The 259843-nt window shown below is 44.1% G+C and overlaps 5 protein-coding genes and 2 long non-coding RNA genes across 8 annotated transcripts; 3 read left to right on the top strand and 4 right to left on the bottom strand.

The window, feature by feature from the left end:
* Positions 1-29687: 29687 nt before the first annotated feature.
* On the bottom strand, positions 29688-38785 carry ZP3 (zona pellucida glycoprotein 3). The gene is made up of 8 exons (XM_074190418.1): positions 38402-38785; positions 34985-35097; positions 31822-31925; positions 31448-31625; positions 31246-31363; positions 31070-31161; positions 30416-30555; positions 29688-29916 (listed from the first exon to the last, which is right to left on the bottom strand). The coding sequence occupies exons 1-8, from the start codon at positions 38702-38704 to the stop codon at positions 29717-29719; spliced, it is 1248 nt and encodes a 415-aa protein (XP_074046519.1). The 5' UTR covers positions 38705-38785; the 3' UTR covers positions 29688-29716.
* Positions 38786-54825: 16040 nt separating this feature from the next.
* SSC4D (scavenger receptor cysteine rich family member with 4 domains) lies at positions 54826-78222 on the top strand. Its single transcript, XM_074190417.1, has 11 exons — positions 54826-54971; positions 57473-57660; positions 64721-64756; positions 65467-65772; positions 67128-67202; positions 68015-68329; positions 70877-70957; positions 73719-73784; positions 73944-74255; positions 75782-75871; positions 77336-78222. The coding sequence occupies exons 2-11, from the start codon at positions 57549-57551 to the stop codon at positions 77650-77652; spliced, it is 1710 nt and encodes a 569-aa protein (XP_074046518.1). The 5' UTR covers positions 54826-54971; positions 57473-57548; the 3' UTR covers positions 77653-78222.
* Positions 78223-94681: 16459 nt separating this feature from the next.
* LOC141488955 (uncharacterized) lies at positions 94682-115841 on the bottom strand. Its single transcript, XR_012468869.1, has 3 exons — positions 111932-115841; positions 99225-99413; positions 94682-98516 (listed from the first exon to the last, which is right to left on the bottom strand). It is a non-coding gene; the product is annotated as an uncharacterized LOC141488955 (long non-coding RNA).
* On the top strand, positions 108874-110296 carry LOC141488956 (uncharacterized). Its single transcript, XR_012468870.1, has 2 exons — positions 108874-109060; positions 110148-110296. It is a non-coding gene; the product is annotated as an uncharacterized LOC141488956 (long non-coding RNA).
* A 1076-nt stretch (positions 115842-116917) lies between the features above and the next one.
* YWHAG (tyrosine 3-monooxygenase/tryptophan 5-monooxygenase activation protein gamma) lies at positions 116918-138587 on the top strand. 2 transcript variants are annotated; one of them, XM_074189455.1, is made up of 2 exons: positions 116918-117058; positions 135078-138587. In XM_074189455.1, the coding sequence occupies exons 1-2, from the start codon at positions 116972-116974 to the stop codon at positions 135732-135734; spliced, it is 744 nt and encodes a 247-aa protein (XP_074045556.1). In that variant the 5' UTR covers positions 116918-116971; the 3' UTR covers positions 135735-138587. The 2 variants fall into 2 exon arrangements, with proteins under 2 accessions (XP_074045556.1, XP_074045557.1); XM_074189456.1 differs by lacking the exon at positions 116918-117058 and adding an exon at positions 117580-118177.
* A 46753-nt stretch (positions 138588-185340) lies between these two features.
* HSPB1 (heat shock protein family B (small) member 1) lies at positions 185341-188169 on the bottom strand. Its single transcript, XM_074189454.1, has 3 exons — positions 187652-188169; positions 186487-186550; positions 185341-185695 (listed from the first exon to the last, which is right to left on the bottom strand). Exons 1-3 carry the CDS (start codon positions 188052-188054, stop codon positions 185506-185508), a joined length of 657 nt encoding a protein of 218 aa, XP_074045555.1. The 5' UTR covers positions 188055-188169; the 3' UTR covers positions 185341-185505.
* A 9758-nt stretch (positions 188170-197927) lies between these two features.
* Positions 197928-259542, bottom strand: SRRM3 (serine/arginine repetitive matrix 3). Its single transcript, XM_074190415.1, has 13 exons — positions 259292-259542; positions 241600-241701; positions 226224-226358; positions 225925-226005; positions 225113-225142; positions 223041-223103; positions 222810-222845; positions 220337-220387; positions 219321-219425; positions 218511-218682; positions 203439-203818; positions 201853-201990; positions 197928-198969 (listed from the first exon to the last, which is right to left on the bottom strand). Exons 1-13 carry the CDS (start codon positions 259516-259518, stop codon positions 198735-198737), a joined length of 1755 nt encoding a protein of 584 aa, XP_074046516.1. The 5' UTR covers positions 259519-259542; the 3' UTR covers positions 197928-198734.
* Positions 259543-259843: the final 301 nt, after the last annotated feature.

Below are 259843 nucleotides of genomic sequence, written 5' to 3'. Positions count from 1 at the left end.
CTTCCCATAATTCCTCATATTCATAGGTTCTTTCCCATAGCAAAATAATAGTCCAATTCAATTCAAATGCCCCAACATTTTTGACTATTTTCCAATCCATAGATAACTTCTTGCCTCACCCCAGTTTCATTTTTTTTTTTTGCACTTTTCTTGCCAAAATGAGAAGTGCTATTATAAAGACACGGAAGCCCAGTACATGGCACCTTTTTTTTTGTGTCTGAGGTTACCTTTATCCTAGGAGCTAGGTGATACAGTGGGCTTTGGGCCTGGCCTCAATGACCTTAAATTCCCTTGAAGATGAGATACAAGATGACACACACAAATGTATACAAAGTACAAAATGGAGAGAGAGAGAGGGGAAGAGGAAGAAGGGGGAGGAGAAGGAGGAGGAGAAGAAGGGTAGCTAGGTGGCATAGTGGATAAAGCACCGGCCCTGGAATCAGGAGTACCTGGGTTCAAATCTGGTCTCAGACACTTAATAATTACCTAGCTGTGTGACCTTGGGCAAGCCACTTAACCCCATTTACCTTACAAAAACCTAAAAAAAAAAGAAGAGTTTAGATAGAAGGGAGAGGAGAGGAGAGAAAAAAGAGAAAAAAAAGGAGATGGGAGAGAAAAAAATAGAAAAAAAAGATAAAAGGGCAGGGGGGGAGAGAAAGGAGAGGAGAGAGAAAAAAGATAGAAAAGAGAGAAGAAGGGGGGGAGAGAGAGAGAGAGAGAGAGAGAGTCAGTCAGTCATTATCCTCCAGGAGTTTCTAATCCAATGGAGGAAAAGCAAACATAACCTACACAGGGACAAGGCAGAAAAGTTGGGAGGGTCAGAAGAGGAGCCAGGAGAAAAGTGAGTATAAATAGCATGTATACTTCCTTAAATGAGAGTTCTAAACAAGAGGTCACATAGGAGGAGGGAGCCGAAAGGCAGAGGCATCTCAGGATAAGTAGCCTGCTGGGGCTGAGATAGAAACTTCCAGAGAGTCAGGAGTGGGCTAATACAAAAGTACAAGAAAGGAGAATAGAGCCTAGGTAGATTTATGAGGAGGAATCTCCTGTGGAGGAAGAACAGAGCTCCAGGCCTTGGCTTTTCTCCCTGTCTCTGCACCTGCCCCTACTGTACAAGAGAAGAACCTAGTGAATTTTGGAGATCTTCCCAGAACTTCCCAACTTTCCATAGATCCTAGCAGCATCCTTGGACCAGGCAGTAGGCAAATCTGCATCAGGAACCAAAGATAGATTGGATGCCAATTCAAGGTATTACCAAGAGCCCTGGGGGACCATCTAGGGGACCCAATGAAAGGACTCCCAGGAGACTTGAGTTACCCCTTTGTCATATGTGTTCTTTAAACTTGAACCCTGGATCTTGTGGATCCTTATAAGAGAGTGTGCTGCCAACTTTTTGAAGGAGATGGGAAGAGATTTGTATCAATTGTCCTTAAGATGATGTGATCATGAGATGATGCCATCATATTTGGCCACTGATTTACCTATGTTCTGGAAAGTTCCTTTGTACCCAGTAAGCCAGAAGTATCCAACTCATCCACTCTGGAGTAGAGGAACTAAATTAAAATATAATTGGGAAATGTTTTAAGAAAATAAAAATACAGTATAACATAGATGCTATTAGCTCTGGTTTTCCTCGGGCAAAATGGAAATCAATCCATTTCTATTTGAGTTTGTTGCCTCTAGTTTAAGCCAGCTTCATTTAGACTCTCTAAATCATAATCAGTTTAGCAAACTTCATCTAATCCTTTTATTCAGGGTTACAAATTTGCTTAATCCCAATTCCTCAATAGTTGCTAAGAGGCATTTGTAGTCCTAGCCACTCACTGATTAACTGTACCTAACACACCTCCCTCCTTTGGTCCCTGTGAATCTGTTCCATAAGGGCAATGAGATGTAAGGAAAGAGACTCAGAGTTGTGGACTCCAGACCTGGGTATGAGGCCCAACTTTTCCTATGTGACTAAAGGGCCAGGAACCCAAATGCTTGCAGGCCTATAAATAATAACTGCATGACTTGTGATCTTTGGGCCCTTCTGATTTTTCTTGAGATCTCTCAAGATTTCCTCACAAATAACACCTCCATCCTGGAAGTATAGCTGACTAATTGATGTCAGTTGAAAATCATATTGAGAAATCCACCAGAATTGAGGTTTAAGAAGATATCTTATTAGGCCCAACTTCTTACTAGACTCTGAACTTTATAGGAAGGCAGATTTTTGTCTTATCTAACTTTCACACCCTTCCTAGATGCAGCATGTTGCTTTACATGCACTAGGTGATTAAGAAATGTTTGCTGAATGAATGTATCCACATACAAATTTGGAAAGCAGGCCCTTGGATGGTTTTAGTGTCCTAGAGGTCAAAAAGAAGGACCCCTCAAGTCAAGAAAGCTTTGATGAAGAAGATGGGAGTTGAGCTTGGTTTTGAAGAAATGTACAGAATTAAAGAGGCCCAGAGGAAGCCAGAGGTCATTCTAGGCTAGATTAGAAGTTAATTCAAGATGAAAGACAGAAGGGACAAGAGAGCAGATTCTCAGATTCCAAAGGGGATAAGTCACTTGCTTTCATAAGGGGCTTCTCTCACAGACAGTTTTTCTTTAAAACTAGCCTTATGCTGCACAGCATGGAGCCCATCTGTGCATCAGTTTGGGCTTAGAGCTATCTGAAGGAAGGTGGAGAGTCTGGGAGATAGTGGGAGGAACTCCACCTCCTCACCCCCCCCACTAGTACTTATTTTCACAGACTGTTGTCGGAAGCACCACATAGGCGTGTGGTAGAGACTGGGGAGTGGGCGATGGGGTTTCCCACGGTGAGATGAAATTTTTCTGTGGTTTCTTTCAGCAAACTGTCTGACCACTGCAGTCTAATACTGGATGGGAGGAATAGGCTATTGTACAGAGGCACAGCTAATAGGGAGTTTTCAAAGACCAAGGCAACATAGATAATTGTGCCTTAGTGGAAAAAACACTAGTGGCAGAGCACAAAGGATCAGGGTTCAAGTTCCAGTTCTGACTATGGGCAAATCGCTGGACCTCAATTTCCCCATCTGTGAAAATGTGAAGGTTGGACTCTATGGCCTCTGAGACTCCAACTCAAAGCCCCTTCCCCATGGTTCACTCAATAGCCAGTCACTTACAAACAGGGCTGAGTTTCCTGCCATGGAGCATCCAGTCTCATGGAGACTGGGGCTTACAAAAACCAGTTTACACCTCTTCCTCTTTTGACACCCCCACCATTGTGGCTTATGGATTGGAATCAGCTCAAGAGAAGTCAGACCTCTAATTATGGAAATTTAGTATTCACATTCTTTATTTTCATCAGTTTGATAACTCCCCAACCCCCTACTTCCCCAGGAAACATTACTTTTTATCGTTAAGGTCACAGCCAAGGAATTCTTCAAAGGGTAGATAAGAGAAATATTCAGTATACACTATTAATTATCAGTCGGATAGCATTTGACTACCCAGAAAGAAAAGCTAAATATAGAATAAAAGAGGATATTACTTAACTATTTAACCAGGACTTAGTAGTTTAATTGGTAGCTACAGTTACAATCTTCTAGGGGATTTGGATGTAACCCTCATCAGGCTAGAAAAGTTTTTCTCTCCTTCCCTCCCCCACTCTACGTTAGCAGTAATCTGATATAGGTTATACATGTTTAATCTTGTTACATATATTTCCATATTAGTCACCCTGTGAAAGAAGAATCAGAACAACAACAACAAAAAAAAAAACCACAAAAAGGAAAAAGCAAAAAAAAATGGTTTTTTAAGGTGAAAACAGTATGCTTTGATCTGCATTCAGACTCTATAGTTCTTTCTCTGGATATGGACAGTATTTTCCATTGCAGATCTTTTAGAATTATCTTTGGTTTCTATATTATTGAGAAGAGTTAAATCTATCTTAGTTAATCATTGTACAATGCTGCTGAGATATATAGTGTTCTGGTTCTGCTCACTTCACTCAGCATTGGTTCATGCTAGTCTTTTCAGATTTTTCTGTAATCTGCCTACTCATAATTTCTTATAGAGCAATAGTAACATTCCATTATATTCATATAACACAACTTGTTCAGCCATTCCCCAATTGATGGTTATTCCCTCAATTTCCAATTCTTTGCCACCACAAAAAGCACTACTATGAATATTCTTGTATATGTGAGTCTTTTTTGTGATCTCTTTGGGAGTTAGACCTAGCAGTGATATTACTGGATCAAAAGATATGTAGTTTTATTGTCCTTAAAACTTTACAAAAATGAATGTTGAAAATTATCTTTATAATTGGAAAAATAAAAAATGAAAAAGGATAGGAATGTTTTGAAAGGCTGCTAAAGTAGCCAATCTAATATTCTTTTAAATATATATTTTTAATTATTTCATTAAATATTTCTCAATTATATTTTTTTTTAGGTTTTTGCAAGGAGAATGGGGTTAAGTAGCTTGCCCAAGGCCACACAGCTAGGTAATTATTAAATGTCTGAGACCAGATTTGAACCCAGGTACTCCTGATTCCAGGGCTGGTGCTTTATCTACTTTGCCACCTAGCTGCCCCACTCTTTCCCATTCTTAAAGAAGGCAAAAAATTTGATATTATACATGTGATGTCACATATTTCTATATTAGCCATACTGCAAATGAAAACACATATAAACACTCACAAACATACACATACACACACACACACACACACACACACACACACACACACACGAAAAAGAAAGAAAGAGAAAAAATTTATCTCATTCTGTACTCAGAGTTTATCAGTTTTTCCTCTGGAGATAGGATAACATTTTCAATCCTGAATCCATTGGAATTGTTTTGAATCCTTGTCTTTCATGGTGGATTTTCAGTACAATGTTCCTATTACTGTATATAATGTTTTCCTGGTTCTGCTTTCTTCACTTTGCATCATGTAAGTTTTTCCAGGTTTTTCTGAAAACATCCTGCCCTTTGATTATTTTTTTTAGCATCATAGTATTCCATCATAATTATATGCCACAACTTCTTTCCCAATTGATGGGCATCCCCTTAATTTCCAATTTTTGCCACCATGAAAAGAAGCTCAAGAGTCTTGAGGGTGGTCTCTGGCTCTCTCCAGCAATGTGTTGAGTAAGGCTTACCATTAGTTTTCCAAGAAAGAAAATAACCAAACACATATACAGGACAATGTTTACCTTAAATCTGTAATATTAAGATTTTCTCCATCACTTTCTTAAATCTAGAATATCAACAAAATAATAAATCAAGCCCTAATTTCAGAAGTGTAAATGCTTACATTGAAAATTTAACAATGGATCTCAAGGGCTAATTGGAGTAAGCTTCAGATCACCCTACCTCTATCTTCAGGGAATAGAATTCTTCTGCTACTCTGGCAGATACTGCCACCATCAGCCAGTCAAGTTGTATTTATTAAGCATATAATATGTGTTAGACATTATGCCTCCACACCTTCCAAGGTCACCTGCTCAAAGGAAATAGACACAAAAGAGAGAGGGGCTGTCAGTTCAGAGACTCAGGTAAAATATAGTAGGGATAGCCAGCACTCGCTGAGAAAACATCTTGCCACCTGGAGACCCATAGCAAAGAGCCAGTCAGAATCTGACTTGTCTTTTAATAGATACTGCCCCTGTCTCCTACTGTAGTCAGGGGACAGAGAGGTGACTGAGGAATCACTTTGGATCTGTCAAGGCTTACTAAAATTCCAATTCCTTTCAGTAGTGAGTCACTACATAGCTGAAAATAGCCCCAGAGCTCCTGTTAACTCAGTTGCCCAGTTAACCCATCTATTCATGCTCCAATGAGTGGGGGTTCATACAATAGATTCCTTTAGCCTTGCTACAAACACAGTATTCTTTTATACTCTGAGACAGAGATAAAGTTTGTGGTCCACTAGGAAGATAAAACACAAATGGGACTAGGAATAACTGCTTTAGTGACATAACTGATGGAGAAACTTGTTTGGGAATGCAGAAGAAAAGAAGGAGCACCTTTAGACAAGATGGTGCCATGGAAAGACCACTGAATTTAGAATTTAGAAGAGCTGAGTTCAAATCCCTGGAAGAAGGGGCGGCTAGGTGGCATAGTGGATTAAGCACCGGCCCTGGAATCAGGAGTACCTGGGTTCAAATGTGGTCTCAGACACTTAATAATTACCTAGCTGTGTGACCTTGGGCAAGCCACTTAACCCCATTTGCCTTGCAAAAACCTAAAAAAAAAATCCCTGGAAGATCTGACTGTAGGCAAGTCACTCACATCTCTGGCTTATGTTATCAATGTATAAAGTGTGGAGTGGGACTCTAGCAGTAATCTCCAAAATGGGAGTCCCAGCCCCCAGAGGAGCCATACTAAGGAGTGTGTGAGTAACCAATGAGAGGATGGGAAGATGAATGACATCCTATGCTTCATGTCATAGCTAATTGTAGGACTGGTTTTCAACACAGACACACACACCCCAAACCACCCAACTTTGTCCTCTCATACTGTTGTGCAAACCCTTAACCTCCTTTCTTCCAAGTTGAAACCTCAAGATTTCTATTTAATCTTTTTTTTAATTTTAGGAACTATTTTATTTTATTTTATTTTTTATTAAAGTTATTATTTGAGTTTTACGATTTTCTCCCAATCTTGCTTCCCTCCCCCCACCCCCACCCCACAGATAGCACTCCATCAGTCTTTACTTTGTTTCCATGTTGTACCTTCATCCAAATTGGGTGTGATGAGAGAGAAATCATATCCTTAAAGAGAACAGAATTCTCAGAGGTAACCAGATCAGACAATAAGATATCTGGTTTTTTTTCCAAATTAAAGGGAATAGTCCTTGTACTTTGTTCAAACTTCACAGCTCCTTATCTGGATACAGATGGCACTCTCCTTTGCAGACAGCTCAAAATTGTTCCCAATTGTTGCACTGATGGAATGAGCAAGTCCTTCAAGGTTGAACATCACTCCCATGTTGCTGTTAGGGTGTATGGTGTTTTTCTGGTTCTGCTCATCTCACTTAGCATCAGTTCATGCAAATCCCTCCAGGTTTCCCTGAAATCCCATCCCTCCTGGTTTCTAATAGAACAATAGTATTCCATGACATACATATACCACAGTTTGCTAAGCCATTCCCCAATTGAAGGACATTTACTTGATTTCCAATTCTTTGCCACCACAAACAGGGCTGCTATAAATATTTTTGTACAAGTAATGTTTTTACCCTTTTTCCTCATCTCTTCAGGGTATAGACCCAGTAGTGGTATTGCTGGGTCAAAGGGTATGCACATTTTTGTTGCCCTTTGGGCATAGGTCCAAATAGCTCTCCAGAAGGGTTGGATGAGTTCACAGCTCCACCAACAGTGTAATAGTGTCCCAGGTTTCCCACAACCCTTCCAACAATGATCATTATCCTTCCTGGTCATACTGGCCAATCTGAGAGGTGTGAGGTGGTACCTCAGCAAAGCTTTAATTTGCATGTCTGTAATAATTAATGATTTAGAGCATTTTTTCATATGGCTATGGATTGCTTTGATCTCCTCATCTGTAAATTGCCTTTGGATATCCTTTGACCATTTGTCAATTGGGGAATGGCTTTTTGTTTTAAAAATATGACTCAGTTCTCTGTATATTTTAGAAATGAGTCCTTTGTCAAAATCATTAGTTGTAAAGATTGTTTCCCAATTTACTATTTTTCTTTTGATCTTGATTACATTGGTTTTATCTGTGCAAAAGCTTTTTAATTTAATGTAATCGAAATTATCTAATTGGTTTTTGGTGATGTTCTCCAACTCTTCCTTAGTCATAAACTGTTCCCCTTTCCATAGATCTGACAGGGAGACTAGTCCTTGATCTTCTAATTTGCTTATAGTATTGTTTTTTATGTCTATGTCCTGTAACCATTTGGATCTTATCTTGGTAAAGGGTGTGAGGTGTTGGTCTAATCTAAGTTTCTTCCATACTAACTTCCAATTATCCCAGCAGTTTTTATCAAAGAGGGAGTTTTTATCTCAGTGGCCAGACTCTTTGGGTTTATCAAACAGCAGCTTACTATAATCCTCTCCTGCTTTTACACCTAGTCTATTCCACTGGTCCAGCACTCTATTTCTTAGCCAATACCAAACAGTTTTGATGACTGATGCTTTATAATATAATTTTAGATCGGGTAGTGCTAAGCCACCTTCGTTTGCATTTTTTTTTTCATTAAGCTCCTGGCAATTTTTGACTTTTTATTTCTCCATATGAATTTACTTACAATTTTTTCTAACTCATTAAAAGTAATTTTTTGGAATTTTGATTGGTGAGCACTAAACAGATAGTTTAGTTTTGGTAGAATTGTCATTTTTATTATATTAGCTCTACCTATCCATGAGCAGTTGATATTTGCCCAGTTATTTAAATCTGATTTAATTTGTGTGAGTAGTGTTTTATAATTGTTTTCAAAAAGATTCCGAGTCTGTCTTGGCAAATAGACTCCCAAATATTTTACACTGTCTGAGGTTACTTTGAATGGGATTTCTCTTTCTAGCTCTTCCTGCTGTTTCTTGCTAGACATATATAGAAAAGTTGAGGATTTATGGGGGTTTATTTTATAACCTGCAACTTTGCTAGAATTGTTAATTGTTTCCAGTAGTTTTTTTTAGATGATTTCTTGGGATTCTCTAGGTAGACCATCATGTCATCTGTGAAGAGTGAGAGTTTTGTCTGTTTCTTCCCAATTCTAATTCCTTTAATTTCTTTTTCTTCTCTAATTGCTGATGCTAACATTTCTAATACAATATTGAATAGTAGTGGTGATAATGGGCACCCTTGTTTAACCCCTGATCTTATTGGGAATGCCTCTAGCCTCTCCTCATTGAGTATAATGTTTGTTGATGGTTTCAGATGGATACTGCTCATTATTTTAAGGAACAGTCCATTTATTCCTACACTCTCTAGTGTTTTTAATGGGAATGGATGCTGGATTTTGTCAAAAGCTTTTTCAGCATCTATTGATATGATCATATGATTCCTGATAGGTTTGTTGTTGACATAATTGAGTGTATTAACAGTTTTCCTAATATTGAACCAACCCTGCATTCCTGGAATAAATCCTACTTGATCATAATGTACTATCCTAGTGATGACATGTTGTAGTCATTTTGCTAAGATTTTATTTAGGATTTTTGCATCTATATTCATCAGGGAAATAGGTCTATAATTTTCTTTCTCTGTTTTAACTCTTCTTGGTTTAGGTAACAGCACCATATTGGTTTCATAGAAAGAGTTAGGCAGAGTTCCATCTTTCCCTATTTTCCCAAAGAGTTTATATAAGATTGGAACCAATTGTTCCTTAAATGTTTGGTAGAATTCACTTGTGAATCCATCAGGCCCTGGAGATTTTTTTTTTAGGGAGTTCAATAATGGCTTGTTGAATTTCTTTTTCTGAGATAGGGTTGTTTAGGTATTTAATCTCTTCTTCATTTAACCTGGGCAACTTATATTTTTGTAAATATTCATCCATTTCACTTAGATTATCAAATTTATTGGCATAGAGTTGGGCAAAATAATTTTGAATTATTACTTTAATTTCCTCCTCATTGGTGGTGAGTTCACCTTTTTCATTTATAATACTAGCAATTTGGTTTTCTTCTTTCTTTTTTTTAAATCAAATTGACCAGAGGTTTATCAATTTTATTGGTTTTTTCATAATACCAACTTTTAGTTTTATTTATTAATTCAATAGTTTTTTTGCTTTGGATTTTATTAATTTCCCCTTTAATTTTTAAAATTTCTAATTTGGTATTTGATTGGGGATTTTTGATTTGTTCTTTCTCTATTTTTTTTAGTTGCATGTTTAGTTAATTGATTTCCTCCTTCTCCAATTTATTCATATAAGCATTTAGAGCTATAATATATCCCCTGAGAGTTTCTTTGAATGAATCCCATAGGTTTTGGTATGTTGTTTCATTATCATCATTATCTACTATTTAATCTTGATCTAGGCTGGGCAGTTGCCATTGGGAAAATTCTCATCCCATTTCCTAGCATACACCTCTTATCTGTGGCACCGGAGGCTTCTCCTTGGAGAGTAGGTTCTGTGTCCTGGAGCAATGACTGTGACAATGAGCTCTATAAACCCAACTCTTCTGCCCCCTTTCCCCAAACCTTTTTCCTTTAACATGAGGACAAAACGAGTGGCATAGGAAGAGGGGAATGGATGGGCTATGATGCATTGTCTATATACTGAAGATATGATTACATGCTCTGAACTTCATTTCTGTGGAGGGCTCTGCCTTCCTCCTGGTCATCCAGCTTTGCAATCTTGGAATCTTCCTAGATCCTCATCCTTTGTGACCCCACATTTCCAATGAGAAAACACATGTAAAATGCTTCACAAATCTGAAAACATGATTTAAAATGTTTGCTACTATGACCATCTAAGGAGTTTTAAAATCTGGCCACTGCCATCTTTTGCATCTGATCTATTTGTTCTACTCTAACCCCTTCTCTTTAGTCAAAGAGCCACCCTCAATCCAGTTCAGGACCTCAACACTCTCTGATATATAGCCTGCCTCAGGAATCTCTGTCCTTTAGACCATCTACCTCATAGCTGCCAAACGGATCTCCTAAACCTTCAGTCTGACCTTGTTACTCCATTAATTCCTTTAGAAGAAAAAAATATAAATTTGTACCATCCTCTACATTTTAGATGAGAATCTGTCAGAAACTATTTCATTTAACATCAATGGCCAAAAGTTTTTTATTTAGGGAGTGCTATCCAATTTGCCATAGTTCTTCCATGATCTCTGATACAACATTACAACACAACACAAAACTATAGTTTCATGTAATATTTCTAGGAATTTTGAACTAAGAAAATAGCAATATGTAAAATACAATTCTCAGGTTAACTTTCAAAAACAGTTTAAAGTATCATCCCTTTCCCTCTCTTCCTTTGAATCAACATTTTAATCTTTTCTCAAGGGATGTCTTTTTTTAAAAGGAAAAAAATAACAGGAAATCCAAGAAACATTTTTTAAGTCTTATCTGCATCATTAACATTTTGCCTATCACTTTCTAAAGACTGGATTATCAACAAAACAATCAACCAAGCATTTTTAACATTTGCTGATTTCTGAGGTGTAAATACTCAGGGAAAATTTAACCATCTGCTCTCCAGCAGACCCCTATATAATTTATAATTCTTAATCTCCCTAAGAAAGGCTTAGTCTTTGTTCTATTCAGTTTCCTAAAGGTAAAAGATAGGAAGAAATACTAAGAAAGACAAAATTTAATTTCTTCATATTCTTAAAAAAACTAAAAAGGGAGTTTTTAATATACTTCCACACTCTCCATTGACTCAAGGATCAGAGATAAGCTATTCTGTTTGACATTTAAAGGTTAGCCCCAAAGAAAGGATATGAGAAGATACCTCCCTCCTCTCCTTACCAGAGGAGGATTTACAGTTGGGAAACTTTGCATCTAGTGTCAGAAGATTTTTGAAAGCATTGGTTTCAAACTCAAATAGAAACTGGGGCACACGAAAGCTAACCTAAGGATTCCTTTAGGCCACAAGATCACTACAGAAAGCCACAAATTAACATTATCTCTGCTGTTTTATTGTATTTTTATTTATTTGTGATTTTTTTTTTTTTTTTTTTTTTTTTTTTAGTTTTTGCAAGGCAATGAGGTTAAGTGGCGTGCCTAAGGCCACACAGCTAGGCAATTATTAAGTTTCTGAGGTGGGATTTGAACTGAGGGACTCCTGACTCCTGGGTTGGTGCTCTATCCACTGTATCACCTAGCCGCCCCCTTGAATTATTTTCCAACTGCACCTTAATCTGGTAGGTTGCTTCTTGCAACCCACAGGCATGTTTATAGAATACCAGTGAAAGTTTATTGACAGAGTAAAAGCTATAGACTTTCTAGCACTCTGTTTCCTTTTTCACTACTTAACTTACTTTCACTGCAGACTCAAAGGTTATATCTGAAAAGATTGAGAACCATTTAAAATATTTTTATTTCATAGGTTGCCTCTTTGCAGTTAGCTAGGTTGCTCCTGAGAAGGCAGATTGGGTCTGTTACTTGAGCCATACTATTTCTAGAATAGCACAATAGAACCTGACAAGAGATTACATTCTCCTAGCAGAGTCTTTGAGAAGCTAAAAATAAATCAATCAGAAAATATTTTTTTTATTAAAGGAGCAGCTATGAGATAACATGACAAGACAAAATAGTCTGTCCTTAGGAGTTTACGGTCTCTTATAGTACTAAGTCAATGATCTTAAGATCACACTAAGAGGTAGGATTTGAAACCAGGACTTTTCATTAGGCCTCTGTCTTATTGTTGTGACTGGTCTATCTTTATTTTCAGTTGCATGTCCTCTGATGACAGCCTTTTTGTACCTCTCCGTAAGACCACAGATATCAAATACATTTATGAAGCTTTAAAAAAGTTTTAGTTTCAATTCTCGGACAAAAAAGCATTTCCTTAACACAGTGCAATAAAAAGGCGATTGGGCATGAAACTGCAAATCCATCATGTACAACTTGCTATTCCCTCTAAATAAACAGCAAAGTTATCCTGTACATTTCTTTTTTTCCTCTTCCCCCCCCACCCTAGAGATGGCTATCATTAGATACAAATAGGTATATAATGATAAAATTATACTATATATGAATTGAATTCCTAGCAGGGTGGTGCAGCGAAGCCTTGGAGACAGGAGGACCTGAGTTCAAATCCAGCCTTAGACATTTAACACATACTAGCTGTGTGATCTTGGGCAAGTCACTTAACTCTCATCCAGGGCCATCTCCAGTCCTCCAGATTCATATCTGGTCACTGAATCCAGAGGAGAAAGTGAGGCTGGTTGACTCAGCACAGCCTCCCCTCACTCAGATCCAATTCACCTGTTTGTCATGACCTCACCTCCCTAATGTCATGGTTTCTTCAAGAACAAAGGACAAGCATCATCACCATCAACAACATCATCATCATCATTCCATACATGCTTCTATTTATCAGTTCTTTCTCTTGGTGTAGATAGTCTTTCCTCACAAATTTATTTTAAAGTGTGTAGTAACGTTTTTCCCTTCCCTTCCCTTTCCCTTTTTCTGAACTTATCAAACCCCAAATAAAACAGTCATTTCTATATGTATAGTAAAACATAAAAGAAAAAAAAACCCCTTTCTCATGGGCTTCCTTTTCAGAGAGGAAGTCATTTCAGCTGCAGAAATGTGGAAGACACAGCTTCCTGACAGGGTGGATGGTCTATGCAAAGACGGGGTGAAAGACTACTAATGGAGATCAGGGACTGCTTATTTATTTAGGGACAACTGGGGGGAACGGTGGATAGGATTCTGGCCCAGGGTCAGGAAGGCCTGGGTTCAAATTATCATCTGTATGACCTTGGGCAATCACTTTGTTCAGTTTCCTCATCTGTAAATGTAACATGATAAAGCAACCAGCTCTCTGGTTATTGCAAAAATCACATGAGATAATATCTACAGAGCACTTAGGTCAGGTAGTCATTGTTATTATTATCATTATTATTATTTCACTTTAGAGAGTCCACATTTTGTCCCACAGGCCCAAGGGAGTTTTTAGGTTTGTTTGGGGTTTTTTTGCAAGGCAGTGGGGTTAAGTGGCTTGTCCAAGGCCACACAGCTAGGTCATTATGAAGTGTCTGAGGCCGAATTTGAACTCAGGGCCTCCTGACTCCAGGGCTGGGGCTCTATCCACTGCCCCACCTAGCTGCCCCCAAGGGAGTTTTTGAAGGTGTTTGAGCCTGAAAGTGATGACTTTGACAGTTGTATAAAAGATGGATGAGAGAGAGGACAGGATGGCTAGGTGGTGGAGTGGATAAAGCACCAGCCTTGGAGTCAGGAGTACCTGGGTTCAAATCCAACCTCAGACACTTCATAATGACCTAGCTGTGTGACCTTAGGCAAGCCACTTAGCCCCATTGCCTTGAAAATTCTAAAAAAAGAGAGGACAAAATAGAGTCCAGGAGAGACCAGCTGGGAGAATAAACAATAGTCAAGGTGAGAAGTCCTAAGGTGATGATAGTAGAAGGGAAAAGGATGAGGAATAGGTGCCAGTAATTGCCAGATTACAAAAAAATACTTGGCCATTAATGGGATGTAGGCGGAGGGTGGAGTAAAGGCTAGGCATGACTCAAAGACTCAAAGAGCACTCCGTCAGAATCCTGAGAGCTCTGGCATTAAAAGAGGGATTAGCCAGGGAGAGCAGAATTAGGAGGAATGCACACAAATTGCTGGAAGGCAGACTTCCTTTCACTTCCTAACAATTAGCACCATTCTAAAGGGCCTCCAAGGAACGAGTTCCCTTTCTTGGGAGATCTCCAAGCACAATTGCCAGTGGTCCCTAGGCTGCTACCAAGTCCACTGGCCTTTTCTCAGTCTTTATTTTCCTTGATTTGGGTCATCGGGGAGCCACTGGTGACTTCGGAGGCTTCTTCCAGTTGAGGAGGGCCAGGATATGGGAAGAGAGTGGGTGGGAAGGAAGTAGACACAGCCAGAGTAAACTGTCTTTGTAATCTTTTGGCAGTGAAATGGGGGAGAGAAACAGGATAATAGCTTGGGGTGGGGTGGGGGGGATGGAGGGAAAAGAGATCTGAGGACTGAATGGTCCTGGGTGCTCATGTGCAGAGGGGAGCAAGGAGGAGCATGGAGGAGAGGAAATAATATGACATTTTGAGTCTGGCAACCGCTGTGACAGAGTCAGTGGCAGAGTCAGTGGGGTCCAGAGGAGAGCCAGGCTTGACATCAGGAAGACCTGGGTTCAGATTTTGCCTCTGGCACACTCACTGTGTGACCCTGAGCAAATCACTTAATTTCTCATTTCTGCCAGATAAATAATTCCTCATTCTTGATTGGAAAGAGGACATGCATGGTTCTAGGCTTTGTTTGGGGGAGAAATCTGAAGGGGAGAGTAGAGAGAGAAATGGGGGGGGGAGACAGAGAGAGAGAGGGAGAGACTGAGAGAAGCCAGTATCCCATGTTACCAGTTCCCAGCTTGCCCTCCTTTGAGGAGATCTGGGTCTCTTCTTCAGTCCCTGTGTCTGTCTGTCTGTCTGTCAGTTCTGTCTCTCAGCTGAGCTGGTATATCTATCTCACAGCAAAATAGCTTTATTCCCTCTTATTTATTCCTGGCATATTCTAATCTGAATCATTTCTTGAATTTTTGTTATCTGTTTACATAAATGAGCTCAATCTTTAGTCTCTAGTGGCAAAGGCTTTTGGTTTGTTTTTGTTATTAGCTCTAGGCAGGAAAGGATAAAACCTTGAGATAAGCCTGGGATGCTCCTCCCCCTCTAAGGGACAGTGACCTGGAAAGCAGCTTGAGCCTGGGAGTGAATTCATTTCCTCCAGACTAACACTCTCTGATGGGGGCTGGGGTGAGATAGAACCTCTGTCTTCGGAGAGCTTCTGCTGCCCCCCCCCCCAAGAAATCAAAATCAAAACCATCCTTGGAGAGAGGAAGATGAGCTTCCCAATCTATCTTTTTCACTCCTCCTTGTAGGCCACATTTAGAAAAGTCCATGTGAACATACATGGCCAGGGAGGCTAGGTGGTGCAGTGGATAAAGCACCAGCCTTGGAGTCAGGAGGACCTGAATTCAAATACAGTCTCAGACATTTAATAATGACCTAGCCATGTGACCTTGGGCAAGCCACTTAACCCCATTGCCTTGCCAAAAAAAAAAAAAGGAACCTACATGGCCAAAATGCTCATAGTATACCCTTTCCATGGGTAGTCAGCCTGGAAAAACAGGCTAGAACCAAACTCTAGTCTTTGAATATCAACTACTCATTTTCATTTTATGCTAGAGGCAAAAAGGAGTCTCTGAGACTTCATGGAAAAGAATAATGTGGTCACACCTCTCCTGGAGGAAGATCACTTTGACAGTCACGTAGATGATTCAGAGAAGGGAGACTTTGGAGAGGCCAGATTGGAAACTATTTACTGTAGATGAGAGATGGAGTGGATCTGGCCTATGGAGAGAAGGCCTGAAGGCAGACTTAGCAACCAATTGGTGTCAGAGGGAAGAGGAGGGAATAAAAGTGAAGAATTGAGGAAAACTTACAAACTCAGTTAACTAGAGAAATGATTAGGCTCCTAATTTAAAAAAAATAGAGAAGTTAGGAGAAGGGATGGGTTTAGGGGGAATGAGAATGGGTTCCATCTTGGATATTTTGAGTTTGAAATGTGCATGGGATATTTAGTTTCAAAGCATAATAACAACGATAAGAATGATTTTTTTTTTACAACTATATTCCTGGGTAAAAAGCTTATTTCTTTAGAATAGTATTTAGCCTTCACTTTATAGTCAGTAAGAAGTCATTGACTATCTCCCCTTATATTAATTACAAATTCAGGAAGACAATTGTTATAAATGGCTGGAGAATACTTAGTCCAGAGTGATTAAAATGGTTTTTATTAAAAAAATCTTAACAAAATGGCACACCTCTCTCATGGTGGGACTGAGGGGTGGGGCAACCCTAAAATATAAGCCCTTCTATGAACTTTGAAAGACTTTGTCCCTGCCCTCCTCATGCCAACCAAAAGCTGGGGTCACAAATCTAATAGATACATCAGTTCCTATATGTTTCCCCACCCTGCTCCGTGTACTAATGAGCAAGATCTCTCTGAGCATGTGCAAAGGAGAAGGCCAAGACTAGGTTACTTTTGACCATTTAAGGACTAGTTTCTTCTAATCTAGTTTGTCATTTTTGGAAGGGGATTAGAAGAACTCTCCCAGTTTTGTGATCCACTGGGGCCATTCCCCCCTTTGTAATGGATTTTTTTTTTTTTTTTTTTTTTAGATTTTTGCAAGGCAATGGGGTTAAGTGGCTTGCCCAGGGCCACACAGCTAGGTCATTATTAAGTGTCTGAGGTCAGATTTGAACCCAGGTACTCCTGACTCCAGGGCCTGTGCTCCATCCACTGTACCACCGAGCCGCCCCTGTAATGGATTTCAAAGGGGCCCCCCCCTCTACACCCTGTGAAGACCAACACCGCCCTTCATTCCTCACACAATGATGAGGATATTGGAAGTGTTATTCTGCCTTCCTGATGCTTAAAGTTCAGGAAGAAATAACTATTAATCAGATAGTACAATATAAGGATGATAGTCTCTGAAGAGCAATTGGAGAACTTAAGATTGTACAGTCTTTATTCTCTGGTCGCCCCTATCCTGTGTTTTTGGATATATATATGCCTGTCTTCCTGGGTTCTGGGTAATCATCTTGGACAGATGTTCTCCACCTATAGGTTAATGATAAATCCCAGAGAATAAATCTTCCTGTCGAAGCTATATTTTCTCTCATTTTATTTTATCCCTATATTTTAAGGTTTACAGTTTTTTAGAGTTCACCCCAGGCAGAAATATCCAACAGATGCTGGATTTGCAGGATGCTACCATAGGAGAGACAGAAGGGCTGGGTGTGTAGATTTAAAGAGTTATCTGTTCAGCAATATAGTGAATAAAGCACAACCTAAGTTTCTGTCCTTTGAAGGGGTTGAACATGGGCTCCAACCTTCCTTTTGACTCTAGAGCTATTATTCTAGAAATTTCTAGAAAGTTTCCTCATCTGTAAAATAAGGGGGTTATATGAATAACTTTTAAGGTCCCTTTGAGCTCTAAATCTCTGATCCTATGCAGGGAGACAAAAGAAGAGAGTCCTATCCAGTACATCCACACAAATGATGATTGATGAGCCTCCAGGAGAGAATGAGAAGCCTCAGGAAGACACATTTTCTTGGTCCTGCCTTTGATGTCTCCTTCTGAGGTCTGGACGCCATTTAGACTGAGCTTTGGGCTAAGGCAGCTCCTGGATGACACAGTCTGGCAGTCCTCATTCCAAAGTCAGGTTCTGCTCCCCTAAAAGGCAGAGACCCCAGCTCTGTTGGCCTGTTTAGTGTCTCAACTTCCCTGTAGGGTAAACCCAAGGTCCAAATACCAAGGGCTCAGTATATATAAAATAACTTCCTGCTATCCCTAATCCCTTGCACAGAAACTAGGAGATCTCAAGGACAAGTAAAGGACAAGGGAACCCAGCTCTCTTAACCCACACACAAATCTAGTAACATCTTGTACTGTCTTGGTCCCAGTGAGAATCAGAGCAGTTTTAGTTCCTGTTCTCTTGTTTCACAATTCTTTTTCTGCCTTTGGAAACTTCTGGGTGCCCAGAAATGGGATGGAAAAAAATTTTTAACCCTTGTTTTTTATACTGGCTCCCTTGGGCAGTTGGGATGATGAACCAAAGGACTCCTTCTTAGAAGTATGTCTATAAATGCATCAGATTACAAAAGAACCTAGTCATACTAAATATGGTGGTCTAAATATATATTTAATTCATGGACTTCAGGTTTGGCCTGAGGATTATACCTGAATTAGAAGACTAAGGACCCAGGACCAAAGCAACAATCTTAACAATGGCAAAGAAAAAGTGATGGTCATCTCCTGAGAAATGAAAAGTAGAAAGAGATGTGGCCATCTCCTGTGATAGTGTATTTGGGAACCAATAAGAGTTAGAGACTGGTAATTTTAGGACAGGAGAGTTAGAGTTCACCTCAGAACCAGGAAACCCTGAAATCAAGTCCCAGTCAGATTACATGCAGGCCCCCCATAGCCTTGCAAAATAAAAAACAAAACAAAACCAAAAAACCCAGATGCATGCAGACAATGAGACTCTGGGGAAATGACTTAACTTCTCAGAGTTCCCAGGCAACTCTTTAAGATGATTTGTATACAAAGTTGGGAATGTGTCTCTTCAGTCACAAAGAGCTGAATTTTTGATGGTGCTTTAATCAATCTTGGATATAAGTTTCTGAGAATACCTTTAAAAAGACACCAAGTTAGGGGCTCCACCCTTTTCCCACCTATCAGAATTTATGCCCCCCAGCCCACTGGCCACCTGCTATTTAGAAGAGATAGAAGCTACTTAGAGAGCTGGCAATCACCCTAAAAGTTGTCACACCCATCTAGAAATGCATCATCAACTGCTTTGTTTGAATTTATTTTCTTTTTTGCTTAAAAAAAAATTCTTCAGAATGGGAGAGAATTTGATTTTCCTAATTCTTGTCTATGGGATTTCCAAATCTCTTTTCATTTGAGTTACTTTTTGGAAATTTCTTTTCATGTCTCAGTTGTAGTTTCTGCTTGTCTTCAGCAGTATTAATTTTGCCTTGATTTTTTTTTTGATATTTTTCAGATTTCTTATCCTCTTTTCCACATTCAAATTTGTTTTGATTTGGTTTTGGTCTTTTAGTTATTTCTTCCTGATTTTACATTTTTGTTTTTTTGCACTAGGCAGTTCCGGCTTCATTTCCTCCTAGAATTTTTTAAACTTCTCCAAATTCTTCTTCCATTTCCCCTTGTGATTTAAGAACAAGAGTGCAGTATGGATTGTTAAAATTCTTGTAAAATGTTCTTTATGTGTTTGGGGGGGCCTGTCTTGGGCTATCTTACAATTTTTTTTTTTTGGTTTTGTTTTGTTTTTAGATTTTTTGCAAGGCAAATGAGGTTAAGTGGCTTGCCCAAGGCCACACAGCTAGGTAATTATTAAGTGTCTGAGATCATATTTGAATCCAGGTCCTCCTGACTCCAAGGCCAGTGCTTTATCCACTACGCCACCTAGCCGCCCCTTACAATTTTTTTATATGTGTCCCGAAGATCTCCCACATTTATTTTGAATGTGTTTGGATTATTTTGCTTCATCAATTTCCTTTATCTTTTCTATTTTTCTTCAGAAATCTATTTTCCCATGGGAATAGCTTGCTGTTTTTTCTTCCTTTTGTATATTTCCATTATGATTTTGGAGGGTGATGTCAGGAGCTTGACTAACCCCTTACAGTATTTTATTATTTCTTAGCTCAATTGTTTTTTAGGTTAAGGCTCTAGGGCAAAGTTCTCAAAGAGACACACTTTGCTAACCTAAGGGAACTCAAAGTCTGCCTGAAAGGCAGGAATGGCTTAGGCAGGAGGGGAAAAACTCCTTTGCCTCCAGGGCTTATTTTGTGTCTAGGACCTTCTTCTACCCCAGGCTGCACATAAACATATTGGAAGAGTTTTAGAATTGAGAAAACGGGTTACCCAAAAACTCAGAGCCCTTCACCATTTGTTTTGTGAGAGTAAGCTCCTAAATGGATAATGGCTACATCAAGTCTGGCCAACAGATTGGCTGTGCCTAGATATGTTACTATTTCAGGGTCCTCTGGTATTCTTGAGAGTTGATGTTTTTTGGCCTTTGAAGAAGACCAGGACATCAAAGAGGTGGTGCCATAACAAGTGGATTGGTTTTGACTGAGGGGGTGCTATGCTAAGTCACCAGCTTTACTTTCTCCCCTGGAGTCAGCTGGGTCTCGTAGCCAAATATGAACCAGGACAACTGAAGATAGCCCTGGGTGGGAGACAATCAGGGTTAAGTGACTTGCCCAAGGTCACACATCTAGTAATGTCAAATGTCTGAGGTCAGATTTGAACTCAGTTTCCTCCTGACTCCAGGGCCAGTGCTCTATCCACTGTGCCACCTAGCTGCTCCTGTTGAATTAGTTTTCGTGAAAACATATTTCCTTCAAAAGTTTAATCATAAATATGCCAATGTACCCCACAACATTTGAGAGACATAAATCCCCCTATACCACTTCAGTTTCTGGAGAGGCTGGTAGTGGAGACAGTTGTTAGAAATCAAGAAGACAAGTTTGAATCCCACTTCAGGTACTTACTTTAGGTACTAACTATAAAACCCTGGGTAAGCACCTTAATTTTTCTTTGCCTCTTTTTTTTTAAACTATAAATTAAGGGGATTGGGCTGAAATGTCTCTTCCAGTCCTAATCTATGATCCTATATACATAAATTCAAAATATATATGGCACTTGTGTTGCCATGGAGACACAATCCCAAAGTTCATCCATTGGAGTTGAATTTTAAACTTAGATTTATGGGAATATATTTTATTTAGGACTTGGGGCTATGGGTGGGGAGAGAAGCCGGAAACTGTGATGAATAGTTATTCTTGTGGTTACCCACCACATGATGAGGAAGGCAAAGCAGGTCGAGCATGGGGCAAACCAATCTAGGGCTGCTGGCTCCCTAGCCCCTTCCATCACCTTTGATATGTGCTCAGCAGACATTGGACCAAGGAGAATAAAGATTGATTTTCCCATTTGAATGGATGAATGACATCAGTGGGACTGTAGCACAACTGGAGGAGTTGTATTCCCTTTCACCTGCCTAGTAGAGAGAAATTGGTTCAATGTTCATATCTTTATTAAGATTTCCTGTCTCTTTGGGAGAAAATAGATAAAGAAGAGAATTTAATTCTGTCTCTATAGTCAACAGCATAAGCCCTCGGCTGCTTCCTATCCAAACAAACCATTCTCCTATCAATGCTCATATAAAAAGTCTGAGAGACATAGTTTCTGGGTAATTAATCATTTTTATTAATTGTTTTGGTGGGTAATTAATGAAAGGGATCAATGGTACGCTTGCCCAGGGACTTGACTCTTGGTGCTTAAATGTACCTGGAAGAGTGAGTGTTCCTGATGAGTGGTAATAAATTCTGATTGTTTAACATTTAATGAGAAGAAGATTGAACATTATATTGAGGGGTAGACCTATTCTAATGATGGGCTAAGGGACCTGACTCTGATTCTGTCATTTATGGGTAAAGAGAGAATTACTCAAGCCAGATCCGTCCCAGCCCTAGCACAAAATAGCTAATCCCTTTGAGGGATCCTCATTTTGTGGAACACAATGGACCCGATTTACCTTAGATTAAATTCTTTCTAAGGTGGTCTAACTGGGTGGGGATTTAGGTAATCTCGGGCATCAAAATTTGAACAATCTATTGAACAACCTGGGAAAACAAGGGAAAACAAAGGAAAACCTCAATCCTTATTTAATAATTGAGTATTTATATAAGAGAATCATTTCTGTCATCAATCTCTGCTGTTGTTCCATTTCTAGCTAGACAAATAAAGATGATAGAGATGAGGGGAGAAATTGACCCTTTAGCTCAACTTTCTATCTTTCCAGGTTCCTTCATAGTGCTCTGCAGGCAAACAATATTTAATTAATAAATATGTAATAATAATAATAATAATAATAATTAATAATAATATGTTTGGTTGGGGTACCTATAGCCCTGGAAGCAAATCCAACTCAATGTCTTTTATGCTGTACTGATTTCCATGTTTATTCTAGGCATTGGGTTCATAAAATAAAACTTTTCAAGTTTTTAGTGGCAATGCCCCAGATGGTCCAAGATGTGGTTTAGTACCAAAATATCTATGTGAGTGTTTCTCTGTGTGTGTATAAGTCTTTACTTCTCCCTATCTGTTTTAATCATCCCCTCTTTCCTTTAAATGACAACCACATGCTATTGTTCTTGCCTCTCTAGTTCCTCATTGTGAGTTCCTTTATATCTTGGCTTTAGCATTAGGGAGAACCTCAAACTTCCTTATTTCTATGGGGGACATCACCATTCTCCCAGTCACACAAGCTCTTAACCTTGGAGTCATCCTTGACTCTTCCCCTCCCCTCACACACCATTTCCAATCAGCCATCCAGGATTAGAGAGCCCCTGTCCACAGAACCTTGTAAGTCCATCACTTTTTTCTCTATACATCACCTTAGTTCAAACTTGGTTTGCAGCAATTCATCCTTCAACCAGATGCCAAAGTAGCCTCCCAAAGGCACAGACCTCCTCCTCCTCCTCCTGTTTTCCTTAAGAAACCACCTGTGAATTTCCCTCATTCTCTCTTGGATTAAATACAAATTCCTCCTTCTAGAGTTTAAGGAACTTTACAATCTTTACTATCCTACCATTTGGTTCCTGTTCCCCAATAGCCTTTATTAATGCATTTTTTTTTAGGTTTTTGCAAGGCAATGGGGTTAAGTGACTTGCCCAAGGCCACACAGCTAGGTAATTACTAAGTGACTGAGGACAAATTTGAACTCAGGTCCTCCTGACTCCAGGGCTGGTGCTCTATCCACTGCGCCACCTAGCCGCCCCTATTAACGCATTTTTATCCAAGATCCAAGACATTTCCCATCACCCCCTCCTGACTGAACAAAGAAACAATTAAGCCACATCATTTGACAATGATGCAGTTGTCTATCCCAATAGTCTTCTACCTCCCTTGAATGAGGAGGAAAGGATCTTTCATGAGCAGTTCTCCAGGACTGGATTTATAGGTTTTTCTGGTACTTCCCTCTAATGACCTATTGGTTTACATTATCGTTATCTTATGCTTCCTGTTTCTCAAATTCTTTATACTCATTAAAGCCTGTATTATAATAATAATACATTTTATACAATAGTTTCTTTTTTTTTTTTCCAGGCAATTCTCAATTGAGAAGCATCCTTTTTTTTTTTTTTTTTTTTTTTTTTTTTTTAGTTCTTTGCAACCACAGAACCGTACTATAAATATTTTGGTATATATGAGAATTCCTTGTCTGATTTTGGTCTTCTAGTGGCAATGCTCAGTAATGGAATTGCAGGGTCAAAGAGCATAGACAGATAAGTTTTGGGGGTTTTGAGGCAATTGGGGTTAAGTGACTTAACCCAGGTCATACAGTCTTATATAAGAGAGGTCACCTTTGAACTCAGGTCCTCCTGACTCCAGGGCCAGTACTCTTATTCACTGTATCGCCACCTATCTGCATCTCAGGTACTACCTCTTGTAAAATTTCTACTTGCTCCACTAGTAATGTTAATGGTACCTCCACAACCAGTGTGTAGTAGAGTGTTGTGTACCCACAGTTTCTCTAACATGGAGTCTTCTCACTTTGATATCACCTTACCATTTTGTATGGATATGGTGAACCCTTGTTTTAATTTGCAATTCTCTTATTTGGAACATGTTTTGATGCTTTAGATTAACTCATATTATGGGTCAACATGTTTTAATAATATTTACATTTCTTTGGAAAATTTTGTTCATATCCTTTGACCACTTATCTATTGGAGAATGGCTCTTGGAGGGCCATAAATCTGTCAATTAGCTTCATTTTTTGCATGTCAGACTGTATGTGTCTGTGCATGGATACATGCATGGTGTGTGTAGATGTGTGTTTGCCTCTAGTGAAGAGAGTAATAGCCACTAGCTAAATAGTTAGCAACTATTGGGACTAAACATGTAGCTACCAGGGTCCCCCTCACACTGGAGTCCTCGAGAGTTCCTGCAAGTTTGAGGCACATTATGGGTCACCATCAGCTCAAAGTCTTAGCTCACAAGCCCCCATACTGTTATGCTGTTTTACAATTCTTCAGCGACAACAACAAAGTATCATGAACCTCCTTCTGATTCTTTGTTGTCATGTTTCAGTTCTGTGATTTGACCAGTTTGTGATTATTTTAAAATTTGCCTTTTAAACTCATGTAATGATGCTGCTTTTGGCTTTTCTCTTTGAATTTTCACAAAGAATGCTTTGTTACAGGGTACTGCAATTAATCCATTTTGTAAAAAAAAAATGTGCCAACAGCTTGATGATGGCATTTTTGAAACTTAGAGCAAACACACTTGTGTAAAAAAGTAAAATTGAATTTAAAAAAAAATCTCTCGTATTTTTGCTTAGCTGTCTTTCCCCGATACTCTGGCAGGGAGCCTTCCTTCAAAATTTCAGGGTGTTCTGTTCAAGGCCTCTATCTGTCCTCATGTTGCTGTTCTGAGAGCTGGGGATAGTTTCCTGCTTGTGGTTCCCTTCACTTTTCTACAAGAACACTCCACTTCCTGTCCCAAACTCAAAAGTCAGAGATAAAAGGGGAAAAAAAAACCCCAAGGAAGGTGGGGTTTGAGTTTCCAAATGCAGGGATTTGCCAAGCAGATGTAATGTAAAGCATTTTGATCATTCTGAAGAGAGGGATGCTTAGGATTTCGGATTGTTAGAATTGAGGGTTTGGGGTAGATCCTAACCTTAATAGACTCCTTGGGCAGGCTGTGGAGCCTTCCTCAGAAGGTTTTTAAATTCCCTGCTTATAGCATATATATTAGATTGCTTTGTGTCAGGGGGAGGGAGAAAAATATAAAACTCAAAACCTTGCAAAAAAAGTGTTTGATAAAAACTACCATTGTATGTAGCTGAAAAAACTGAAATATTTAAAATTTACTACACAAGACATTGGATTACAAAGGAAACCAAATATAACTAAAAATGGTATAGTATCTTTCCTGACTTTGTAGAGCTCTGATCTGGAGTGAATGGCAGAAGTGAAACTAGAACCTAAATCTTCTGATAAAACCCAATGATTATTTTAACCCACATTATGCCAGATCCTGAGACTGCCCTAGCACAGACTTGCTCTCATAGCCTGTATGTAGCTAAAGGTTTTTCCAGTACAAGAAGGATAGTCTTTAAGGGGAAAACCCCCATTTCCCTTTTGGGTTTTTTTTTTTGTTGACTGGTAATAGGAAAACATGTGACAAGAAAATAGTTGAAGAAAATTGATTGAGTGAATGCAAAAACTAGGGCCTCACCCTTATGCTACCTTCAATGCTAGCTAAGTAAGCCTGCAGAGGTCACTGAAGAGAGAATGGGGAAGGAAGGAAAGAAATGGAAGGGAGAAGAGAAAGATGTCAGACATCTATCTGACAGACAGGGGAAAAAAGAGAGAAGAGGAAAGGGGACAGATGGACAGAGAACATGTTTCACTCTGAATCTATAGTCTCTAAGAGATGGATAACATATTTCATCCTGAGTCCTTTGCAAGCATGGTTGGTCATTGTGTTGATCAGTTATGGTCTTTCAAAGATGATTATTTTTGCCATATTACTTTTGTATAAATCATTTTGGCTCTGTTCATTTTACTTTATATTAGTTCTCACAAGCTTCCAGGTTTTTTTTTTAAATCTCTTATCATTTTTTAAGAAATATTTTATTTATTTTGAGTTTTACAATTTTCCCCCTAATCTTGCTTCCCTCCCCCATCCCCCACAGAAGGCAGTCTGTTAGTCTTTACATTGTTTCCATGGTATACATCCATCTTAAGTTGAATGTGATGAGAGAGAAATCTTATCCTTAAGAAAAATGAAGCATAAGAGAAAGCAAAATTATAGAATAAGATAACAGGTTTTTTCCTTTATCATTTTTTACAGCCCAAGAATATTCCCACATATTCACACAATATAATTTGTCCATCTTTGACTCAATTAACGGGCATCCCCTTCATTTCTAATTCTTTACCACCTACATTCCCCCCCCCCAAAAAAGCACAATTATAAATGTTTGTCCATGGGTTCTTTTCTTCTTCCTTAGATCTCTTTAGGCTTAAGCCTCTGAGGTTTAGCTTTCCTAAAACCACATAGCTAATAATTTCATTCAGAACTAAAAATCAATTCTCTTCCATCTTTCCTTTTTGAAGTTTTTCCTTCTCTTACCAGTACTAGAAGAAAGAGTTTAATCTCGTTGATCAGCTTGGAAGCTTTGACTTTCTTGGTTTCTGATCTGGGCTGGTTCATTCCTCATTAGGGAGCTGGAGCCTTCAGTTCTGCAGGGATCATTATATTGATGATGCCCTTCTCTGCTACAGCTCAGAACTCTAGACCTCAAGTGACAATCAGCCTCAGTTTCTCCAGTAGCGGGGATTATAGGTCTATACCACCCCTGTCCCCCAACTTTCAGTCCCTTCCTACTACAGCTTTAAGTAGGAACTGTCTCTACAACTAGACTATAAGTTGTTAAAGGCCATAGACTGATACTGCTTTTTTTTTTAGTAATTTCTACGACATACGGGACAGTAAATATCTATGTCTCATCTTCTCACTGTTTTCTACTACTAAAGAGAACCACTTGGAAGAAAAGTAACTGGGTTTGGTCACATGTTCAAAAATATTTATATCAGCTCTTTTCATAGTGGTAGAGAATTGGAAATTGAGAGGGTGCCTCTCAATTGGGGAATGACTGAACAAATTGTGTTATACAAATGTGATGGAACACTTGTTCTATAGGAAATTCTGAGGGACAGGCTTTCAGAATAGCTTGGAGACTGGCATGAACTGATGCAGAGGGAAGTGAGCAGAACCGGGAGAATGTTGTACACATTAACAGCAACATGGGGTGATGTCACCCACGATGACCTTGTTCATTTCAGCAGTACAATAGTCAGAGACAATTCTAAGAGATTTGTGATGAAAAATACCATCCATATCCAGAGGAGGACTAGGGAGTTTCAATGTAGACCAAAGCTTATTGTCTTCAATTTTTAAAACTTGTTTTTTTTTCTTCTAGTTCTTTCTCTAATTCCACCCTCCATTTTGATTTGATTCTTTTATCACAACATGATTAATATGTGTATATATATATATATACACACACACATATATATCCTATATTAGATTGCTGTCAAGGGAAAGGAAAGAGAAAAAAAATGTAAAACTTAGAACTTTGAAAAATGCCTTTTGATAGTTCTTTGCATGTAGTTGGAAGAATAAAACATTTAAAAAATAAAGAAGTGACAAATAAACCTGGTTCTCTGAGAGAGAAAAGAATAACTAGTTTGGGCTTCAGTGGTGCTATTCACCACCTTAGGTCATTTAACTTCCATATTCCTCAGATTCACCAAAATGAGGAGTTTAGATTCTTACATGTCCTTTGAAGTTACCTTCTGGCTATAAATCTATGATTCTCTGATCTTAAGTTATGAGTTGATAATTAGCATCAGAATACATATCTGCATGCCAACTTGATGCTTCCTAGCCCCGTATCCCAGACTAAATGGTTTCTCTCTTTGGGCCAAATTTCATTTCATTCCTTTGTAGAAGAGGATATGGTGCTGAGAAGAATTGATGAGGAGAGTTTCCTAAGTAAACTGACAAATTTGTAAAATGAGAACCTTATACTTAAGACTTTGCATCTTCCTCTGGAGGGTATGGACATATTCCTTGATGCCCCATGGAAAGATGGATCTCAGGGCCTGAGGATAAACCAATGGGCAGAACCACAGTGAGGAGCCACCCCTTTATGCTAGCCAATATAAAGGAAGGTTCTAAAGACTCTGTACCCAGGCAAACTCAATGTTCTAATGTTGGAACACTGAAGTGCTGCTACCATATCTTGGGCAGGATCACCCCTATCACAAGACCAGAGATTCTTCTCAGGGTCTTCACCTGTATTCCAAAAAGGTGAGATGAGTCTGCTATGAAATTGCCTTTTATAGGCCAAAAGGTAAGGAAGACCTGTCCCAGAAAAGCTATTTGTCCCTTGTTATTATAGGTTCTATACCTTAAGATTACCAAGGGTCATGGTCACATCCTGTGCAATAAGGTACAAGATCTCCAAGGTTCATCAAACTCCCAGCTCAAGTCTCTGTATACCTGCTATACTCATAAACCTTAGGATCAGTTTTAGAGCTGGAAGGGAATGGCCCTTCAAGGATATTTGTTCCAACACTCATTTTTACAGATGAAGAACTGAGGTCAGTACAATCGAGTGACCTCCCAAGTCCTTTGACAGGAAGTAACAACAGCTGAATGCAACCCTTCTGATTACAAATCCAGTACATTTTCCCCCCTTATCCTCTATGGTCTTAGATCAGAGTGATGTCTAACTTCTGTTTTACAGTGGGAGAAATCAGAGGCTCAGACCTAGAAGGAACTTTGCCTAATCTCTCAGAGGAAGAAAGGGAAAGGGAAACCCAATTAGCAGCCCATCCAGTGTCTTAACCCCATTTCTTCAGTCATCACTTGTTTTAGTAGAAATTGAACACTTAGCTCTCTAGATGGCAAAACAGGTATATTTGGATATGAGAAAACTCCTAGGCCCCCAAGAAGAGAATCTTGTCTTAGTGGCTCAGTTTAGTCTCTGTCTCTCACCTAAGTTTGATCCCTTAGAATGCTACTTTTATCACAACTTCAGTCTGAGCACATTTAAGCAAAGCCCCATTTCTTTTGATGCCCATCCTGGTGGCAGCTAGGCTGAAGCTATTGACAAATATATAGACCTTCAGGTTAAATAATAGTCCCTACAGCTGATACAGGTCTGCAAGATTAAGCCAGTGCTTGGGCAAATAGCTGGCTGCTTGTTGGGTATGATTTGAGAAAGAACAAGATATTCTCTTTAAAGAAGGATCCCAGGTGTTCTCAAAAGGCCTATTTAAAAAGCAATGTCTATGAGGCATCAAGGCAAGGACAGGTCAAGAAGACTTGTGTTCAAATCCTGCCTTAGATGCTTATCACTAGATAACCCTAGGTAGGTTCCACAGTAAAATCAAGCAGTTTGAACTCCCAGGAAAGGGACTTAAGGTCTTCTTCTACTTTTGTATCTGTAATCTCTGAAATGAATCTTCAAAGGGCAGGAATAAAGCATCTTTCCCATGACTATTACAGTGATAGAGTAGTGAGCTCCCTTTACCTAGAGGCATTTAAACAGGTTAGATGACTTCTTTGAGCATTATAAAGGATATTCATGGTTCAGGCAGATATGAAAATATATTATTGATGTTTGCTTATATGGGGATTAGCAACTAAGAACCCCGTTCTTGAAACTAGGACGCAAATTAAATGTTTTCTACCCTGTCTCTCTCTACCACCACCCAAATTGATGATTTTATTTAAAATCGTGATGGGGGGAGTTGTTCCCCCTACTCTCCCCAGGATCAGCCCAGGGCAATTTGAAATAACCAACCTAGAGAACAAGACCTGTAATCTCTAGGCTGATCCATTAATACTAATTTACTACACCAGTCAAACATTAGGAGTCTTTCTTCTTTTTTTTATTGGCTAACAGACAAATCAAGAGGCACTGTTGTGCTTCCTGAAGAGGAGTGCCAAGGCCATGATGACTAAGGTAAAAACCAGGACAGCAATCAGAGACAGGCCCAGGCTAAGGGCTGCATACTTTTCCACAAAATCTGGGTTGGGCTCCTGTGGGGTGTGGTGACTGATATTCATTGCCAAGAACACAGGCCCAACAGTGATGTCGGCTTCTCCTACTGGGGGTGGAGAAAAAGAACATAAAATCTTACAGTTGGGCTTAGAGTAGATTTAATACCTATGACTTGGCGCCCCACTAGACTTTACTATTTTTAGTCTGAATAGTCTTAGGAATAGTCTTAGGAATCCCAGTTCCAGAGCTGGAGGGGGCCCTGGGATTCATTTGGCTAGTCATTTCATTTTTACCTATGAGTAAAGAAGGCCTGGGCAGTAGAAATTAAATCAATCTGTCCAGGTAGGAAGTAGCAGAATCAGAATTTGAACTCAAATCATTCTAACTTTTATTACCAATGTCCTCAGTAGGTATAGAGGTCCTCTCACAAGAGTTGGAGTCCTTAGAGTTCTGGCTCCAAGCTTGAAGAGCTATGCTTCTAGATTGATCCTTGCACAAACTAAGGATGAATGATCTGGGGGTCCCGAGCTATCTTCATATATTATATATATATTATATATATATATATATATATATATATATATTTATAGATTTATATATCTTACTTTGCTGCTGTTGGAAGGGAGCTGCTCTCCTCCAAGGATTTGCAGAAATAGGAAATAGCCCCCTGGACTGATTTGGGCTTCCACAGTCTTTGGTGTTGCAGCATCTGCATATGTCAGGTGGTCCTTCTACTGGAAACCAACTGGGGAAAGAGATAGGGTAGAGGAAGGAAAGAAATGAGGGAAGAAGAAGAAGAAAGGTTGTTTTTACATAAAATATTTATTGGATATTTTCTAAGTGCTAGGCTAACAGAAACTTTAAATAGTCTGTCCCCAACAAGTTTCTGGATGGGGAGATGTCAGAGATCATTGTCCTATGCATATAAGGTAGTGGGAGGTAAGGAAGGGAAGACTCATGAAGAGGTGTCTAAGATGGCACATCACATGGAAAGAACAATAAGGTCAGAGTGTCTGTAGGAAAGGGCAGGAATTTATAGGGAGGAAACTTAGGTTGGAGCCAGGCGGTGAAGGACTTTAAATGGCAAGCAGAGGAATATAGATTTGTTCCCAAGTAACAGGGAGCCATTGGAAGTCTGAGGGAGTGAGATGATCCTGGGCTTTAGGAATATCTTGTGGCAGCTGTACAGAAGATGGATGATGGATCTAGTCAACTCTGCCCACTCCTTCCTCCTCCTCCTCCCCCCAAGATCCACTGACCTATTGGTGGACTTGTTGAAGGAACAAGCCTTGTTTATATGGTTTGGAGCTTGGTCAGCTGCTGTGACCCCCAGATGGCATGTGATATAGACCTAGGAGAGAAGAAATCAGGTATTGGAGAGGGGCAGGAAGATATGGTGACCTCATTTACTCCCCATATAGGCAAGTGCATTTACCAGTTTCCGAGAATCATTGACAAAGTGGAACACATCCACTGTGAACTGGAGAGTGTCTGGCTTAGGCCTGGGGGCTCTGAAGGTAGAAGAGGAATCAGAAAGGCTATCAACCAGGCACCTAGAAGGAAGGACAGAAGAGGATGATGGGGGATATACTCTTCAAGAGGCAAGTGTGAGTCCAAAGGAATGGTAATTAACTTACCCATGGAAATCTACTATATCATAACGGGGCTCAGAATTCTTATCTGGGCTCAGAGTGGCCACACAACTGTCAACAAAGAGCCTCAGGGCCACATGGCTGCCTGTGTGGACTTCAGCCTGAAGGTGGGCTGTGTCACCCAGCTGGAACCCTGTTGAAGTACTCTCAGATGTCCAATCATCTGGAAGGCAAGATGACCATGAGTATTATATGTATGTGCTGAGAAAGTAAAGGCAAAGTTTTTTTAATTAATTTTTAAAAAATTCTGAACTTAGTTACAATAAACATTTTCATATATAAATAAAAATAGAATGAGAATTTTAAATGTATGGGGTGGGCAGGTCTCCTTTCCTCTCCCCTCATCCCATCCAGCTTACCATTCATCAGGCGGAGAGAAAAGTCCAGTTTCTTTTCAGAAGCTATGGTGAACTTAAAGGGTACCCAAGTAGGCTGGATAGCTCTACTACTTACATTGCCCCACCTGAAAGGAGAGACATAGCCTATCTCACTAGAAAGGCCTACATGATAGATCCTACCTGAAGTATTGTTGAACATGTTCATCTCTCTCCATCTTCATGGACATGAGTGTCCAGCCTTTTAGTTCATCTGGATTGCAATACCCAACAAAAACTTGCCAAGAGCCATATATATTTATTTCTGACTACAAAGTAACCCATCATCTGCAATAGATGCCTCCATTTCCTTTCTTCCTATTTTTTTCGAATTATAAAGATTTTATTTATTTTGAATTTTACAATTTTTCTCCCAATCTTACTTCTCTTCCCCCCACCCTGCACGGAAGGCAATTAGCCAGTCTTTACATTGTTTCCATGGTATACATTGATTCAAATTGAATGTGATGAGAGAGAAGTGATATCCTTAAGGAAGAAACAAAGTATAAGAGATAGCAAGATCAGACAATAAGATAAAGTTTTTTTTCCCCTAAATTAAAGGGAATAATCCTTGGTCTTTGTTCAACCTCCACAGTTCTTTCTTCCTACTCTTAACTATTTAGAAACTGACTTCTGAGCTCATCATTCAACTCACATCTATTCTCTCCAAAATTACTATCAGCTAGATGTTTCTGGGCCTGGAGTCAGAAGACCCAAGTTCAAATCCAACCTCACTAACTGTAGGATGCTGGGCAAATCACTTGACCTTTTTTCCTCAACTGCAAAATTGGGATAATAACAGCACTGAACACCGAGAGTTTTTGCCAGACTCAAATAAGATTTATAAAGCACAGTTGGGCTCAAAGCAGACAATATCAAAAACCTTGCCTTTCCTGCCCACTTAATTGTTCTGTGACCTTCTCAGTTATCATCCTTCTCATCTCTTAAGTTTTGTGATCTCTCTTCCCAGCTTCAAATCTGGCTTCAGACACTTAGCTATAACCCTGAGCAAGTCACTTCACCAGCTGTCTCAGTTTCTTCATCTGTCAAATGAGCTGGACAAGGAAGCAGTAAACTACTATGGTATTTTGCCAAGAAAACCTCCAAAAGGCACCACAAAGTTTATAAGATATCCTGCAACAACTCTATTCATCAGATTATTCACCATTTTATAAATGGGGAAATTCAAGTTCAGAGAAAGTGACACCTTTGGTCACACAGAATTAGAGTTAGGACTCATTTGATTCTAAATCAGTAAATTTTTCATCTACTCTCCCAGTCTTCCTTGGTACAGGTAGGTGGCCCTCTGGTTATTCCCATTTCTCAGATGAAGAATCCTAATAAGGGATGTAAGTTTTAAAATAAAAAGGTATGAACACATTTTGAAGGCCACAATTCCATGAGAATGTTTCCTTCCAATTCTAAATCCTATCAATAAAAAACACTCCCCAACAATCCTTCAGAAAAACAAAAGAGTACAAGGTGAGTGAAGCGCCGGTTTGGGGGCCATGTCTGCAATCCGCAGGGCATCGGCCCCATCGGCCCCTCAGTCTAGCCGACCCGAAGGTCTCGGGGTAATCATTTAAAATGGTGAGGTATTCTCTTGATCCAGAGAACCCTACAAAATCATGCAAGTCAAGGGGTTCAAACCTCTGGGTCCACTTCAAAAACACCCGTGAAACAGCTCAAGCCATCAAGGGCATGCATATCTGAAAAGCTACTAAGTATTTGAAAGATGTCACATTGAAGAAACAATGTGTTCCATTCCGTCAATATAATGGTGGTGTTGGCAGGTGTGCCCAGGCTAAGCAGTGGGGTTGGACACAGCTGTTGGCCAAAAAAGAGTGCCGAGTTCTTGCTGCATATGCTTAAAAATGCAGAGAGCAACGCTGAATTAAAGGGTTTGGATGTGGATTCTTTTGTCATTGAGCATATTCAGGTTAACAAGGCTCCCAAAATGAGACAGCGTACTTAACAGGGCTCATGGTTGAATCAACCCATACATGAGTTCTCCTTGCCATATTGAGATGATACTTACTGAAAAGAAACAAATTGTTCCTAAACCAGAAGAGAAGTTGCTCAAAAGAAAAAGATATCCCAGAAGAAACTGAAGAAACAAAAGCTTATGGCACGAGAGTAAATATGATATTAGAGTGCAAATAAAAGTGAAATCAAAAAATTTGTTACCGTTTAAAAAAAAAGTACTGATTGATATGCTTACCTCTTTCCATAATTACCGTTAAGGATCATGATAAAGATGGTATCTGAGTTTATCAGTGCTTGCTTGTCCTTCGGCCTTGGCTAGGAACAAGGCAACACCCCCCTCCTCCCCACCTCTACTCAAGGGTTGGGTTGTCTTAAAAGTGTTTTTCAACTTATTAAAAGAGGTCTGAGAACTAGTCTAGGCTCATCTGGAACCTTCACTTCCCTTCATCTTCCCAGAGGCTAGGGAGAGTCTCAGTGGATGACTCTGCCCTCAGCAGGGCCTCCAGGAACTCTCCCCAGCTGATAGCAGGGCTGACATTGGACACGTAGCTTCAGGTACCATGTCACATCTGCTTGGTGTGAATCTCATTTTACAAACTCAAAATGGAGGTGGCAAGGTAGACTTGGTGACAAGTCAGATAGATCTATGATGAAAGCCTACCTTTGAGACTTTGAACAAGTTTTCACCTCTCTGGGCCTCAGTTTCCTTGGTTGTAAAAGAAGGGGTTTGGACTAGGCAGACCCAAGGTCTCCTGATTCTACAAAAGTTATGGATTATTTCTTGGAAGAATGATAAGCCAAGTCCTGGTCCTATCATCTAGTGGTAGAACTTTGGACAACACTTCTGTCTTTTAACAGGGGGAATCCTAGTTAAAGTGTGATGTTACCCAAAGACTATTAAGTGAGGGTGGTAAAAAGAAATTGGCAGCAAGATCTTAAGAGCTAAGAGAGGTGATAAATAGCCATGGGGGGGAAAAAAGAAATTATAGGAAGGAAGACAAAGACTTGGGACAAGGTTTTTGTTCTTTGCTTTACTCCATTTTGCTAAGAAGTTTCATACTTTGAGTAGCTGAGATTTCTAGAGAGAGAATAAATAATTAGGCTGCCTATTAAGTTCCCTATCTTTTGGAAGGGAAAAAGCAAGCTGCCATCTGATACAGACCTAGGGTAGTGGCATTCAATGGGAACTTCTGCTTGATTAGTCCTTAAGATGCTTCCAATTGGGTGGGGGCGGTAGAACAAGCTTGTGTGGTATATCAGCTCGTCTGGAGTTACCTGGAAGAAGGAATAAGAGTCTTAAGTAACTCTTAGCATGACTAGTTCCATCATAGAAAGTTAGATTTTTTAAAATTTTAAGATTTGAGTACCTATCATGTATGAGATCCCATAGAATACCCCTCCCTCCAAAAGACAAGCTCTAACTCATACCAGTGGGCTATACTGCCCTCTATATAACCCAATGGCCCTTGGTTGCTATAAGGCAACAGTCAAGTGAGCTAAGGAGTGAAGATTTGGTATCCTTCTCTCCAAGAAGGCTTAAGAAATATTGCTCCCACTTTGTGGGATGACTGGTTCTTGTCCATCAAAGAAGGTCAAATTGCTATCACTTGGTGGGATACCCCCTCCCAGAATTGCCACTTGTGCAAACAGCCTAACCAAAAGTTCTACTGAATATTGTTATTCATCCCTGTTCCATAGAAACCGAGTTTTGACAATGCTGTAAGACTTACAAGACTCATCTCTTCACATCCAACCTGTGAGACACTTCATTTTACAAATAAGAAAACAGGATCTCACTCTCCTATAATTATATCAACATTTATTAAGCTCTCACCATGCCTTAGGCTGCAAATAAACAATTTTTTTAAAAAGTCCCTGCCCTCAAGGAACTTACAATCTAATAGGGGAGTACAACATAAAACTAAAGAGAGGTGGGCACCATAGAAAAATCAGACATTCTCAAGTAGTACAATAAAGGGGGGGGAAAGAAATCACATTTCCAGGGGTCAGATGAAGTCAGAAAAGCTCCAGAGTAGTGCAACCAGGTGAGAAATGTGGCTAATGCATGTCTACAGTATGAGAGAAGCAGTGGGAAAGGTCAAAGTTCCATCCTGGCTTGGAAGTCAGGAAGGAAAAGGATGCAGATCCTTTTAGCTTTGAAATAATGGGGGGCTGCTAGGTGGCGCAGTGGATAAAGCACCAGCCTGGAAGTCAGGAGTACCTGGGTTCAAATCCAGTCTCAGACACTTAATAATGACCTAGCTGTGTGGCCTTGGGCAAGCCACTTAACCCCATTTTCCTTGCAAAAACCCAAAAAAAAAGAAAAAAAGGAAATAATGGTCAGATTGGAAAAATGTCAGTTTCTTTAACTGAAGTCCTTTCTCACCTTCCTCCCAAACAGGTAGTGATAGAGGCAGCTAGTTACCAGGTAACAGATAAGGCTGAGCTTGAAGCCTAGTATATTGGAGTTCAAATCCTGCACCAGGTACTTGCTACTTGTATGACCCTGGACAAGTCGCTCAACTTTTCTCAGCCTCAGTTTCCTCATCTGTAAAATTGATGATAATAAATACTAACATCTTCACAGGGTTTTTATGAAGATACAGGGACTTAGAAGTGCTTTGTTGTTGTTCAGGTGTGTCTGATTCTTTGTGACCCCATTTGGGACTTTCTTGGCAAAGATACTAGAATGATTTGTCATTTCCTTCTCTAATTCATCTTATAGATGAGGAAACTACGGCAAATGGCAAAATGACTTGTCCAAGATCACACAGAGGCAGATTTGGATTCTATCTTCCTGACTCCAGGGCCCAAGCTCTATTCTCTGAATCTCTTGAGCTGTAAAGCTCCTGTAAAGCTCCTGTAAAGAAAAGCTAATATACTAAGTAAATCCCTGGAGTGGGGGAGCTTCCAGGATGCCTACACTTTAGAAACAGAATGAGTCAGTTTCCTTTCTGATCAGCAGCGGGTTTGGGCCAGTTGAACAACCCACCTTGGTATGTCCCCTTAAAAAAAAAGTCTTCAAAAACCCAACAAAATGCTTGGAATTGCATGCTGCTGTGACCAAATTTGGTTCCAGAGCAGAGTTGAGAAAACACATCTCCAGACCTTCTTTGCAGAGGTGGGTCACCTCTCTAACAGATGGGGGATGCCATCTATGTGATATCACTGGGTGGGCTGTTTTTCCTTCTCAACTTTCTTTGCCTTTTGTATTAAAATAGATGACATTCTGAATAGAAGGCTATTTCCAGAAATAATATATTATAATATATAAAATGTTAAAGATTACCAAGAAGACATTAGTGACCAAACTGGGGACCCAGAGAAAAGTAGAATTCCTGCCTTCTACATGTTTGCACTCTTCTGAGGAAGAAGGGAACCTGTACAGGTGACTGAGAGCAAAGTCATCACAGAAGACATTTCTTGAATTCAGCCTTGGAGAAAACCTGATTTCTGTGGAGGCAACCTGGAGGCAGAAGTTCTATCTGGACTAGAGGATGAGGAACCTCTGAAGCAGGAGGAGCCTAATCTAAACAATTTAATAGTTATTTGGTTTAAAAAGTAGGAGTCAGATTGTGGAGGGTCTTAGCAGGTTAAGGAGTTTGTGTTTTATTAGAGGCAATGGGGAGCCTTAGAAAGTTGGAGATAATGACCTAGCTGTGTGGCCTTGGGCAAGCCACTTAACCCCATTGCCTTGCAAAAAACCCCCAAAAACCTAAAAAAAAAAAAAAGAAAGTTGGAGAAAGGGAGAAGAAGGTCAGAGCCTAGAAAGGGATATTAAAGAAGAAGAGGATGGAAGCAAGGAGAATTAAAAGATGCTATTGGAAAAGTCACAGTGAGATCTGAAAGGGAACAATGAACAAAAGGCACTGTACCCTCACCCTCTGCCTTATTTTTTCTTTTACATTTTTTAAAGTCATTGAAGCTTAAGTGACTTGCCCAGGGTCACACAGCTGACTGAGGTCCAATTTGAGCTCCAGACTGAGAATTACTATCTCCCCTCCCCAAAACAAAAAAAAAAGTAAGCCTGCCATTTGTAACCTTTCTTCCAAGTCTTGACCAACATTAGTCTCCCCCAATGGGAGACCTTCCTTCCCCTGCCCAAATTCTTCTCATCTTTCCAGCTCGGGCTCCAGGCCTAAGAAGCTGAGCTCATTAAGGATAATCAACATAGTTTAGTAATACATCCAATTTCTTTCTTGTCTCTTCAACTAGAGCCTGGTGCTCAACCCACTGCACCACCTTATCTCCTTGAATAAATCTTAGCTATTATGGTTGCTGCTATTCCCTTTCCCATACTCACTTTCTAACTGAGCAACTCTGGATAAATCACTTTATTGCCCTGCAATATCTATAAAATGAAGGGGACTGGGTGAACACTGAGGTTCTTTCTCAGAACTCTGAACTTTTTGCCTAAGTTCTGGACCTCAGTTTCCTTATCTATGAAGTAGGGGTATTTGACTAGATGATCTCCAAACCTATGATCCCATGACCACTCCAGAAAGTGGGAGTCTGGAGGAAGTCTTTCCCCAGATCTGGGGCTGGCCCCAGGCTAGCTCTGATTTTGCTAGAAGCTTACCTGCACCACACTGCCACACTCATGGAGGCCAACCTCAAAAATGACTAGAGGGACATCTTCGGGCAAAGCTGAAGGTTTACAATCCTTGGGGCCCAAGCTGAGGTCCTCCGTTTTGGCCAGCTTTCCAGTACCAAATAGATCTTTTTGAACACTGACCACCAAATGGGACTCCAGACATTGTACCTGCACAGACAAGGGGTTATGGGGAGCCTGCCAAGAATCTCCAGCAAGCATTAGGAACAGAAGTGGGAAAAGGAGAAGGCTGGAGGACCCAAGGGTCATAAATCTGCTGAGAGGAGCCATATCACAAAGCAGGAGCCAAACCCACTAGCCACCACCTGGACCTATTCAGCTTCCAAATTCTCATTTTGGGAAAGGGCCTGTTTATACCCACAGACTGCTCACACCTGAAGGAGCTCAGAGCCCAGCCTTCCCACTTTCACCTGCCTCCCTTAATCAAGTTAACAACCAACCTCATTAACTAATCTTCTCTGAACAATGAACCTGTTTGGCCAGGCTATGCTGTTGGGGAGACAGGATCCTTCAGGGGCTTCAGTAGCCTGGTTGCTGATGGTAAGACTCACACCTATGGAACAGTGGACACAGGAAATGCCCAAATAAGTGGTCTTCTCTGAGATGTTCTACCCCATCAACTCCCAGGCAAAAAGATTCCCCATTTTCTCAGTTCCTCCTTATTTCTAACTCTGCCAAGCCATGAAAACCGAAACCCTGTATTCCAATACTTTTCATTCCCACAAAGGTTCAGAATTTCACTGGACACAAGAGTTAGAATGAAGATTAGTTTTAAAAAAGTCCATACGTCTTATCATCTATCAGGGTACAAAATCTGAACAATTAGCAAATCCAATTAGAGATTTAATATATATAATATGTATATACATATATTTTATTTCATTAACTATTTCCCAATTACATTTTTAAAAAGTTTTTATAATCTTTTTTTACATTTTGAATTCTGAATCCTTTCCCTTGCTCCTGCCTCTTCACAATTAGATGAGAAGATAAATTATATCAATTATACATATGGGGGCAGTGTAGTGGATAAAGAACCAGCCTTAGAGTCAGGAGTACCTGGGTTCAAATTACCTAGCTGTGTGGCCTTGGGCAAGCCACTTAACCCCATTTGCCTTGCAAAAACCTAAAAAAAAAAACAAAAAACAAAACCAAAAAAAAATTATACATATGAAGTCTTGCAGAACATATTTCCATGTTAGCTATGTTGCAAAAGAAAACACACACAAACACACACACCCCTCAAGAAAATTTGAGAAAGTTAAAAAAAACTGTTTCAATCTGCACAGTTGATCATCATTACAGTATTGCAGTAATAATGTATAGCATTTTCCTGCTTCTATTTACGTCTATCTACATTAATTCATATAAGTTTTTTCTGAAATCATCTTATCATTTCTTTTTTCCCCTAGCTGATATTTCCTTTTTTCTTTTTCTTTCTTTCTTTCTTTCTTTCTTTCTTTCTTTCTTTCTTTCTTTCTTTCTTTCTTTAGATTTTTACAAGGCAAATGGGGTTAAGTGACTTGTCCAAGGCCACACAACTAGGTAATTATTAAATGTCTGAGGTCAATTTGGATTTGAACTCAGGTACTCCTGACTCCAGGGCCGGTGTTCTATCTACTGTACCACCTAGCCGCCCCTTCATCATTTCTTACAATAAAATAATATATCATCACAACCATATGTCACATCCCTTTAATTTCCAATTTCTTCGTCATCACAAAAAAGGCTGCTATATTTTTATACAAATAAGTCATTTCCCCTTTTTTATGATCTCTTTGGGATATAGGTATAATAGTGATATTGCTGGTCACAGTTTTATTGCCCTTTGGGCATAGTTTCAAATTGCTCTCAGAATGGTTTAACCAATTTACAACTGTACCCCCGCCCCCATACTCTCCAGCATTTCTCATTTTCCTTTTCTGTCATGTTAATCAATCTGAAAGATATAAGGTAGTATCTCAGACTTATTTTAATTTGCATTCCTCTAATCAATAGTGATTTAGAGCATTTTTATGTAGCTGATAGTTTTGATTTCTTCTTCTGAAAACTGCCTGTTTTTGCAACATGGGGGTAATGATCAACCTTGATGGACTTGCTCATTCCATCAGTGCAACAAACCAGGGACAATTTTGGGCTGTCTGCAACGGAGAATACCATCTGTATCCAGAGGAAGAATTATGGACTTTGAACAAAGAACAAAGACTATTACCTTCAAATTAGGGGGAAAAAACCCATTATCTTATTATGTAATTTTACAATCTCATACTTTATTTTTCTTCCTTAAGGATATGATTTCTCTCTCATCACATTCAACTGAGATCAATGTAGAGCATGGAAACAATGTAAAGACTAACAGACTGCCTTCTGTGGGGGTGGGGTGGGGGGAGGGAAGCTAGAATGGGGGGAAAATTGCAAAACTCAAAATAAATAAAATCTTTCTAAAAAAACTGCCATTTATCAATTGGGGAGTGACTCTTATTTTAAAATTTTCGATCAGATCTCTCTATATTAGAGAAATTAGGCCTTTATCAGAGAAATCTGCTGTAAAATTTTTTCTTCCATTGTGAGAAATGTAGGGTGTTGGTCTTCACAGGGTGTGGAGGGGAGCCTTAGGGAATCCATTACAAAGGGGGAATGGCCCAGCCAATCACAAGACTGGAAGAGTCTTCCTAATCCCATTCCAGGGGATACCAAACCCCAAGGGTCAAGAGTGACCTAGAGATCTTGACCTAATGCTACTGAGTTTGTGCAATTAGGTAATTGAATGCTTTGGATGATGTGGGGGTGGCATATCCTGGAATAGGAGGACCTTTAAGACTGTAACTCAAACTCTGAGAGCCTATGAACATCCAAGAGGGAGGGGAAAGAGTTTCTGAGGACAATAAATTACCTGACTCCTGAGACTAAGGTGTGCCTCACACCTAGGAGTGAGGTACCCCTATCTTGTAAGGTGTATATTGCAAGGTTTGTGAATAAAATGTACAATTTTCTTTCACTCTAGGTTTTTCTTTTCATTCATTTATAACATCCAGTTTCATATTATCCTTCTCATTGTGACTACCTTAGTTTTTCTGTGGGCAAACACTTATTAATTTGATCAAAATTATCCATTTTACCTACCACAATCCTTTTTTTTCTCTTGTTTTGTCATAAATCTTTCCCTTATCCATAAATCTTACAGGTACATTTTCCCATGCTTTTCTAATATACTTATGATATCACTATGTCTAAATAATTTTATCCATTTAAAAAAATTCTCTATTTAAGGCAATGGGGTCAAATGACTTGCCCAAGGTCACACAGCTAGGTAATGATTAAGTGTCAGAGGTCACATTTGAACTCGGTCTTCCTGACTCCCAAGGCCAGTGCTCTATCCAGTGAGGCCACCTAGCTGCCCAGTTTTATCCATTTTGATCTTATTTTGGTATGCAATGTGAGATGTTGACTTGAGCCTATAGTTTCCAGTTTTCCCTGCAATTTTTGTCCAATGTGGAGTTTTTGCCTCAAGAGCTTGGATCTTTGGATTTATCAGACATTAGATTACTATGGTCTTTTACTACTGTGGACTGTGTGCCTAATCTATTCCACTGATTCACCACTCTATTTCTTAGCCAGTACCAGATTGTTTTGATGATTAATGCTTTGTAACAGTTTGAATCTTGGTACTGCTAAAACCTTCCTATTCCTTTGAAATCCTTGACCTTTTGTTCTTCCAGATGAATTTTATTATTTTTTCTAACTCTCTAAAATAATTCTTTGGTAGCTCAATTAGCATGACACTCACTAAGTAAATTAACTTAGGTAGAATGATTATTTTTATTATTTATTGCATTATTATGTCAGCTCATCTAACCCGGGCATAAGCAATTAATATTTCTCCAGTTGTTTCGATTTGACTTTATTTGTGTGAAAGGTGCTTGGGAATTGTGTTCATAATAGCCCCTGGGTTTGCCTTGGCAGGTCGACTCCCCAGCATTTTATATCATCTAAACTTATTTTAAATGGAATTACTCTTTTTTTTATCTCTTCTTGCTGGATTTTGTTAGTAATACATTGAAATGTTGATGATTTATGTGGGTTTATTTTATATCTCACGACTTTGCTAAAGTCATTATTTGTTTCAATTAGTTTTTCAGCTGATTCTCTAAGTATACCATTTTATCTTGTGCAAAGAGTGATAATTCACTTTCCTCGTTGCCTATTTTTTAATTTCTTCGATTTCTTGTTCTTGTCTCATTGCCAGCATTTCTAATACACTATTGAATAATAGTGGTGATAATAGATATTCTTACTTCACCCTGGTCTTATTGGGAAGACTCCAAGTTCATTCTTGTTACAGATAATGCTTGCTCTTGGTTTTGGATAGTTACTACTTATCATTTTAAGAAAGGCTTTATTTACTCCTATACTTTCTAGTTGTTGGGGGGTTTTTTGGGTATTGTATTTTGTGAAAAGTTTGTTCAATTTCTTTCTATTTAAGTATTCTATTTCCTATACTGTTACACTGGGCAATCTATTGTTTTGTAACCATTCATTTCACTTAGATTGGCAACTTTATTGGCATAAAATTGGGCAGAATAATTCCAATAATTGTTTTAATTCATCTTCATTGGTGGTACATTCACTCTTTATAATTTTTTAATCAAATTAGCCAGTTCCTAATTTTATTTATTAGTTCCATGTTTGTTTTTAATTTCCACTTTATTAATCTCTCTTTTGATTTTCACTTTGGGGTTTAATTGGAGATTTTTAATTCATTCTTTTTCTGTTTTCTTTAGTTGCATGCTCATTTCATTGATCTGTTTTTTCTCTTTCATTGATTTATGCTTTCAGAGATATATAAATTCTCCCCAAGGTATTGCTTTACTTGCATCCCACAAATTTTGGTATGTTGTCTCACTATTGTCATTCTCTTTAAATTGTTTCTGTAACTTGTTCTTTGACTCATTCATTCTTTAGGATTAGATCATTTACTTTCCAATTAATTTTTTTAGAATTTTGCAAGGCAAATGGGGTTAAGTGGCTTGCCCAAGGCCACACAGCTAGGTAATTATTATTAAGTGTCTGAGGCCGGATTTGAACTCAGGTACTCCTGACTCCAGAGCCCGTGCTCTATCCACTGCGCCACTTAGCCACCCCAATTAATTTTTAATCTATGCTTCTATGACCCACCTAGAAATCTTAATAGAAGAGACTAATTATACTCTTACAAGTAGGATAGAGACTTGACAGAATAGAACCCTTGTCTAGGTTATAGCAATGGAAGACATTAGATTTTTTTTTAAAGGATGGTGGAATAGATAATTAATCAATTGTCAATCTACATGAAAATCTCTAATTGTGGATAGAATATGGAGGTCTCCAATTGTGGGCTTGGAATCAGAAAGATTCTTCTTCCTGAGTTCAAATCCGGCCTCAGATATTTACCAAGCTCAGGCACTACTACCCTGGGCAAGTCGACAAATCTTGTTTGCCTTAGTTTCCTCCTCTGTAAAATAAGCTAGAGAAGGAAATGACAATCCACTCTAGTATTTTTGCCAAGAAAACTCCAAAATGGGGTCATGAACAGTCAGGCATATCTGAAAGAACCAAACAACAAAGGGGAAATGAATATTGGGAAATGGAGAAGATGAAAAAGCACAGTCACAAAAATATTTATAGCAGCTCTTTTTGTAGTGGCAGGAATTGGAAATTGAGGGGAAGTCCATCAATTGGGGAATGGCTAAACAAATCATGGTATGTGAATGTTATGGAGTGTGGGATTGTTCTAAAGGAAATCATGAGTGGCTGGACTTTAGAAAAGCATGCAAACACTTGCATGAACTGATGCTGAGTGAAGTGAGCAGAACCAGAAAAACATTGTACACATTAACAGCATTGTGAGATGATCAACTACAGTGGATGAAGTTCCTCTTAGTAGTTCAGAGATCAAGGACAACCCTGAGAGACCTGTTATGTATGGATAATGCCATCCATATCCAGGGGAAAAACTATGGGGTCTCCATGCAGAACAAAGCATACTAGGTTCATTTTTTTAACTTCCTTTTATGTTTTGTCTTTCTTTTTCATGTTTTCTCCCCTATTAGTTCTAATTCCTCTTTCACAATTTGACTAATCTGGAAATATGTTAAACACAATTATACATGTACAACTTTTACTAGCCTGTTCATTGCCATGGGGAGAGGAGAGGGAAGGGAGGATGATAGAAAAATGTGAAACTCATAAAATTGCAAATGGATGAATGCTGAAAACTATCTTTGCTTGTAATTGGAAAAAGAAAAGAAATAGATCCTAGGGAAGGATGGAAAAAATGTTGTAGATAGATATTTTAAAAGTCTATATTTTTAGGAGTCACTAGATGGCATAGTGGATAGAGAACCTACCCTGTTATCAGGAGGACCTGAACTCAAATTCAGATTGATTAACTGAGCAAGTTACTTCACCCTGATGGCTTCCCACAAAACAGTCTATTTTTTTTTTAACTCAGGTACTCCTGACACCAGGACCAGTGCTCTAATCACTGTACCACCTAACTGCCCCTTAAAAATGTCTATACTTTTTTATTAGGTTTTTGCAAGGCAAATGGGGTTAAGTGGCTTGCCCAAGGCCACAAAGCTAGGTAATTATTAAGTGTCTGAGGTCAGATTTGAACTCAGGTCCTTCTGACTCCAGGACCAGTGCTCTATCCATTGCGCCACCTAACCACCCCTGTCTATACTTTTTAAAAAAGATCTGAAGGTCCTAGTGGTCAAGGTTAATTTGAGTCCAGTATGTGACAGAGAAGCCAAATACTAATGTGACTCTTTCTCCTTGCCACTCTGCTGGATCCTGCTCATCTGTATGAGTTAGAATGACCTTTTGGTCAAAATATTTATTTCTCACATTATTCCCATTTATATGATTTTTTCTCTGATAAAGACACTGAGGAGCTAATAGGAATAAGCTGTCACTGAAGCATTTCTCACACTCAATGCATTGTGGGTTTTTCACCAGAGTGGATTCCATAACAGGCATGAAATTTCAAATTCATATTCAAGTATTTGCCAGGCTCCTTATATGTATCTGGTTGCTTCCCTGAGGCTATTTTGTGAACAGACTGATATTTTAAGGAAGCCGGGTTCTCATTCTTCTCATTTATGGGTATTTTGTCCCCATGCAAATTGGATTCATTAAAATCTTGAAGTCTAATTTAATTCAGAGCCAAACAACATTTCCCCCTTCTTTCTTTTTTCCTTTTTTTTTAGTTTTTGCAAGGTAATAGGGTTATGTGACTTGCCCAAGGTCACACAATTACAAGGTGATTATTAAGTGTCTGAATCAGCATTTGAACTCAGGTCCTCCTGACTCCAGGGCTGGTACTCTATTCACCTCCCGCCTTGAATTATTTCTTGTATGTGTATGAATAGTGAAACTCTTACAAAGAGACTTTATTTTAATAAAATTTATGAGTTTTACAGCTATGGTGGTCCTCAATTCAATTTGGGAGTTGGTATTTTCCTTTAAACAAAGTAACAATTGAAGGTGGACAGAGCTCTGGTCCTGGAGTCAGGAGGACCTGAGTTCAAATCCAGACTTAGAACTTAATAATTGCCTAGCTGTGTGACCTTGGGCAAGTTATGTAACTCCATTGCCTTGCAAAAAACCAAACAAAAACCAAAAAGTAACAATTGTGTAGTATATGGAACATTAGCTTTTGTATCCCCAAACAAACAGATACCTGGGTTCTATCTCTGTCATTGAGTAAGGATGGACAGAACCCTGGGAAGTGACCTGCTTGATCCTGTTCAGTAGAAGCTCAACAAACTTAGAGAAATGTGAATAAATGTGTGTGTTATCCTAATTCTGTTTTGTTCTCTCTTAAGGCCAAATTCTGAAAGAAAACATTTGTCCCTTATTAGCACAAACTCTGAAGTTTAATTGACGTATTTTAATGTCAAACTCATGAAGGTCCTCAAAAACCCAAGGTTTATTTCTTTTTTGATACAAATGCTGGCTGTATGGGAGAAACTCAATACAGAGGCAGCAGGTCTGGCCAGCAAGGATATCTTAAAAAACCATTGAGTCAAGGAAATATAATATTGGGAAAACAATCAAAGAATGGGGAAGGGCAAATTCAGTTACAGGAAACACTGTACAGAGAAGGCAAAGAAGCCATAGATTAAAGAATTAGACCTTATTAGTGAATTAATGGACAAGTTCATAGAAAAGGAGATTTCTCAGGTCTACCAGGCTCTGTAGTAGCCTCCAGTCTACTCAGAGAGAGCCAAAGAAGAGGCTGAGATAAACCTATAATCCAAGTCCAATCTCTCCAAGTCTGAGAATTGCTCATCCCATGTGCATCATTGTCTTTTATTTTTAGGCATAAAGAAAGTCTCAATGGGGAGTGAATCATTTATTTAGCCATTTATCCTTTAGATACTTATTGCCTGTTCTACCCCTGGTCCTGCTGGAGGCCCTGTGGGGAGGTACAAAGGATGGCAGGCCCCAGCTTGCCCTCAACTAGCTTATAGTCTAATGTAGCAAGAACAAACCACAAACCTCCATCATATAAGGTACAATGTGATCAGTATATTAAGAGTCAAGTCAAGTGCCATAGGAACCCAGGGAAGGGTAGGGGGATCAGCTGGAGATGGAGAGCTCAAAACAGGTTTCTAGGAAGAGGAGAACTTGAGTTGGATTAGGTACTGTCAGTTCCCCAAGTCTTAACCCCTCCTCCCCCCAGTCTTCCCCATTTTCCAGCAAGTTCTTCTCTGTTCTTTTTGACTTCCTCATCTTCCTAGAAGAAAAACAGAGTTAGCCTGGACTGGGAAAACCACAGACTACTGATTATGGGAAAGACTTGTAAGGAGATTCAGAGAATCACCTGGTTCCATACCTCCTCTAAGAGTGACAGATGTCAGCTCTAGACTTGAATGCAATCTCTTCAGTATTTATAGATTACCAGAGCTGAACCCAGGTCAGTAGCTTCCAACCCTGCCTTAGCCCTGGATTAATGGCAAAGAAGGTCTGTGAATACAACCATCAATCCATATGTGTTCTGTTAGCTACACAAATAATATTTTAGAGAGAGAGAGCAGAGACTTCATTATTAGCTAGATAATATCTTAAAATATATATATTTATTAAATGAAATTCCTAAGATAATAAGGCATCTAACTGGCTCAATGGATAGAGCACTAGACTTGGGATTCAGGGATTCCCCAGTTCTAATCAAATACTTGTGTATCTTAACCTCTGTTTCATCATTTGGACCCTTGTACCTGGACTATTGCAATAGTTTTCTTTCTTTCTTTTTTTGTTTTGGCAAGGCAATGGACTTGCCCAAGGCCACACAGCTAGGTAAGTATTATGTGTCTAAGACTGGATTTGAACCCAGATCCTCCTGACTTCAGGACTAGTGCTCTATCCACTGGGCCACCTAGCTTCCCCATTGCAATACTTTCCTGAAGAGTCTCCCTGTCTCTGACCTCTTTCCAGGTGGCTTCCAAAGTGATCTTCCTAAAGCTGGGATCTGCCCATGTTACCCCATCTCAATAAACTAGTGGCTCCCTATTACCTCCAGGATCCAGAATAAAATCCTGTTTGACTTTTAGATCCCTTTACTTGGCCTCTTTCTATCTTTCCATTCTTTTTTTTTTTTGTTTTGTTTTGTTTTGTTTTTGCAAGGCAATGGGGCTAAGTGGCTTGCCCAAGGCCACACAGCTGGGTAATTATTAAATATCTGAGGTCATATTTGAACTCAGGTACTCCTGACCCCAGGGCCGGTGCTCTATCCACTGCGCCACCTAGCTGCCCCTTTCCATTCTTATGTATATGAAGTATACTTCAGTCCCATATACATCCAATGACAACACGTTGCATTTCCCAGCTCTGCCTTTTCTCATGATTGGCCACCATGTTTAGGAAACTTTTCCTTACACCTCTCTGCCTCCTGGCTTCTCTGGTTTCCTTCAAGTTTCACCTCAAATCCCCATCTCTTCCCCCAGCTCTCCCCTCCTACCCCGCAGCAACTAGTACCTGGGAGATTTGGCCTTTCCTGAGGCTGCAGCCTAAAAGAGCCAGGTTGATGTTTCCCTATTCAGTAGAATTGTATAGCAGCTACAGCTTTAAAGACCGGCAGATGGCAGCAGAGGATTGGCAAAGAGTAGCTCAATGGCACCATCAACAGTCCTGTAGAGTCAAGCCAGTGTGCATGTATTAAGCACCTACTGTGTGCTAGGCCCTGTTCTAAACATTGACTATTACAAAATAGGCATAAAGAATCCCTGTACTCAATGACACACTAGTCTAATGGGGGAGACTATATGCAAGCAAGCTATAGACAGGATCAATTGGAGATAATCAAGAGGGAAGTTAGCAAAATTAAGAGGGATAAAGAAAGTGAAGTTTTATCTGGGATTTGAAGAGAATCCAGAAGCAGAGATGAGAGAAACTTTTCCAGGTATGGAGGATAGCAAGTGAAAATGTCTGGAGGCAGGGGATGGATCTCTGAAGTCACTGAATCTCAAAGTGTTCTGGGAGGATATAAAGTGTAAGGAGACTGAAAAGACAGGGGAAGGCAGCATGTGAAGGGTTTTGAATGCCCAAAGAAGGGTTTTCTATTTGATTTGAGTACTGAAGTTCATCTTGTATGACTAGATAATGATGATATTACCCATTAATGAACCATGATCTTTAATCTTTTCATTGATATTTTATTTTATTTTTCCAATCATGTTATGAAAATTTTTCAACATTTATCCTCTTGCATATTTAGAAGTTACACATGTTTCTACCATCCTCCTTTCCCTCCCCCTCCACTCAGTGACAAATAGTCTGTAAAAGTTGTACATGTATATTTGTGTTTAACATGTTTATATATTAGTATTTTTGTGTATGAGGAATTAGGACTATGGAAAAAGAAAAAAGGATAGGAAGGAAAGACATAAGAGAAGTGTTTAAAAAGTGACTATAGTATCCATTCAGATTCCATGGGTTTTTTGTGTATGTTTCTTTGTGTTTTCCTCTGAATGTGGTTGGCATTGTCTTAACAGGTCTCCTAGGTTGTCCTTGATCTCTGAACTGCTGAGAGGAGCTGCAGTCATCATAGTTGATCAATGTACAATGTTTTTGTTAATGTGTACAATGTTTTCTTGTGACGCATAATCTTTAAAAAGATCTTTTGGTAGGTGAGTGTAGGATGAACTGGAGTGGGGAAAAACTTATGGCCAGACCAACCAGTAGGTTAATGCAAGAATCTGGGTGTGAGGTGACATGATTCTCCACTGTGATGATGGCAGTATCATAGGAGAGAAGAGGGCAGATGCCAGAGATGTTACAAAGATAATATAGACAGATCCTAGCCGCAGATTGGATATGAGGGTGAGAGAGAATGGTTCATGGAGTATGGAACCCAGTGCCATAAGGCTGGTGAATGGGAGAATGGGAGTACCTTTAATAGAAAAGGAGAGGATTTAGGGGAAAAGATTGTAAATTCAGATTTAGATGTGAGTTGAAGATGTCCTCTGTAGGATTCAAAAGTTGGAGGTATAAGACTGGAAGTCAGAATCATCTGCATAAAAGTGATCACTGAATCCATGGGAGCTGAAGAGATATGGGGGACAGTCAGTGGAAATGCCCAGGGTCAGGAAATGGAGTGTGTGAGGAATAGTAAGGCCTTCAGAGAGTAGAAAGGAAGGAAGTAAAGGCACTAATTGCAAACAACCTTCACAAGGCCATGAAAGGGAGGCAGAGAGGATGATAGCTAGAGAATTTGGAAGATGGGGGGGATACAGACATTTTTTATAGGCATCAGGGAAATGGTCATTAAACAAGGAAGGATTCAAAATTAGAATAGAGATGATGAAGGGGATGATCTTTTTTTTTTAAAACCATTATTTATTTGTTTTTAAGCATTCCTTTTTTATTTTTTGCTGATCTTTATTCTTATTTTTTCTTTTAAGTAGTATTTTATTTTCCCAATTACATGTAAAGACAATTTTTAACATTCATTTTTAAAATAAAATTTTGAGTTCCAAATTTTCTCTCTCCTCCCCTTCCTTCCCTCCTTCCTAAGACATAAACAATTTGATATTTGCACAATCATGCTAAACATATTTCCATATTAGTCATCCTGTGAAAGAAGAAACTGAACAAAAGAGAAAAAATTTCAAAAAAATTAAGCAAGTGAAAATACTATGCTTCAGTCTGCATTTAGAATCTCTGGGTGTGGATAGCATTTTCCAACATGAATCTTTTGGCATTATCTTGGATCATTGTATCACTGCAAAGAGCTATAGTTTTTTTGTTTGTTTGTTTGTTTTAGATTTTTGCAAGGCAATGGGGTTAAGTGGCTTGCCCAAGGCCACACAGCTAGGTAATTATCAAGTGTCTGAGGCTGGATTTGAACTCAGGTACTCCTGACTCCAAGGCTGGTGCTCTATCCACTGCATCACCTAGCCCCCCCTCAAAGAGCTATAGTTGATCACAGCACAATATTGCTTTTACTGTGTACACTGTTCTGGTTCTGCCCATTTCACTTTGCATCAGTTCACAAGCATTCCTTTAAAAATTTATTTTAAATTTTAAATTCTCTTCCTCCCTCCTGCCCCTCTGTTACCCATTGAGAATGCAAGAAATACATCAATTACACATATGAAGTCATGTAAAACTTATTTCCATATTAGCCATGTTAAGATAAAGAAAAATAAAGGGAAAAAAGTATGTTTTAATCTGCACCCAGAGATCAACAGCTCTCTCTCTGGAGGTGAATAGCATTTTTTCATCATGAGGCTTTTGGAATTGTCTTAGTATTGATTAGAACATATATAGATAAGATTTCAGAGTTGGCCATTATTACAATATTCTGCACAATATTCTCTTGGTTCTGCTCGTTTTACTTTGTATCACTTTATATAAGTTTTTTCAAGTTTTTCTAAAGTCATCTGAGGGACCTGATCTTCTGGAGAAGACAGGATAGAATGGGTTCATTTGTGCATTTACAGGAAGTTATATGTGCTAGAGATGAACAAAATGACTGAAGCCCTCTGAGTGAGGTAAGATGAGGAACAGGAGAGAAGAGGGATCTCTTGGCGAATGACCTCAATTTTTCTCAGTGAACTATGAGACAAGATTCTGACAGGGTGGGAGGAGGAGAAGCTGTGGGAAGTTTGAGAAGGGATAAAAAAAATTTGGAAAAGTGGCAAGTGGGATCATACATATATTTAAAAGTTATAATGGGATTGTCTTGCTGCAGTGAGGGACCAGGTGGGATTATGTAACACAACTATATGGTGGACTGAGTTAGGATGGTTCTGTGATTTGTCTCATGATTTGTTCAGCAGTAGAAGAGCAGTAATCCAAGCTGAGACTTAGCAGAACAAGATCAGTGATAGGACCAGAAGGCAAGAGAGAGAGAGAGAGAGAGGAGTACAGAGTTTGAACTGGTTCATTAAAGGATCTCCCTAGGAATTCATGTTTCCCATCCATATATATTCCCTTTAGGTTTGCCTGCTCCCATGTTTTTTAGTCAGATTAACATATATTAACAGGTATGTTAACTTGGGGGGAAAATATATAGCCTTATATCTATATCTTATATCTTTCTTTTTTAGTTGATCAGGTAAAAGAAATATTAAGTTTTTTAAAGTGGATACTGACCCAACATATGTCTTGAACTAGAGATAATGTTACAAAAGTCTGCCACTGAAGGAGCTTAGACTACAATAGCTCATAGATAGGTTTTTATATTGTTGAAAATATATATATATATAAATACTGCATATATACACACATATTAATAAAATATTAGTTATTCTAAAATGTTATTAAATTCAGATTAACTTTTTGTCTTTATATATTTTCTGGATCAACAGATACTGGGTACAATTGCTATTGTGAAGTTTCATTTCTTTTTTCATTGAAAAGGAGTCTTCCCCTTTAAAAAGGCTGACCGCCACAGATCTGGTTCAAACTTCTCATTTTGCAGTAGAAAGAAGGTTAGCAAAGAGAGGCAAATTATGCCAAATCATAGAAGGGGTCAGTGGAAGGGCTGAATCTAGAACCCAGGTCTCTTGACTCCTAATTCAGAATTCTTTTCATGCTGCCATTTTTAGAGGTTTCATCTATATACAGCTTCTTTTATCTATCCTTCACATATGCCCCAACTCCTCCCTCTGCATGTTATAGAATTATTTGGAAACCCTTTAGCCAGTGTCTAATAAGCAGGAAGTGAATGTTTCTTGAGGCAGAGAAGGTGGCATGGCAGTCTATTAGACTCAAAATCAGGAGACTTGGCCACTGACATGATGTAGACTCTCTCCTTGCTACTAGCTTTGTGATGTTGGCCAAGTCAATCTGTGGGCCTGTTTCTGCATCTGAAGAATGGACCAGTAAAACTTATAGTACGGATACAGTGAGATCTGATGAACATTTATTTAATTCCTACTAAGGGTAATGCACTAGTTAGATTCTGTACCTATAAAGACCAGCAGAAAACAACCCTTGCCCTCAAGGAACCTACATTCTACTCTTGGATCGAGTTAGCAAGAAGGATATGAAACATAAAAGGACCATTGTAATGTTTCTTTAAATGTACAAAAAAAGGTTTTTTCCTGAAGAAAGAAGACACAAACAGGATAGCTTTGAAAGTAAATGTCTAGAATTTATTTTACTTTTTAAAAAAACAAACAATATGAAATATTCACCATTTTATATATTTATGAAGATAGAATCCTCTTTTTGTGTTCTGCTGCATTGAAATCTGTGCTCTCTGTTTCTTATTCTCTTTCTTGTTTTGTTTTTGTGAGGCAATGGGGTAAATAATTTGCCCAAGGGCACACAGGAAGTTTCAAGTGTCTGAGGCTGAATTTGAACTCAGGTCCTCTTGACTTAGGGCCAATGCTCTATCCACTGTGCCATCTAGCTGTCCCTCTGTCTCTTTTTCTCTTGATGTTTAATGTCAGAATTAAACTTAAAAAAAAAAGTTGTTACGTTGGACATGATGAGGGCCACGAGGTCAGAGGGAGGAAAGGATCACTAGGGGGGCTGGAATGGACTGGGAAGGATCAGAGGATGTCCAGATGGAAGAGAACTTGGCCATTGTCTTGTTCAACCTCCTTTTATTGAAACTTATGAAAAGGGGGGAAGTGAAGGCTTCCTGGAAGAGGTGAGATGAGTAGGACCTTGAAGGGCAGTTGGAATTTGAACAGAGGAGGAAGAAGAATCAGAAAGGAGCCCAGTGGAACAAGGGTCAGCGGGGAACTGAAGGGAGAAGTGTGAGCAGAGGCTAGAGGATGAAGGCCTTGAATGCCAGAGTAAAGAATTGACTGATATGATGAACTGCATCCTTCCTTCCTTTTCCAGCTCTGCAGGGGCCAAAGCCAGAGCAGGTCTGCCTCCCTGAAACCTGAGCTGACTCTGGACCTCAGCCCCCCTGAGCTATTTGGGATGTGTCCTGCCTTTTGTTATCTCCCTCTCCTCCTTCCCCTTCCGTTGGGGGCCAGGGTGTCATTCTGGAAGGGAGTAGGGCTTTCCAGTCATTCCACCCCCCTCCCCAAGCCCTGCTTCTCCCATCTGGAGAGGCGACCACTGGGCAGAGGCCAGATGAGTGATTTCCTTCTTCTCCTCCCTTCCTCTTTTTGTTTTTTTCCTTCCATTTATTTTTGTAGAAAAAAAAGCTTTCTGTATTTCCCTCACCCACCCCCCCAGTCTGGCCTCTCTAAGGCGGGGAGGAAGCAATGGCTCTTGACTTGTATTGATTGATCTTTTAATCACCAGTTTTTTTTTCCTAGAGGGAGGAAGAGGAGGAGGGAAGAGAGGAAGGAGGAGGCCGTGGAAGACAAATAAAGTTGAAGAAATCCCAGCCAGGTATGTACACTTTTACTGTCTTTTGACTCAGGGGAAGTTGGAAGGGACATTTGCAAAGAGATGGATTTAATTAGACTCTTTAACTTTTATTAAACTCAGGAAAGAAAAGTTTAAAGGGCTCTTCTTGGAGTTTGGGTGCTCAGGTGTCATTCAGAACTGGTCATCAGCGTGATTATTTTAGATACTGCTGGGTCTCAAGGTCTTCCCTAAGTTTCTCCCCAGATTAAGTTGTTTCTCAATAGCACCACTCCATTATCACCCAATCTGGCCAAGATGTTCCAAAGACCTATTATGGCACCATTGGGCCATCTGTCTGGGACATTCCTATAGAACTGGCCTCCCCTTAGAATCTTGCTATGCCTAATGCTGTGGTTTCTGCTTGGCTTATATGGGCATCCGCTTTGTTGACTCCAGAATATGGATCTGTTAGAACTGGAAATTGAGGTGACTTTGATGAAAATGGGGGAGAAGGAGGGGTTGACTAAATGGCCTCATTTTCCTTCCAGCTCTAAATGTATAACAATAAAAGAAGGAGAGTGAAGGGACAGGATGAATGAACTGGTTCTTCTCTGGCATAGATGCTTGATGTTATTCACAGTAAATTAACAAAGACAAGGAAAAGTTATAGACAGACTTACAAGAAGGCCTTCCAGATTTTCCCTATCTTCCCTTCTTGAGCCAGGAATTGGTAAGATCTTTGGGGTTGAAAGCAGGTGCGATGAGATATTAGGGAAGGGAGTGGGATGGTTTAAGGGAGAACAGGGAGAAAGTATCTACAGACAACCACACATACACACACACACACACACACACACACACACACACACACACACACACATACCTTGGTGGGGAAGGGGACAGAAGAGCTTCCCTTTCAAGGCTGTTTGACAATCTCTTCCCATTTTACAGGGAGAGGCAGAGATGATCTGGATCAATCCAAAGATTATCTTCTCCCCAGTTCCCCTTGCTCCTATCCTTCCAATATCCACAAAGGCCCAGACAACCAGAGGAGGGATGGTGGGAAAGCGAGAAAACTAGAGACAAAGAGTCAGAATCAGAGAGACAGAGAGAAACAGAAAAAGACAGAGACAGATAGAGACACCCACACCCACACCCAGAGTCAGAGAGCCAGAGCCCGGGTCTGAGAGACAGAAGGACTGAGAGAGAGAGATGCACAGAAACACACACATAGAGACAGAGAGAGACAGACAGAAAGACAGAGACAGAGAAAGAGAGAGACAGAGAGACAGAGAGAGAGAGACAGAGAGACAGAGATAGAAACAGACAGACAGAGACAGACAGAGGGAGAGAGACAGAGACAGAGACAGAAAGAGAGAGACAGAGAGATGGAGGGAGAGAGAAGGCAGGTTTTCAGAAGTGGGGTGACACACAGAAATGGGGGCTGGAGGATTCCTGCTCTACTGTTGGGGCTGGGTACTGGAGAGGTTGGTTTCAGGCAGGAGAAAAAAATCAGCTGCCTGTCCCACCCCCCCACCTCAGCTCCCATCTTTCAGCTATCCTCAGCTCCTCCGAAAAGAAGAGAGGGCCAACCCCAGAGAACAAAAGGCAATTATTCCAGTGGGAGGGCCTTTCCCTCTGCCAGATGAATGGAGTATTGAGAAACCCGGGGCCCAGGCTGAGATCTGGTATTCTGACTCCCCTGTAACCCAACACTTTGTGGTATGGGGACTGATGACTGCCCTTGTGGGATCCTGCCCAACCTTGGCCTCAGAAACCCTTGTCCTCCCACCAAAATAAGAGGGGCAACTTCCCAAGCAGGCGGAGCCAACCTAGAATGTTTGGTTGGGCTTCTCCTACGTCTACACTTCTTTGGGGTACGAGAGAGGGATTTCGAGAGCCGCCAGAGCCAGGGTCCCAGAAATACCTAGCAGTCAACCATCTATCTGCTCTGTCTCAGGACAAGGTTGGCTACCAGCTGACCTGAGTACACAGACCAGATTGAGGAAGCCCATCTCTCTCCCAAGATCCTCTTTGATTGGCATAAAGAAAAGCAAAAGCCAGGTGATGCACCTGAGACAAATTCTCTCCTTTGTTCTGTATTTTTATCTTCTTAAGTCAAAGTATTGTTTCTCAACATTATCTATAAGCGCTCGAGATTTCTATTTTTCTCCCCTTTACAAAGGAGTCTATTGAGGCTCTGGGAAAGGAAGAAACTTGCACATGGTCACACACTATTAATTCAAATGAACAAACATTTACAAAGTGATCATTGAATCTGTGGGAACTTGATGAGATGCCCCATAAATAAATGTCACGTTTATACAAGACAATACAACCCGATTTCAAAATGTAGAGGATTCCGATGTCTAGAAAAATCAGAAAAGGCTTCATGTAGGCCTGAGGTGCTTTATCTGGGGCCCATGAACCCCTTTAGGGAGTACACGGGGAGATTTCAGGGGTGCCACAAACTCTTTAATTGTTTAATCACTTTATTTGTGTCTGACTCTTCATGAACCCATTTGCAGTTTTCTTGGCAGAGATCCCCGACTGGTTTGCCCTTTCCTTTTCCAGATCATTTGACAGATAAGAAAACTGAGGCAGAGTGAAGGGACTTGCTCAGAGTCACACAGTTAAAAAGATGGAAAGATGAATCTTCTTGGCTCCTGGGCCAGCACTCTATCCAATGTGTCGCTTCGATGTCCTATAAACAGGAAAAGTTGGGAATGATCTGAGAGGGACAGTATAAGTATTAAGGGGGACTAGGAAAGGTTTCTTTTTTTTTTGAAAGATTTTATTTATTTTGTTTTACAAATTTTCCCCCATTCTTGCTTCCCTCCCTCCACCCCCAACAGAAGGGATTCTGTTAGTCTTAACATTGGTTGGGAAAGGTTTCTTACAAAAGTAAGATTTTAACTGAGACTTGAAGGAAGTCAGGAAAACCAGGAGGTGGCGAAGAGGAGGGAGAATATTCCAGAAAGTGAGAACAGACAAGTGAAAAAAGGAAAGCAAAACCCTGTCCCCAAGAAGCTCACAATCGAATGGGCAAAGATAGTCTGAAAATAATGTTGTAGATTGGAGTGTACAAGTGGAAGGCAATCTGGGGTGGGGGAAGCACTAGGATGGGGGCTGGGGACCTGGGAAGATAATTTATAATTTTCACTAACTCTTCCCTCCCTGCCCTCCCTGGTTAGCTTGGATCCCTGCCAAGGCTTTGACCCTCATTTCCAGATGTTTCAGCTGTGACCTTCTCCATTCCCTGGAGAGAACATCTGAAGACCCTCCAAATCCAAAGAGAAGAGCCGAAATGAGAATTGGTCCCTGCCCAGTTCAGACGAGCAGAGGGTGGAGACCAGAAGAAAGGAATCCCATCTGCCCCATCCTCCTGCCTGCCCTGGCCTTTCTCTTCCTGCCTTTGGGTGAGCGACTTCGCCATGCCTTCTCATGTCAGTTTGAGGCAAATATTGGATCACAGCTGTTTTACAAGGGGATGAAAAGGCTCTCTAAACTGACTGGTGTATGACTATACACACATACATATAGACATATACACACATATAAAATATTTATATATTGGATGCATATCATGCATAAACATATATAGCAGGGGGTGTTTGGTGTAATAGTATAGAGAGAGAGTCAGGCTTGAAATAGGAAGATTCCATGAGTTCACACTGGGCCTCAGGATACCTACTGTCATTTTACTCTGAGACATTTTCTGGTATTTGCACAGCATTAGCTGCTCAGATTTGCCTCTTACTTTCATAGATCTAAAGCTAGAAGGGACCTCAGGGACCACTTACTTCAACCCTTTCATTTAAAGAAGAGAAGATTGAGGTCTATCACAATGACCAGCATTGATACAGTCTTTAAAAAATATGATCTTATTCTCTTCACAACCACCCTGGGAGCTAGGAGCCATTTTATTCCCATTTTAATGGATGAAGAAATTGAGGCAAAAAGAGTCGCCTAGGATCATATATGTAGTGAGTATCTGAGGCAGGCTTGGACTGTCCTCCTGTCTTCCAAGCCCAGCAATGTAGACAACACCACCCAGGTAGGAAGCTTCACAGTCCTCTGCCTGCCGAGGCAGTGCTCTTTCTCTTGTACCACGTTATTTCCTGACTGTAATACACCTCTCCTGGTTCTCTCTGGGTCCAGGGACAACAAATCATCCCTCGCCCCCACATGCTTTAATTGGTTCATTGTTTTTCAGCTGAGTCTGACTTCAAGACCCCATTTGGGATTTTTCTTGGCAGAGCTATTGGAGGGGTTTGCCATTCCCTTTTCCAGCTCATCTGACAGATGAGGAAACTGAGGTAGATAGCATTTAATTGACTTGCCCCAGGTCATACAGCTACTAAGTGTTTGAGGCTGGATTTGAACTCAAGAACATCTCTTCCTGACTCCAAGTCGAACCTCTATCTACTGTCGTGCCACCTAGCTGCCCCCATATGCTAGCCCTTCAGATTCTAAAAGACCCTTCTGTATTCTCCCTGTTGGGTGGGTAGGAAGTCGAGGCTCAAAATGGTATATGAATAAGTGACTATAAGAGCATTTGAGAAGGGAGATGAGAGGGATGAAGGGATCCGAGAAGACTTAGAATCATTGAAGAATAGGTTTTGACCTGGAAGAAAACTTATAAATTATCCAACCTTTCCTTTTACAAATGAGAAAATAAATCGAGAGAGATTAAGTGAGGAAGAGGCAGAGTATTAGAGTAGGAAGAATATGCTAGACTGTTCTGACTCTTATAAGCTATATGATGTGGCCCTCAGTCTCCTCATCTGCAAAATGGGAATGATGAGAGCAAGATTGATGCAGAGGGGGCAGCTAGGTAGTGCATTGGACAGAGCACTAGTCCTGGAGTCAGGAGGTCCTGAGTTCAAATGTGACCCCCACTTAATAATTATCTAGCTGTGTGATCTTTGGGCAAGTCACTTAACCCCATTGCCCTACAAACTGCCCCCCCATTCCAAAGACTTGAGGCAGTTGCTGCATTATGCATAACCATCTGGTTTCTGAGCCAGAAAAGCATGGATTCAAATCCTACCACCTCTGCAACTAAGGTCAAGTTCCTTAAGCTTTGGTAGCACCCATTAATTTCTCTAAGATTATCATTTGCAGAGAACTTACTACTTTTTCCTTGATCAAGTGAATTTTCTCATGCCAATGAAATTGCCAGTCTAGTCCAAAAATTTTTTAAAAAGCTATGGTGTCAGGGTGGCTAGGTGGCATAGTGGATAAAGCACCGGCCTTGGAGTCAGGAGTACCTGGGTTCAAATCCGGTCTCAGACACTTAATAATGACCTAGCTGTGTGGCCTTGGGCAAGCCACTTAACCCCACTGCCTTGCAAAAAAAAAACACCTAAAAAAAAAAGCTATGGTGCCAACCTTGCCATCTTGGTCTGGGGCAAAATCGTTTGAGAACTTTGTAACTTGATAGTTTCAGTCAGCGGTAGCGTTAGACCCAGAACCTCCCTCTCCCCTGTGCCCCAGACCCTCCTGTCCCTATCATTGGCTGCAGAGGGAGCAGGTTTAGGATGACAAAAGGCTGAGAGGGGACAAAGATTGACACCCTCCCCATCTGATGCAAGAAAGAAAGACTTTTTCTGAGAAAGACAGGAGGGTGAACTATAGGTCTGCTTTGTTCCTTTATCCCAAAAGAGTTGTGTTGTTAGATTTTTATGTTAGATATTTAACATCACCTCCACTTCCCAATACATCCATCTCTTCCGCCCTCTCTCCAAAACCATCCCTTATAAAAGACGCATGCACACGCACGCACACACATACACACACACGTGCACACACACACACATACACACACACACACACACACACACACACATGCACACAATGGGGGAACAGCCCAGTTCAGCAGAACTAAGTCGCATATAACCAAGTCCAATAAGAGGTGGAGCCAGAGTGTGCCCCATGTTTCCAAAGGGGAAGGAGGTACACTTTCTGGTCTTGTTTTTAATAAGACCTTTCTCCTCCCTTCCCAGACCATCATCTTCTATGAAGCGTGTGGGGGAGGGGGGAAAGAGGAGATATTTTGCAGATCTATTCTTTGGGGAAAGGAGAACGTCGGCCAGGGAGGGGTCTTCCTGGAGGGTTGCAAGAAGTCTTCCACAAGGAGCGCCTCCCACAGGAAGGCCAGGGCCTGGTGCCCACTGCTCCTTCATCATCCCTTCTCTCCTGTCATCTCACAGTGATAAAGAATCAGGGATGGAAGAAAATTCCCACTGTGCCCCCCCATTCCTGAGACAGAAACCTGCAGCCACAGGCGGCGCCACCAGAGGGCGCGTGGGCTCCACAAACCACCCAGGGGCTGTCTGGTTGCGGCAGCTTTGGAGACAAAGGGCTGGTGGGGCTGTGGCCAGCCCGGGGGGCGCTGGGCTCCTGAAGGGTGGGGCAGTACTAGGCAAAAAAGAAAATGAGAATGAGAATGAGAACCAAGAAGAGGAAGCAATAAAGGGGCAGGATCTTTGTTGAATGTGCTTGTCATGTACTTCCTCTATCTGTTTAAAAAAAGGAAAGAAAAGAGAATGAACAAAGGGAAGGAAGGCCCGCAGGATGGAAGGAGGGAGGAAGGGAGGCTGGAAGGAAGAGGGGAGGGAGGGAGGAAGGAAGGGAGGGAGGGAGGAAGGAAGGAAGGAAGGAAGGAAGGAAGGAAGGAAGGAAGGAAGGAAAGAGAGAATGAGTGGTGTGTGTAGTTGAGGTCCTCCAGCTGTGTTAAGCATTGAAAAAGGAGGTACGGGAACTAGACAGAGATGAAAAACAGAGAGATACTATCTCCTCTGGCTTTTCTCTAACATGATGCAATTTAGAGCAGGAAGACTGCCTCTGGGGGGAGGGAGTGGTGGAAGAGAAGGTGAATGGATCTGGACAGGTTTGAAATCAGCAGTGAAATGATTTAGAGCTAGAAGAGACCTTTAGAGGTCAGCTAGTCCCCTCCCTCCTTTGTACCTGGGCAATCTGCAGCAAGCAGGGTCTTCTTTGTTTCATTTCTAAAATGAAGGGGTTGATTTGCCTGTTCTTTGGGGTCTTTCCAGCCCTAAAGCTATAATCCTGTGAACATTTGAAAATCTGATGAAGGATTTGTCCTGAGCTCTCAGTGAATGCATGGGAGGTATTTGAAATCACCCATAAAAGGGTGATGTCATAGGACCCTGGAGTTATCCTACCCATTTCCTTTGCCTCAAAATATCTTTCTTAATTCAGGGGAAAGAACACCTGATTTCAGTTTAGAGGATCTGGATTCCTATTCTGACCCTGTCATTACTTCTTAGCCTCAGTTTCCTGATCTCTAAATGACTTCTAAGGTCCCATTTAGCTCTGAATCTACGATCCCATATCATGGGTTTGATCCTGCCTCTGTTTCTTACTAGTTGTGCATCCTTAGGGAAATAACTTTACCTCTAGAATGAGAGTTTTGGACTCATTCCATATCTGATAATCCTCTGACCCTAAGGCCCTTCCTCTTTGTGGATATCAGTTTCCCTATCAGGAAAAAGGACATGGTCCCTTCTAGCTCTAGCCAGGAATGATTCCTTTGCGGTAAACATTGCCCTCTTGGGTTCTTCTTTTAAAAACCATATTTTCATCTTCCCTCCTCCTTGCCCACCATTAGGGATCCCCAGTCCCTAATTGTGAATACTGATGTCAGTCACTTTCCTCCCAGACTTGGAGGTGGGGAGGGGAGAAAACTTAGGTTTGAAGTTCAGCTTCCTGCCTCAGTTTCCTCCTTTGTAAAATAAAGAGGACTCAGCACCAATCTTAACTCACTGTGGGACCTTGAACCAGTCCTTTCCTGTTTTGGGGACTCCGTTTTCTGTAAAAAGGGCGCCATTGGATCAGATGATTTCTAAAGTCACTCCTGGCTCTGATTCCCCATCTCCTGGATAGAAGTGGCCTTTCCCTCCTCCTTTCCTTTCTGTCAAAAGCTTACCCTGTGTTGGGAGAAGACAGGACCAAAAGGGATAAAAGGGGAAAGTGTATGGAGATGGCCTGGGAGTCAGAAGGTGGTCTGGATGGGGCAGGAGAAAACACAGGAATCCAGGGTAGTTCTGGGCTAGACTCTGTTTCCAATGAGGAGGAGGAAGGTGGAGACGCGGGCTAGAAGGAAAGTCTCATACCCTGAAGTTTGTTTCAATGAAGATAATTATGTGGTTCAGGGACCCTAGAGATAGTTTTACCTTCCAGTAGGACAAGAATCAACACTTTACAATGTGCTAAGAGCTAGAGATACAAAGCTAATGCTGACCCAGTTAGTCCTGGCCCTCAGAGAACTTCCAGTCTAACTGATGGGCAGGGCGACGTCCCAGATAATTGTGATATAAAGGGGGAAGGCAAGAAAGAGATCCAATCCCAGAGCTCCAAGAAGAGTTGAAGAAATGCTTTCATCTTGGGGTTCAGCAGAGAAGTCTACTGATAGGAGATATTCAATTCCAAAATCAAGTTCATTCATTCATTCAGCAAATTATTTATTGATTTCCTTTCTTACCCTAAGCCCTCCTAGCTACAAACTGCCAGAACCAAAGTGTGGGTTTTGTCATGCTAGGCCCAATATCTTTTTTTTTTAGGTTTTTGCAAGTTAACTGGGGTTAAGTGACTTGCCCAAGGCCACACAGCTAGGTGATTATTAAGTGTCTGAGGTCAAATTTGAACTCAGGTCCTCCTGACTCCAGAGCCGGTGCTCTACTCACTGTGCCACCTAGCCGCCCCTCCCAATATCCTTAATAAACATTATGACTCCTTCTTACCTCAGCCTCAGATATTAGCTCCTCCTCTGTGGTATATTTAAAACTCTTTGCAGCCTCCCCTCAACCTGCTTTTCCAGCCTTATCCCACCTTCCTCCCTCTCCCAAGTCCTGTAATCCAAGGCAAATTGGCCACTCCATCACTCATCCTTGTGCATTTATACTTGATGTCTGTCCGCCATACCTGGAAATGCTCTCTCTTCTCACCTTTGCTTCTTGAACTCTCTGGTCTTCTTCAAGATTCAGCTCAAAGACCTTCCTCTGAACAAACCCTTCTTGGTCCCTCCAGCTATTGCTGCCCTTCCTCTCACGGTTCTTGTGGTTGCATCATTTCAGTCCTGTCCAATTCATGAACCCTTTTGGGGATTTTCTTGAAGTGTTTGCTATTTCTTTCTCCAGATCATTGGACCTATGAGGAAACAGAGACAAACAGGGTAAAGTGGCTTGCTCTGGGTCACATGGTTAGTATCCGAGGTCAGATTTGAACTCAGGCCTTCCTGACTCGAGGCTTTGTGCTCTACCCACTGCACCACCATTTCATTTCCATCTTTGTATCATCAAAGCCTAGCCTGCCCAGGACCTCTGGCCTGAAGAAGGGTGGAGCCTGGTGGAAGATATGCTCTAAAGCCCAAAGGGGCCACTAGCCAAAGGATGTGGATAATTTAGAGTATGGAGAGGGAAAAGAGAGAAATCAGGGAAAGGTTCAAGCAGGAGGTCACTCAAAACTGACTTTTGAAGGATTAGGAAGATAATGATTTGGGGGAAGCCAGAAAGAGAAGGGATAGGAAAACAGTCCTTTAGAACAAAGGGAATGATGTGACTAAGAAGCCTTGAGTACACTCATCTGTCTAAAGCACTGGGGAAATAGTGGAAGACAAAACTGGGCACGTAAATATAGGGCAGATTGGGAGATGATGCTTTCTTGTCCTTTTTAATTTTCTGTTTTTTTTAAGAAAGATTTTATTTATTTTGAGTTTTACAATTTTTCCCCCTAATCTTGCTTCCCCCCACACAGAAGGCAGTCTGTTAGTCTTTACATTGATTCCATGTTATACATTGATCTCAGTTGAATGTGTCTTGTCCTTTTTTTCTTGAAGAAGACTCATGACATCAGGGAGGTGATGCCACGACAAACACATGAATTGAATTTGAATGAGGGGATGGCTGTGTTAAGTCAGCAGCCTCACTTTCTCCTCCAGAGTCATCTGAATCCAGTGGCCAGATGTGAATCAGGACACTGGAGATGCCCTATATGGGAGATGATCAGGGTTAAATAATTTGTCCAAAGCTAGCAAGTGTCAATTATCTGAGGTTGGATTTGAACTCCCATCCTCCTGATGCCAAGGTCAGTGCTCTATCCACTGTACCAATAAGCAAAGGAGGTTGAACTTATTAAATAGGAAGTAGGGAGCCATTGAAAGCTTCCGAGTAAGGGAATGACATGATCTAATTGTACCCTAGGAAAATTGCACTAATATTTGCACTACCTATGCATTGGAGTGGGGAAAGACCGGAGGTGGTAAAGCCAGTTGGGAGGTTGTTGCAATCATCCAGCCATGGTTTGTTGATACCTTCAGATTTTATGATTTCAGTGAGAATTGAAAGGAAACAAATGGGGAAAAGCTATACTATACAGTCAGGGAGTAGCAGCATTCCTTGGGCACTTTCCCCAACTGGGCAGATGCATCTAATGTTCTTCTCCATTCTTTTTCAGGGAGCACCCTGCAGCTTACTCCGTTACCCTTTCCAGGTAGGACCTTCTGTGTGATGGGGTGGGGGTAATGGGGTTCCCTCTTAGATAAACCATGGGTATCCCTTCTCCCACTCCAAACTGGAAAGTCTGTCACCCTGGCCCCCTCCCTCAGGATCTTAAATTTTAAAAATTTATGCTCATCCCATTTTACAGATGAATAAACTGAGACTATATAGAGGAAAAGGCTCACAATGATTGAATCCATGACAGAGAACCACTAGTGAGACACTATAGTGTGTCAGGGGTGGCTAGGTGGTGCAGTGGATAGAGCACCGGCCCTGGAGTCAGGAGTACCTGAGTTCAAATCCAGCCTCAGACACTTAATAATGACCTAGCTGTGTGGCCTTGGGCAAGTCACTTAACTCCATTGCCTGGCAAAAACCTAAAAAAAAAAAGGCGTGTGCCCTCTTCTTTTTGCCTTTCACTTCTCAAACACAGAAAGCCTGATGGGTGGAGATGTGCTGAGCATGCTTAGTTTTCTAATGATCATAGATTAGATAGGATGGAGGAGTAAACATGGCCAGGACTATGAAGCATGAATTTTAAAAAAATCTCTGACCAGGGCGGAATGGGATAGGTAAAGTGGTTCAGGAATCCCATAGTTTGGGGATCTGGGTGCCTCCCAATCTAGACCTGCTCTGAGATCTGCCCTCTGCCCTGCCCGGAAGTAAGCTCCCTCCCCTTCCCCGGCCCCCCTCTGCCCCCAGAGGTGAGGCTGGTGGGGGGACCCAGCCGCTGCCAGGGCCGGCTGGAGATCCTGTACAATGGTTCCTGGGGGACGGTGTGCGATGATGACTGGGACGTGGTAGATGCCAATGTAGTCTGCCGCCAGCTGGGCTGCGGGTATGCCCTGCCTGTGCCCTTGCCCCTTGCCTTTGGCCAGGGCCGGGGCCCCATCCAACTGGACAACGTGGACTGCAAGGGACAGGAGGCGGCCCTGAGCGAGTGTGGTAGCCACGGCTGGGGTGTCCACAACTGCTACCACTACGAGGATGTGGCCGTCATGTGTGATGGTGAGAGGGATGAAGGAGGAACCATAAGGGGGGCTCAGAACCATGTGGTTCCTTCTCATTTAACTGGGGACTGTGGGGGGCTTGGGGGTAGGGGGAGATGGAAACAGATGAGTAAGAGAAGAGAATGGGGCATAGTGGGGAAATCCTTGAACTGGGAGCCAAGGCTCATCCATGTTCTCAACTTGGTCTACCATAATGTTGGCAAGTCCCTTGAGCCTTCTGGGCCTCGGTTTCCCTAGCTATATCATGATCAGCAAGGACATACTGAGTATCTATTCTATTTAAAGTCTTTTCCTAGAGTCTGGAGATACCAAGACGATGCCCAAAACTTTCATCCTTGACCTCAAATAACTCACTATCTCTAATATCTCTCATCTTAAAAACTCTGACCAGCTTCTTCTGCCTTGAAAAGCCTTTAAGAATAATGATTCCTCACATTTGAAGAGGACTTTGAATTTGTTCTTAAGCTTACTCTGCCCTCACAATAACTGTGTGACAGGGAAAGGGATGATTGCCTCCAGTTTATGGATGAAGGAAGTGAAGCCCAGAACCACCCCCCCCCCCGCCAAAAACGAGTGATTTGCCCACAGTCCCATTTTCAAGTTCTGGCAAGACTAGAATTTGAACTCACACCTGCTAATTTTCACTTGAGGGCTCTGAAGACCACCTGAAAAATTTGGGGTGTTGTCTTGCCTGAGGGCAGGGGGCTGGGATAGAGGAGATCCAGAGGTTCCTTCTCACCCTGAAAGTTTAGGGTCCTCTGGGCCATGAGCTGCCTTTTCCCCAGTTGGTTTCTTGCTCAAGAACTCCTCCCCTCTGGTCAGAGTAAACTTTCCAGGAAATCATCAACATTTGTTAGCTCCCCTGAGCGATCTTAGACTTAGAAAATTTCCAAGTTAACCTAGGGTCAAAATATCTCCGACCATATGTGTTTGTGTATCTCTGTTTCGGTGTCTGTCTGTCTCCATCTATCTGTCTCTTTTCATATCTCATTCTATTTCTGTCTCTGTCTCTCTTTTGTTTCTGTCACTTTCCAACTCTCTTTTCCACACACACACACACACACACACACACACACACACACACACACACACACACCCTCTTACCTTGCATTTGTGGTCACACTTCTTAAAGAATTGATGAGACAGTCCTTTGGGGTTTGGGGGTCTGGGATCTCCCTTTCCATGGTCAATGACCGCCCCATCTGTATCCCTCATTAAGATTCTGAGAAGCTACATTTCCCAACCCAAGCTCCTCGGGCAGGTAACACTCCCAGAGATGGACACAAGATTCCCTCAGGGCTTAGCATCGCTTCATGTCTATTCTCTTCTCACCCCCATGCTTTCCCTTCTCAGAGCTCTTACCAACATTGGCCAGCAAAGTGTTAACAAGCCAAGCTCCCACTACCATCACTCTGAAGAATGGGATAGGTAGGTGGCTGGGAAAGATGCTCCTAGTTCTAGCCTCCAGAACTGGTTTCATTCATTCATTCATTCATTCATTCAGTACATAATATGTGTAAGACCTTTTGTTGAAAAGTTAAGAAGCCTTGCCCTCAAGTAGCATATATTCTACTGGAAGATATGACAATTCCACAAATAGGACCTTGGCAAGTACCTCACATTGGCCAACTGTAAGACAAAGGTGGTGGATCACCTTGGTTGGTCCTGGGAGTTTCTTCTCCTCTCCATCTATGATCTTAAGTAAACACGAAGCATATCTATCTACAAATGGTAAATATGATGTAACTTTAGGAAAGAGAATCAATGAGTGGGGGGATTTGGAAATACTTTTGGGGGGGGAGGGAAGGGAATAATCTAAACTGAGCCAATAGGGATCCAAATGATTCTAAGAGATGGAGGTGGGGGGAGTTCATTCCAGATGTGAGGGCCAGTCAGTGCAAAGCCATGGAGGGGAGGTGGAATGTTGTCTATGGGGAGCAGAAGAAAATCAGTTTGTCTGGAACACAGAATTCTAGAAAGGGACTAATGAGTAATAAGCCTGGAAATGATGTAATCAGATTGATGTTTTAGGAAGGGTCGTCTTTACTGGCTATGCCCTACCTACTTGACTGGCCCAGGGGAGGGTCTCAGGAAGTTAAGAATGGGAAGGGATCACTGGGCACTGTAGAGGCATCCTGATGTGTTGTGGATTGGCAGGATATTGCACAAAGTGTGGCTGTGGGTTGTAAGGTCCAGGGTGTTATGGACTTAATTCTTCCCCATCCCTTGACCATTCCCAGGTGATGGCAGCATCCGCTTGGTGAGAGGTGCCAATTCCTGTCAAGGCCGAGTGGAGATTCTGCATGGTGGTACATGGGGCACCGTGTGTGATGATGACTGGGGGCTCCCAGATGCTACCGTGGTCTGCCGCCAGCTGGACTGCGGCAGTGCTGTTGCTTCTAAGACCAACGCCTACTTTGGCTACGGCACTGGCCACATCTTGCTAGACAATGTCCACTGTGATGGCCGAGAGCTGCGTCTGGCAGCGTGTCCCAGCCTGGGGTGGGGCATCCACAACTGTGGCCACCATGAAGATGCTAGCGTCATCTGCTCAGGTACTGGGAGAGAAGCACCAATCAACAGCAAGCATTTTTTTTTTTTAGGTTTTTGTAAGGCAGTGGGGTTAAGTGGCTTGCCCAAGCTAGGTCATTATGAAGTGTCTGAGGCCAGATTTGAACCCAGGTACTCCTGACTCCAGGGCCGGTGCCCTATCCACTGTGCCACCTAGCCACCCCTGAGCGAGCATTTCTTGTTTAATGCCTCCTATGCGCCAGGAAGACTTCATTCTACCGCAAACCCTCCACAATGTATTTTAAAGGAAAGAGGCCCAGACTAGCAAGTAACTGACCTGGCCCTTGTCTCAGCTTTGCCATTCACTTGACTTTGGATGATTCAACTTCTGAGTTTCAAGAATAGCCACATCTGCCATAGTGTAGCGGATGGGATGGGTCTTACAGTCCAAAAAACCAGGTTCAAATCTCATCTCAGACATCGATTGGCTATGTGACTTGGCAAGTCACTTAAACTCACTGTGCCTCAGTTTGTTCCTGTAAAATAAGAGGATTGGACTTGATGGACTCTAAGGTCCCTTCCAGTTGTATATGATCCTTTGGTCCTGCTTCTCCTTCAGAGTTGTAACAATCAAATGAGATCACAGAATCACAAACGATTAAGATGCTAGAGGTCTCAGGAACCATCCAGTCCAAAGCCATCACTTTGCAGATCAAGGTGATGAGGTCCAGAGAAGTGGCAGAGTGGGGATTTTCTAGACTTCTTTTCACCACACCTTGTAAACCATGAAGTGCTCTATGGATGGAAAAAGTTGTAAAAAACATAATCATAGCAATCCTGATCATACCATATCCTAGTGCCATCCTTGCTCCTCAATCCCTTGTACTGTGACTAAGGTCACCCTGAAAGTTAATTAAACTTGTTTTTTTTTTCCCAAAGAGGCCTCAAAGTGGGCTTTCAGTATTTGGAGATGTGAACTGGACCTCACCCACTTTCGTTACTAGCCAGGAGCCACTTCTCGCTGCTGTCTTTTTCACTCTTTCCATTTGCCTTTTTTCTTTCCTTTTTTTCATTTCTCCTTCCTTCTCTCCTTCCTGCTCTTCCTCTTCCCCCCCCCAAATCCAAATTCACTCATTCTTTGAGGTGTGCCAACGTTACCCTCCCAGGGATCTGCCAAGGGGACAGCCAGATTTCCTCCATAAACTGGCTACCCCCAGGGCTGGTATGCTGGCATTTCAATAGGTTATCAGAACCTGCCTTCTAAGGGACCACATTTTCATTGTCACAGGAGCCTTCCGAAGTTAATGTCTTATCCCAGAGGAGTAAAAAACTGATAGAGGATTGGAAGCCCTGGGGCAGAGTGGTGGAAAGAATTTCTTGCAGCAGGATTTGACTGGGGAGGAGTGATTTCCCAATCCTTCTGTCTTTGGAAGTAATAGCCATCCTGCTCAGTGAAAATAGCAACCCTACACCCTCTCTATCTAATGGAGAGAAGGAAAGAAACTGGCCCAGGACGATGAGCTCCAGAGCATCCCTGAAGAGTTGTGTGGGTCCGATGGGCACTGGCTTTATGTGGAAAGGAAGTGGCTCTGAATGGCTGTGATTTTGCCTGTGGGAAGGAGTCTATATGTGCCTGTCTATCTCCTCCCTCCCCATGCACATTCTGCATTTCTGCCGGATCTGCTGATTACCGTCTCTAATGTTAATCATCCCCTGGCATCCCTTATTAGCCAGCTGGGCACTGTCTATTTCTGGGGGTCTGCCAATGAGGGAAGGCATTGAGTTTCTCTTCTTTCCTTTTTTTCATGCTCTACTCCCCTAGACATATGTGTGTACAAGAGCTGATGGGAGGGGGCATGAGGCAGGCAGGGACTAATGGGCTACTCCTGGGAGGGTTGAATTTGACCCCAGTGGTGAGTGGTAGCCAAAATGTTGTTTCCCAGAGTTCCCCAGTAATAATTCATTCCACTGAGCTGGCATGAGTCTTCTCCAAAAGATCCCATGATTACTCTGGAAAGAGATAAGATAATGGCTAGAGAACGGACTTGGAGTGAGGAAGTTCTCTGCCTGACATGCCCTGAAGTCTCCAAGAGTTAGAGCTAGAAGGGACCCTGGAGGTCACCTAGTCTGCCTCATTTTACAGAGGAAGAAACTAAGGATTACAGAGTCAAAGAACTTCCCCAAGGTCACATACAAAATATAAAAGGTCGAATTTGAACCCAGGTCCTCTGATTGCCCAACTGGGATTATCTCCAGCAAATGATTCTGCTCTGAAGCGGCTTACCCTAGGCCAGGGCTGTCCATAATTTTATGCAGCCCACCTGTGGGTTTACTAAATGCTTTAGTAAATGAAGCTGACCTACTGCAGAGCTCTCACTAAAATGACAAACCAAAATAAATCATCCATTGTGTCAATAAAAACTTTTAAAAGTATGGTTTGACAGCCCTGGCCTAGGGAGCTTCTAAAGACTATATATTGCCAGGCGATTGTCAGAGGGGGTTTCCTCACATGACCTGGGCAGGGCATGCCCTTTAACTGCTTATTAATCCTCGAAGACCTCAGACCTCACTTTCTTCTGTTCTTTCTGTAGGCCCCAGCGTCCCCACTGTTATGTCCTCACCATCCCCGGTCACCCATGATGGCAAGGTCAGGCTCACTGAACCAGCTACAGGTAAGGGAAGAAGAAGACAGCCTCCTCAAACCCTCAATGCTGGACAGCTCCTGGGCAGTTCCTGGGTGAGCAGATCCCTAAGCAGCCAGGCTCTTGGACAAGGCATCCATAGCTTAGCGGTCCCTTGGGTGACATTAATGTATGGGGGTGGGTGTCCAAATGAAGGGAAAGCTTGATTATTGGAGGAGGGTATAATTAATTTCTCCACTAACCTAAGGAGTTTATCATTTATTTGACTAGGCAATGACATATACAAAGATAGCTAGTCATAGAGGACAGGTTCCAGGTGGGAAGGGGGAAGAGGAGAGTAGGTTCAAAGATCATAGATCATTTGGGCTGCCATAGTTAGTGAAGAAGTCGGAGGTGGGTAGGATCCAGATGGGGGGGAGAGAGAGAGAGAGAACCAACAGGAGGCAGAAAAAGCTAGAACCCCAAAACTTGAAGGGAGAAATAAATCTTCAGGGGGATGGAAGGGAAACAGAGGAAAGGGGATAATTGAGAATTATCAAGAAGACAATTACAGAGGGGTGGCTAGGTGGCGCAGTGGATAGAGCATCGGCCCTGGAGTCAAGAGTTCCTGAGTTCAAATCCGACCTCAGACACTTAATAATTACCTAGCTGTGTGGCCTTGGGCAAGTCACTTAACCCCATTGCCTTGCAAAAAAACAAACAAAAAAAGACAATTATAAAATGAAGGAGTCTGATCAGGTGGTTTCCAAGGCCCCTTCATGCTCCCATTCTGTTAAGAATTACTAGGGGCACCTAAAAAAAACAACAAAACAAAAAAAAGATAGGGGGCAGCTAGGTGGCACAGTGGATAGAGCACCAGGCCTGGAGTCAGGAGTACCCAAGTTCAAATCCAGCCTCAGACACTTAATAATTACCTAGCTGTGTGGCCTTGGGCAAGCCACTTAACCCCATTTGCCTTGCAAAAACCTAAAAAAAAAAAAGAATTACTATAATTCTAAGTTGACTGGAGTAGAAGGTTCATGGAAGAGAGTAGTCAGACATAAGGCTAGAAAGGTGGGGCAGGGTTAGGCTATAAGTGACCCCAAATACCTCAATGTATAAAGAGGACTGAGTTTTCATGGTTACCTGCCTATCCTTGGCAATATGCCACAGCTACCTACAAAAGCATTTTGGTTTGGGGTTTTTTTTTGAGGGGGGGGTTAAGTGACTTGCCCACTTGTGATTAAGTGACTGAGAATAAGGTGACATCCTCCTGATTCCAGGGCCAGTGCTCTATCTACTGTGCCATCTAGCTGCCCTTCAACCCTGAAGGGAGGGGCAGGAGCATCTACCAAGTGAAAGGATGGAATAGAATAATCTCTCATTATTAGGTTAATTATGCCATCATTCCAATGGGATAACCTTAAAGACTGTATAAATGTGAGCTAACCTTACTAAATTATAATAATTATAACTGTAACAGGATTAAGGACAGGGGACTGAAGTTGGAGTTTTCATTTAGTTAAATTGGGATCCACCTTGGGACGGGATCTGGGGCTAAAATGAGGAATTCATGTGGGCTTGGAACATGGAAGCACAATGGGGTTTGAGAGTTGGTTTGGGACAGCATCAAAGTCAGGTTTTAGATTAGAAGTGTGAAGCTACAGTCAGGCTAGGCATTGGAATGAGACCAAATTTGAGGGTGGGATTAGAGTTGACTTAAAATAATTTCAATTTCAAAGACAGTGATTTTATTTATCTGAGCAATAATCTATAGACTATCGAGGATAAAAGAATAATGATAGTGATTTGCTGCAAGACCATTTCTATGTGGTGTGGTATTGATGATGATGATGATGATGATGGTGATGATGATGATGATGATGATAACGGTGGTAAGGAGGAGGATGATAGTAGCTAATCAATATATCATATAATGCTTATTCTATGGCAGACACTTTTCTAAGTGCTTTTCAATTATTGTCTCATTGAATCCTCACAAATACCCCAGGGAGATGATAGGTGCTGTTATTATACTGAGGAAACTGAGGCAAGTAAGTGACTTGCCCAGGATGTTGGAGCTAATATGTGTCTGAGGTCAAATTTGAACTCAAGTCTTCCTAACTCCAGGTCCAGAGCTCAATCCTCTGTATCACCTAACTGCCCTTGCCTTTATTCGGGATGTGGAATTGCAGAGAACTTTCCTGGGAATCTCTTCCTGGCTTGGTTCCTGTGGGACCAGACCTGAGAGTTATGCCTCACAGTTTTAGAATGAGATCCTGGACTCAAGGAGTCTAATGAGCAGATAAATAGATGATAGATTTAGAACTGGAGGGCATTTCAGAGACTGCTTCCACCCTCCAGTTTTCCAGATGAGGAAACTATAAGGTTCTGTAGTTGGCCCCAAGTCATATAGGTGGTAGGTGAAAGTGAACGCAGGTCCTCTGACTTCAAAGTTGGAACCCTGGCCACTACCATGATTCCTCTAGATGATAATGATTTATGATAAGGCAGATAGAGACAGAAGAGCCCTGAGTGGGGAGTGAGGAGGGTTTGCCTCCTTTCTACCTTGCTATGGGAAGCAGGGGAGGAAGTTTAAGGGGAAAGGTCAAATTGAAATAAAGATGGGATTGACTGAGGGTGGGGGCTGGGGGTCTAGGCTGTACCAGAGACTGTTTTCAAGCCTCTTTGTTGACCATTCCATCCTTCAGACCCTTCTCACCTCCCCATGCCCCTGATCATGATTAACCCCTGCCAGGAAACCCAGAGGTGTCTTGCTTCCAGAACCTTCTCAGGTCTGTTGTCTTTGCAGTAACGGAAGCTGCCGCCAAGTCCACTAGGGAAGCAACTATCCTCACCATGGCCCCAGGGAAGAAAAGTAAGTGGACCAGAACTGGATGGAGGTCAGGGAGGGGGTGTTCGAACTGGGAGGAGCTTCGGAATCCTCTCCTACTCCAGGCTTGGCCATCTTTGGGGGGACGACTTAGTACATAGGGGAGTCTGGCTCCCCCAGCCCCATCTTACCGCTGAACCCTAGGTGGTCGCCTCCGCCTGGTCAGTGGGAATGGCTCCTGCCAGGGCCGTGTGGAGGTTCTCCATGAAAGCCGCTGGGGCACCGTGTGTGATGACGACTGGGACTTTGCTGATGCTCAGGTAGCATGCCGGGAGGCGGGCTGCGGGCGAGCCGTGGGGGCCACCGTCCTGGCCTACTTCGGCTATGGGAGGGGCCCTGTCTTGTTGGATAACGTGGACTGTACGGGCATGGAGACCCGTCTGGCGGACTGCTTCCACTTGGGCTGGGGCCAGCACAATTGTGGACACCATGAGGATGCTGGTGCCATCTGTAGGGGTGAGTGGTGAATGGGCCCATAAAGGAGGGAGGAGAGGATGTGGAAAAGGGAGGATACCAACCTTTTGAGGGAGGCGGGAGAGGAGGAAAACCACGACATGGGAATGGAAAGGAGAGAGCAGGATGGAGGCCAGCCCAGAAGAAAAGTTTCTTTCCCAGCTCTTCCTTTGGGGTTGACCTAGCTTCCTGACCACATTCCGCATTCTCTTCTCCTGTCCCTCTCAACCAACGCTCTCCTTTTAGCCTCTGGAATTCAGGTTACTCCATCTCCGTCTGATTTCAGTATTCTCCTCTTGCTTAATACCTAATCATGAAGAGTTAGCCTCATGTTCAAGGCCCTCAGACCTGGGTTTTCTCTCCCTTCCCCCCTCCATTTAAGCCATAGCTGTGAAATCTATTTAAGTCTGTGATATAATGGATCGTGGTCACTGGAGCTCTGGGGCCTGGGTCTAGAACTGAAAAGGGTCTCAGAAGCCAGCAGATAGGGAAACTGAGTCCCAGGGTGCCATGACTTACTCCAAGATTTATATCAGTGGTGACAATTGAACTCAGCCCATACTCAATTCCTAGTTCCTCTAGAAAAGTATTTTCTAATCTCTGGACCTCTGTTTCCTTATCCGTTCTAAAGGGTCTGGCCTAGAAGGTCTCTAGGGTCCCTTCCAGCTCTAAATCCTCTGGTCCCATCTGCTGTGGGCATCACCCCTCTACCCCAGCTTGTCATTTGGGATGAAAGGGAACCTCTTCATGGCTCAGTTCCCACAGCCCCAGGACTGAGAGACATTCCTCAGGGGTTTAAAATGAGATGGGGCCTCATATTGAGTAAGGAGAAAGGAAGCTCCTCCCTTTTTGTCAAAAAAGGAGGATTTTGAGGGAAAATGGCGACCTTAGTCAAAGATTTCCCACCTTCTATGGTTAAACGGGCTGCCCACATCAGAGAGGATTCTTCCCTTAGAGGTGGCAAGTTAGAAAAATCTGAATTCAAATCTAGGCTCAGACACTTATTTAGCTATGTGACTCTGGGCAAGTCACTCAACATCTGTCTGCCTCAATTTCCTCAATGTAAAATGGGGACAATTTTTTTTTGAAAGGCAATGGGGTTAAGTGACTCACCCAAGGTCACGTAGCTAGGTAATCATTAAATGTCTGAGATTGGATTTGAACTCAGGTCCTCCTGACTCCAGGGCCAGTGCTCTATCCACTGCGCCACCTAGCTGCCCCAGGGATAATATTTTTATTGTGATTTTTCTTTATTTTTTTCCAATTACAATTTCAACACTCGTTTTTCATAAGTTTTTGAGTTCCACAATTTTCTCTCTCTCTATCCCTTGACAGTGAGTAATCTGACATAGGTTATTCATATATAACTATGTTAAACATATTGGGGATTATATTTTTAAAATTGCTAAGTAGAAGACCTGGCCTACAGTAGGTAATCACTGATTACTCTCTTCCCTTCCCTGGTTCCTCCTGAATGCTGTGACTTCCTGTTCTGCCCACCCTGGCCCCTCGGTCTTTTCCTTTCACAGAGCCAGGGCTGGAGGACTTAGGACAACAGGCCTGGCAGGATGCTCCTGAGACCACAACCAAGGTGGTAGCCAGCGTACCTCCCAGAGATGGTGAGTGGCTGCCCCAACCTGGCTCGCCTCTGCCTCTACTAGAAAGAGGGTGTCATGAATAATAGATTGCACTGAGAGTCGGGGGACTTGGATTTGAATCCTCCTTTAAGTTCTGGACAGGGTCTGTTTCCTGATCGTAAAATGGGCCAGTTGGGCTTCTGAGATCCCATCCAACTCTCAGATTATAATTCCCTTGGAATCCTAGAGAAGTGGCAAAAGGCAAAGGGAAGAAATTTAGATAAGAGACTGAGCCCAAAAGTCCACTGAGGGAAAGGTCTGTGCATCTGCTGAGCACAAGCTCAAACTCCAAGCGGACCCTGTAGGCTGGAGAAGTGTGGGTGATCTCAGGGATTCACTAACACAAGCCCCACGGTCAGAAGGAGAGGTAGAGTGGCCCGGATGCAGGGCACACCGGAATCTTATGTCTAGTTCTGAATATCCTGTTTTAGGGAGAGGTTTTTGTTGTTCAGTCCTTTTCAATTGTGTCTGGGTCTTTGTGTGTGACCCCATAGGGCGTTTTCTTGGCAAAGACACTGGAGCAGTTACCAATTCCTTCTCCAACTCATTTTACAGAGGAGGAAACTGAGGCAGATGGGATGAAGTGACCTACCCAAGGTCACTCAGCTAGAAAGTGTTTGAGGCCAGATTTGAACTCTGGCCTGGCACCATTCCACAACTAGCTGCCCCCTTTAAGATGACTATTGATCATGTAACATGGGATCTATTGAAAGAATGAAAAGAAACGTATAGGGTGAACTTGGCTTAAAAAAATCTGAAAGTCTGTCCTGTGGAAAAGGAGGCCGACTTCTGTTTGTTCCTCAGCGAACAAAACTAAGGATGTTTTAGAATCAATCAATCAATTAAAAATATCACCAAGTCTTTCTTAAGTACCTAGTGTGAGCCAGGCCTAGTGAGAGGGATGGATTCTGCAGGCAGGGGCTGAACCAGAGGCCTTTCTCATCTAGAAGATTCTCAGCTGGCAAGGCTGATTTTTCCTTGCTATTCATTTATAATTGTTTAGAGACTTTTCAGATACCTGCCATCTCTATTCCACACACTTCCTCCAGCATACCTGGGGCCCCTAAGGACATGAGTTGTGTTTTCCCATCAGATCAGAGACTTTCTAAAGGCAGGAAATGTGTCTCCTTGCTGCAAGCCAAGGCCTGATGGGGTTTGGATGCTATTTCATTTAATCCTTAGTGTATTCCAACAGTTGGTGCCCTGGAGCTTGATTCCCGGGAAACCAAGTCCTGGGATTGAGGGTGAAGGGTGGAAAGATACTTGTGCTTTGTGGTCAATCATCCCTGGATACCTCATCTCCTTTCTTTCTCCTCCTCCTCCTTCTCCTTCATCTTCCTCCTCTTCCCCTTCTCTTCCTCCCCCTCCCCTCCTCTTCCTCTTCTTCCCACTCCCGCCTTGCCCCTACCCCTACCCCTTCTCTTTTCCCCTTCACCACCCATCCAGGCCATCTTCGCCTGGCAAATGGCAGCCACCGGTGTGAGGGTCGGGTGGAGCTGTACCTCCTGCGTCAGTGGGGCACTGTTTGTGATGATGCCTGGGACCTGCGGGCTGCGGGTGTAGTATGCCGCCAGCTGGGCTGCGGGGAGGCCCTGGCAGCCCCTGGAGAGGCCCAGTATGGCCCAGGGCAGGGCCTCATCCTCCTGGACAACGTCAAGTGTCGGGGCAACGAGGCCTCCCTAATCCGCTGCTCTCATATCAGATGGAATGCTCACAACTGTGACCACACTGAAGATGCTGGGGCCCAGTGCCAGCCACGGTGATCTCTCTCATCCTTGCTGCCTGACTGTCCTCCCAGCAGCCCCCCATTATCTTGGGTGCAGGAGCAAGGCTGCCCTCGCTCTCTAGCATCTCTCAATAAGGAAGAGTCCTCACTGACACTGGGGTGCCCTACTGTGGAGTGCGGCCAGAGGCCCCAGACAGTGGCATCCAAGAAAAATAACCCCTTCTCCATCACAAACTCATCATACATCCCTGGGCCTCAGTTCTGTCATCTATATCATGGGGGAAGAAACATCCTCACCCTTCCCTTAATTACTGAAGGATCCTGGTGAGGCTACAGTGAACTCAAAGCCAAGATGCCCATGGAAGTAAGAGGGAAGCCCTGGATCATAGCTCTGATCCCTACGTGGGATCAGTAGGGCAGGTGACATGGCCAGATTTCCCTCCTTCCCAGGTCTGAAAGCCAAAGATCATCAGGGATTTTGACCATCACTGAGGGAAGGGACCAGTGAATTCCAAGGAGGTGGGGGGTGGGGACTTCTAAGGGGACCTCACAGTCTCCATTTGGACACCTAAGGTACATCTTGGAAAAAGCCCCTCCTCCTTCTGGACTCACCTCAGGACTATGTTCTCTGTCTCTGAGAAGGAGCAGGCCAGACAAAACCCCACCCCCCACCCCCACCCCCCCACCTCTTGCCTGGGTCTTTTCTCTCCTTCCCACCCCAACAAGGGCCCTTACAAATGGTGCTTGGAGCGTGGCAGATGTGGATCATAGTGCCTTCATTTATGGGATAAGAGTATCAAAGGCAGTGATCGTGGCTGTCTATCGCTCTCTGTCCCTGCCTCAAAAGTCCCCTCTTCAGATGGAGAGTGGAAAATCCTCTTGGCCCCAAGAAGAAGGGGAAACTCAGGAGCTGAGGGATGATACCTGTATCCCTTGGCACCCTTTCCTCCTAAAGGGCACAGCACCCCCCCATTGGGCAGGTCAGTAGTCAGGGGGCCATGAGCCTCCAAGTCAGATAAGGAATCTGTGTAGCCACTGAGGTAGAGTTGCCAAGTAAATAAAGGACTTTGCTCTCATTCTTTTAAGTGGAATCAATATTTTATCATAATGAAATATTCCTGAAGCATCCAATTAAAGGCCAAAGGAAAGATTCCTTTAAGTTAATGGGGGGGGGTAAACACTGTTTAAAAGTGGGGAGAGATGGATGACCAAGAGCTGTAAATCAGCAGAAGGGTTCTGCTGCCTGGCTTCTGACTTCTGTGAATCTGCTTCCCTGGAAAATGTAAGACATTACTCTACACACGCGCACACACACACACACACACACACACACACACACACACACACACACACACACACACACACTCCCACACACATCACACACCATTCTCTCTTCTCTCTCTCTCTCTCTCTCTCTCTCTCTCTCTCTCTCTCCCCTCTCCTTCCCTCTGTCCCTCCTCCTCCTTCCCCCTTCCCTCTCTCCCTCCCTCCCTCTTTGCCCATCTGGCCTTGGTACTTGGAGGCAAAAGACTATTAGATGCCTGTCTTCTGGAGATTTCCATCGCCATGGCGCCTGCCTCCCTCTGAATCAGGGAGCAAAGGCTACACCGTCTGTTGAGAACTCTTGAAGATGAGGGCAAGCTCCTCACACAGACAGAGCAGGGGGCTACCCCGGAGAGCCTCACAAGGGCATCCTTTAACCTGAGCCCCCATGCCCTCTCCTCTCCACCAAATACTGACTCCCAAATCTCCTAATTTCATTTCCTATTTCATTCTCCTTTGTTTTACTTTTTCCTGTTCTAATCCTCCCAATCCTGCCCACCCTCCATGGCCCAGCTTCCAGTTTTTTCGAACCCTCTCTCTCCCTCCATCCTTGTGAACGCTCTCAAAACTGATGGGAGGAAAACTCTTTGGACACTGGATAGCACTATCAAGTCAGGAGGGATGGATACTGTTCTGCACGTCCTGTTTTGAAGATAAAAAGAGGGGAGGACCTGAAGAAGCTTGCTCAGTCATAGAACTATCAGACGCTGTTGCCATATAACTGTTGTCATCTTTGGCTCCGAGCCCCCGTCTCTGAACCGAGTTGTGTCTTTCCCTCAGTTGGAAACCACTTCCCACTGAGTTGCTGGAAGCATGGAGGGAATCCTCATTCACATTCTCAGGCTTTGGGCCCTCTCCCTTCCCCGGGTTCCTGACTGCATCCCTCTTTCTCTGGATCCCTCAGGAAAGTTCTCCTTATTCTGAGGAGGTTCTAGAGATAGTTGGATTTTCTCTGTAGATGGAGTCTCTGCAGTTGGAAGTATCCACCCCAAGTATCTATCCCTTTGAGGTTGGATGGACCACTCCTTCTCCTGCTGCTCCCCTCTCAACACCCACATTCTCCCTGGCAAGTATCCCAAGGTCTTCTGACTCGAGGCAACGCTCCGCTCAGCTGGGGAGCTCCGGGGGCCTTCCCAGATCAGTCAGCTGCAGATGGGTGACCCTAGGAGATCGTTTAACCTCCCTGGGCCCTTGTTTCCTCTTCTGTAAAATGAAGGGACTGCATTAGATGACCTCCAGAGCTAGGGCTATGACCCTGAGCTCAGTCCATCCATCCTCCCTCTCCCTGCGGGCCACCCCTGCTCTCAGAAACGCTGCCTGCCCAGCCAGTGGGGTCAGCCCAGCCCTGTCCTACCCAGTCCACTTCCCACTCAGCTCTGGCTAGATTGTAGCTTTGCTCAGCACTGGGGAGAGAACGAAGGAGGGAAGGAATGGGGGGGGAGAAGAGGAGATATTATTCTAAGGGACTGATTTCATGTCTTCCCTCTTCCTGTCCCCCAAGTAGACTGCAATCTGGGTGGCATAGCTCTATCCAGAGGCAGATATGGCTTCTTCAGTTTACAGATGGGGAAACTGAGGTGAAAGGACCTACACCAAGTAGGTCTAAGATGTACAACACTCTCAACCTCATAGATATTCATTCTGCTGACCACTCTTAAGTTTTTTTTCCATTGGAATGGGATGAGTGACTTGTCCAAGGTCACACAGCTAGGTAATTATTATTATGGAAAGAATTCAGAGAAAGAACCTTCCTCTACTTCTACCCCTGCCCCCTCACCTTGGGAGGTTTGTACTCAGGCACAAACCTTTCTCTTCTGTTTCTCCTCCAAATAGAAGGTGGTATGGTATGTATTGGACTAGGAGTTGGGAAAGCCTGGATTTACATTCTGCCCCTGTGTGGTGGCCTGGACCAAAGTAGCTGTGTGACCTTGGGCAAGTCATTTAATGATGGTGTCTCAATTTTTTCATCTTTAAATGAGGGTATTGGATTCCATGACCTCAGAGTCCCTTCCAGCTCTAAGATTCTGGTCCAGAAATATTGCATCTGCCTCAAGAGATTCCTCTGACAAACCTTCTCAGAGGTTAGCCAGGAGGAGCAATCCCTAGGCCTTGGGAAGCTAGTGATCCCCAAGTCTACCATCTCAGATACATAAACATCCCCTCAATAGGAGGGAAAGAAGGATAACCCAGGAGCTCCTATGGTTGGGGGTGGTGGCCTCTAAGACACTGACAGACCCTCTGTCTCTTCTCTCCACTGACTCCTACTCTTCTAAGTCTGGGGGCAGACAGACAGGCAGGAGCCCACCCACCCACCCCAGCTCTGGGCCAGACGGGAAAATGGTGGAGATGGAGGCTTTCTTTGTCTGAAAACCTGGGCCCTGGCATTAATTACTCTTTAGTCCATATGCTACCCTATGTGGTGGAACTTTGAAGCCTTCCAAGTCGCAATGCATCAAACCAGGGAGGGGGAGGGGGCTCCCAGGATGAGGCTAGAGAAGGGAAGAGTGCCAGGTCCTTGGCTCAGCCCTTCTGGCTCAAAAGACAGGAAGAAGCTAGGGATGAGAAGTCAGAGATGCCCTCTACCTCTCTCCTTGTGCCCCACATTCTGCAGGCAGATGTGGGTTCAAATCCTTGTTCTTACTGGATGACCATAAGCCTCAGTTTCCTCATTTGTCAAATAGATAAAAAAATGTGTCTTATTTTTTCCCAGACATGGGATCTCCTCAGTAAAAGGAACTCTCCATGTGGATGTACACCTCGTAAGAAATTATGTTCTTAGAGAGGGATCTGTAATACTCACTGAGAAATTCAGGGTTTCTCAGCCTATGTCATACTCAGCTCTTCCCAACCCTCAGTTTAGAGCTCTGTCTAAAATTATCTTTCAATAATAAAAACTTTTTTGCATAATGCTTTATGAACATTATTTCATTTGACCTCTATGACAACCCTATAAGGTACAGGGAATTATCTCATTTTTTAATATGAAGAAACTGAGGAATAGGAAATACAGAGACTTGTCTAAGATCACTTTATGAGGAATAATGCACCTGCTAGAAGACGACTGACCTGTACATGCTTTTGCCCATAGGATTTTGCAACAATTCTATGAGGCAGATATGGCTTCTTCAATTTACAGATGGGGAAACTGAAGTTTAAGGAGGTGAAAGGACCGACATCAAGTTGGTCCAAGATGTACAACACTCTCAGCCCTATATTCATTCTGCTGACCACTCTTGACTTTTTCCAAGGCAGTAGGATTAAGTGACTTATCCAAGGTCACCCAGCTAGGTAATTAATTATCCGAGGTCAGTCAAATTTGAACTCAGGTACTCCTGACTCCAGGGCTCTATTGACTGCACCACCTTACTGCCCTCTGCTGACCACTCCTGAGCCTCAGACATCCCCTTCACTCCTGTCTCCCTTCCCCTGCATCTATTCGTCAGAAGTCAATCCATAAACCAAGCAATTAGCAAGTGCCTACTGTGTGGCTGTCCCAATGCCACGCTACCCACATCCTCACTCAGACTCAAACGCCAAAAAGGACTCTGCCTTAGGCCTTCTTAGAGACAAAACTAGGGTGGGGTGGTCAAGGTTTTGTCTCGTGGTGTCAATATCTTGTGGGAAATAAAGCTTCCTTTCTGTAGTGGTCCACAGTGTTTGTACTATACAGCATAATTGCCCCACTTCCCCTCTTAGCCACATACTGCCACCTTTTGGGTCTCATCTCTATGGTGTTTCTCTCCCCTTCTGCTGCACCTCTCCCTTCACCCTTCTTACCTATCCACGCTCCCAACCTCTTTCTATAGATTAAGGAGTGGTAGACCATGGACCACATTGCAGGAGCACAAGTCAGTCTCTCTAGAGAATAGCTCACCCCCTTTCCTGGAGTAGCTGTCCATGGGCATTATCTTTTTTATTCTTTTTTTTTGTGGGACAATGGGGTTAAGTGCCTTGCCCAAGGTCACACGGGTGGGAAGTATCAAGTGTCTGAGGTGAGATTTGAACTCAGATCCTCTTGACTCTAGGCCAGGTGCTCTATTCACTACACCAATTAGCTGTCTGCTCTCTGGGCAATGTCCCACTGGGGACAGACTGTTCTTCCACAAGTCCAGGCTCTTAACTACTTCTCAGACCCAATCTAGGGGACTTTGCCCTTATCTGAAGGCTTTTTCCCTTTCCCTCTTTCCCAAGCTTTACAGATCACTGACCCCAAAGTTAGGGCACTAAAGGAACTTTTTAGGCAGGTTGTATCCCCTCTTCCCTGACCCTGGCCTTGAGGAGAAAAAACTCATTTTTTTTATTTTTTATCTTTATTAAAGATTTTATTTATTTTGAGTTTTACAATTTTTCCCCTATTCTCTCTTCCCTCCTCCCACCCCCAGAGAAGGCAATTTGGCAGTCTTTATATTGTTTCTATGGTATACATTGATCCAAATTGAGTGTGATGAGAGAGAAATCATATCCTTAAGGAAGAAACATAAAGTATAAGAGACAGCAAGATCAGACAATAAGATAGCAGTTTTTTTCCCCTAAATTTAAGGTCCTTGGGAAAGACTTCATTTTAAAATCTTTCTGGGCCCAGCACCCTGCCTGCAATAGCTTCTTAATAAATAACCCCCTGGATTGTGAATTGAGCCTTGAGCTGGTCTGGTGAAATGGGGGGGAGGGATGTCAAACTCATGAACCCAAGCTGAGGCAAAACTCCCAAGAAGGGAGGCTCAGTCAGATGAAAAAGTGAGAGGAAAATATTTAACAAAATAAATAAAAATGTGGCAGCTAGGTGATGAGTGGGCAAATCACTTTACCCAAGTGCCTTGCCAAAAAAATAAACAAATAAATATACAACACAAAGAATGTTAATTTGTGGTTTAACAAGTCAATATGTAGCCTGCAGTTTTAACCTGGGTTTGACTCCTGTCTCATCTATGAGATCCTGAACAAGACATTTCCCCTTTCTGGCCTCAGTTTCCATATCTGTAAAATGAAGGGACTGGACTGGATAAACTGAGGTTTCTTCCAGTTGGAAATTTATGATCTGCACATTCTCTCTGAGTCTCAGTTTTTCCATCTGTAAAATCAGGGGGTTAAACTTGGTGATCTCCAAAGTCCCTTCCACCTCCAAATCTATGATGCTATAGACCCCTCTGAACCTCAGTTTCCTCATGTGTAAAATGAGAGAACTGGACTCAGTGACCTTCAAAGTCCCTTCCACCGATAGATAAATGACCCCTCACCCCAGATGCTTACTCACCTCCTCCTCCTCTTCCTTTCTTCCTTCCTTCCTCTTGGCTTCCATTATCTTGCAGCCCAGTCCTGGGCCTCACTTCCTCCTTCCCTTTATTATCCCTCCCCCTACACGCTCAGACCACAGGGGTGCTTTTATCCACAAAGAGCAGAGCTTTGGTTTCTAGAGAGCTGCAAGATTTGTGCAGCATTTCCTCCTTCCCACCACAACCACACTGAGAGCCAGGTAGCTTGAGCATCGTTATCTCCATTTTAGAGGGATTAACATTCTTCAAGGAAAAGGGCATTTTACAGAAATAACAGGAATTGGGTTGGGCATAGTCAAAAGCCTAGCCAGAGCAGCCTGGATGGTACGGACTTGTCCATGTTATTTTATCCAGTTATAGCTCCCTGGACTCCAACTCTCCCAGGTTTATTTCATATAAACTTCCCTTCACTCACAACTTTATCTTTTAGTTTTTTTTGCAAGGCAATGGGGTTAAGTGACTTGCCCAAGGCCACACAGCTTAATAATTAAGTGTCTGAGGTCAAATTGGAACTCAGGTCCTCCTGACTCCAAGGCTGGTGCTCTATCCACTGGGCCACCTAGCTGCCCTCACCCACAACTTTTCAGGCCACCTAGACTCATGGCTTATTCCAATGTTCCTAGCAATAGGTGGACTTTAAGGGGTTTCCATCAGATAATCTAAGGTATTATTAGGTCTTTATATGTAGTGTTTTGACTCATCCTGGGAAGACCCAAAATGTAAAATGACACAGGCCCAACAGGGACCAGGGAAAAGGAATTTAGTGTTAAAGTATATACTGCCCAGCTGGTCCTGGTTGCCAAAGAGGAGGATTTAAATGACTACAAGTGGGTCTTAATTACCAGAGACATTAGCCACCAGAACCTTAGATTCTGGTACTATTCAGGAGGGAAGGGAGTCAGCAATGGTCCTTTGGAGAGACTGGTCACACTCCATTCTGGACATCTGGGTTCTTATTGTCCCCATAAGGTACCTATGAGGAAATGTGGGAAGAATACTGGATTTAGAGTCAGAGAATGGTTGTTGGAATATGAAGACTTGCCCTTCTGTTAGGCATGTGATCTGGGGCAAATCATTTCAACTATCTGGGTCTTTGTATAAAATGAGGGGGATCTGGAGTCTCTTCCAGCTCAATTCTGTGAATCTTGGGTTCCATGAGCTCCACAAAACAAACCAAAGTTCTGGGTTGGGGTGGATCCTTAACCAAGCATGGATGGTCAGATTCCCATCTCTGATGTCAATGATGGTGGGGAGATGCTAACTAATGGACTGGGAAGACTTCGGTGAGTGCCATATAGAAAACAATCACAAGCTATGGAAATTTCCAGAAACGGTCAGGAAGAAAGGGACATGACCAGTGTCAGAGCAGGGTCTCTCAGGGAGATTCTTCTTAAACAAGATAAATATCCATCCCCTCTAGCTCTTACCCAACTGCTTGGGGTATAGAAACAGGTACTCTCCCTGTCTAGAATTGATTCTGGCTTGTCTGACCTTTCTGAGTGTCCTTTGAGGATTTTGGTGTCACTTTGGTGTCATGTTCTCCATAAGGCTTTCCCTGATCCCCCAATGGAAAGTGTCCTCTCCCTCCTCATATTGTACTGAGGTGCCTTGGATTTGTATTTGCATTTGTTTAATAGAATAGGAGCAATACCTAACATTAGCAAATGGTACCTCACAACAAAGTTGGGGGAGGGAGTAGGGGGAGAGAGGTGCTATTATTATCTCCATTTTACAGATAAGAAAACTGAGGCAAGTAAAGGTTAAGTGATTTGCCCAGAATCATATAGCTGGTAAGTGTCAAAAGCAGGATTTGAACTCAGATCATCCTGGCTCCCAACGATGGACTATCTAACTGTCCAGGATATTCATCTGTGGCCCCATGGCATCACCTAGGGCTGCCCTGAGTAAAGAAGTTGTTTCTCTTTTGTCTTTGTAACCCATTATCCAGCATAGCTTTTAGAAATGATGAAAGCATCTCCCTGCCAGGGATGCTGAGAGCATCCAGGAGATATTTGCAAAGTGCCTAACCGCGGTGTCTGACACACAGAAGAGTCTTAACAAATTCTTCCTCCCTCCTTTTCTTCCCTCCTTCTTTCCTTCTCTTCCCTTCTTCCCTTTCTTCCTTCCCCTCCCTCTTGTCCCTTTTTCCCCCATTCTCTTCCTCCCTCCTTCCTTCCCTCCTTCCTTCTCTCCCTCCTTCTTTTCCCCATTCTCTTCCTCCCTCCTCTCCCTCATTCCCTTCTTTCTCCCTCCCTTTTTTCCCTACTCTCTTTCTCCCTTCCTTCCCTCCCTCCTTCCTTCCAAGTCTAGAGTCTTCTCTTAGGTGCCCAACTACTTTTCAGTCTCTGAAATGGTGATTTTCATCCCAGAATTCCATTCACTGATTTCTACAACACAGATTTAGCAAAGCTCTAATCTAATCATGAATGTATTAATTTTTTTTTCCTTCTTTCTTTTGGTTTTTGCAAGGCAATAGGGTTAAATGATTTGCTCAAGGTCACACAGCTAGGTATTATTAGTGTTTGAGATCAAATTTGAACTCAGGTCCTCCTCACTCCAGAGCCAGTCCTCTATCCACTGTGCCACCTAGCTGCCCAGATCAAATTTTCCAAAGAAAATGAAGAGAATGGAGATATGGGTTAACAAAAGCAAACCTCAACAAATTGAGCATTCAAAACAGTTATTTCAAATAGTTAAGATTCTTATAAAAAATTAAAAATTTTTTTAAAAGATTCTTATAGAATTGAAGTAAGGAGAGGAGTTTAATGAAATGGTTGAGGGGGAGGGGGAGAGGAGGTCCAAGGTTTGGCTTAGGGACACAAGAAGTATCCTAAAGTCAAAGATTGGAGTCTGTGAACCCTGACTCTGGTGAAGTCACCTAATCTCTTTGGGCCTCGGTTTCCTCCCTGGAAGAGAAGAGAATTGAATTATATGACATCAGACAGCTGTCCTAACTCTAAGTCAATAGTGTTATGACCAAATCATCTCCTACAAGTGTATCCTACAGTTATTTGTATGACCTTGGGCAAGTCATGGCTTCTTAGGGTCTTCTTAGTCTCTTCTCCAGGCCAGAAATGAGATTTCTTGCCTCTGGAAGCTTCCGTAACTGTACTGATGCTTCATTGCATTTTTCTCTTCCGTTCTGCCTCATCTCCCCTGTAAAGCTCTCTATTTAAGGATAGGAATTAGAGAATTATGTTTTCTCTTTTTCGGATCCCCCTCGTATCTTGCAAATTTTGCCCTTGGTAGGTACTTGATAGGTATTTGTTGAAGAATGAGTGAAAACCAAGGCTGTTTGGAAAGGAACAAAGGTAGGTAGAGGGAAGGGGTGAGAGGACAGAGGAACTTTGGTATTGGACTGGAGTGGGCCTCTCTCCAAGTGGATTGTGGGCATATGAGGTTAGAAGGTCTTCTTTCTCTTAGTGTATTATTGGGCGGTTTGGGGAAGGACGTCTTGGCATAATCTGAGGATTTGGCTGGAACACTGGGGTCTCCCTTGGTGAAAGCAATTTAGAAAATGAGATGAACCAGTGCCCAGTGAAACAGCATTTCTGAATACTACCGATGCTCTAGGGTGAAGGGCAGCATTGGTGCCGAGGGTCAGAGGAGTTCCCTGTAGACCACAGAAGGTGAACTTTAAGCAGAGATTTGGAAGCCAGAGAAGGGAATGAGTGGCAAATAGACTAGAACCAGGGGGGGGATAGCATAAAGTACTCTTGGGTGGGCTAAGAACATGAGGGCACCAGGAATAAGTATAGCCTGGGTGAGGACTCAGACAGGACTATATAGGCAGGAAGTACAGGAGCCTTGGAGCTGATGTTAATGCTACTGGGGCTGATCTAAAGTCAAATGATAGGAAGGAAGGGGCTATCAGTGAATCCCCACTACTCTGGGTCAAGGTCATCTATACTGGCTCTGTTTCCTTGGACAAATCACTTCCCTTCTTCTCTTGAAGGGCAACTAGGGGGAGTAGTGGATAGAGCACTGGCTGATCCTGGAGTCAGGAGGTCAGGAGTTTGAATCTGACCTCAGACACTTGACTGTGACCTTGAGCAAGTCCCTTAACCCTGATTGCCTCTCATCCAGGGCCGTCTCCAGTTGTCATGTCTGGCTCTGGACCCAGATGGCTCTGGCGGAGAAAGTAAGGCTGGTAACTTAGTCCAGTCCCCCCTCATTCAGATCCAATTCATGTTTGTCATGATATCACTTCCTGGATGTCGTGGTCTCTTTCGAAAACGAAGGACAACATTATCACAACATTTTCACTTCCCTTTCCTAGAGGAGACAAATCACTCAAACATCACTTCTCCCATGAAGCCCTTCCAGTAGGTTACCAAGGCTCCTGTGAGGTTCAGAGGAAGAACAGAGTTCAAATTCAACCTGGGGCGAGTCATTTTAACCTGGGGCCAGTTTTCTCATTTGGAAAATAAGAATAGCTCTCAGGGTCAAGGTGAGGATAAAAATGAGTTAAATCCTTTAAGCAGTGTTGTTTAGTCTAGTCTTCATGACCCTCCTTGGCTTTTTCTTACCAAAGATACTGGAGTGGTTGGCCATTTCCTTCCCCAGCTCATGTGACAGATGAGCAAATGGAGGCAAACAGAGTTCAGTGACTTGCCCAAGGTCACACAGCTAATAAGTATCTGAATTAGGAAGAGGAACTCACCCGACTCCAGACTACCTTCTATCCCAGCTACCCCAGGACAGTTATCACCTAGATTTTCGAGGTAGGACACTGCTTCTCTAAGAAATTAAGCAAGTCCAAGGTCACCCAGTAGGGAGTTACCTGCCTCCTGGCACTTGCCTTCGCCAATCCTTTTGAGTGCCTCTCCTCCGACACTACCCCCCATTCCTCTTTTATGGACAATTTGTCCATACATAGTGGTTTATTTGCTGTCTAGGGCACAGGGACCATCTTTTGCTTTTCTTTGTATCCTACTTAGCATAGTGAGGACTTGGCATGGTTAATAAAGCTTATTAACTGGGTGGCACAAGGGAATGAACATGGCCTCATGAGCCTGAGGACCTGGATTCCCATTTATTTGTACGACCTTGGGCAAGTCATGGCTTCTTAGGGACTTCATTTTCCTCCTGTATTGATCAAATGGGGCTCTGGACCAGATGACTAGGTCCCTTGCAGCTCCAGAAGTCTATAATCCAGAACTCTAAACCGTCTGTAGCTAGGCAAGCAGGGCCAGCAGGGCAGACCGTTGCTAGGGCAGAGAGTGCCAGGGCATTTCTCTTTCCTCTCTGACCAATCTCTGCCTCGTGGTCCTCTGGCTATTTGTTCTCCCAAGACTGTCTCCTCTTGCCAGTGGTTTAGGCACAAACAAAGCCCAGATCTCAGGAAAGACTGAGGCCGACCCATGGCCGGGTAGGTTTAAATAAACAATAGCATAAAATAAGACAATGATCCCGGGTCCCTCTGGGAGGGGCTCTGCGGCTCTTGGGTGATGATGGAGATGGAGACAGCAGTTCCAGCGTGGGGAGGAGTGAGGGAGCCAGACCAGATATTCCCAGCCTAGGCTTCCCTCCTCGTGGAGAGGCAAGGGACTGGAGGAGGGAGCCAGAGCCCACATTGTCTCCCCAGCAACACCCCAGAAGGAAGGTGGTTTCTGTCTCCAAACAGCCCAAGGAGCTGGGGAGGGGGTGGGGAAGGGAGGATGGGGGACAGATTGCCTGTGACCTGAGGAGGTAAGGAGGTTTGGAGCCACCCCCACCCCCATCCCCCCGGCACAGGCTGAGATCCAGGGGTGGGGGAGCAGCTCCCCACCCTCTCCCCCTTCTGTCTCCCATCGGGTGGGGCTGACTTCATTGCTGAGTCACAGTGCGGATGGGCTGGGGCCGGGCGTGGGGGCCGGGTTTAAGGCTGGGAGAGCTGCAGTGAGCAGAGGATGGAGGGGAAGGGCCCCCCGGGAGAGGCCACCAGATCTCCGCCGCAGCCCAGCCGCATCCTTGTCTTCCTGCCTCCTGACGTTCAGCCCCCCTAGCCCCCCTGCTCTCCAGCTGCCAGCCGATTGGCAGAGGTGGTGGCAAGGTGGAGCCATCCTCTGCCAGCCTGGTTGGGGGCTGGTAGGGACCAGATGCAGGGAGAGGATGGAAGGGGGGGCAGGGTGCGGTCAGGAGGACTGGACAAATGGATTGCTGGTCAGGAAAACTGAGAGCCCCCCCTTATACTCGCCCCCCCCCCAGGTAGCAGCAGCAGCATCCAATTCACAAACACTGCCGAGGGCTAAGCCTTCCTCTCACCTCGGACTGGGTGGGGCGCCGGAAATGAAGGCGCTAATGAGGTGTCAGCTGCAAGCTGCTTAGTGGAGAGCATTGCACTTGGAAGGCACTGCTTTTTACCCCCCAAAGTCTCAAGACTCCCACCCACATAGACTTGCTTCTGAATAGGCAGCATCTCCACTCCTCTGGCTGCTCCCCAGAGAAAGGAGAAGGGGAAAACCCTTGGGGAGGCAGGATGGGGGGCGTCTTGGGTGGGCTGGGGCCCTAGAGAGTGGAAGGAGGGAGATCTGCCTCTGACTGGGGTGGGGACGGGGAGGCTGGATTTGAACAGCTGCTAGCCAAGGCAGGTGAGGTCTGGAGGTCCACTCCCCAGGAGTGGACACAATGAGGGAGCCCCTGGCTCAACCTCCCACAGATCCCCATTCTAGTGGCGGGGGTAACAAAGGCTGCCCACACACCAGCATCTTAGGCCAAGGGGATGGATCGGGAGGCCAGGATATCTGCTCTCCATGATTCAGGGAAGGCTCCAATGCCTCCAACTTGGCCAGGGCTGCAGAGAAGCCTCCTTCGGACCCAGGCTGCTGGGTTGCAAATGGGAAAGCTGTTTAAGGCTCAGGAAGAGCTTTCTAAGCATTAGAAATTAGAATTAGGAGGAGCTGCCTCTGGAGTTCAAATCCCACCGTCTGATGCTTCCTGCCTGTTTGACCTTAGCTAAGTCACCACCTCTCTGAGACTCAGTCTCGTGGGTTAGATCACTAGATATGACCCCTTTTAGCTCAATCTATGATCCTAGGGGGCAGCTAGATGGTGTAGTGGCTAGAGCACTGCCATTAGGACTAGGAGGACAGGAGTTTGAATCCAGTCTCAGACACTTACTAGCTGTGTGACCTTGGACAAGTCACTTAATCTTGATTGCCTCACACCCAGGACCATCTGCAGTCATCCTGATTCTTATCTGGCCAACAGACCCAGATGGCTGGAGGAGAAAGTGAGGCTGGGGCTTGGTACAGCCTCCCCCCCCCCACTCAAATCCAATGCACGTGCTTGTCATGGCATCACCTCCCTTCAAGGATGAAGGACAACCATTATTATTATGGAGGACTGGATGGACTAAGGATGTTCTTCCTGACAGGGGTGGTAGGGAAGGATCTGGCTATGGGAGAGATGCCCACTGGGGGCCAGCACTGGCAATCATTCCAAGAGCAAAATGATCATGCGCCCGGCCCTAGGCAGCTGCTCAGAGCCACAATGGAGATAGCAGTGCAGGAGGAACATGGGGAGGGGGAAGGAGGGAGGGGAAAGGCACCCTCTTCTCCATCCTGGCCATGCTCCAGATCCCTCAACCCTTTTTCCACTTGCCACCTACTCTGATTTACCCAGCTCTGGGCTAGCACCTTGATCCAGGACTTCCTATCTTGTCCTTGAAAGATCAGGGAATGATGGGAAACAGTTTGGTCAGACTCAAGGACCTGCTGCTGCTTGTCTGGGAGTCCCATGGTCCAGTCAGATGGGTACAGATGTTGGAATAATTGGTCTCTCTTAAGAGCCATCCGGGGTGGGGGGGAACTTGGGTCAGTGGAATAAGACTTGGTTTTGAAATTAAGAGGACTGGGTTTCCATTCCACCCCATATTGTGATCTTGATTGGCAAATGATTTCATTCCACCTTCACCTCAGTTTTCTCTTCATAATGAGGATCAAATGACCTCTGAGGGGAAAGCCAGGTGGCAGAGTGGATAGAGCACCAGCCCTGAGTCAGGAGGATCTGAATTCAAATCCAACCTCAAACACTTCATACTTGCTTAGTTGTGTACCGGGGCAAGTCATTTAATCCTATTGCCTTGCAAAAAAACCCCAAACAAACAAAAACCAAAATAAATGGCCTCTGAGGTTCTGTTCAACTCTCCATCTATGATGTTATGATCCCTGGGAGGGAGGAGAAGAATCACTTGAGATGGAGCACAGGGATTCTTTGGGGTTCTAGACCAAACCCTCCTGAGTGATGGATTCCCTGGGTTGGGAAGGTGAGGGGAAGAGAAGGACTAATAGAGTCCTGGAGGGAAAACATAGGCATGGTGAGGGGGAGGCTAAAAGGGAAGAAAGAGGTCAAATTGCGCCAGCAAAGGAGGCTTTCCTCTTATACTCCTTTCCTCCTTATAGGGCTTGGTGGCAAAGGCTCCACCACCCCAGCTGCAACCCTCCCTTCCACAGTCAGCCTGGCCCAGGGCTCTGGGGAGGCAGAGGAGCACAATGCAGGACATTGACTCTGGAAACATCTGTATTTCCCAGCCTTCAAAGCACAAAACAATGCTTGGGGGGAAGAGAGTCGGGGGGAGGCTGGAGTAGAAGGATCAGAGAAGAGAGTGTAGGGGAAAGAAAGTGAAAAAACAGAGTAGATGGGAGGGAACCGAAGGACTAAGATAAAAGGGAAAAGAAAAAAATTGGGAAGAAAAGGGAAAAGGCATGGTAATAGAAAGAGAAAAGGAGGGTTAGAAGAGAGATTGGAGATGAGAGAACAGAAAAGAGGGAGAAGCAGAGGCTGAAGGAAAAAGAGAAACTCAAAATCAAGGGAGGACATGGTGAATGATTCTAGTCATCCCAAGATGCTGGTAAGCACTGGTCTCCAAACCTAGCCACTTGGTTTCCTCCCCTCCCACATCCATCTCTCCACCCAGGGATTCCGATGTAGCCACAGAAAGGGTCAAAGAACTGGGAGCATCTTGTCCCCATCCCCTCCCTTCCAGAACAGAAGTGGTTACCTAGACTTTTTCATTGAAGACCTCATTACCTCCCAAAGCAACAACTGTTTTTGTCTGGGCTGTTAAGAAATCTTTCCTGAAGTTACTAATTGCTGACTATATATTCTGGGCCCTGAAACAATTTCTGCATCCAAGAGAACATGTACGTTCTCCCTTCTCAACTGGTCAATTCACTTGGTCATTTGTTGAATCTCCAACAAAGGAGCGAGGAGTTTGGGAACCCTTTTTCCTACACAGCTGTAAACCCTCGAATTGAATGGAATCCTATTTAATTAGATCTATTCTCCACTCAATCCTATTCCATTCCATTTATTTGGGCAAAATAATCAGTGTGGTGTAGCAGAGAAGGCAGGAAGATTGGGTCCAAGTCTTACTTCTGACATATTGACTGTGTGACTTTGAGCAAGTCATTTAGCTGCTCCATGATTAAGGCAACCATCCAAAATAATAATTTTGAGGCAGCTAGGTGGCACAGTGGTTAGAGCTTTGACCCTGGAGTCAGGAGGACCTGAGTTCAAATCTGATCTCAGATACTTCATAATTACCTAGTTGTGTGGCCTTGGGCAAGCCACTTAACCCCATTTGCCTTGAAAAAACCTAAAAAAAAATTACCTAGCTGTGTAGCCTGGGGCAAGCCACTTAACCCCATTGTCTTGCCAAAAACTCCAAAAGGATAATTTGCTGAGAAAGTGTCAAGTTGCATTGGTAAAACAGTTTCCTCACCATGGAGTTCCAAAGAAACCACAGTTGTAATCCTCATCCCTTTCTTTCAATTCAGTGCATCTATGTCCTGGTAGTGGGGGTTACACAGACAAAAGGAGCTTCTACACTATTGGGGATAGGATTACCATAGATCACCAAATGGACGTTTGGGAAATGGGGGTGGGACACACCTATCTGGTTGGTTAACATAAATAGCGAAGGAAAATGACAAAGCTTGGAAGGAACACCCATGCATTTTTGGTGGAGTTGTGAATTGATCCAACTATTCTGGAGGACAATTTGGAACAATGCCCAAACTTTTGTATATCCTTCCATTCAACCGTACTACTAAGTATATATCCCAAAGAAATTAAAAACAATTATAACAGCGCTTTTTGTGGTGGCAAAGAATTGGAAACTGAGGGATGCCCACCAATTGGGAAATGACTGAACAAGTCATGTTATAGGATTTGATGGAATACTATTGTATTCTAAGAAAGTAGGATCAGGGTGTTTCAGAAGATCCTGGGAAGAGCTATATAAACCGATGCAAAGGGAAAGGAGCAGAATCAGGAGAACATTGAACCTGGTTGCGGATGATTAGCTGTGGATGACTTAGCTGTTCTCAGCAATAAAATGATCCAGGACAATTCCAAAGGGCTCCAGAAAGAGAACTAATGAACTCTGAATGCAGATTGAAATGTGCTTTTTAAACTTGTTTTTTATTGTTTTGCTTGTTTTCTTGTACAGCATGACTAATATGGAAATATGCTTTTCATGATCTCATTTGTATAATCCATATATTGCTGACCTTCTCAAGGAAGGGGGAGGGATGAGACTGAGGGAAACAAATTTTTTTTAAATGATTGTCAGACTTTTTTTTAACATAATTGAGAAATAGTTAATGAAACAAAAAAAAATTTAAAAGAAAATGGAGGTGGGAGGAAGAAGCTTCAAACCTGGGTGGGGAAGCAGATCAGGGAGTTCTGCCAATTCCTATTTTGCCTTCAAGACCAACTATGTCTCACCCAGAGTTTGGCAAAACTATATAATGGCCATAGATTTAGAGTTTGAAGGGACCTCAGATCTCCTATAATAGGATCAGCCCACCCTCCATTTCTGGAGGAGAAAATTGAAGGCAAGAGAGGTGAAATAACTTCTCCAAGGTCACACAAGTGATTAGTAGAAGAGCAGGGGTTCCTGCTTTGCACCAGCCTGTGTCAGGGTAGGTCTGCCCCTGGGAGTGTAACAGGATGCCAACCAGTGGGAAGGGGGCTTTCAGGGCTTCCTGGACCCTGTTGGGATGATCTCTCTCTCTCTCTCTCTCTCTCTCTCTCTCTCTCTCTCTCTCTCTCTCTCTCTCACTCTCTCTCTCTCTCTCTCTCTCTCTCTCGCCTCTCGCTGTCTCTGTCTCTCTGTCTGTCTCTGTCTCTCTGTCTCTGTCTCTGCCTCTCTCTCTCTGTTGTCTCTGTCTCTCTCTCTGCCTCTGTCTCTCACACACACATACCCCACACATATACACACACATTTATATCACACACACACACACACACACACACACACACACACCCCGCACACACACTTTTTCCTTTCCCCACACCCCACTAGCCCAGGGCAGGCTCCTGGCAGAAGGGCCAAGTTCAGGCTGGCCACTGGTGAGTAGTGGGTCTTTTTTTAGCCCTGCTCTCGGGAAGGCTCCATTAGAGCACGGACTCCTTAAATAAGAAGTGACGTGAGCTCTGACAAATCAACTCAGTTATCAAGCTCTTTTCCCTTCCCCTCCTTTCCTGGGGGTGGGGGGGTGAGGCAGAGGTCCTGGGTGCTATCAGGAGGGCAGCTGCTAATTCTGTCTTTGCCTCCTCTTCCCAAGTATCTTCTTTTTTTGGCCAGGACTGAGAGTTAAGGGTGGTAGGAAATGGGTCTGGGGTCCTAGGTCCACTGGGGGTGACAGAGATGAACAGAGCCTGTGCCTAGAGATGACAGAAACCTTGTTTCTATCCTCCAGGCACTCTACATCTTACTGAGGAGATAACTCACATGCCAGAACTCATTAGAGTGACAAAGGAGTTAAGGAAAGTTGACATCACCGAGTTGTAGAAGAATTCTATAAGCTTAGCCCAGGAAGACTTCATAGAGGAGGTGAAAGAGCAAGAAAAAGAGTTGTGAAGGAGTATTCGGTGGAACAGTGAATAAAATTCCAAACCTGGAGTCTTGAAGACTCATTTTTGAGAATTCAAATCTAGCCTCAGACACATCCTTGCTATGTGACCCTGGGCAAGTCACCTCACCCTATTTGCCTCAGTTTCCCCATCTGTAAAATGAGCTCAAGAAGGAAAATGGGCAACCACTCCTGTATCTTTGCAAAAAAAAAACTCAAATGGGGTCACAATGAGTTGGACAAGACTGAAACATAGAACAACAAAAGAAGCATTTTAAAAGGAAGAACATGTCAGCAGGGAAGAGGGAACTGGGCCACTGGCTTAGCCAAGCCCAAATTATTATGCATTTGTTAAGTTTCAGGGATGATGACATTGATGATGTTTGTCCTTCATTCTTTTTTTTTAATTTTTGTAAGGCACTGAGGTTAGGTGACTTGCCCAAGGTTACACAGCTAAGCATTAAGTGTCTGAGGTCAAATTTGAACTCAGGTCCTCCTGACTCCAGGGCCACCACACCACCTAGGTGCCCCTGTCCTTCATTCTTGAAGACCACGACATCAGGGAGGTGATGCCATGACAAGCACATGAACTGGATTTGAGTGAGGAGGGCTGTGCTAAGTCACCAGCCTTACCCTCTCCTCCAGAGCCACCTGGGTCCAGTGGCCAGAATGAATCAGGACCACTGGAGATAGCCCTGGATAAGAGGCAAATAGTGTTAAGTAACTTGCCCAAGGTCACACAGCTAGTAAGTGTCCAGTGTCTGAGGCTAGATTTGAAATTTAAAAAAATGAATCAACTCCTGCCCTCAGGGAGTCTCCATTCCAAAAGGGAAATAGATGGATGGATCAGAGAGTCTGGATTTAGACTGGAAGGAATTTCAGAGGTCAGCGTCTAACCTTTTCTTTAGATAGATGAGGAAATGAGCTGCCCCAAGTCATCGGACTAGTAGTGTTAATGAATTCCTATCTTTGACTCTAACTTCAGGTCCCTGTCTCTTATTTCTGCCAAGGGAAAGAAGTTGAGGTGGAAAAAGGATCAGCCCATCTTCCCAAGGCCAGAGAGCTTTCCCGGCTGTAGCAGAAAGAACTCAAAAGACTCCACCTCTAACTAGCTGTGTAACCTTGCCCAACTTGATGGCCCTCTCTGGGCTTCAGTGTCCTCTGTAAAATGAAGAGGTTGAACTGGAGAGGTTTCAAAGTCCCTGATGCTGTAGGAGGAGATGGTCCTTCTCCCCAACTATCTGCTTAATAGGTTCCTTTGGATAGACAAGCTCTCCTTCAGGTTTCTCCTAATCCTAGAGACAGCCAGCTGTAGATATGGTGCCTCCACCCAACATACCAACATCAGAAGGTATTGGGGATGGCACCCTTCCAAAACACTGCTACATTCTTGTGGCCCAAGATTGTCCCAATGGGAATGGATTCCTTTGCTGAAGACTATCTGGAATAACATCATTTATGCATAGAAGGAATATGATCTGGCTTTTAATATGTATGGATTTTCTGATCCTTTCCTGAGACCATCTTCCACAGGTATATCCTTTCCATTTAGTCCATCTGCCAGTCAACGTATTAAATGCCCTACTATGGTCCCTCAGTGGAGTGTTGGGGCTATCTTAACAGTCTCTGAATCCATCTCCCTGCCTTTTAATTCTTCCCTATGAGTCCAGCCTTGAGAATTAATTTTCTGAAGTACAAAGCTGACCCTGACAGGTCCTTGTCCAGAAATCTTTCACTGATAATGGAATTAAGCTTATCTTCCTTGGCTGAGTATTAAAGGGTCTTCCCAATCTGCCTCATACCCCCAGGGTCCCCAGCTCATCTCATTCTAAGTCCTTTCAAGGAGCCTGTGTCCCAGTCAAACAAGACTCCTGAGGTTCAGGTTTTTTTGGTAAAAGCCCTTGACTGGTAGCTATACTATATCCTTTCTCCAGGACCTTCTCTTCCATCTATTGTAATCCCAGCCATCCTTCAGAGATAGAGATGGTGTGCAGTGGTTAGAGTGCTGAGGTTGAAGGTAGGAAGATCTGGGTGTGGGTCCTGCCTCTGACATCTATTAGCTCTGTGACCCTGGAGAAAAGTCACTCTTGGGGGTGGCTAGGTGGCACAGCAGATAGAGTACCGGCCCTGGAGTCAGGAGTACCTGAGTTCAAATCCAGCCTCAGATGCTTAATAATGACCTAGCTGTGTGGCCTTGGGTGGTCTTAACCCTATTTGCCTTGCAAAAATCTGACAAAAAAGTAAATAAATAGAAAAGTCACTCTTTGTACCCTATACAATTTAATAACTGTGTGACCCTGAGCAAATCACTGAGCTACTATCAATCTCTACAAAATGAAGGGGTTACATTTAATGACCTCTAAGCTTTCTTCTGGTCCTAAATCCATCGATTGGTCTTCAAGACGCTGGTCAGGAGGTACCTCCTCAGGGAGTCTTCCCTGGTCTCCTAGTAGGTGTTCTGTGCCCTGAAAATACAATTAGAATACTTACTCTCAATTCAAATTAGGGGAGACAATGCATCAAGAAGAGTTTGACCTTACATTTAGTTCACAAAAGATGAAAAATGTTGGTTGTTCTTAGGGAGAAAAAGTAACAGAGAAAATGGCAAGACCCAGAGGATCTTGGGAGTCATGACAAGGGGGGTGGTTACTCTGCTATCAAGAGGGATGCAAAGGAAAGTAAAGAGGGGGCTAAGACCCTACACACTCATCCCACAGTCTGCTTTTGCTTCCAAACCTCAGAAATCCAACCAGTTCCTTTTACAAACCAAGAAACTGAGACCTGGAGAAGTGGTTCATTCAAGATCATTCAAGGTGACTGATGGAACTGGGCTTGCATTGCCAAATACAGTTTGCTTTGCTCTCCTTAAACAGTTACTTTTTAAGTGACTTTCAAAGAGCGACTCTGCCCCTCTTGTTCACTACTTCTCCACTTTCTTGGGCATTCCCCTGTCCCCTGCCTTCCAGAGGACATGGAGAGAATGAAGAGGGAGAAGTCTGTTGGGCTAGATCCCAATTGGCATCTGTGCCCTAGGTAATCTCTGTGGAAGGTCAGAGAGATCCATTCAAACTCTTGTATCATTAGGGCAGTCCCTGGAGATGGTGAGGCTTCCTCAGGGATACCTGAACATGGGATTAGTCAGGATTAGAGAATTGGAGATGGAGGGGACCTACCTGACTGGTCATCTAGTCCATGCTCTTGTTTTTTTCAGAAAAGGAAGGAGAGGGGTGGCTAGGTGGCATAGTGGATAAAGCACTGACCTTGGTGTCAGGAGTACCTGGGTTCAAATGGGGTCTCAGACAATAATTACCTAGCTGTGTGGCCTTGGGCAAGCCACTTAACCCCATTTGCCTTGCAAACACCTAAAACAAAAAAGGAAGGAGAAATTTAGGAAGAAATAACTTCCATAAGGTCATAGCAGTAATAAAAGAGCCGGGATTCAAACTAGGATTTTTGGTTCTAAATCCCAAGTTTATTTTACCACTACAGACCAAAGAGGAAAAGCACAGGATGGAAAGATCTAGATAGGGAGCAGTGTGACCTTGGCCTTGTTCTGCCAGCTGGCTGTCCCATCTTGATCAATGGGAGATCAATGGCTAGGGCAGGCCAGGTTGGGAGTTGGAGATGACAGAGCTGGGCTGTTTCTTCTTTCTGCACTGGAGAAATCCCAAAAAATCCCAACCACCCTGTCTCTGCAAAGAGGGTCCTTTGATGACACTTTGGATGAATCCTTCATGGTGGCTGTTATTAATCTTGAAGATCTCTTTAGGAACAGGAGAGTTCCTGGTACAGAGAACAAGCTCTGTGGTCCTGGGGTTAAAGGACCTGGCACAAATCTTACCCCTGCCACCTATTATCTGTGTGACCATGGGTAAGACACAACCTTCATGAACCTGTTTCCTTTCCTGTAAACTGAGGGAGTCAGATTTGATGATTTCTAAGATCCCCCAAGCTCTAGGTCTGTAATCAATCAATCAGCAAACCTTCCTTAAGCACTTGCTCTATACTGTGTCTACAAGTTATGGTCATAGAATGGCAGAAACAGCCCCTGACGTCAAGGAGTTCACATTCTTCTTTTTTGTAGGATTTTGCAAAGCAATGGGGTTAAGTGACTTGCCCAAGGCCACACAGCTAGGCAATTAATAAGTGTCTGGGGTCAAATTTGAACTCAGGTCCTCCTGACTCCAGAGCTGGTGCTCTGTCCACTGCACCACCTAGCTGCCCCTATGGAGCTCACATTCTAATGAGAAAGATAGACAACATGGAATAGACAGTATTATATATCATGTATAGACAGCAATATATAGCATGGAATAGACAACATGGAATACCAGACAATTAACAGACAAGTTGTATTAGACAGTATATAATAAACAGCATATAATAGATAGCACATAATACATAGTAAGAAATAGCATATAATAAAATATAAAAGCATGAGTCTATTTTGAAGTTCTGGGACCTCCAGCTCCAAAGCCAGTACTGTGGCACCCTCCTTCCTATCTGCAGCTATCACTGAGCTACAACTAAGATTGGGGTGCTTTTAAAAACTAAGTCTTTTAAAACCTGTATCCTTATTAACTATACTGTCAGCATGATCCTAGCATGATGCTTGAGTCTCTGCCAATCTGCTCCCTGGAAAGAGAAGCTCTCTGGGGTACCTAGAGGATAGGATGTTACCTAGAGGATAGGATGTTAGATTTTGAGTTAGGAAGACATTACAAGTTGCATGACCCTGGGCAAGTCTATTAACTTCTGTTAATTCTCCAGGACTGCTGTGAGAATATGAGATAATATATCAGTGTTATCTATTATTAATATTATTATATTCCAGTCATCTGTAACCTTGGTTGTTCCATAGAAGTCTGAAGGTTTCCCCTGGACATAAATCTGTCCTTATTAACAGATAAACAAGACCTCCTCTCTCATTTTCCTAGTTACAAGAAGAGAAAGATGCCCTGGGGTGCCCTCCTGTTCACACAAGTTCCCTGGAAGCTGGGAATGCCCATCTTTGAGAAGGAATGGTTCCAGAAAATCTTTCACTAACCTCCATATGGCAATGCAGACTTATTCATTAAATCTTGTAAGACTCCTCTCTGCTTAGCCCTTCTTAAAAGACAAGAAAATTCCTCAGAGGAAAGGAGAAAGAAATTATAAATAAGCTCTCCTGACTTATTAGTCCTGCTGATCCTAATCAACCAACAAGCCATTCTGAGGGTCTGGGCCAGTTGTGCAGAGCTAGAAACAATGCCATTGGCCCTTAGAGCTCTGTATTGGCTTGAGTTGCTATTATTCAATTCATCTGACAAGTATAACCTACCCAACCAGCACTAGGCACTGAAGATACAAAAATGAAAACAAGAAAGGTCCCTCAAGGTCCTTCCATTCTACTGCAGTTGGGGTGGAGATGGGAGAGTAGGGAAATGGGGTTTGAAGAGGTAAGTATAACAAAAGATAGGAAGGGATGGGATAAGTCACAGCTTTCTGATCCATCAAATAAAGGGATCCCTTTTTTCGAAGGGATTCTACCTCCGTCCTCCCAGGAGAAATTTAACAAAGTGTTCTGGGAATATTTGAGGAGGAAGAAACCTTGTGTGCTAGAGAGATTGGGGCAAGTTTCACAGGGGAGCAGATTCATAAAATTGAACCTTTTCAGGATCCTAGAATCCTAATCTTAGAACTGAAGATACTTTTAAAACCATTGAGTCCAATCTCTTTTTACAAATAAGAAAGAGGTTAATTGACTTGCCCAAGGCATCAGGGTAGGATCAGAGGATCACAGATTCAGAAGTGAAAGGAACCTTAAAAAGCCACCCTTCCAACCTCCTCTTTTTTGCTGATGAGGAAACTGAGGATGAGATGGTTGCGAGTTAAGAGGGATTCTGAGAGGCAGAGATGAGGAAGAAGCCCATTCTAGTAATCCCTATGGGGATTAATAGGAAGGTGAAAAGTAGAAGAAGGTTGAGAAATATTGTGGTTAGAACTTAAAAGTGCCAGAAGGGAGAGAGAATAGTATAAAATAAGGCAGAAAAGTTAGGCTGGAGTCAGATTGTGGAAGGTCTTGGATGCCAAGCTGAGGAGTTTCCATTTCCCCAGAGAGGCAATAGGGAGCTATTGAAGGGTTTGGAGCAGGGGAGTGACATGGTCAATCCCTCACATGACTTATTCACAGAAACATAAAATCTCTCCTTTCTATATGCTACTCATCTCACAAATCCTACTGCTCTTTCAACTCTCATAGTTCTTTGCTGTTCTTCAGTTGTGTCGGACTCTGTGACTCCATTTGGGGTTTCTTTGGCAATGATCCTGGAGTATGTGCTGTTTCCTTTTCTAGATAAAGAAACTGAGGCAAACAGGCTCCAGTGACTTGTCCAGGATCACACAGCTTTTTAGTGTCTAAGGTCAGAATTAAACTCATGAAGATGAGTCGTCTTGACTCTAAGGATAGTGCTGATTACATGAACCTGAATCAGTAATTAGGCTTTGAAAGTCCTCTGGGGACCTGTGGAGTTTAAACAAAGACCAAAGACTATTCCCTGCAATTTTTTTAAAATTGTCTTATGTACTACACAATTTTGCTGTCTCTTAATATTTTGTTTTTATTCCTCAAGGATATGATTTCTCTCCCAACCCATTCAATTTGGATCAATGTATAGCATGGAAATAATACAAGGATTACCAGGCTGCCTTCTGGAGGGGGTGGAATTGTAAAATTCAAAACCTTACAAAAATCGAGTACAATAGTAGAAACTACAATTGTATATCTTTGGAAAACAAATGAAATATTTCTATTTTATATATATTTTATATATAAAAAAAGAAACTCCTCTAGGTCTAGAGGAAAGGACCAGGGTCTCTCTGTCACAAGGTTTCACTGAATGAAAGAAACCCAGACCTGGGGGGGGGGGGGGGGGGCGGGTCAGGAGACCTAAGCCCAAATCCCACTTCTGTCCCTTATGAAATTCTCTGTGTATGTGGGTATTATGTGTTTGTATGCGTGTGTGTGTGTTTGAAGGTGTGTCTTTGTGTTTGTATATGTGTATGTGTGTGTGTGACCTTAAGCTTCAGCTCCCTCCACCTAGAAAAATGGCCCCTCCCAGTTCTGACTTAACAAAGGCTAGTCTTTCACACTCAATGAGTTTCCTTTGCATTAAGAATCTTTTGAACCAATGGCTTTGGTCTGTCCCCAGATTTAATGAGCTGCCTGCCTGGGGAAAGAATCTCCTGGTTTGTTTCACTTTTTATCCATCTAAGGAAGCAAAGGAAGAGCCTTAGAAGGCTCCATTTGGGGATTTTCCAGACACCTAGACAGACACGTGTTCCTTCCTGGCTGGGCTGATGTCACTGCCTTCCAGCCTCAGAACAGGGAGCGAGAGAGACGTGCAGATCAGGTGTGTGAATAAGATCAGGACAGAGCCTGGCTCAGCCTCTGGCTCCTTACCTGAATTCATCAGACCCTCTGCCCTCCCCCCACACCATCATCCTGAAATGGTTTGCATTTCTCAGGTAATCTCCTCTCCCTCCCTGTTCCTGGACCCTCCAGTCTCCTACTTGCTTTTGTTAGATTCACAGATTTAAAGCTGAGGGGGACCTAGGGGCCACCTAATGGAACCCTCTCATTTTGTAGATAAGGAAACCAGCTCAGAGAGGTAGTGAAAAGATTTGAACCCAGATGTTTAGACTGCAAATCTGGCCCTCTATTACCTTGACAACCTCTAGGTTTGCTATGTATATTGGATCTTTAACCTCAAGACTAACTGGTAGAGTAGAGACAAGGTTTCTATGATTCCCCTCCCCTGCCCTCCCCCACTGTCCAAACACAGAGCCCCCCACTGGGGTCTCCTGCCCTGGACTTCCTCCTCGTAGCTGAGGTTCCCACTTCCTAATCCCTTTCCCCAGTTAGGGTTCACTACTGCCACACTGTTCTCTTTCTTTCACTATTTTCTCTTGTTCCATCCCTTAGTCTTCTCTGTTGGGCTTTCTCTGCCTTTCCAGGTACCAGTTAATGAATCTGAAATCCTCATTTTACTAAGGAATATTCTAAAAAGAGGTGACCCCAGGAGGGTCTTCCCTCCAAGTTTTAAAGCCATTACAGATCTCCAATGAGAAGGGAGCTTGGAAGTCATCTCATCCAACTTTCCATTTAAAAATGAGGAAACTGAGGCCCAGCCACCCATTTTCATCAAGCTCTTCCAGAAGCAATACATACTAAGATGGAAGGTTTACTGTTCCTGACTCACATTTATATTAGTTTTTAGAATTTACAAAGAACTTTATACAGATGACTTCATTGGACCCTCCTACAAGTTCCATGATGTGGTGTCACTCTCGGCATCACCCATGAAGAAACCAAGTCTTTGAGTTGTTGGGACTCACTGATGCTCTCAAAGGCAAGATCTGAACCCAGTTCTTCCTGATGCCAAGAGCAACACTTTGCCAAGTTGTATCTTTATAGATTCTTGTCCTTCATTATCAGAGAAAACAACGACATTGCTGATAGTGACAAGTTATGGTGTGTCTAACTGTGGCTGACCAGGCCAAAATGAGAATGTTTTACCACAGGGATGGACGCAAGGATGAACCAGGTCAAAGGACAGAGGAGCAGGTGTAAATAAATACTCTCTGGTCCAACTGGCCATGTATGTGTCTCATTTTAAATATGGACCAGATGCATAAGATAGAATAAAGTGCCAGTTATTGTGTACACATAGACATATGTGTTACATATAGATGTAGAAGGGACAGAGAGACAGAGACAAAGACAGACACAGACACAGAGAATCAGAGATAGAGATAAAGAGGCACAGAGAGAGACACACACACACACATAGAGAGTCAGAGATAGGGACAGAGAGAGAGAGAGAGAGAGAGAGAAATTTCACTGGACCTGAGAATTTGCCAGACCTGTGATTTTATTGATCCAAGGAAGACCCAGTAAGGAAACACCACTCCTGAGAAAGTCACTCAGTCACCAGAAATTTATAGCCTCAGGGAGTTATGTCACTCTTGAGTTCTCACAGCCAGTATATGTTGGAGTACTGCTTGAACCCAGGTTCTTCTGAGGCCAATCCTCACTCCATTAAGACTCTAGGTCAGCTTCTACCCATTTTGCTACACTATCCCTCATCTGTAACAATCATCTTCAAACAGAACACTTTAAAGTTTGCAAAGCACTTCTCAAATTTTATCTTATTTCTATGCTCATAAGAACCCTGTAGAAAGTTGCTATTTACAGATGGGGAAACTGAGGTAGACAGATTAAGTAACTTGCCCAGGTCACTCAATTTGCAAGGGCATGAGACTTATTTAAATTCAAATCTAATCTTCCTAACTTCATGTCCATAGCTTTATCTATTGTCCCACTTAGCTGCTATCAGAAATAAAATATCTGTATATAGTCACCTGGGTTTATGGGCATATACCTGAAGAGGTGGATTGTGGATATTTGTGTATACTTCTGTGATGGGAGTAATCAGGGAACTCCCAGAACTACTGGTCTGGGGACTTTTCTGGCCCTCCCTTCACTTTTGACTACCAGATTTGTTGAGATTTCACAGGGACTCCTATCTTCTTAAGAAGGACCCCCAAAAAGGAAGCAGGGAGCTTGCCTTGCCTTATGGGAGGTACCCCAATTCACCAGATCAGGAACTCCTCCAGTTCATGCCTATTGCATAAACACACAGACAACTCAGTTTCAAAAAAAAAAAAGATTTCTAAGACAATCCTCCAAAATGATTCTTTTTCCTTAAAAGGTTGACTCCTGGGGAAAAGATTACTAAGGGCAACTTCCTACCATGTCCATGTCTTTCTTTCCTCTTTTTTCCTCTCTCCTCTCTCTGTCTTTATTTCTGTCTGGCTCTCTATCCCTTTCTCTCTCTCCACCTCTCACATTTTCTTGTTCTAGCCTTCTTTCCTGTTGCTCTCTCCTTGCCCTCCATTGTCCATGTCTTTCCTTTTTCCTCTTTCCCTCTCTCTTCTCTGTGTCTATCTTTTTATCTTTCTGATTTTGTTTCTGTCTCTGTTTGTTTATCTTTCTGTCTCTTGTCCCTCTCCCTCTCTCCCCCCATCTCTCACATTTGCTAGTTCTATCCCTTTGGCTTTCTCCCTTCCCACCCTGCCCACGTTTTTCCTCTTTTTTTCTGTCTCTGTATCTCTCTCTTTGTTTCTGTCCCTCTGTCTCTGTCTCTGTCTCTATCCCTCTCTCCATACCTCTCACATTTGCCTGTTCTATCCTTTTCTCCTGTTGCTTTCTCCCTGCCCTCATGGCCATACTTTCTCTTTTCAAGCCATCCATGTCATTGCTCTCAGCTGGTATTTCAAGCCCTTCTGTGCTGAGCACCACAGTTGGAGAAGAAACTCTTTCCAAAAATCCATCTTCTGCTTAAAAAATTTATGCTGTCTGGAGACAAATGAATCATTGGATAACATCTTAGAACAGAGGGAGATTGTAGAGGTCATCTAACTCTGGTCCTCATTTAGAGATAAGAAAACAAAAACTGCTAGGGCAGTGACTTGTCCAAGGTCATATAGCCAGTATCTGAGGTGGGACCAGAACTCAGGACTCCTGACTCTCACCTAGTTCTCTACTCTCTTCACTACATACATTGCCTCTTCAGAAGAGGACTGGGGGGCAGCTGGGTGGTTCAGTGAATAGAACACTGATCCTGGAGTCAGGAAGGCCTGAGTTCAAATTTGACCTCAGATATTTGCTGTGTGACTCCAGGCAAGTCACTTCACCCTGCTTACCTCCAAAGGGGTGTGGGGGCTAGAAGGACTTTCTCAGAGGTCAAGAGATCCAGATTTAAATCCTGCCTGTCACTGACTGTGACTTTCGACGGGTTCCTTAGCTCTTCTAGGTGTTTTTGGTCAAGCAAGTGGCTTGGACTAGCTGATCCTTTCAGCTCTCTTAAGGTTTCTCGCTGTGATAAACTCCTATTTGGGTTTCCTGCTTGACCAGATCCTCTGTACAGAGAGAGATGACCTTCCTAAGACTGTGGTCCAATTGGCACTCTGCTCTGAAAAGCTTTAATAGCTGTCCATTGTCCTAGAAGATGCAAACTCCTGGGCCAATCAACTAATGGAGGGCACAATCTGGCTTCTGCTTCCCTGTCTCATTTGGGCTGGCCAAAGCTGTTTCTCCCCACATGTCAGCACCTTTTCCTCCTTCGTTCACTGTACTCCCTACTCCTAAAAGAGTTTAACATCTTTGAGGTTAGCATCTGTGTAGACCTGGTGCCCAATGCTTCTATGTAATTTTGTTCGGTTTCAGTCATGTCTAATTCTGTGACCATGATTGAAGTTTTCATGGCAAAGATACTGGAGTGGTTTGCCATTTTCTTCTCCAGATCATTTTACAGATGAGGAAACTGAGGCAAACAGAGGAAGTGACTTGCCTAGGGTCTGAGATATTTGAACTCAAGAAGACAAGTGCTTTGGACTCCAATCCCAGCATGCTATCCACTGAACCACCTAGCTGCTAACCCTGGGACATAGTAGGAACCTAATAACCGTTCATTGATTGAGTGATAGAAACTTCAGCTGGCTTTCAACTGAGAGGACAGAAGTGTCTCTATGTCCATGAATTATTGAATCTTCTATCTCTTGAATGGGTGCCTAGGTGAGGGAGAACAAACCTAAACAAAAAAGACATCAGAGATTGTTAATAGCATTGGTCTGCCAGCCTTAGTAGTTATCAGGGAAAGTCCTTGGATGCAAGTCATTCCTTGTTCATCATGGTGATTGAGGGAAAGATTCTGGTACCAGAGTCTGAGGACTTGGTTGACAATCCCACTTCTGATTGTAACTTCCTGTGTGTCTTCTCCTCCCTGGGTCTCAACCTCCTCCTAACATGAGGGTTGGGTCATTAGATGGCTTCTAAGGCCACTTCCAGCTCTGACCATGAGATCCTGTGACTTTATGACTTATCTGCCTCCTACATTAAAGTTTCTCATCTCGCTGTGTCAGCTGAACATTCCCATTTGATGACCACGAGGGATTTGAACCCTCAAAGCAAGCATTAGTTTTCTTGGCTGACTAGGCAAAATAGGCTGGTATTATACAGCTCCCTGCCTTCCTGCCTCCCTCACTCCAAACTTGATTCTCATCCCCATGCCTCAGAACCCTACTGAACTTGTTTTCATCATATGAAAACTAAGATGCCTTTGCCTCTTATGAGTTATACCCAATTCTGTCTGTCACAGGTCTTGGTACATTCCCAGCATCCATAGCATTGCTCCCATTGACTTTTTCCCATTCTTATTAATATAAAGAGTAAGGTGGAATGGTATTGAGGGATTCTGCTCATTGTGTTTCAGATGGAAAAGTGTGGGGTGCTAGAGAGGTCCACTAATTTCCCCAAGGCCACATAGCAGGAGCTAGACTCTTAATCTGGGGTTCTCTTTACCTATTACTTAAAATGATTCAGAGTAAGTGATGGATTTCCTGCCTCTGAGAAGTGGTCCTCCTCACCCTGCATTTGTTTTCTTAGTAGCCTATTACCCCACTCCCCCCCTTTCCCTGATTTCTGACAGGGATGTCTGACATTTTTGGGGTTGCGTCTACCCTAAGACGGGAATCCTTTGTGTATAAGTGGAGTGCTTTTGAAGCTATTCTCCCCTCCATCCACCTCACTCCTGTGCCCCAAGAGGTTGAGTGCCTTGGTTCAGCATCCTGGTGATACCCAGAAAGAAATGGAGCCCACCAGGGGATTTCTTCCTAGTCATTTACTCAGACACACAGACTTGGTTCCACAGCTGAGTCAGGAACCCTGGCTAGTGGACAAGAGGGCAGGCAGAACTCCAAGTCTGTTTTTGCTTGCAGTTGTCCCTGCAGACAGTCCTGCTGAGGCAAGGAGCGAGCACAGGACTATCTCTGATGACTTCTTCCCTCTACCCCTGCCTGAGCCACAGAAGAGGATGCTTAGGAGCCAATTAAAGAACCTTCCAACCACTGGAGGAAGCCAGGAACTGAGTGGATGGGGAAGGGAGAGATTTATGACTGCAAAGTAATGGTAGGACACTAATGCACCTCAGACATCAATAAGAGAGAATGCATTAAAGGTCACTTAGAAGGGAGGAAAGTGAGAGCTCTCCAAGGTGTCCAGTCATAGAAGTCAGTTCCAGGTCAAGGTTTCACTCTCAGGACATTACCTATCTCTTGAGTTGCTGCCAAGAGCCAGTCTGGGCTAGGGGACACAAAGATTCTGAAGGTCACAGACCATGGGACTAGAGAAAACGGTTGGAGCCAGGTAGAGACTTCAAGGAGGAGGAGTAAGGGATGGGAGACAAAGAATTATGGCCCTGGGAAGGAGATCACATAGTCCCTATTGAGAGATGACTGGGCCTCAGCTCAGAGACGTGAAGGAACTTAGCCAAAGTCCCAACATACTGAAGTGAAAGAGAAAGGGTGAGGGTCTAACAGAAAACAAACACTACTCTTGGGTATCATAGCCTACTGCCTAAACTTATAGTTGTGTAACCTTAAGTAAGACACTGAAATGAGAATGATGAGTTGTCCAGCTGTCCTGCTCCTTCTCAAATGGGGTCTAAAACAGCCTTTTCCTCTTTTAATGGAGTGACTTAGCTTCCCTGGGTCTCAGTTTCCTCATCTGTAAAACGACAGGATTGGTTTAAATGGTTTCTGAAGTCCCTTCCAATTCAGAATGTTTGGTCCTACAAATTGCACCTCTGGAGTCATATTTTCCAATTAAGACATTAATGAATATTGAAATTTATATGCTAATCTTAAAGATTAACAAAATGCTACAAACATATCTTGAACCTCAGAACACCTGACAGGAAGGTATTATTATCTCCATTTTTTCTTGTTGTTTAGTTGCTTCAGTCATGTCTGAACTCTGTGACTTGATTTGGGGTCTTCTTGGCAAAAATATTGTAGTACCTATATCCTTTATATATCCTTTATATCCCTTATATCATTATGCTTTATACTCTGTATAGTATTTTTCTATTATATATCTATATTATCTAGATACATTTATATATCAAATTATAAATGACTTGATCAATAGATATATCAAAAGTGGGTTTCAAAACCAGTCTCCTCCTGATTACAAACCTACTCTCTTTCCACCTTAGCACAATGCCTATTTTCTGACCTTAAGGGTGAGAAGTCCAGACAGAGTTGAGATGCTTCCCTTCTTCAGAAAGACAAAAGAGGAGAAGAGAACAACCTCGATATCCATCCCTGTTTAGAATATTGAACAAGAATCTGTAAAGAACTGTCAGGCTGAGAAGATGGATGGTCTTTGGGGAGTGTGATAGGAATCATTTCCCAGGAACAGCAGGAATGGAGGCAGGAAACAAATGGATGGCCAGACAGCCCAGCTTCTTATACCAGAAGAAGAGTTAATGAAGCAGGGAGTCACTCAAATCCTGTGGGTGAGATCCGGGTATCTGGATATTACAAGTGGTACTGGCTGACTGGAATCACAGGAGTCATAATAAATGTGGCTAACTTGGAAAAATGAAAAAGATGAGGAAGAAAGAGTGGAAGAAAGGGAGGAAAGAAGGGAGAAAAGGAAAGAGGGAGGGAGGGAATAAAGGAAGAAGAGAAAGTGGGAAGAAGTGAGGGAGGAAGGGAAATAAAGGGAAGAGATCTTAGAGATCATACTAGGATGAGGTAAGGACCCTGCCCCTGCCAGGGACAGCTCTAGGAGCAGAGCCATAGCTAACAATGATTATCCTCTAGGCAGACAATGTGAAAGCTTGGGAAGTGGGGCAAGCCTTGGCCAAGAAAAAGTTTAGCTGGTGAGCAGCTAGGGGGAAGGGAGTGTCAACCCTGGCAGCTTCCTATTTTAAATGATGTGGTTAACTAGGGATTAAACCAGCGTGTGTACACAGATGCACATCGGCATCTTTTAAATGTCAGAACCCTGACAAAAGTGCCATTTGCCCCACCCTAGTTATAGCTCCTTATAGTTCCCTATTTTGCAGCATTGGATAGAAAGCAAGATTTGTGTCATTAAGGGTTAAAATCCATAGATTCATCTGTTCAAGATGTTTGGAACAATGGGAATGGAAGAGGGGCTTGTGCTGGAAAAAAATATACAGTTAGATGTCAGCTTTGAAACAATGAGGAAGCCTGGGGCTGTTCACAACTACTGTTTGTTTCCAAGTCTTTAGGGTCTAGCAAATGTTCTAATAGAGCAAAGCAGAGCCTTGAAACATTCAGAAATCATTTCTCTTTGGCTTTGGAACCAATTCCCCCTTTTTACATTCTCCCTTTACCTTTTGACTAATATCACAACAGGCTGCATTTCCTGAGCACGTGTCTACTATGGGAGGGGGTGGAAGCTCAGCTGAGGGTAGAAAGGGAAGACAAAGAGCCTGCTGAGGAGGGTGTTGGGTGTCAGAGGAAGACAATTTAGGATTAAAAAGCATGCTATGGATGATGCACAAAGCGTTTTGTCCCCACTAAGGGCGGTAATCAGAGAATCATAGCATGGCAGAACTGGGAGGAGCCTTCATTTTACTGAAAGAGGAAGCTGAGGGCCAAAATCATTTAGAATGGATGACAAAGTCTGGATTAGAGGTAAGCAATCTTTCCAGACCATCATCAATCAGTCAATCAATAGCCATTTATTAAATACCTATTATATGCCATTCACACACACAAACACACACACACACACACACACACATACATGAACAATAAATACAATGTACTAAGCCCTGAAAACAGGAAACAGGTTGTGAGACTACCAAATAAGGCTGCCCACATTTCCCCTCAATCCTGCATAATCCAAACAAACTCCCAGATATCATTTTGCCGGTAATCATCTTCTCTGATGAATAATCTTCTCCTGCTGACATTCAACCTCATCCAATAGACCCATGATTTTTAGAACTCACAAGTTTACCTCCAAACCTGGACATCTTGAGAATGATGTTTAACCATGTGCCTAAGAAAGGAAATCCTCAGCAGGAAAAGCAGTCGGGGTTTAGGTAGATATGTTTGCCTGGTTGGGACCATTCTCAGAATGGGAGTGGTTTAAGACTTCGGGGAGGGGGAAGAGCACCTTCCAGCCTCCTCACAGGAAGCCTAGTTACAGAACTATTTGCCACATGGGAGTGTTTTTAATTGCCTGTCTCCCTCCTGTTGTCAAAGGGGAGGGGAAGGACCAAGGAAACACTGAAGATCTGATCTGAGATACCAAAGTGCCAAATCCTTTCACTGCTGAGTCACACCCACATAATAATGACAATAGTAATAATAATAATAATAATAAAGAGAGCTAGCATTTATATAACATTTTGAGGGTATGCAAAGTATGTTAAGGAATTTGATCATCAAAGCAAACCTGTGAAACTATCATCATCGTTATCATTATCACTATCATCATCATTACCACTATCATCGTCTAACAGACAAGGAAATCAAGGTAAAAGTTTAAGTGATTTACCCAGGGTCATATTAAGTATCTGAGGGAGGATTAGAATTCTAGTCTTCTTGACTCCAAAGTCCACTTTTTCATTTCTCAGCCTTTGGCCCCATATGATTGGCCATAGCAGGCAAGAAATTTCCATGAATACTCAGGAAAAACAGAGCCAGGAGGTAATGTTTGTCCTTCCTTCTCTAAGAAGACCATGACATCAGGGAGGCAATGCCATGACAAGGGATGCTGTGCTAAGTCACTAATCTGACTTTCTCCTCCAGAGGCATCTGGGTCCAGTGGCCAGATAGGAATCAGGATGACTGGAGATGGCCCTGGATGTGAGGCAATCAGGGTTAAGAGACTTGTCCAAGGTCATAAAGCTAAGTAAATATCAAGTGTCTCAGGCCAGATTTGAACTCTTGAGTAAAAGATGGGATGTTGGCCAGTATGGCCAAAATGTAGCATATGAGGTGGGGATGAAGTGTAGTCAAGGGTAGCTAGGTAGTTCAGTGAATAAAGCACCAGGCCTGGAGTCAGGAAGACCTAAGTACAAATGTGAACTCCAACACTTTGAACTGTGTGACCCTGGTCCGGTCACTTCATCCTGCTTCCCACATTACTTCATCTGTCAAATGAGCTGAAGAAATGGCAAATCCCTCTAATATCTTTGTCAAGAAAATCCCAGATAGCAAAGAGTTTGACATGATTGAAAGGAACTAAGATGTGATCAGCCTGAGTTACTTAAATCTTTCTCAGCCTCAATTTATTCATCTATAAAATGGGCATAATAAATATTCTAGTTTTGCTTGTGAGGACCTAGATGAAGTATGTAAAACATAACACTCAAAAGTGAGTGATAGCTATTATGGATTACCTTACATATAAAGGTGGGAAGCAGTCATTAAATATTTGTTGAATGAGTGAATAAAAAAAATAGGACCCTGTCATAGGGTAGTGACAAAATGACAAAGGAGTTTTAATTTCATCTTAAATATGAGACCACCCCCTTGAAGTTTCTTTGGGGGGGGGGTTATTGTACAACATTCTAGTTCTAGTTACATATTTTATTATAGTATATTATTATATGTTAATAATGTTGTGTTATATTGTGTTAAATAGCCTTCTATTACTATTTCATCAAGATGAATGATCCCTATCCTCAAACAATTTATAATCTGGCAGGACTTCCTCCTCCCCAAGAATTATGCACTAGTTAATCTGGATAGGAAAAACCAACAATCTTCTCTAGTAAGAGTTGGATATTGAAAGTGGAAGGTCTCGGAGGTGGGTAAGAATATGCTTTCTAGGTAAGACATATGGATCTTCCTTGGGCAAGTCACTTAACCCCATTGCCTTGCAAAAACCTAAAAAAAAAAAGACATATGGATCTTGATTCTGTAGCTCAATAAAAGAACAGTTGATAGGCCCAGAAACCTTTGGACAGCCAGATTTAAGAAATAAGCAAACATAAGATGGCAGACCAAGGGCATGTACTTTCAAGGCTAAGAAGGCCTACTTGAAATTATATTAATTTGAATAAAGGTGAACTGGGAGCAGGGATTGGCTTTTGCCTTTTTTAAAATGACATATTCCCATCACTTAGCACACTGTTGGTGGTTCCTAAATGTCTGCAGATTTGAACCGGCTGGAGAGGTAGGAAGAAAAATGACCTTTCACCCAACTTAGCTGTTTTCTGGATACTCCCTTCCCCACCAAACCACCCTTACTCATCTATACATAACAGAAAGGCTTTGGATTGAAAAAAGAAAGCAAAACCCAGAGAATTCGACTCCAGTGCATTTACTTACCTGTGTTTTCTCTTCTAGAAACCAAAGGTGTTAGAAACTTCTAAGATCCCTTTCAGCTCTAAATATGACTCTTATGAATTTTCCTAGGGAAATGCAAAGTCTGTAAGGACAGGATTCATTGGACTTTTGTTTCTGTAGCCCCTTTTGCATGGACTTAGTAGATGTTTGTTATACTGTTCATCATTGAGCTGAGGTCTTAAAAACAGGCCTCCAGTCCTCTTCTGGAAACTGTTTGTGTGTGTGTGTGTGTGTGTGTGTGTGTGTGTGTGTGTGTGTGTGTGTGTGACTGTAGAGTGCCCTTATCTGAATTTCCAGGCCCATAAAGCCCCAGGGGGACTCCATGAGGATTGGAACACTGAGATCTTAAGTGCTTACATTTTACTGTTCTCTTAGTAAAGTCACAATTTAGGCCACTTGGTCATGTCTGTTCCCTTTTTGCCTCAAATAGTTTCATTTCTCTTGGCAAATCACTGTTCACTTCCCCAAAGTAGAGAGAAATGGGGAGCGGATGGACCTCTGCTACCCCGTCATCTCCCCCCCTCCTTCCTTCCTATTGAGAGCCAGGTTGTTTGCTGGAGACTCTTTCCTGGGAATGAGATCATACAGTCCTATTGAATGTGCCAGCTGGAATCGACCTTCGATTGGTAGGGAGAGAAATGGAGGCCCCCAAAGGGGAAGTGACTCACCCCAGGCGACAGATACCGAACAGGACCAAGAGTCTCAGACTCCATGTCCCGGGCTCTTTCCAATGGGCCGAAAGACCAGAGTCCATGTCCCATGATGGAGAGAAATCTTGATTCATGCCAGAAGACAGAAGGCACTGGAGTTGTGATTCCATTGGAATCTATGGTGAGGCAACTCCCTCTGTCAACAAAAGCCAAAACCTTCTCTACAGTCTCCTCTGCAGCTCTGAGAGGTGAAGTGACTCAGCCAGGGTCACAAAGCCGGGCTTAAGAGTCAGCCTGGCACCCAGATCTTTGCGTGACTGTGCATGGCGTCACAAAGGACTGAACCAAAAGAAACTGTCCTTGACAGGGCAAAGTGCTCCAAGATGTCTGTGGGTAGAGATGGGCTTATCATCCCATTCAACAGGCATTAATTAGGCACCACAAGCAACAAACACATTAGGCATTCAATAGGACCGTATAGTCACTAGGGATCTACAGAAAGGCCGAAACACAGGCCCTCCAGAAGCTCCCATTCTAGGGGAGGAGAGAGCGGTGCAAAGATCGCGGGCTCTGTCTGTCTGGACATAGTTGTGTCTGTGTTCACATACAGCGATTGGACATGTACAGAGGGCTCGTATGTGCACATGCAGATCCACATGACAGAGGGGTCTCTCTAGAGCTGATCTATCTTTCTGGATAGGATTCTCTATCAGGGATCCCTAGACGGAGAATCCTCCTGCTCTGCACTGGGGCTGTGTCTCTGTCCACCTGTCCCCCCATCTCCGGGGTGGCCACCTCTGGGGGGACCCCGCTGGGGCTGTGTCCCTGCCCCCCATCTCCGGGCTACCTCTGCGGGGTCCCCGCTGGGGCTGTGTCCCTGCCCCCCATCTCCGGGCCGCCTCTGGGGGGTCCCCGCTGGGGCTGTGTCCCCGCCCCCATCTCCGGGCCTCCTCTGCGGGGTCCCTGCTGGGGCTGTGTCCCTGCCCCCATCTCAGGGCCGCCTCTGGAGGGTCCCCACTGGGGCTGTACTGGGGCTGTGTCCCCGCCCCCCATCTCCGGGTCGCCTCTGTCCTGGGGGGTCCCCGCTGGGGCTGCGTCCCTGCCCCCATCTCAGGGCCGCCTCTGGGGGGTCCCCGCTGGGGCTGCGTCCCCGCCCCCATCTCCAGGCCGCCTATTCCCTGGGGGGTCCCCGCCCCCATCTCCGGGCCTCCTCTGGAGGGTCCCCACTGGGGCTGCGTCCCCGCCCCCATCTCCGGGCCGCCTCTGGGGGGGTCTCTGACCAGAGACACCCCGCACGGAGGGCGCCTGTGCTTGCGGGCTCGGGCCGGGCCCCGGGGGTCTGCGGCGGCCCCGGGCCGGGGCGGGGGAGGGGCGCGGGGCCGCGCCCGGGGGCGGGGCCTCGGAGGCAGTGAATCAGCATTCCGGCCGGGTGACGCACGGCGCCGCGCCCTCCCCCCCCCCCCGCCCCGCGGCCGCGAGAACGAGCCCGGGAGAGGGGCGCGCCCAGGGTGGCCCCCCCCCCGTCCCGCCGCGCCCCCCCCCCCCGCCCCGCGCGGCCCTCTCCCCCCCTCCCGTAGGGGCCCGGCCGCGAACAGCCTCCCCTCCCCCCGCTCGGCTTCTCCCCTCCTCCAAGGAGCGGGGCGGGGGGGGGAGACCTCCGCGCACAGCCTCCTGGGCGCCGTAGTCCCCCCCCGCCCGGCCGCACGTGGCCGCGGGGCGCGCTCCCGGCGGACGGAACTACACGTCCCGGGAGGCCTCGGGCCTCGGCGGCGCCGCCGGGGCCGGGCCCGGGGGCGGGGCGGCGTGACGTCAGGCCGTGGGCGGGGCCGGAGGGGGTTGTTCTCCCGCGGCAGGCGCAGCAGCCGCAGCCGCCCCGCGCCGCTTCCTCCTCTGCAGCTCGAGCCTCGGCAGCAGCGGCCGCGGCGGCAGCCCGAGCCCAGCCCGCGCCAGCCCCGCCGCCCCGCGCACGCGCCCGCCCGGCCCCGGCCCCGCCGCCCGCCGCCCGCAGCCCGCAGCCCGCAGGCGCCGGCCCGAGCCGCCCCGCGAACATGGTGGACCGCGAGCAGCTCGTGCAGAAAGCCCGGCTGGCCGAGCAGGCGGAGCGCTACGACGACATGGCCGCGGCCATGAAGAACGTGAGTGCCCGCCCGGCCGCCCCGCCCCGGCCCGGCCCGGCCCGGCGCCCCGCGGCGGGGGTGGGGTGGGGCCGCGGGGCTGGGCGGCGCCCGGGGGGGGCCCGGGGCCACGCGTGCCGCCCCCGCCCCGCGGGCGCCCCCTTGTCCGCCTCGCGGGGGGCTTCCTCCGTGGGGGGGCTGCCCCCGCGAACAAAGCGGCCGTGGGAGGCGGGAGCCGGCGCTCCAGAAGCTTCTCCGTTTGTCGTATTGCGGGGAGGCGAGGGGGAGGGGAGGGCTCGCGGGGGGCCGCGGCCCTTTTTGTCCGCCTGCCGCCCCCGCCCCGCCGGGGGTCGCGCCCCCACGCGCGGATTGCCGCATTCTCTGTGGAGTGGGGACGTGTCCGCGGCTGGGGCGTGGGGGGCCCGGAAATGGCAGGAGCCGGGGAGCCCGGGGGCTGCCGCAGGTAACAATGGGGTCCCTGGAGGAGAGGGCAGACCCGGATGCGGGGTGGAGGGGCCGCGAGACCCTCCCGGGAGCCCTGCCTTGTTGGGGATCCCCTGCGGCAAGCTGCACCCCGGAAGCGGGCCGGGCGGCGGAGCCTTTTACATTAGACAGCCAGAAAAGAGCATGCGGAGGGGCCGGGGCGCCCCCCTCCACACGCCGCTGGTGCCAAGGCCACCCTGGCGGGTCCCTAAACCACGGCCTCTTCTCTTGCAGCCCCGCAGCCCCCCAGCAAACGAGCCGAGCCCTAAACGGATTTGTCTCCACCGCCCTGTCTTTGGACCCTCTAACTCTCCCTCGTTTGCAGCTTTGCAGGAAAGCTTATGACCTGGCGCTCATTGCCGTAGCAACACGGTGATGTCACACATGATGGCACCGAGGCTGCAATGCACCCAGGTGGTAGGGAGTGTTCCAATGGCCCATGGCCAAGGTAATGCAGAAATGCCATCGTGCAAGAGCCAAGTGGGGCTGAAAATGTCATTGTGTAGCCCCGCCGGAGACGAGGAAACTGCTGAGGGATGGAGCGGTCACTGCCGCTGCCCCAGATCAGTCACCTCCAGATGTGTATTGGGGCTGAGCATCAGCAAAAAAGTGGGATACAGATAGCCATTGATAAGCCGCTAATGTTTGAATTTGATGGTACGGTAACATGACTCTTGGATCCAGCTTTAAACCAAAACCTCAATTTCTCCCCCAAATAAGCTTGGAAAGAAGGATGAGTTCCTACTTGGACCTTGTGGTAGAAATAGAGCTCATTAATCCAATCCTAAGGTGTGGGCTTGAATTAAAGGAAGTGTTTTTATGAAAAGCGTCCACATGGTATGGTAGATTTCACATCAGTCTTAGGAGAGTTCAGATCTCATCTCCTTCAAGGAGGGATCCATTGGATAGAGAGCCAAGCCTAGAGTTAGAAAGATCTGGATTCTGCCTTAGCTACACATAGTGACTGTGTAACCTTACATTTTGCCAACAGGGGGATCTTGTTAACATGCTTTTAGAATGGGGGAGGGAAGCATGGAAGGAGGACCAAAGGAGAAACCTGGCTTGATTCTCTGGGCAAGTCACTTCATCTCAGTTTCCTTATCTGTAAAATAGGGATAATAGCAGCTACCTCCCAGGATTGATACAAAGGTAAAAGAGAATGGAGGACTTCTCTAGTTAAGGAGTTGGTGAGCTAAGCGCTGGGTAAGTGATAGCTCTCATCCCCATGGGCCTGTTATCTGACCCCCCCCCCCCCAGCCCTCATGGTGGGTATCATTCTGCCTCAGAGACTGAGGTCACTTCTCCTACAAAGCAGTGACAGTTGTGTGTGGGTGTCCTGTGAAAATGAAAAATCTTAGCATGATATGAATTGATCTGACTAAATATGTCTTTTTCCTGAACTGTTTTCTTCCAAATTTAAATGAATTTCCCTTCTTTCTTTTTGAATAGCCCCTTGCTATATCTTGGGTCCAGGAACTAGATGGTATCATTTTTGTACTTGGGTTTTGTAATAGCCTGCTAAGAAATGTGTATTTCTAATTCTCTAAGTAGGCTACCAGTACTTGCAACTGGCTTGGGAAAGAAAAAAGGAGCCTCTCTATGACCTTCACCTGGGTACAGTGTTAACCCTTTATATTTCACTAGGGATTTGGAGACTTTCTTAATTTTAAAGAAATCACCTTCCCAGTACATCTGATCATTAGGAATCTTATACCTCAAATTTTGTCCCCCCCCCCCCTTTTTTCAGTTGATGTGTATTCCAGGATGGCTGGATCAATAGCCATTATCACTAATGGAGTAATAATACCTCTGCAGGCTTCTCAGAGGTGGCTGTCTGCCAACCTTTATTTCAAGTGATGGGAATTCTTCCCTCTTGAGACTGAGGAGTTCCATAGTTGATTGATCTTCTGAATATATCCCTTGGAGAGCCAGTGGGAACTAGTGGACTTGGGAAACCAGATGATGTCTGCCCTTAGCATGGAGCCTGGAACTCAGGTGCCTAATCAATGTAGATTGATTGAATGGCTGATTGATTCATTGGTGTATGAGTACAAATCAGTTAATTTCTCTGGACCTACCTCAAAGGTGGACCAGTTGTAAGGGTCAAGGGATATGGATTAGCTTAAATGTCAGCTGCTATAAGGTCATTGTCTCCTTGATAATCTAGGACTTTACTTAGCTTATCTTTTTTAAACCTTGAGTTAAATGTTTAAATGGAGAACCAGAGAAGGAAGAGCCTCTGCTTAAATGTAAAACACCTCTAGAGTTATAGAATTATAGTGATATTTCTTCCTAGTACCTTTGAGACACCTAGGTGACTCAGTACATAGACTGCTATACTTTGAGTCCGGAGACTCAATTCAACCTCAGACAGTTACTAGCTTTGTAACCATGGGCAAGCCATGTAAGTTGTTTGCCTCAGTTTCCTCATCTGTAAAATGGGTATAGTGCTACCACCTACCTACCAAGGATGTTGTGAGGATCAATTGACATGATATTTGTAAAATACTTTGTAGTTCTTAAAGTGCCCTATATTATATTTTAGTCGTCTCACATAAATCAAATTCTGGATTTATGCAAAAGGATAAAAGTTTTTAGTATTCTACCCTACTTAGAATACAACCAGTAGGGTGACAGATGTTCCAATGCTAAGTGGGACATATTGATGATCATAAGCACTGAGCCAGGTGGCAGTGTACAACCCTGACACTGCTTGGTTTCTAGTATTTCAGTCGGCTCAACATTTTATAAAGTGCCTACTGTTTGCCCATCCCTTTTCTGAGTGCTGAATTTCTATTTTAAAGATGCCAGCCAGCACCCAGAAACCACATGAGGCTCACTTAGGTGAGTTCTTTGGGTATTGACTTTGAATCTAGGTGTACTGCCCCACTAGGTAATGGCTTGTGGAAGAAGGAGAGGGGCTTTCTCAAATATATTTAAAGGGTCTTATTCTTCCTCATCCCAACTCTAATGAAGCAGTTCTTTCCCAGTTCTTTTTGAATGTTCCTTCAAGGATACTGTACTACCTGGTGATGTAGGCAGCCACACAAAAGACTTAATACTTTTTGGTCCCATCAGGTTGGGTTTTTTTTTCTTTCTAGGAACAGAATATTAATGTCATTTGGCAAGTAGCCTTATGATAAAAAGTGCAAAAATAGCTCCTCGCTAGTGATTCTTGCCCTAACTCTGTGCCCCTTGTAAAGACTAATTCATATTCTCTGGAAAGGGTGGCTATCCTGTTTTCCACTTGTACCTCAGAAGTGTGGAACCACTCTTAGGAGTTGCAGGTTACTCTTCTGTAGCTACTGAGGTGACATAAGCCAGGTGGGATTTGAACTCAGATTTCTTGACTTCAAGGCTGACTCTGTCCATCCATGGACCATGCAGTGAAATCACCTGGTCAACGATTTGACTGGGATCCATCAATGATGGGAAGTTGCACACTAAGAGTTCTCCTGCAATGATGAAATTTTGTCCATCTTGACCTTCACCCCTGTCTCACCCAAAAACATTAACCAGAAAAAACCCCCAAGTACAAAATAGCTCAAAGCTTAAACAACTTAGCTCTGATTGCCTCATGACCTTTTTATTTTATTTCTGTGATCTTAATATGTCCTATAACTAAGGCTGCAAACAGGTGCAAAGATCATAGTGGGTTTTCAATGCAAAGAAGTTGCAAATGTTTATAAGTAGCCCCTTCTGCTGTGAAAGCACTTGGAGTCAGACAAAGATCCTTGGATGGTATTGAGCCATTCTGTGCCAATCATGGATTCCTGTTGAGCTCCAGGGCTAGTCTCCTGGTTTTTGCGTGGATTCTCCTTTTTTTTAGGCTTATTCTTTTGCAGTAACCATTCATGAGTAAGCATACTCTATGTACTTCTGCATTTCTCTTGTGAATCTGCCATAAGATTTTTCGTTGTCTGGATTGGACATTGGTCTCATCCATGATAATGCTTTTTGGTCATGTTTAGAGAAATGGCTTAGATTTCATGTACAGAACTTTTAATGGAATGAAGACATTTTTTTTTCCACTTCACATTTATGCCAAATACATCCTTAATCTTCCCCCTTTTGTTTTCTAGAGATCCAGTTTCTGAGCTTGAGGAAGAGGACTAAGTATAATATGAATTGTCTTTTCATGTCCAATAATTCTGTCACTAGGAGGCCTGTTATCAGGGCTGGGAATATGACAGTGATCACAGTGGGCAGCTGGTGGTGGAGGAGGGACATTAAAGAGCCCCTCCCCTCCCCCCCCAAACAGCTGAGTGTGAAAAGGCAGCTGCAGTGGGCTAGCAAGAAGGCAGCAGGAGGGTTTAAACCTGATCCAGCCTAGGACTTGAAGGAAGGAATTATGGTGGCTAAAATTTGCTTGGTTGGAGGAGAGGAATGATGGCTATGTCACTGGGCTTGGAGTAAGAACCTCCTAGCCCAGGAAGAAGCTGCCCATAGGACCAAGACTTAGATGGCTCTATAAAGGAAATCACTTTGAAATAGAAATTTTGGGGGCAGCTAGATGATGAAGTGGATAGAGCACCAGCCCTGGAGTCAAGAGGACCTGAGTTCGAATGTGGCATCAAACACTTAATTACCTGGCTGTGTGGCCTTGGGCAAGCCACTTAACCCCATTTGCCTTGCAAAGAAACCCTTTAAAAATAATGAAATTCTAGAATGATTTTAGTCTTGGGCTGCCCTCCTTAGAGTGATTCGGTATCTCCGCAAAAAGATAATGAATGAATAATTCTCTTTCCTCAGCAGGGAAGGCCCAGCAGAAGTGTAAGTAACCCCTCTACATCCTGCCAGTGTGCTTTGATACTGACTTTTTCCAGCACTGATAGTCCTCAGAGTTTGTGAGCATAGATCAAGGGAAGGGCAAGCAGCCACCAGTAGAATTGGTAAGGTATAAATGGGGAGGGAAGATAGCTGGGGCACTTGAAATATGGAGAAAACTGGCTAAAACAATTCAAGGAACAATAGCTTCAGAGAGCGGATAATTCTTGTGTTTTGAAAGTATTGCATTTTAGATACAGTCTGTTATCTGTGCAGGGATTAGAGTTAACTATTAAATGTTTATGTCAGTGCTTGTGTAGGTTTCAACCAGTGAAATCCTCCTTTTTCTTTAAAACACACTGAAAAATTATTTGTCTTGTTCTTCTCCCCCAACCTCCCCACTGCCAAAGGAAACAGGGCTGGCCTAATTAAGGTCTTTGGATAAGGTTATAAAGATTGAATCCTTAACAAACTTTCAGGGAACATAAAGACAGGAGAGAAAGATCCAGGAACATTAATCAAGACATTAGGTTGATAATAATTTGGGAGAAAGGTAAAGTCTTAACATTTTGGGTTCGAAAAATCAATTTCCCAAGTACAGGATGGGGTTAGACAGTAGGGGAGATTTGAACTGGGGAAGGTGTCTTTCTGACTCCAGGACCCCAGGGCTCTATCCCCTGTGGTGCCACCTCCCTTCTCTTTCTGGGGTGCTGAACAGCCAAGCAAAACTAATGGATTACATAAGAGAAGTTTCAGGAATATTGAGGTGACATAAAAAGACTCCTGTATTCTCCCCTGGTCAAACCATGTGTGGAGGAGAGTGTAGGTCACTGTGGTTGGTTTAGGAAATAAATCGAAGACAAGACAGCAACCAGGCTGGCAATGGTTCATCCGAAGGTTGGTTGAAAAGGAAGTTTAGACATTGGGGGAGAAGATAGTCTGGGGGAGAAGATAGTCGGTAGGGTCTCGAAGACTAATTTAGGTTTATAAAGGAAAAGCTACCAGAGCTAATTGAATTGGACTACCTCTGGGATCCCTTTCACTGGGGGTCTTTCAACATAGTTTGCACCACCATTTGTGAGGTGTTTGGTTAGTGGAGGGCTTTTCTTCTGATAGTGCAACAGGTGACACTCTGGGGTCTTTCCCTCTTTTCTCCCCCACCCCCATCAGTGGTTCTGAGACCACCACTGGGTGGAGAGGGATGAAACACTGAGGGAAGGGTACTTCAGGGTCTCTCTTCCCTTGAACTTCAATTACTTGGCAGCTAAGATGAATTAAAAAGGGAAAGGTGTGTATCCCTAGCTGATCACCTTTAAAAACTCATTCATGGCTGGGAAAAAGAGGCTGCTTTCTCCCTTCTAATCTCAGGTTTTAGTGAAGCAGAGAAGGGCCTTCATCTTTATTAGACCCTTCTTAGGGAGCCCAAGAGGAAGGAGTCACCACATAATCTTTTGAAGTCCTTCCCTCTGGCTTGTCTTGCCTTATTTCTGATAGAGCGCCAAAGGGATGAAGGGATAAACGTGAGTGATATCAACAGGAAGCCAATTTTGCTTTGGTGTGGGCTTTAATTTGCTTTCTGAGAAGCCAGACTTGGGACTCATTGCTTAGCACTGAAAAACAGAATTGTTCCACATGGATTGAGGCTTCTGGAGGCTTCAGAAACAGCTTAGCTGTTTATAATCATTTATCATTTAGTTTTAAAATGATGTTACTCATAGAAAAGAGGCTAGAACTATGGGTCTGAGAGAGCTTGCTGAAAACTAAAATGACAATACCCAGTCTAGAGGTTAATTTTTACAACCTAAATCTTTCCTATGGAAAGATGGTATTTCAGAGAGACCAGATAAGAAAAGATGTTAATGACTGGCTCCCTCTGTTGGGTAAATACTATTTATATAACTGTCTTGAATGTTTTTAAGAGGATCATGTTCTTTTTATATGATTTAGGACTGTAAGATTAATTGCTTTTAATGATGGTGCTAGTCATTTTGGAAATGAGGGGAATAAAATTTTTTATCACCATTTAACTGCTTGTATCAGAACTTGTAAAGTGAATGACTACATTAAAAAAACAGGCTTTAGATTAGAAATGGAGCCATTTATTGGTAAAGATAAAAGAATATCCAATTGGAAAGATAGTCAGGTATTCAGCTCTTCAAGCATATCCCCATCAGGTGTTACCAAATAGGTGAAATGAAATAATTCAAGGATCTGTGACCCTTTGAGAAGTAGTGCAAGTCACAGCACTTCTGGGGTACCCCTGTAGAAACTTGAATGAATTCCTGTTCTCCCCCTCTGAAAAAATGCCTGGTAGCCACACCTCTGGTAACCAGCCTTTCTAAATTTAAACTAGACTTTAAGAGGCAAATATGACTGTATATTTCATTCAAAATCTTTGCCTTTGGAGGACCTCCCCTGCACTTGGGTTCCATTTGCTTGATTCTAGAGAACCCATAGCTGCCTCCATTCAATATGAGGCATAGAGGAAGGAAATTGAGAAGGTGCATAAAGCAGGGTTAGAAAGAGTTTCCTAAAGGATTACTACCTAAGTACTTTTACCCAATTCGGTGATCTAATTCTTCTCTCCACCTCATTGAAGTTTGAATTTATCCTAGGAATAGTTTCTTGTTCCTGCTATGATAAACAAGTTAAAATTTTGACAGATATTCTGTCCCTTCTGTGTGACATTTTCAGGTCCTTCAAAGTAGCATAATTGTCCTTAACAGTATTTTTTTTTTTTTTAGATTTTTGCAAGGCAATGGGGTTAAGTGACTTGCCCAAGGTCACATAGCTAGGTAGTAAGTGTCTGAGGCAGGATTTGAACCCAGGTCCTCCTGACTCCAGGGCCGGTGCTCTATCCACTGCACCACCTAGCCACCTCCCGGTATTTCTCTTTATATGGGGTATGTCTTTTATGCCCCACATGTTGTTTTTCAATAAATCTACCTGTTAAAAAAATTAACTAGTTTTTTCCAGTTTTTTTTTCTATTTTGACTTGGACTTCACATGGTTCCTTTTTAATTTGTTTCCTTAGCAGTTAACTTAATGCCACTCTGTATAATTACTAAACTACCTTCTATTGTGGATTCGAAGGCAGTTATCTGTTGGGCTGGAGGAATGAATCAGTGCAGGTCCTCCTTGTGTACGTGAATGTCTTCTGGGAAGCTATTTTAGAAGTTTTATTAGGCTATCTTATCAATACATGGGAAATTCTCTATAATCTCAGAGTACTTGGTCCTTTAGATGTAGTGGTATGTATTTAAAATTCCTCCCTTGGTATATGCTCTTATAATGTAAAATGATGTTAAATATTATACTGTAAAAATAGGTGTTTTGTGGTCATATCCTTTGTTATTATGTTAATGGCTATGTCTATCTGTATATGTTTCAATAATAGTAGACTAAATTCTGATAGAATTTTTGATATTAATATCTGATATTATCTTAGATAACCATTTACAATTAAAGCCTGCATTTTAGTAGATTTGGTTTCTCTTGTCTTCCCTTCCTATGTCTTTCCTGCCTAAGGACAAGGATTAAGTTAATTAGGGCGTGTTCTTGTTCATTTTTTGCTTTCCTGTACTCTATATAAATGATTTAATCTCATTCTTGGAAAGTTGATTCAGCAATCGTCATCTAATCCTTATTAAGTGTTAGGCTGTATGCCCTCAGGCAGCTTATAGTCTACCTTTTAGGAAGGCAAACTATGTACACTGGGTAAATTAAAAAGTTTACTCCTTGGGGCTTGAGGGAGGACCATGGCCAACTCCAGGGACAAAGGCTTTTTTTGTTGTTTTTGCAAGGCAGTGGGGTTAAGCGGGTGAGGCTGGATTTGAACTCAGGTCTTCCTGACTCCAGGGTCGGTGCTCTATCCACTGCTGCCACCTAGCCGCCCCTGGATGAAGACTTTTTGTAGAATTTGGTGTGGGAAGTCAGCCTCTGAGGAAGTCCACTCCCAATAATTGAGTGCAAGGTTTTAAAGAGGCAGAGGGATTGCAGTTCTGTGCAGCAGACTGCAGAAGCTTGGAGTCAGGAAAGGGACTGACCCAGAGAAGGCCAAGCAGGTGTGGGGGGGAAGGGGAAGCCGGAGCCAGTCTGTGAAGGATGTTAAATCCCCACAGAGGAGTCTAGAGTTGACCTAAGGTCAGTGTAAAACCTTGGGTGGTTTTGGCCTCTGGGTCTCAGAATTGGACTGGAGAGAAGAGAGACTGGACAATTAGGAGGAAGTTGGAATCCTTCAAAAGAGGAAGAGGTCCCTCTGACAGATCTGAGTTAGGAGGATTATGCAGAAGTGTTGATTAACAGGTCTTTGGCAGCTGGTTGGGCCCATGTGATTAAACGGGATGACTAGAGAACCTTGAGTTTCAAATCCATGGTGCCATGCTGGTCAGATAGTTACTCTCATCAGGATTTAATTTGTCATCAGAACTAGTGGTATGTGCCTATTGAGATATAATATATTTTTGTGAAAATGCTAAACTGGATCAAAAGATGGATCACTAGAATTGAGGGTGTGATGCACAAAGGAGCTCAAGCCTATTTACTGATCATATCATGTACAGGACAGGATGAGGAGATTTTTTTTTTTCTGGTCTTTATAAGGACCTCAAGTTAGAGATAGAGTAGCTCTCATTGCACCTCTTTGGCCAAAGCTGCTCCTGGTTCAATCAGGTTTAAATGTTGAGAGTAGGCTTGAAAAGGAGAAGAATCGCACACAAAAAAAAGGTTAACGTCATGGGTGCCTCAATGATAATAGGAAACCCAAGTGTGGGGGCGGCTAGGTGGCACAGCGGATAGAGCACCAGATAGTACACCAGCCCTGGAGTCAGGAGTACCTGAGTTCAAATCCAGCCTCAGACACTTAATAATGACCTAGCTGTGTGGCCTTGGACAAGCCACTTAACCTCATTGCCGAGCAAAAAACTAAAAAAAAAAAAAGAAAGCCAAGTGTAGCTGAGTCTATTCCAAGTACAAAGTGCTTGAAGACGAGACACTAGCCATTGTTTTGGTGATTCCAGAACCACCATCTGTCTACCTGACCTCAGAGAGTCTGGGTTTGAAAAGCCTGTTCAGCCAATTGTTGAATTTCTATTTATTGGTGGGTGGGGCACAGCAATGTGTTTTTATGAGGAAGTTAGTGAAGTGGAAACTCACCGATGATCTTCTCTTCCTCTAAACAGAGCATTGAAGTGCTGTTGGGGGCAAAGTGCTTCTTCAGTGGTGGGAGAAAACCAGACCTTTTAGACCGTGAAGTGGGAATAAAGTTCAGGCTGGACTGAAGTGAACACTGAGCAGAGAAGATTTCCAAATACAGGCAGTTTCTGAATATAATACAGTGATCGAATTTAGAGCCAAAAGAAACCTCCACTATCTTATACCAACTTCTCCATGTCAAGGTGTTTTATCTTTATTTTCACACATACACATACACATTTTTATATAATGCATCTTGCCTTGTTACCTGTAATCCATCATAGAATTTTAGTTTATAATTTTTAGAGCAGGAATTACTCATTTTTCAAGTTAGAAATTGAGCTGAATCTTGATGTTCCAGAAGAAAATTATTTTGTTGCAATTTTACTTTTTTCCAGTAATTAAAAGAAAGTTTGAATTCTGCAATTTTTAGTGGACCAAGCACCTAGTATCTTTCTTGGTTCTGATGAGTGGAGCAAGATTTTTTTTTTTTTGCAAGGCAATGAGGTTAAGTGGCTTGCCCAAGGCCACACAGCTAGGTCATTATTAAGTGTCTGAGGTCACATTTGAACATACTCTTGACTCCAGGGCTGGTGCTCTATCCACTTGTGCCACCTAGCCACCCACCAAGATATTTTTTTAAAGTATTAAAAATAGCGCTTTGTGTCTTTGGCCTCCTAATTGTGGTAACTAGTGTCAGTTGCTGAAGTTGTATCTTTACCCCTTCCTGTAGAGTGACTTTTCACCTAGTTTCAACTGCCTATCAGATTGATTTTTACCTGAGCCTTAGGTTCTTTTACAGGTCTCCTAAGGGAATACTTGAAGAAAGGACCAAATAGGTAAGGTAAGCTGAGGATGTTTTTTATTTTCCACTAAATACTAGCTCACAGACACCAGGAAGGTAGTATATATAGAATACTGATTTGCAGTTCTGTTAATTGACTACACTATGGAATGTTCATTAGTGTGATTTAAAAAAACCCTGAATAAAAGTCAGAAAATTGGGTCCCTGCCTTGGCTGCACCAATTTTGGGACCTTCAAGAAAGGCATACTGGTTGGGCTTTATTATAAACAGTTAATAAAATTTAGTCATCATGATTAGGAGATCCTAAGAGAATTTTGCACTATAACATGCAGTTAAATTGGAGGAGGGTAGGGAAATCAACACATCATGTGCTGTATTCCAAAGCCATAGTCCCTTCTTCTACAAAAAGACTATTTTCTCTCTCATTTTTATTTGTTTTGTTCTTTTCCATTTGTGATATTATGATGATCGTGTATATTGTTTTCTCACTTCTATTTTTCATTTGCATCAGTTCATAAACGTCTTCTTGTGGTTCTATAGTCACATTCACCGATGATATTTCATTGCATTTAAATACCTCAGGTTGTTTAATCATTCACTAGTCAGTGGGCTTCTGTTGAGTTATCAGGTCTTTTTCACTATATTCATATTTCTAAGGCCACTTTTTAATATTAACCTCTTGTATGTGTATGTATGTATCCCTTGTAGTGAGGGGTGGAGGGTGGAGTCTGGGTCAAAGTAGACCCATGTGAGTTCTTTTCTCAGAATAATTCCAAATTACTTTTCTCAATAGTTGGATCACTTCACAACTCTTCCTGTAGTGCATTTGGCTAACTTCCTTCTGTCATATTTGTGATGCCTTAAGAAACCTTGAAAGGATACAAGAAAAATTGTGTTTGCTCCTTGTCTTATTAGTAACAAATTCTTCTAGCCATTAACAGAAGTGTGAGCCCAGTGGCATGTGGTTTTGAGTTGGCCATAGTGATTGACATAGATGAAATCATTGCCTCTTTTTGTAGCCTTAGGAACAAGAATAATTTTAGAACTAGAAGGAACCTCAATCATCTCCAATCTGTTTGATCATGAGGACTCTTGCTTTCAGCATCAGAAAATATATAATGACCAAAGTGAAATTTGTGTTATAGCATCTCTCTACATTTGAAAAATACTTTTAATATAAAGAGATGTGTCATTTAGTTTATAGAAGGAATGCCTGCTTGCTCATTTATAATATAATACAGTTGGCTGGTGCTTTCTTTTCTTTTTTTCTTTTCTCTTTTTTATTATTTTTATTTTTTGCAAGGCAATGGGGTTAAGTGGCTTGCCCCAAGGCCACACAGTGTCTGAGGCCGGATTTGAACTCAGGTACTCCTGACTCCAGGGCTGGTGCTCTATCCATTGCGCCACCTAGCCACCCTGGGCTGCTGCTTTCTTGAAGCTTTCCAAAATCGTGAAGTTCATGAACCCCTAGCTTAGGAATGACAAATTGTCCTAGGCCCTTCTGCATGGTTGATGGGGAGGCACAGTAGAGGCAGGTTGCCAGGTTGGGAGCCCTTTCTAGCATCCCCTGTGGCCTGTGATGGCCTGTTGAAAGTCAACATTCTTCCTTGACTTCTGCACAACAGTTTGAATCTGTTGACTTTCCTTTTTCTCTCCCTTCATCCCCAGCCTTGAGCCTCTTTTTTGTTGGGGGGTTTTTTTGCAAGGCAAACGGGTTAAGTGACTTGCCCAAGGCCACACAGCTAGGTCATTATTAAGTGTCTGAGGCCGGATTTGAACTCAGGTACTCCTGACTCCAGGGCCGGTGCTCTATCCACCGCACCACCTAGCTGCCCCCTGAGCCTCTCTGGGCTGAGGACCTTTGACCAGTTGCTCCCCTCCCACTCAGGTGTCCCCCCCCCCCCACCTCATCCTTTTTGCTTCTACTTTTAATTTCAGCACATTCAGCCTTCTCTTGGATTGCAAAGGAAACAAAGCTCTGAAATGTGACTGTCCGGTCACTGACTCCAAGGTCTAACTTTCATTTTGCAGGGAAGGAAACTGAGGCCCTTAGGATGGGAATAACTTGCCTGAAGTCACAAAGACCCTCACTGTCTGATTCAGACCCCAGACATTGTTCTCTCCTGTTGTATCACACTGTCTCCCTATGCCTGTAATGACATCCCATGAGAAATAGAGAATCATGTTTTTATTTCTTTGATCTCCCTAGCACTTTAGGTTGTGGCTCTTAAATAAATCTTTGTTGAATTGTGCTTTACTCAGGTTTATAAACTATAGAATTAATATACACAGCTTAAATTACTAAATTTCTAAAGGTTCACTTTAGAGAGTGTCAGGATTTGGGCCCACCAGCAGTAACCCATAGATGTTCTTTTCTGTCATGCCGGTCTGTGCCTATGATAGTGTTCTCAGATGTCCAATATTAGTGGGACATAGTGTCCTACCCCGCCTTCCCCTAAGAGCTAATTCGTCACCTTACTAGTAGGATTCTAGCTCCCTAGTCTTAAGGCCTGACTTTTTTTTTTTAACAATGGAGGCATTGGGGCGGCTAGGTGGCCCAGTGAATAGAGCACTGGCCTTGGAGTCAGGAGGACCTGGGTTCAAATCCGGCCTCAGACACTTAATAATGACCTAGCCGTGTGGCCTTGGGCAAGCCACTGAACCCCATTACCTTGAAAAAAAATGGAGGCATTAAGGAACAGCTTTGATTTTTAAAAGGGCTTATATAGAAGTCATATTTTGCAAAGACCCATGGCGGGGGGGTGGGGTGGGGGTCACTTAGTTTAGGAAAGACTGAAGAGCTGCCTTCTGGTATTTAAATGACCCCCTTAGGTAAGATGGAGGGTAAGGTCCTACATGACCCCAGAAGACAGAAGGGGCGAAGAGGGTGGGAGTCAAAGAGAAAGATGTCAGCCCTGGCTTCTTCCAGAAGTTTTCCCAGGGAAGGTTGACCACATGTCTTCTCTCCACCTTTGGCCCTGGAGTTTTCTAAGCAGAATACAGTGCTTGGTGTGTAGTTGTTGGGCCTGCAGGGGAGATCTTTGGTGGATCTAGCCTTGGACAGGCTTAGATGGATCTCTGGATCTCAGGAGTCTCAGTGCCCCTTTACCATCTCTTCAGGGTACCCTAATTATACTTGGGCAGAGAAATCTTGATGTATGCAGCCTCTGACAGATGAAGAATTGGAAAGCTTAAGAATAATATTCTGGGGGTCCGTTAGGTGGCGCAGTGGAGAGAGCACCAGCCCTGGAGTCAGGAGGACCTGAGTTCAAATTCAGCCTCAGACACTTAATTACCTAGCCTTGGACAAGCCACTTAACCCCATTGCCTTGCAAATACTTTTTTTTTTTTTTAAAAGAAGAATATTCTGTAGGTGACTGAACATAGAATGAGAAAGTCAGGGCAAATTGTTCCAGGAGCAATAAAGTTTCCTCGAAGAAGCAGCTTTTTCTATCCATTTACCCATGTGAACATAAGATTAAGGTAGAGCAGTTTATTAATAATGTTGCTGTGCTTTATAGAGATACTAGTTCCCTTTTCCTCACAGCCTTGTTTCTTTGGCACCTTTGACCCACTAAGTGAAATTTGAACTTGGAACTAGGAGAGCACGGATCTCAGAATTGGAGCCAATTAAGTGAATTCTTGAACTCAGATTTTTTTTTTAGCAGAAAATCTCTGGAGAATAAAACCTTGTCCTTTCTCTGCATTTCTTGCTAAACTTTCAGTCACTAGTGTGACTGCAATATGTTCAGAATTGTTGCAATATGCTCAAGTCATATTGCCTTTATTTGTATTAAAAACTGGGTGTCTTGAGTCCATTTTGATACATACATCTTTCTTCCCCTCCCCCCCAAAGGATACTTTTTGTATCTTCCATTCAGGTGACCACCCCACACCAAATGAATAAATATTTTTGTTTTTTAAGGACTGAAAGACATAGTTCTTAGAAATTAAAAGATCTTAGGTCTGGACTTTTATTGGCAGAGAAATCTCTCTGGGGATTTTCCAAATGTGACTGAGTTACTAGATCTAAAGGTAATAGAACGATTTCATAATGCTGTTATGTTCTACTTTATGGCTGGAAGTTAGAAAAACACACTTCTTGCTATAAGCACAGATTGCTAACTTTTCACTGCCTCAGAACAAATCCTTATTTGGTGAAAGCCTTATGATATATAGTGGTGAGGCAATTGGGGCTTTAAATAGTTTTTGACCCTTCAAATAAGGGCAGCATGATTTAGGGAAAGGGCCAGAACTTAATTTTGGTAGTCTTGAGCACCCAAGGTTCATGTTGCAATGAAAGCAAGGAGAGCTGTGCTTAGTGAACCCATGGGCTTGGCCAGACCTATAAATTTGTCCAATTAGAAACACTGGAATATGAGCAATATTTTTTGTCAGAATAAACTTTTTTTTTTTTTAACAAAGAGTTGCTTTACTGGTAAATTTCTTGTTAGTCATGAATAATATAATATATTTTCATGACAAAGCTGCTAATTTTCATTGCTTTCTGCTGAACCCTCCTCTCCCCATCCCCAAGGAGGTCTTTTTCTAATGGGGGGGGAGGTAATCTTAGTGGTAGGGATGGGTTTGCATAAAGGTTGTGTTATAGAGTATTCAATTTGGAGAGCCTGTGGAAATATGGGTGAATTGGGAGGATGAGATGGAAGTGATGTCAGATTCTGCAGCCACATAGACTGAGGAGTTTGGGTGTTATTTTAAAGACCATAGAGAGTCATTGAAGGTATTTGAACAGGGGGACAACGTAGCAGAACATGGAGGCAGTTTAATTTTGTGAACCAAATTGGAAGGTGGAGATCCTAGAAGCCAAAAAAAAAAAACTCATAAGGAGGCTGTTGATTAAATGGGGGACAGGGCCAAGAATAGGGAAGGGAAGAGAGGACAGAACAGATTTGTCCAGTGGAAGGGGTAAAACTAACTGCTGGATTAAAAAAATTAGTGAAATAGCAAACTCAGTTCTGATGTGCTGAAAGAACAAGCATGGTCTAGCTTTGGTTTGTCTCAGTGTGGATTGGGGAGGGTGGGGATGGCAGCAAAGTTCTGCTGATTTCCTCATACTTGGGAATATGGACATTCTCCATTGTGGTGGTGGCATTCAGATTGTGAAATGAACAGTCCTCTGTCTTCATTCTGGTAGTGGTGTGCCCCTTAAATAGCAAGAAAGAGAATATTTAATAAATATTCTTAATCACATCATTTGAACCATGTTTGATACACAGCTTTCTTAACCTCTGAAATGGAGTAAATCTGGTTTAATGAGAAGAAAACTAATTAAGAGCTGGGTTGGAATCTAGGTTTTTTTAGTATTTCACTATATGGGCTTGGTTTTTCCCTCTATAATAATTTTTTCTTCTCTGTTAAATGGAATGTAATTTAAAGTACTGTCTGTAAGACAGTCTTAGGAAACAGGTTTTCAGGATTGGATTTGACATCTTAAAGAATTATAAATAATTTGATATTCTGTTTTCATAATTTCTAACAAATTAATGACTTTTAATAAGGCAAAAGTTAATTTAATATGGCTTAGCAAAAAGATTTCAAGGCAGGATTGCATAATGATAGAAAGACCACAACCTGAAGTCAGAGGATTTGGATTCTATTCTGGATTCTGCTGCTTGTTGACTTTGCCACTGGGTATGAGCCACCGGCTTCTTCCATGCTTTATCTCCTGCCTCCCTCACGTAGATGTGATAAGGATCAGTTGTTAATGGTTCAAGGAGATTTAAGCTGATGTCATTTGTGAATAAAGCCATTTGGAGGCAATATTCACATACATCCTCTCCCACCTAATGGAAGGCCATAGGCTCAGGGTGGAAAGATGGGTTCCAAGTAAGTTAGCCAAAGGAATTATGGGCATCAAGATGGACTCCATAGGGTGTGGCCAAATTGTTTTTGTTGAAGCTGCTGCTGCTTCTCCACCATGTAGTAGAAGAGTTGGCCTATTATCTGAAGGAAGACAGCCCGAAACAGAACATTTGTGCCACATAAATGTTAGGGGGATGCCATTAAAACTAATTCATAATATTTTGTAAACTGAATTAAGTAAATGAAAGCATAAAGGGAAAACAACACTGTGATTCTGTTTGAGAATGAAAGGGTGACATGTATGTTGGTGTAAACCTTGTGGTATAATCAAGCTATTTCATGGATGAGGCCAACAGTCCAAGTCAACTTTATGTTACCTATTTGTGTGTGTGTGTGTGTGTGTGTGTGTGTGTGAGAGAGAGAGAGACACACACACACACACACACACACACACACAGAGATTAACCTACTAGAATGTTAAAATGTTTTAGAAGATGACTTCAGGGAACTGTTGACTTTCTTAATTTGGATCTAAATTTGCTATGCCATCTTGGTCCCCGAATTGAGTTATTTGATGTGTTGCTCTTTGGTGTTTTAACTGAGTGAAATTGTCTTTCCCCCTCCCCCAGTGGGGAAAAGACTGGGTTTTAATCAGCATTCGATTTCTGATCCAGTGTCCAAAGATGGCAGCAGAGGTGATTATTTCTGTTAGCTTCCCCAAAGAGAGGTATGGCTGCCTCACTTGATGTGGGTCTCTTGTTAATAGTGGGTTTCTATGACAGTGTATTTTGAGGTTTTGTGCCTGTTTTGATGCACCTATCTTTCCCCTCTTCCTCCCCTCCCTTTGTTCTGTGCCGCTTCTCTCTGGTAAATGACTGTCTTAGTTGAATTTGAAGAGCATAAAAATGGCTCCAACCCCTAGGAATCTCACCTTTGCTCTCATGTCTTTTTTGTCTTTCGAAATCCAGGTGACAGAACTGAATGAACCGCTGTCCAATGAAGAAAGAAACCTTCTCTCTGTGGCATATAAGAATGTGGTTGGGGCTCGGCGTTCCTCCTGGCGGGTCATCAGCAGCATCGAGCAGAAGACATCTGCCGATGGCAATGAGAAGAAGATCGAGATGGTGCGCGCCTACCGTGAGAAGATTGAGAAGGAATTGGAAGCGGTCTGCCAAGACGTGTTGAGCCTGCTGGACAACTATTTGATCAAGAACTGCAGCGAGACACAATATGAGAGCAAAGTCTTCTACCTGAAGATGAAGGGGGACTATTACCGCTACCTGGCTGAAGTGGCCACGGGAGAGAAGAGGGCCACGGTGGTCGAGTCCTCTGAGAAGGCCTACAGTGAGGCCCATGAGATCAGCAAGGAGCACATGCAGCCCACTCACCCCATTCGGCTGGGCCTGGCTCTCAACTACTCCGTTTTCTACTATGAGATCCAGAATGCTCCAGAGCAGGCCTGCCACCTGGCCAAGACCGCCTTTGATGACGCCATCGCCGAGCTGGACACCCTCAATGAGGATTCCTACAAGGACTCAACCCTCATCATGCAGCTCCTCCGGGACAACCTAACGCTCTGGACCAGTGATCAGCAAGACGACGACGGCGGAGAGGGCAACAATTAAGACCCCAAGTGGACTGGCAGCCGCACGCTGATGCTACTACTGCAGTCTTTATTTTTTTCCCACAAGTTGGGGGGGTCGGGTGGGGGAGGGGAAGGGAGGGGGTGACCTTCCCGGGGAGGAACCCACGGCCTATCTTTGATTGCCTCTTTGACATTTTTGCCAAAATACCACTAGTGGAAAGTCGGGCTGGCTGTGCTGGTATGGAGTGGCAGCCTCACGCTGGCATATGGACTGTTCTGTAGATTAATCCGAGTGGAGCTGTCTTTGATTTAACTTATTGCTAGTGATAGGGTTTTAAGACGAAAAAACAACTTGAATGGATTGGCCCTCATTTGAATAAGTTCTGTGGTTCCAGTAAGAGTTCTGTTTTTTGTTTTTGTTTTTTTGTTTTTTTTTTAATGTTCACGTGCTCATGTCTTGAGTTGTGGGTGCTGTGTATAGTTCCTGTGTCACAGTGACGTGTGTCCTCCAGGGTGCACGCTGCCGTCCTGGCATCGCTTCAAACCCCCACCCCCACCCCCCCAATAGTATGGCGGCTCCTCTAGCCTCAAGACTTAGCTTTGCAGTATTGACACTAAGTTCCAGTTTACAGTATTCTACATGACAGCCATACGTGACATCAAGCCATCTAGTGTGTCGCTTCATTTGCTTGGGTATTTGGTGTTCTCTTCTTCCCCTTGCGGGCCGGCGGGCCCACTGGAGGAGGAGCAGAGCCGTGTGCTGGGACTCTGGGTAATAACAGGTGCTTGGCAAGTGGCCGTGGAACGTTGTCCTTTTCTTTTTCTTTTCCACTGTTTCCTCCACCAAAAAATAGTAAAACACTTAAACAGAAGTAGGTTTGGGGAGTAAGATTAAACACCACAAAAAAAAAAAAAGAATTCAGGTCTGTCTGTCTCGTGCCGTGTTGGTGTTCTCCCAGATGACGCCACAGCTTCTTCCTCAGGGATTACACTGCCAGTCCCCTTCACTTGACTCTCTCCCACTGTACCTTGGACCCCAGCGCTCCGGCCTTGCTGGGTTATATAGAAGTGTGGTGACCACCCTGAGAGGCTGGGGTAGGTACAGTGAGGGAAACTTCAGGTGCTCGAAGCCCATTTGGTAGAGAAATCCACAACGGAAGAACGAGGCTCACACAAATGTGTCCCTGTGAAATTTAGGGAGCCCGGGAACAGTCCCTTCTTTCCTTCTCCCTGTCCTAGGAAAAAAGAGAGACTTGTGCCCCTCCCCCTTCGGCAGTTCTTTTATTTAGCCAGGGACCCAGATCCTAGAATACTTGGTTTTGTCTGACTTCAAGGCATTTGTTTTCTTGACTTGACCAACTTATAAAAAATTAAAGTATGGGAAATTGGAGGTTGACTGCCATTGCCTTCATTTATTTAGTCTTGCTGTGGCTTGCCACTGTGCTGAATGCTTTATTCGATTGGCCCAGACATGAGGTACAGGGCTCTTGCCATCAATTGGTTACCAGGACGCCTTGAGTCCCTTCTCCTTTTGGAGAAGCCCATCTCAAGACTTGCTGTATATCAGTGTTGCTTGAATGTTTTCAGTTATTTTTTGCAAAAACTGCTCTATGTTTAAAGTCTTACAGTCCACGGGTATTTTGACTTTTGTCCCCTCATTTAAGAAGGAATAAGCAATTCATTGAATAAAATGGCTAACATTTCTCGTTAATTTTTATACCAATTTGGACTTTATAATCGGGAAAATGGGGCTGAAATGCCAGTGAAGTCAGAAAACATCATTGTTCTAATGTGGAATAAATGTAACATTACACAATCTCCCCTGCAGTGACTCCCTTTAGTAGCTCATCTCCATGAACTAGGGAAAGTCCTAATGCAATGGCCCCTAATGGGAGGATGAATAGGAAGACCCCGCATTCTGCTTCAGCTGCCAGTGGAGACTTGGGGTAGCTGCCAGGAGAGGATAAGATCTGATGGGGGAAAGATGGAGTGGGGTTCTTTTTTACTTTAAGGTAATTTAAATTCATGTTCAGACGTGAGCAGTGTTGTCCCTACCTGTAAAACTTGGAAGTAATTTACTGGAATTACAAAACCTATTTTTTTTTTTCAACTAAAGCTTTGGCTGCTTTTAGCAAACCCTTCAGACCATGATCACACAGAGGCTGGGAAGAGTGGGGGCGGGGATTGGATTCTTAAGCAGCTTCACTGATCTTTCCTCTTTGTTTTTTTGTTTGTTTGTTTTTGTTTTTTTTTTAAGAAATGCACTTGCCTATGATACTGTTTCTCCAGTGAAATGACTGCTCCTCCATTACTCTATCGATACCATATTGTGCATGCTAGTGTTGTATTTCTATACAGTAGCTTGAGATTTATTAACTTATACTGTAGATGTTATGTATTCCTATGACAAAAAAAAAATTAAGTCTTCAAAAATTTTTTAAAGTTTTTTAATTTATTTTTTTTTCTTTTGGGGGTAAAGTTCGCTCTACCAAATAGTGATCGTAACAAATTGATCTGTTATGGATGTTGCTATAGTGACATGCAATTATATCTTATTTTGTTTCTAAAAAGGAAAACAAAGCAAACGAAACACCAGTATTAGCTTAATCTTAATGTCTGGTGTTCATTGTCACGGTGAAATTATAACTATCACAGTGTAGGAGAACAATGACTATGTTCTTGGAATGAGCCTTTGTGCTTTTTGTCATGTTATTATGCAGTGAACTATTTTTAAGGTCTACGCTAATCAGTGATTATTTTTCAACTCCGTGTTTCTGTAAGGAATTATTTCACACACGGACCATTCTTAGCAGTTTTCCTCAGTGATGGAATATCATGAATGTGAGTCATTATGTAGCTGTCGTACCTTGAGCAAATAAACTTACAGATCTGATCTGATGTCAGTGCATACTTGGTTGTGTTCTGTGTGTTTATTCTGCGTTTTCCACCAAGATTGACGCAGGTGATGAGCTGGCTCCCCAGGCTTCCCACTTAGTTTCTCTCTCCATCAGTATGTGGGAGAGGTTGACTCAGAATTTGGGGAGGGACTTGGAGAGTGGGCATGCTTAGGATGGATGGTCAAGTACATGTTACCTCTCTAGGATCCCAGGTGGTTGAGGAAGAAGAGTTCTCTCCTGACTCTGTCCTCCACTTTAAAGCAAAATTGTGGGTTTATGTGAAGAAAAGAAGATATTCTCTTCAAAAATTGAATTTTCTTATTTCATACATTTCAAAGACAGGTTGGTATTTAATCTGTAATAGAGAGAAAGGAGCCAAAGATCAAAGATGTCCTTCCAGATGCTGTTGAAGTTCATTGTAGTTCCATGAGTGACATGGCTTTCAGAGCAGCTGATCCCCAAGTAATGAGGACCTCATGGGATAAAAGTGGGGCTGATCCTGGAAGGTTGAACAGTCTGCTGTGTTGGTAGTCGAACGAGGCAAATCATTGCCATGATTGATAGATGCTCCCAAGTTATGCTGACAAAATAATGAGCCCCCCCCAAGGGCTTAAGCCCAGAAGGTGTCCCCCGAATGGGGTAGTCGGTAATAGAAAACATATAAGTACTTTATAAATCTGGACTGCAGGTTCTTTTCACTCTCTATAGTTAGCTTGTAAATCAATTGTTCAGCTTAATCCTCATTTGAGGTGGTCATTCTGGAATGTACAAATGAGTCCAGGAATTGGACATGCAGTTCTTGAATGGTTGGCTTGCAGTGTTGTTAGGAGCTCTTGAGGTTTAGGGCATCTCTCTGCCCACTGGTGTCATAACATCCCCACCTTAAGTAAACTGAGAGGTAGACTAACATTTGTGATTTAATAAACGCAGAATCTATCTTGACTCCAGTGCCTTGGAGTCTGGAAAACCTAGCTTCAGAGCCTACCTCTGGCAGAGAGAGCCATGTGACCTTGGGTGAGCCATTTTAAGTTTTGAGCTTCCAAATTGCCCCTTCTATAACCTGAGTGATCTCACAGCATTGTGAATTTAAACAATAACATAAGTGTTATTGTACATTAGTTTTCTCTTAAGTGCATCCTCTTTTTTTCCACCCATTTTGGGCCATAATGTATGGATTAGCATAAAATATTCTGAGAAAAAAAGTAACCTAAGGCATTCTAAGAAAGCAGGTGGAAATAAAAAAAAACGGGGGGGGTCATTAATGTCATTTAAAGAAGTTTCTATATTAAAAGTCCTGAAAGTGGTACCCCAAGTTTGTACAATATAGTTTATAAATTGCTCTTTGCTAATTTTGCCCAGGGGCCATCGATTTTTACTAAGAAACAACTAGGCAGCATTCAAGATGAGAGGTTTTCATTCCAAATCTGTTACGTACAGGGGGAGAAAACAGTCCTAATAAAGGGATTTGGCCATTTAGTGGCTTATGTGGAACTCAGTTCCCTTATTCCCAGTCATAAGGATTCCTATTATCCATAATAATGGGGAGAGGAGTGATCACATAACACCTCTGGCAAAACATGATGAATTTTTTGCAGTGAGGTATATCTTATCACAGAGAACTTAGGTTAGAAACAACAAAATGTCCAATGCATAATTTATTTTTTATTTTAGGGTTTTTTTTTTTTTTTTTGCAAGGCAAACGGGGTTAAGTGGCTTGCCCAAGACCACACAGCTAGGTAATTATTAAGTATCTAAGACCAGATTTGAACCCAGGTACTCCTGACTCCAGGGCCGGTGCTTTTTTCCACTATGCTACCTAGCCGCCCCCAATGCATAATTTAAAACAGGTCACATAATCAAAATCTAGTTGGACCTAAAAGGTACCTTTCAACTAAATACTGAGATATTTATTAAACCATTTCTAATAACCCCAAGTGCTGGTGTTATTTTGGTATTCATACTGAATGTCATCTTTACAGACACAAAGGCAAGAAGGATGGTCTGGTCCAGTAACAACCTGCTCAGTTGATCAAGACATTTTGCTACTGAAGCTATGGCGGAGACCCTATCTGAATGTTCCAAGCAGGAAGCTTCCATTCTCTTCCTAGGGAAACTCCTTGAACACAGATCGTGGTTCTGTGTTCCTCAAAATGCCTTATTCAGCATGTTTCTATAAATGTGCACCCTTAACATTAATGGGAAAGGAGATTATGGGTTGGCAGAGGGGACTACATAATTCAAGGCAATGGGGTTAAATGACTTACCAAGGTCACACAGCTAAGTAATTAAGTGTCTGAAACTGGATTTGAACTGCAGGGTCAGTGCCCTGTTCACTGCACCACCTAGCTGCCCCTTTATAAAGGCAATTTTAAACAACAAAATTTAATAAAATTGGTACACATTAGGTGGGCATGGGGTAGATGTGGTTCAGGACTTTCTAATGGGATTTCATTTTTTTTCTTTTGACAAGTTTAAGGACCCAAACTGGCTATGTCAACCTTTGTCTAGAAGTATTCTTCCTGCCTACCATTTCTTCCCCACTGTCTTTGGCAGTTTGCAAAATCTCCCAAATGTGGGGAGAGATCTGACCAGGTCCCTAGACCTGTAGTTTTTCTCTTGCCAACTAGCCACAAAAAATGCTCCTGGCCCTCAGATGTCTTGTCTACTGTATTATTTTTTTTTTTTGCAAGGCAAACGGGGTTAAGTGGCTTGCCCAAGGCCACACAGCTAGGTAATTATTAAGTGTCTGAGACCGGATTTGAACCCAGGTACTCCTGACTCCAGGGCCGGTGCTTTATTCACTATGCCACCTAGCTGCCCCTTGTCTACTGTATTCTAATCTGTCCCAGTTAATGAACGCTTAATAGCATTTTTGTGACACTCCATGTTGGACATCTGGTGAAGTCTAATAAATTCACAAAGATGACCAAATATCTGGAAAAGACAAAATAATAAGTTCACAGACCCTCATTTAACAACTCCTTTAGAGGTTCTTTCCATACATAAGACATGCCCCTTACCTCACCAGAGCCTACTGAAATCACCCCTCCCTCCCCTAACCCCCGTCACCCCATCAGATTGCAGTTACTTCCATTAAGCTTTCCCAGGTTCCTTCCATTTCCCTCCAAACTAAGAATCCCAATTAATGCCAAATACTTTGGTTCTCAATGACATCCGGTATCATTCAGATTATCTTCCTTAGATTTTCCATAGGGCCCAAATCAGGGCAGCCACAATTCTTTGTACAGTCACACACATTTGTTGAATTTGGCAAACAGTGGATTGTTGGTAGGGTGAGTGAGATCGTACCAGCCATTTTGCAGCTAATGGAACTGAATCTTGGAGAATTTGACCTGCGCAAAGTATTGTAGGAAGGACCAGAAAAGGAATGATGAGAATCTAGATCTCCACTCCTAGTCTAGTGTCCTATCCATTGCATCAAACTATGTGCATATTTTTCTTGCAGATGGAATTGCAGGGAGAATTGGGGAAATAGGGTAACTTTGCCAAGGCTATCTGGCTCACAGTTACTCTGTTAATGCCCATTTCCTCTCCCACCTTACCCATGGGTCAGTTTGAGCAACTTAAGAAACAAGGCTGCCCTAGAAATGTTTTAATAAGGGAAGAACCAACCTGTGCTGATTGTTGGCCATCCTAGCATGTCCCTGATGTCTCCTGTAAAGAGAGAGGGCAGATGAGATGAAACTTCAAGCCCTCTCTCCTCAATCTGCTTCCCCCTCCCCGCACCAGAGGCAAGGTGCCAACAAAAGGACCAGAAGCATTGCACCTCCTAAGATACAGCCAGAGATGCTCCCTGTGAAGATGACCAGGACCCATAGGGAGCCAACTCTGCCATCTTGGTTGGAAACATTTTCCAATTTGTTTTCCTAAGGAAGAAACTCCATAGAAGTATTTCCTCCAAAGTACTTCATTTGTAGCATTTTTTGAGATCTGTAGTATTGACCTTCTATTTTTGTTCTCTCCTGGGAGCTTGGATGACAGCAATGCAGCCGGGGATACTCTCCCTGACTGCAATTGAAGGGTCTTTGCTGACACCATTCCACAATTTTCTATTCTCCCTTTCAAACCCCTCCTCAAGGTGGTAAATAATCTGATAGGTTGTACAACTGTGTTTAACATATTTCCAAATTAGTCATGTGAAAGAATTAGAACTAAATTATAAAAATTATAAGAAAAACAAGTTTTAAAAAGTGAACATAAAGATGCTTTGCTCTGCATTCAGACATTTTTTTTTGTTTTAGTTTTACAAGGCAATTGGGGTTAAATGACTTGCCCAAGGTCACATAGCTAAGTATTAAGTGGATTTGAACTCAGGTCCTCTTGATTACACCACCTAGCTGCCCCTACATGCAGACTTGATAAATCTTTCTCTGGATGTGGATTGTATTGTCCACAACAAGTCCCACAGGATTGTCCTTGGTCACATGCAAAAGACTTAGCTGAGAAAGTAGGGAGGGCTGCATACCTTCTTAGGGAGCTTTTGATCTAATGGGAAAAGATGAGTGGATCCAAATAGAAGTATCTGATAAATTGGAAGGAAAGGTCCTTTTCATCTAGGGGTAACAATCAGAGGAGGTGGCCCCTGAAGAGGTTGGGCTTCTGCAAAATTGGGGTGTTTGCCTTACCTTCTTTTTTGTCTCCATATGTGGGAAGCCTTTACCTTACTACTGCCACCAGCCTATTGTCCTCATTCTTTGTCCTATATAGCCTGTAGTTCTGAGCCTAAAATGCCATCCTCTGGTAGGTGGTATTGATTTGACCCATTTAAAACCAAGCTGTATCAGTCTGGGGGCTGAAGTGAAGTCCCTACAGGAGCCCTGATTGGACCTTTGTATGTTGTTGAACAGCATTTTAAACAGGCAAAGGCCGGAGAATATTTGGAATATCAAATACAGGTGGGAATCCCTCCAAAAAGGAGAGCTGTCAACACACCTGAGGAACCCTAATGAAGAACCAATTCTGTTGTGCATTCCATCTGGAAAGCACCCAAAGCAGATTCTCAGTGAGCCCTTCCAGATTGGTGCTTCATTCACAGAATCTTCCAGAAGGCAGGGCCTTTGCTGAGCCCCCATGAGGCAAGAGAGGAAGACTCCTCATTCCACTGGTAGGGAGGGACCTCCAATGCCAGCTGGTCTCGCCCCAAGCCCAGAGAGGGACAGAGGGCTCCCTCCCCATTGGGGGAAGCCCATTCGGCTTGAACAACTCTCATCAGTTTTCCCCCGTTAAATCAAGCCAGAATCTGCCTGCAGAGCAGCCTAGATTGGAAGCGTCATCAAAGGATATTCATTTACTCCTTTATTTTACAGATGGAAGGGTCCCCATCTTTAGAGGATGGAGGCTGTCCAGGGAGGTCGCATGTGGATTTGAACCCAAAGCCGCCTCACTCCAGAGTCAGTGCTCTTTCTGCAGGGCCAGACCTGTCTACTCTTTGAGGGAAAGCTGATGGATCTAGTACTCCTTCCACAGGGCAGTCTTTCACATGCTAGGAGAATCTAGGTGTCCCTCCCCGGGCTTTCTTTTCTAGGATAAATATCTAGTCCCTCCCGAAAAGCTTCAGAAACCCTGTGTGTACAGAAAAGTGCATGTAAAAAGGGAGATCCCCCCCCCCAGATGTGGTCTGGCCTGGCTGGAGTCCCAAGGCCTCTTCGAAGAGCCACGGATTCCCCTTTTTGGCTGTGAGGATCCTTTCTGGAGGGTGCCAGCGCCGGCTGGGTCCTTGTGGTGGCCCCGGAGGGCTGGACAAAGGGCCAGAGCAGCTGCGGGCCGGAAGGTGCCACCCGCCTCGGCGTCCTTGCCCTCCTCTGAGGCCGGGGCTGGCTGGGGCAGCGGTCCTGCTGCCACCTTCGGAGCACAGAGCCGAACTGCAGCCCTCGGGGATGCGAGGAGGCCCGGGCCAGCTTGGCTGGCACGAGGGAGGCCAGGGAGGGCCGAGAAGGGCCGGGTCCAGACTGGCGGGGGAAGCGCCGTCCTGCTGGGGCCTACAGTGCCAGGGAGCTCACCAGTCACATGGCAGGGCCTCAACACGGGCCTTCCCGGGCCTTACGCCAGGCTGCGGCGGGTGGCACTTGGCACGCGGGGACCCGCCCGCCGGCTCTGCAGTCGGGAGGCCCCGAGTTCAAACCTGACCGCAGGCCGGCTATGACCTCGGCCAAGTCACCCCCTCGCACCCGGGCCCGTCTCCAGCCGCTCCGATGCCCATCCGCCGCCCCGGGGCAGCACAGGGCCCCGCTGGGGCCGGCCGTGGGGGCGCTGCCCGCGGGCACCGAGGAGGCGGATCCGGGGTGCGGGCACCCCCGCGGGCCTGGGGGCGCTGTCCGGGCCGCGCCGGGGCTCCGGGGGCCTGGCAGTGCCCGGGCTGGGGGCGGGGCCCGGCCGCACTGGGCTCCCCGCGCCCCAGCGCACCCCCCACTCCGGGCCCCCGCCCCCGGGCCCCGCCCCCCGGATTCCCCGCGTGGGCCCGCGCATGCCCGCCCCTCCCCCCGCCGCCCGCATCTCCGGGCCCTTGATTGGACGAGCCGGGCCGCAGCGGCACGCCCCATCCCCCCGGCGAAGCCTCGGCCCGCCAATCCCGGGCCGGCACGGCCCGCCAACGGTGGGGCGGAGCTTCTCGCGCCGCTCCAATGGCCCGCCTGTTGCTAAGGGTGCGCCGTCTTCTTCCCGGCCCGGCGGCGGGGCGGGCCGCGGCTAGACCGGGGGCCGGCGTGGGCGCATGCGCGAAGGAGGGCGGGCGGCGGTGGGAGCGTTGGGGCGGGGCCGCCAGTGCCCGGGGGCGAGGGCGCCGCGTCGGGCCGGGGGCGCGTTCTGCGGGTCTGTGTTCGGGGGCATCGCTGTTGTGCGGTGCGCGCATGCAAAGGAAAAAGTGAGGTAAAAATACAAGTAAAAATGAGGACAAGTCAGCGAGCGAGCGGACCGGCTGGGGGCCGGGAAGTGTGTGTCTGTGTGTCTGCACACACGGCCGCGCACGCGCGCACACACATGTAGTGTGTGTGATCCAGAGATGCATGCACCGCAGACGCATCACACGTGTGTGTTTATGGCCCAGCACATATTATGTGTCTGTGTGTCTGCATACACATCCGCACATATATATGTAATGTGTGTGATCCACTACAGACGCATCACACGTGTGTGTTTATGGCCCAGCACATATTATGTGTCTGTGTGTCTGCATACACATCCGCACATATATATGTAATGTGTGTGATCCACTACAGACGCATCACACGTGTGTGTTTATGGCCCAGCACATATTATGTGTCTGTGTGTCTGCGTACACATCCGCACATGTATATGTAATGTGTGTGATCCACTACAGACGCACCACACGTGTGTTTGTGGCCCAGCACATATTATGTGTCTGTGTGTCTGCATACACATCCGCACATATATATGTAATGTGGTGTGTGATCCACTACAGATGCACCACACGTGTGTGTTTATGGCCCAGCACATATTATGTGTCTGTGTGTCTGCATACACATCCGCACATATATGTAATGTGTGTGATCCACTACAGATGCACCACACGTGTGTGTTTATGGCCCAGCACATATTATGTGTCTGTGTGTCTGCATACACATCTGCACATATATGTAATGTGTGTGATCCACTACAGATGCACCACACGTGTGTGTTTATGGCCCAGCACATATTATGTGTCTGTGTGTCTGCATACACATCTGCACATATATGTAATGTGTGTGATCCACTACAGATGTACCACACGTGTGTGTTTATGGCCTAGCACATATTCTCTCTCTCCATCTCTCTCCATGAAACACTGACACGCGGGACAGATCCGTGTCCACGGTTCTCTCCGTGCTGCAGCCTGCGTGGACGCTCCGCCCCGAGCCCTGGGGCTGGGAGGGACCCCCAGGACAGAAGGAGGGGACCCCCGGGGACAGTCCGGCCCCGGCTCCCGACTGCAAGGACCAGGTTTAGGCGTGATATCACAGAGATTTAGGAGACAGTCGTGGCTTGTCCGTCTCCGAGTGGGAAAGAAACGGAGCCTCCTTGGAGTCAGGAGGAGTCTCACTTGGGTGTGGGGAGCCGCAGCCCCAAGCATCACCTCGGCCCAGTAAGAACCTAAGAAGTGCTTGTCCAGCAGAAATACTACTACTATTATTATTATTATTATTATTATTATTATTATTATTATTATTATTATTATTATTATTACATCTTTTGTGTAGTCCTTTATAAAATATAACATTTATAATAATAAAAAAGATGATAATATTCATATAGTGTTCTCTAAAAAGAAAACATTTATAATAATATAACAATGTGTTTATATGGTGTTTCATAAAACATGACCATATTATAACACATATCCTGGCTTATAAAATACATTTATAATAATATAACAATATTATGAAGTTTATATAGCACCTTATAAAATATAGCACTTATAATAATGTAACAATGACATTATAACATGCATATGTGTTTTACAAAATATGACTTTTGTAATAGTATAATGATATGTTTCTATAGTGCTTTATAAAATATGACATAACATCCATATAGTGTTTTATAAACAATGTTTATAATATAACAACATTATAACATTTATGTAGTCCTTTATAAAATATAATATTTATCATAATATAACAATAATATCCTGTTTATATAGTGCCTTATAAAAATGAAATGTTTATAATGATGTATAGAACATCATTATATGTTATATACATAACAGGTGTATAATAATGATATTATAACATCTATGTGGTACTTTATAAAATATAACATTTATAATAGTATAATATGTTTCTATAGTACTTTATGAAATATGTCATAACATTTCTATAGTGCCTTATAAGCACAATGTTTATAATATTACATTATAACATTTATGTAGTCTTTATAAAATATAATGTTCATAATACTATAACAATGATATTCTGTTTATATAGTGTCTTCTAAAAATAAAACATTTATAATGATGTATAGAATATATTATATGTTATATATAACAACATTATAACATTTATATGGTGCTTTACAAAAAAGATAACATTTATAATAGTACAACAATATGTTTCTATTGTTCTTTATAAAATAGAACATTTATAATAGTATATGTTTCTATAGTGTTTTATAAAATATGACAACATAACATTTCTATAGTGCCTTATAAAGTCCAATGTTTATAATATAAGAATTTTATAGCATTTATTTAGTGTTTTATAAACTATGTTTATAATAATGTAACAATGATATCCTGTTTATATAGTGCCTTATAAAAATAAAATGTTTATAATTATATAACAAAATCAGAACATATTTGTAAATGCTTTGTAAAAATATAACATTTGTATGTTTTGTAAAATATAACTCTAAAATATGACATTTATAATAATATAACAACGCTATCACATTGTTTTATAAAATATTTATAATGAAACAATGATATTGTGTCTATATGTTTTATAATATAATGTTTCTAACAATACTAGATAACATTCAAATAGTACTTTAAGAAGTACAAATGATTACTTTACACTGTGTCACTTGTAGCAGGGATGGTCAGCAGAGTAAGCCTAGGGAGGCCCTGATCATCTAATGTAATACCTATCATATTACATCATGTCGTGTCGACACAGACGCCTCATTGTGTTCTGTAGGTGCAGGGTGTTATCCTGGTGAGTCTCCTCTCCAGTCCAGACTCCACACAGCTGCCTAATGACTGCCTTATAGCCCAGGTCTGTCCATGCCTGCCCCTGCTTCACAAACTTCACAATTTGTCTCCAATTCCTACCCTCCCTGTTCCCTCTGTATAGTACATTCTTTACATGTTGTCTCCCTCCCCACCAAGAAGTCAGCAACAGAGTTTCTACCTTTGTTTGTATCCTAAGAAATGCTTATTCACTGACAGTCAGGTACCTTATTTTCCCATTGATTCTCCTTTCCAGTCACATTGGCCTTCTTTCGGTTGCTTGGACACTTCATTTCAGCTGCTGTCTTGGCAGGGTGAACTGATAAATGTTTAACAACCCACTCACCAAAAAGGAAGCTAAGACACACTTAAGTTTAATCCAAATCATTGACATTTTATCCATCACTTTTTTTTTTGCAAGGCAATGGGGTTAAGTGGCTAACCCAAGGCCACACAGCTAGGTCATTATTAAGTGTCTGAGACCGGATTTGAACTCAGGTCCTCCTGACTCCAGGGCCTGTACTTTATCCACTGCGCCACCTAGAAGCCCTCATCACTTTTCTTAAGCCTAGATAATCAACAAAAACAATAAATCAAGTCCAGATATTCTAGAACTGGCCAGTTTCCAAGGTGTAAATGTCTATGTTGAACATTTAATCATCAGGGCCAACTCCTGCCTCTGGGTGAGGGGTCTAGTCCTGATCTGGTCTCCAGATCTCTCTACCTGTTCTTGGGCAAGTCACCTCCTCTTAGCTTCAGCTCCCTTTCTCTAAAAGGAGGCATTGATTTAGTTTGCTCCCAGATCCCTGGATGGTAGAGGGTTGAGTTCTGGTATTTGCAAAGCACTATCCTGGGTGGGAAGAAGAAGCAAAGTCTAGCTCAGACCTCACAGCCTTGAATGGGAGGAAATGGGATGAAGATACAGAGATATACCCAAATAGCTGGAATATGCTTCATTGTAAATGAAACACAGCGTGGTGATCCTCAGTGGTACAAGGGACGGATCTGGATCCTGGAGTTCTGAACTACAGTCTGGTAATGTTGGCCAGCGTCCTCACGAAGAGTCAGACACCATATGATGACTGTCTTAGAAGGACCAAATGGGCCCAGGTCACAAGCAGTGCTGGCTTCTGACAGATAGATTGGGTTAAGGCTGCCCTTAAAAAAAGTTAAGAGGGCCAGAGGGGCAAATCATGTACCCTTTGAGATAGAGGGGAACACTGGAGAGGAGACTATGGTGAAGGAGGGAGCAGCATTTGAACTGAACTTTAATGGATGGGTACAAATTCAACTAAGGACCAGAAAGTGGGAGAGGGCATTCTAAGCATAGGAAATAACCTGGATGAAAACAAGGAGGTGGGATATCAGAGTTCTCCATAGCTCCAGGCCTGGGGAGCTGTCCAATTTGGCATTGTGGACCTTGGGACTGCAAAGGCTTCCCCACAGGGAACTGACCAGAGTCCCAGCATCCCAGGATCCTTAGAGATGCCAAGCCATGAGGTAAGCATTATGGTTACAGATTTTGAAGGGCCTGGAATACCAGGCAAAAGATGACATAGCAGCCTGGCTTAAGCAGATTACTTCTGAAGCTTGTTCCTGGGCCAGCTGTCAGATAACAGGAATATATTTAGAAGGTGCTTGAGAGTTACCAAGAGTGTTACACACTTGAGTCTCAACACTGCGATGGAACATCTGTTTTGGAGTGGGAAAAAAAAGGGGCCCCATAGACACCCAAAGGCACTCACAGGGAAAAGAAGCCACATGGGGCTCCCAGCACCTCCAAAGGGTTCTTCCCCTTGCACCACACTGCCTCTCAGAGGAGACTTGGTCTATGGAGATTTGAAGGTTGAAGCCAAAGAGGTTTTAGAAATGAGCTGTCATCTCCTGAACTGGGGCAGAGCCAAAAAGAAATAAGGAAAGAAATTCAACTGGTAGGATTTAATTAAGGGCTGCAGTGGCAAGATTTCCCAATACAGCTACTTGAGGCACACTCCAGGAAAGGATGAGAAAGGGCAGGGTGGAAATCAAGCTAAAAGCCAGACGCTCCCTGGGGAGGCCAGGCAGATTTCATGTACCCACAAGGCATGGTGGCAATTTGCTGGGTTTAAGTTAACAGCTCCAAGGGTGTGTGTTTGTGTGTGTGTGTATGTGGTGTGTGTGTGTGTGTGTGTGTGTGTGTGTGTGTGAGAGAGAGAGAGAGAGAGAGAGAGAGAGACAGTATGTGTGGGTAAGTGAGGGTAGGAGTGGATGTGAGAAAATGTGTGTGTGTGAGAAAGAGAGTGACAGAGAGAGAATGTGTGTGGGTGAGTGATAGGGTGGGGGTAGAAGCGTGGGAGTGCGAAAGATAATGTATGTGACTGAGTGGGTATGTAAATGTGAGTATGTGTGTATGGAAGAGAATATGTGCGGGTGTGTGAGTGTAGGTGTGCATGTGAGAAAATGTGTGTGAGTGGGGGTGGATCTGTAAATGTGTGTTTGTGAGTGAGAATGTGTGGGTGAGTAGCTGTGTGAAGGTGTGTGTATGTGTGTGTGAGAGAGAGAGAGAGAATATGTGTGGGTATGTGAGTGTAGGTGGGGGTGTGAGAAAATGTGTGTGTTTGGTGGCGGGTCTGTAAATGTGTGTTTGTGAGTGAGAATGTGTGGGTGAGTAGCTGTGTGAATGTGTGTGTGTGTGAGAGAGAGAGAATATGTGTGGGTATGTGAGTGAGTGTAGGTGGGGGTGTGAGAAAATGTGTGTGTGTTTGGGGGTGGGACTGTAAATGTGTGTTTGTGTGTGTGTAAGTGAGAAAGAGACAGAGAGAGAATGTGTGTGGGTAAGTGTATGAAGTAAGCGTGTGTGTATGTGTGTGTGTATGTGTGTCACAGAGACTGAGAGACAGAGACAGAAAGACAGAGAGAGAGAGAGAGAGAGAGAGAGGAGTGTGGGAGTGTGAATGTGTGGTGTGGTGTGGTGTGGTGAAAGGGCTCGTTTTTCTGGATCCTTACCCCGCCACCAGTAGAGACAAAGTCTCTCTGCAGAGGAAGCTTGGCCAGTGACCTTGGCCAGCTGGATGGTCAGAAGGTCAGGAAGATCTGTAAGACCTGGGGCTTCTGGGGCGGCTAGGTGGCGTAGTGGATAGATAGAGCACCGGCCCTGGAGTCAGGAGAACCTGGCTTCAAATCCGGTCTCAGACACTTAATAATGACCTAGCTGTGTGGCCTTGAGCAAGCCACTTAACCCCGTTTGCCTTACCTTAAAAAAAAGCATATTGTAAGCACCTACTGTGTGTGTGTGTGGGGGGGCTGTGCTTTCAAGGAAGCTACAAAGGCATTTTGCTGAGATCATCTCTGAGGGAGGCTCTAACATGAAGGATCTGGAAAGACCAGGAGACTTAACTGTCTGCCTCAGTTTCCTCATCTGTAAAATTCCATTAACACTAGCACTTGTCTTCCAGGATAGTTGTGAGGATAAGGGGAAGTCACCATAAAGTGCTCGGCAAATCATAAAACAATGTGGAACTGGGAGCTCTTACTTAGCATCTCTAGGTCTCATTTTCTTCCTCCATAAAAGGCAAAAACAACATGTATTTAACTTATGACTCAGAACAAAGACTCTGAGTCCAAACTCAGAGGTTTCTCATCTCCCATTATCTTTTTTAACTTCCCCACCTTGGGAGCATTAGAATTTGGCTGGAGTCCCACCCTCTACAGAAAAGATAAAGGGTCCACAGCTCCCTTGCAAGATCTCAAGCTAACAAAACATCAAATATAGGACAGGCTTCGCTTATGCTGACCCAGAAAAATAAAGCTTACAGCAGGCTTAAACAACAGCTCATGAAAAGGCAAAACACCTAGCTTTTCCTGCCCACAGAGCCCCACCCTCTGGGCCTGGACAATCCTTATAGTACTATAGGGAAGTCCTAAGGGTCCCTTTCCCTGGATCAATCCAGGCCATATAATTCTTTGTATTCCCTATGTCCATGGATACTCCAGATTTTGATCTAGGTTCCCTTTTCTCCCCTCCCTTCTTCCTCCCCTCCTCTCCATTGCCCTCTACTCCCCTCTTCTCTCCTCTCCTCTCCTCTCCTCTCCTCTCCTCTCCTCTCCTCTCCTCTCTGATCCTCCCCTCCTCTCCTCTGCCCTCCTCTCCCCTCTTCTCTCCTCTCCTCTCCTCTCTGATCCTCCCCTCCTCTCCTCTCTTCTTTTCTCCCCTTAATGATAGATGAATCATCTCTATACAAGTGACCCCAAAACCTACATATCCAGCCCTTATCTCTCTTCTGCATTTCCAACTTCTTTCTAGACTCCTCCACCTGTTTTCAATATATCCAAAACCCACTGCTGCTCCTATCTTCTCTATTTCTTTTGAAGGTACCACCAAAGGGTTCCAACCTGTCTTTCACACTCTTGTCAAGCTAGGTGTGCTGCAATGTTGGGGGGCAGCAGCTAGGTGGCACAGTGGATAGGTTAATTTATAGAGTGGATAGACTGAAGACTCATCTTCATGAGGTCAAATCCAATCTCAGACACTGATTAGCTGGGTGACTCTAGACAGATCACTTTGCCCTATTTGTCTCAGTTTCCTCATCTGTCAAATGAGCTGGAGAAGGAAATGACAAACCACTCTCTAGTCTCTGCCAAATGGGGCCACCAAGACACAATAACAAGTGTTGCAGTCGAGGAACACCCAAATTCAAATCGAACCTCAGACACTCACTAGCTATGTAACTCTGAGCAAAAAAGACCTTCCACCTCTGTTTGCCTCAGTTTTCTGAACTATAAAATGGGGATAATTGCAACTGCCTCTCAGGGTTGTGAGAATCAAATGAACTGATAGTTTGTTAAGCACTTAGTATACAGTAGGAGTTACATAAATGCTCCCCCTTCCTCTTCCTCACACTCCCACTTACCACCCTCCCAGCGAATCAGTTGCCAAATCTGCTTTTTTTTTAGGTTTTTTGCAAGACAAAGGGGGTTAAGTGGCTTGCCCAAGGCCACACAACTAGGTCATTATTAGTGTCTGAGATCGGATTTGAACTCAGGTCCTCCTGACTCCAAGTGCTTTATCCACTGCGCCACCTAGCTGCCCCCAAATCTACTTTTACATCTAATTCTTAATCCTCTTCTGTCCTCATGCCCCATCTAACCCAATCCTGTCTCTCATGACCTGGGTTATTTTAATAGCCTCCAATCTGAGCTCCTAGACTCTAGTCTCCTCCTTCTCCAATCCACCCTCCACACACTTGCCTATTGATATTCAGGAAGCCAGATCTGATTTGGTCATTTCTCAGTTCAAAAATTTTAGTGACTCCTCTTTGCCTTAAGGATATATATCAAAACAACTCTGGCATTTAAAGCCTGTCACAACCTGACTCTAACCTGTCATTATTGCCCCTCAGGCACCCTGTCACCCCATACTGGGTCATCTCCAATCAGCCACGAGACCCAGATGGCTCCAGAGGAAAAAGTGAGGCCGGTGACTTGGCACACCCCCCCCACCCATATCCAATTCCTGTGCCTGTCATGGCATCACCTCCCTGATGTCATTGTCTTCTTCTGGGCTGAAGGAGAAACAATGACTGGAAAGGGCTGGATATGTAGGTTTTGGGGTCACCTGCATAGAGATGATTCAGCTGTCATCAAGGGGAGAGAGGGAAGACCAGAGAGGAGAGGAGAGAAGGGGGGGAAAGGAGGCCAAAGAAAGAGAGTAGAGGAGGGAAAGGGAGAAGAAGGGAAGGGAGGAAAGGGAACCCAGATCAGAATCTGGAGTATACACGGACAGTAGGGAATACAACTGGGAATCATCTCCCACCACTAAACTGATCCCCACCCTGGAACAGCACCCCTACCTCGTGAAGCCCTTCACAACATCCCTCTTTGCTCTGCTACCTTTCCTGACCCCCCTCTCCCCATCCCCCATTAATCCCATTAGTGTGTATTTATTTTGTCTCTCCTGTATCTGCCTCTCTGAACATTCTGTTCTGGGTAGGATGGCAGCACCTTGTGATAGAGAATGGCCCACTGAAACCTTTTCTGTCCAACCCTTAAACCAGAATCTAGCACATTAATCAAAAATGTCTCTTGATTGCCTAACAATTAGACTCCAGTGAAGGGCGCAGTTTGGGGAAATGAAGCTCCTTATGTAACCACAGCCCTGGCTGTTAGGTCTAGACAGAGTAGAGACCAATTAGGAGAATCAGGGAAGGGGCTGCAGGCTGTGGGATTTTTTTTTCTCGTAGAGACAGACAAAGGCAGTCAGTGCCTTTTAGAAAGGCACCAAGGGAGGGGGTGCAGCAGCCAGTCAGACTAGATGAGGATAATGGGGAGTGGGGGTGGAGGGCCAGTAGGTCCCAGGCTGTTGGGGCTGCATATCTGGATTTCTCGGTCGTTCTAGATGTTTCTGTCCATCTCTCTTCCTTCCCCCTTCTGGGACGTGGGCCTGCCTAAGCCAGCCTGCATTGATCTCCTCCTCCTGGTCCAGGAATCTCACCCTTCTGTAGCTCTGATCTGCTCGTTCAGTGGTGCAGCAGTTCGAATCTTTCACCAGATCTCCAGGGTTATGTGCTTCTTTGGATAGACAGACTGTGGGGAAACGTTCCCTCCCACTAGGGTCCCAGAGTCATTCTTTGAACGGAGAGGCACCTCTCAAATGAACTCCCCAAAGATGTTTGCAAACATAACACTGTGTGGCAATGTCTGAGGCACCATGGAAAGAACAGCAACTTCGAAATCGTTCGGGATTTGGATTCAAGTCCTGTGTGTGCCACCTACTATTTGTGATTTTGGGGAATTTCCTCTCACCTTTCTGAGCTCTCAGTCTTCTCATCTGTGAATGAGTTGGATTAAAGCGACCTTGAGATACATCCCATCTGTGATCCTATATGGGTCCGCCACCCAACAATGGATTTATTGAAGCAGCGGTAAATTCTGGCAACCCCAAGGTCTTCTCTGATGGGGAGCCCTGTCCTCTGGGTACCCCAGTTCAGCTCCTGTGCTGAAGGGGAAGTACAGCCCCAGCTCTCCGAAGTCTCTGGTGGGAAGGGGAAGGCACAGTCACTTGGGGATGACAAGAGTCTCCTAAATAAAACTACAAATTCCTGTATTACGTGGGGGGATGGGGAAGGCACAGGCCTCTGCTCCTGAATGAAGGATCAGCAAAGAAATGAAATCCCTTGAAAGAAGAAAGAGGACCGAGCCTCAGTCAGTCAGAGAGGAAAGGGCCTTGATGGGGGGAGAGCAAGTGGGGAGGTGCTGCTCCTCAGTGGAAAAAAAGAAAGTGACCCAGATTGGGAAATCAGGGAAGGAAAAGGGAGGCACCCCATCAGGCTGCTATTGTTATCAGGAATGAATTAAAACCACTTCTCCCTGAGAGCCAAACAAGCAAACAAATAAATTAACATGATTTGGGGTATGGAATTTTACTGCCTAAAGAGGCACCCGGGTGATTAAGAGGGCCTGCAAGAGAGCTGGGGGCATGAATGTCAGAGCATTGGAGGGGAGGGGGAGAAGGAGAAGGGAGGTGGGGGGGCTGTTTACTAAAGAAGAAGAGAATCTGACCTTATAGCATTCTCTTCCCCTCCCCAATTTATCCAGTTAGCCCAGGAGAGCTTCTGAGCTGGAGGAAACCTGGGGTGGGGCTGGGCTGGGGAGGACCAGGTTTCTTCAGTCCTTCAGTTCTCCTCCTCCTGGTCCCCTCTCCAGCATCATCTGCTTTTCTTTTCCCTCCAGGGTCCTCCTGCTCCCAACTGAGCTGCTTGTCACTGGGAACAGGCTGAGGGGTTGGTTGAAAGGGAATCACCAGACAATGGGGAAAAAAGGCTTATTTAACCAGGAAGGGGGAAGGGGAGGGGGAGGAGAGAGGGCAGGGGGGAAGGTGGGGAGGGGGACTCTGAGTGTGTCAATCCAGATTCTTTGTCACTAACCATAGATCTTTTTGGAGCTGAGACATTTGCAGCTCTGCATACAGAAATGGGGGTTGTAGCAATAATCTGCAGGATCTTTCAACCATTTGGAATACCCCAAATTGAGTCCCTCCAGACATACCTATGGGGAATGAGGTAGAATTGAGAGTCTTGGATCTGAGAGAGGGGAGACCTAGCTCCTGCTTCAAAGGAGTCCCTGGTCTGATTGGGGACAGACATCCCCTGCTCTTGGAGACCCTTATCTGATGGGGGGATATAACTCCTACCCTTGGAGAGTCCCTTATCTGATGAAGGACACAACCTCTTCTCTTGTGGAACCCCTAGTCTGATAGGAGTAGGGAGAAGTAGTTTTGTCCTTAGGCAGTCCCTTGTCTATTGGGAAGTAAAATAGAAACTGGAATGGACCTTAAAGATGATCAGATTCAATTCATTTTACAGATGAGGAAACTGAGGTCCAGAGGAGAGAAGTTGACTTTCCCAAAGATCACTGAGCCAGTTGATGCTAGTGACTTAACTCCCAAACCCAGCTTGATGCAACTTCTCTGGGAAATATAAGACTGAGGCAGGATATCACATCATGAAATAAATGACCAAGGGCTCCATAGCTGGCTTCCACATCACATCCTCTAGAGTCAGAACCTGGTCAGGACTGAAGGGAGGAGTCTGAAGGGCAATGAGATGCTCCTGGAGTGTCCATCGTGAGGAGGGTCTTTGTTCCAAAGACTGAAGCTCCACATTGGTGCTGAGTACTTAGCAGATAGAATGTCCCTGATCCTGAGTGAGCTCTTGGCAACCTTCATTACATTTGTTTCATAGACTATGGGAGTTTGAAGGTACTTTAGAGCTCACCTCCCCACATGTGGGCCCTCCAGGCCTACCCTAGATTTGAGACTGCTTTGTACATCATCATCCATTCAAAAGTGCCTATGAGCCCCCCACCGATATTTACTTTTACTAGACCAGCCAAAAGACATGTTAACTCAAAGCAAAAGACATTTCAACAAAGAGCATTGTGAAATAAGTGAAAAGATCCCCCCACAGGTATCACATTAATAGTCTGGAAGGGGACACATGACCAGGGCACACATGTCGTGGGACACACACACATATTAGGAGCAATTCGTGCCTCCCAAGCTTCTGAGCTGCCAGTTTCATTTGGTGATGTCATTGAGCAAGGTGCTCCTCCCCTGAGCTAGGGTGCTCTCTCTACTTTATTGCACATTATTGGGTGTGTTTGCTGGGTGTCTCCACTGGGTTATTCTCATTGCTGCTGGTTGCTGCCAAAGACTAGATATTCAGCTGCCCTTTGATGTTTATCCTTCATTCTGGAAGACCATGATATTAAAGAAGGGATGCCATGACCTGCCAGTGAATTTGATTTGATTTGAGTGAGGGGGTACTTGCAAAGTCACTTGGGGAGGACCAGGTTTCTTCAGTCCTTCAGTTCTCCTCCTCCTGGTCCCCTCTCCAGCATCATCTGATTTTCTTTTCCCTCCAGGGTCCTCCTGCTCCTAACTGAGCTGAGTCTCCCTTTCTCCTCTGGAACCATCTGGGTCCAGGGGCTTTCTTCAGGGGTGGTCATAGGGAGGGTGGGAGGGGAAGGAGAGACTGACTGGCAACTCTTTAGTCAAAAACCCAAGGACTTTATCATGAAATAGGCACAACTGGGGGCACCGGCTCAACAAGCTAGCAAGTGAAGCCCTTAGGCAATTTTAAAGCTTGTCCTTTTGTCCTTTGATCTTATTTTAATCTCTTAGTCTGACTCTTACCTCAATGCTGGCCAGAAAGTTCCTTTCAATTTCTATTATTCCTGAAGTCTCACAACTCACCCCCAGAGACATCTGTGCAAGAAGCTAGGCAAAGTTGTGGAGGGGACACTACTCTCCAGCACCCATTATGCTCTTTGGGTTCCATGAGGGTTGAGTTAGATGATAAAGCCCCAAAAGGCTAATGACTTTCCTCTTACTCCACACTCCCCAGCCCCCAAGTAGCTATTTTTCTTCAGAATAAACCACTATTTCCAACCTTGGATCACAGACCATTCAGTTATTTCAAGGGCTCTTTGAAACCATATATATATTCCAAGTCATTTTTTATCTATAGAATGGATCATTGTTACATCTTGCGTGCGCGCACGTGTGCACGCGTGCACACACACACACACACATGACTTTTTCAGGTGTATATAGATTTTAAGAAAATAGTCATTTTATTTTTTTAGTTTTTGCAAGGCAATGGGGTTAAGTGGCTTGCCCAAGGCCACACAGCTAGGTCATTATTAAATGTCTGAAGTCACTTTTGAATTCAGGTAATCCTGACTCCAGGGACAGTGCTCTATCCACTGGGCCACCGAGCCACCCCAGAAAATAGCAATTCATTTAAATGCTTTGCTATATTTCTAGAAGTTTTTTATTCTTATGATTAGCAATAGTATGACTACTCGCATGGACCAACTAGGTTGTACAGTGAATAAAGTGCCAGCCCAGGAGTCAGGAGGACCTGATATTAAGTCCTACCTTAGACACTAACTGTGTGGCCTGGGCAAGCCGTTTAACTCTATTTGCCTCAGTTCTTCATCTGTAAAATGAACTGGAGAAAAAAATGGTAAACCACTTCAGTGTCCTTGCCAAGAAAATCCCAGTGGCATCACGCAGAGTTGGATGCAGTGAACACAAGGAATTCTTATATGAGGGGTTCAAGAATTTTTTTTTTGAATTGCCTCCTAATTGGATTCCCTGCCTGGTTTCACCTCTCATCATCCATCTTCCACACAGTTGTCAAAATAATTTTCTGAAAGTGCAGAACTGACCATGGCATTTCCCTATTTAAGAAACTCCAGTGTATCCCTATCACCTCCAGGATCAAAAATAAATTTAATTTTTATGCATTTAACCCTTTCTAACCTGACCCCTACTTGCTACTGTGACATTACCTCCTGCCTTCTTCATTCATACTACCTGGGGCCAACCTAAATGACCTTTTAACTGTTCTTTATTTAAACTGTTATCTCCCACCTCTGGGCCTTTGGAGACTCTCCTCAAAGCCTGGAATACACTCCTTTCTCTTCTTTCTCTCAGGATCCTTGATTTTCTTTAAGGCTCAGTTCAAGAAACACCTACTAGAAGCCTATCCTGATCTTAGATGGCATAATGAATAGATCTCAAGCCTGGAGTCAAGGAGACCCGAGTTCAAATCTGGTCTCAGACATTTACTACCTAAAATGATCAAGTCATTTTTTAACTATTTGCCTGATTTTCCTCACTTGTAAAATGATGATGATCATGATGATATTTGTTATTTGTTCTCAAAGAAGACCAGGACTTCAGGGAGGTGATGCCATGACATCACATAAATTGGATTTGAGTGGGGGGGGGTGCTGTGCTCAGTCTACAGTCTCACTTTCTCCTCCAGAGCTCTCTGGGTCCAGTGGCCAGATATGAACCAGGATGACTGCAGATAGCCCTGGATGTGAGGTCCAAGGCCACACAACTGTAAGTATCAAGTGTTTGAGATGGGATTCGAACGCTCATCCTCCTGACTCCAGGGCTGGTGCTCACCGAGCTGCCCTTACTTGTAAAATGAGCTGGAGAAGGAAATGGTAAACCATACCAATATGTTTGCCAAACAAATCACTAAGAGTCAGGGAGGACTACACAATGATAACATCCCCTCACCCTATATAGATTGTAAGGCAGGGACTGTAAGGTTGAGGGCAGTGCATTTTGTTTTGTCTCTGTCTGCTCATCATAGTCCCTGCTATATACATGCTTTTTGGATTGGATTGGCTTGACATGAACCTTTCTTCAGTCAATCCTAACAGTCAGCATCTAAGGCCAAATAGACTAGGAGAATGACCAGGTCAACAGTCAGTCAGGAGAGACTTTTTGGATGATGTGAATTTGAGACTAAGGGAGGCCCTGGAAAAGCACAAAACTTCACTCACATGGGGGCCTTTGGAAGCCTCAGAGTGCTGACAGGAGAGATATTTTGTCTCCTCATACAGGGGCCATCATCCTTCACATTCAGAATTTTCTCTAAGCCCCAGCCTTCCCTCCTTCCCCAGCCCCAAACCCATCTAATGCCAACAGTCTTTCCAGGCTCTCTTTGCTTGTCAGACAGCCAGGACTTTGGGTTCCTGGATTCTGGTAACAGGCTCCATTCATCATAACCATTAGGCTGAAGGGACATGGCATCAGAGAAAAATCGATTAACCCAGAAATATCTTGCCCTTCCAGACAGATGACTTCCCAGCAGGGAAGTGCTGAGGGTGCAGCCAGGGAAGCCACAAGCAAGGGCTAAGTACAAAAGAGGAGGGGTTGGGACCAGCCCTGAGACTTGGAAAATATGGGCAAGGATCTCCCTGGATCACCCAGTAGATGAAACAGAATGGAGGTTCAGGGAAAGAAAGACTGGCTCAGGACTGTCCCCCCTGGCTTCGGTGACAAGGAATTCAGTCACAGGGATGGGGAGAGAGGGGCGCTTAGCCTTGGGAGATGGTTTCAGTGCCAAGTCATGGGGGTATCACATCAGAGATGGTCACTAAGTGTCCAGAACTGGTGACCAACTGATCACTTGGGGGGGGCGGGATCTCAATCTTGGAGCCTGAAATTGAGCACCATGGATAGAAACTCAGCATTAGTGATGGAAAATCAGAGACAGAGAATGGGGTTCCATGCTGGAGATGGGGGCTCCGCTGCAGGAATGGTGTTTCTTGCTGTAGAGGGGGATTGAGGGATCCTGAGAGGAGCTAGTGTCAGACTGAGTCTCTGTTGAGGACCGATGAGTGACTCAGAGAGTAGGGACTTTGTGCCCAGGCTGAATCAGAGATGTGAGCTCAGCCTGAAATGGGGGCTTGACTGGGGACAGTAGCTCAGTGCTAGGGATGTGAGATTGATGCCAAATCAATTTATTTTCCAAAACATAGACTATGATTAAGTAAATCAATGTTAGTGGAAGGTACCCATTTCTCTTCAGGGGGTCTGAATTACAGGGATGGAAGCATAGTGAGAAAACCAGGGCTTCCTGCCAAGTACGGGAGAGCAGGGATAGCTTCCAGTTATGGGGATGGAAACTCAGTGTCAGAGATGGAGACTCACTGTCTGGTGGTAGGGCGGTGGGGTGGAACACTCACTGCTGCGAGTGAGGGCTCAGCATCAGGGATGGGGACCTTTGTCTGGCTAGAGGAATGTAGTGCGAGAGATGGAAGCTGATGTTCTGGAAAGGAAATGAGTTTGGGGCATGAATGGGGCTTCATGAGTCTTGTCCTTTAAGAGGAACAAAATGACATCACCATGTTAGAGACAAGTGGCGGTGTGTCTGATCAGACCAATACAAGCTGGAATACTCTACCACAGGTTGAGCATGTGGACCCCTGAGGTGGGGTCTCTAAATTCACTTATCTCATGTTTCCTTTGAGAATTGAATTCAGTTCTGCCTTGCTCATAAAGCACAGTACCCTCTGATGAGGCCATGTGCCATGATTTCCCATTCTGCACAATCAATTCCAAAGTTCTCTTATTTATCAATTGATTGTTTTGGCAAGGCAATGGGCTTAAGTGACTTGCCCAGGTCACACAGCCAGGCAATTATGTGTCTGAGGTCAAATTTGAACTCAGTTTCTCCTGACTCTAGGGCTGTTGCTCCATCCACTGCACCGCCCAACTAGATACTTTCTAAGGACGCTTGCTTCTAAATTCAAAATCTTTTGATAATTAAGTTTTAAATTTGGCTAAATAGAAGTTACTCAAGTCTGTGCACTCAGCACAAATAAAGTTTAGAGGAAGAGTGTTATCTATGGGTTAGGTGGTAATAAGGAATGCTTTCTTGTACACATTATCTTTGAAATGCTTGGGAGTGGAGATGCCCAATAGGGAGTTGTTTAGTTTTAGGGGTTTTTTTGTTGCTTTTTGCAAGGCAATGCGGTTCAGTGCCTTGCCCAAGGCCACACAGCTAGGTAATTATTTAAGTGTCTGAGGCTGGATTTGAACTTAGGCACTCCTGACTCCAGGGCCAGTGCTCTATCCACTGTGCCACCTAGCCACCCCCCCAATAGGTAGTTGTTAATCAGGGACTGGAGCCCTTAGAAGAGGGACCAGGGATGGATGTATAGAATGGGGAGCCATCCACATAGAGATGATAACTGGAACTTATTAGAGATGATGAGATCAATGACAGAAGATATAATATCTATGATATTTTTAATCTACATTTAAGGTTTCTTGGATAACTCCCAGGTTCAAGGTTCTCTGGGGACACACATCTACACAAAATGATAACTTATGAGCCCCCATTGATGACTTTTTTGTCTAGTCTGTCAAAAGATCAAAGCAAAAATGTTTACTGTAATAACTGAGTAATGAGATTTGCAATAGGACATCTCTCCCACCCCACAAATAAATGTACCAACCATAGGGAAAGTAAATACCCACAGGGATAACACATGAAGAAGGGCATTAGTGGCTCCACCCACTAATGGGTGGATATGCAGATTAAAAATTTGAGAGACACAGTTTCTGAGTGATTAATCATGCTGGAATACAATTAATAAAAGGGGTCGGTGACACTCTTGAATGCCAAAGACCTTTCATGGAACTCACTCAACCCTTATGTGCACTTGGAAGAGTAGATGTTTCTGAAGGTATCAATCAAGTCAAATAGCTTAACAATGAGAGAATAAATATTATAATGAGAGGTGGATTTATTCTAACGAGGGGTTGAGAAACTGTGACTTTTATCATATCATTTATTGCCAAATCACCCGGAGCCTTGGATAAGCTAGACAAAAGATCTGAACCCCTGCCCAAACCTGCCTGAGTGGAACACATTGGACTGGAATTCATCTTAGATTAAATTCCTTGTATGACTTTCTGATTACAGGAGCAGTTAAGTGGCACAGTGGATAAAGCATCAGCCCTGGAGTCAGAAGGAACTGAGTTCAAATCTGACCTCAGATACTTAATAATTACCTAGCTGTGTGACCTTGGGCAAGTCACTTAACTCCATTACTTTGTAAAAACAAACAAAAAAAGATCTAGTTAGTTGCAGCAACAACTTCACCTAGTTTAGGTGGAGTAAATTTTAGGGGAAAGATTGGGGAATCTCCCCAGCAATTTGTTATTTAATAATGAGGGCCATCTCCAGTCAACTTGAGCCATATCTGATCACTGGACCCAGATGACTCTGGAGGAGAAGGTGAGCCTGGTGACATTGTACAGTCCTCCAACTCTTAAATCCAATTCACTTGCATGTCATGGCATTACCTTTCTGATGTCACGATCCTCTTTGAGAATGAAAGACAATCATAATTTTCTAATAATTTATCTCAAGGAATATGTTTAGTGATATAACTCACACCTCTGACCTGCAGAAAGTTTTCTGGTGATGCTATCATACCGTTTTCAGTAGGCTTGCTCCATTTTGCACAAGGTATCTCTATCATATTTGCTTCTTGTTTCTCTGTAATGGTAAGACCCCTTCCTGCCTCTCTCCTTTCTCCATGTCCACAGGCAAATTCACATTACATAAAAAGAACTTCATACAAATGTCTGGAGCATGGTCCACTTACATAAAGAGAGAACTGTCTGTACTTATTTGGTACAAGGTAGGGCTTCTATTTGGGGCATGAGAAATGAGTTAATAGATAGTGATAGAGATGAGAGGGAAAAAAAAGAAAGAAAATAACATCAGCTCTGACAACTCTGCTAGGTCTACAGTTTCTGCCTTGCTGGGTCTTCACTCTGCCAGGGTAGAACTTAGCACACTGACAACTTTTTAATGATAATCACCGTAAGCAAAAGCAGGAAGAGTGTCTCTGTAGTAAAATTGGATCTGTTCTTTTCAAAACCAATGTCAGAACAGCATGCCTTACTTCAGGTACATGGAGAGCCCATTAGCTGGAAATGACAGAATAAATTGTGAATCACAAAAGTAATGAAATATTGTTGATATGTAAGAAATAGCCAATATGATGGATTCAGCAAAACAAGCAGAACCAGAAGAAGAAGTTGAACTGGGAATGTAACACTGCCTTGGAAAACAGTTTTGAAAGATTTCAGAATTCTAATGAACACAGTAACCAATCCTGACTTCAGAAGACTGATGGCAAAGCATATTCTTGTCTCTTGACAGAGGGGTGATAAACTAGAGATTTAGAAGGAAACACCCATTTGCAGACATGGATTGTATGTTGGTGTGATTTGCTTAACTTTACAGACAATTTCTTGTTTTATTTAGATTCCTATTATGCAAATTTGACTTTACATAAAGAATTTGGAAAGAAATCCACATTGCAAAAGGAACACCTATGTTTTTTATTTTTTAATTAATTTTTATTAAAGATATTATTTGAGTTTTACAATTTTCCCCCCCAATCTTGCTTCCCTCGCCCCACCCCCCACCCCCATGGAAAGTACTCTCTCAAGGAACACCTATGTTAAGTTGACTGTATAATACTGTGCTCTCTTGGCTTGGTGCTCCATGGCCTTTCAACCTCCCTCTCCCCCTCCAAAACAACAACAACAAAAAAATATCAAAAAACCCCTTAAAAAAAACCTCTTCCAAGTGAAAGCAGAAAAACTGATGTGTCATATAGAGACATCGGGGCTGTGCTGCTACCAGATTTGGGGCTGACTTTGAGAGGGAAGATCATAATGACTGCCCACATCTGTCTTTTGTCTGCACTTAGTTCCTGTGTCTGTCCATAGCCCTCATGTGGTGCCCCTCCACCTGTTTCCTCCATCATCCTCCGGCTCTTACCTCTCTGTTCCAGGCTCTATGTGTCCTTGAATTGTGTTCCAGTTTGTCTTTCCATAAGGGTAATACCCCTTCCTGCCTCTCTCCCTTCTCCGTGTCCTCAGGCAAATTCACATTACATAAATAACTTTACACAAAGATCTGGAGAATGATCCACTTACTAAAGAGAGAACTGTCTGCCATTTGTTACAAGGTAGGGTTTCTCTTTGGGGCATGGAAAATGAGTTAGTAGATAGTGATAGAGATGAGAAAACCAGAAAGAAAATAAAATCAACAATCCATTTTAAAATATCAAAAGGAAAGCAAAAGTTCAAAGAAGATACAAACATGGAAATTTGGTTAATAGCTTCTTAAATTTGAGATTATGCTTGTTAAAAAGCTAATAATACATAGCAAAAATTCAAATATTATTCTTATATACAATTCTCTTTTTTGTTCTTTATCTTTTGAAATATTGTTTTGTTGATTATTAAATAAATAACTAAAATGAAAAATTCAGATTAATTAATTAAAATATTAAATAATAAAATAAATTTAAATAAAATTATATGATAAAATTTTTTTAGAGAAGAAGTCAGGAGAAGGGAATGGTCAACTCTTTCCAATGCTTCAGAAAAGGGGCAAAGATGAGTCTTGGGAATGAAAGACAGCACATTTGGCAATAAGAACTCATTGGGAAGCTTATAAAAATGAAGAGTCAACATTGGGTAAGGGCCCATGGCTGGAAATGGGACTACAGTCAGGGATGGGGGTTGGTGACAGTAATTGGGCTCTGAGTTGAAAAGGATATCACAACATCACAGTAATGAAGAGTTGTCATCAGGGCTGGGAGCCCATTATTGCAGAGGGATGGGAGTTCAGTAGTTGGGAGAAAAGAAAGAATATTTGGTTTCAGAGATGAGAGTCTAGTGTTGCTAGTGGTGCTAGTAAGGGACCACTTGACAATAGGAATGAGGACTCTGCAGCAGGGAAGTAAGCATGAGGACTCGAGATGAAGGAGGGGGACTCAGCCCTACAGTAAAGGGTTCAGTGCCAGAGATAGTTTATAGAGTCTGGTATCCCAAATTGGGGCTCTATAACAAGAGTGAGAGGGAAGAGATAGAAATGGTGTGGGAGTGGGTAGTGCAGAGCAATGGGAACTCAGACATGGGGTCAAGATGACAATTTAGGGTCAAGGATGGCATGAAGAATCAGAAACGGTGGGGCTCAGGGTTTAAGGAATGTGCTCAGGGTTAGGAATGATCAGGGTTGGGGATATGGGATGAGTGCTGGAGAATAGGGCTCTCAGCTGACGACGAGTGACTCAATGCTTAGAATGGGAGCTTAATGTTGGCGTGTAGACTTGGAGGGGGAGAATGGAGGCTTCTTGACAAGGGGAGCAATAGGGTACAATGAAAAGCCTACTGGATTCGAAAGCAGAGGATGATGTTTGAATCTTCACTCTGCAACTTATTTCTTTTACAGTCTTCAAAAACATCCTAGCCCAAGCCCTGACCTTTGGTTCCTCCTTAGGAAAATAGTGGGGAGGGCAGGAAGATGTACCTGTTGGCCTCTGACATTCCTTTGAGGTCTAAATCTAGAGGGCCTAAGATTGAAGGGAAGACAGAAATAACTAGAACCAAGAATGGGATTAAGAGCAGCTGGGTAGTGCACTAACCCTGGAGTCAGGAGGACCTGGGTTCAAATCCAATCTCAGACACTTGATCCCTACTAGCTCTGTGACCTTGGACAAGTCACTTAATCTTGATTGCCTTGAATCCAGGGTCATCTTCTAGTCATCCTGATTCATTTCTGACCCCAGATGGCTTTGGAGGAGAAAGTGATGCTGGTGGCTTAATAGAGCACTCTACTCAAATCCAGTTCACATGCTTGTCTTAGCATCACCTCCCTGATGTCATGGTCTTCTTCAAGAATGAAGGAGAAACATCATCATCATCATCATCATCATCATCATCATCATCATCATCAGGTACTAAGTATTAAGGCTGAGGTTTTCTCAGTATTGGGATAGGGCAATCTTTTTAGGAAACAATGCCCTGGGGTCATTTAGTCCCTCTGCCTCCTGGTAGGATTGCAATTTAGTCAACTCAACAGATTCTCCCTACAAATAATGATGATGATGATGATGATGATGATGATGATAGCTAGTATTTAAAGGTTTTGGAAGAATGATCCACACAACCCTAGGAGATAAATGCTATCATTATTTCCATTGAACAGATAAGCAAAATGAGTCTGGGGCAGTGACTTGCCCAGGGTCCCACAGTTACTAAGACTAAGTCAGGATTTAAATGTAGGTCTCCCTAATTCTAAATAATCTGATTCTCTTATCAGCTGTTTTCTCTAGCTGCTGTGTCCAAACAGGAAAACCAGTTAACTGCAGAATATACCCCCACTTTTGGAAGGAAGAAAGTAAAGGGAACTTTTGTTGTTGAGTCATTTAATGTCTAACACATGATCCCATTTGGAAATTTCTGGGGAAGGATATGGAGTGGTTAGCTATTTCCTTCTCTAGCTTACATTATAAGTGAGGAAACTGAGTCAAACAGGGTCACACAGTAAGTGTGAGACCAGATTTGAATTCAGGTAAAGCAGACTCCAGGACTAACACTCTATCCACTTTGCTACTTAGATACTCCATAAAAAGAATAAGAGAGAGGATGAGTAAGGAGAATTAAGGCTAGGGTATGGACTAATTCAAACCACTCTTTAGTCCTGGTGATATCACCTTCTTCTCAGTTTCCTTAGCCAGGCTAATTAGGATACCTCCCTCCCTCATTTTTTAAGAATAAGAAACTGAGGCCCAGGGAGAGACCTTTAACTGGTCATGCAGTAGTTCAATGACAGGAGAATTCTCCCTCCTCTCAGGTCCCACCTAATGCCAGCTATCACAGGCACCTTTTTCTCTGAGTGGCCTTCCTTTCCTCCTTTGGCCTCTTAATCCTTCAGGTTTGCCGTTTCTCTGATTTCAGCTCTCCTTCCTCACTTCATACTTCCCCACTCTGTGTCCACTTCTACCCCTTCTAACTCTGAGCACTGAGTGTTGGGGTCCAACTCTTCCCTGCATTGCAGCAGAAGATGGGATGACTGCACCCTCTGGGGTGGAGCCAAGGCCCTGCGGCTCATTCTCAGCCTCAGCCCCTGGGCTGCTGCAGCCACTATTGGACAAGCTCCCAGGGCAGAGCTTCTTCTCCAACTGAGAGATTGATCAGGAGATGGTAGACAAGGAAACTCAGAAATGGGACTGGGAAATCTGGGCAACTTTCCTGGGTCTTAGTTAAAGCCCCCCCCCACCCCTTCACTTTAAGATGACCTCTTCTTCTTCAGAGGGAAGCAAATGTAAAGAACTCTATCTTCAGGCCTGATGCTTGCTAACTGTGTGTCTCCTCATCTGTAAAATGAGGAAGTTCCACTATGAGCTGTAGGGTTCCTTCTAGTTCTAATATTCTGTTATTCTATGATCTTCTCCCTTAGATGTTTCTTTCCTTCTCAGACCAGGTTGGGAGATGGGAAGAGAAGGTAAATCTATAAGTGAAGAAGTCTTATTGTAGCAATCAAGGGACGTAGAAATCACCTCATCCATCCATCTATCTGTCTGTCCATCCATCTCTCCATCCATCCAGGCATCTATCCACTTATTTACGCATCTATTCATCCATCCACCCATCCATCCACCACATCTATTCATCCATCATCCAATCATTCATCCATCCATTCACCTATTCATCTATTCATTCATTAATCCTTCTGTCTCTATACTTCTGTTCATTGGTCCATCCACTCATTTCAAACATTGATTACTCCTAATTCAGGTAGACCAAGGAACTGTGCCAGGCAATGAGGGGCATATAGAGTTTAAATATGGTATATCCCTTTGCCTCATGGACACTATCATTACCCCCCAACATTAAAGGAAGATTCAAGTGTGATATTTTAGTTGTGGTAGATCAGTTTATTTTGTTTAATATTTTTTTAATGAATGAGAAGCCATCAACAATCAATTAACCAATAAGCATTCATTAATAATGATCGCTAGAGTTTTTAAGGGAAATTACAAATCCAAGACCTAATAATCCTCTGGTAGTGGTGGGGGGAGGGTTAGCCACATCATGTATACGAAGTAATGTGAGAAGGGAAAGACAACTGATGAGAACAGAACTACCTCACTTCACAAGTATCTGGAAATGATACCTGAACTGAACCTTGTCAGAAGAGAAGTATTCTGAGAAGCCAAGGTTTTCTAGAAACTGTGTAGGCAAGGGGCACAGCTTGGGTAAATGCCTGGTGGGGGAAGATGCAATACTAAGCTTAGGGAATAGAAAGTAGGGAAGTTTGATTGGAATGCCGACTCTGTGGAAGAGTAGAATTATGCTCTCAAGGCCTCAGGCAAGTTCACCTGCCATTTTGAGACTCAGTTTCCTCATCTGCAAAAAGAGGATAAATGAATTTTTCATGTTGCCATTTATAAAGACACTCACCTCTGTGTAAACATAACAGGAAGTAGAGGCCTCTGGGAGAAGAGGCAGGTGCCAAAAATACAGATTTACCAAGTTATCCAGGACCCTGGGCCAAACGGTGAAAGGGAAGGGAGAATGGGGAGCAGCTATGAACTGGCAATGAGCTTTACTTCTTCCCTTTTGCTTTTAACCTGGGCTGCCTGTGTGGCCTTCTTATACATACCATTGGACCTTGCTGGCCCTGCTCCATCTGCCTCACCAAGTTGTTAAGAAAGGCAAGTAATATAAAGTGCTTTGTAAATTTAATATATAATATATTATATAATTATATATGGATAGAAACATACATATAATAATAGCTTTAATTATGTAGTGCTTGCTAGAAGCTGGGGACTGTGTGTTGCAATTATTATCTCATTCAATCCTCCCAACAACCCTATGATGGAAGGGCTATTATTATGCCCATTTTACAGATGAAGAAACTGAGGCAAACAGAGATGAAGTGACTTGCCTGGGGTGGGGTCACATAAACTGGTAAAAATCTGAGACTGGATTTGAACTCAGGTTTTCCTCACTCCAAACCTGGCACTCTACCCTCTTTGCCACCTGGCTGCCCATAGATGTGTATGTAGAAGGCATTTTTTGAAGAACAAGACCTGTGATATCTTGCTATATGAAATTCCTGTAAAAGAAACTCCCTTCCCCAATGTTGATAGTCACTTGTTTCCTCAGCTTAATCTTAGAGAATTGCCTGGGTGGGAGTCAGGGGACTTGCCCAAGGTCTCACAACCTGTAGTTTGGGATAGGGAATTTGAACTGAAGTCTTCTTGACTCAGAGGACAGCTCTCTATCCACAGTGTCCAAAGAGCCACAGCAATGTGATGTGCATGTACAGAGATGTGTATGTGTGTGTGTGTGTGTGTGTGTGTGTGTGTTGTGTGTGTGTGTAGCTATATTTGCCAGTATGGATCTCCCAAATGGGGTCACAAGAGTTGGATGTGACTGAAATGACTGAACAACAGCAACATATATTCACATACATACACACAGAGATCTATATGTCATAGAAATCTGTCCTCTGGGTTAAGAAGGGGGTATCAGAGCAATCTATTAAGAGCATGTCAAGCTCCTGAGATCCCTTTGCCCAGCTCATTACCAGTTCATAGTTGCTCCCCATTCTCCCTTCCCTTTCACCATTTGACCCAGGGTACTGTGTAACTAGGTAAATGTGTATTTTTGGCACCTGCCCCTTTTCCCAGAGGCCTCCACTTCCTAAGAACTGCTCTCAGCTGTGCATATCATCCCTTGTGAAGTGATGACTGATAAGGCTTAAGACATTCCCCCTCCCAGGGGTGTCTGTTCTGGAAAAGGGGACTCTTGGAGGACGACTGCAAGGACTGAGGCTGTAATGGTGGGATTTCAGATACTGTGACTCTGCAAGTGGGAGAGCAGTTAGTTATTCACTGTAGCTACTCATAGACCTGTTTACTTTCAGCCCTTCCTCCTTCTAGCTTCAGACATAAGCAACCTTCCTAGGGCTGTCAGAGGTTTCTCCCTTCACCCCTCCTCTCCTCTCTAACATTAACTATCCACTCCATACTTGCTGGAATAGGGCTGTCCTCTATGATACAAGGCAAGGATGGTAGCTTCAGAGTTGGAAGGGATCTTAGAAGCACCTGGTCCAACCCCATCATTTTACAGAAGAGGAAACTGAGACCCAGGGAGATGGTGACCCGACCAAGGTCACACAAGGTCTTTGCACTCCAGTAGTATGATTGCTAACTGTGAGGACAAGTTAGCTCCTCAAGAGAATAAGGACATGCCCAGACTCTCCATCTCTTGTTCCTCTACGGCTTTGTCTTCCCTCATTAGAATGCTAACTTGCTTACATTTGTGATCTCAGCACTTAGTATAATTATTTTCATGCAGTAAGTCCTTAATAAAGCCTTTCTTTTATGAGAATGTTCCCTCCTCCCAATTCTGGGTGCTTTGGGGGAGATTGTTTTCAGACTCCTGGCATGGGGGGAGCTGGCTTTGCCTCCTTGGGTCTTCCAGACCCTCCCTATCTGGATACAGGGTCAGACAGGGCAGGAAGGGGTCCGAGAGATCAGTCTGCAGAGGAAGGTGCTGGAAGTTGTGGTGGTGAGCTGACTTGGGACCTGGGGAGGCTGGGCTCAAATCCTGAACATCCAAACACTTAGCCCTCTGCCCCACAGCACCTGAAGGACCTCCTCCCCCTCCTCTATAGTTTTAGTTCTCTGGTTTTGCTCTCCTTCCTTTTTTTCATATTCTAGATGAAGAAGGTGAGACCCAGAAAAGCTCAGAGACCTGCCTAAAGGTCCATGGGGAGTGGAAGGCGCACAGCAGAGCAACTCTGTTCCAACTCAAGGATTCTTGGCATTGGGGCTTGGAATTAAAAAGGAAAAAAGCCCAGTGTGATCTCCCCCGCAGGTTCTTCCCTCTGCCCACTCCCACCTCCCATCCCAACCTAATTCCCAGTGACAAAAGCTTTGATGACTCTCCCTTAGGGTCAACCCTGAGTGATCGGAATCATCCCTTTTTCTGGTCACTTGCCTAATGCAAAGGGAATGTGGGGGGTTGGGCTGACTGGAGCCTGGCCAACTCAGCTGAAGAGTCATTGTTTCCACCGTGCCATCAGGATTGCTAGCAGGCAGCCTGAGTCTGAGCCCCTGCCCCTCCTTTCCCAAGGGCTGGGATGGAGGCTTCTCCTCTGAGCAAGATTTGGGAGACTATTGTCTTAGAAGCCAGGCATTGGTCTGATAGAGGAGTAGGGAAAGGGCAGTTCAGAGCAGCCTACAAAGAGATGCTCCTTGGTGTAGTAGCCAAATCCTGTGATGACAAATACAGTTATTCAGGAAAAAGCCTGCTGACCGGCAGACAACTCTGATCTCTGTGTGAAACTCCCTTTGATTACTGTTCTCTGAAGCCTTCTCTCCAGCCTTACCACAGAATTGGAGACCTTCTTCTTCCTCCTGTTGGGAAGGAGCTAGCTGAATGAACAGAGCCCCCAAATCATTTCTCCTTCACACACATTTTTGATCCTGGCACTCCACATTTGGGGACCCAGGACTTCAAAGGCCAGCAGCTTCTGGCTCTCATGTCCCCACTTTTCTCTGCATCAGGTCCATATGGCTGTCCCAATTGCCCCACCAGCCTGACCCACATTCCTAGGATCTTGTCTCTTATTGATCCTGGGTCACTGTGGACCAATGAGCATTACGTCTCCCCATCAGTTCCATTATCCTATCCTCTATGATAATTTTTTCCTTGCCCTAAAGGCTTTACTTAGAAGTAAAGTTGATCCTTTCCCAAAGCCACCCCTTCTCAGGTCCCCTCTTTGGAGGTGCCACGGTTTCAGGCAGCTCATTTGGAGGATTGTCTTCCTCCCTCCATGTCTTCCCTAGTTGCCAACATCCTACTGAGGAATTCCTGATGCTAAATGAAATCCTATGAGGGACTCTACTTCCCAATGAGGATGAGTTCTCCAATGATAACCATTGTGGCTACCCTAGCCGTAACAGAAAGGGAAAGCATTGACTTTGGTGGTATTCAGTCAGTTAATAAATATTAAGTATTTTCTATGTGCTAAGCTCTGGGGATATAAAAAGAGGCAAAAGACAGTCCCTGACCTTAAATCTAATGGGGAATTAACATGAAACAAATACACGCAAAGCAAACTATATACAGGATAAATGGGAAATAATTAAGAGGGGTTGGAAAAGACTTCCTATAAAAGATGAGATTTTAATTGGGACTTGAAGGAGGCCAGGGAGAGGTGAAGTGGAGGAGAGAGAATAGTCCAGGCATAGAAAACAGTCCGAGAAAATGCCCAGAACTGAGAGATGGAATGGCTTGCTTGTGGAACAACCAGAAAACCAGTATAACCGAATTGAAGAATATATTTGTAAGGGCTAAGATATAAGAAGACTGAAAAGATAAGAAGGGGCTGGGTTGTGAAGGACTTGGAACATCAAACAGAGTATTCTGGGGGCAATTCGGAGTCACTGGATCGGGGGAGGTAACATGAGTGGACCTACACTTTAAGAAAATACCTTTGTTGAATGAAGGATATTGGGAGTGCCTTGAGGTAGGTAGATCCCTCTTCCCCCAGCAACTGTTGCAATAATCCAGATGTGAGGTGATGAGGGGGGACGCTGAGGGGCTACTGATCGGTGGGGGGTCAGTGTCAGGGGTGTATCGAAGAGAAGCTGTGGAGGTGGAATCAACAAGAGAGGCGGCGAAGGGTGAAATCACAAACCTTGGTACCATTCTGGATCCTGGGTGTGAGAGATAGTGAAGAGTCCAGGATGATTTCTAGTTTGGGAGCCTGGGGATTGGAAGAACACAAGAGAGGCCCTTAGTTAAAATTCCAGCTTTGCTCCTGTGTGACTTTGACCAAGTCCTTCACTTCTCCGGGTACTAGTTTTTTCATCTGTAGGATGATCTGTGAAAAGAGAGAGAGTTGGACTAGATGGCCTTTAACATCCATTCTGCTGCAAGATCCTATAAAACCAGAGAAGAAGAAAACACAGGTTTGCTTTGAACTTTGTTGGGGGCCACAAGATTTTTTTTTTGTTAAAGATTTTATTTATTTTGAGTTTTACAATTTTTCCCCTAGTCTTACTTCCCTCCCCCCCCCCCACAGAAGGCAATCTGTCAGTCTTTACATTGTTTCCATGTTGTACATTGATCCAAATTGAGTGTGATGAGAGAGAAATCATATCCTTAAGGAAGAAACATAAAGTATAAGAGATAGCAAGATCAGACAATAAGATAGCAGGTATTTTTTAAAAATCTAAGGTAATAGTCCTTGGTCTTTGTTCAAACTCCACAGTTGTTTCTCTGGATACAGATGGCACTCTCCTTTGCAGACAGCCCAAAATTGTTCCCGATTGTTGCACTGATGGAATGAGCAAGTCCTTCAAGGTTGAACATCACCCCCATGTTGCTGTTGGGGTGTACAGTGTTTTTCTGGTTCTGCTCATCTCACTCAGCATCAGTTCATGCGAATCCCTCCAGGCTTCCCTGAATTCCCATCCCTCCTGGTTTGTAATAGAACAATAGTGTTCCATAACATAGATATACCACATTTTGTTAATCCATTCCCCAACTGAAGGACATTTACTTGATTTCCAATTCTTTGCCACCACAAACAGGGCTGCTATGAATATTTTTGTACAGGTGATATTTGTACCTTTTTTCTTCATCTCTTCAAAGGGTATGCTCATTTTTGTTGCCCTTTGGGGGCAGTTCCAAATTTCTTGCCAGAAAGATTGGGTCAGTTCACAGCTCCACCAACAATGTAATAGTGTCCCAGGTTTCCCACAACCCTTCCAACAATGATCATTACCCTTTCTGGTCATACTGACCAGTCTGAGAGGTGTGAGGTGGCACCTCAGAGAAGCTTTAATTTGCATTTCTCTAATAAGTAATGATTTAGAGCAATTTTTCATATGACTATGGATTGCTTTGATCTCATTTGTAAATTGCCTTTGCATATCCTTTGACCATTTGTCAATTAGGAAATGGCTTGGTTTTTTTTTTAATATGACTCAGTATCCTTTGACCCAGCAATACCACTACTGGGTCTATACCCTGAAGAGATGAAGAAAAAAGGTAAAAACATCACCTGTACAAAAATATTCATAGCAGCCCTGTTTGTGGTGGCAAAGAATTGGAAATCAAGTAAATGTCCTTCAATTGGGGAATGGCTTAGCAAACTGTGGTATATGTGTGTCATGGAACACTATTGTTCTATTAGAAACCAGGAGGGACGGGATTTCAGGGAAGCCTTGAGGGATTCGCATGAACTAATGCTGAGTGAGATGAGAAGAACCAGAAAAACACGGTACACCCCAACAGCAACATGGGGTTGATGTTCAACCTTGAAGGACTTGCATCAGTGCAACAATCGGGTACAATTTTGGGCTGTCTGAGATGGAGAGTGCCATCTGTATCCAGATAAATAGCCGTGGAATTTGAACAAAGTTCAAGGACTATTCCCTTTAATTTAGGGGGAAAAAAACAGATATCTTTGCCGGATCTTGTTATTTCTTAGACTTTTTTGTCTCTTCTTTAAGGATATGATTTCTCTCTCATCACACTCAATTTGGATCAATGTACAACATGGAAACAAAGTAAAGACTGACAGATTGCTTTCCATGGTGAGGGGGAGGGAAGTAAGATGGGGGGAAAATTGTAAAACTCAAATAATACCTTTAATAAAAAATAAATTTATAATAAATAAATAAAAATATGACTCAGTTCTCTGTATATTTTAGAAATGGTCTTTGTCAGAAACATTAGTTGTAAAGACTGTTTCCCAGTTGACTACATTTCTTTTGATCTTGGTTACAGTGGTTTTGTCTGTGCAAAAGCTTTTTAATTTAATGTAATCAAAATCATCTAGTTTGTTTTTAATGATGCTCTCCAACTCTTCCGTGGTCATAAGCTGCTCCCCTTCCCCTAGATCTGACAGGTAAACTAGTCCTTGATCTTCTAATTTGCTTATAGTATTATTTTTTATGTCTAAATCCTGTGTCCATTTGGATCTTACCTTGGTAGAGGGTGTGAGGTGTTGGTCTAATTTGTTTCTTCCATACTCACTTCCAATTTTCCCAGCAGTTTTTTATCAAAGAGAGAGTTTTTATCCCAATACCTGGACTCTTTGGGTTTATCAAACAGCAGATTGCTATAATCATTTCCTGCTACTGCACCTAGTCTATTCCACTGCTCCACCCCTCTATTTCTTAGCCAGTACCAGACAGTTTTGATGACGGATGCTTTATAATAGAATTTTACATCAGGTAGGGCTAAGTGGGGGCCACAGGATTAACCAGCAGCAGTGATTCTAACACTGAAGAAGATGAGAGGACGTCACTATGGGCCAAAATGGAGTGTGGGGATTGGACTGAGTCTTGATGGCTGGATAGAGTGTAGCCAGACAGAAAGGCTTGCACCAGACAGAGGGACCAGTTGGTACCATCTTGAAGGGGTGCCCTGGAGGTAGAGCATGAGGTGGTGAGTCAAAGCCCCAGAATTATAGGAGCTGATATTGATGCTGGCAGGGGACATAGAAGCAAGACAAAGGAATCCAGATATGCCTGTTTGTGGAATCCTGGGTGTCTGTTATCTCCATCTGGGCATCCCAGTTTCCTGTTGGCTCAGGTGTTGCTAAGCAACAGTCTTTGGATTTCAGGAGAGACAGCAGAGGGAGGGAGGGGGCGATGGGGAGGAAACAGACTGGGAACTCTCCCTGAGAGGTTCAAACAGAGCCCACACTCCTCTTTATGAGTGCTACAGATGACCAGTGATCTCAGCCAGGCCATAAAACTCTAGGACAGTTTGGGGCCAGCCCAGGATTCTCAGAGAATACTGTCTCGCTCTCTCATATAATCCCATTATTTTTCAGGGTTTCTTTTTCCTCATCTGTAAAATGAAGGCGTTGGACGTCATGGCATCTGGGGTGTCTTCTACCTCCAGCTATTGGATCCTAGTCAGACTGATGATCTATGTAATCAGCGACTCCCCAAAGTCTGAGGCAGCCATGTTTCTGTTATCAGATACTCTTAGACTGAGTCTGTCCTTAAAGAATTAAATCTGATGAATCTTGAAGCCTGTGGGAGAGGCAGTGTTCTCTCTTCTAGACTATCAATCTTTTAATAGGACAGAATGCCAGTGCTAGGAGAAAGATAACCTCATTTTTACACCAGGGAGAAACGGAGGCCCAAAGAGGATGAATGAATAACTTGTCCAGGGTCACGCAGAGAGTGACAAAATCAGGATGAAGGTTAGGTCTATTGTCAGTAGAAAGGAAAATGGATTTTGAATCAGAGGATCTGGTTTAAATCCTGCCACTGATTATTACTCCCTATGTGACTTTGGGGTTTTTTTTTTAATTTTATTTTTTAGGTTTTTGCAAGGCAAATGGGGTTAAGTGGCTTGCCCAAGGTCATTATTAAATCTGAGACTAGATTTGAACCCAGGTACTCCTGACTCCAGGGCCGGTGCTTTATCCGCTGCGCCACCTAGCTGCCCCCCATGTGACTTTGAACAAGTCACTGAACCTCCCTGAGTCTCAGTTTCCTCATCTGTAAAATGAGGAGGTTAGATGATGTTCTATGAAGTGCCTTCTGACTCTAGTTCTATCAGCCAGTTCATCAGAAGGAAGCAGGGCGAATAAGGATTGTAGGTTCCTGGCTTTCTTCTGACCTAGCTGGGTCTGGTTCTAGCATTTTCTCCCCTTTTCTGGAGCTCGAAATAGAGAGAAGCTGCCAGATCTCCCTTGCTGAGTCATGGAGGGGAGGGGCAGGTTAGGGCAAGCCTCCTGGCACAGTTGCTCTGGGCATCTTTTCCCATTCCGCCTCTCCAGATCTAATCCTCCTCCCTGACTCAGATGCCTGTGACTCCATAAGAATTTCAGAGGCAGTATTGAGGGGAGGGGCAGGAGGTGGGCCATACAAGAGGAAGGAGAAGAGGTATTTGGGGGGAAGTCTTGGAGTGGCCTGTTTCTAGCTGCCAGAAGTGTGCCCTGCTACCCCATAACTCATGACCCGAGTCTCTATCTTGTACTCTCCCTCTTCCTCTCAACCTAAATGGGCAGGTTGAAGGCTGGATTCTGCTCTCCCCAAGGATTTCTCTCACAGCTGCCTCTTCTGTGGCACACACTAGGCAGTCTTGATGATAAATTCCTGAACCATTGGAGCCAGAAGAGACCATAGAGGTCACTTAATCTAATGCCTCCTTTATTTTTTTCAGAAGAAGAAAATAAGGCCAAAGAGGCTTAGTGATTTGCTCAGATAGCTTCAGAGCCAGGATTCAAATCTAGATCAGCTTGGCAAGGCCCCCAGTGAGGCCGATGCAGAAGTCACCAGCTTGGCCTTAGACAACGTAGGGAGAGGGGAATGTTCATCATCACCCCTTCTCATCGTTTCTGCTTTGCTCTTGTCCCTAAATCAGTCCCCTGAGAGCTGCCACTTTTCAATTTGATTTTTGCTGCCTGTTTCATGGGTATAAACCTCACTTCTCTACTAAATCCTAAGCTCCCAGGTAGGCCCAAAAGAGATTCTTCCAAGTTGGTCTAGATACATGAAATGCCCAATGGCTAAATGAGCAAATGAATAAATGAATGACCCAAGGAAAGTCTTAGTCATCCGACGTTAGAACAAAACTAACATCACTGGAAAGGTGAATCAGAGTGAAATTCATCCTCTGATGCCCATGCCCGTTACCTCCCTACCTTGAGACTTTCCACTGTTAATGAGAAGAACAAAGGAGTTTGATATGGCTGACTTCAACCTTTCTTTGCCATCTCATTTCTATTTACTTCTCTGCTCAAATCCTACACTGCACTCAAATGGAGGAATTCTCTAGAAGCAGGCCAAAGGATTTACAAAATGGGCAGCTGCTTGAGGCATCACAACCAGTAGGACTTGAAAAAGAACATTACTCAGAAGTGGATAGAATGGTAGGTAGTCTTAAGGTCAGGAAGACCTGAGTTAGATTCCCATCAAGTTTCTGTACTAGCTGTGAAACAATGAACAGATCACTTAACTTCTCCATCCCTCAGTTTCCTCATCAGTAAAATGAGGTTGTTGGATCAGATGACCTATGAACATCAAGGATTCTGTGTTTTCAAAATCTCATTCCTTTTGACTGACGTCCTCCTTTCCTGCCCATCTCCATGAAAGCTTCCCTGATTCTCCACCACTGTTAGATGCTCTACTCAAAGACCTTATGTTTGGGTTTTTTTTTTAGGTTTGTTGCAAAGCAGTGGGGTTGAGTGACTTGCCCAAGGCCACACAGCTAGGTAATTATTAAATGTCTGAGACTGACTCCAGGGCTGGTGCTCTATCCACTGCACCACCTAGCCGCCCCCAAAGACCTTATGTTCTTTAGGATTCTGGTAGTGACCTCATCAATATGAGCACTTCCTCTGGAGTCAAAAATGACAGCCTTCAGAGTCCAGAGGCCATCCTCTCCAACTCCCTCATTTTACAGATGGGGAAACTGAGGTCCAGAGAGGGTAAATGACAGGTTGTTTATTGGGTCAGAGCTAGAACTGGAAAGAATCTAGAGATCATCTAGTCAAAGCTCATCATTTTCCATCATTAGAGGGAAATGAGACTCAAGGATGTTGAGTGACTTTCCCAAGGTCCCACAAATGGTGTCAGAATCAGGGTTTGAACTCAGCTCTTATGACTCCAACTCTAGAGTTTTCCCCCATTGTTCCATATCGCCTATAACTTGGCCACATCTGCTCATCCTGGACAAATATCATCCAAGTCCTTCTGTCAGTTCACCATAGAGGGTCTGCCTAACATTTGGGGGGGGGAGTGTTTCCTCAAGTTCTCTTTAGAGAGCTGGGCCTGGAAGACCTCAGTTCAAATTTAGCCTCAGACATTTACTAGCTGTGTGATCTTGGGGGAGTTCCTTAATTCCTGTTGGCCTCAGTTGTCTCATCCATAAAATGGAGATAATAACCCTCTCAGGGTTGTTCTAAAGAACAAATGAGAAAGTAACTGTAAAGTGCACAGAGTATCTGACACATTGTAGGAACTTATGTAAAAATTAGTGATTAGCCATTATATTGTTTATAGTTGCTTTTGACTCTTCCTGACCCCCATTTACGTTTTCTTGGCATAGAAACTGGAATGGTTTGCCACTTTCTTCTCCAGCTCATTTGACAGATGAAAACACTGAGGCAAACGAGGTAAAGTGACTTGCCCAGGTTCATCCAGCTAGTGTCTGAGGTCAGATGTGAATTCAGGAAGCTGAATCTTCCTGATTCCAAGCCCAGTGTTCTAACCATTACACTAGCTAGTTCCTGACACTCTGGGACACCAAGACTAAATATGCAGGGATTTGGAGGAGCCAGCTCACTGGCTCCCTTTGGTTAAATTTTCCATATGAGTATTAACACCTTGGAAACCAGCTAGGGCTTCAAATCAGAGACTGATCCATTGTTCCGTTGATGAAGAAAGTGAGGGGGAAAGATGTTAATCATGCTTAAGAATTATTTAATAAACTTAAAGGTGTGTGAAACCTACACCACCTCCCTGGCTCTCCACCTCCAGCTGAGAGCTTTATTAGCATTCCCTGCTTTCCCCCCCATTACTCCTGGTTCTGTCCTCTGGAGTCAATCACACGGAAGCCCTTCAGCTATTTGAGGACAGGGCTCCTGCTTCTCCCTAAGTCTTTTCTTCTCCAGGCCAAACATCCCTTACTCTGTCAACCTATCCTTATATGACAAGACCCTCTAGCAGCCTGGAGGCAAAACTCTAGGTTATGTTGGCAGCAAGTGCCAAGGTGCTCCCTCAATAACTTTTCCTACTGCCCCTGAGGGAGGGAATGGGGAAGGAAGGAGGAAGGAAGAGAGGATCTGTTCATGTTTTTGAAGGAGAGGAGCCCTTTGGATACTGACATCTATGTCTTACCTGTATCTATAGAGCTCAAGTTATGGAAATAGATATATGTAGGTATGTTTAAATATTTGCAAACATGTATTTTTGTATACAAAAACATGCATATGTATGTATATATTTCTTTCCATGTATCTATTGATCTCTATCTCTGTCTGTCTTTTCTCCTTCCTTTCCCTTCTCCTCTTCCTTTTCCTCCTCCTCTTTCTCCTCCTCCCTTTCTCTCTCTATGTCTCTGTCATTTCTCTCTGCATAATCCCTTCAAGGGCTAAGAGAAGTTGTTCCATAACATGTAAGGGTTTCCATACATTTTATCCTTGCCCTCCCACAGTCTGGCACTTTGCATATAGCAGAGATAGGCTGAGAAACTTGCTATTTCACTGGTACAGAAATCTCAGTATTATCTCTGTGACTGATAGTCTTAGCAGCTTTCACTGAGAGCTAAGGCTGTTTGCCCAGGGTCCCCAGCCAGGATGGACCATGTTACGGCCAGGTTTTCTGACACCATGGCCAGCCCTCTATTAGGTCACTCTGCCTCTCATTCTTTCACTTAATAACTGCAGAAAGGATCAAATGACTTAGCTGGAGAATGTTCTAGAGAGACTGTGCAATCAAAACTAAACCTAGAGATAAACTGTACCAGGACACATCACGGAAAGCAGTCTGTGTGGTCTTTCTCTTCCCTGCTTCCCCAGAAAACCTATTCCTGAAGAGTAATTTTGAGAGTTATCTCAGACTATCTTTTCACAAGTTCTCTCTTTCCCCTCCTTTCTCCCTTGTCAAGTTTAGAAGTTTCATTTCACCTAGCAGGATTTTTATTAATGGTCTCTGTTGGTGATAAGAGCCTGGGGCAGGCAGGCTGCAGCTGGGAAGCCTGGGAGTTTTGCAAGCTGTGGGACTGAGGGCCAGGGGCTCTGGGGAATGGGAAGCTAAGGGCTGGGGTCTTGGGAATAAGGTTAAAAGGTGCCAAAGCCCTTGGAATGATACTGGGATTTGAAGCTCCCAGACCTGAAGCTGGGGGCTAGGTTAGGGAATGCAACAAGTGGGGAAGGTTGGAGTATAAATTCTCTGAAGACAGGGATGAGTTTTGATGTTATCTTGTATCCTCTGTGGTTAGCACAGTGTCTGGGACATGCTAGGGTTCCTAACAAATACATGTAGACTGATTGATCTAGATACTCCTTAGCACTGGTCAACTGTTCTTAGGAAACTGGAAGACATTGCCCAACTAGAAAGAACCCTGGGAAACAAAGGATTGGAATAATAGGTGGACCAAGATTGGACTCAGAAATTATTGTCCTCTCCACTTCTGGTCACATCCACCTGGGTTGATTTTTAACACTATTGGTCTTAGAAGGGCATTTCCAGGGTGAGGATTCTCTTTACCAATACTAATGGGCAACTTGTATGCAATTTATAGTACTGGGGATAGTATTAAGAAAGTGGCTCACCCAGGCTCACAGAGTCCAATGCATCAGAGGGAGATCTTGAACCCAGGTCTTCCTGATCATGAGGCCAACTTTCTACTCATTCAGCCATCTGTGACAGTAACCCACGATCTTTTAAAAGACCCCTTGGGATCAGGTGTGATTTGATTCCCTTTTACCTTGGGGCTCTCTTAGAACTCTTCACATGCCTCTTTTCCCCAGTGGCCTCACCAGAGGTTACAGTCACTCTTTCCCTACCTTCTATAACCTCCTAATGAAGGTGGCACAGACACCCAATATTCATTCTTGTTCAGTTGGGTTGGAAGGCCACTATCCCTAGAACTGGAGATTTTTAAGGGGTCTGTCTTTCCAGAACATTGACTGAGGTCAGAGGGTATCAGATATATTTTTTGCATGCCTCTCTCCTCTAATCCTCAGTAACCATATCTACCAAAGACCCAGAAAAGAGAGTTCTCACTAACAAAGTCCTTGATATTGTCACAAGGTTCAACATCAGAAAAGGATATGGCCTTCTCATTGGAAATGTTGTACATTTATTTTTTTAGAAAAAGAAACTATAGCTTTTATTTATTTATTTGTTTGCTCATTTATTTATTTATTTATCTATTTAGTTAGTTTTTGCAAGGCAGTGGGGTTAAGTGGCTTGCCCAAGGCCACAAAGTTAGGTCATTATTAAGTGTCTGAGGCCAGATTTGAACTCTGGTACTCCTGACTCCAAGGCCGGTGCTCTATCCACTGCACCACCTAGCCGCCCCCTTTATTTATTTTTTAGAAAGATTTTATTTATTTAGAGTATTACAATTCTCCCCACCCCCATTCTTGCCTCCCTGCCCCCACCCCCCACAGAAGGCAGTCTGTTAGTTTTTACATTGTGTCCATGGTATACATTAATCTCAGTTGAATGTGAAGAAAGAGAAATCATATCCTTAAGGAAGAAACACAAAGTATAAGAAATAACAAAATTACATAATAAGAAAATGGGGTTTTTTTTTTCTAAATTGAAGGTAATAGTCCTTGGTCTTTGTTCAAAATCCGCAGTTCTTTCTCTGGATACAGACGGTATTCTCCATCGCAAATAGCCTTAAATTGTCCCTGATTGTTGCCCTGATGGAATGAATGAGTCCATTAAGATTGATCATCACCCCCTTGTTGCTGTTAGGGTATACAGTGTTCTTCTGGTTCTGCTCATCTCACTCAGCATCAGTTCATACAAATCCCTCTAGGGGACTGGGGACCTTAGAGATCATCATTTAATAATTCTTGAATTCCCATCCCTCCTGGTTTCTAATAGAACAATAGTGTTCCATGACACACATATACCACAGTTTGCTAAGCCATTCCCCAACTCAAGGACATTTACTTGATTTCCAATTCTTTGCCACCACAAACAGGGCTGCTATGAATATTTTTGTACAAGTGATGTTTTTACCCTTTTTTCTTCATTTCTTCAAGGGTATAGACCCAGTAGTGGTATTGCTGGATCCAAGGGTATGTTCATTTTTGTTGCCCTTTGAGCATAATTCCAAGTTGCTCTCCAGAAAGATTGGATGAGTTCACAGCTCCACCTACAATGTATTAGTGTCCCAGATTTCCCACATCCCTTCCAACATTGATCATTGTCCTTTCTGGTCCTGTTGGCCAGTCTGAGAGGTGTGAGTGGTACCTCAGAGAAGCTTTAATTTTCATTTCTCTAAAAAGTAATGATTTAGAGCAATTTTTATATGACTATGGATAACTTTGATCTCCTCAGCTGTAAATTGCCTTTGCATATCCTTTGACCATTTGTCAATTGAGGAATGGCTCATTTTTTTGAAAATTTGATCCAGTTCTCTCTACATTTTGTAAATGAGTCCTTTGTCAGAAATACTAGTTGTAAAAATTGTTTCCCAATTTACTACATTTCTTTTGATCTTGGTTACAGTGGTTTTGTCTGTGCAAAAGCTTTTTAATTTAATGTAATCAAAATTATCTAGTTTGTTTTTAGTGATGTTCTCCTTCTCTTCCTTGGTCATAAACTGCTCCCCTTTCCATAGATCTGACAGGTAAACTAGTCCTTGATCTTCTAATTTGCTTCTAATATTGTTTTTTATGTCTAAATCCTGTGTCCATTTGGATCTTACCTTGGTAGAGGGTGTGAGGTGTTGGTCTACTCTAAGTTTCTTCCATACTCACTTCCAATTTTCCCAGCAGTTTTTATCAAAGAGGGAGTTTTTATCCCAATGGCCGAACTCTTTCAGTTTAGCAAACAGCAGCTTACTATAATCAGGAAATGCTGTACTTGTTGATGATGTTTGTCCCTCATTCATCCTCAGAGAAGACCATGACATCGTAAAGGTGACGGCGTGACAAGCGCATGAATTGGGTTTGAGTGAGGGGAGGCTGAATCATCAAACTCTCTTCTCCAGAGCCATCTTAGTCCAGTTGCCAGATATGGATCAAGAGAACTGGAGATGGTCCTGGGTGGGAAGCAATCACAGGATTAAATGACTTGCCCAGGGTTATATAGTTAGTAAGTAAAAAGCATCTGAGCTTGGATTTGAACTCAGGCTCCTCCTGACTCCAGGGCTGATGTTCGGTCTACTCTACCACCTAGCTACCCTAGAAATGTCAGTATGGAAGACACGTCACCATCAGCTTTGCCTCTCTGCTCTATGGACCATGGTAGCATTCCCATCCATTTGCTTTCCTCCCCTTAGTAGAATGTGAGTGTCTTGAGCAAGACTTGTCTTACTTTTCTCTTTGTATCTCCCATATTTTTTCATTTATCCTTTTGCTAAAACCTTTAAGAAGCTTAGGGTTCAACAGCCACCAGCTTGCCTTGTCCTGCCACATCACATTGACTACATCCCAGACCAGAACCTTCCTTAGAAAGGATAGCAAATGGAAAATCCGTCTTTGAGAGGAGGACTGATGTTTTTGTTTTCATACTTCCAATCCCTAACTTAGCTCTTAGCACAGAGTAGTTGCTTAATATATATATATCTGTTCAATTGAATTGAATTGGTATAAACAGCAACCAATTTGACCCCGATTCTTTAGCTCCCCCCGACAGAGACTCAATCAATTCCATTATTATGCTTTTTTTCCCAGCTTTATTTAGGAAACAGTAATTGTTCCAGTATAAAATAGCAAGGGGGAGGGGGAGGTAGAGAGTAAGCAGATTGCCAGGTATGCTTCAAGGGGTCAGCCCAGGAGAGAGCGAGGGCCACCCGCTGGACTCAGGGACTGGGGTCTCTACTTGGAAGCTGCCCCTTCTGGCTTCTTGGAGTCGGCACCTCCGATCTCAGCACGGGTTTCAAAGGTGACCGGGATGGTGACTTCTGCAGATTGGATGGCAGGCTTGGGCAGAGGGGCTTCCACAGACAGTGTCCCATCAGGGGACAGGGAAGACACAACTGAAGTGGCATCTACACCGGGGGGCAGGCTGAAGAGAGAAAGGACAGAGAAGTCTGAGGTGCAAGCTCACTAATAGGGATGCCAGGACTATCTGTCAGAGGCTTAGTGAGGGCAAGGGCCATGTCTTCTCTCAAGTTTATATTTCCCCTGGTCCAGGCAGAATTATACCACAGATGTTTCATGTAGGGTTAGGGACTTCCCCGAACCTTAAAGTTTTAGAGAGTTACCGAAGCCACAGGGTCCCACAGCCAGGATGTGTTGGGGGGATCTTGAGCCCCTATTCTTCTGGCTTACTGATCAATGTGATACACTGCCTTGCTAGACTCTTAATGCATGGAGCTTTTGGGGGGGGTGGAAAGGGGTGATCATTGTTCCTGAGACCTTACTCCTAGCATCACCAACAATATGTCTTCAATCTTGGCACCTGAGTCCTCATCTTTAGCCTCCATTCCCATCACTAGGACCCATTTCTATTCACATAGTTTTACAACTGAAAGGGATTTTTCTTTTTAAAGTTCAGGATATATGATACTCAGGTGAAATAACTTTTCCAAGGTCACACAGCTAACAAGCGGCAAAGATGAGATTAACTCGGGTCTTCCTGACCTCCAAGTTCATCTCCCTCTCTACTCTCGGGTCATGAAGTACACTTCCTTCTCCTTGTACATACTGAAACAAAGTCCAGACAATTGCCACCAGACCTTGACATCAATCAGGAGTGGGTCTATGGGCGGGGGAGTAGGCATGGGGCACTAAAAGGTGGTATGAGTGGGAATTGGAGACCTCTGCCCAAGGGCCAACTCCTTCCACAATACTCACGTGTATTTCCTAGTAAAACATCTGGAGATGAATCCATGCTCATCTTGTCTCTCCTCATGCTTGCCTGGGGGAGGTGAGAGAGAAAGAAATAAAGTCTGGAGGGCTTCTGGGGGAGAGACACATTAATTCATGCTCCCCCCCCAAGCTGTTTTCTCATAGGATGACAGGATTGGGGACCTTAGAGATCATCATTTAATAAGACAGGAAACAGAAGCCCAGAGAAAGGAAATGAGTAAGGAAATGACTTTTTCCAAGGGGTAAATAACAGAACTGAGCTTTTGAACTCAGGACTTCTGGCTGAAGAGCTAGTGGTTTTCCATTATCCTTTGTGAATTCCCTTCTTTTGACAGGGGAGTTTTATGGGGGGCACCTCCCATTGACTTCCCATGATGCCCCTGTCCTGAAGGGGTGTGGGGGTGTGGCTGGATAAATACCAGGGAAGCTTTGAAGCGAGGTATGAGGTTTTTTCTGAAACCTTCAGTAAAGCAAGGAGCTGGAAACAGCCCCAGGCTCTAGGGACTGGGAGCTTCACCGAGAGGCAGGAGCAGAGGGTGGCAAAGGCGGGCCAGAGTTGGGGTTCCTAGGCCAAGGAGGGCTTGGGCCTTCCCTTGTATGCCCATGCTTAGCCCAGTGCCTTGCCCATTAGCTCTTCTTCTGGGGAAAGCGTGACGATCTGCGGAAGGAATTGGGGCTCGGTCCTGCTGGGGACTAGCGTAGAGTAAGGGCCTGGCCATGGAGGGCAAAGGTTTCTGGGCCAAGCCCCTTCTAGGTTCCTTCCTCCCCATGTGTAGCAGCAATAAACATGTTTTCTCTCTGCAAGTTCAGGCTAGGAGAAAGGACAGCATGTGCCAGCTTCCTTCAGGATGAGGACAGGAGGGAAGGATGCTGGGAGGGGCCTCTGACTAAGGCCCCCTGATTAACCCATCACCTCCTGCTCCCAGGTTTGGGGTATCCAGCCCTGCCACTCAGCTCCAGTCCCTCATGCCCCACCCCAACCCAGAATTGCCAGGCACTCTCAGAAGGCTCAGGGGGAATGCTTGTCTCCCCCACCCTATCTCCCTTCCCCTTAGCCCATAGCCAGGGCTATGTTATTCTGCCCCTCAAACTGGGCTCCACTGGTTAGGTAAGGTGGAGAAAGGGGCAAGGAACTGGAATGTCTGCTTACCAGTGATCTCTACTACACCATCCTTGGTCTTCACCGTCAGCTCCTCAGGGGCAAAGTGGTTGACATCAAGGGTCACCCGCCAACGGTCAGCCGTGTGCTGGATCTCGGATATCCCTCGGCTCAGCTGTCTGCTAAGTGCCCGGCTGTAGGCCTGGCTGGCAGGGGGTGGGGGCACCAGGGGCCCAGCAGCAGTGACGGCAGAAACCTGCTCGGCCACAGGGCTGGGCAGCAGCCGGACATAGCCCGGCCAACTGGTGTGGCTGGGCCACTGGCACCAGTCTTCTGGAAGGCGGGGCAGCCCGAAGGACTGGTCGAAGAGGCGGCTGCCGGCTGGGTACCAGTCCCTGAAGGGATCCCAGCTGGGGCTTCGCAGAAAGGTGAAGGGGACCCGTCTCTCGGTCATGCTGAGTGTGGTAGGTGGACAAAGCTCAGAACCTACAAGTCTCCCCTGGAGCTCTGGGACTGAGATCCAGGCTGGGCTGGCCCCGGCTATAAAGAGGCAGAGCCAGTTATTTTTAGCAGGCGGTCTCAAGACTCTATTAATGGTAATTACACTGGGGCAGAAAGCCTGGGGGGCGGGAGCAAGGGGGCCGGGCCAGGACAACGTCCACCCCCTTGGATTCCTTGGGGAGGGAGACAGAGAAAAGGGAAGAGGGAGGGAGAACAAGCCCAAGCCCTGCCTCAGATCTCGAATCTTCACTCATCTTTCTGGAAGGTGAAGGAAGGCACAGGGGGATTTGGGGTGGGGGGAGAGAATCTCCTCTTTCATCCTCCCTTCCTCAGACACTTGGGCCAAGATCCTGTCCAGAGTACAGAGAGTACGGTTTAGCTGGCTGCCCCAGGGAACAGGGTGTGACGGAATTGTCCCCCTTCCTATTTATGATCCCCCCTCAAAGAAGTACCTCTCCCCATTGCCCAGAGAGGGCTGGAACTTTGCCAGGGACTCAGAGAACAGAGATGTGAACCAGAGATTTGTACAAAATTAAGAGCTGGGAGAGAGCTTGACACTCCTCCCATTTTGCAGATGAGGAAACTGAGGCTCTAGGAACAAATTACTCACCCAAAGCCACTCATTGTAAATTGTCAATAGCAGAATCATGTCACCCCTAATACGGTCACCCTGATAGGAGAATACTTGGGGAGGGGGGCAGTACAGAGTTGACCCCACAGCCAGCATCTGGGGGTGGGGAGTCAGCAAGACAAAGGGCTGTCCTCTTTAGTTCATTATCTTGAACAAGTCTCAGCTTGGATCTCAACCCCTGTTTCCTCTTCTCTCCATGCTCACCCTTTCTCTCCACCATATCCTCTGCCTTCACCCCTGCCCCTGACCATCTCCTGTCCTTAGCCCTCACCCCAGAGCGGGGGGGGGGGGGCTCCTCTGCCCAGCTTTGAGTTAGCCCTTAGCTATGGCTATTCCCAGGACATAGCCCTAATCTCTGGCACACACACACACACACACACACACACACACACTGACCTCCCACTTCCCAGGGAAGTTAGAAAGCTGGGAACCCCCAAGATCTATTCTTGGGGAGCTGATTTATGAAATGTAGCAAACATCCCAGTATAAAATGGCATGAGGAAGTGGGGCAGTGATTGAGTATCAAAGAGACACTGAGGAGGCAGCCAGCACCCCCTTCATCTTCTAGGCTTGGGTGGCACAGACAAAGTCTTCTGTCTTCTGTACAAAACCTGAGGTTCAGCTCTCACCTCTGATACAATAACTGTATGACCCTGGGGAAGTCATTCACCTCCTCAGATCTCAGTTTCCTCATTTGTATAATGGGGAAGGGACTGAACTAAATGGTCTCTGTGGTCCCTTTCAGCTCTGGAGCTAAACTGCTATGAAGGACTGCAGTCCACCAACCCCCATACTCTTTGGGGTCTCACTCCCTTGAAAGTCCCTTCCAGCTAGCTAGGATCCTATGCTCTGGTGACCTCTATGTTCTGAGATCTAAATCTATGCTCCTATTAGTCATCAATGTCTCTCCACTCCCCACCCCAGCCCTAGGTCAAGGAGACCTGGAGAAATCAGATGAGTGCAAGCCCGTAAAAGGCTCCAACCTCAGAGATGAGACAGATGATTGAAACCCACACCAAGTCCCTTCCCAAGAGGGGTGGGTCAAGGCTGGTGAGATCACACCTATAAAATGCTGTGAGCAATCTGGAAGAAAAAGAAGCAGGAGGGTAGGAAATAAATACAGCTTACCCTGCCCTTATCTCCCCACTACCCCATGTCTTCTCATATTTGGGAAAACACAAATAATCCAAAGAGAGAAAATAAAATAATTCAAACAGAAATCTTTGGTCTAAATGGTTCCCACTGACTCTCTCCTCCCACCAGCAGGTTACTCCAACCAAGGGCGGGTGGCTTTGGGCATCAGACAAGGTTAAGCTGAAGGGGTAGAGGAGATAAGCCCTAGAATCTTTAAACAATGGGTGGGGGTGTTTGTGATGCCTTTGGGTTTCCGTAGGACAGCCTCTTCTATTCCTGCTGCTTCTTTTGCCCAGTCGAGATAGTGGGGACAGAAATTCTGAACTCTTTCTATAGAGCTTGGCTCTTTGGTTCTCCCAAGCCCCACCCAACCATGTTTTCTGAAAAATAGGTGAGATCAGAAACCACAGGGATTGCCAATCTTCTCTGTTCACCTGGTCCCTGGGTGGGGTCTGAGAGTCTCTCCTCAAAGGGAGGAGGAAGCTGTTGGTTTTGGACCTCTTTCAAGTTAGAATCTTAAATCCTTTAATAACTCTCCACAAACGCCATCTCTAGTTTGTGGGTGTGGGCAGGTTAAATTTTCCTTCATCCTCCCCTTCTCTTGTCCTTGAGAACTGTACCCACCCTTAGAGAGATTGGGAAATTGGGGAAGGTCACACAACCATCCATCACTAAACTGGGATCAGACCCAAGAGTTTGCATCCCTTGACTCTGTCTTTCTTTTGTCCCACCTGTCTCATTCCTCCTAACTCATGCCCTCTCCCTCCCCCCAACCTCCTGAATTGGCAATGTCTTGACTGCAGACTTATTTGTTCCAGACACTTTCTGGCCGTAGTGGGTGAGTGGTTCCTTTAGCATTCTGTTTGGTCAGTACTCACCACTCTCTTCTGTCAAGAATGAAGCCAGGTTCAAGTGTAGACAGGCTCTGGGTGTGGGCTGGGGCCAAAGTAAAAAGGATACTTAGAGAAAGGAAGGAAGGAGGGCTGGAGGCTAGGAAGAGAAACGTCATCTCAGACAGGTAAGAGGATCAGCTCAGAGTTAGAGCCTTGAGGATGTAAGCCATAGAGAGCACATGGATCTGAGACAAAAAAAATTTTTTCCAAGGTCAGCTACTTTTGTGTCTATGACTGCCTGTCATGGAAAGAGCCTGTCCAAGAGCCATGAAGTCATCAGGACAACCTTAGAGTCATCTAGTCCAACCTCATTTTACAGAGGAAGAAACTGAGGCCAAGAGCAAGAAAGGGAGTTGTCCAAGGTCACACTGTGACTTAATGACAGAATTGGGAAGGGTGTTGGACCAGGAGGGAGAAGTGAGTAGGAATTTCAGCTCTGCCATTTACTATATGTGTGCTCCTGGGTAATTCATTTCCCCTCACCTGTGTAATGACGGGTTTGAACTAAGTATCCTCTGTTGATTTGACTGGCATGATGACTTTTCAGCTCTAAATTCTCTGATCCTATGAGACTTGATTTGCTTTTCTTACTCTGCCAGGGGGCTTGGGGGGTGGAAAGGGAGCATTAAAGACAAGAAAACAAGGACTGAGCAGGTAGCAAACTCGGTGGTCCCCATTCCCCACCCAGCCCGGGTTGTGTCTCTCATCCTTGATTTTTGTTTGTTTTGTTTTTTGGTAAGGCAGTGGGGTTAAGTGACTTGCCCAAGGCCACACAGCTAGGGGATTATGACGTGTCTGAGGTCGGATTTGAATTCAGGTCCTCCTGACTCCAGGGCCAGTGCTCTATCCACTGCACCACCTGGCTGCCCTCCTTATTTTCTTTAGAGACTGCTCTAAGATGAAAGTATTCCTGGGGCAAAGAACATGCTGGGCAAGTTTGGAAAGCCTGGGTTTGAATCCTGGCTCACCAAAGGTGGGGCCTTGAGCAGGTTCAACCAGAACTGGAAGAGAGCTCAGAAGCCATCCAAACAAATCCCATTCTACAGATGAGGAAACTGAGACTTAGGAAGGTTACTTGACTTGCCCAAGGTCACACAGGAGTAAGCAATCTCTCTGAGCCTCTGTAGAATGGGATGATAATAGAACTGTTCTCCTGGAGTTGCTGAGACTCAAAAGAATTCATACAGAACCAATACAATTATACCAGTTTTTAATACTGTTATTGCCATTATTATTATAAACATATTGGAGGACTAAGGAGAGATCTTGGAGCCAGGAAGACCTGGGTTCAAGTTTTCCTCTAACACATCTTGGTTATGTGACCCTGAGCAAATCATTTAATCTCTAGGAAACTAAGACTGTATATTCAAAAGACGGGCTGACCTGTAATGGTGGAAAGGTTTTCTTCATGTGGGAGTTCCTTCTATCAATGAAATCACAGAGTCAAGTCTCTAGCCTATCATTATTATTATTATTATGTATCTTCTAGGATCCAGTCTTAAACTGGGAGTCAGAAGACCTAGGTACCAGTCAGGAAAGCCAAGAGCGTACTGTGTGGCCTTTGGGCAGGTCACTTGCCCTCTCTTTGTCCCATTTTCTCTCTGATCCAAGATCAATGACCTTTTCCCAACTTTGAGCTTCCTTTATGTAAATGGAGGAGATTGAACTAAATGATCTCTAAGATCTCTTGCTTCAGCTGGAACATTCTATTCTTATAGAGTCAGTGTGGTGCATCAGAGGACTCATGTTCTGATTTCACCTCTGATCCTTTCCCTAGGTGACCATGGGTACCTAAATCCCCTGGTTTGGATCTCAGTTTCCTCATTTATAAAGTGCTGGAATTGGATCAGATAGCTTCTAGTTTTCTGATCTTAATATGTCCAAAGAGGAAGAGTTAAAAAAAATGCTGTAGATTTAAAAGAATTGTTTTGTTTTGCTCTTGAGAAAGAAGCAGTTCAGTTTCTAAGGATTTCCTTCAGAAAACAAAGGCACAGTCACTCCTAGCACCTCCTACTGGACTGAGGAGGAGGCCTGCAGATTGGCTTACCAGAGGGGAGGCTGTATCTGCTCCCATCCTTGACTCTCTGGAGTGTGTGTGGGTGGGCCGGTAGGGGCTGCAGAATGATGGTGAGGTCGGATAAGAACATTTCAAATTGTCCCTTGACCACAGAAGGTTTAGAAGGTTAGGTTTAGACCACTGTGTCCATAGACAGGGACCTATTAATGCTCCCTGCTTCAGGATCAGATTTATTTATCTGATAGAAATATTATTGTACCCCTTCTTCAATTTCATGAGTGACAAGGGACCCCAAAACTAATGACAACTTATGTGGGAGAAGCCTTGCCAAAGAGACCATCAGGGGAAGAAGGAAGACCCAGGAAACACTGTAGGTTGTATGAAACAGGAGATAGCAAACAGATGCCTTATCTTAGCCCCTCTGGCCTTCTTTCTTCATCTGTAAATTGAGGAGCTTGACCTCCATGGTGTAAGGTCTCAGATCCTAAGGCCCCATGGCCACCCCCGGCTGCTCTGGCACCCATGGCACCAATAACACGTCCAGAGGAACCGCATGTGGAGTGGTCACTTCAGGGGGGATTTACAGAGACTGGGAGGCTGTGACACAGAGACCCACGGGGGGGGGCATATACCAGGGCCCAAGTGGATGAATCATGAATCCATCCAAGGAAAAAAATACCCTGCCCTCCCTCTCTCCAATTAGGTCAGGGTCTCTGCAGCACTCGAGGCTGAGTCAGAGTCCAGTCTCTGACCCCCTCCGGGACTTCATTTCCTCCACATGGATCCCCTGGACCCCAAAACTCCAATTGGGGAGACAGTCACCAGAGGAGGCAGCAGGGCGGTTCCCCGAATCGTCTTTGCCCCTCCTCCGGTCCAAGGAAAAGGATTCTCCTCTCAGGAAAATAGCCCCTGGTTGGCTAAGTGGCACCCCACTTCTGCCTCTGGGGATCATCGTGGAGGAGCTTTGAGAGAGAGTGAATCGGCCTAATCTCCACTCCCCACACCACACTCTCTGATGCAAAGGAACAGGCAGAAGACTGGGAGGTAGGAGATCACCACTCAGGGACTCCACCGGGACTCAGTTTCCCCATCTGGAAAATGAGGAGTTTAGACTAGAGCTCTTTCCAGCTTTGTCCCTGGATGGCTCAGTGTCCCGGCTCCTCTCCCCCACCCCTCAGCCCCCACCCCCAGCCTGCTGAGTCATGTTGCATCAAGTATTAAAGGAGGGGGTGGAGCAGGATGGGAGGAGTGGGGCCAGCAACTCCAATAGCCTCTGAAGAAGACCTTGAGGGCTGGATGCTACCCAACCTAGGCAGAGTCTGTTCTTCCCTGGCCTTGGAAGACAAAAGGCGGAAGGGAGACATCCCGTCCATTCCCTAATCAATCAATACACATTTATTAAGGGGAGAGAAAGTCAAAAACGAAAGCCTACTGGAGGTCTGACTGAGGCTCCATTAGATTACACATTTCCAATCTCCTCTCCATCGCTGCATCCCCTTCCCTGAAACCGAGTCCCCCATCTCTAACACTGAGCCCCAGTTCCTAACATTGATTCCAGATGTCAGATGTGTTACTCTTGGCTCCAGCCATGGGCACCCTTGGGTGCTAAGATTCCTGATCTTGAGCCCCCATATTCAGTACTGACTCATACTTTCCATGTCCAGGAGGGATCCCCCCCTTCCCTTTACACTGAACTCCCCTTCTGTATATTTAATCTGCCTCAGGGACTTGACAGATTTTTGACTCAGGTCCTTGGGAGTCAAAAGCAAACCTCACCAAGATCTTCAAAGTCTCTGGCCCCTGGGCAAGTCTCAGCTCTTCAGTGTAATTTGCTATTGGGGCTCCTATACACCCCCTCAGCACTGCTCAGAATTTATCCAGCCTTGTCCCAAGTCAACACCTGAAGCCCCTGCTGCCTCCTCCTGTTACAACCTGGCATCGCCAGCCTCGTCACATTCCTTGTTCTCCCTTTGGTGACTCCATCTGACTGCCTGCATCACTATGGAAGCCCCCACCCAGGAAGGGAATCTATGCTCCTCAACCTTCCCCTCCTTCAGCTGAGCCTGGGCCCCCATCACTCTCCCTGCTGTACCTGGAGCAACTGTCCAGCCCCAGCAGCCAAGTAGGTTAACAATGCAGAGCATCCTGTTGCCTAGCAATAGTGGATGCAGTCCTCGATTACCATGGGGAGGTAGGGAAGGGAGATGAAAAAACTGATAGAGGTGAGACAGTAAAAGGAAATGGAGAAGAGAGGCAGGAGAGGCTCTGGGGATTGGAGTGATCTCTCAGAGAATAAGAAGAGGGAAAGGGGAAGCTGCCTCGGAACTTATTCTGAGTAGAGGGTGATGATTCCTCATTTTCATTCCCAACTAGAAACTAATCTTCCTTAAACTATGGGGGACTCAAAAAACCCAACAAATGCCTATCTACTGCCTTAGCTCTGGACATAGGGTGTCCTCCTACCCCATTTTCTGGACACAGCCTCAGGTTTGGTTATGGCAGCCATCAGATCATTATTTCTCTCTGTCCACTAGAGTCTGTGAGACCAAGGAAGCCTGCGAGTCTCCTAAGAATTCTTTCCCTTCCCTTGAGAACTGTCCCTCTCCTCACCCCACCTACACTTTGTTGTCTAGGGGTAGACGACTGGACTATGCTCCTGGGGCCCACACACTCATCACTTTCCCCATGAGACGTTTCCAATGGTTCTGGTTGTAGCTTCTCATCTGTTCATAGTGTTTGATGATAGTCTATCAATACTGATCCCTTCAGCAGAATACTGTCGGTATAAGGTCCTTGAGGGCAGGAACTGTTTAGGGTTTTTTCCTGAGTCTGTGATTTCCTGGATGTAAGGAACTCCCAGAGAGGAAAATCCTTTCTCCTGAAATATATAATCTGGAAGAACTAGATCAAAACCCAAGGTTAAATGAATTGTCCAGGGTGATACAGCCAATGTGTCAGAAGTAGGGAGATGAACAGTCTCCTTTGGGTCACACTTCTTTTTGTTCAATTTGAATGAAACTGAATAGAGTGGGGTAAGCCCTAGGGACCTACTCCCTCCAGTGAGACTTCCCTCATGGATACCAGATTCCACGATTAGGAAACCCAAACTCTCTCCTACTTCAGAGGGAATAAAATGATCAGATTCTTTTATCTGGACAGATCAAGCCCGGGCTATAAGAGGGGCAGGTATGAGAGAGGTAGCAAAGATGGGAAGGGATGGTGAAGGGGAGATAGGTGAGGCAGGGCACAGGAATGGAAGATAGCAGGGGTCTGGTCTGTGAGACTTTGCCATGGTCAAATTAGTTTTCCTCCCAGGGCCTCAGTTTCCTCATTCATGTGTGTCTCCAGGGCTAGCTCTTCTCAGCTCTACTGCATAGAATTCTTCTCTTCTTTCAAGACTTAGCTCAAGGGTCACCTTCTCCTCGAAGCCCTTCCTGCTTTTCCCAAGCGCTGGAGCCACAAATTACCTAGTATTTGTATTTATTTTTATATTTGTTCTGTATACACTTATAGATGTATTTATTATCTCCCTCCCACCTCCAAACACATGCTAAAATGTAAGCTCTTGGAATGTCTGTATTCTTTTACATTTTTTGTGTTCCCCCACAATGCCTAGCAATATATTTGGCCCATAGAACATTGATTGGTCAGCAGAGTGAGGGGACTGGATTCAATCAACTCTAATGTTTCTTCTGGAACTGACATTATCAAAGTTGCTAAAAAAATCCCCCCCATTCCAAAAAATAAAATAAAAGCCAGCCCCCATCCATGGGGAACAACCGATCACTCAGCTCCCGGTGACTGGGACAGTGTATACTTTGCGTTTTATTGTATTCCAACCATCTCAAGGAAACTACACCTCGACTCAGGATCAGAAAGAAATAAAAGGAAAACAAAAGGGAAAAGCCAGGCTGAATCCCACCTCGAAGAAGGGCATCCTAGCCTACCAGAGGGGACAGGGCACAGGCTTGTTCTCCATACTGTGGGCCAGGTTGCTCCCTCCCCCTCTCCCCAGGATGGACATTGACTGGACTGAGGAAGACTTGGTGATATCCCTGATGCACAGCTCGGGGGAACAGGGTGGCGATCTGAGGGGATGAGAGAAGGGACAGGGGCTGGGGATTCCTGCAGCCCAACCCCCATGAGGATTGACCTTTGCCAGGGGTCAGTGCAATGGAGCGGAGGTGATGAAAAAGAGACCCTCTCCCCCAGGGAAGGAGCAGCAAGGGTCAGAGACCCTGACACCTGACCTGGCAAGGTGGCTAGGGTCTATGTGGTAGGGAGAGGGGTGGTCCTGGCCGTCTAGGCCCGGGGGCGAATAAATAAGTCACAAATAAATAAAGAAATTACATAGCAGCCTAGTTTCCTGGGAGAGGGAAATGTTGCTCACCTAAAGTAATACTGGCCCTGGAATTCCCAATCCATTGAGGCTCTGAACCCACCCAGGAGGGTTAACTAGTCCCCCTTCAGGTGACTGCCTCTGTGAGTCTCACTGGAATTTGAGTCACTTCTCAGGCCCAGATCTGTGGACCCCAGAGCCTGACAGATGAAAGAGACGGGTGGATATGCTAGGAAGGGTTGTCTACCTCACAGGAGGGCCATCCTGAAGGTTAGTTGATGGAGCCACAACCCAGAAGAAATACAAAATGGCAGGGGGAAGGGAGAAAGGATATTTTGGGCGAATTTCCTTCCTGAGTCCAACAGTCAGATGGATGTGATACCTTGCATCTCCTCTCCCCGCCCCAAATGTCCATCCCTGCTGTTGGGGGATGGCAAAGTCAGCTACTCCATCCTCTTGCCTCTGGGTATGTGCTTCTTCAGCCACCTTAGATCAAGAGCTAAGTCTCCTTTCCTTCCTTGGAATCACTCCATAAATGGCCCTGTGGCTCAGTGGTCAGGGAGGTTTTCTTTCCATTTAATCTAAGTCCTACTCACTGTATTGTTGGGCTATTCCTCCCAGTTAGTCTAATGGGAATTGAAGCCAGATGCTCTCTTTTTCAGGAGCATTCTTGGACATCAAGCATCGAGTTCCCCCAAGAGAAGGCCAAAGGAAAGAAAGGAAAGTCCTGAAGGCTAAGGGGAAGAAAAGAGCTGAGAGAGGGAGGCAGATGAGAAGCAATTGAGGGCCTTGGAGAGTTACCAGGCCTCACGTCTTCTGCCAACCAAGCAGGGAGGGGAAGGGGGCTGGGGCTACATTCAGGGAGGGAAAGGTTTCATCTCCTTTTGCCAGTTCCCTAGGAAGGATGGGGTGGGTGGCTCAGAGCAGAGTCGAGTCTGGGGCTAGGGATTGAGCTCGTCCTGTGTTCAGTGGCTCTTGGTGCTCTGGGGAAGGGCCCAACCCCTTCTGGAAGCAGTAGGATCCTGAACTTTGTCATCAGGCCCTATGCCCAAATTGGGCAGAGATCTGTGGGGTTCTGGGGTGCACCAACCCCATTCCCTTAAGGACAGGATTCCCCTGTTGCCAACCCAACCTGTACAACAAGTCAGAGGAAAAGGGGCGAGAGGATGGGGGAGAATCTTTCTTCCCCAGTCAGGCTTAGACCCCCCCCCACTTCTCCCCAAGAATCGCCATCCACCTGTTGGTCTTCTCTTTGCCCCCAAACTGGAGGTAGGGGGTCTCTCTGGTGCTGGTTTGGAAGGTGTAAGTGATGGATGGAATGGGTGAGTTGGCCTAGTGGGGCCTTTGGCCTGGGCAGCCCGGCTATCTGGGTCCACCCTGTGGGGTATGAAGAAATATGAAGAGAGCTGGCGGTGGGGGAGTGAGTGGGCATGTACGGAAAAGTTTCCCACACCCCACAGGAGAATGGCTCCCCTGCCCCTGCCCCCTGGCTGTCCTGCCTCCTGGTCCTCCGAGCCCGACCAAGCTGGGTCCCTCGGGCCAGGGGGAGGTGGGGCTGGGGGCTCTTGGGTGGGAGCAGGAAGGAGCAGGCATCCAAGGGAAAGGGATCTCTCTGGGGTTCAGAAGCCACCGCTTTCCGAGCTGCTGCGGCTGTTGTAGCTGGGGCTGGGGCTGGGGCTGGGGGTCCTGGAGGGGCTCCGAGTTCGGCTGCGACTCCCACTGCGGCTGCTGTAGCTGTCCGGGCTGTGACTGCCACTCCGGCTGCGGCTATAGGAGTGGCTGCTCCAGGAGGAGGAAGAGGAGGAGGAGGAGGAAGGGCTGGGCCTGTAGTAGGGGATCGGGCGTTTCCGGGCACTGCAGAGAGAAGGGAAGGACACCAGGTTCAATGGCAGCGGCGGCGGCGGTGGCCACAGCAAACGCAGCAGCAGAGTTGATGTGGCCCAAGATTAGTCTGAGCACTTGGGTAGAGAAGCTGGGATTGGTGTGGGAAAGAGCCAGAGGACCCTATAGTCAGAGCTGGCCCGCTTTACAGATGAGGAACCTGAAGCCATAGAAAAGGGAAGCAATTTGCCAAGGTCGCCCACTGATTCCAAAACCAAAATGTATTTCCGATCAATGTTTCCCCCATTCTAAAGCTCAGGAGAGCTCCCCTCAGTTATCTGGTCTCATTTTGTGGTGTTCAGAGGGTGGGAAGGAATGTTGTCCAAGCCTCAAAGGCACCTTCATTTCCTGGTCTTCTTTTTTGAGAAGAGAAAATTGAGGTTCAGTTGGGCAAGTGACTTGACCAAGGTCACTCAATAGGTTTACAGCTATATAGCCCAGGGTACTTGAATCTGGGTCCAGGGCTCTTCCCACTGGATCAGAATAGCTTCCGTCTCTCGGATCTTGGGGAAATGACCCTAAGGGCCATTCTCCTCATCCCCAGGAAAAACATAGGCACTCAGTCTCCCTCCCCTTCCCCTGCTTCCCTCTTGGGTGCTCAGGTTTCTAAGAGATCATTAGTCTAGAGCCAGGAAGCTGTGGCCAAGAGAGGAGAAGAGTGGTTAGAAAGCAGCACCCCAGAAAGCCCGGTTAATACAGGGAAGGGACGCACTGGAGTTAATGAGGGAGAGGCAGTCTGGTTTGGGGGAGGGTAGGAACCCCCAATGGCTCAATGGTCAGAGTTGGTGACTCTCCCCACTCACGGATGGGAAAAGATAGGAACAAAGTCAGAGCAGGACGGAACCCTAAAGTCCAGCTAGCTCAACCCCCTCATTTTTCAGATGAAGAAACTGAGGCAAAGTTGCTCAGGGTCATGGTGGTACTAGCTTTTAGAAAAGTGACTTAAAAATGTTTATTGGCTGAGTGGAAGCAGCTGGGAGTGACCCCAGGGCCTCAGACCCCCCAAACCTCAGAACTGCTCCCACTATCTCATGACCTTGGATCTGATGGAGAAGTCACCATCCTCAATCTTCACCCCTTGCATCTGATGGACAGAGAGAAAGTAAGGCTTGGGATGGGGAGCCCTTCACCCAGGAGAGACCCAATAGTCAGTTCTTGAGGGTGGTCCTAAGTCATAACTGGCATCTAAAGAAGCCACCAACTGCTTTGATTTCAGGGTAGGCTCTGACATTCAGCTTTGTTATCTCATCTCAGGAGGGGGCCGTTTCAAGGGGTTTCTGAAGGAATCCATGTCCAAAAGGCTAGGTTTTCTCTGTCCTCAGTCTGAGTTGGGCATGCCAGCTGTTTTTCCCTTCTCATAGACCTAAAGAGAAATGCGGGAGGGGGGCAAGATGGCACATGTGGAACTTGAAAGGGAGAAACACATGACCATCAGGCCTTGTTTTCCTCCCTCCCTAGAGAGGACTGAAAGCCATAGGCAGAAGGGTTAGTCTTGTCAGAGGCGGACAGACAGACTAGGAGAACCTCACACCTCACACAGGGATTTTCCAGGCGTCCCTCAGGAATGGGGAAGGGTCCTGATGTAAAGTTGCCATAGTAACCAAGCTGGTTTCCCCCTCCCCCATCCTGGCCACAGCTTCCCTCCGGCTGGAACCTTGAGATGGAAGGGAAAAAGAAGAGGTCAATAGGAAAAGGGGTCCTAAGGATGAATGGGAGGTCCCAGAGGACCCTGCCTCACCTAGCCCTGCTGATAAAAGGCCGGCCTTCCACAGCCAGCCCCGGAACCCAAAGGATTCCACACTGAGCCAATTCACCTCTCTCATGCTTCAGATCCTTACCCATCGGTGTCAACATGGAGCCTTGGGCCTTGACTCAGCTTCCATTTTGAACATTGAGCCTCTATTCCCGGCACCCCAACCATCGTTCTCAACCCAGGTGAGACGGACTTCCTGTCCTTGACAATGAACCCTGACCCTGAGCCCCTGATACAATAGCTTTGACAGGAAGCCTCCATCACTGACTCTGAGGCCTCAGCTCAGACACTGAGCCCATATCTTTGACACTAAGCCTCCAGCACTGACCCTGAGCCCCTATCTCAAACACTGAACCCTTATGCTTGATACTAAGCCTCCATCTCTCATCCAGAGCCCCTTGCCTAGACTTTGAGCCCTTAACTTTGACACGAAGCCTCCATCATTCACCCTGAGCCCCTCTCTCAGACATGGAGCTCTTATCACTGACCCTGAGCCTCTATCCACAATGAGCCCTTATCTTTGACAATAAACCTCCATCACTCACTCATCTCAGACAGTGACCATTTAACTTTGACATGAAGCCTCTATCACTCACCTCGAGGCCCGACCCCCAATCACTGAGCCCTTATCTTTGACCTTAAAACCTCCATCACTGACCCTGAGCCTTTTTCTGACATGGAGCCCTTATCTTTGACACTAAGCCTTCATCGCTGACCCTGGACCCTCATTTCAGATGCTGAGCCCTTATCTTTGACCCTGTCTCCATCCCTGACCTGGGCCCTCAATCCAATCATCATCCTTCCTTGATCTCCCCCAGGGCGTCCCTGTCTCCAACCCTGACATTGGATTTCCATTTCCATCAGAGTTCTGTTTTCTGGCATTGGTCTCTGAACCCAAGAATGAGTCCCTAACCCCAGCCCAGAAGGCGCCACCATTTTCTAGGAAGCTCTCAGAGACGGGATGAATCTGTCATTCCTATTTTCCAAGGTCAAGTATTACCAGGTCAGCTGCCCCAGATCCTTTTTGTACTGAGCCCATGACCACCGCCACATTGCAGCCATTCTTGATCAGGGCCCTCCCGTCTCCACCTTTAGCCCCCTACCTGGTTATCCGCCTGGGCTCCATGAAGCTAGGTGAGTCCCGACGCCTCTTTCGAATGGGTGAGTAACTCCTGGACCTCCGTCGGGGCCTGGTGGCCTCCCCCTCTGGGTGTCTTGTCCGGCTGTCACCTTCCTTGTCTCTGAAACAGAGACAGGGCTCACATTACCTGAAGTTGCTAGTGAACTCAACCCTAGGGCCAGGCCTAAGGAATTCTAGGTCTGCTTCCCCTTAGCCCTTTCTCTTCTCATACTTTCTCAAAGACCCTGTGACACAGAGGCTGCCATTTTCTAAAACCCCTAAGCTTCAGGGCTGCCTTGCGTATGTCCCCAGCTCATCCCACGGTGGCCTGCTGCACACTCAGCATGACCCTGCTGGACCTTTTCATTTGGAATTCTTGGAGGATCTGTGTGCCCTTTGCCTTCTGGGTACTGCCATTCTAATTGATCACCCCCCTTCCCTCCTGGCAGGGGCTTGCCAACTTGGGGTTTTCTTCCATGGGGGAGAAGGGTGTGACTTCTGGGAGTAGAATTTGGAGGAAGAATGGTTGAAGGTCCAGGAACGAGGACCTAGAAGGGATGCCTCCCTCTCTTTTCCACCACTAAGCTTGTATGGCAACGAGGCCTCCCTGGGGGAAGGCACTTTATCACACTGAGAGCTAGCTGTGGGGGATCATGAGCTTTTTTCAGAAGGCCCAGAAGGGCTCTAGCTGGAGACACAAGGCTTGGGGAGGGTGCTAGGTGTCAGGGCTAGGTGGGGAGGGTGCTGGGTGTCAGGGCTAGGTGGGGAAGGTGCTAGGTGTCAGACCTGGGGGCTGGGGCGCTAGGAGTCAGGGCTAGGTGTCAGAGCTGGCTGGGTTGGGGCAGGGTGCTAGGTGGGGAAGGTGCTAGGTGTCAGACCTGGGGGCTGGGGTGCTAGGTGTCAGACCTGGGGGCTGGGGTGCTAGGTGTCAGGGCTAGGTGGGGAAGGTGCTAGGTGTCAGACCTGGGGGCTGGGGCGCTAGGAGTCAGGGCTAGGTGTCAGAGCTGGCTGGGTTGGGGCAGGGTGCTAGGTGTCAGGGCTAGGTGGGGAAGGTGCTAGGTGTCAGACCTGGGGCTCTAGGTGTCAGGGCTCGGCTGGGGAAGGTGCTAGGTGTCAGGGCTAGGTGGGGAAGGTGCTGGGTGTCAGACCTGGGGGCTGGGGCGCTAGGTGTCAGGGCTCCGTGTCAGAGCTGGCTGGGTTGGGGTAGGGTGCTAGGTGTCAGGGCTAGGTGGGGAAGGTGCTAGGTGTCAGGGCTAGGTGGGGAAGGTGCTAGGTGGGGAAGGTGCTAGGTGTCAGGGCTAGGTGGGGAAGGTGCTAGGTGTCAGACCTGGGGGCTGGGGCGCTAGGTGTCAGGGCTCGGCTGGGGAAGGCGCTAGGTGTCAGGGCTAGGTGGGGAAGGTGCTGGGTGTCAGACCTGGGGGCTGGGGCGCTAGGAGTCAGGGCTCCGTGTCAGAGCTGGCTGGGTTGGGGCAGGGTGCTAGGTGCTAGGACCGGCTGGGCCGGGGGATCGGGTCAGGGCTAGGCTGGGGCCCCAGTCCCGTCCCCACCGGAGGCCCACCGGGCTCTCACTTTTTCCCGGGCCCGCAGTGGCTCCGCTCCTGGCCGGGTTCGGGGCCGGGCTGGTGGGAAGCCCCGGACGCGTCGGAGTCGCTGCTGGAGCCGGCGCGGCTGAGCGATCGCGGGGGGCTCCGGGGCGCCGGGGCGCGGGGCCGCCTGCGCCCTTTCCGCCGCGGCGCCGAGGCGGCGGAGCGCGAGCGGCGCCGGTGCTTGGCTTCTCCCGCTACGCTCCCGCAGGCGCCCCCTCCTCCTCCGGCCAACCCGCCTCGGCCGGGCCTGGCGGGGGGCTGCGGCGACGCGGAGCCGGGGCTGCGAGCCTCCTTCCCCCGCGGCGGTGTGGTCAGCGGCGGCTCGGCTTTGGTGTGGGGTCGGGGCTCGGGCGAGTCGGGCCTCTGAACGGGGGACACAGAGAGAGAGAGAGAGAGAGAGAGAGAGAGAGAGAGAGAGAGAGAGAGAGAGAGAGAGAGAGAGAGAGAGAGAGAGAGAGAGAGAGAGGAGACGAGAGACAGAGGGGGAGAGAGGAGGAGGGAAGGAGAGAAGGAGAGAGGGGCTTTTAAAGAGAACCTCCCGGGACGCGCTGTGGCTCACATCGTCAACGCACGGTGCATTCTGCAAACTACACCGACCCTGCTGCCCTGCCCTGCCCTGCCCTGCCCCTTCTTTCCTTCCTTCCTTCCTTCCTTCCTTTCTTCTTTCCTTTCTTCCTTCCTTCCTTCCTTCCTGATCACACCTTCTGGGTGGGCCTCCAGTAAATGCAGCTCATGCAAGTCTCCGCATGCAAAACCACCAAGAGAGGAGAAGGGGGACCAGGGTGGGGGGGCATCGGATGGGGGTGGGGTGGGGGCAGAGGTGATGAAAGAACCATTGGGGGGGGTGGGAAAGAGAGCAGAAGGGCAAAGAACCCAAACCGATGGCCTTCCACCCGAAGGGAGAAAGGATGAGGGTGGGGGAGAGGAGAAGGAAGGAAGGGAGGGGTGGCGGTGGGAAACGACACTTAGGACAACCACAAAGGGATATCACAGAGATGGCAGGAACCGAAAAGGTGGCCCCAGGGGGCTAAGGGGAGCAGCGTGTAAATAGAGAACAAGAGAGATGGATGGAGCTATATAATGAAGAGATGAGGTCAAACAACACACAGATGGCAAAGGGCTGGGGAGGGAATGGGCAAGGGGGAGGGAGGGAGGGAGGGGCTGGGGAAAACTCAACTGAAAACAGAACCAGAAAAAGGAAGAAAAAAAAACAGAAAAATAAAAAAAAAACCACAAATGTCATAGATACTGAAATAAAATATGTCTCTGAACTCCTGGAAACTGATTTTATTTTTCTTTTTGACCCTGCCGAGAGCTGTTGAGCTGTAAGTAGCTTCATCCTATTGTCTTTCTTTTTCTCTCTTTTTTTTTTAATTCTGATTTTTAAGTCCCTCTTGGTTAACGTCCACTTACCAAAAAAGTGGCATTTCCTCCTTTAGTAGGTAAGGTGTGAAGAGAAGGGAAAAGTGGGGCAACATAAGTTCATCATTAGATTCACAAAAATGCAAGAGAGATAGATAGAGAGAGAGATCAAAATGAACCAACCCGTTTCCTCGACCTTGGCCTTGCCATCACCAGGCATCACCAACTGCTGAGCCACTAACTCAGGAAGGAATGACTGGTGAATTAGCTCACCTGGATCTTTGCTATCCTATTTTTGTTTTTGGGGGGGGGGGTGTGGATATAGATTTGCAAACCAAGCTTTGAAACAGGTTGGACAGGGATCACCTTGGATTTTAAAATAAAGGCTGGAAGCAAAAAAATCAAAACAATAAAAGGAAAAGGCTATCTGTGCTCATTAGTATTCTGCTGAGCTTATCTGCTTTCAGCAGAGATCAATAGCTCACCCTGGAAGGAGGATCCTGAAAGAGGGGGCAGAAGCCTTGGAAAGAACCTTTGGAAAGGACCAAGTGTGGAGGGAGTGGGAAGTAAGCTAGCAGGAAGGGACTCTTTGGGAACACTTCTCAATTTTCTTCTTCTATCAGTCCCACTAGGGACATGTTTTCTTGGGGTCCATGGATGGGGATAGGATGGGCGTTGGAGAGGACTATAGGGAATAGATCTATGAGGAAGGCTCAGACCTTGAGCAATGGCCACACTTCTGTCAATGCAAGGAGGTTTCCAGGGAAGAGTTGCTTTCCTGAATATGATGTAAGGCAATCTTGAGGGTCAGTAATGAGGTATCTATTTTAGACCCTGGGGTTAGGAGAGGAAGCTATTTGCCTATATCTTCCTTTTAGTCAGAAATGAGCTTGACCTCAACTGAGATCCTCCCAAGGGAATCCCCACTAAAGGATAATCAGATCCCCAAGACTTTGAAACCTAAGTTTTGGTGGAGAGAAATGGGCATAATGCCAATGGGCATAAACCAAAGAAAGGGATGAGGACAGCTTCCTTAGGGTAGCCAGTACTGGAAAGGCTCAGACCTGGCAGTCATGGTAACACCTTCTAGTGTCTTTGGATGAAAAGAGGGCAGCAGTGGCAGGAGGGATGAGCTGATTATTTGATTTAGACCCTGTTTCCTCTCCACCATTAGACCCATCCACCACACCCTAAACCCAGGCTCAAATATCATGAGGTGGCAAAGCAGCCCTGCAGTAATGTTCCCTCAATGGCAGGAGAACCCAGTACACATGACAAGTCTGGCCCATGACCCTGAGGAATCATCTCAACTGTATCATTTCAAGTATCCAGAACCCTACTTTTTTGTCAGCAACAATATCCTGCCCCATCCTTCAATCTGAACCCCAGGTTAGGAGGTCAGGAGACCTATACTCTGAGTTCATCCCCATTATCAACCAATCCTGCACCTTGGGCCTCAGTCTCTTTTGCAGGATCTTTGAAATGGGGAGAATTATCCCTGCCTCCACTCCAGTCTCCCAAGACATATAACAAAAATAAAATGAGTAGCTAAAAATAGGGACAGTTTTGGAGGTAAAACTGCAGAAATGCACTCCTGCCTCCCAAACTTAGGTCCTACCTCCCCCAGGAAGGCTCCTCAGATTATTTTGTATCCTTATTAAATGATTCCCTAATTCCATTGATCTCTCACTCCCTTGAACTCTGTTAGTGTCTAAAATTTGGTAGCCAATTGAAATTTCTGTATTTGCTGCTTGTTTTATCTGCCCAGTCACACTGAGCAAGGACAGTGTCTCCTTCTCTTGACTCCCCGAAAGGGTTGCCTATCTCCAGCATGGGTAGACAGGAGATAGTCTTAAAGTGTTTGGTCAGTTCTGGAATGAAACTTTCAAAGGCCTCCGAAACTCATAGCCAGGTGAAGATCTATCTTTCAACCCCATTTCTGCCAATGTTTGAATTTCTCTCTCTTAACAACATCCAACCATTATAGACATTGTCTTCTTCCAACCACATAAGTCACTTAGAGCTAAATTCCATTAGACCTATGTACCCCTAAGCTCCTCCTTCTCCTCAAGCATCATCTTCCTACCCCAGGAGCAAGAAGAATATGGACAGGATTCATTTGGTTGAGAAGTTGACTTTCCTCTTGAACTTGAAACTTGGAGAGGGGAGAAACTGTGAGATCCTGGGGAAAGTACTCCAGGATTTCTGTTTGAGATTGGTTGAAGAGTGGAGGTAGGAATAGACCACAAAGACTCCTGCTCACCTGAGTTAATAGATTTGAGGCTGAAATGGACCGTAGAGGTCATTTAATTAATCCAAAGCCCTGTCCCCATTTTATAGAAGAGAAAACTGAGGCTCAGAACACATAGCAATTCATAGACATGGAACTGAAACTGAGGTCCTCTGGTTTAAAATCTAACTCTCTTTCTACCACATTAACACCCTCCCCCTCCAAATCCACCCAAACTCAAGCTGACGTCCCCTCACCTCTGCACATATAATCACTCTTAATACTATCCTTTTTGAGGGGACAAAGTATGCTGTTAGGGAAAATGCTTATTTGTAAATAAATAAAGCTAGGAAGTTACAATTGCCGTCCAATAGCTTCATAATCATTTTTTGGTATTCATAAGTCATTCTGGTCATATGGCTTCTTCCCATTTTGTTCTATCATCTCTCCTCTCCCACTTTGTCCCCCAAACTCTGATGCTTCATGCCAAACCCTGGGAGTTTTCCTAGCTTTGCATCTCTCCATCTTCAAACATGCCTTCCCAACCTTGTATCACCTTCAGAACAATGATTATATGGCAGTAATAACTGAAGATAACAGGGATTTGGAAATCAATAAAAATCAGTTGCTAGTAGATGAGGGAGAGCTTTGGAGGTTAAAATGGCAGAAACATACAGAGATCACATCCACTTGCCAGCTGGAGGCAGAGGTGCTGGTACTGCCTCTACCAAACCATCTTCCTGGATGTGACTTCAAAAATAACCTAACAACCCTGAGCCTCAGTCTCCCCAACTGCAAAATTGGGATAATTCCCCTCTCCCTGCCTCATGAACCATCGAATGAAATTGTGTGTGGGGAAGGTGGGTTTCTTTTTGGGGGGGTGTAGGTCAAAGAAAGCATAAAGCTTGATACAGACATGAGTGCCTTAGTCCCATCTGCTGGTAGAAAGAGGATGTAGGGCAGAGATGAAACTTCAATGGAATATCCTGATAGCAGAGAAGGAAAGAAAAAAATGAATGAGTCATAACTCAAATATTTTTGTAACAGCAAAAAAGGGAAAAAAAATTCCTTTGCTTTCAAAACTCCAATCTCAGGTCTGTTGAAACTGAGGTTGGTTGGCACAGTGAGCCCTCCCAAACTTTCTTCTTTGATTGGAATGGGGACTTGTCTGGTAGCTCTTATTCATTTTTAAATGTCCCTGGAACCTTGGGGGAAGGAGGTATGATGTGGGAGGTCAGACATTGTTAGTGCTCTGAGATATGGTCCAACTGAAGAGTCTTTGATGGTGAAATTATAAGGAAAGGCGAAGCCAAAGAAGAGGTCAAAGGGAATAGAGTGCCAGTTATTTTACCAAGGCAGAGTTCTCTCCTTAGTCTACCCTTTAATCCCTCCTACCCACCCCTCAAGTTTGCTTCCTGTGAGAGAAAGTAATCTTGGAGTCAGGGACAGACTTCAAACCTGCCTCTGTTACAAATGAGCTCTGCGGGGTTATATTGGATGCTTCCTGTATGAGACTGAGAGAAGGGATTGTAGTTGGATTTTCTTTCTATCTCAAGGACTCAGCCCATATAAAGTAAGCATTCTATGTATGCTAATTGATAGATTGGACAGGTCAATTAGCCTGTAAGTACTCCACCCACAGACAATATTCTAAGACTATAACATTTTAAATTCATTTTGTGTTCTGCTTCTGTGGAGAGGAGTTAATATACCAGGAATCTCCTAAACTGCAGAAATAATGGGTGTGTGAGCTTTCTCTCCTCTCTCTCCTCCCAAAGAACCTCCCCAACTCTACATTCCCAAAGAAGAGTCACAAATGGAGATACAAATAAACCCAGGAGAAGGAAGGTTCTTCTCCCCTCCATGGGAGACAATGGGATGGGAAGTCTACTAGAGAAAGCAAGGGACCTTTCTTAGGGTGAGAGGAGGGATTATCAGGGACATGAGCTCCTGAATCCTGGGTGGCCTGATTAGAGTTCCTCCTAAGGTTGAGACCCAACTAGTTAAGAGAGAGGGACCTCTATGTCCCCTCCTGACTCAGATAGAATTCAGAATATTCCATTTTATATTAAAAATTCTAGTTGCCCATTTTTCCATAAAACTTTTAAAGGTGGGAAGGAATTCGGGGGCCAACTAACCTAGCCTTTACTTGAAGACCTTCAGTAAAGGGGGAAGAAGCCTATTCTGTCTTTGACAACTCTTTTTTTTTTGTGAGCATTTTCCTTCTCAAGGCAGCTGTTAAAACCCAGCCTTCTCTCTCTCTCTGAAGGCCAACTAAATTTCAGTGCATACAAAACCATTATGTTGCATGACTCAGCTCCCACTTTTGGTGCAGAGGCTACATTCTTGGGGAGCTCCAGGAGGCACCGCTGAGCTGTCCTGCCATCTTCCCCAATTTGTGGTCCATAGCCACTATGCCAGAGCTCTATCATTTGCCCCAAGATATCATTAGCTCTGAGAACCCAAAGAAAGCCCAAGGGGAGGAAAGAGGAGGAATCCATTCTGCCCTAGGGTCCCCCCCCCCAATGGGAATGTTCGAATACCACTTTAACTCAATGACGCCCAGTCAAAACCCACAGGGAGAAGGAAAGGGGGATTTGAGGTAGGTGAGAAAAGAAGGGCAGATTTCACTCAGTAGTCTCTTTGTGACAGATTCCTTTTCATAATGGAAGAAGGATGAATTATTTCTCTTCTTCCTGGCTGTCATTCTGAAGCTTCCTGGAAAATCTTGTTGCTAAGGTTTAGTACCAAAGGGTTGTAATCATATTCAGGGCAGTTGGGATCAAAACCAATGTATCTCCTTCCTCTTTCTTTCTCAAGAGAGCCCCCAACCTGGCCAGTCTGAGAGAATGGCTTGGCAGGTTGGGTGAATTTTGGTTACCAGAGGAAATCCAAGGGACTCAACACAATGCACTGTTCACAACAGGAAATACAGAATCAAGAGGCTAAAACCACACAGAAATGCATTCTAACAACAACCAGAGAAAGCAGGACAGAGAGAGAGAGAGAGAGAGAGAGAGAGAGAGAGAGAGAGAGAGAGAGAGAGAGAGAGAGAGAGACAGGCAAAGGAGGAAGGAGGGAAAAGAGTATAATGGAAGGAAGAAGAGAAGGAAAAGAGTAGAAAAGGAGAGGAGAAGGAAAAGAAGGAAAGTATAGAAGGAAGGCAAAGAGTATAGAAAGAGGGATTGAAGAGGAGAAAAAGAGTAGAAGAGGAAGGAAGAGAAGAAAAAGTATAGAAGAAAGGGAGAGGGGAGGAAGAAAAAGGAGACGGAATATAGAAGGGAGGAGAAAGAAATTCATGAGGGAAAGGAAGGAAAAAGAAAAGGAAGAAAGGAGGAAAGGAAAAGAAAAAAGATGAATTAGAAAGGGGGACAGAAGGACAATAAGGAAACCCCCCCAAAACAAGAAAGGAGAAACAAATTATCTTTTAGCTTTTAAAAATATGTTTAAAACAGAAAATTACCAAAAAATCATATGTAAGAGAAAGGAGAGGACACAGGAGAGAGAGAGAGAGAGAGAGAGAGAGAGAGAGAGAGAGAGAGAGAGAGAGATAGAGACAGAATATATCACATTAAAACCAAGCTCAGTGTTGCAAGGCTTATCTGGAGATGGGAACGTGCGTAGCCAGACAAATACCTACCTTCTGATTGGTCAGTGACAGGAATGCAATAATAACAAAGAAAAGAAAAATCTCCCATTTGGATGCAGAATGGGAAAAAGACAATGACTCTTTTTAGTATTTGCCACTTTCCACCCCCGGCTTATAAGGCAGTTGCTTTGACTGGGGCAGGGGAGAGGGGGTTGCACCCCACCCCCCTGTAGGGTGGCATTTCTGTACCCCCCCAAGCAGCCATTTAACTTTGCTCTGCTCTTGTTTGTTTTGGTGGTTGTTCCGAAAGTCTGAGCTGAGTTGCCTTCAACTCTCTTACCGACCGAGACCTTCCAGAGAGCATGCAATAATAAGCGGCAGATGGAGATGGAACAACATGGAGAGGGCCCATATTGAGGTGGAAAGGAGGGAGGAGACAGAGATGGGGGCGGGGCGAGGGAAGGAGGAAAGAGACCCAGAGAGAGGGAGAGGGAGAGAGAGGAGAGAGAGAGAGAGAGACAGAGAGAGAGAGAGAGAGAGAGAGAGAGAGAGAGAGAGAGACAGAGAGAGAGAGAGAGAGAGAGAGAGAGAGAGAGAGAGAGAGAGAGAGAGAGAGAGGAGAGAGAGAGAGGAGAGAAGAAAGCAATCCAAAAGAAGCCAATCAGTGTGGAAGGATGAAAGTGGAAAAGAAAACTGTCTTTTTAAAAGGGAAGTCAACTAGGTTGGATTTTTGAGATTTTCACCACCCCCCCCCCCCCCACCTCTGGCCACTCAGGACATGCTATACAAGTAAGGGCTTTTTGCAAAAGAAGACAACTCCCACTCTAAGTCTCTTTGGCCTTTCTGCTTGGAAGCAGGGAGGTGGCCCTCCTAGAACTTGCACGATTTTCTCACCTCCTTAACTTCCTCCCCAACTACCTTAAGTTTTACTAAAGGGAAAGGGACAGGTTTACTTGTCTGTCCAGGTCAGCTTCTGGCCTGTGGTTGGAATTTAATAAATGCCTGTGGATTTTCTGCTTCATTCTCTTAGGAAAGACCGGAGTTGGGTGGGGAGATGCTGATATCTTCCTAGCCAGTCCCAGATGGAGCATCACCCTTCTCCTAATCAGGCATTAAACTGACAAGCGGGGGGGATCTAGAGAGGGCAGACTCCAGTGCCATGGCAGAAGGTCAAATAGAGACTAAAGGAAAGGCTCAGCAGAGGAATCTTTACGTGCTTAGAGGAAGTACTAGTTACCAACTGCAGTAAGGATCCCTAGAACCTGTCTCTTGCCATAGGGATAGGACATAAGAATATGGATTGGACCTGTCATTTCACTGGTAGAATGAACTCCCTCTACCAATACAGGTCAACACCTTTTCTGTAACTTCTATTCACAGGGAGTTGGCACAAACTTGTCTTGTCCAATCACACAACCAGTAAATAAATGTCAGAGGTGAGACTTGAACTCAGGTTTCATGTCTTTGAGATCAACTATCCACCAAGCCATGTTGTCTTTCTTGGAATGAATAAGAGTTACATAGTGAACTTGGGGGAGAGCTTATGGCTCTGCTTGAAGTTCAGGGATCTCTAGGGAATGCACAGGACTAATTCATGACTTCTTCCTAGAAACAGGCATACATTTCACTTTAGGCAGTCAATGCGTTTCTGAAAAATAGGAATGGAGATGCATATTTTGTAAATTAAATCTCATCTAAGATCACCTAAGAGGAATAAACTATTTAAAAGAAAATCCTTTTAAAAAGTGGACAGATTTTCTGATCAAATGAATAAGCACCCAGTTTATTTGGTTTAGACTTTTCCTTCTTCTGGGCCCCTAGGACTAGGTCCATGTTTTTTTTGAAGGGTTCTCTCTCTGACCTTGATAGGGGAAGGATGATAGTAGGTGTGTCCTGTGATGGAACAGAAAAGCACAGGGGCCAAGGCTACAGGCTTGGAAGCCACAATACCGAGGTCTTTGGAGACATTCCATTGGAGGATGCTAGGGGAAGGAGCAAAACGTTGGTATTTTCCCATGTCTTCTCCCAAGTTCTTTATAAGGATAGATAAAGTGGCAAAGGACAAACTACACATCATGAGGACTCGCCTGGTATGTTAGCCCAGTGTTCTCATGAATAGCATTGATTCTCAGAAGGTTGCCCAGGACCTATCTCATATGGTGAGTCAGTGGCGGGAAGGAAAGGATAGGCTTCTTCCCATTCACTTTTTTCTAGCTTCTAAGGAGCACCAAACCAACCACTGATAGTAAACCAACAGATTATAGTAATCAATGACAGGTTGGCCTAATCTTGCTTCATGGCTCAGCCAGCCAGTGACCTGGCAAGGGGGGAATCAAAATGACAAGTTCCCTCCTTCTACATTCTTATATGTCCTGTAAACTTTCTGAAATTCCACTGGTTTGGAAATTCTTAGAAGTCTCATTTGTGCCCGTGGCCTTGATTGTTGAATTATAGGGTAAATGACAACCATCCCCCAAAGGGATCTGTAGGTATGCTCCAAAGTCTATAGTTACTCTTCCATCTTCACAAGTCAAGAGTATTCCTCATCTCTTGTATTCTCCTCGTTGTCCTGTGATGAATCTGTACTTCAAACTGAGCTATCTGACAACCTTTCTTTGTCTCCTTCCAGAATCTTGGAGCTCCAAGTGGAGCTGGTTTTCTGGAGGTCATATAGATGTTGATCATATCATATGATATCATATCATATGATATCATATCATCATATCATATACCTTCTCCATCCTCTTTCTTTGAATAATTTTTTAAAAAATATTTTGCAAGGCAATGGGGTTAAGTGGCTTGCCCAAGGCCACACAGCTAGGTCATTATTAAGTGTCTGAGGCTGGATTTGAACTCAGGTACTCTTGACTCCAGGTCCAGTGTTCTATCCATTGTGCCACCTAGCCACCCCATCCCATCCTCTTTCTTTGGAAGTTGAAATAGGGTGGAATGAAAAGATCATCAGTCCAAGAGTCAGGAGACATCTAGGCTCTGGTATTTATGAGCTTTGGGATATGGAATAGATGATTCCCTCTTGGATCTCAATTTGCTCATGAAGTGAGGTTGACCAAATAGCCATTGAGACCCCCTTTCTGCTCCATTATTTTATAAGCTCTTTGTAATTCCAAGACATGAAGCAACTCGAGGCCTTATCCTATGAGAGGCAGCAAGGAAGCATAGTAGATAGAATATTAACCTTGCAGTTAAAATAGACCTGGGTTCAAATGACATTAGATATTTGTTGTATGACTCAAGACAAGTCACTTAAGTCAGTTTCCTCATCTGTAAAATGAAAAGATTGAGCTCAAAGGTATTTAAGGTCCCTTCCAGAATGCAATCTATAATTCTGTGGTCCAATGGAAGGTTCTAGAGGAATGGGGATGCTCATTTGACAAGGGTATTCCCAGTATGAATTGTTTCTTTCTACAGTCATCTTCCCTTTTAAATTCCAGTTACAGGGTGGGGGGTAAAAAAGAAAAAGTTTGAAACAATGATCAGTGTCCACTTGAAATTCAAAAACATGTCTCTGCATTGATGTGGCCAAAGGCGTCCACAGCGACACACACAAACGCAAAATTCTAGAACGACACAGTAGATACCAGAAAATAAAATAAAAGGAGAAATAGTACGCATTTCTGTACATTACAAACAGAAAAAAAATAAGGTCAAGAAAAGAAAGGGGAAAAAAACACAGGACAAGGTAGGTGAACTTCCCCAGCCCAGCCCTTGCCTGCTGTAATTCCCCATATTACCACGATTCAAATGGGAGGCTAAAAAACAAACAAAAACACAGATGGGATTAAAAAGAGTTGTGTGGCTTTTTAAAAATAGAGTAAGCAAAAGTCTCCCCCAGTACGTTGTCATCCCCATCCCCCACCCAAAACATTTCTTGTCATTTGCTAGACTCCGTGACACCCCAACCTGAAAAAAAGGGGCTAGATCTCCTCTTGGCTTTGATTCTACTTCCAAAATACATTCCCAAGGGAAGAAGGGGAGATTAGATAATGGTAGCCATCCCACCCAATAGTATTCCAAGCAAAGGGAGAAAGAGAAACTTGCAAGAGTTTTCCTCAGGGAACTGTTTTCAAAAGAGATTCAGGGGGCATGGTTATCATGGGACAGGAAAGGTGGCCAGATGGTTGAGGACCCCCCAGTCTATTAATGGTAAAGGAGGTAGAGGAGTAGAGCTCATTTGTTTTGTATTCTGGGAGAGGGGTGATAGCTGACTGGTCTCTCCTACTTCCTTCCTTTGTCACTCCTTTCAACCTGGATGAGTTTCATTGAAATTAGTTCAAAGCAGTTCAACGTTGAGCCCTCTATTTGGAGGGAAATCGTTTTGGGAAGTGGGGGGTGATACCTGATTTCTTCCTGGCTTTTAGGATTCAAGTCTTGTTATTGCCTTATGAGAGGGTTTTAGGGATCATAGGATAGAACAGCTGGTAAGGTCCTGATAATACTTGATAAATTTAAAACCTTTGGGGAGGGGGGGGGTTCTTAGTCTCAGTGTTCTCAAAAGCAAAAGGCAGAGAACCTTAAAGGAAGAGGCAAAGAGTCCTTCTTTGACAAAGAGTCAAAGTTTGTGTTTCATCCTACCAATCTGACTACACGGTTGTTGCTGTCCTAGGTGCTAGCCATAATCAAGGGAAAGAGGACATGGGCAGGATTTTCTTTTTCTTTTGTCTTTTCTTCTCTTTTTCCTTTTTGCTATGTCTTAGAAGTGGGACTTCTCTAAAGTGGATTAAGGCATGCATCTATTTGACATGCTAAGCAACTAATATCACCCCTTCTGGTCTTCACAGAAGGGTGGGCATTATCATGTATGAACTAATTAATGAAGGTTGTGAGGCCCTTTGAAAATAATGATATACTGGGAAACTCATGTTTGGCTCTTTCCTTTCTGAGTACATGGGTAAAGTTCCACTAGGTATGTGGGTGTGGATCTCTTTGGATTTAGGGGTTCAGTCTACTCTGATATTGTGGGCCCCATTTTCTTTGGATTCCTTTGGCTATTTCCATTAGTTTTCTGTATCTGTGTCTCTCTGGGTTAGACTGGACCTTGCTCTATTGAGTATATCCTATAGCTTTGGAAACCAATAATAGATGATCCATTTAGATATTTCCTGGGTTGACCTCCAGAAGGGAGTATCTCCTCCCTGATTCACTTCACTGTCTTTCAGTTATGGACCAAAGAAGAAGCTTCCAACTACCAGGAGGTTTTGGCTGAAGAGAGCTCAGAGGAAGGACATAAAGAATATTCCATTCAGGTTGGATTGTAAATCACTTCCTTGAAATAACTCACTTCTTTTTTTAAGACCTTGGGATGGTAACATCTAGAAAATAGAGATATTTTCTTGGGTTCTCTTAGGATTCAAAAAATAGTTGTTTTCTTGTCTAGGGAGATGGGGAAAATTTATTTAAAACAATCAGGGAAGAATGAAAGGAAACAGCTAAAAATTGAAATCAAAATCAAAACCAACACATACATGGCTGCTCTGCTAAGATCTGAGAGGTGGATATCAAACCCCAAGGACTCAGGGGATGAATTGTACTGCACATAGCTCTTGCTCTGAGGCAGGGGAAAGAACAGAAAGGTTACCTAAGGCAGTTGATATTCTAAAATCCAGAGGACTTAGTTATAGTTTCCTAGCCCCAGCAAGATATATCTTGACCCTCATGCCTAGGGATAGACAAAGCAGATTTTGGATGGGCAAGAAGTGACTTTGTATCCTAGAGGACTCTGTGATAATTGGACTAAGTATTCAATGAGTTGAGGCACATTAGAAAGGAAATTGAAGCAGGATTCAAACAACTTGAATTCTAATCCTGGGACTAGTATCAACTCCTTTTGTGTCTGAAGATGAATCCCTTAAACTTTGTGACTCAGTTTAGATTAGAAAATCTCTAATTCAGTGCTAGCTCTGAAATGCTGTGATTCTAGACTCAAAATAGAGACAAGTGCCAGGTTCCCAGCCCTATCTTCACCTTCCGGATAGGAGGAGTAATGAATGTGGAGTTGTGGAGACTTGGGTTTAATTGAGTTCCTATAATCCTCTCATCTCCATATGTGATCTCCGAATGTCCAATGCCCCCCTCTGCGCCTCAGGAAACCATGCCCTCCTACAAAAGGGAGAGGTATCAGAGAGATCTGGCTCATGCCTTAAGAGGGGAATGAAATGATCCAGTGGTCAATGGAATCTTTCAGTTTGAAGGGACATCAGAAGTCTAGTTCAAACTCTCGGCCAATTCCAGAATCCTATCAAGGGGCCGTCCAGCTTCTGTATGAGTATCTCTAATGATGGGGTGTTCATTACTTACCAGTCACTCCATTCTGTTACTAGACAGCTCTAATTGGTGGGAAATGATATTGAGCAGAAATTAGTTTCTCTCAAACTTCTAGTCTTCTGTCCCATGAGACTATACCAAAAAACCCCAACCACTCTTCAAGGCAGAGAAATCAAGGCAGTGAAAGGTGTGGCACAAGTTGGGGCCAGGAGGTTGGTTTTCAAAATAAAAGGCATGGGACATGGGTCCAGGCACTTTGTGTGGGCATTCATAAATTAAATTCAGTGTTGGTGGTGGAGGAAAAAAATTGGACCAGAGATCAGGGGCTTTAAAGGAATGAATAAGAACTGTGCCAAGCCCTCAAAGGTTTCTTGGGGTTTAAAATAGTCTTAGTTTTGGGGCAGTTGGTCCCAGACATGAGAACCTCAGTTCTGGGAGCAAATAATGCCAGGGATCGGTGCTGGAGATGGGTGTGGAGGGGTTCCTAGTGCTGCTGATGGGGCCTCTGTCTTGGGGCTGGGACATGATTACGAGAGATGGGAGTTTGTAGACTAAGTGTTACCATATTGAACCATATAAGTTGCTTTTGGGGACAAAGGGAAAAGGAAAAACCCCTCACTGTCAAATGGGGTCAAAAACCCAAGCTGATGTTGGGAATTGGAATTAAACCATGTCTCCTTAGAGCCAATGCTCTCAGATCATTAGAGATGTACATTTCCTTTTTAGAGAACCCAGGAAACAAAGGAGGATGGGAGTAGGGGTTGGGGAGGGGGATGGCACACTAACAATTTGGAGAGAACATCCAGTCCCTTAAGCCATTTTTCTTCCCTGGGCCCTTAGAGAGAGGGATGACTTCTGAGATCCTGCCCTGCTTTAGATCTGTAACCCTCAGTCCTAGGGCATCCTAATCTGTTTTCCCTGCTGCTTCTGTTACACATTCCAAATGGGGTACTTGGGCTTTCCCCCACTCCCAGCCAGGGGGAGAGGACTCTGGGACCTTGCTCTTGTTAACAGAGGTAAGAGGTTAACTGAGCTCTAAGTGCTCTTTCTCCATTTACTAGTTGGGCCTCAGTTTCTTCATCTATGAAATAGGAATAAGCTTTTCCATGCCTTCTTTATTGGGTGGTAGTGAGAGATCAAATGGGATAATGAATGGGAAAGTCTCTTGAGGAAGGATAAAGCACAAATGGAAGGGACTATTCCTACAACTAATCTTATTCTGCTGCTACTCTGGTGTCCATCTTTCTCCCATTCATAAGATCTCCATCTTCTCTTTCCACCTAATTAGTTTAACTGTATACTCAGGAGCTTGGGGTGAGAAGTAAGGTGGCTAATATGACCTGCTCTTGTGGGGGGTACAGAATGGCTGGGGAGAGGGAGAGGCAGGGGCAATGGACTGCAGTCTCCCCTAATCCCCAACACACACACACATACACACAAAAGGGATGGGATTTAGCTACAGACTTGGTGTGAGAAAGGGTCTGAGCTTGACCCCACTTGACCTTCTATTAATGTGAAATGACCTTTGCCAAAGATTGGGGAAGTGGGTGGAAAGGGGAAGGTGAATGGTGGCAAGAGCCAAGGCTACGTACATCCAGTGGTGTGTCCGATGGGCTGCCTCGGGACTGGCTGGGCCGCCTGCTCCGTTGTCCATTCTGGTGTGGAGACCCCGATCGACTGCGGCCCGAAGGAGAGGACGTTCTGCTCCCGCTGGACCGCTGGCTACTGGCCTTGGGGCCATCATCTCTGGGTTTGGGGCTCAGTCTGTAGCAAGGGGAGGGATGGAGGGAGCCAAGGTGGGACCCTACTACTTTTTTCCCCCTCCACTAAGGCAGTCTTGACCACATGGACCAAGACAAGCCTCTCTGACCATGCACCCTCTCCTTTGCCCCTTCTGCTTAGAGAGATCGAGGCCCAGATCCCTTTTCCAGGATGTCTTCCCAGACTCCCCTAGCCCCCAATAATGTTCACCTGCTCTGTCTTCCAGAATTTGGCATGCTCAGCTTGACAGGTAAGCATTTAGCTTCCACTCCTTAGTATTAATCCCTACCTTTCTCCAGGCCTCTACAATGAGGCCAAAGACCCTTGAGGTCAGGATTCCTGTCTTTGCTTCCTGCTACCCCAATAGAATTGAGACCTCAGCCCTGGGGAGGCCTGATGGAAGTTTGATGAGTGGGCTGCCTGCCTTCCTCCATTGTTCAGTGTCCCAACTCTTCCCTCCCCCCAACCAAATCCAAGGCAAATTCCACAAAAGACAAGGGACCACATAGGACTCGAAGAAAAATCAGTCTTCTCCCATATTTTCCAAACCTTAGGCCCTGAACTCAACCCAAAGGTCTGACCGTATCCCATCCACCATGCCCTGGCCATGACCATGGGTTGCTGTAGGCTGGCCAGCCTACCTGCTGGGTGATTTGGAGCTGCTGTAGTTGGAAGATATGGAGACGCTATGAGAACTACAGCTACTGTGTCGATGAGACCTTCTTGAAGGAGACTCACTATGAGGCCTAGAAAAGGAGAAAGCGAAGGGAAGAGACGGAGAGAGGGGAGGCTGGTTCCATAGGCCAGCCTGGCTCTGTAGCCCTCAGACTGAAGGAAATTCTGGTGCTTTTCTGTTGTTCAGTGTTCTTACCTCTCTCCCTAATCAAACCCTATTCTGGGAGAAGGTTGTGACATCAACCTTCCATCTTAAGGTGAATGAGAGATAATCTCCCATCCTAGGAGTAAAAGTCTTTGTTGTTTTTTGTTTGTTTTTGCAAGGCAATGGGGTTCTGTGGCTTGCCTGAATACAAGTCTTAGACCTCACCCAGGAAGGTGTGTGTATGGGTTTTTTGGGGGGGTGAGGAGAGGACCTCTTCAGATAAACAACATCAGAGCAGATGGTGGAGATATCTTGGGGGCAGGAGGGTCTTCATCAGAACCCTAGCCACAGCAATCAGTGTTGGCTTACAGTTCCTCTGTTTAAGATTGGCACTGACTGGGGCGGCTAGGTGGTGCAGTGAATAGAGCACCAACCTTGGAGTCAGGAGTACCTGGGTTCAAATCCGGCCTCAGACACTTAATAATGACCTAGCTGTGTGGCCTTGGGCAAGCCACTTAACCCCATTGCCTTGAAGAATCTAAACCCCCCCCCCCAAAAAAAAGCTTGGCACTGACCCCTGATATTCTCCAGTGGCCCTCTCTGGGCCTTAGTCAACTTCATCCTAATCCCTCCTACAAAAAGAATAGTTTGGGTGGAGTGGAAGGAGAGAATATTTGCCCCAAATACCTCTTCTCATTTTTCAAAGGCTAAGTCAGTCTATAGCAAAATTCAGGCTAAACCAGAACTCTTCCCTATAGCTTCATCGTGAGTGTCAACCCAGTCTCAGTTGGCTCCTGGCACCCACCCTGAAAGGGGGCAGAAATATGGGTCTCTTACCTCTTTCTCTCTTTGTTTTTCTCTTTTCGTTTGCTTTTGGGGCTGCGGGACCTACAACAATAGGAAACTCAGTGTTCAGGGATTTAGGAGGTGAAGAGAAATGGCCTGGCTCATGGGCTCCTCACCTACCTGACTCTGAACCTACCAGAAAATTCATAAATCCCTGAGAGCTAAGCCAGATGTTGGGATGTTCCAATCTACCCCACAGTTCTGCTTATTGCCTCAAACACAAGGTCACCATCAACCCCTTTGTAAAGGCCACAGACCTCCCTAGAACCAAAGGTTCAGAGTTTACCTTCTCAGAGAAGCTTCCTTAGGTTTCTAATCCCAATTTACTCCATTTTTTCCCTCTGGACAGCTCAGTTCCTTATGTTTACACTCAATAGAGAAGACAACTCATTTGCATGCAGAGTTGAACTAGTCACACTTAGAGTGAGCCCAAGTGCCCAGACATTAATGGGTCTCTATCAAGAAGTTAGACAGTTCAGACAGATCCAGTCAAAGCTGGTGCAAGATGGTTATCCTTCTGAAGTGGAGGCTCTTGTCTTGTGCCCACCCTCTCCTCCCCTCCCCTTCTCCCAACTGTCTCCTCCTCTGAGATTTTAGGTTTTCTTTCAGGTCTGTGTTCAACTGCTCCCTTGGGTTCAGATACTCCCTCCAATCATCTCATCCAATGCCTGCCAGTTGGCTCACTCAGTTTTGCCCTTAATCCAGTTTTCATCAGATCACAACACTGTAAAATGTTAGTGAGCAAAGGATCATGGAACTTAAAAACTGAAATCTAATCCAACCCTCTTATTTTACAAGAAACTGAGTCCCAATGAGGATTCAAACCCAGGACTTCTATGACATGTTTTAGGATTACAGGATTTAGAAATTAGTCTTTCCTATCTGTTAGGCTGCACAGGGGATAGAGCAAAGGACCTGGAGTCAGGAAGACCTGAGTTCTAACTCGATCTCAGACACTTACTAGCTATGTGTCCTTGGCTAAATCAATTCACCTCATTTTGCCTTAGTTTCTTCATCTATAACATTGGTGTAATAATAACACTTGCCTCTGAGGGTTATTATGAAGATCATATGAGAAAATATGTATAAGACAGAGTCCCTGAAGCTTAATAAATAATGTTTCTCTCCTTCCTCTTGCTTATGCAAGCCAGATATGCTCATTACCTCCCCCCAACCACTTTGTTTCTTTTTTGTTTTTATTTTGAATAAATTTATGTTATGGATGTGTTATCTCTCTCAATAAAATAGAGGTTTATTTTTTTCATTAAAAAAATTTTGTGTTTATTTAAGGCAATGGAGTTTGCGACTTGTCTAAGATCACACAGCTGAGTATTTATTAGGTGTCTGAGGTGTCAGATCCTCCTGACTCCAGGGCCAGTGCTCTATCCACTGCACCACCTAGCTTCCCCTATGAATAGAAGCTTCTTGAGGGTAGGGTCTAATTGTATCTTTTTTTTTTTTCTTTGCCTTTGTATGACCAGGGCTTAGCCCAGGAGTTTAATAAATGCCTATTAATGGATTGATAGCATTGGAGAAGGCTCAAAGCATTCTATCCAGGGTTGAGCCTGGCCTCCTTAGTCAGGGCAGCCTCCAGAGGGAAGGAACTATGTCTTTTGATTGCCTTCTCCTAGTGAAGCCTGGCCTGGGATGGGATCCCCAGCAAGTCCTCCCTAGAACTGACTAGAAATGGGTTCTTAATGCTGAACTACTAGGCTGGAGATTTCCACCACTGGAGGGCAGCAGAACATCAAGTCCAATTTTTGGTTCAACCTCATTGTTAAGGTTCCAATGTGAGGGCCTGGAAAAAAGAATCCTAGGCTCCTGGGTGGAGGGTTGGAAAGGACCTTTGAGGTCATCCCACCCAACTCCTTCATTTTACAGATGAGGAAACTGAGGCTCAGAAAGATGAAGTGATTTAGGTTCATAAAACCTAGAGGTCTTCTTGTCAAGTCTACAAGCCAACACGCATTCATTAGTTCTAATTGAAGGCACAATACTAAGAGTTGGGGACACAAAGAAAGGCACAAACAGCCTCTTCCCTCAAAGAGTTCACAATCGGAATTACAGTTAGGGAAACTGAAGTCAAGATGTCAAAGACTTGCCCAAAATAAGACAGTAAGAGACTGGAGGATAAGGTAAAGTGGGCCTTTTGGCATCATGGAGTATCTGAGCTGCTTTGGGGCTTATAGGGAGCATATGGGGAGGAAAAAAGCTCTAAGGTGACCCAGAAGCCTCCCTTTTCCACCTCCAAATCTCCCCAGATCAGGTTACTTATTAGGGGTCTCCATCAATACCCATTAGAAATTCAGCACTCCTTTAGAGTGTGCACCATGTTGGAAGGAGCTTTGAGTTGGGACTGGCTCTCAATCTTAAACTCATTCCTCAGCTTTCAGATCCAACCAACCTTGGTGGAATTGGACCTGGTTTTCCAGCCCTGCCATACCCTTTGTAGGGATTTGCTCACCTGTGTCTCCTCTTCCTCCTGGATCCTGAGTCAGACCTGTTAGATTTGACAAAATGGTTCCCATTTAGTAGATATTTGAGTAATTAAGCCTGCCCTCTTTCCCTTCCATGCCAGGTTAGGGGTAGTCCCTCTCCTTCCTCGTCCTCCTTCCCATGTTTGTCCTGCTCTGTCACCCACCTCACCAGGGCTCAGGGCTCCAAGGTTGGGCAGGGGATGAGGCTTTTTAGGTACCTGTCACGTCTATGCTTCTTTCCATTTTTCTTCTTCTTCCGAAGGGGTGAGGAGCTCCCACAGCTGCTGACATAGGAGAGGAACAATAGTTTTAACCTCTGTCTCCTTGACTGTTTCTCTCCCGCCCTCCTTACAACATGCTCACATTATTGCAACAGGTTCCAAACACTTTTATTCTCTCGGTTCCCCCCTTTCAAATCATCCTGCCCATCAGATGATTGCATTAAATGCTTTCTGCTTAGATCTCATCAGTTACTTCTCTGTTCAGACCCTTCATTGCCTCTCTCTTGTCTCAGAGAATAAAGATCAGAATTGTTTGCTTGATTCAAAGTCCCTGTCTCCATATCTGACATCATCTAATCTCTCCTCACTCATAGCAATCAGAACCACAGACTAATGAGTGAGGAAGGAACTGAGACCACCTAGTTCAATTTGCAGTACCTGACTGATAGTCCCCTCAGACTAGGCCCCCTAACACCTAGTCATCCTGCCTCTGCTGGAAGACCTCCAGGGAGCCACCACCTAGGAAGCCAATTCTCTTTTGGACAACTCTCTCTGTTCAGGAATTTTTCTTTATATGGAACTGAAATCTGTAGCTTTGCCATTTCCATCCTCCCCACCCCCATCACCTTTCTGGTTCAGGTCACTGAGCATCAGTAAAGTAAGTTTAATCCTTGTCCACCCAATAGCTCTCAGGCGCTCAGATATCACCAGTTCCTTAAGTCAAATGTGTAAGTTGATCTGATTGTCACTGTCACCCTCATCTGAATGCTCTCTTCCATATGGCCCTTTTAAAGATGGAACAGCTAGCTTGTCCTTTTTGGTACAGGTCATCTCCAATATGTAATCCTTCCATAGTGAACCGCTGGTGCAGCAGGTAGAGCACCAGCCCTGCAGTCAGGGGGACCTGAGTTCAAATCTGACCTCAGACACTTAATAATGACTTAGCTGTGTGGCCTTGGGCAAGCCACTTAACCCCATGTGCCTTGCAAAAATACTCCCTAAAAACAAAGTGGGCCACTGGCCACCTGGGCCATGTATCTACACCTTTATGGTCTCTGGGTTCATGTTTTCTATACCTTTCACCCACTGCCTCTTGAGTTCCTCCAAATAGTTTAAAGTCCATCTCTAATACCATTTGCTCCAGCAATCCCCTTTGCCTTCCCAGCCTCCTATATATGTTTTATTATGTGTTGTAGATGTTTGGGTTATCCTTCCCCCAAGACTGAGAACTCCCCAGAGCTAGGACTGAGCCTAAGCTCAGTCTTTTACTTTTCCTCAGCTGTCTATCATGGCACTGCACACACAGCAGGTGCTTAACCCATTATTGGCAGGTTGAACTGAATTAAACTGAACTAAACCAAATTGAATTGAACTGAATCGCATTGAGTTGAATTCAGTGGTAAGACTGGGGCTACTCAGGTTCAGAAGAAAGCAGTTAGGAAAGAATCCCAGATCTCCCCATCAAGATGGAGGATAAGTACTTGGGAATCAGGAATATGTTCAGAGATAAGCACTGGAAAGTTCAGTGGTTATCTCTTACAGATGGTGAAACTTGACCCTCCATGACTGGGTCTGATTATGAAATTTGATTTCTGCAGAGCCCTTTGCCCCTGTTACTCCTTCTCTCCCAAACCCACATCTCTAGTCAGGTCTCATTCTCCAAGGATATTGCTCTCACAGTGATATAATCCGTTCCCTTGATTGATAACAGCTGCCTAGCTCTCCTCCCATGGAAATCTGAACTATAATTGTGAACTCCAAGGAATTAAGAACTAATAAGGAATTCCTTATGGCAATATAGTATGAACTATTTTGGGGAGTCAACTCCCCCACAGGTATAAATCTAAGGTTAGTGTGGAGGGGACCAAGAAGGCAAGGCAGAAGGCACAGGATCTCTGGGTTTGGTTTTGCTGCAATTCCTGTCCTTTGCAGAACCCTTGGATGTCCTCTACTCTGTGCTCAGAGTGGTCATCTCTATGGCATCCACATCTTGCCTTCAGTAGAGTCTCTGAGGCCCAAGATCAGTCCTCCCACCAGTCAAAAGGTACCAGTTCAACCAGCTCACTGACCTGCATTCAGAGTCTAACTTCCTCTTTTTGCTGAGGACAGGTCCAGGGGGAGGGAGGCAGGCAGGTAGGCAGGCAGATAGAAAGACAGAGTTGGAGATGGTTAACTGGGTCAGGGCCCATCTCTCAGGGCAGGAAGTAAGGGAGGAGGAACAGAGGCCCAAAGGGATGATGCTGGATGCTATTGGCTCAACTTTTCTCCTTTTCTCCCTCCTTTTCTCCCTTTCTCCCTCCATTCCCATTTTCCCTCCCTCCCTTCCTTCCTCTTTCCCTCCCTATTTCTCTCCCTCTCTTTCATTCCCTCTCTTCCTCCTTCTCTCTTTCCCTTCCTCCTCTGCCTCTTTCTCCCTCTCTCTTTTCCTCCCTTCCTTTCTCCCTCCATTTCTCCTCTTTCTTCTTTTCTCCCTCCCTCCCTCTCCCCTCCCTTCTTCTTTCTCTCCCTCCCTCCCTCTCCCCTTCCTTCTTCTCTCCCTTCTTCTCTCCCTCCCTCCCTCCCTCCCTGTCTCCCTGAGTCACCCGCCAAGCAGGGTATTGAGTTCCAAGGAGATGTAGAAGGGAGCTGAGAAGGGGGACTGTTTTCTAATTCTCTTGACCCAGATCATCCCCCCCCCCATTTTATGTGTCTGATTTTCCCAGGGCCATAGATAGAGCTCCAAGGTAGGTTGGAACCCAGGCCGTGTGGTCCTCTGGGCCAGTGATCATTGTGCCAGTGTTAGGAACATTCGTTCTGATTCTGGGTGATGTGTTTAGAGCTCAGGACACCTCTGGGCTTCTCCTCCTCTCCCTGCACCAACCCAGGGGCCCAGGCCTCTCACCGACTCCGCCGATGGCCAGATTTCTTTTTCTTCTTCTTCTTGGGAGGGGGTGAGGCTGAGCTGCTTGACCAGTGCTTGGTCCTGGGGGCGGGGTAAGGGAAGGAGAGATGGGAAGCCAGGAGGGCACAAGTCACCTTCCTCTCACCCCCTGCACTGCCACCATTACCCGTCATTTCCCAACCCTTGGTTCTCCAAACCAGTCCACCCAGTCATTCAGCTCTCCTCCCAGATCTCCCAGAGAACTCCCCCAACCCCTGCTCCACAAGGTTGCCTCCCTAGGGCCTCCTTCAAGGCCTGACCTGTACTCTCGATGCCCGCCATCAGCCCGGTAACAGTCGGCAGGACAGTCACACTCCAGAGGGCAGTCTTCCTCATAGGGCAAGTACTCCAGGCCCTGGGCATCCCCTTCAATCAAATAGTGGCTTTCCATCACTCTGGTCAGGAGACAGAAGCAGAGAGAACAGTGAGGGAGCCGCTTCCCCCGGCCTAGACTTGGAGCAGAGAGAACAAGGAGGGTCTAAAGCAGGGCGGTGGGGCTGTAGGGAAAGGGGGAGAACGGGAGAGACGGGGACTCAACAAGCAGGGTGCGGTTCTCATCTTAATCTATTCCCTTTCATCATTTTACCAGCATGGCTGGCCCGTTGCTCCCGATGCTCTGCCTTCAGTTAGGAGACCTACTTCCTACCCCAGAGAAGGAAATTGGAACTTGGTCATTGAGGAAAAGGAAGCAGGCAGAGGTTGAGTGACTTATTCAGGGTCATACGGCTAGTGTCATTAGACTCAGATCCTCCAGGGTCTCTGTGCTCTATGGCACCCCTCAGCTACCTCTGGTCTCATGGGAAGACAGCTTTTACTTTAAGGAATCTTCTGATAGGACTGACCCGGGGTCCCTGGTTTGACGGGAGAGACCGAAACTTCTATCTTTGAAGAGATATTGGTCCTTGCGGGGTTGGCCCTACTGTGATATATTTCTACCTTTGTGACATCTCTGCAGCCTCTCCTTCTCTTTTCTTTCCCTGCTCCCTCCCGGGTACAGCCTGCAGCAGCCCGGCCTAATGCAGTGGCTGCCGGGGGTGCTGGGGCAGATGTCCGCTTGCCTCAAGTCTCTCCCCACTTCAACCCATCCTCCATTCAGTCACCAAAGTTATTTTCCTACAGGCAGGTTCAACGACGTCACGTCTTTGTTATTATTATTATTATTATTAAATTTTATTTATTTAAGGCAGTGGGGTTAAGTGACTTGCCCAAGGCCACACAGCTAGGTCATTATTAAGTGTCTGAGACCGGATTTGAACTCAGGTCCTCCTGACTCCAGAGCAGGCGCTCTAACCACTACACCACCTAGCTGCCCCAACATCACTTCTCTATCAGGATTCGAAGCCCTTCATAACCTAGTCATTTCTTCTCTTTCTAATCTTCTCACACTTTAACTCCTGCCACTGACTCTATCATCTGGTGGCACTGGCCTCCTTGGTGGGCTTTGCCAAGGACACACCATCTTCCAGCTCTGGGCATTTTTCCTGACTTTCTTCCATAAGCTGGAACATTCTCCTTCTTCATCTCTGCTCTTGGCTCTCCCGGCTTCTTTCAAGCATCAGCTAAAATCCTACCCCTATGGGAAGGCTTTCCAGCTCTCCTTAATGTTAGCACTTTCCCTCTGAGATTATATTTCATTTACAATTACATATTTTTAGGATTTATAATGACATGTCATTTATTTATAATTCATCATATGTATATATATGTGTGTATTTGTACATATGTGTGTTTATTTATGGTCTTGTTTGTTCATCGTTATTTGAATCTTGTCTCTCCCATGAGCTCCTTGAGAGCAGAGATTATTTTTGTCTTTATTAGAACAATGTCTGGCACCTTTGTTAGTCATTTCAGTCATGTCTGACTCTTCATGACCCCATTTGGGATTTTTCTTGGCAAAGAGGAAACTGAGGCAAACAGGATCAGGTGACTTGCCCAGGATCACTCAACTAGTCAATGTCTGAAGCTGGACTTGGACTCAGAGAGATTAAGTCTTCTTCCTTTTTTTTAAAAAAAAATTTTTATTGCAAGGCAATGGGGTTAGGTGACTTGTCCAAGGCCACACAGCCAGGTCATTATTAAGTGTCTGAGGTTAGATTTGAACTCAGGTCCTTCAGACTCCAGGGCTGGTGCTCTATCCACGGCACCAGCTAGCTGCCCAGGGCTTGCCTTCTTAACACCATCGAGTAGTGCAGCCACATCTGGCACTTAGTAGGTGCTTGATAGTTCTTGTTGAATGAGTGACTGCCGGAGAAGACAGCCTCTGCCTTGGTCCCTGGTCCCAGCAGGAAGCGAGCTGCACACAGGAGCCTCGTGCTTGTCTCCTTTCTGGATGCTGAGTCCTCTCTCCATTTCTTCACATTAGCCCCGTTCTCCTCATTATCCCACTTCCTACATCCTCTTCGCCTTGGGAAGGTGCCACCTTTCAAATATTTATAGACTCTGATCATGCTTCCCCTCCCTCCCGCTCCCTTCCTCTGCCCCTCCCAAAGTCATTGCTTTCCCAAGCTGCCGCCCGAGACTTGGCTCTGACCATATTTCCTCATAAATCAATCCTCTCCCTGGGCCCTTAATCATCTTGGCTTCTCTCCTCCTAACTGCCTCCAATTTGTCTTCTTGCAATGATGTGCTTCTCTCCATGGAATGCCGCCGAGCCCCCCTCCTCCAGGCCAGCTCCCCTTCTCTCTCTTCCGAGAGCCGAGGGGTTGAGCAGGGCCAGATTCATCCACTCGTGGGCGGCCGCTGCTCCCAGAACCGTTGCTTTGTAGCTTGTACATCAGTTAACACAATAATCCATTCTGCTCTCAGTTATCCATGCTAATGAAGGTGACGGCAGTGGCATGGATAATGTAGAAAGCAATGGTCTCTAAACCACAGGGACTCCTGAAGTCTTTGTCTTTGCCACATCTTCTGATGCTTAATATTTGGGTGTGGTATAACATGGTGAAATGAATGGATGAACAAATAGATGTGGGACTGAATGGGGGTCTTGGGCTACAGGGTCATAAATCTAGAATTGGAAGAAGTTGAGCCCTTTCATTTTACAGATTAGGAAACTGAGGGCTAGAGAAGGCTGACCCTTGTCCAAACTGACACAAACAGTAATTTTATAGAATCACTGAACCTGGAAGAGACCCTCAGAGGCTATCCAGTCCAAATCCTTTTTACAGATGAGGGAACAGGCCCAGAGAGGTTATGCAAGCTGTCTAAGGTCATCCAGGTAATAAATACATCCAGAATTAAGGATTTTCTTTTCACTTAAAGAAAACTGAGACTTATAGATGTAAAGCAAAAACTTGCTAAGGTCAGAGAGCTAGCCAGTGGCAGAGTCAGACCTCAGTCTAGGTCTTCTGACTCCAAGTAATCGGATCCATAGGATGTGAGCCGGCAGAAGCCTTAGAGACCAGCCAATCCAATTCCATCATTCAGGCTCCGGAAGGGGAAGGAAGTAGCTTAAATGCAGTCCCATAGGATCATCGATCTAATGTTGGAAGGGACCTTAAAAACCAACCCCTTCCTTTAACAGAAGAGGACACTGAAGTCCAGGAAGGGGCCCCCAAAGCCAGTTCTCTTGCCATTCTGCCATTTGTCCTCTCACGATGAAGCCATAAAACAAAGAACATGTTTAGCAGGAGCAAGGATGGGGTTGGTTTTCCACAGACACTCTCAGTTTCTCCTATTAGAATGAAAAGCATCTCCTCTGGAAGTGAGGAGCTCCCCTGTCCGCTCTTCCCTGCCCCCCACTCCCACTTAAGCTTGCTGACTGCCAAGCTCAAAGCTTCCTTGGGTAAGAGGTGGTAGGGATAACATTTAGTCTCAGAAACTTTGCTAGGAGCTGAGCCTGAACAGGACCGACCCTTACACCCCTCTCTCCTCTGGCTCCTACTGGGCTGCTCCCCCACAACAAAGGGATCAAGAGAAAGAAGAACATGTGCATTAAGTGACACCCCCCCCTCCAGGGATGAGTAAGATCTGCCCTGGGACCAACCCAAAAGCCAACTGCTGCATTAGGGTGTGGGTACCACCCCCCAATAGACTGCAAACTCCTGAAAAGCAGAGATCATGGTGGGTCTTAACTTGGTGCCCTCTTCCCCCCCCCTCCTCCCCTTCCTTCTTTTTTTTCCTCCCCCCTACACCCTCACCCAAGTCACATGTAGGCTCTTGGGTTTCCAATTAGATGGCACTTTAGAGACTGTCTAATCCTTGAACTTAGGAAAAAAGTTTGATAATGATTTCAGCATGATTGTTTTCCTTGGTAATCTTGTGTATTTTATTTTATGCATTTAAAAACATTCTGAGGGGCAGCTAGGTGGCACAGTGGATAGAGCACCAGCCCTGGAGTCAGGAAGACCTGAGTTCAAATCCGGCCTCAGACACTTAATAATGACCTATCTGTGGGCCTTGGGCAAGCCACTTAACCCCATTGCCTTGCAAAAACCTAAAAAACCAAACCAAAACATTCTGAGAAGGGGGTCTCTAGGTTCTAGAGGGCACTGTAGTGCACAGATCCGTGAGCCTGGAGTCAGGAAGACTCACCTCCCTGAGTTCAAATTCAGTCTGAAGCTTACTAGCTGTGTGACCCTGGGTAAGTCACTTCATCTTGTTTGTCTCAGTTTTCTCATCTGTCAAATGAACTTGAGAAAGAAATGGCAAACCACTCAAATACCTTTGCAGAGAAAACCTCAGATGGGATTGCACAGAGTCTGACAAGACTGAAAACAACTGAACAAAAGCAGGAATAGAGGTCAAGGGGGCCAGGACACAAGAAAGACCATGAACCTTTGATTCTAGTACAATCCTTTTATTTTGTAGGTAAGTGAATTACCCAATGTCATATGGACATAAAGTATCATCATTCTAGAGTCAAAGGGACATCGTCAGTCAATTCCTTCATTTTACAGATGCAGAAACCACATAGAGCATTGAAGGGACTTATTTAAATTTATGCAGATTGTTATCGTCTAAGACAGGATTTGAATCTGGGTCCTCTGACTCCATGACCAGTATTCTTTTACCTTATATAAGTTGTTGTGTTCGGTATTCTTTTTGTGACCCTATCTTAGGGTTTTCTTGACAAGGATACTGGAGTGGCGTAACAAATGAGGAAACTGAGGCAAACAGGGTTTGCCCAGTGACTTGCCCAGGGTCACACAGCTAATGAGTGTTTGAGGCTGAATTTGAACTTAAAAAGCTTAATCTTCCTGATTTTAAGGCCAGTGTTCTACCTGTTACATCACCTAACAGCTTCCATGTAAAGACCCAATCCTCCAAAAGACAAATAGGACCAGAGTTCTAGAATTAGAGAATTAGAAGGCACCATCAAAGTTATGGTGTCTGATCCCCTCGTTTTATAAATGAGGCACTTGAGGCCCAGAGAGATGGTGACTTGCCCATCAAGGAAGTACCCTCAAGGGGGAGGAGAGGGAGGGTGGTACAAAAATATGGAACTCGTAAATTTGCAAATGGAGGAATATTGAAAGACTATCATTGCAAGTAATTGAAAAAATAAAATAAAATTTCAATAAGAAAGTGTCCTCAGGGGAGCAGTTAGGTGGCACAGTGGGTAGAGCATCGGCCCTGGAGTCAGGAGTACCTGGGTTCAAATCCAGCCTCAGACACTTAATAATTACCTAGCTGTATGGCCTTGGGCAAGCCACTTAACCCCATTGCCTTGCAAAAACCTAAAACAAACAAACAAACAAACAAAACCCAAGAAAGTGTCCTCCTAGCCAAGATTCAAACCCAGGTCTTCTGACTTCAAATCTCTTGCTCTTTAACCACACTATCCTCATGATGGAATTAATTATTGAGAGCTGAGGCTGCTGGGAGACGGGGGAGTGCCCAAAGCTTTGTTGAGTAAAGGAGCTCTTTATCCATGCTAAAAGTGGGAGCATCAACCCTTAGCCAATCCCCATCTTCTTTCAGATCTTACTTGACTCCTTCCTCAGTTTCTTTCTGATGCTAGTCAAATTCCCAGCATTTTTCAGGTACCCCCCCCCACGGGACCCCACTTAGTCCTGAAGAAGGGAGCCATTAAAAGAGATAAGGAAAAGCTACTGAATTTGGGTGTTCAGGAGAAGCTAGTGAGGGAGCCTTGGAGATCAAAAAGAGTTGGGAAAGGGAGCTCCCTGCCAGGGATGGGGGGAGCTGCGGTGGGGAGGCACGAGTCCCCAAACCAACCTGTAGCCTAGTAGACCTTAGCAACCTACACCTTCTGCTCTTTCCGGATGTTCCATTTGAAATACTCCATCCTGGTTCCCTGGGTGGAGGGTCTTTCTGAATCTGGATCTTGGAGACAGCGCGGTCTGAAATGTCTCTCGCACAGGAAGAAGCCAAGGTGGCCTGCGGCTGAGCCACCCCTATCCTGGTACTAAGGCCTGGTCCCACTGGACACTGTCCTCCCAGCGCAGATTGACCAAGGTCCTTTTGCCATCACTAAGCCCCTCCCCCAGCTTTCAGTGGCTCCCCTAATACTGGTACTGCGTCCCCTCTCCATTTTCTTCTCTAAACTCTAACTGAGAAAGAAGATAAAAAGGATAAGGAGGAGGCAGATGAGAAAGAAGGGGAAGAAGAGAGAAAGAGGGGGAGAAGGGGAGGAAGAATAAGAAGAGGATGAGTGTTGGATTGAGGAGGCCGGTGTTTTCAGTTGAGTGGTTTAGTGGTACCCTTAGAGGCACAGCCACATCCTCTCCTTGATGAGGTCACAGGATGCTTCAAGCAATAACTGTCTCCCATCCATATTCCACATTGCTAAAGGGAAGGACAATTGCCCTAACAAGCTGGTTGAGAGGTTGTTCTGCAAAACTAAGACAGATTCTTAAGTGAGCAGAGAGAGGGAGCCAGGAAAAGAGAAAGAGGGGGTAAGAACAATGTGGATGAGATAGACACTTGAGTCAGAAGGGGCCCAGGCATTTGAGTTTGTCTTCTATTGGGCAGGGGTTGGGAAAGAGGGGGAGTCCTCCCAAGGGAACAGCAGGTCAAGCTTGGAATACTTACTAGAGCATTACATTCCAAATCATAGGCCCTGGGTTTAAATCTTGAATCTTTTCTTTTTTTATCTGGGGAACGTGATCAAATCCTTTTCCTACTCAGGATTCAGAACAACAGACAATATATTGTCTCTACCTTTCCTATCATTATTGTTGTTATTATGTTATTTATAAATCCTTATTATTAGCACGAGGCTGAAACTTATCGTGAAATGAGGAGGCATGCATGTCTCAACTGAGATACATTATCTTTCTGTTGACCTTGCCTCTCTCGTCTTCTCTCACTACCCATTCTTTTCATCAACGAGCAGGCACGGATAAGCCATCCATTCCATTTCAGCAATGTGACCATGTTTTTTGTCCTCCCTCTTCCTTAACATCCAAGGTAATTTTGGAAAAAAATTATTACGAGAAGCAACATGGTGTGGTGGATAGAGAGATGGCTATTATTCCCTCCCCCCCCCACCTTCCCCAACATTATCAACATTATTATCTTCATTGAGGCTCAGGAAATTTGTAACTTGCCAGAGCTGACCAAAACTGGAAGCAACCAATGAGCTTTTGGATGCCAGATGTACCAAGACTACAAGATGTGATTAAAGAAAAAATAACACAAACAACGGCCGGAGCATCAATCCCCTTCCCAATGTCAATCTTCCTTTTGCTATTGAGAGGTGAAAGCCACAACTGGTCACTGTATCCTTCACCTCCTTGATTATGCTAACCTCGGTTTCCCATTGGTGGACCTATTTAACCCTCTCTTATTTTCTGCTGTCAAAGACAGTAATTATCTATTGTCAGAAACTTCATCTGTGGATGAAAAAGCGTCAGACTGTGACTCATATATGCTGGCTTTGCTTAAGGCAATGTCAATCGACCCATTTGCTTCTGCTTGGAAACAGAAGGGGAAGAATGCAGTGTCCAAAATGAGGGAGGTGATAGCCTTATGGTGCTCTGCCCAGGTCAAGTCGAATCTAGAGGATTCTGGACTATTCTGGCTAACCCATTTTGGGAAAGATCATTAGATCACAGATCAATAGCTGGAAGGGACCTCAGAGGCCAACTAGGTTAACCCACTCATTTTACAGCTAGGAAAATTGAAGCCCAGGAAGAGGAAAATTATGGCCCAAGGTCATATAGCAAGCATCAGAGGTGGAAGTTTAATCCAATTCCTGACAGCAAAATCAATATGCTTTCTATATTCCATGCCATTCATTGGTTTTAAGAGGAAGCTTAGGGACTGGAGATCATGTAAGATGAAACACTCAGACAGACAGATAGGAAGAGAGACAGAGACAGAGAGAGAGAGAGAGAGACAGAGAGAGAGAGAAACAGAGAAGAGAGACAGACAGAGACACAGAGAAACATAGATTGACACAAAGAGAGACAGAGACAGAGACAGACAGAAACAGAGAGACAGAGAGACAGAGAGACAGAGAGATAGACAAAGACACAGAGGCAGAGAGTGAGAAAAGGAGGAGAGGAAGGAGAGGCAGAGAGAGACAGAAACAGAGGCAAAGAGAGCCAGAGATAGAGGAGAGAGACAGAGACAGAAAGCATAGGGGACAGTACCATAAGATCACAGGTATAGAGATGAAAGGAATCTTAAAGGTAAATTTTTTTTTAAGACAATAGGGTTAAGTGGCTTGCCCAAGGCCACACAGCTAGGTAATTATTAAGTATCTGAGGTCAGATTTGAATTCAGGTCCTCCTGACTCCAGGGTCAGTGCTCTATCCACTGCACCTTAAAGGTAATTTTAATGTAACTTCATCACTTTACAATTCATAGGATTATTGATGTAGACCTAGAAGATGGCCCAAGAGATAATCTATTCCAACTCTTTCATTTTACATTTGCGGAAACTGAAGTCAGGGATATTGAGTGCTTTGTTCAAACTTACACAATTATTAAGAGCCAGAGTCAAGATTTGAAACCAGATCTTCTGATTCCAGAGTCAATATTCTTTCCACAGAAGCACAGTGATACTGAGACCCGGGAAATGGGATGGGTGAGTTAAGGCCTAGCAACTGTATTGCTTCTCTTGGGCCCATTCTTCATGATAGTAAAACAAAAAAGTAGAAAAAAATCCCTTTCCTCGATTGGCCAATCTGCATGAACCTCAGATCTTTACTCTGTGGGATATTGCCTTACTGAAGGAAAAGCATTTTCTATACACTAAACTCATGACTTCATCATGAAAAAGTTGATAGGCTTTAGTAGGAGTTTAGTTCAGTATGATGACCAACTCCCTCTCATTCTGATTGGGGTTATTTATAATTGTTTGTTATTTTGTTCCTAGATTCATTTTCCTGGTTGCTCTCAGAAGGGTCACAATTCCAGGGATAACAGAATGAGAAGAGACACCCCTAAAGGTCATTAAATCTAGTACCCTGTCTCCAGACAACAATGCTAGACTTAATTATCTCTATTTGAGAATAGCTTAGAAAAGGATGGTTTACATTCTCTAGTGAAATCTCTGTTGTGTCAATGTGGCATAGCAGACAGAATAGCGGACTTGGAGTCTAGGTTTCTAACTATAATTCTGTGGCTAACTTGCTGTATGACTTTGGGCAAATCACTTCTCTTCCTATAGACCTTAGTGTTCTCCTTTGTCAAATGGTCTTAAGGTCCCTTCCAATTTGAATGTTTTTTTGAGTTCATGAGAACATAAGGGTTCTCCCTCTTATAAAAAACTTGACCCCAGTCCATTTTGATGCCTTTCTTCTGTAAATTCATATAAGATTCTTCCCCACATCAGCATGGTTTTTTTTAGTTTAGTTTAGTTTTTTTTTTTTGCAGGGCAAATGGGGTTAAGTGGCTTGCCTAAGGCCACACAGCTAGGTCATTATTAAGTGTCTGAGGTCGGATTTGATCTCAGGTCCTCCTGATTCCAGGGCCAGTGCTCTATCCACTGTGCTACCTAGTGGCCCCCCCACATTAACATGTTATTTATACTTCATTGTTTTTAGGTTTTTGCAAAGCAGTGGGGTTAAGGGACTTGCCCAAGGCTGCTCAGCTAGGTAATTATTATTAAGTGTCTGAGACCATATTTGAACTCAGGTCCTCCTGACTCCAGGACCAGTGCTCTATCCACTCCACCACCTAGCTACCCCTTCCCCTTATTTTTTCATAGGAAGGATGACATTGGTACAATGGTGTTTCACACAACCTATGAGGAGAAGAAGAAGACAAGATTCCTGTCTATCTAGTCTTCCCCTGGGAGTTTTCTGTCTACTAACTTCCACTACACCTTCCAGGGAAATGATTCCCCTAACTCTCACCAGTGCCATCAGAGATCCGACCCTCTACCAGAGGAGAAAATCTCCAAAGAGATTACTTGCGCTATTTAGAAGACACTGACTACCCATCTTCATTTTGGATCTGTCCCAGCCCCTCCTCACACCCCCACACCTCCTGACTTCCAAGCAACCAGAGCATGATGCATAAAATTGGGCGGCTTATGACAAATGTTCATGGATACTCATGATGATTCAATTGAATGGGATTTTCCAAGAAAAGTGCCGAGAATTCAGAGGCTTATCTCTGTAGTGAACTTAAAGACTTATGGCCATTAGCCTCCTTCCTTTACTTCCCCTACTCCTCCCCAGCGCCCCATCCTCTCTGGCACCAGAGTTCCATCCCGAAGGAGATAAAGAGCCAGTCACACTATGCAGAAGTCAGTAACATTGATCTTTGCTTTCCTCCCTTCTTTTCAGAGGTCTTCTCCCCCCTTCTCCTTTCTTGGAACTCCTCCCCCACTCCCATCTTGGCACCAATTCGATGTTCATTCTCCTGCATCATGATATCGTTTGCTCTCAGATAAGGTTTTTTTGCAAGGCAATGGGGTTAAGTGGCTTGCCCAAGGCCACACGGCTCAGTAATTATTGAATTCAGGTCCTCCTGAATCCAGGCTGGGTGCTCTATCCACTGCACCACCTAGCTGCCCCTCAGATAAGGTTTTGACCTATAATAAAATATTCCCTTGAGGAACTTGGAATCAGACAACCTGGGTTCAAACCACAGTTTTATTATTTAAACTATATTTGACCTTGGACCAGTCACTTTTCTCAGGACCTGAGTTTCTTCATCTATATAAAATAAGAAGATTGGATCAAATGGTCCCTAAGCTACTTTCCAGCACCAAACCTATAATCCTTTACAAAATGCTTCCATGATTAAAAGGAATAGAGCTAGAATGGTGATATTTCAAGTACTGTAACAAGTAATTGGGGAAAAATTGGGGGGGCCCATTCAGCATCACCCAAATAATTTCATATAGGGGGCCATTTACTTTACTTATTTAAAGGCTGTATGTCTCAGTTCTCTTCATGTCCCCTTGCTCCCCACATAGTCTCGCATGGTCCCATCCCTAAATGTTGTTCTTCCAATCCTAGTGTTTGGGATCACTAGAAATTAGGATTACTTGACCTTGGAGGGCTCAGAGAGAATCTAAGGGACAAGTTTAAACAATCCCAGACCCTACAGGAATTTATCCAATGTTTGTTGAACCGATATCCTCATCATGGCGTTCTCTCTCTCTCTCTCTCTCTCTCTCTCTCTCTCTCTCTCTCTCGGCAATGAGGTTAAGTGACTTGTTCAAGATTATACAGCCGAGTAATTATTAAGTGTCTAAGGCCAGATTTGAATTCAGATTCTCCTGATTCCAGGGCCTATGATCCACTGCACCACCTAGCTGTCCCATCACTGAGGCTCTCTTAAAGATTCATCATGCTCTATTTAGAGAAGCAGTGGTGAAGGGCAGAAGAAAGCAGGTTTTCTGAACCTGACTTATTGATTGTGTAAATTTTAGGTAAATAGGGGAGAAGACTTTCTAATTGAAGGTCTGAGTTATGAGCAAACTGCCTATTCTAAGAGGAAAGGACCAGAGAGAAATATTAGTTCTCATTTACTCACTGCTCTAATCTTTGTGTAAATCAGAATTTGTTGTGATGGATTTCTCATTTCCTAGAGGCTACTAGGGTTGGAGCTCAGTTATGGGAGTGGGTTATGTGCCAGGATGTAGGATGTTTCATGGATGAAGCTACATTTCAATGTGTCACAAGATTTTGAGGAGGAGTGTAGAAATTCAGTCTGGCCCTCTGGCTTGCTGTTCTCTTGGCATGATCATTCCTTTTTCTCCTAGGCAAACTTTTTCTTGTTTTTAGAAATGGTAGAGGACAAGGGACCTTCTTTGTGGATGACTCAGCTATATTTGGGATGTTATTGTGTTGCAGAGAAAAGAGATTTGGATTTGGAGTTGAGGATCTGGGTTCAAATGCCAATTTTGATGCTCATTACCTGGGTGCCCTTGAATTTCTAGAACCCCTTTGGGCTTCAGTTTTCTTATCATTGTATTAGATGCCTCAGAGGTCCCTTCACCATATGCCCATGTGTTAAGGGGGAGAGAGGAGAAGGAGCCTACATGGTCCTTACCCTCAAAAAACTCTGAGACTGGTTTAAGAGACACGTGTCATATATAAGGAAAAATTAAAAAAGGTCATACAACAGGGGACCAGGTGAGGCCCTGTCCAGCTCTCCCATTCTTAACTGGGACTTCCAGTGCTAAGGAGTTCTCTGCTTCACAATTAGCAGATGGAAGAAAATCAAGGATTAAAGGAAGTAAATGATCTCTGTCCAAGGTTATGAAGTCAGTCAATGGCAAAATTCGAGAAGAATCAAGGGAAGAAAATGTCTGACTATTAGAAAGTTCATTCTTATGCTGAGATAAACTCTGCCTTCCGACAATGTGTCCTAGTTCTTTCCTCTGGGGCCAAGGAGAATGAATCTAACCCATCTTCCACATGACAGTCCTTCAGATATTTTTACTTTTATTTGAAGGATTGCTGTAGTTTTCACCTGTCCCTATCTATGGAGAGCTGAGGGTAATTAAAGGCTGTCTTGATGGTTTGGTTTTCAGGGCAGGAGACAGATTGTGCTCATTAAAGTCATTCTCCCTCCTTCCTCCAACCTCATCTAACCCTGGTTTGTATTCCTTTTATGGCTCTTATCAAATTCTGCTCAAGTTGCAATTAATAATAATAATAAAACATATACACACATACAGACATAAATGTAACTCATCCATTATGTCAACGCATGTATAATGCATGTGACATATGAATTCACCCATACATGTATGTATATGTTTACATATATAGATAAATATATACAACATATATATATAGATGATATATATGCATATAAACCTACATGTGTGTGTGCATATGGATGGACTGATATATAACCAGGAGTACATGTCTTCTCTATAACCTAAAAGAATTGGTACTTCTAAGCAGGAAAGGAGAGGCATGGAGCAAGATTTACAAGGTGATAAAACAAAAACTGTTTAGAAGGAGCTCAAAATAGCTATCTTAGAAGCTTGAATTTCATGAAGAATACAGAGACTTCAGAAGGAATAAATAAAGGTCATGAATCAAAGAATAAAAATATAAAATGACAGAAATGGAAGGGAAATAATGAAGAGAAAGAAGGAAAACTCTTCTCCCCACAAAAGGTGAAGAAAATGAAAAATTTAAAACTAATAAGCAAAATAAGTTGATGGGAAGAAGGGGAAGGGGGTTAGAATTTAACTATGTAATTGAGAGAAAAAAAGACCAAGAACTTGAAAACTAAATAAAGACAGAAAAAGAAGCAGAAAGTAAACTTGAAAACTATACAAATGACTTGGGAGAGAAAAAAAATGAGATAATTGGAAGAAAATATAAACTTAACTCTCATAGCTTTAAATGTAAATGGAGTAAATAATCCAATAAAATGAAAAAAGAATGACATGTTAGATAAGAAAACAAAGCTTCAAACTCTGTTGCTTACAAAAGCACACCTAAATAACAAAGACCTACTCAATACAGAATGGATGACTTTCAATGACAGTTGTGGTATTGTAGAAAAAATGCTGTATTTGAAGTCAGAAGACCAGGATTGAAATCTTGATTTTACCATTTGTGTGACCTTGGCAAGTCATTTAATCTTTCTGGGTTGGAGTTTACTTTTTTATAAAGATGAAGGGGATAGGCACTGGTCCCTTCCATCTATAGAGACACAATCCCATGGGGCAGTGATAAGAATAATGGGTTTGGAATTGAAGAACCTAATTTGAACTTGAAATCATAGTTCTGTTAATGGCTAGAAGTGTGACTCTGGACAAGTCCTTTCAGTCTTTGTTTCCTTCTCAGTAAAATCAGGGGGTCATATTCAATGATCTCAAAGCCACTTATAATGGCATGACCTTTCAACTTTAAATTCTCTGATCTGATCTTTGGACCATCCTAACCCTTGTTCTGGGTTAGTTTTTATATTTTACCATACCCAGTTTTAAATTCTATATTTCTTCATTAACCTTCTAAATTGAATTCCCAAAGCACAAGTCTGACCATGTCAAAACCTGCTTTCTCCTCCCCAAGCTCAACAGACTTTGACATCTCTCTATTCTCTCTGGGAACAATTATAAAATTCACTGTTTGGCCTTTAAATTATTTTTCCAGTCATTAGATATTGTTCTTTTTCATGTGGTTTAGTCAAACTGGCCTTCCAGTGTTCCTCATCCCTTACACTTTATTTTTTGCTTTTATACCTTGCACCTTTTTTGAAAGAGAGAAAAATGAAGGCATGGATAAGAAAAGCAAAGATGGGTGGCTAGGTGACGCAGTGGATAGAGCACTGGCCCTGGAGTCAGGAGTACCTGGGTTCAGATCTAGCCACAGAGACTTAATAATTGCCTAACTGTGTGGCCTTGGGCAAGCCACTTAACCCCATTGCCTTGCAAGAACTTAAAAAAAAGAAAAAGAAAAGAAAAGACATAGATAAGGAAACTTGGCTAAGGTCACACAGTCAGCTTTTGACAGGACTGGAGAAGGAAAGGAATGTTTTTTGTTTTTTTTTTGCAAGGCAATGGGGTTAAGTGGCTTGCCCAAGGCCACACAACTAGGCAATTATTAAATGTCTGAGGCTGGATCTGAACCGAGGTCCTCCTGACTCCAGGGCCAGTGCTCTATCCACTGTGCCACCTAGCCCCCCCCCCCCCCCCCCCCCCCGGCCAGGAATGATCTTTTGATTACCACTTAGTGCTTTCTATATATTGATATGTGTCCTTCCTCATTCTTCTGAAAGCCCTGGAGGAGAAAGAGGACCTTAGTTCTATATGTCTTATACTATTTTCTAATTGTTTTGTATATTTTGTTTTTTTTCCTAGCTAGACCCAGAGCTCTAGGGAAGAATCATGTCTTCTTCTGCCTTCCCCAAATCCTTTGGCCTAGTATGAGGTGATGCCTTGGATGAATTAACTTATGGTTATAGGATCTTAAATTCAGATCTGGAAGGAACTTCAAAGGACACCTAGGGGTTTTTTTTCATTTTTTTCAGCTGAGGAAGCTGAGGCACAATATGGTAAAGTGACTTGCCCATGGTCACACAGAAAGTGGCAAAAGTAGGATTTGAACTCCTTACTCCAAGTTCAGTAAGCTATCTTATTTAACTATTGGATCATTGCTTGAGCCAAAAGCACTGGTGCCTGAGTTTCTCAGGTTCTTCCCCAAACCTACTGAGGTCTATAGTCCAGTAGCTCACACTCTGTCTCCAACTGCAGCCCCTCTCCTGCTGACTCTCTTTAAGCTCCTCCCAAAAGAGACTCACATGTGGCGACCATGCTGATCCTCTCTGGTCAAGACTCCTTCCTTCTCCATCAGCATCTGTCGGAAGGTCCCCACCTTCTGTCGAATCTCCTCTTCAGAATACCTGCAGCAAGCAGAGAAGGTGTAAAAAAAGAGTAAGGCTTGTGTCACTAGGGTTTTTGGTTTCCTTTGTCGCACAATAATCCTCTCCTGCCTTTGAGGGAATTAGAGGTTTCCCATTTTGCAGACAGAAAACTGATAAGAGATATAATCAAGGATGAATTCTTTGTGATCAGTTGCCCCTTTTATTGGTTGGAGGAAGCAAATAGAGTTTGAAGGGTGTGTTTATGCCTATCCTGTTCCATCATTGAAAGGTGCAATTGGTCATCTCTTTATTGATTATACTTTTTGGATGGCAAGAAGCTCACTACCGCATAAGGTATCTTGTTCTAGTGTTAGACAAGTCTGGAGTGATACAAGAAGGAGGGAGAGGTTGAGAAGAGGTGGGGATATAATGACTGGCAACTAAGATCCAGAGTTAGCCCTGATTCTTTTCCAAGAATGAAGTAGACCGGAGACCTTCTCACCCCTTCCACCCCAATCCCTTGTTGGGCTCCAAATAGCAGGACTGAGCTAGGGAGGCATTGGCAGTAGAGTGGGTGAAAGCTCCAATCTTTATGAGTGTGAATGTGACTGAAACACCACTCCCAATTATTTTGGGATTTCTTGTTGCTTGGGGTTTTCCACATTAACCAGGCAATCCCACCATCTACTTATCATAAACTCATAGATTTAGAGCTGAAAGAGACCTTAGAAGTTATCTAATCCAATCTCTTCATTTTACAGATAAGGAAACTGAGATCCACGTTCATACATGTAGTAAGACTAGAGTTAGGATTTGAACTCAGTCTTCTGAATTGAAATATAATGACCTTTCCACTATCCCATTCTATTTTTAATAACTGAAAGGTACCTAAGAAGACAGTCCTGGTGTTTATAATAATGTTTGTCCTTCATTCTCAAAGAAGATCATGACATCAGGGAGGTGATGCCATGAGAAGCACATGAATTGGATTTGAGTGCGGTGGTGCTGTGCTAAATCACCAGCCTCATTTTCTCCTTCAGAGCCATCTGGATCCAGTGGCCAGATGGGAATCAGGATGACTGGAGATGGTCCTGGATGTGAGGCAATTAGGGTTAAGTGACTTGCCCAGAGTCGTGCAGCTAGTTAGCATCAAATGTCTGAGGATGGATTCAAACTCCTTGTCCTCCTCACTCCAAGACCAATTCTTTTCCCATTGTGCCACCTAGCTGCCCTCCTGGTATTTAGGGTATAGAAAGCAGTTTCCTCTTCCTGATAGCAGGGACCAAGAGCCCTCAAGTGGTACTGGACCCTCCTCTCCCCCCCTCTCAAATCCCCTTCCTTTCACTCCCATCTTAGGAGTCTCTCTTCCTGTCCAGGACAAAGTCATACACTTTCCTCGTTTTGGGATGAGTCATAGGAGCAGAGGAAGGAGAACTATCAACCTCTCCCATTCCATTCTATTCTATTCTATTCTATTCTATTCTATTCTATTCTATTCTATTCTATTCTATTCTATTCTATTCTATTCTATTCTATTCTATTCTATTCTGTTCTGTTCTGTTCCATTCGGTTCCGTTCCGTTCCATTCCGTTCCGTTCCGTTCCGGTCCGTTCCGTTCCATTCCATTCCATTCTATTCTATTTTATTTTTTTATTTATTAGGTTTTTGCAAGGCAATGGGGTCAAGTGGTCTGCCCAAGACCACACAGCTAGGCAATTACTAAGTGTCTGAAGCTAGAACCAAACTTAGGCCCTCCTGACTCCAGGGCCAGCGCCCTATCCACTGCGCCACCTAGCCTCCCCAACCTCTCCCATTTTAGAGGAACTTGGGGCAAGAGACCCCCATTCACATTCTAGTCCTATCATTTATAAGGTGTGTGACCTTGGTCCAATTGTTTTCCTTTTCTGGATTGCAGGTTCTACTCCAATAAAAGTAGCGAGGAAGGCCCCTTTCATCTTGACATGGTCTGAATGAGGTAACTTCTGATGTCCCTCCGCATACAAAATTCCTCACCTTTCAACTTCATGGTAGTCAAAGGATCACCCAATGTATTCTGTCTGTTTTACCAGAGAGGTACAGCAACTTATCGATGATAGTCAATAGGAGACTGGAGAGCCAGTATTGAAACCTAGGTCTTTTGGTTCTTTCTCTATCTTTCTCTAATCTTTCAACCGCTTCCTTTGTAGTCATGATAGGCTGGTGGGCACCCACCTCTCCCTGAAACCTTCCTCACTTTTCCCAGCTCTTATTGTTCATCCTTCCTCAAATGACCTTGCATTTATTCCTCTTTTTATGCATTGCATCTCCCCACTAGAAGATAAGCTCCTTGAAGGCGAGGATTGGTTTCCTTTTGGTCTTTAACTCGCCAAAGTCCAGCAGATGTTGGAGGCATGTTATGTCAAAAATCAGTGCTTGTCCTTGGGAGAACAGAACTCATCTAGAACTTTGTGTCTTGGGGAATTATGGGAGGCTTTGGAAAGAATGGGATTTGCATAAGACTACATGAGAATTAAGGGCCAGAGGCAGGGTTTGAACTTATTTCTTGACTCTTGGCTGAACATTTAATTCACTTTCCCATATTGCCTTGCTTTATGTGGATACTTTAAAAGAAAGCGACTCTTCATCAGGGAGTTAGGTCATCTGTGCATCGCTCTGGGAGTGAGGGCTGGCCCTGGCTGGGGCCATTACAGATTTTGAGTCTTCTCATAATCCCATCAGGTAACCTGAGGGGAAAGTGTTAGTAACTCAAATTACTGAGCTATCAAATAAATAGTAAGGGTTAGGCTATTATTTAATAGTCTAAAATGAATATACTCTCCTGTAATTGTTATGAATATTAATCATATATCTGAATGCACGAAAGAAATACTAATGGCGTCGAGCAGAAATAAATGAATATGTATGACTGGGTGATATCAAGGAAGAAAGATCTCTGAGTCTGGAGAGAATATAAGAGCTATATGTGGGCATGCAGGCATGTTTGCTTTTATTTTTTATTTTTATTTATTTATTTTTGACAAGCAAATGGGGTTAAGTGGCTTGCCCAAGGCCACACAGCTGGGTAATTATTAAGTATCTGAGGACAGATTTGAACTCAGGTCCTCCTGACTCCAGGGCCAGTGTTCTATCCACTGTACCACCTAGCCACTCCACATGTTTGTTTTTAAAATGCAGTTTTGCTGATTTTTTTTATTTAAAAAATTTTTCATTGAATTTGCCCTTGTATCCCATCCCCTTCCATGGTTTTCCCCCCCTTTTTTCCCCCTGGTTTTTGCAAGGCAATGGGGCTAAGTGACTTGCCCACATTTTGTTTTGTTTTGTTTTTTAGTTTTTGCAAGGCAATGGGGCTAAGTGACTTGCCCAAGGTCACACAATTAGGTGATTATTAAGTATCTGAGGCCAGATTTGAACTCAGGTACTCCTGACTCCAGGGCCAGTGCTCTATCCACTGTGCCACCTAGCTGCCCCCCACCATGTTTGTTTTTTAAAATACATTTTTGTTATTTTTTTTGTTATTTACAAAAATTTTCATTGAATTTGTCCTTATATTCTTTCCCCTTCCCTTTCTCTGAGAATCTCTGTGTGTGTGTGTGTGTGTGTGTGTGTGTGTGTGTGTGTGTGTGTGTGTGGTGTGTATGAAGTGGGGAAGGGGAAAGGAAAGGATGGTATCAAGGAGGATGATGGCTAGTAACTCACAAGGAGATAATAGATAATATTTGGGGATAATAGGATCATAGATTTAGAATTACCCATTCTAAGCAGTTTGGGACTGGTCATCAATAGTTGCTAAACTGTGCATACCTTTTGACCAGAGATACTGCTCCTAGGTCACTAACCCAAAGAGATGAAAGAAAAAGGAATAAAATACTTATGCAGCTAATTTTGTGCTGGCAAAGAGCAGGAGACTAAGGGGCTGCTTATCAATTAGAAAATAGCTGAACAGATTAGAGTCTATGAATATGCTGGAATATGTTGTGCCATCAAATATGACAAAGTAAATGGATTCAAAGAAACCTTGAAAGACTTCCATAAACTGATGCAGAATAAAGTGAGCAGAACCAGGTAAATAATTTTTATAATAAAAGTAACATTAGAAAAACAAACATCTTGGAAAGAAATCAGACTTCTGAACAATACGATGTCCAACTAACTACATCTCCAGAGAAATGATGAGGAAGCCTGTTTTCTCCTCATAGGTGACAGATACAAGGTACAGAATGAGTATTAATATTTTTGGAGGTAACAAATGTAAAGACTTGCTTTGATTGACTGCTTAATTTGTTACAAGAATTGTGTCCTTTTCCTTTTTAGTTTTAGGTAGTGGGACCAGGGATCATTTCGCTATAAAAAAAGAAGAAAAGAAAGGAAGGCTATTGAAACACCTTTAAAATACTTAGGAAGGAAGAGAAGAAAGGACAGTGGAAAACAAACATGCAGAACAACTTGGAAAGTAACATAAGATAAAGAAAGGAACAGGTGGAATTATGTGTGTGTGTGTGTGTGTGTGTGTGTGTGTGTGTGTGGTGTGTATATATGTATATATACATATATATTAAAAGCAAGCTGCATTTGGGACTGGGAAATGGCTTCTTATAAAATCTTTTTTTGGTCTCATTTTGTATGTGGAAATGTTCTCTTTCTTTTTTGGTGTTTGTTAAATTCAGAATAAAAATTTTAAAAAGAGATCTAGACTTAACCCCATTGCCTTGCAAAAACCTAAAAATAAGTATCTAGAGTTGGCAAGGATGTTGGAGTCTAAGTCCCCGCCCTCCTTTACAGATGGGAAACCCAGGGAGGTAAAGTGACTTGTCCAAAGTTAGGAGATAGAAAGGAGACAAGCAGTGTCAGGCACATTTGATCCTCACAACAAACCTATGAAATAGGTAGAATTATGATGCCCATTTTACAGATAAGAAAACTGAGGCAGAGGTGAAATAACTTGCCACATAGCTAGTATTAGTCTGAGGTCAGATTTGCATTTAGGTCTTCTTGATTCCAAACTCAAGCTTCTATCCATTGTATCACCTAGCTACCAAGTCGCAAGTGACTAAGTTCAGATTTGAACCCAGGTCTTCCTCCTCTTGATGCCTACACTTTTGTTTTATTGATATTTTATTTTTCCAATTACATGTAATGGAAGTTTTTCAACATTCACCTACTTGCATATTTATAAGTTACACATTTTTCTACCACCTTCCCTTTCCACCACTCTCCCTTTGGTGGTGAACAGTCTAGTAAAAGTTGTACATATACTTTTGTGTTTAACATATTTACATATTAGTCATTTTGTGTTTGAGGAATTAGGACTGAGGGGGAAAGAAAGAAAACCATGGGATAGGAAAGAAAAAGATAAGAGGTTTTTTTAAGTGAACATACTATTCATTCAGATTCTGTAGGTTTTGGTTTTTTTCCCCCCTCAAGATGAGGATGGTTTCGTCCATAACTAGTCTCCCAGGGTTGTCTTAGCTCTCTGAACTGCTGAGAGGAGCTGCATCCATCAGGGTTGATCATCTCATAATGTTATTATTAATGTGTACAATGTTCTCTTGGTTCTGTTCCCTTTGCTCAGTATCAGTTCCTGTAATTCATTCCATGCTTCTCTAGAGTCCGACCATTCATGGTTTCTTATAGACCAACTCCATAACATTCATATATTGTAACTTTTTCAGTCATTCTCCAATTGATAGGCATCCCTTCAATTCCCAATTCTTTGCCACCACAAAAGAGTTATGAATATTTGGGGACATGTGGAATTTTCCCCATTTTTTATAATTTCCTCTGGATATAGGTCTAGAATTGGTGATGATGATGATGATGATGCCTGTCCTTCATTTTTGAAGAGGACCATGACATCAGAGAGGTGATGCCATAACAAACATATAAACTGGATTTGAGTGAGGGGGTGCTGTGCTCAGTCACCAGCCTCATTTTCTCCTCCAGAGACATCTGGGTCCAGTGGTCAGATTTGAATTAGGATGACTGGAGATGGCCCTGGATGTGAGGCAATCAGAATTAAGTGACTTTCCCAAGGTCACATACAGTTAGTAAATGTTAAGTGTCTGGATTTGGGCTGGATTTTAGGCTGGATTTGAACTCCAAATACTCTATCCACTGTGCCACCTAGCTGTCCCTATTGGTATTGTTGAGTCAAAAGATATAATCAATTTGATTGCTCTTTGGGTATGGTCCCATATTGCTCTCCAGAATGGTGTAATTAGTTCACAGTTCCAAGCAACAGTGCACCAATCTTCCTACTGCCTGTAGTCATCTTAGATAATGTGATAAGTGTGAGGTATGAGGTGCCTCATAGTTGTTTTAATTTGCATTTCACTAAACAATAATGATTTGGAGCATTTTTCATTTGATTAAATAGAGTTTTAATTTCTTCATTTGAAAACTACCTATTCATATCCTTTGTTATCAATTGGGGAATGACTTTGTAACTTATCAATTTGATACAATTCTCTGTATAGTTTAAAAATGAATCCTTTATCAGAAACACTAGCAGTGAAAATTGGTTCTCAGATTTCTGTCTTCCTCCTGCATTGGTTTTTATTAGGGCGAACTTTTTAATTTAATTTAGTCAAAATCATCCATTTTTCAATTTATAATGCACTCTACTTCTTGTTTGGCCATAAATTTCTCCACTTTCCTTAGATCCAAAAGACAGAGCATTTCTTTTTGGGGGGTTTTGCAAGGCAAATGTGGTTAAGTGGCTTGCCCAAAGCTACACAGCTAGGTCATTATTAAGTATCTGAGACCGGATTTGAACCCAGGTCCTCCTGACTCCAGAGCCTGACTAACAGCCCCTAGGGCATTTCTTTATCACTGTTAAATGGTCTGTGGTATCACCCTTTAAATTCTAAATCCCGTAGCATTTTGATCTTCTTCTGGTGTAGGGTGGGAAATGTGGGGCTATGCCTAATTTTTACCATACTATTTTCCAAATTTTTGTCAAGGAGTGAATTCTTTTTCCAGAAATTTATACTACTCTTTCTACCACATTAAAATGTCTCCTGAAGGATTTTAGCCCCCTACCCCAACTATAGATGTAGGTGTTGGTGGCTTAAGGACCAGCTTCCCTCTTGGTTCCTATGGTGATTATGGACACTTTATTATTATAATTGCCTTCCTTGGCATACCTCTCACATCTGCCCCCAATCCCAAAGCAAATGAAGATCATTCCACAAATGAGGCAGTGAGTTGCCCAAAACTGGTTGTTTTAAGAGAAAGCGGGATCAGTCATTCAGTTAACAAACATTTATTAGAATGCCTATCCCGTGCCCGCACCAAGTTCCATGCTAATAATACAAAGATACAAATGAGACATTCTTTAATCCAAAGGAGATTACATTTGTGTAAAAGCTACACATAAAGTAGATAGTCACCTTAGAGAAGGTACTAGCAGCTAGATTCTATTGTTGCTAATGGGATCAGGAAAGGCTTCCTTTTAAAAGGCATGGCTTGAGATGAGCCTTAAATGATACTAGACATCCCAAGAAGCAGAGACAAGACATAGGTGTTAGCCTGGGGAAGAGCTCTGAGATGAGAGATAGAGGGTCATGTGTGAGGATGGGGAGGAGGCTAGTGTAGTTGGGTCACAAAGTTTGTGGAGAGGAATAATGCGTGAGAAAATTAAAAATGAGAAAAAGGACCTGGGTGTGAAGAGCTTTGATGACAAACGGAGTTTAGTTTTATACCTAAAGATACTGGGTACTAGGAAGCAATGGGAGTTTATTGGTGAGCAAGTGATATAGTCCAATCTATGCTTTGGGGAACATTGTGGCAGTAGTGTGGATGATGGATTGGAGTAGGGAGAGATGAAGCAGGGAGACCAAGGAGAAGATTTTTGCAAGGGTCTGTGCATGAGGTGATGGGGACCTGAACCAGGATAAAGTCTGTGTCATGGACAGAAGGAAGTCAATGTGAAAGTAGAAACAAGATTTCGCAAATGACGGATCGTGGGGTGAAGCAAGTGAGCAATCATCAAGGGTTCTTTGAAGGGTATTTCCACCTGGGAGAAATGTGGGACTAAATGACTTCTAAGGTCCTTTCCAACTTTGCCATTCCATCATTCTATGACTTCCCTGACTTTGTTTCAGATAACAGTGCTTAAGAATCTCTCGAAAATGCTTTCTTGGGGGCAGCTAGGTGGCGCAGTGGATAGAGCACTGGCCCAGGAGTCAGGAGTACCTGAGTTCAAATTTGACCTCAGACACTTCATTGCCTAGCTGTGCCAGCTTTGGGCAAGTCACTTAACCCCATGCAAAAATCTAAAAAAAAAATGCTTTCTTGGCTGAGGAGCAAGGAGTGAAGATGTCAATTCAGAAATTCATCTGAGAAGTATCTAGAGCAGAATTCCAAATTTCTGACCACAAACTGCTCAGACAAAGGGTAGATGTCAGGAGGGCTTGTGCCCCCAGGGAGGTTGCCCAGTTGTCCTTCCCAAAGGAAGCACAAAGTTGGAACTTCAGCCCCTTTATAAAGAACTGCAGAACTTCAATATCTGAAGGAACCTCAATAACCAGTCAGCCAGCCCCACTTTCACCTGAAGGAGGGTCCTCATCTACCCCAAAGTGTTTATCCAATCTTGAATACTTCCAATGAAGAGGAACTCACTATCTGTCAAAGGAGCTTTGACAGACTCCTTTTTGCAAGTAAGTATTCTCCTAGAGTCAAGCTTCCATATGCCACTTTGTAATTTCTACCAGTTGTTCCTAATTTTGTCCTCGCGGGCCAAGTAGAAAGAATGTGATCTCTTCATTTTCATCGTTGGTGAATTATTCAATCATGTCTGACCCTTCGTGATCTCATAGACCACATTTGGCAAAAATACTTAGTGGTTTGCCATTTCCTTCTCCAGCATATTAAGGCAAACAAAGGTTAAGTAATTTGTGCAGTCACACAACTAGTAAGTGTCTGAGACTGGATTTGAACTCAGGTCTTTCTTACTCCAGGACTAAACCTCTATTCACTGAGTCACCTTGTTGCTTAGCCTTTTGTTTTTGTATGATTGTCTATTAAAAGATGTCTATTATGTTTCCTCTTACTAAGTCTTTTTTTCTCCAGGAGAACCACTCCTTCAACTGATCCTCATATGATATGCTCTCAAGATTCTTATTATCTAGAGCACCAGCCCTGGAGTCAGGAGGACCTGAGTTCAAATGTGACCTCAGACACTTAATAATTACCTAGCTGTGGGACCTTGGGCAAGCCACTTAACCCCATTGCCTAAAAACCTAAAACAAAAGATTCTTACTATCCAGGATGCTTTCCAGTTTATCAATACCCTCACCACAATGAAGGACCCTAAACTGAATAAAAGAATTTAGATGTGATTGGATCAGGTCAAAGGACAATGGAACTGTCACCTTTTTCCTATGGGCCACAACTTTCAGTGCAACCTTTCTTAGCTGCCATATTTTATTGCCTGATTTTCATTAAGTTTGTAGTCCACTCTATCCTCCAGATCTGGCCTTGATGAAAACATTCCTCCCTCCCTTCTTTGTAGATATCTGGGGGAGGGGGTGAGGCATGATGTGGAGCAATGCATACACTGTCAGACCCAGCTGATAGGTTGGTTAGTTATGCTAAACTTTTTTTATCTCTCCTTTGCTCTTTTTTTATTCCTTGTCACAAGGGATGGCTCTCTGGGGAGGGGAGGGAGAAAGAATATATTTAGAGATGAAAAATCATGTAAAAACAAAAGACAGAAGAAAAAATTTAAACCCTATATTTCTTCAGACCAGCTGCTGACTATTCAGGATTCCCTTACCTTGTCCTCATGAAACCAATTTTTAAAGGACTCAAGTCTAAGCCTTTACCTTTAATAAATTGAATCTTATTTTATTTTTCCTCATGTTCTAGCCTATCAAGATCTTTTGAATCACATTTTTCATTTGTCGTCCATCTCAACTTGTTTCCTGGATTTGGCATCCTAATGGCAAACCTTCTCTCTCCTGTCCATGGGCACCTGAGTTGCCCTGAGGACTGTTCCCAACCACACTGGAGTGGGATAATGCCTAGTAGTGTCATGGAAATGGTGAAGGGTGAAGTACCTGGGTACTATTCCTTGAGCAAAGTGCTCACCATCTCTGAGGACTATTTCCTCTACTGTAAAATGAAGGTGTTGAATTAGATGATTGCTAAGCTCCTTTCCAAACTTTAAATATTATGATCCTTTAAGTCTGGGACACTACTGTCATGTTTCTAGAGTGGAGTGCTGAGGCTGTTTGAGCAAGCAGATAGAGAAGGGAGGACCTTGTAGAAATTGGTTGAAGACTCATCTCTCACAAGTCTCCTCAGAGGCACCACTCAACCTCTAATGAAGGTTCACAGGTGTCTCTGACTTCTGGGACCCATCTCAGGACTCACTTAAGACCTCAGTTGATCAATAAACTTTATGGGGTTTTTTTTTATTTTTTGTTTTTTTTTAGGTTTTTGCAAGGCAAACAGGGTTAAGTGGCTTACCCAAGGCCACACAGCTAGGTAATTATTAAGTGTCTGAGACTGGATTTGAACCCAGGTACTCCTGACTCCAAGGCCGGTGCTTTATCCACTACACCACCTAGCCGCCCCAGATCAACAAACTTTAAATGGAAGTTGAAGAGCTGGGGAGAAGGGTCCCTAGAGGGTAGCCCAGCTCTTTGGATGTTGATTCTCTTTTCTCTCCCCTCCTTGCCCCCATCATGATTCTGGAGACGGACCAGCTGTTCAGGAGTGGGGCAGTAGGATACAATTGGGATAAGGTCTTTCTACACTTTCTCCTGATAAGTTCATCTTGCCTAATAAGTTCAATTCTGACCATTATATCAATGACTTTGAAACCTCTCTCTCTCTCTGGATCTCCAGTTCCACTTCCCAGGTTGCCTGCAATATATACCCATCTGGTGGCATAACAAATTCAACAAATCTAAATTGACTTATCATCTTCACTGAACCCATCCCTTCTTCAAATGAATCTATGTCTATTGAGATCACTGATATTCTCTCAAGTGTCCAGATTTGGCACCTTGGAATGATTCTTAAATCTCCTTTTTCTTTTCCTCATATCCAACTGGTTGCAATTCCCTATCAATTCTATTCCATAACTCTCCCATTTCCTTTCTTCCCTTTTGTAACCATTACCCTTGTTCATCTCTTATTACCTTCTATGCCATTGCAATAGTTTGCTAACTTACCTCTCTGCTCTAGCCTCCACCCCACCTCCAAATAAATTGCAAAAATAACTTTATTATTTAGAATATTTTTCAGTTTCATTGATGTGGTTTTCCATCTACTAACCAATATTGGAACCTTCTTCACACTTTGTTATCTTTGATATGATTTCTGTTCATGTTTCCCCATAAATTTTCCATAAGGGAGCTATCCAAAGTGCTAGAGAAAATTTCTTGATTTCTTTTAGAATCTCAGGAACATCTGTTTCACTGAGGCTGTCCATCATATCCACACAGTCATCTATGCAGTCAAGGAACTTGTATTCTTATACTGTGCTCTTATACCTGAGCAAATCACTCAACCCCCTGAGTCCCAGGTTCCACCTTTTGCTGGGAGAACTGTAACCAAAACAACAATGCCATTGTAAAGGACAAATCAACTAAGCTTCCTCCCTCCCAACTTGTTCTGCTTTCTATATTTGTGTGTCCTCAAGATCAAAATACCTTTCTCTCGCCTCTGCTCCCTGTATGTATTATCTTTCCATTAAAATGGCAGCTCCTTAAGGAGTAATTATTTTGATCTTGCCTTTATATCCCCAGTATTAGTATAGTGTTTGTCACAGAATAAACATTTAATAAATGCCCCTCATTCATTCATTCTGCAGGGGATGAGTGAGTGCCCCTGAAGGCCCTTCCAGCTATCAGTCTATGAGCCCATGGTCCTATAATCTGCTGGTCATGCATAAGATCTATTTATTGCCAGATTAACCTCCTAAAACACTTGAGTCATCACACCTCTCCCTTGCTCAAGAATTTTTCACTGACATTCTATTGCCCACATGGGAAAATGCAAAACCTTAAGTCTGAAGTTCAAAGTGAATCACAATCTAGTCCCTATGCTAAACATCTTTGCCTCCCACCATTCACTCAAAGCCATTGACTTTTCTAAGCTAAGTTGCTCTCTTCACTGGCCTTTATGTACATCATTCCATTCTATCAAAAAACTTGTACAAAGTACTAATTGTATATAAGGCCTAGTGCTGATTACTAGAGATACATGATAGGTCTGACCTCCAGCCAACTCTCCAGAAGCTCACATGCCAATGAGGGGCAGAGAAGAGAGGGATAAATGGCCATGAGTGAAGAGGGATTGAGATGAATGCAGCAACAATCATAGGCAGCTTGGGGGAAGAAGGAAAAGTGAATGAAAGAAAGATTCGTGGAAAAATTGGTACCTGGACTAAGCCTTGAAGGGAGGAATTTCAACCGGTAGCAATTCAGGTTGACAGGAGTCCATTCCATGCATGGGGAAAAACATGAGAACAAAAAACAAAAGGGAGAGAACAAGAGAAAGACAGGCAGAGGTGAGCCATCTATCTGATGGGACCTAGAGTTTGTGAAGGGGACGAGCTTGAAATTAGACCAGAAAGATTGACTCAAACAAAATCGTGAATGAATAGCCTGGAGTGTGATTACCACTGCTATACCTTAACTGAAATTGTTTCCCCCATCTGTAATGTTCAGGGCCTCTTGGCCTGATTGTCTAAATCTCATCCATCCCTGAAGGCTCAGCTGGGGATTAAGTCTCAGTGTCAGTAGTAGAGATAGTTTTCAGTGCAAGAGATGAACAGTCAATAGTGAAAATGGGAGTTTATTGTTAAGATAGGGACTTAGTGTCAGAGACAAGGGCTCAGTACTAGGGTGCATTTTCATGCCTAGGAGCTCAGTGTAAGGGATGGTGCCACTGTATTGTGTTGGGGGACTGAAGGGCTGAGATGGAGGCTCAGGATCACAGTTGCCCAGGCGACAGACTCAGTGCTAGGGATGGGTCTCTGCTTCAAGTATTGGAGCTCAGTGTTGGGACAGAGACTCAATCTCAAAGACACAGGTCAGTGTCAGAGATATGGACTCAGAGTTGTGAATTAGGGGTCAGAAATTAGTGAGAGAGGAAAGGCCCGATTTTGTAACCCTGGAAGGGTCATCAAACTCCCCAGGTTTAATGTCAGCAATAAAGACTTAGAATTAGGTAGATGTGCTAAGTATTTTTCCCAATCTTGGAAATGATTTTTCTATAGTTTTGTCAAACCATCCCCACATACAACATTGCAACGTGTTTCTCCTAATTTTTATGGAGATAATGGCCTTTAATTAAGGCACCTGCAGACTCACCCCTCCTCTTCAGGGACCACAGCCCACAGTTTTTCTATTTTGCTACTTTTTGGGTACATCAATAGCTCATCAGCTCTTTCAAATATGTTTGTATTGCCTACTGATAACTTGCTTTGTGTGAGCCTCTGTCTTTCTTTCCATCTCCTCCTCTCTCAGCAGGCTCTCCGAGTTCTGAGCATCCTTATTCTGGATCCTAGTAACTCCAACTGTGCTTTTCCCCACTGAATGAAGTCCTTGTCTCTGGAGCTAAGTCCTACCCACCCCAGAATGGAATCTCCACTCTCAGAAGCTTCTGTCACATCCCTGGTTACTAACACATACATACAACTCTCACACCTTTCCTGACACATTGGCCCAAAGAGGTGCTACTTTCCCTCTCCCCAACTGCTAGCCTGGGGAATAACATGACCTTGAGGCTATTTTCCCTGGGTCTCCAGTCCTGCCTTCTCCAGGAACTTCCTTGCAGAGGCAAGAGGAGAGGACTGGAAAGAAAACTAAGCGGCAATTTTTTCCTCCTCCCTTTGCCCTTCAGGTGAGTGACCTCCTTTGGAGATGGGAATTGGAGCCGGGAATCCAGCTTAAACCCTTTCCTGGGAGAAGCTGCTAGCTGAAGGACTCATAGAAGCATCCCTTCTCTCCTCCATAAGGAGCTCCACCAGTGGAGCTTGAGTGTGGTCTGGACCCTACCTCACTGAGCATCAAGTATCAGATGGGAGTTGGGAGGCAATGAGTGATTTTAGGCAAGTCACTTGTGCACTGAGGGCCTCAGTTTCCTCATCTGTCCAAAGTGAGAAATCATTCCCACTGTCTTATTGGATTGTGGCAAAGATCCAGTGGAAGAATACTGGAACTACCTTGGCAATTGCAGCTTAATGAGAGAAGCAGGATGACAAGAAGGTGGCTTTGGCATCAGCAAGTCTCAATGTTCCACAGAATTCTCTATGACTCTAAAGGGCAGAGAGGGCGACAATATGCATTGGTTTAGGTTGCTTCTACATGAATTCCAATGAAATTCCAATGAAATCCATTCCAATGAAATCACTGGTCTGATTTTTTTAAAAGTCTCTCTCATTAAACAAAAGTGAGATATGATATCATTGATCTTACTGTTGATCTACCCAGCCCAGTGAGAGCTAACCCAGTCTCCAAGGCTACCCAGAGTCCATGGAATTCCCTAGTCTTCCTAGGTACCACATCAGTTACTCACAGGTATAACTGTCTTTTTGCTGGTCTGAGGAGACATAGTAGAAAAGGGTTTGTGTCTTCCTCCCATAGGGCTCTGTGAGGGTGAGAATTGTATCTAACCATCCCTTCTCTGAAGGCAGGGTGGTATCACCCTCATTGTAACAAGGATCTTCTGACACTATCTTTCCCATCCACTGCAGCACCCAACCCAGGATGAAGCCCAGGGCTATGTCCCATAGGAAGGGCATACTTGTGTGATCTTGGACAGGTCACTTCATTTTCCTGGGCCTCAGTTTCCTCAGTTATAAAATGAGAAGATTCTAGGTCCTTTCCAGTTCTTGCTATGCTCTTAGGATTGACTATAGAACTTGGGGTATCTTAAGCCAATCTTTGGGCATAGGTCATCAGAACCCCAAGGCAGGATTGAGCTGAGTGGACAGAGTACTATTTTGGGAGATAGGAAATCTAGGCTCAAATCTTGATCTGACGTTTGTCAGATGGGTGACCTTTGGTCAGGATTTGAGCCTCATTTTCCTGGTCTGTAAAATGATACTGACACTCTCTCCTCCACAAAATCATGGTGAGAAGTGTGTTTTGTAAACTCTAAAGAGACATAGAAGTTGGGGGGGGGATGTATGGTTAGAGGGATCAAATTTATCTAATGATTCAAAGTTGACCCAGCACATTGCTTACCACAGTCCTTTGAGTATACCAATGACTATCTCTACTTTACAGACAAGAAAAATGAAGCTCAGTTGGTGAGATGACTTTTTCATGATTTCCTCTTTCAGGGCCCACTAAATAGCTGGAGTCTGAGCCAGGATTTAAACACACCTCAGTCCCGTGTTTTCGCCTTTATATCAAAAGCACTGAATCCCCTATTATTCACTCCTCATTGGAATGAGAGTACAATTACTGTCCTCCCTTAGCAGGATCATAGAGCTAGATTAGGAAGGGACCTCAAAGATCATCTAGTCCAGAATCCTGGTTTTACAGAAGAGAAAACTGAGGCATAAAGAGGTTAAGGGAGTGTCCACAAGTAATGTGCATCAGAGGCAACATTTGAGCCAGATCTTCCGGCTTTAAAGCCCATTGCCCTTACCTCTTATAATAGGACTTCTCAGGACTTTCACAAATCCTGATCCTGATCCACATTTCCTAAATCCCCAGACTCAGGGCTGGCACCCCTTCCTTGGCCATATTCACCTCAGCCTCCCCAGACTCATTCCAGGTTAGGACTCTGGCTGGGCACATAGTACCTTTGCAGTGGATCTGTCATCAACCCAGTTGGTATTTCTGCATTCTCCATATTGCCAGCTACATCAGGCAAGCATGCTTGTCAGGGAGGGGACCAGGCTCCCCAGCCAGGAATTTCATTGCCTCAAAACTGCTCTGCCATCTGGACTGCAGTAGAATCCCACAGGAATCCACAGAAATATTACTGAGGCATTGAGGTTGTTATTGTGGTTCTTATTGATTCTTCATTTTCTAAGAGGGCCAAAGATATCCACAGGGTCATGTCCCGACATTCCCATGAATGACATTTAAGGGAGACATTGTGGTAGAGTGGAAAGAGAACTGTCTTTATCTAAAATCCCTACTCCTTTTCGCTGGGCAGCAAGGTGGCACAGTGAAGAGAGTGCTTGACCTGGAGTCAGGAAACCCTGAGTTCAACAATCTTTTTTGCAAGATTTTGAGTTTTATATCCCCCCCTCCCTCTCTTCTCTCCCTCTGCCTCGACAGAAAGCAATCTAATATGTTATACATGTATAACTATGCTGAACATAAATTCATATTAATCATGTTGTGAAAGAAGAATCAAACCCAAATGGAGAAAAAAGCATAATATATAAGACAACTTTTAAAAAAATGAAGATAGGAAACTTTGGTCTGCATTTAAACTTCACAGTTCCTTCTCTGGATATGAATGGTATTTTCCATCAGAAGTCTTCTAGAATTTTCTTGGATTTTGTACTGCTAAAATGTAGAAGTCATAGTTGATCATTGCTCATTGTTGCTGTTAGAGTGTATAATGTTCTGGTTCTGCTCACTTCTCTCTGCATCAGTTCATGCAAATCTTTCCAGGCTATTCTGAAATCCAATCTTTCCTAATTTATTATAGAACAATGGTATTCCATCACATTCATATACCATAATTTGTTCAGTCATTCCTCAATTGATGGGCATTCCTTCAATTTCCAATTCTTTGCTACTATGAAAAGAACTGCTATGAATATTTTTGTACATGTGTGGGTTTTTCCCCCCTTTTCATGATCTCTTTGGGATACAGACCCAGTAGTGACATTGCTAGATCAAAGAGTATACACAATTTTATTGCCCTTTGAATACAATTCCAAATCACTCTCCAGAAATGTTGGATCAGATCACAATACCACCAACAATGTATTGATGGCCCAGTTTTTCACATCCCTGTTAACATTGTGCATTTTTCTTTTTAGTCATATTGGGAAATCCTGAGTTCAAATGTGACATGACACTTAATACCTGTGTGATCTCAGGCAAGTCACTGAACCTCTGTTCACTTTAACTTTCCTTGTTTGTAAAATGGAAATCATAACAGCCTCTACCTCACATTGTTGGGAGGAACCAATGAGATAATGATGATAAAGTGCCCCACAGAGTACCTGCCACATAGTAGGTACTCTATAAGTATTAACTGTTGTCACCCTCATCAACTTAGAGCAGAGATATCAGACATCCACCTCTTATGGCCTGCAAAACTGGAGTGATGCTGTGATCAGATTAAAATGTAATTTGGGAAATATTTAATAAAATAAATATAAATCAAATGTAAGAAATATAATGCAAATTTGTGGTTTTCTAAGTAAAAATGCAGCCATCAGGAATCTGTTTCAACTGGAGTTTGATGTCACTGGACTAGACCATTGAGAGGATAAGGGACTTGCCAAAGGCAAGTCAACCTGAATTTCAACCAGGATATTGGTTGGACTTGAACAGATCTAGCCACTATATCAGCATTGTATAAATGATTGTTTAGCTAATTATTAAAAAGAGTAGGTTGGCCCCAAGTGGTCAGTAGGGTTGCAGTGACTCAATTTTTGGGTTAGCCGTCTATCCACCTGCCTGGATTCACTTACCCTTGTTCCTCCATCATCTCCTGCAGCTCCATACACTTGAGTTCCACGCGTCGTTTCCTCTCATGGTCCAGGATCTCCCGGTGGGCCTTCTTCACTAGGCTGGGTTCTACAACCCGTAGTTCCTCCTCTGGTCTGTGCCAAGCACCTGAGGCGCTGGGTTGGGGAAAGCCATTGGCGGCATCTGGTGGAGATGGAATGCTGGCTCCATTGTTGAAAGTGGAGGACATGGTTGCCTGCACTGACCAGTTGGCTGCAGTCTCTGCAGAATGGAAAGAGAAGGAGAAAGAGATATTCACTGTCAAACTCATTTCTGATCTATCCTTCTAAATCCAAAACCTACCCAAAAAGCTCTGCCTCTTAACCACTCTGCTCAATTAATGCTGAACACTCAAAGGGAGATACACTATTCACATCAGCTTCTGGGAATAAGAGAAAAGAAAAAAAGGCATCCAGAAGGGAAGGAATTCCTATAGAGGTCATAGCTGACCAGCTGTAGAGGCAGGGAGAGGGATGTTGTACAGTTAGGTCTGCAATGTCAGGAAAGAGAAAAAT

This window comes from Macrotis lagotis, chromosome 5 (assembly GCF_037893015.1).
Source record: "Macrotis lagotis isolate mMagLag1 chromosome 5, bilby.v1.9.chrom.fasta, whole genome shotgun sequence".
In the NCBI taxonomy this organism is placed as follows: Eukaryota; Metazoa; Chordata; class Mammalia; order Peramelemorphia; family Peramelidae; genus Macrotis; species Macrotis lagotis.
This window is presented reverse-complemented; position numbering and strand designations above follow the sequence as displayed.

Bases quoted from the DNA above. Each gene is read 5' to 3' on its own strand.
- ZP3 (XM_074190418.1), bottom strand. From the start codon at position 38,704: ATGGCTCCTCTCAGCAGATTTATGACCCTTGGGTCCTCCAGCCTTCTC. The intron at 31,626-31,821 runs GTAAGCTGGATG...CTTGCCTTCCAG, and splicing joins TTCTCTCCGCCTGATGAATG to ATGATTGGACATCTGAGAGT. The intron at 30,556-31,069 runs GTCAGTGGATCT...CTCTTTCCCCAG, and splicing joins TTCAACAAGTCCACCAATAG to TTGGTTTCCAGTAGAAGGAC.
- SSC4D (XM_074190417.1), top strand. From the start codon at position 57,549: ATGAGAATTGGTCCCTGCCCAGTTCAGACGAGCAGAGGGTGGAGACCA. The intron at 67,203-68,014 runs GTAGGTGGCTGG...GACCATTCCCAG, and splicing joins CACTCTGAAGAATGGGATAG to GTGATGGCAGCATCCGCTTG. The intron at 75,872-77,335 runs GTGAGTGGCTGC...CCACCCATCCAG, and splicing joins CAGCGTACCTCCCAGAGATG to GCCATCTTCGCCTGGCAAAT.
- YWHAG (XM_074189455.1), top strand. From the start codon at position 116,972: ATGGTGGACCGCGAGCAGCTCGTGCAGAAAGCCCGGCTGGCCGAGCAG. The intron at 117,059-135,077 runs GTGAGTGCCCGC...TTCGAAATCCAG, and splicing joins TGGCCGCGGCCATGAAGAAC to GTGACAGAACTGAATGAACC.
- HSPB1 (XM_074189454.1), bottom strand. From the start codon at position 188,054: ATGACCGAGAGACGGGTCCCCTTCACCTTTCTGCGAAGCCCCAGCTGG. The intron at 186,551-187,651 runs GTAAGCAGACAT...CACCTCCCCCAG, and splicing joins TGGTGTAGTAGAGATCACTG to GCAAGCATGAGGAGAGACAA. The intron at 185,696-186,486 runs GTGAGTATTGTG...TTCTCTCTTCAG, and splicing joins TGTTTTACTAGGAAATACAC to CCTGCCCCCCGGTGTAGATG.
- SRRM3 (XM_074190415.1), bottom strand. From the start codon at position 259,518: ATGTCCTCCACTTTCAACAATGGAGCCAGCATTCCATCTCCACCAGAT. The intron at 241,702-259,291 runs GTAAGTGAATCC...TGCTTGCTGCAG, and splicing joins GAGATGATGGAGGAACAAGG to GTATTCTGAAGAGGAGATTC. The intron at 222,846-223,040 runs GTACCTAAAAAG...CAAATCTAACAG, and splicing joins AAGAAGCATAGACGTGACAG to GTCTGACTCAGGATCCAGGA.